Below are 256,722 nucleotides of genomic sequence, written 5' to 3' on the forward strand. Positions count from 1 at the left end.
CCTTTTATTTCAAATGCTGATTTACAATGGTTTAATGAGCGTCAGAAGGCCGATTCAGACTTCACACTCGCACGTTGAGATTCGCTATTCATATATATAATTATAAAAGTAGAAAAGGCGATAGAAATTTCTTCCTTTTTTTAAGATTCTGGCACGGATCAAGTAGAATTTAAGAATATCTCGATCAGCATTACCGCTTTAAATCTATGTGCAAAGTGATCTTACGATATAGTTGTATAAACAAATGTTACACAAAAAGAGAAAAAAATAAATAGACATATGTTATATTTATCGTTTTGTCAACATTAGAGACATCATTGCGCGTTCGCGCCACGATCTTTTTTTTAAAGAAAGTGTTGCGATTCGACGACAATACGGCAGCAACGTCGATTCATTTTTAGAATCTTGCAAAAATATGACAAATTTTGTAAGAAATACCGCTAAAATGTTTCTGCGATCTTTCTGCTTTTCTGTAAACGTTAACTTGAAAATTCCTCCTACCCTGGTCGAGATCTACTCTATCGCTCATGAAAGAATGTATGTATTTTATTGGCGGAAAAATACCTATATATACTTACTGATGCGAGAGACGCTACCGCGTCTTTTGATACATTTGATAAAAGTGAAAGTTATGTGCAAATAAAATAACCCAGTAAACAAACTGCCCGCAGTATATGACAATAGATTGGCAGCAGATTTGTTCAGATACCGCAAATAGATCCGGTATCATCTGTGTCCGCATTTAACCCTTTCGCTGCGAACGCCATATATATGTATATACATTTATATACAGTATAGAAAATTGCCTGTTATTTGCAAACACAGTATCTACGGCATTGAATATAAATTAACAGTTACGAAACCCGTTCGGTAAACAATGTGTGAGTAAATATAATGCCCGGATAAATAATATAATTGTTGTAATGATGGATGTGTGACTATCGCACAGTATACAGCAATCGTTGTTCCAATGTGCATATGGTGTACCGCAATTCCGCAGTGAAAAGATTAAACTTGTGTTTTGCCGGCAGAACACACAGATATAATATGACTATAGATTCTTGGCAGAAACCGAGCAGAATCTGTCATTTCATGAATATTTACATAAAATACATCATTGAAATGGTTACAAAAGGGCAAATTTTATTCAATTTTATTCCTACAGTCAATTCGCCAGATTGTGCCGTAAACAAGATTACATCTATGTAAATTGTTCACGTATTATTTACGTTATGTTTATGCGAACCTTTTTCATACAGACAATATAAGCAATGTAAAATATTATAAATTAACTGATTGATTAATTTTTTTAAACTGTATTTTTACAAACAATCCTAAAAAATTTTTTAAAATAGTTTCAAACTAGATTAAATTAGATGCATTTCAGTTAAAAATTGAATTATTAATTAACTGTACAGATAACATAAAAGAAATATAATACTAAAAATGCTAAAAATTGTGCGCAAACTAAATAATGGTAACTGAAAATAAAACTGAAAACAAAGCATAAATTCCCGATATTACTTCCCAAATTATAAATGTTCGATGATCCACGGATTACTCATTATGCATACATATGTATGTAGAAATATGTAGATTATGGGAGCTTTCCAGCAAGCGACACAAGTCGACGCAAACGTCGTTCTACCTTTCTTTTTTAGCAATAAGTAACGGTACAAAGACAAAACGACACTTGTGTCGCTCACTGGAAAGCTCCAAGTATCTACGCGTAAACGCCTAATCCTGCAATCCGCCATTATACATTTTGTTAACAGACTCTGTCATATTTCTGCTGGCATTCTGTCGACAAAATTTGCGGCAGACAGCAGACGCTGTCCAAATCTGTCCTCGATAGATTCCGGCTATCCGGAGAAGAGAGCGCACGAAGAGACATATCGCTGCTATTTAGGCCGGAGATGAATAAAGATCGATTAATAATTACGATATCGGCTTACGCGAACAGACGATTTGCATCCTCCGGGCTCCGGGTGCCGACGAGCGTGGACGAGCGCCGGGCGCCGGGTCAAATCGGCGGAGAGAAGACGACGAAGGGGTGTAGCGAGTAACGGGCCCAGGAGTCTCGTTCCTCTCGAACCGAAGCGCCGGTTATCGTTGGAATGTTAAAAGGCCCCGACTCCTCGTCAACTCGGATTTATTCGAATTAAAAGCCTCGCAGGGCCGCACGCGACGACGCGAAAAACCAACTCCGGCGGCTCCGGACTCCGGCCCGTCGCACTTTTGCCGCGAAAAATGTGTAACGCCACGCCGTCGCCATCTGCATTCGGTGACGCAAACGAATTCGACGCGTATCGATAAAATCGCGTACTTTCCTCTCGTGTATCGATGTATCGAGCGTAGGAAACAAGCGCGAGATCGATATTGGTTGCATTCCGATATTTACTGTCAACAACTGTCAGTACTGAAAATCTATGGTATACGTGACATAAAATATAGAAAAATATAGATTCTTAGTACTGACAGTGAATATCGGAATGCGGCCATTATCTCTGTTCGCCGTTTCTAGTTCTCCATTCGGATCACAGATCTCGCGACGCTGCAGCGTTATTTGGAATCTTGGACGAGCGTGATCACGTTGAACGGAGGCTGCGGAAGGATTATTGACAGTTATCGACGTTAGAGAGATCCAGAGCCGGTGATTCGCTGCTCGATTTGTTCGTCAATCTCGTTTGACTCGGGTGAAATGAACGAGGCTAATGAATTGCCACCGGGGACAGCGTCGCTGCTCGAAGAACTCGAGAGTGCGTATCGTGTTCCGATTATTCGTGCGATCGTGAAGGCCCGTGAAGACCCACGTGCTGGCGCTTAATTATTATTACAATTATTACAATATTTAGCACTTTCGTTATTACCGTCATTTGGTCCTAGCTTCCCTTGAGCTGCACAAATTAATAATTATTTTTTTTAAATAAAATAAAACTTGTCAAATTACAGTCATAATAGGTCTAAAATTTGGAGGAGTTTCTGTTCTTGTCAAATGTTTATTAATATGTTGAATCACGTGACACTTATTTCTTGTCTCTAGAGAAACTTATGGTTTTATTGAGGGATGGCAGAACGTTAATCGGCTATCTTAAAAGTGTCGATCAATTTGCTAATATAGTGCTTCAGAGTACCATTGAAAGAATTCACGTCGGTCAGGAGTATGGTGATATCCCGAGAGGTATTTTCATAGTAAGAGGGGAGAACGTTGTGCTTTTAGGAGAAATAGTAAGCGTTTCACGAATGGAAAGATATTTGTTATATATAATTCTGCTGGTAAACACTAATGATCCCTATGTGGGACTTAATTAACAAATACACCCACGTTGCAGGATATAGAGAAGGAAAAGGTGTTGCCGTTGAAAAAGGTGACGGTGGATGAGATTTTGGACGCTCAGAGGCGCGAACAGGAGTCGAAGCAGGAGCAGAAAAAGCGAGTGAACAAGGCTCTGAAGGAGCGAGGTTTTGCATATATACCGGATTTAAATCACGATGATATGTACTGATGTACAAATGTATATTATTCCTTTTTGTATGAATTTTATCTAATCAATTTATATTAATTAAATGATTGCTCGTTCATACACACGAGAAGATTCATTATTTCCTGACCACATTCGTAATGTTAAAGTCACATGATATCTTTAACAATCTGTTCTTATATTTAAGAATACAAAAAGTGATATATTATTCTCTAGATTTTGATTTGCACGACTTTGTATACAACATATAACATAGATTGATCTTGAATAATCCTTAAAATATCTCATTTTTTTGTATATAATTATAATTAAATGTATTACGCGAGTTGTTTCTCACGTAATACTGTTGTTAACAATTTTACTTGTAAATATTTTAAACCTTGCATTGCATAGTACACTTATTTAAGGTGTATAAAAATAATAATTACACTTAACATCAAAGCATATAGTTATGTATTGTGCAATTTGATGATTACAGAACGAATTAGAAAAATACTTTGTTGCATTTCATAGCAATACATAGCTTTTACAAACGTCTTTTATCAAGATTGTCATGAAAGGGAAATGAAAGTCTTCTAAATATCTTGCATCATCGTGCATCATATGCACAAAGTTAGTAACGATTTAATTTCCACATAAATGGAATAAATAATCCAGTTACTGTTGGATAATCAATTTTCGTTCGAGACAAAATTATATGAATTTTATAGAATGTTTCACGCAAAACGGGAGTGAAGATGGAAAAAATAATATAAGGCAAAATTAAGTGATTTTGGATGCTTCACATTTTTTACTTTCATGCATTTTTGTGCGTGGGTTAGAAAGTGCAATTGCGTTTTTTATTTTTAAATAAAACTACATATTTTTGAGTACACTAATCGATGCAGTTTTTCCTCCTCTGCAAAAAGCTATTATAAAGTAATGCTTAAAAATTACCCCGAACATCTAATAGATATTTTTCTAATCAGTCGGTTAAAATAATTTCTAAAGCAACAATCTTCAAGTATAACTTTATAATAGTTATTCGTAAAGAGAAGGAAAACCTGCATTAATTAGTACTTGAAAATATAGGATTTCATTTAAAGAAAACGCAACTACGCCTTGTAATAGCATTTATCTATAAAAATGCACGAAAGTAACATAGTAATGTGAAGCATCTAAAATCATTTAATTTTGTCTTGTATTTTTTCTATCTCCAAAATCCGTTTTACAGCACTGCCCAGTTGCGTAAGACACCCTGTCATAAGGTCACATTGGTAAAAAAAAAACTTAAGTTAATGTCGTAATTCTCTTCACCCCTAAAGTATACAAAGAAACCTACTTATACTTAACGATATACTAATACTAATAATTAAATAATTTATATGAATAGCTTAAAATGATGTCTCTTGAAAGCTATCTTTTATTTTCGCAGAATTTAACGTCGATTCGTCTCGCAGCTTATGTTTGCACTCCTCGCTTCTCGTGCTTTTGACCACGCTTTCTCTCGCGGATTTTTTAGAATCGTTTCGCTGTAAGCTGGTCCCTCGTTTTCTTGGAGAAGGTAATTCCTCTGTTTTCTCAGTGGAATTGTTCGCGCTATTCGTGCTGCCGGATGCTATGCCGGAAGTGTCAGATTCTGGTTGGTTACCGTCCAAGCAACACAATAAACTGTCGGACAGGGTATCGTCGTTTAATATATTCAAATCGGATTCCGATTGCTCAAAGTCCCCTGTCCGCGACGTAAAACTAAGATCGACGGGACTGGCGGTTAACACGCTTCTCGATAACAAATATTCCCTGAACGTGCTCGTTATGGACATCGAACTTTGTTGCGTACAGGCGCAACAGTTTGCGATCGATTGTACACAGCTATGCTTCTCGAGGGTGTCCAATCTATTATTTTTTTTATTCTCGACATCTTTCGCGTGAGCCAGCGCATTGTCCGTACTGTTGTACGTCTGGGATTCCTCTAAAATGGAAGCGCAATTATTTATTGCACTAACCATGTCCAGATTCGATCCACGCAAATCGCAGCTGTTGTTGCCGGTGACGAGATTGCATAGATTCGAAGTTGAAACAATCATCACTGGCTTCCTGGAACGCGGAGTCATCATAGTTTCCTGTTACAAATTAGAAGATAAATGTATTTTTCGTTTTACATTGCACGATATTTTAATTCGATATTCATTTTAATATCTTGATATTTTTCAATTACATATATATAAATTTTTCACATAGAAATATATTTGAAATCTACGTACCTGCATGGCTTTCGTCATTTTTGTTGCGCTTTGCGTAATCGGACTCATGCTTCTATCATTGTTAGTAATAGGAGTCAAGATATAGTCGTTAGTTGCCAAGCTTCGTCGTAATAAACTCGATGGCGTCGACGTATGAACAGCGTACACATTCCTGAATCTGTTTTTTACCATCGGAGACTGTAAATTATGCGTACATGCACTTTCAGCATGCGAATCAACATTCAAGGTAGTTTCGGATGACTTTGCGTTCAAGGTATAAGTTTCTGAAGGAGAGACTTGTACTGTATTTCTTGTTGCGATAGATGCGAGGGTAGATTCCGAATTTCGCCGCATACAGTCATTCGTTAAATTATCACAGTGAGTTACATTGCGAGTGGAATACAGGTTGGGTGGCTCGCTAAATGGTCGCGTTAATTTACCAGTGTCAGATTGACTGTCCTCATTAATGATTACATTAATTTCTTGCAAACTTGTACTCAAACTGAGCTCGATTGAACCCAAATCCTGTTTCGCGTCATGCTGTGTGTCCTTTCCATCTAACTCCTCTTTCACGTTTATAGATTCATCGATCGATAGCTTCTTTTTTGCTTTATAATTTGTCAAAGTCTCATTCTTAATGCTATCTATACTACTCATGTGTTTGGCATGTAAAAGATCGTTGTTAATTGTATCACAGTTTTCCGTGCTAAGTTCGTCATTCGATTTGCTAAGGACCGCTCTTGTCGGAAGAAATGAATCTTCTAGTTTCTATACAGTACATGCAAAGAAAAACAGATAAAACGTGCTGTTGTTATACACAAACAAATAATAAATATATAACGAAAAATATTCGATAGAAAGATAAGGAAACTAACCGTTGATAATATATTTTCTTCGCTGCTCGATCTAGTGATATTGCATCCGATATTAATGTCGACGAACTTTTTGTGGCTCTTCTTTTGAAAAATATGTTTCTTGATGGAATCTCCGAGACTCTTAGTTTTACAATTCTTCACGTGCCTAGGTGTGCCTTGTCCATTTTCCTTGTTAAATTGTTTCACAAGTCGTCGCTTCTTGGCAGATTCTGGCATGGCTTGTATATGTGCGTACAACTGAGCCAAGGCTGCCTGCGTGTCTTGCGTGGAATTGGCCTTCGCCGTTAATTTACGATCGACGAAACTGAACACGGTATGGGCTGTACTAGTTGCGTCCGGTACCGACTCGTTCAGCTGTAATTGTAAATCTTTTATCGTATCGCGCAAGGATGGGGCAAAGTGTCATTTTTTAGTCTGGAAACTTACATCAGTCTTCTTAGGGCTCAATAATTTCCTCTCTTGTTCCAACCAGTACGCTCTTATATCTGTAGCCAATTTCGGTGGAATCTCAAACAACTCCGTACCTTTCCTAATCATGTATGCGACCAGACACGACAGATTCTGAGAATTGATATGCAAGGCCTCGGGTGACAGCTTTCGTGGGCACAATAGGTGTGGCGTAAAGAGAGTGGCCAGCGTGTCGCTGTTCATTTTATTACTATGCTCGTAACTCGCTGTCTTATTCAACAGGGTGAGAATAGCTTTCAGTAAAATTCTGTTAGGGGATGGCAAAAGCAGCAGCAATAATTGTAAGGAACTCAGTAATCTCGCGTCGTTCGTTTTTGCATCCAAGCTGCACAATTCTGCAAATAATCGATACAATTGTGGTGGCAAACGTCGTGTGTAGCATACACAGGTAAAACTACACATTTTTTTTTATCTACCAGCAATCTGACAATGCGCCGGATAATGTAGGTCTGTCAGGAGCGGTTCAGATAGCTCTGCCAGGAACCCTTTTAACACGGAGGCACAATCGTGTACACTGAATCTACTATCGTCAAGATCTAAAAATACGCCTTGAGACATTGCTGTTTTCAAGTCTTGCTGCCTCGTTAGCTTTCCGGTTCGTCGGAATATTCCCTCTTGTGTGATATCTGCAAGATAAAAACTATATTTAATTCCATTCTTGAATTTCTCATTATCCGATATATTTACTTACTTTGTTCCTTAGACAGATAATCTATCAGTTGCGTCAAGTGATTGATACCATCCTCAGACAACATGCCACCTTCTGTACCTTTATCCAAATTAACCGAAGACTTGGATTTCTTGGTGAAGCTTAGGAGACCCCATTTCTTCAACCTTGCCTTCTCATTAGAACCATCGCTGCTAAAGCAGGATCAATCAAAATGTTATCGAGTGCAAATAATATAATTTTACACTTTTATATTTTATAACGAGTCTTGTAACAGAGAATGGCTTATAAGTTATCAGAGTTATGACAAATGAGCTAGCGGTTGAGAGCGTTAACTGTAAAACTGGTGAAATGCGAGACGAACGAAGAACGAAGCTACGGTATCAGAAATCTTGTTGTGAATCGAAGCGGTGTCAACGGTACACCAATCGTGAGATATACGGATAGTCGTGAAAACAACGGGTATATCACTCACTCTTCCGTATTGAGATCCAATTCGAAGGACAGGTGCATTTTTACGAGCGTGTGAAATTGCTCCGGGTTGACCTTTCGCATTCTAAACGCCAGCTTTCCGTCCACCCCGTCGTTAAAGTCTGCCATCGTCGTGTATGGTGGAACAGGCAATTTAAACGCGCTCCCCTACATCTTGAATCCGGCAACGGCAGTGATACCACTATCACACGACGCGCCGACAGTCATGATGCACGAAATAATTCAGATAGCGCCATTAGGCCGGTTCGCGTTTTAGCTAAACTTTTTCTCGCGCGGTTCACCTTTTCTCTTTTTCTCTCCAACCAGAGAGCTCTACTCCAACGTGAAAAGAAAAAGAGGAATTTATGTATGCAATCTTAATTATATACAATTACTATATTATAGATATATTTATTATATAATAAATTATATTATATTATATATATTATTATATTTATTATATTTAATTATATTAATTTGATACAGGACGCATGCGCGAAATAAAGCGGTACTACTGGCTGACACCGTTATATTGGCAACACTGACGTAGCAAGTGATTGACATGTGAGCACGTCGCACGTCCTCAGTGCATCTGGTACGTGTGTCGCAGTTGTTTGATTTTTTTGAGATTGGGTGGTTTCTCTTCGCAAGAATTAACTTGAAAATATCGGATTAGGTGAGTCGGTAATTGTGGTATAATTGACGATTCAACAACGAAACTTTCTTCTTTAAATTCGCCTAGCCTTCAAAATACCACGTGGTATTGTACGTACACGCACCGAGAATCTTTATGTTGGATTCATCAAGTTATTTTCGCACAGATAAACAACTCACTTTACTCGTTATCGCGTGATAACGAGTAAACAGAGTTGTTTATCTAAAGTACGCAGTTTTTAATGATTTTAATTGAGTTAATTAATAAAATGGACTTTTTGAATACAACAGAATAAATTTATCCTTCATCGAGCTCTGTGTATCTTTTAGCAGGAATAGAAATATTTGTTACAGCGAGAAATAACATTTTTTATTTTAATCGAAAGCTAAATTACAATTACGCAACTTTTTTTTATCGTCAGTTAATTTAGTTTTTTATTTTTTTTATATACGACAGAAATCTACCATTAATCACACATTAACTGGAGTTTGCTCAAGAAGGAAAAATACGATGGAGAATTCTCAGCAGGAAGAGCACTTCACTTGTTGGACGTGCAAAGTAAAGTTCACAGATTTGATAATGTTCAGGAATCATTATCGTTCCGAATGGCACAGGTACAACATACATGTAACAGTGAGTGGATTGCCACCGATCACTCTCGAAGACTTTCAGAGGAAGGAAGCGATTTATCGCGAGAATATTGCGGAACAGACTGAGGATAAGCAGTTCTGCGAAGTCTGCCGAAAGAAGTTTGGCAGTCAGAAGCAGTACAAGAATCATCTAGCCTCGAAGGCTCATAAAAAGAATCTGGAGCAAAAGGATGAAACCGTGGTTTTCAGCAAAAAATTAACGAGCACGGAGGATATATCCAGTAAGAACGAAGAAGACATGTCCAATGAGAACGAAGAGGAAATCGAAACGGATTCGGATGTAGAATCTTTGGATTCGGACGAGTGGCTTGAGGACACCAAGTATCAGATCTATGAAAACAATTGCCTGTTCTGTGACCAACGTAGCAAATCCTTAATGTGCAATATGAGACACATGATGAAGAAACATTCGTTCTTCATACCCGATCTTGAGTACTGCGTGGATATAAACGGCCTGTTAAAGTACTTGGAAGAGAAAATTTGCACCGACTTGAAGTGCATTTGGTGTAACGACTCAGGTAGACGAATAATACTCTTTTATTCAATCAACTACTTTTTTTCCATTATATTCTATTAAACACTTTATTGTAAACGTTCTTAAAATAAATGTTGATTGGAATTAAAATAAAAAGAGTTAAATTAGAAAATTGAACTAAACAGAAAAAATCGCGATTTGAGTAAACTTGGAATTGAATTAAAATTTGCATATTTTTACAGGAAGGAAAATGCGAAGTTCAGAAGCAGTGAAAATGCATATGATCGACAAGGGCCACTGCAAAATGTTGTTCGAAGGAGAGGCGATGCTTGAATTTTTGTCTTTCTATGATTACTCGTCCAGCTATCCAGATGCTGAGAATGCCAATCCGGATGAAGAATCACCGGAATCGCCGGAAGTTTTAGATGACGAGGCCTATATGATGAAGTTACCGTCTGGCAAGTTGATCATCCATCGTGCCTTGGCACTTTACTGTAAGCAGAATGTACCAGTAGGAACTGCAGCGACGATAAAGAACTTGAAATATTGGCCGCATAAGCGGATGATAAAGGATGCATCGTTCGGTACCGTGGAAAAGAAACTCGAGGCCGCCCGAATGACGAAGCGAGACATTCAGAAGTTCCAACGAATCCAAGCGAAGTACTCAACGCAGCTACAAGTCAAACAGAACAAACTGCAGAAGCATTTCAGACAACAAACGAACTTTTAATCGTATCTAATTGTATGCTCCTTGTGTACCTATATGTCGTATTTTAAAAAGACATAAATTATTAAAAATATAATTAACTGTATAAGATAAAATTGATTATCCCTGTACTATTACATTTTGTTACTATTTATGGATACAACAATGAACAATTTAAATGAGTTATTAAATGAGCTCATAACTACTTAACTCTAACTTAAAATAAAATTCAAACTCAAGCGCTTCATAACGAAACGTCATTTCAATTGCTCTATGGAATCAAAATTTATATTATCCTTTTTTAAAGGATGTACAATACAAATTATAAATCGCTTTATAATTCGCATTTGACGGACGTCCTTACAAAGTGACTTGTGTGTACTTAATACTTTTTTTATAACATATTTCATCGACAAAAATGTCTTTTATTTTCTTTTCGAATAACTTCTCTTTTTTAATTTATAATATGGACCCGTTTGTTATATCCAGAGCAACCTCCGTATCACAATCGAGGGGTCGCCGCTTTCGATAAAACGTAATAAATATACAAGTTCACATATTAAGAATAAGAATTAAATATTAAACATTAGAAATTATAAATAATTAAACGTGTAGCAATAAAAAAGAATAAAATGTAAGATATAATATAGGAATATATTCCTACATTTTTACATATCCTAACATTTACTATTTATTACAAGAATATTTCTATATTTATATATCCTAATATTTAATTTTATTTATTTTTATTCTTAATACGTGCTCTATTGTGCGCAGGGCCTAAAGTTTACATACATACATCCCATACGTACGCCATTTTACAATCGTTTTCCCGTTCTCAAATCTCCATGGTCTACGGCGTGATAAACACGGAGTGACTGGGGAGACACCTGTGATCGCGACGAGGCGCGAGCGCGAGGTGCCCGTATAAACGTGGAAGGGATAACATGGCTACCGCCTGGTGACGTTCCGCTCGGCCGTCGTGGGTATTACTGGGTATATCAGATGCTCCGGGAAACATCTGGTGAACGTTCTCGGCGACGTGCTGCAGATAGCGATCCCGTCGAGAGGAGTACCGCGCGTCGAGGGTGACGTTCGTATAACGCGAGATAGGCAGTGACAACGCAAACATGATGAACATGTGGAAAGTGCGGGAGCTGATGGACAAGGCGTAAGTCCCGTTTAGCCGATTCCTCGGCGCGAGCTCGCGCTTCTAACCTCGCTCTCTCTCCGTTTCCCCGGGCGCCGCGCCGCGCCGTTCCGCGCTGCGTGTTTCCCGGTCGGGCTTCTTCCGTCCCTCCCCCTTTCCCTTCCCCCCCCCCCCTCCCGCGCCGATAGTGCGAAATCGTGGAAAAATGGTATACGCGACATGCTCGATTAGAATTTATTTCGAGTACGTGTCTCGCGCGCGCGATCCTCCGTCGATCCTCGCATCGAGGAAGGAGAGGGAATACGAGGAAATCGGAAAAATCCTCGGTTCGGCCGATCACACGTTCGGCGCGAGAGAGGATGCGGTCGCCCGCGACAGGTCGGTCGGCGAGACGGAGAGAGCGGCGCGGTCGGGAGAGGAGGGAGAGAGAGAGAACTCGTAAAACTGGAACGACGTGGGTAATTTTATGACGCGACCTTGAGATTCGATAGTGCGGCGTGCGATAAACGATGCGAAAACAATCGTGGAATTGATGACGGATGGCGCGGGTCCCCCCTCTTCCCTCCCCCTTCCTCCTCCTCCTCCTCCCTTCCCGCCAGCGACCAGCCGCAGGTGCGCGCGTATTTATTTTGTAAGCGCTTTTTCCTAAACGCTTACAAAACGAGTGCTCCGTTGCGCTTACAAAAACGTTACGAAATGCGGCTCCTCCCAGACTTTTTCGGGGGCTCCCCGTCCTCCGTCTTCCGAATTATCCATCTCCGGACACGTGTCGTCAGTTCAATTCGGAATCGACATTCGGGGCGATTCGTCGAGAATCTGGGAATTAACGTAGAGAATCGTGGGAGGAAGTGTGTATTTTAAAAATTCGCGCGTATATCTTCTCGCCGAGTTTTTTTCTCCAACGTCGAGAGCTCGAAAGCAAAATTCTCAATTCGTTTAATTAGCCCATTTCAGTTCGCTTCACCTCCTAGGAATTATGTCCTCCTGATTAAATTTTAAGGATCCTTTTTTTCTTCCCCCCCCCCCCCCCTCCAATTGTAAGGTAGTATGTCAACAGACATTTTTCGCAATCTCTTACTTAATAATCACACTCGTGATTGGTAAAGTAAGCTCGTTTAATGCCTCGGGCACGCAGGGGAGACACGACGGAGAAGTTTATTCACGCGATATGACATTCCGATTCTTATCGGTCGCGCTCGAATACTCGTCTAGAATTACGTAAGTCTTCGGCTCGGGTACTCTTTCGTTCTTCGTATTAGCTTTTACCATTTACCAGCTTCTGCATGTTTGTAGATAAAGATGGTTTGATAAATCTGTCGTCTAGTCTAGATACAGAAATTATCATTTATCACACATACATTTTGAACGGTCACTCTATGATTTGTTTGAATAGAGGTATTATTGCCAACGAAACAATACGATTTTTCTATATAAGTTAACAGAAATTTTAAATTTATCCCTACAAAATGTTGCCTCTATTTTGTCTTTTAATGCAAAAGTAAAACTGAAAAATTCTGTATTTTTATTTGTTGAAAATGATATTAACTGAAAATAACCGAATAAATCTATCTAAAATTTTAAATACTAGATGCATATTCTTTTTTAAGTAATCAGTAATATCTTTAAAACAGTACTAAGCTAATCAAATTATTGAGTTTTTTTTATTTAATAATTGCATCCTTCGGATAAACTCTTAATATCTTTTTTGGAAAGTCGAAAGATACCTCGAAAGATACTAACAAGTTAATGCATTTTAACGTGTCTATTTCTAATTGATAAATATGATTAAGTAAATACGCAGTTTAAATGGCCATTCTAAATGATTCACTTGAATGAAAATATTAAGAATAACACGATTTATCTATATAAATTAACAAAAATGGTTAATTTATCTTTACGAAATTTTATTTGTCTTTGTATATTTTGTCTTGTAGTACGAGCTGAATTTCTATTTATATCTATTCGTTGAAAACGATATACTAACTGAAAATAACTGAACGAGTCTATATCTAAAATTATAAACACTAAATGCATATTCTCTCTCAAAGTAATCAGTAAATGTCTTTGAAACAATAATGAGCTAATAATTGTTGATTTTTTTTATTTAATAATTAAATCTTCCGAACTATTAATATGTTTTTTGGAAAGTCAAAAGATATAGATATTGATAAATTAATCCATTTTAACGTGTCTATTTAACTTGTTTTTAATCGAATATAATTAAATGCGCGATTAATAAGAAATACCTATATTAAAAGTTAATACGGACATTTTTCACAATCACGTGCTTAATCATACTCGTAAAGGATGCGTGGCCAGGTAACTCGGGTTGCAGCGAATTAATAATCTTGATAAATTAATTAAGTACGCGAGTTACGTTCGTAAACTGATCTTGGTAAATTAATCTCGGGTCAGGTTCCGATATAGTAAGACCGCCTGAGATACCTCGTAAACCTATAATGGCTTTAAACTGTAATCATTTACGTAATTCACGGCTCTATGCATTTTTGTAGTCGCATGAATGCGCTTTTCACTTACGCTAATGTGTTTGCGGACCAAATACGGCAAAAAAAGAAGATAAAAGAGGAAGAGAGTGAGAGAGAGACATCGTTGTGTTATATCTATACTTAATTATTTTTTATAAATAGTGTAATAATAGAAGGATTATTGTAAGTAACCCTTTGCGTGATCCAGCTGTAAAAGCTATCTGTGGGCGAAGATATAAACAGTATCGTATGCTACTGTACAGTACGTTACACGTAAGACCGCAACACTTACCACGCGAAGGGTATTACACGTTTTATCGGGCGTTGTTTTTTTTTGGGGGGAGGAGGGCGGAAATAATTACGTGATACGACGAGTGTAATGCGACATTATTGCACGTCTAATTTAATAATGGATTATTCGTAATTTGTAGTAGTAATTTTGCGTACGTCGCAGATTTGTACATGTGAAAATTCATTATGATATTGCATTTGTAGGACGAATGTCGTGATGAATTATACGGAAACGGAGGCCAAAGTTCGGGAGGCAACTAACGACGACGCGTGGGGTCCCACAGGTACGATCCGCGCTTCCGACAATAGCATTTTACTATTATGCACTTTACGTGGAATACCTGGTGAATTAATTATACGGAATGCGCATTTTACTTTTTAAGGGGCAATGATGCAAGAACTGGCTCAGGCCACATTCACGTACGAGCAATTTCCAGAGGTAATGTCCATGCTCTGGAAAAGGATGTTGCAAGAGAATAAACGAAATTGGCGACGAACGTACAAGGTACGCGATCGTTTTTCCTCGCAATTATTACATCGCATTCGAGGAGAAACAATAAACCTTATTGTATGGAAGATATCGATGGAGAAGGATCATTATCATATTACGAAGTAGTAAACAAAATGCACATGAATATAAAAACATTTCATTCTCCATTCGTACTTTATTAGCTTTTCATTAATCTCTATTTTTTTTCACAGTCATTGCTCCTCCTTAATTACTTAGTTCGTAACGGCTCGGAACGGGTCGTCACATCGTCACGCGAGCACATCTACGACCTCAGGTCTTTAGAAAATTACACCTATATCGACGAGTTCGGGAAAGATCAAGGAATAAACATTAGACACAAAGTTAGGGAATTAATCGACTTCATCCAGGACGACGATAAACTCAGGGATGAAAGGAAGAAGGCTAAGAAGAATAAAGACAAATATGTTGGCTTATCGAGCGAAGCGATGGGAATGAGGTTTGGGGGTGGGGACAGATGGATGGACAGTCCCAAGTGGAATAAATCTGGTGCAGAGACGTATAACGACTGGGATTCCAATCGTGGAAAGGGATTTGAGGATGCAAATAACAGGTATATGTTATTCTAATATTCGCGTTTCTGATTATCGTACGTGAACGTTTAAAAAGAAACATGTAAATAAATTTTTTCTTTACGTAACTTTTATATTTTTATATTACAGCGACGATGGCGAAAGAGAAGACTCGGACAATGAAACTAGCCCAAAGAAAGGTGGAAGAGAGTATAGAGATACGTTGGACAATATAAATCAAATTGGTAAAACTGCTCAAACATCAATACCTTCTACAAATGCATCTCCGGCACGGACGGCAAGGACTATCAAGAAAGTAGATCTTGGAGCGGCAGCAAATTATGGAAAAGAGCAATCTAATGTAAGTTTAAGGAATTAATTTTATTTTGTCGATAAACCTTTTGTATTTAATATGAGGTATGATGCGTCACAAAACTATATCGCACGTGTTATAGATATAACTATAAATTAATTAGAATGTATCCTTTTCTGTTTGTAGAATAGCACACCAGTACAACAAAAAAATAGTTTATCATCGCCGAAAAATCAACAGAAGACCAAAAATGACATATTAAACGACATTTTTGAATCGCAGAGTGATAATAGTAGACTAGATGATGACGATTTCAATCCCCGAGCGAATACTCAATCGCTTGCTCAACCGCCGCAAAATGCGAATGCAGATTTTGGCGATTTTACTAGCGCGTTTAATAATCCCGCGACGGTTAAGACGAAAGACAGCAACGACGAGTTTGCCGATTTCACGTCTGCCTTTAATAATGTCGCTGTATCTAATCCTCCAAGCCAGCCGCAGTCGCAAATCAATCTGATGGGCGTAGCAATACCGACTGTGAATAATCCAGCAGCAAATAATATGAATAATAGTAACGCAATGTACGCCAATACAATGCAAACGGCAGGCACAACAGCGTTCACCGAAACTCCCGTTATTCAAAAGACGTCTAACGATCTATTTGATTCTTTATCATCGCAAGGTCCCAATAATCAAATCACAAATAATAATACAGGTAGAGGATTATACATTAGTTAGATTGTTGAAATAATCGCACAGGAACTTTGAAGTTCAATTTAACAAATAGCAATTTTTTTTTATATATAATTTTTACTTACAATTGAGAATTTCATAAAATTGTATTAAAATAAAAATAATTTTGTATTTTTTTTTAGTGACATCAAATACGGATCTTTTGTCGGACTTGGACAGTTTGAATGCCCCAGCCATGAGGCCTGACGGGCGAATAAACAGCTCTAATAATTCGAACATTTTTATGGGGATGAACAACGCACCTACCGGTACTGTCAATTACGCAGGTGAGTATGTACGCGGTTTAGAAACAATAATTCGACTGATTTCTTTAATTACACGATTAGCAAAACTTTTATTAGCAGTATTTCCTTGCAACTATAAATTATATGTAACTCGTACATACATGATATTTATGTAACATGATGCATGATACGTAATATATCGTACAGATCCCAAGATTAAACAATATTGGGATATTTCTGAGCTACTCTAACATTATTAATCATATATTAGTTATAATAAATGTAGAGTTTCTAATCGTTGTTGCATGCGTTTTCGTGAAAGAAATCTGTGCGTGAAGTTATATATCCTCGGAGTTTAAAGCTAATGTAAGTCCCCCAAGATAGTCTTTCCTTGCAGCCTGTAAATACGAAGAGAACGTCGCGTCGATCGAGAATCTCTCCAATAATGCCGCCAATCTATTATTGGAAGTATTGTGCACTATATGCGATATTAAAAGTTGCGCTGATTTGGAAAGAATAAGATCGTCCGTTTCGAACTACATCAGATTTTTACCGGGGCCTGTTACTCCTCAAAAGTACAGTGGTCTCGATTGCGATGCGAAAGTGGATGCCATATTGTACGGAAGAATTTTGGAGGAAATAATTGGTAAATTCGATCGTGATTGGCCGCTAAATGAGGATGGCCTGGATCCCTTGATCGAAAAATTGATAATCGTCGATGGTGCAACGGTCTTCATGTTATCGGAAGCTTTAAGAGCTTTAACTAACGCATTAAATGAGTCTAAGGATGAGAAGAAAACTCATGTTATTTCAACGTTATTGAGTAGCCTATTAAAGAGTGACATGATATTTTCGGGGATATTGGACGCGTGTAGAGCGCGTTCTCATATGCAGGAGGAAGAACTCGATCAGACTTGGCGAAGTACGACACAAATGTTGATCTCCTTGCCCAGTCGTGTATCAAATAAACTGCAGTTCGACACGCCTAAATCTTACACGCCGCAGGTTTACGTGAAAACGCTCTGTTTTCACATATCTTGCGCGATATCGTTTATCAATGAGTTATGCAAATATGATATTAAGCCGAGAACATCCGCACTCTCATTTTTACTCAGCAAGGTCGTAATTAACTTGAAGCCGTGTGATTTTACGTGTTTCGCCGATATTTTAGAAGAGTGGTGTCTCGAAAGCAAAAAGAACGAACTAGTCGAAGATATATTTCGCGGATTGGATTCGGTCGCCATTGAATACGTAGCTGTTCTGTTCTTAAAGCGTTGCGATTCTGAACTCGGTGTGCGTCCTATTTTCGGAAATTTATTGACAGAACCGAATTGGAGATATATTTTAACAACTAAAATTCCTTTAATGCGTTATTACGAGGACGAAAAGCTGGTCGTGAACTTGATTTCCTATTTGTCATGTTTCTCGAACGAAAATAATAATCCTTTATCAGAATTACTAATAAAGCTTTTAGAAATTTGGAGGGATAAAAGTATTTTGAATCATGCGTCTTTAGAACAGCACAAATACATTACGAAGCTGATTATTCTGTGTGTAAAAAGTTGTAAAGATCTTTTAAGTAATACCGAAAGAGATCAGTGCCAGAAACTGTTGCTTTCCGGAGTATCTGTCCATCTCGAGTGCACAAATATAACTTTAAGAGCGATGGGCATGATGGTTGCCGAGATTTGCACGAATTCTTTGTGTAATATTGATAAAGCACCGAAATTAAAGTTTGACTACGATAACATGCCTGCGCAAGTGTTAGAATTGCTTCAATATCTGAAGAATCTGAATACGTCTGCAACGGCTGTAAATGTGAAAGAACAATACGAGCGAAGCGGCGACTTAATAACCGGAAATATTGTCTTCGATTCTCTAAGTAGCAGAAAGATCTACGAATTGGGCGTGGACTGCGGTATTTTACCCGGCGTTGAAAATCTGTCGAACGAGAGAACTGAAGAGAGCACACACTTGTCGAAAAATGGCACGATAAGAAATGATCTAACGAAGAAGGATGAAATGAAGCAACAGGCGAAGCCAAAATGCAACGACGGTTCAGATCTAGACAGCGACGATGACTTGGTTCCTTACGATATGAACGATGACAAACCGTCCAGTAAGACACGCCCGACGTACCTGCGAGACTTGCGCGATAATTTAACGGATGAACGTACTTTCTCCAATCCCGAAATTTTCTCCGAATCCATGCTGGTCTGCGAAGAACTAATATTAACACAATTGCCGAACGACGATGTGTCCTTCGCGTTAGAACTTCTGCGGCTTCTCGTCACGCTAAAGCAACATTCTTATATGGAGAACTTTGAACTGGTGATTTTCAAATGTTGCGTAGCGATTGTAACTGTGCGCCCGAAGGAATGCGCCGAATTTCTCTGTAAAGAGTTTTACGAGGACGTTGGCAGGTATTCACTGAGTCATCGCTTATTGTTCCTGGATATATTAGCCGAGTCTGCCAAGCAGTTATCAAAAATCGATGTCGATGACGCGGATAGCGCCGACGTTACCGTAGATACGGCGATTAAGAAGAAACGAATTCCAAGCCGAATATCACTTTTTATCGATACGCAAGAAAATAAAAAACAACAAGTGTGGTCGAACGAGGACTTCGACATTGATTTACAAGCGTCGGAAAATCAATCTGCAGATTGGCAAGAAATTGTCGATAAAAGAATCGCGTCGCGTACGAGACGATTTGCGCATAATTCCAAGTCTCCCAAGTTACGCATTAATCACTTTGGAAATGTAGCGTCTTCATTTTTCTATCCGCTTTTGCACGGCTTTGGCCGTCGAGATGTTCTCAAGCTGAGCGGCTTGAAAATTTACGCGGATCAGGAAAATATCTTATTGCTACGTTTCCTGAAAACACTGTCTGCCATAATGTTAGCGGCGCAAAATTGTCCGCTGGCATCGAAGATGGGCAAAGAAATATTGGAGCTTTTGTGGACGGTGAGGAATCACGATGAAGCGACAGTGAGATTAGCCGTTACGGAAAATATCGGATCCGTACTTATTGCGGTGCCGAAGGATGCCATCATCGACGAATTGTCTGAGCCCTTGATGGAAATAAGAGAATGGCTTCTGTTGTCGCAAAATGTCGTCAATGGCGAACACGACGCAAATTGCAGGGCTTTAAACGCGAAAGTGCTATCCTTCGTCAATTTGATTATAACCTCCGCTTTTAATTCTGTGTAGATTAATCAAGAGACTCAATTTTTACAATATTATTGGAAAGAACTTTTTATTCTTACAGTATTGTAATCATTTATGTGAAGATTATGTATGTACATTTTCTCGTAGAACATATTTTGTTGAGTTAATTTTTCTATTTGCGAAAATTACATGGATTATGTAATATAATTTATATACAAAGTTTTGTTATTATTGTAATTTTGAATTGATATTTAAACCATACAGAATTCGTTTATTAGCAATAGCAATAGGTTAATTAGCAATAACGATCTTGCTAACGACGTTGAAAACAATATTCCATAGGCTAAAATGGTCAACATATGTAACATATTTATATGACATTATTACAACATAAAAGATCGCTTTGTAATACAATGCTTTTATTTATAGTACTTTGTAGAGAATACGCATTGTTTAATTAATTTAAATATTTTAAAATAATTAAACAATATGTAGCATTGTAACTACATCAAATAAAATTTAATGTATTTTCTATTATAAATTTTAATAGAATATTAAAGAATAATAGAATATTTTTAAATATAAATTTGTGTTGGAAATTTTTATGTAGATTCATGTACAGATACGAGATAACAATTACAAGGTGTGCTACGAACTAAAATTAGTGTCGTATTTAGGATCAGTCGGATTGTCACCGACGAATCTTCTTCCACCTACATCCATCAATGCTAGAAATCAACCGTCTAGTAATACGACGTCGTCTACGCCAGTCGGCTCGACCTGGGCTAGTTCGGGATTGAATATCGATCTCGATAATATAATGGGTGGTAAAACGAAACAAAGTGGCCCAGCACCGACGATGAACCAATTGGCTAGCAATAGCCCGCAACATCAAATCAAGATAGGACGTGAGTAATTTCTTAACGGCCTATTAGATTGATGTAACAGTCGGTTTTCCATTAAGTTCTGTATTGATAAAGTTAACGTTTTCTGATGAGACTAAGATAGCGTAGCGTTTAATGAAACGTAATCGTTTGTAAATCTCAAATTATTTCCAAATTAGCTATTATAGTCCGAATGCCGTCTCACTTAATTTGTATGCGAGAACATGCGGGGTGAGTAAGGATGAAATTGTGTATGTCTGTAGCATCAGGAATGGGATATATGTCACCGGTGCAATCTCTACCACAGAATCAGCAGCAGCAACCCAATGCAACGTTCTTTCCTGCATTCCAATAAAGGATTATTGGACGGTTCGGTCTAGAACACAGTCTCAAGGCACAATATGCAAGAATTTAAGCTTCACGCAAAAACTCGTTACCATTTATTTCGATTGATTCAATTGACGATAATAAATCTTACATTTTCCGCCTGGGCTACAATTTAAACACAGGGTTCAACATTAAACAATTATATATATCGAAATACTTTCCATTAGCACTCAGCCCTAGGCATAACGTGTTTTAAGAGACATATATATGTGTTCAGAAAACGATTCGAAAGGATAAATTGAAGCATTTGTCGGTATTTTGTAATTTTTATTTAGATAAGAAATATTTCAATACCGCGATATAAATTCTTATCAATTGAAATTTATATATATAAAAAAAAATGATATGCAGTAAAAGAAAAATGCAAATAATGTACAATAATAACAAATAATATACAAAGAAATGAATCATTTTTCTTAATTATTACGAGGCAGCTAGTAGCGGTATATGTCTAAGCCAATAACTCAGAGGCGACGACAAGCAGCATTCCTGTAACTCATAAAATGCATGTAATTTCTGTAATATGCGTCATACTACTTGTGTATTATGCGGGAACAAATCTGGCAGGAATTATTGCTGTGTGTATTTTATACATAAATGTATATTAAACTTGGAAGAATTGGGATTATGCCTTATATAGATAAAAAAATGTATCATAAAAATATATACATACTGTGAAAAACTCGAAAGAGCATAATCTAATTAGTCGCGTTTACTTGTTCATCACATGTGTACATTGTCTGGACCATGGACACAATGGGTGAAAGTTGATGCTTTTATAATTATTAGACTATACGAAGGATAACGATTGCGGTAGTCATAAAAACGTGTATGTAAAACGATGGCAGCATAGGAGTTTTGTGAGGAGAAAATGAATCACTAGTGGATATTAATATGTGCTTCCCTCTTACGATTATTATGACAGGAGAAATTACGATTATTGATTTCCTTTCGTAGAAAAAAAATGTAGATAGGAAGATGTATTTTTAGCATTTCGTTTATCATTAATTTAAATGTGAATTGAATCTATGCACAAAATCGTGCGGCGTGAGAAAACTTTCGTGCTCGATTCAATTACATACGCGATTATGATCCAATGTAAATTATCTAAGGATTCATTAATTGCGTAATTTTAACACGAATTAAAAGAAATTATAATCTTTATTATTACGTGATATTATACAATTATCGTAAACATTGAACGACGAAAAAATCATTAGCGCATTTGATTATATCTTACTAACAATGAAATAATGCATATCCTTCTACATAAATGTTTATGGAATTATCATCACGTCGTAATTAATTCTAAGTAGTAATTAATATACCATTATTGTGTTATACATATAATCATATTCACATCACACATTGTTGTTTTTAATTTAGTTTATCTTTGCTGCATGATATTGAGATATTTTAAGTTACTCGTCGCAGAAATTTTAATTTTTATTATGATAAAAAGTTATATTATCGAAATTATCGTGTATGCGTTGTATGTATATATCCGTTGTATGTTGACAAAAAAAAAGAAGAAAAAAAAGATGCTTGGCATTTATCTTTCAATTTTTAACAGCAATACGCAGGCAAAAAAATTTACAAGCTGAAATTACTTGAAGCTCAGTGGCAAAGCTAGACGTTACACACATGTTATAAGAATGGTTTTTATTATTCTATTTCTACAAAAGTATACAATGTGGTATAGTATTACGAGATTGCAGATCTCAGAAGCAATTGATATAATAGAAGCCATTCTGCAATTATATGTATAGAAAAGAGTATTATGTCTAATAGTTATCCATTTGTTTAGTTTTGCCCTGTAAAGTTGACTCAAAGAGTTATCATATGCTAGAGAAGAACTTTCACGCGAGTACCAGAGACTGAATTATGTAAGAGGCAAGTGGCCCTTTTTACATTTTCCATTATTTGAGCATTTTATATGAGGCAAGATGTTTAACAACATAGGCAGGGAGATATATTTTTCAAATATGAAAATATATTGTACAAATATATAAAAAGGAGAAAGGTCGTTTTAGTCAATTCAACGCATGGAGAATCATCAGCCGATTATTAAGCGTTATTACGAGGGTGCATGTACAGTTTAATGTTATAAAACCCTTTGTAAAACTCGAAGTTAACACGTCGCAAGATCGCACCTATTAGTTTTCTCGTAGCTGGCGAATTCTGCGGTACTTTGCGTAACTTATTATTCCCCATTAAAAATTTACATCTCATTCTTGTGTTATTTACGCGCGATAATATTGTTCATGACATTTAGATTTATCGAATTGATACCCCATTACAAATTTTTCTAAATTTTTATCTTGTAAAATATCACGAAAAAAAATTTTTAAATGAAAATTCAGATAAAAATGTTTGGCAACATTTTTAATACATTTTGTATCAATATCTTATTATGTAATAAATATTTGGATTATATTGATACATATCAATATTAGTCGCGCGTATAAAATATATATATATATATATATACACATAATCCAATGTAATATATAAAATATATGAGTTTACATGAAATTTATATTTGATCAATCAACGATTATTAATTCTCCAATGTAAATTACGGCAGGATGATACGTTGATTATAGTATTTATAGTGATCCGATATTTAAATAGCTCAGTTGATTTTTGAGACTCTGAGACTTCGCTAGAACCAATAATTTGATTGTATAATTACTGTTTAGGTATTTATATCTATACTTTACAAACTTATCGTTATTAAATGCTAATTGGTGCTGGTGTTAACACATGATATTATGTATTTCCGTTTACTTTTATTACTATAAATTACCTCTCTTCCTGTTCCTGTCAAATTGAGAAAGTGGCGAATAGGCATAACTAAATTTTTTCTGTTTGCGTATGTAAATTTTGTCCATTTTATTTTCTTAGAATATAAATTACACAATTGGTCGTCAATCATTCATGAGTCCAGTGATTAAGTTCGATGTACACAATCCTAGTTTTATGTATAAGATTTCCTTCAATACATAAGAAATACATGCATTTCCTCAATACAAAAAAACAATGTCATGTCAAATAAAATTCCATTGATATTTTTGTTTGTATTTTCGTATCTTGTATCACTGTAGAAAGACACTGTAAATGTCTGCACTTGTAATGTATAAATTCCTAAAGGGATACAGAATGTGTCAACGCTAAATAATGGACGTAAACATAACTTTATGTTAATACAAAGAAGAAAAAGATTCCTAACTGTTAAGTAAAAATTTGTAGGAATATTTCCGAATATAAGCTTACATATAAAGAAGTATATTCCATCCTTATCTTAATGTATATGTATAGAAGGCGAATTTTTTTATTCATTATCAACCTTCGATTTTTTCTTTTTCTTCTTCTTCTGCAACGAGGTATCTACTTCGCCATTTTCAACGTGTCCGTTTTCTTGCCCGTTTTCGAGCGACTGACGTTTTCTCTTTTTATCCTTCTTTTTCTTCTCCAGAGCAGCTAACATGATCTCCGTTTCTATCAGTGCCTCTTTCATTACTTCCAAATTTTTCTTCGGTTCCTTGCCAGTTGTGTAGAACTCTAGTCTGTCCTCTACTTGCTGCCGTAATTTTTCACCAAATATCTTCGTCGGTATTTCCGTGAAACAATCGATTCTGGAAGCAATGGAACATTTATTCGCCAGGTACCTCGCAATTCTACCCTTATTTGCAGTGCCGGCGCGACCGATAAACGTAGAGTGGAACAAGAGTCCGTATTTCGGAGTATTCGACCTTCCGCGACTTTTCAACGCTCTGAACAGGGCCTTCTCCGCTCCCAATATTTGAACGGTGGACGCCGGTGCCTTCGCTAAGTTAGTAAGCGATCCCGCGTGTGCTATTAATCTAGCGCCGACTTGATCTCCGATTAAAGTAGCTAAATTCGGTGCTATTCCTGCCATTTTCGACGTTAAATATTCGGCCATCTTCTTCCTGTACCCCACCAATGCGACAACGCGTCCAGCAAAGATCTCAACGTTCATTAAATCAACTGGACTTATGTCCATCCCCATGGACGACTTGGCCGCGTTGACGATAGCATGAGCTCTTGCACTGTCCATAACAATTTCTTCTAACTCCGCCACCTTCTCATCCGTCAGTTCTTTCCGGTTTTTTATTACTTGTGCCACTCTCGCGTACGTATAATTCTCCGGAACTATCTTTGAAAGTTCTGGGTAGTGATAACTGTACCATTCTCTGAAATCAAAATGTAAAACCAAATTTATTTCCGATTGTCTACTAATCTATTTTATATTTCTGATATATTCAAAAAATATACTGTACGTACCGCATACGCATACTGAACGTGTTAATATCCTTGTCCAATTGATCTAGCAAAGCTATACTCTGGATGATCATGTTGTCCACTCGGTTCACGTTGAATTTAACTTTTGCTCTCGAGTAACTGTGTCCAAGACCTAGTTGCGCAATCACCGAGGTCTGAGCGGTGAAGCCTTTCACCAGATTATGAAAATGCAATCTTATTCCCCTCATGACTTCAGGAATGGCATTGACATAATCGCACCTTATGCCCAGAGTTTCGGTGATATTGGCACCGAGTTTGGGATCCGCAACGCCGAGAACAAAATCCTCTTTGGCAAACCCACCGAAGGAGGAATCTAGGAAGAGCTTCAGGTCCTCTGTAACGATTCCTTCGGAGACACTGTTGATATTTTCCAGAGCGGACAACGCCGTCTTGAAGGGTGAAAACCCATGGTAGGTGACAATCTTGCGGAAACGCGACAGATCTTTCACGGATTCTTCCACCTGAGGTAACTGCATTCCAATCTCCTCGAACTCTTTGACTTTGAATACCGCGTATCCAGCGGCATGTTCAAATAGAATGAAGAGCTGCGACTGTAAAGGAAGCAATTATAATTAGCGTTACGATATAATTAATGGTAATATTCTAATATGAAAAAAATATTGCATTTTGTTATTTTGTTTATTTTTCACAATAAATGCCTTTTACTATTATCGTTATTTCCGTTATTGTATTGTTATTATTATTATTTCACTCTTAGAATAAATAAATATTGTACACAAAGCAACCTGTCCTGATTTGGAGGTTAACCTCAAAATTCTTATAATAATATACAATCGTTCGTGAAATAACTATATTTAAAACGTGTAAACGGAGCCTACATTGCGATTTGAAAAATATTTATCTCAAACTCGGATCTAAAAACATTATTAACGCATAAAATTGTACAAATTGCGACGCTTGCGTATCGATTGCGTATCCGGTCGGCAGGAAAAAATTACAAATTACATCTTGGAATAAGTCACTGTTGCGAGACAATTTGGAAATCTTGCACTTACCATTTTTCAAAAATTATATAATTTTTATTTGGCCTACGCTGGGTCGGAAAGAACACTCAACACTCAACGCGCGTGAAACCACGCGAACGCAGGACCATGTGTGTTGCAGACTGCAAGATATTAATAACGGAAGTGAGGTAGTAGGTATAGATGGATGCGACAGCGTTTCCTGTGATTCGAGACACGTCTTTTATACCAGGGTACGGTAAGGAAGTTTAAACACTTGAAAACTAAATATACTATAAAATATATTATATTTAGCTTGGACACACAATTTTTAAGATGTTAGAAAAAATTAATAATTGTTTTATAAAAGATTTTGATTTATCTGCAAAAGAAAATAAACATAAATACAAAAATATATATATTATATTATTTACTGATATTTTATTATTTACGCTTCTCATGTGAGCTTTTAAATGACAAAAAGCAGTATATATTGTTTAGCTCACACTTGCATACACAATGGCTGCGTTCGGTGAAGCGTGTTATTATTGCATCGTTCTATCTTTATCGTTCATCAAGTGTAGAACAAGGATAGAGCAAATAGCGCGCTCCCGCGAACGCAGTATTGTGCGTGCAAATGTGAGCTAAACAATATACTGGTTTTTGTCGTTTAAAAAGCTCATATAAGGAGCGTAAATAATAATATCAGCGTAAATAATATAATATTTCTGTATTAATATCATGCACATTTTTAATGTCATATGGTCCTCCTCATCCTCAGTCCTACCAGAGAGAAGAATTTCTGGTCCTACTATTTACTCGATGTGTTGCGCACGTAGATTATACAATATTGTATATGAGACCTATAGTTTATAACGCCGATTCCGAACGGCTATATTTTTTTTAAAGAAGTGTTAAATGGCAAGAATACTTTCGGTGGTTTGCCATTGCCTTCCGAGAGGAGAACGAGCAAATATAATTTTTCTAGCTCTACCGGGAATCGAACCCGGAACCTTTTTGGCTCAATAGACCAGTGCGCTGTCTACTAGGCCACGCTCGATCGTTCTCAGATATAGTTTTAGTAAATAAATTAAAATTAAAATGTATATCTAATATCTAATCTAATTTAAAACTACTTTTTATTTTTGTAAGATTGTTCGCAAAAATAGTTTTAAAAAATATTAATATCAATTAATCTGCAATCAATCAATCATTCAACTTATAATAATTTACATTGTTTACATTATCTACATGAAAAAGATTCGTAAGCATAATGTAAATAATACACAAACAAATCCATGTAGATTCAATCTTAAAATTTACAGCACAATATAATCCTAGCTGTTTTCCATTTCCATGCACGCGTCTATAATGTCCATTTCTACCAATGTCGATTAACTTTCTAATTCTTAATTATAACTAGAAAAAGATAAAAAGTAAGTTATACCGCGATTAATTAAAGTTAATCTGTATTCATAGAACTGGACATAAAAGGGTTGAATTTTTTAAATTTCAATCCTCATTCACACAGCGCGCGTCAAAAGGAGCATGCGTTTAATTGGCGGAACGCGCATTGGTCTTATATATTTAGAAGTCTTTGGTTTCAACGCGTGCATGGAAACTGGATTATAAGATATATGGAGGATATATCTCGGATCAGTTCGAGTCCCTGTAATAAAGCCTTGTGTCCAGTTGTCCACGATATTAGAAATCCGAGATCTCGGACGGAGAAAAAATTGACCAATCATATTTAAACAATTCGGCAATTGACCAATGCGATTGGTTAATTCTTACTCCGTCCGAGATCTCGGAGCGATTTCTAATAAACGTCGTTAGACACAAAAGGCGATCCGCGATCCGCGCTAAATTTAATTACGCGTCCGAACATCAATTCATAATTACATGGACATCGCGGACTTTAATTGTCTCTTTTTTACGAGATTCGCCACTTTAATGCGTCATCCATTTCTATCAACGTAGATTAATTAACTTTATAATCTCAGTTTAGCTTATCTTTATTTTATCTTTTTTAGTTCTAAGAATTAGAAAGAGTTAAAAAAGTAACCGAGATTAAAGTTAATCTACATCATATTTGTAGAAATCAGAACTAAACGTTTGCTCGATCGCCGCTCTTTCCCAACGAATAACATTTCGCGTTCGTATGTATGTACATACGTCTCATTGCGTAATAGATCGTAAATTATCTAGTTGCGCGCGTTTATTTTCCCGTTGATAAAAACACGCTCGCCTTCCCGCGGATCGGATTGGCCCGAGCTTCGCCGGATGATCGAATCGAATTTATCGAACGTAAAAAGGCGCGATCGCGTTTCATGTCCATTTCTACCTACGCGAATCAATTTCAATCTCAATTTAACTTACTCTTTATCCTTCTAATTTCTAAAAACTAAAAAGGAATAAAAAGTAAGTTAAATCGAGATTAAACTTTAATCCGCGTCGGCAGAAATGCTGACCATCGGGTAGGTGCGCGCCAGCATCCGCCCCTGCCCGGCCGCGCGGGCCGCGCGCGCCGATCCGCGGCATCCGCGCGCGCGAAACGTCAAGTTGGCAACGGCGGTCAGCGTACTATTCCATACCATTCGCCGTTGGCTTCCGGCCGTGCGTGTGCGATACGGCTGGCCAGGTGCGCGGGGACGAGTCGTTTTTACCGCGTCGAGAGAAACCTTGTGCCGTGCGCGTCGAACGGCGGTGTCGGACGGGGATCGTCGCGTTATCCTGGTTATGAGATTGCCGCGGCGCGGGAGACACGCCGCGCGGTTACGTTGAACGCGGTAACCGGAACGCCGATCGGCGGCGTCGACGGGCATAGCCTCTCGCGGCTCGACGTCGGGATCCCGGTGCTGCTGGCGCGAACACCACCGCGCGCACACGGTCCGTCCGTCGTCCCGTGCCACTTGGCGTGCGTCGCGCGCGTGAGAGAGCGCGACAGCGAAAGAGGACGGGAGAGAAAGAGAGAGAGAGGGAGAGAGCGTTGTCCGTGCGTCCGCGGCGCGTCGAGAAGGCTGAGGGCTGAGGAAGAGGACAAGGAGGATAAGGAGGACGAGAAGAGGGAAGAATAAAGAGAATCGTCGCGATCGCGGCCGACGGGGTCGCGATGCCGCTTCTACGCAAACAGCCGTTCCAGCGGCTTCACGTCTCCTCGGACTTCAGGGACGACGACGAGGTCTACCACTGCGAGGTTACGAACGAGATATTCAAGAACTACAAGTGAGTGCTCCGCGGGACGTGGGAGGACGCAACGGCCGGGCTTCGGAGCCCGATTGCGTGTACTCTAAGGTCCCGCTTGATCCCGTCGCCCGAGATTGTCGACGACGTTTCGCGTCGCCGTATACGCGGGAGAGCGATACATCATTAAAGCGCGATCGATTGTTTATCTGCGGGGGACCGCGGGCGCGGGCTTGCGTTACCGCGCGAATAATGCGCCAATTGTCGGTCCCGACTACCGCATTGCATAAAAACTGGTGTAATCTTGTCATAAGATTGTGGACCGAAGCCCGTCTTGGCTTGTTACGGCCTGTCTCGAGGCCTGGCTCGGAACGAAATTTGTTCCGAAAAGTTTGTTCACGTCCACGTGAATGAAGGCGACTTTGATCAAATCCGGATTAACTTGAGCAGCGATTAATTCGACCAGCAGAATTGCTCGCAGCAAAACTACTGTAGGCGATTCGTCCCCGATCTAATTTTTACTTCAGACAATAAAGAAGATTAATAAAATTGCGAGTTTAATGTCCATTTCTGTCAATACATATTAACTATAATTTCGATTTAACTTACTTTTTTATCTTAGAACTAGAAAAAGATAAAAAAGTAAGTCAAACCGAGAATAAAGTTAAATCATTGGTAGAGATGGACATTAGTCGCTGATTAAGCTAATCAGTTTGATCAAAGTCTTCCTAAGGCCAATTTTATTCCAAAATCGTATATTCTATTTTACGCTAAATTCCCTTTCCCTTTTTTTTCCTTTTTTGAAAACGTACGGTAATGTATGTTGAAATACAGTTAAAAAAAAAACGTGAATGGACTGATTGTAAACAAACTTGGGAAAGCTTTATCAATTTATCATTTATCATGCACTTATGCTGCATTATGTTGACAAATTCATTAATGAATTTTTTCGGTGTCTTAATAATTTGAGAGCGTCATTCGATACAACAACACAGTGTTGTTTTACCACAATTGACATTTTTTTAAATTGTAGGTATTTTTTTATTCGGATAAGATTCTACTCAATAGGAACATTCTGACTGATACTTTTTAAGAATTTGCATTTACATCATTTAGATTAACGACCATCATACAATATATTGAATAGATAATGAATAAAGATGAATTATCTCTTACATTGTTAATTTACAAATTGAATGGATTTTAGTATATTAGTTGTTACACTGTCAAATGTGCTTAAACATTATTAATCTAGTTTCTATATTATTGTTTTAATAAGTTTTTTATAGATATGTATGAACAATTTGAAGCTTTGTTAAATGTACATACGAATGAACATATATTCTATGGTCATACACATACATATATATAAGCTTATTAACTTTATTTTTAATTTTTAAGTATATTTAATAATCAAATGTTATTCGTGTTTTTTAAAGCTTTTATATATTTTGAAGATTTAATAAGTTAAATTAATTTAAAATAAATATACGTATATAAAAATTATTCTGTATGTATAAGTTATATTGTAATAAACTTTATGTATTTTCTGTTACAGTGAATTTTGCGAGCGGATAATCTTGTGCAACTCCCTTATATGGTCATGTAGTATCACAGGTAAAACTAATATGACATTCGAGGAAGCTTTGCAATGCGAAGAAAATGCGAAGAGGAGCTTGAAAGAATTCCCAATGGAGGTATAATTAAATTTTTATGTAATCTATGTGTTGAATCATCATTAATAATATGTATATTATTCCATATGTAAAATTCTATATTTTTTTAGCTGCGAATCCCTATACTTTATCTGGCTAGTAAAACAAATAGATCTTCTTTCAACGAGATGATCGAAGACGTTTACCAATTTGCGAGAGATCGCTATTTTGTAGGAGAAATGGTAGAAGCTAGCTTTACCGACGACGCTTGGTGTAACTGTCATGTTCTTCAAGTCATCGTACCTACGGAACAGCAAATTAAGGCATATATGAATGAAAATGGCAGGTAAATGAATTAATTGAGTTTTAAACGATTTTATTAATTTTTTTTTAATTTTATTGAGTTTATTCTATTCTGCATCGCTGTTTCAGAAGTCTACAGGAACATTATTATCATCCACCAGCGAAGTTATTTCGTTACGAGGTAGAACAATTAGATTCTGGAGATTCTGACGTCAGTCAGATTATGATAGTGGAAGCGTCTCAGGTCAGAAGACGAAAGCAGCATTACAGCAGAGATCGTAACAAGATATTTCTTCGTCAACTCTGTGAACAAAATGATAGCGGTATATGGGTTGTCAAGGTTAATACAGAATTGTTGATACAAAATTATGAATGTCTGAAGATATTTTTGCGCTCTTGTAATATTACTTTTTGTTTCATTATTGTATAGGAAAGTGTTTTGGAAAAATATGGGATTAACAAAGTACGTTTTGATACCATATTTGCCGGGACACTCCCAGATTTTACGGTGCGTGTAAAAAAATCGGTCAAACAAAAGCAAGAATCCATGGATAAATTTCTCACCTCAAATGTATCAAAACAAAAAACACCCGAGAAAGCGGATCCTCTGAAAAAAGTGAATGATACTGGCGTGGTGAAGAAATTCCGGAAACCAAGGTAAAAGCTATTCATTAAGGCTTTGTTAAAAGATGTCTATTTAATGTATTTTTTAATATCTCTGAAATATTTTATTAATAGAACGAATGGCAAATTCAAAGAGGAACTTAAGGCAAAAGCTTTGGAGGAGAAAGCGAAACGTAAAGAAGAAAGGGAGTTGAAAAGTGAGCGTAAAAAGGAAAAGAAACAAAAGTTAGCGGCTTTAGCTGCATATATGAAACAATGGAACAAACCGAGAGAAGATCTCGAGTGTGAAGATCTTAGTCCCATTCCCGAACCTACTGTCATTAAGTGCAACATACCGAACGAGAAGTTTGGAGATTTCGCTATGATAACGGAATTTCTTGAATTTTTTAATGAAGAATTAGAAGTGTCCGTATATTTTCCGGGAGGTTTTAATTTGGAACTAGTGGAGAAGGCATTGTTGACCAAAGAAGCGTCGGGTCCGTGGAGCGATCTTTTACAACTGTTATTGTCAAATATATTCAAATACCAAGCTGGAGAAGACAATGAAAGTGATGCGCAAGCATCCACTTTGTTGGATGACATTAGTGCTTATGAAGGTGCATCATCAATGGCAAAAGCCATCAAGCTCGCTACATTGGCTTCTAGATGGTGCTCGACTTATCAGGGATGCAAATTATCAGAACTCACATTGGATCATGTAACTCTGAGTGAGATTTTGAGGCAACATTTACTAAGCTCCGGGGGACGTATAAGCGAAGCCGCTTCGAAATGGCGATATTCTCAAAAGGGTACGTATGATTTATTATTTAATATTAATATACTTTCTATAAAAAAAAAATTATTGTGATTGTAGGTGGCTATACAAATTTTGATGAACCAGCACTTCTTTTGAGGCTAAATGAAGGCTACCTTTTGCGATTATTGGGCCATCGTAATGTCTGCGAGCTTGAGTTAGACGACAAAATGAAGATTGTCACATGTCTGATCAATCAGTTGCTTGCATTTGCATCGATACGCGATGCAATTGAGGAGCGATACGATAAATTGCATCAAGCGAAAAAAGAATTGAAATTGTTCTTGCTTGCCGAACAGAGAAAGGAGAAGGAGGAGAGAGAAAAGATGCGAGAACGCGAGAAAGAGGGAAAGCTCGAGGAAGAAGAGCCGAAACCGAAAAAGATCACGCGTGGTAATTACGAAGAAGGAAAGAAAAGAGAAGAATATGAAAATAAACTAAAGGAACTACAACAAGCGTCAAGGGATGACAAAATGATGATTTATTTAGGTGCAGATAGAGCGCATCGAAGATATTGGAGATTTATATCTATACCAGGTACGTTTCTATGTTTTTGTTTTATAAAATGTTTAATATCCAAAATTGAGAATAAAAGACTCAATGTTTTATATATATTTTTTTTAATTGATTCTGGTTGCAATTAAGATACATATCACTTTGGATTTAAAATTTTCACATCACGAATTTAAAAACAAAGTTAACTAGCTTGTACTTTTTTTTTCCATTTAACATAACTTGTTTACTTCAATATCTTTTCAAGAAAAATATTGTTAATGAGATATGTTAATCAATATCTTTGTTTTTTTTTTATGAAACTTGATTCACAATTTTATTAAAATTAAAATGGTCACATTGCGCTTTATTTGATTATACTTTTATAATTATTATTACTTTAAAAATGTAATTAAAAAAGAAATTTTATAACATTCAATTCTTTTATTCTCAGAGTGTAACTTTCCAATATTATAACTTACAGAATTTCTGACAAAAGTTTACAACACCTCTTAAAAAAGTTATTACTTTAATTAATTTTTCTTAATCTTTATTGTTCTAGGATTATTTGTCGAAAATGACGAACTTTGGCCTGGAAATTGTCTTCCCGAGGGTACGCCTCACCATCCCGAGTTGCAAGACAAGGAGGCAACCTACGCATATCTAAAAAATAAATTTGAGGATGAGTTCAGTGACAAAGAAAATAGTTTCAAAAAATCGAAGAAATCACCCAAGAAGCTTCTATCCTTGGATAAAAATGGTGTCAAATCGCCACGGAAAGAATCAAGCCCACGGAAAGAATTTAAACAAGATCTCACCAACATCAAAAGAAGCTTAGTACTGTGTACAGGAGACAAAGATTGTCCTGTTCATTGCAAGAGATCACTGATAAAGTGGAGCTTTTACGGAAATCAAGAAGACATTCAAACGTTAATAGATAGTTTAAGCACAAGGGGTGTCAGGGAGAGCGAGCTTAGAAATAATCTTTTACAAGAGATGGACAATTTGCTCCTCGTTATCGATGAATGTCCTAAACACAGATTAAATCCTGAAGTTGTAAGTATATTTTTATATAGTTTATTAAAGTATATTACCTCTACACCTATAGTTATACGTAGTTAAAGGACGAAAAGTAAATGGATATTTGTACGTAGTTTTCAGACTCGAGTAAAGGGCAAATTAATAAGGCGGTTAAGAAAAATAAATATGAAAATGCAAACTTGAATTTTCCTCCTGATATGTCGATCGACGATGTGATGGAATTGACTTTGAGAGATCACATTTTGGATTTCGAAGACAAGATCAACTCGGGTTGTCTAGGATCCCTTAAGATTATCAATCGTGCCATCTGGAGGAACGCGATTAACCAGAGAAGTTACGACAAACAATGTGACAAGTTGATGTGTGCCGGTGGTGAGGTAGACATAGATACACCGCCTAATGCTTTGATAGACAAGATAAAGAACGAGTCTAAACACAGCAGACCCGGTACTCCCGACTCTGAGGTTGGGAGCATTAGCATAAAGACTTACAAGGACCCAGGAATATACCTAGGTTTACCCGGTGATGATGAAATGGTGGCCGATCAAAGGCAACAGGCAGCTGTCAAACAGCTGGCTTGTGCTATTTTACAGTTGTCCCACGCTATAGAACAAAGGTACTTACAAAGACCACTGGGGCCCGATCAAAAGGACAAAAAATGGTCGGGCGAGGAGGCACGAGAGAGATGGGAACAATCGTTAATAGCGTCTACGAACTGGTCCCAGTTGTTCGTTCACTTAAGTACCTTGCATAATAGTGTCGCGTGGGACAGAAGTGCGTTAAACGCTCAGTGTCGTATATGCCGAAGGCGTAGGGATGCGGAGAACATGTTGCTTTGCGACGGATGCAACAGGGGACACCATCTCTATTGTCTGAAACCGAAACTTAATGTAATTAATAGTTCATTATACTGACGTTTCCGTAATAGAGCGATCGACTGAATTATCATTTCCTCGTATATTTTCTATATGTAGGCTGTACCACCGGGAGACTGGTTTTGTACAGCATGCAGACCACCGGAGATAAAACCCAAAGAAAAAGCTAAAAAGCGGAAAAGATTCGAGGATGAGCTCGAGGAAGAGACAATATTGACCAAAGAGACGCGACACAATCGCGCGAGGCGCGCACCGCAAAGCGACGACGAGGGCGACCAAGAAGACGATCAAGACGACGAGGACAGCGATGAAGATATGTAAGCTTATGTCTCCATAGCATTAAAATCTGTTATCTTAATTATTATTGTTAATGTTTTTAATTTTTTTTTTTACTGTGTTAGAAACATACGACTAGAGAACTTATGCGTGTCGTGTAAAAGCGGTGGGAAGGTGATTGCTTGTGACACATGTTCGAATCGTTATCACTTGGAATGCGTAGAACCGCCATTGTCGAGAGCTCCTAGAGGAAGATGGTCTTGCACTAAATGCAAAGCTAAAAGAAGGAACGCAACGAAAGGTAATGGGGAAATAATACGGAGAAATATACGGAGGAGTTTACGGGCGAAAATGTCTCAAGGGCGTTTTTCTTTTGTTATAATTTGAGAAGAAAACAATTTCCCGCGTTTAATGTAGATCAAAAGTAGAGGCGTAGACAAATTGTTATAAGGATATTATAAAGAAGTTTCTTAGCGTTAAAATTATGTTGATAGTGAGGGGGCGCGAGAGGGAAAGAGACAAGGAGAGGCTGTGCGCAGCAGCAGCACGCTCTCGCATCCATGGCTTTGCCAAGAGCCTCCTCACTACAGAATCTACAGACTGGGACGGTCTGTATTGTATCCCTTTTTTTTACTGTGTATATATATGTGCGTAGCATCACCATGGCCAATCTTTTTATTTTTTTTATTTTTGGAAAGCACCGCACGTTAGAAGACCCGTACGGTTCATCATCGGGGGTCTGTTCATTATTAATATCTGAATAATTCTTATAATTTTTATTTTGGGGATAGCATACTAACCGAATGAATTATTTACTATAAATCTGTCGACTTCTGCTTCTTGTTTTCAATTATTTTATTAAACGTTTCTGCATTATCACTTATTTTTTCGGAAAGATGATATTTCTCTTCCATTAGTATGTATCTGGACAAGGAAAATTTGTATAAATTAATATAATAAATAATTACTATGTACTATAATTAATATAGATCTGGACTAATTGTATAATATCAACTTTTTTTTTATTTTGAAATGTAGAAGTAGTCTTCTTATACAATAATTTTCATAGTGTATATAAAATCGAATAATTAAAATAAAATATGGCACGATACATGGCACACGCACACATACGCATATAATTCTTGTTTTGACCTCCTAATAAAATGGGACTTATTATGGACAGACCCTAATATAGCATTACATCCCTGTCATGTAAATGCTTGGATACATCTTATCATCTTGGCAATGAAATTCGTAGGCTATTGCTAACCCATGTGCATATCACATGAATATCACATCGATAGAACTTTAGTTTTTAGCATGGACTTCACTTCATAATTAATTCCAAATTGAACCGACAAAATGTGATGTGCTAATTTGAAAATTTTTGATGTACAGATAGCAGTGCATCGGATGACACTGAACCGAGACAAACGCGGCGTGCGACGAAAAGAGCCGCCGAAATTGAACACGGAGACAAGAATTCGATTAGGGGATCTATGGCAAAATTGCAAGAATTGTTGACCGATATCAAGCATCACAGAGATTCGTGGCCGTTTCTGTCACCCGTTACGAAGGATGAAGTTCCGGATTATCACGATATCATCTCCAATCCGATGGACTTTGGAACTATCAAGTTCAAACTTAATAACGGCGACTACGAGACAGTAGATAAATTCTTTAGCGATTGCCAATTGGTCTTTGAAAACTGTGGATTGTACAACAAGGAACATAGTTCCGTATACAAGTAAGTAATCAACATTATTTTTATCTCTATTTCACACAAGTTCGGATGCCAGAGATTAAGATTCATGTTGCATAGATAAATCTATTAATGTTAATTAATATATAGTATTAATTTATATATTTCATCCATATTATTAACAATAATTTATTAATTATACACACACATTGATTTTAATTAACACATCATGTAATTATTATTAATAACACTGATAAATTAATATCTTTATCATTTTTGTATTTGTATACTAATTTAACTCAGTGTATAGATAAATTGTTGGGTGTGATTTGGATTAGGTCGGTAGAATATCACAAATCTAACAAAATGTAACAAATACAAACGCTATAATACTTGGTAAGATAATATTATCATTACACAAAAGGATAATATACATGTTGTAAATAATTAAATGTGATTAACTATTTTATAATTGCTTAACGGAAGGATTCGATTTTTCTTACATCTTTTTACAAAATTTGCGAACGTGTTAATTCGTTTGTAACTTTAATAGACTTTGTTGTTGTTGATGTAAATAATCTTTGGCCTCCGAACCAGCTTAAAAATGTGAGTGTATGAAGCGAGGCTATGTCTGGTTAAAAATAGTTACGTGTATAGTGCAGGTATGCGATTACGCAAGTACTTCGAGAAACGCTGCAAAGAATTAGACTTGAATTTCGATGAAGCACTTTTCCAAGAAGAACCCAAAATTAAGAGGCCGAGATTGGTTAGCGATGACGACGAGGAAGACAGTGCGTCAGGAAGCGAAGACGACGAAAGTGAAGCGCAGAAAAGAAGATAGAATGAAAAAGATTAGATCTATACATATATAAATATATATATTTCATTACGATGTATACTCATGAAATTTAAATCTAGAGCCGCTCATATTTTATATATTTTGAACTCAGCATATATGTGGACTTGTATACCGATGTTGAGCGGTCGAAAGATTCTGTATGTAGCTCAAGACATTTGTAAATTGTATACTTTGATTCTTTCGACAGAGTAATATAAAATTACATTGATGACAATTCACGGAATAGTACAATTACGAAGATTTTATTCTACAGAATCACCGATGCAAATATACAAAAAAAAAAAAAAAATGTCTCTACAGTCGACTTCTTCGAGGCTTGTAATAAAGACGGTACGCAGTATTATTTGCATATACATAGCCGCACATATACTTTTAGATATAATCGCGCACTCATAGAGCATTATAAAACGACATATACCAGCCGATTAGTTTTATTCGCTTCGATCAGTACAATAATAGCATTATTTTCTTTATAGATGTAAACAAGGAGAGATGCTCGATATATTCTCGCATCGTTCAATTATTTATTTTAACATTATTCACGTAAAGCGGCAATCTATATGTACACATTGCCGTATAATTATATTAAGAATCGTTAACTGTATACATGATAAATCGCACTATAAATTTTACTTTTCTCGAAATCGTCTGTACGCGAGCTTTAATGATGAGTACGAGCACAGCTTAAAAAAAAAAAAGCATAAGTTATAAAAGCGTCATTCATAAAAACTTGTGTTTGTAGATCCAGACAATAAAATTGGATACTTTTGTACTGCGTGTTCTGTGACTTATCAAACTGAGAAGTGTTATTTCAATTGTTCTGTAACGCCTATGTAAATTTACGTTTCATGTTAATAGTACTTATTTTTTTCCGTTTTAGTTTATTTTTGACATTTTTTAATTTCAGGCTAGATTTATATAAGCTATGGTACAAAATATCGATTGTATTACACAGTAAAGTGTTCTTTTTAGTCATGTATATTTTATACGATTATTTTGATAACACAAATCTTCAAATAGACTTTTTTTCAACAATCCTCTGCCTCTCCATAAATTATCTCACATATGATTTAAGGATTTATTTTTTCTAATTGGACAGAGAAAAGATTACAAGTTCTCTTTCTCCAATACATAATTTGTTTTAACATACAACTCTAACGATCTTCATTTTAATGATGACCAGTACCCTCGAACATTTCCCGGTGGAGTTTGTCCCACTTCGCAACGTTCTCAGGAGCGTACGCTGAAAACAGAAGTAGCGGATGATGCATATTTCGTTAAATCGGACAGACATCGAGACGTGACGTAATACTCACATAGCTTTTGAACTTTATAAAATATCGGGAACGATACAAGTGTGCCGATCAGCAAATATTTATACAGCCAACTGTGTTTTACGTAATATCTGTATGGGAACTGAGCAACCTTTGCAGTTAAGGTATATGGGTATTTCATGGGTCGAAACGGTGCGCCTTGCGACATGTTGGTCGTCTGTAACAGATTAACTGTAATTAGATCCTTTGTGCCCAATAATGTAAATGGCAATAGTAATAAGTATGACAGACTATGCAAGAGATCTGTTAGCGCAATTTTGCAAGCGTATCAAGTACACCAGACTAGTTAGGTCTGTAACTCTTAACGACAATGTTCTTATGTTGTATTGTCGCGTCTTTTTTATTTATTTAAATTGTATTTGTGTAACGACAATGTAACGATAACGACGCTATCATTAAGAATTACAGAATAGAACTGCAGGTGTTCAAGCACAGATTACACTTATGTTGATAACCTATAAAAATTATGCAAAAGGATTTCCTCTCTCGTTATATATATTCAAATCACAAAAAATAGAGGTCATACACGATTCACATTGTTAGTGCAAACAGAATAAGTTTGGAATAGTGATTTCAATCGACCGATCATAAATCCTTGAAGAAAGAAAATGACAGGCGAACAGACGTGTGACGATTTAACCTCGCTTGACGCCAGTGATTGTTAGATTAATTACAAAAGAAAACGATTATATCGTGCGCTCGCTTTTTTAATTTCATGTTTAACAGTTTTTAATTACTCACTTTTGGATTTATAATATATTACGATAACAACTGCGTGGAATTATGTAATGTATCTATCCTTCTCCGAATCGTAGGCGAAGGATGCGGCACGAGTAAAGAAATAGGTAGAGGGGCATAATAAGAATCTGGCCTCATTGGCTACGCTACTTCACGCTACTTCTTCGTGGCGGCACTTCGTATTCCCGCCCACATTTGCAATTTGTTGGGCTACCACAGGCTACCATACGGTTATTTATTTTCATTGCTTTTCACATCCACAATTGATTATTAATTGATGATGCAAAAAATTAATTTCTCTATAAAACTTAAAAAGTTTTGTATAATTTCAAATTTTTCGTATGACGTATAATATTAAGAAACGAGTCTTGAGATGAAAAAAAGCGGAGTCGAACTCTGCGACTGCGCCTTGTGGAACAAAAACCACTTCTAAACTGTGAAATATCCAACTTTATTTGATAAATACAATTGTTTGTAACCTAATACATCGCCAATTGAGAGCACAATCAGTTTCCTCCTTTCTTTTTCTTCCTAATATCAGATTCTTTTTTTGTTTTCATAACAACAGCGCGATTTCTCGCGAAATTTTGTACAGTCGAATTTTTATATTTATTTATCAGGCCTGAGTTAGCATGTCTATTCTTAATTTTCCTTTTAGTCCCCATTTCGATTGGTCTGGCCAGACAATAATCTAATTCAGTCCTGACATAATACAAGAGCTCGACTGTAACAATGTGTAACAAAGCTTGAATAAAATCTACGAATGTTACGGATAGAACGCTTGTAGAGGTTTATTATTGCTTGTTAACACTCCTCATTTCATCAAAGCGTGTACCACTGCTTTGGCATTCAATGATTTTAGATCGGTGTAAGTTTGGCCGGTTCCAACAAAAACAATAGGTTGACCAGTGATGTATGTCATTGTGATAGCTGCGCCGACCTGCAAATAATATTTGTGGGTAAATGCAGCGTAAAAAATTAATAGATATTACGTAGGAAAATATATTTCCTATGCATATATATATGGTGTGTTATATTATATTTAATATATATTTTTATAATAATCAATATATTAATGTAAAATATAATAATATTTATGTTCTATATAAAAATTAAATTACTTAAAACGAGATCAAACAAAATATAATTTTTGCAGCACAAATATCAGTCCTACAGAATAATTCTTAATTGTATATTTTCGTATTTCAGGAATCAAGAACTTCAAGTTCTACAAACAAACAAAAAATAAATATGTGATAAAGATTACATAGAAAGAAAAACTTACTTTATCATCGATCGTATCGAACTTCGTCAACACGATACCGTCGATAATATGAGGATTGGCAGATTGACTGTAGTCAGCTAAGGCCTGATTGAATTTCACCAGCTGATCCACAGCTTCGTTGCCGACGAGAGCTTCCCCCACGAATAATACCAAGTCCGGCTCGTTCACTTTAATCAGCTTCGCCAGAGCTCGCATCAACGGTTCATTATCCTGCATTCTACCGGCAGTGTCGACCAGGACAACATCAACCCTGGAGTCCCTCGCAAAGCGTATCGCTTCCATGGCGATACCCGCGGCATCCTTACCGTAACCCTTCTCATATAGCTGCACCATCGATTGATTCCCGTGCTTCTCTGGTGGATGTAGAGCGTTCAGATGCCGCATATGCGTCCTCAGTTGTTCGACAGCTCCAGCTCTGAATCATAAAATTGTTGTCATTATAGGTTAAATTAATTGTAAAACTGTTATACATGAAACTTGTTAGAATTTATACTATACAGAATGAGGCATGTTATAAGTGACAAATTAATATCTTAGAAAATAATTAAAATAAAAGAAATGTATGTGCGTATAGAAAAATAAGAGAAATGCTATAAAATAAGAGAAATTGTATTTCAGAGACACATTTATAAGATATAATAAGATATTACTATTAAATAATAGTAATTTAATTTAAAAAATAATAATAGATCTTTAAAAAATTGGTGGGCAAAATCAGCATGTTTTGTTAATTTTGTCAATATTCATTTACCTGAATGTATCGCATGCAGCTATCAACACGCGGAAATTATTTTCTATTAACCAGAAACAGATTTTGGCCAAATTCGTTGACTTGCCGACCCCGTTCACGCCACAGAAAGTCATCACGTAAGGCCTGTTACTCTTCTTCGCTTCTAAAGCGTCTCGCAGAATATCGATTCTTCTCTTGGGCGACAGTATTTGTACTAGAGCGTCCGTTAGAGTGGTTTTAATGGTGTTTGCTACGCTGTCGAAGGTGCCAAGTACTTTTCCTTCCAGCTTTGTGCCAACAGAATCGCATAACTTTTGCGCGATGTCCGCGGCAACATTCTTGGTGATTAAGTGATCCTTTAGTTTCTCCAAAACCGGTAACATATCATCCTGCTTTAGAGATTTGCTGCCGACCAGACTCTTGAACATGGAGAACATACTCGTTTTTTTCTGCATCTGCTGTTGCTTGGATTGCTCTATCTCTTCCTGATCGGAACTATCTTCAGAATCGCTGTTCACTTCGAGATCGCGTATACTACCTTTCATCTGTCCAACTAGCTACAGGGAAAGCAACGGAAGATATAAATGAACAATATAAATAATGAAAATATATATGACAAATCTCAATTTCTTCGGCTGAGAATCAGTTCATTCAGTATATTTCATTTCTTTCACACTTCTCTTCGTCCATTTTATTTCAAATTATTTTCTTCGATCCGCCATTGTAAGAATTAACTCATTCTATATTCACTAACAATTGTGTACAATTTTTTTATACACGCTTTTCCAAAAATAAAAAAAATGAAACGATAGAACCTGATTATCAGTTTGAAAATATTAAATCGATCAAAGAAATTCATAAGATTCTCAGTCTAATCAAATAGAAAGTAGAAAATAAACTTGATAAAGAATGCAAAAGAAAAAATATTACAGCTGTATTGGCTGCCACATAATCGTCATTCTCTTCGGGCTTGTCTTTAGTTCGCTCTAATGTAGCAAGATCCTTGGTTGTGCCACCCAATTCCCAGATGCGCGGTTTCTTGCCAGCTTTCTCAGGTTTAGGACTTTTCCTGGTACGATATTTGTTTTTATTACGTTATTAATTTTTATAAATTTGTTATTTTATATATATTACAATTAAAAATTCTTTTTTATAAAAATAAAATTAAAAGAAATTAAAAAAAGAATATATGCTTACTGCTTGTCAGCTTTCTTCTTTCCCGCCATTTTCTGAACGAGCTTCATACGATTGGTAATCAATGTTTCTTCATCGAGTTCCCCATTATGTTCCACTTGCTGTTTCGGCAACTCCTGTTTTGGAATATCTTGAATTTTTGCTGCAGCATTAAAATACATTTAATTTAATACAAAGCATTAAGTAAAGAAAAAAAAATTCCAAATAAAATTTTAACAAACTAAAGTTATATTTGTTAATTTTATTATTTTATTCATGCAATATTATACAATAGCACACCAGCATGCAAGGATTTCGCAAATGCTACTTACTATGATAATCCCCATTACAGTTATTTGCTTTCTTCTTTTTACCTAGAAGCGAAGAAGAAAATCACCGCTGTTTTAGCATCATCCAAATTGAGAAGGAAAAAATTACCGAATAAAAATAGCTTTTAATTCCAAATGCTACATCAGTTTCCTTACTGTTTCGTACCGCGAAAATAAAAAAGCGTGATATTCCTATATTTCTACTATACTATATTTCTTCTTTCCCTGAGAACATTGTTATTGCATAAATCTTATTTTTGTAAATTCTACGTGTGTATGTGTGTAAATTTTCCCTTATACAGCAAACCTGAATATTATGTTTACAAATGACTACAAATAAGATTTACCCTTCTTTTACTTTTTTCTTTTAAATTTAGATTTTAAAATTCAAGCTCATTTTTCTCAAAATTAGATAAAGCTATATACACTGTTAACGCATTACGAAGTAATTATACTGTTAGTTATGATTATACCTGGCTTCTTATCATCTTTATCGTCCTTTCTCTCGATCATACTAGCGACAGTCTTCTTGGATTTCTGACTCTCGTCAAAAGTGCGCATTTGCTTCGGTATCTTAGCCTGTGAGCGCGACCAGTGTTCAGCTCGTTCGAGCACCGAACGATAGGCTGGTTCAAATTCAAAATTGGCGAACCAGCTTGAATTCTCGAGCTCGTTCTTGAAGCGATCCCTAAACTCCAAATGGATATCATTCAGAAATTTATCCACGTAGGATAACTGCAGTATCTTCTGATACGCCACCACAAATACCAGCTCAAACTCGTTGTCGAGTTTATACTGTAGTCGCAGGGAGTCATGATCAAAGCTGTGATTCCCTGTACGTTCCTGAAAAATTAGTTTTTGTACAGAACCTCATCTTCTTAAATCTCACAGATACAGAGAATTACTAATAACATATATTAAGAAGAAAAATTCATTTTACATATTTAATTCTTTAACTAAGTTCTATTTACTTTTAATATTTTATATAAAACTATGTATATATATTGACAAGAGTTTTCATTACACCAGCACCGACATTTAACTTTTTTAGATGAAGCAGAATTATTACCCAAATAAACTTTTCACAGAAAAATAAAATACAGGAAACTTGTTTCTTTTTTTATAACATCCATTCTTTTGATTTAATTTAATTTTATTTACAAAGCAAAAGAATCTTTCACAAGACAATTTGTTTTGACAACTCTAACCATATGGTGCATTTAACCTAACGACCTCGTTCTTACTATTATGTACAACTAGTTCGCAAATTCAAAGAACATCTATAGATTTTGAAACAGTTTTTAACCAAGCTTTACATATATAAAATATATATTCCTTTTTTATATTATACTACTGGACTACTCTATTTGTTGAAATGACAGATCGAGAAAAAGATAAAAATCTGAAGACATGTGACATGTGAGAACAGATACCTGCGGTATTTAAAAAATATAAATAAGATTACTGTCGAGAGGAGTCGACGATCAAGTAGATCAGAACGTGAGTTTAACGCGAGGAGATTCGAGGAGATGCGTCGTGCAATACGGGGTCAAAGGTCGCCAGACCGTCGACTTGTGCCTGTCACTCCTGTCAGACGGTCACACTCTCGCGACTCACCTGCAATATAACGCTCCTTATCAGGGCATTGACGCTGGGCGCGAAAATCTGGGACGTGCTCTGGAAGCACCAGAGCACTATGCCGCCCTTGCTGAATATCGTGAAAAGATCGAGCATGATTCTTACGATGCTTAAACGCGAGAGACAGAAAGAGAAAAGAAAGAGAGAGAGAGAGAAAGAGAGAACCTGCCTCTTGTACACGGCCGAACGACGACTTTCGACCTAACCAGGAGAGGCGCAAGGCGCAATGAGTCAAATGAGTGAAGTGACGGCGATTTTCTTGGGACGCTTTTGCCAGGCCGTACGTACAGTAGCGCCACACATCCACCTTCAGGAATTGGAACTACGAGTCACATCCACTTTTTGAAACTGTCGGTCATTTGGTTCATGTGCAGTGCACTGCACATGGTCGATAAACAGGCACCTACTTCGCGCGAGTCGCCGTTGTCCGCCATTGCTCCACCGGCGCCACCGGCGGCAGCGGCGCCGCAGCGCGCAAGATGCGACGTGAAGAAGAAGAAGAAGAAGAAGAGGAAGACCTATTTTGTGAAAATTTTCAGAAATCTACAAATTAATTACAATCCATACCAGATTTAATTAGATCCTACATTTTGATCATTGCAACTTTGTGAATTAGAAATCAACAATTAAAAAGGAGGAACTGCTCCAGCAAATATAACTTATAAAAATGGTGGTGTAATGTTTTAGTAATAATAAAAGGAAAATAAAAGAACATAATTTCGGTGATCACTTGACGTGTATGTAACATTTCTGAAGTCGCTTCGATTTCTTAAAAACGAGATGCTATTCACGATCGAGAGATACGTGATTCGCGCGAGTGCACGGTTTTTACAACGATGTTTCTCAAACAGTGTTGACGTTTCGGCACGAGAATTCGTTCTGCAACCCAACGAGAGTCCTACGTCGATATGTGCCGGAGCCCAGAAGTCTCTAAAAATTGCCTTCCTAGGCGTACCAAACGTTGGAAAAAGCTTGTTAACCAACTTATCAAGCGATCGGTAATCATCTTTGTTTTTAATATTTATCTAAATTAAATGCATAAATTTGTATACTTGTATAAATTAAATTATCTTGTCTACATAGGTTTAATTTATTAAGTTATCTTATTTGTATCTCTTACTTGCACAAAAATCATAAAGAAGGAGCATTCTACAAAAGTTTATTACAAAAATTTATATTACTTATTTTTACTTTATTATCACATATATGGAGGAGTAAAAACCATAGTAGTGTAAGTCAAATTTTTAAAATTATTTTCTCGTGCGCATAGATGCAATTTATGTATTGTACAGATTGCATTTATCCACACGAGAAAATATTTTTAAAAATTTGACTTGCACCACTATGGTTTTTATCCCCCTATATGTACAATTCTTCGTATACATATTACGTCTTTAAATAGGTATGCCCTGTATCTTGCAAGGCGCACACCACACAAGCTAAAGCACGTGCAATATATTGCGAAGGTGATGCTCAGCTGATATTCCTGGACACCCCCGGCATGGTCTCCACGAAAGAGTCTAAAAAATTCAAGTTAGCCAGTAGCTTCAAAACAGATCCAAAGACTTCCTTGCAAGCGGCAGATATTGTGGGAATTGTGCAGGACGCAGAGAATGTATATACCAGGCACAAGATTGATACAAACATATTAGAACTCTTGACGGATGATATAAGAAGCAAGATTCCTATAATTCTGGTCATTAACAAAGTAGACAGACTAAAGAAAAAGGAAATATTACTCGATTTGATACACACTCTGACCAAGAGCAAAAAATCTCCAGATTTCTATGACATATTTATGATATCCGCCTTGACTGGGGATGGCATTAACGATTTGAGGGTAAATTTATGACTATTGTAAATAATATTTATATAATTCTTGGAAATGACAATATAATTCCCATATTTGGAATATTTGTACCGTCTGTATTTCATTATTTTTTTGTGCTTTGCAGACTTATTTGTTAGACACGGCTAAGTCACGAGCCTGGGAGTACGAAGGGCATGTTTACAGCGATAATACGTGCGAGGATGTAATACGACAGACGGTGCGGGCAAAGTTGATGGATATTCTGCCGAACGAGGTTCCATATCGTTTACAGGTGAAGTTGGAACACTTTGATCCAGCACCCGACGATAGTATCAAGGCACTGGTGTCCGTCACGTGTCCAAACAAGCGAATTGCTCGTCTACTAACGCGCGGCAGCAATAACAGAATAGGTCAGACCGCCGTTATAGCAGAGGAAGCACTGCGGCACGCTTTTCGAACGTCGGTGAGATTGAAGATAAGCGTGCAATCTCCATCGTGATTCGGCTTGTATTTGTTATTTGTAAAATAAAGTTGAATATCGCTTAATCTCGCATTTATAAAGTTAAATGTTTGCGATAAGATTAATGTTTTAATACAAACCGAAACCAAAAGTCAAGCGCCGATTTAAAAATATATTTCTACATTGCGTTACCTAACAACTATATAGACTCCTATTTATACTATACCGCTTGTTATTTAATTATATATTTAATTCTAATACTATGCCGTTTTTTTAGAATATATTTTGTTGGTTCAAACATATTCCAAAACTTATAACTTTCTATTCACGGAGATGTACATGAAAAAATAAATATATTTATACATTGCATATTAAATCTTTATTTATTGGAAGAATAGTTTTTAAACAAAGTATCTCTAATTTTTGGAAAAAAAATGCAATCAGTAAAAATAAAAATACATATACACTATTCTAATTTTTGAAGATAAAAAAATTTATACACCGTACAAAAATAGAGGTGTAGGTACTTTTAAACTTTAAAATATAATATAAAGTAAAATATAACTGTATTAACATATGTTAATGTGTAGGTACATATCTCTATCTCTATAACACAATCTGTTATTTTTACATATTTCTTCGTCACATTTACATGACGGATCACAGCTGTTGGAATTCTTCACGCAACCGCACATTCGTGAGGAGCAGTTCCCTTTACAGCTACAACCAGTGGCTTTCCAGGTTTGAACTGGCCTTGCCTGTGAAATAATCAGTTATTCCATCAGTCATAATAGTTATTCCATAATAAAATTTGTTCATAGGTTTAGAATTATAAGCAAATATTTTAAAAATTTAAAGAAAGGAACTATTTACAGATATGACTAAGGCTGCATTCCGATATTCACCGTCAGCAACTTTCAGTACTGAAAATCTATAATATACGTGACGTAAAATATAGATTTGCAGTACTGACAGTGAATATCGGAATGCAGCCTAAAACTGCCTTTGTTTTGGCGCTTTTAGCGCTGAAAGCATCGTTCTATCTTCATTTGATATTCGATGTGCAACGAAGATGAAATGATGCTTACAGCGCTGAAAGCGTCAAGACGAACCCAGCCTAATTGCAACACAATTTTATTCTTCTCTTGATCATATTCTGGTTTCTGTAAAATATCAATTAATTTATTTTCAGGTTACTATACATAAAAACATCATACATTCAAATGATAATATTACCTGATTTTTACACATTTCATTGTCACATTTACATGACAGACCACATTTGTTGCTGTTCTTCACGCAACCACAAATCTGTGAGGAGCAACTCCACACAGATTTACAGCTACAACCAGACTTTCCAAATATAGCTGATGATGTTGCTTTTGGAATGCGGTGAAGGGACTTCTGACCGTATACAACATGGTCAGGTTTCTTAGATCCTTCCACGTGTTTTTTTGTCAGATTGATTACTTGTTTCTCCAACTTGGCAACTTTATTTTTAAGACTATTATCAACGTTTTCGGTCTGCTTACCAATGGTTTTTGAACCACTACAAAGTTAGATTTCTCATGTTATAATCATTATCACACAATGGAGAATAATATAAAGAATATATGTAAATATTGAGTATAAGCCCCTCCCTCTCTGCCGATTTCTTTGTAATTTTCAAATGTTGTGTATTTTGAATTGCAAAAAAGATTCTAAGAAGGAAAATCATCACTCATGATCCATTTATTTTTAATTAATACTTAAAAATATCACTATGTGTGGGTAAGTAAGAAAATAATAATTTGCGGATATATATTTTTTCTTTTACATAATTATATATTATTTTAAAATTATAATCTTTGTTAAAGCAGAAAATAGTAGAAAGCATAAATACAAAGTATTTCACGCAAAATATATATCTATATTAATTAATTATAATTTATTTTATAATTTTATTTATAATATAAAAAAAATTAATATATAAAAAAATAATTAATATAGGGTCTCTACACCGCTCTGCACAACGCGCGAGAACGGAACCCATTCCTGCTCCTCATTGTACATATATCAATATAATTATTGTAATACAACAACGATAACTATTTATAACTATAATAACTTTTTAACAGAACCAAAATAGACATGCGATTTCAGGTGAACTCGTTTCTCGCTTACCTGGGCAAAACTATATTTAGGCGTCTCACTTTATGGTGCCCCACCCTGTACATATATCAATATAATTATTGTAATACAACAATACAACAATGATAACTATTACTACGTTTACGCGAGCGTTACTTCTGTAGTAACTTACGATAATTCCTTCGCGTAAACGGGATTTTCCTTCGCGTAAACGAGATTTTGTAGTAACTTACGATAATTTATTCCAAACGAGTGATATATCGTAAGTTACTACAGAAATAACGCTCGCGTAAACGTAGTATATTATAACTATAATAACTTCTTAACAGAACCAAAATAGACATGCGATTTCAGGTGAACTCGTCGTTTCTCGCTTACCTGGGCAAATCTGTAGGCTCTAGAAACGGTCCCATTCTCTTCATTTTTCCTTTTTCTTGAGACACTCCGCGATAATTGACGATCTAAAGTGATCTAAAGACCAATTCAGACTTCTTCTTCTACGACTTGAAGGGTTCTGTTCGGGGCCGCTAGGGACGCGCAACAGTTGCTCTCAGCGAGAGAAGGGAGTATACCCGTGTCTCTTGAGAGCGACTGTTGCGCGTCCCTAGCGGTCCCGAACAAAACCTTTCAAGTCGTGTATAAACAGTCGCTACCCATAACGAATATCACAAAAAAGAAGAAGAAGAAGAAGAAGAAGTCTGAATTGGTCTTTAGATCGTCAATTATCGCGGAGTGTCTCAAGAAAAAGGAAAAATGAAAAGAACGGGACCGTCTCTAGAGCATACAGATTTGCCCAGGTAAGCGAGAAACGACGAATTATATTGATATATGTACATACAGGGTGGGGCACCATAAATTGAGACACCTAATAGTTTTGCCCAGGTAAGCGAGAAACGAGTTCACCTGAAATCGCATGTCTATTTTGGTTCTGTTAAGAATTAAGTTATTATAGTTATAATAGTTATCGTTGTTGTATTACAATAATTATGTTGATATATGTATAGGGAGCAGGAATGAGTTCCGTTCTCGAGCGGTGTAGAGACTCTATATTAATTTTTTTTTTATATTAATTTTTTAAAATTTATATTATAAATAAAATTATAAAATAAATTACAATTAATATAGATATATATTTTGCTTTTGAAAAATACTTTGTATTTATACTTTCTACTATTCTCTGCTTTAACAAAGATTATAATTTTAAAATAATATATAATTATGTAAAAATAAAAGTCAAAGAAACAAAATATATATCCGCAAATTATTATTTTCTTACTTACCCACACATAGTGATATTTTTAAGTATTAATTAAAAATAAATGGATCATGAGTGATGATTTTCCTTTTTAGAATCTTTTTTACAATTTAAAATACATAACATTTGAAAATTACAAAGAAATCGGCAGAAAGGGGGGGCTTATACTCAATATCTACATATATTCTTTATATTATTCTCCGTTGTGTGATAATGATTATAACATGAGAAATCTAACTTTCTAGCGGTTCAAAAACCATTGGTAAGCAGACCGTTGATAGTCTTAAAAATAAACTTGCTAAGTTGGAGAAGCAAGTGATTAATCTCACAAAAAAACACGTGGAAGGATCTAAGAAACCTGACCATGTTGTATACGGTCAGAAGCCCCTTCACCGCAATCCAAAAGCAACATCAGCTATATTTGGAAAGTCTGGTTGTAGCTGTAAATCTGTGCGGAGTTGCTCCTCACAGATTTGTAGTTGCGTGAAGAACAGCAACAAATGTGGTCTGTCATGTAAATGTGACAATGAAATGTGTCAAAATCAGGTAATATTATCATTTGAATGTATGATGTTTTTATGTATAGTAATAACCTGAAAAAAAATTTATTGATATTTTACAGAAAGTAGAATATGATCAAGAGAAGAATAAATTGTGTTGCAATTAGGCTGGGTTTGTCTTGACGCTTTCAGCGCTGTAAGCATCATTTTATTTTCGTTGCACATCGAATATCAAATGTAGATAGAACGATTCTTTCAGCGCTAAAAGCGCCAAAACAAACGCAGTCTTCTTAGTCATATCTGTAAACAGTTCCTTTCTTTAAATTTTTAAAATATTTGCTTATAATTCTAAACCTATGAACAAATTTTATTATGGAATAATAAGAGTTTTTTAATAATATTAAGAACTGATTATTTCACAGGCAAGGCCAGTTCAAAACTGGAAAGTCACTGGTTGTAGCTGTAAAGGGAATTGCTCCTCACGAATGTGTGGTTGCGTGAAGAATTCCAACAGCTGTGATCCATCATGTAAATGTGACGAAAAAATATGTGAAAATAACAGATTGTGTTATAGAGATAGAGATATGTACTAATACATTAACATATGTTAATACAGTTATATTTTACAAATGTAAAGTTTAAAAGTACTTTATATATATACCTCTATTTTTGTACGGTGTACAAAATTTTTTTTATCTTCAAAAATTAGAGTAGTTTATATGTATTTTTATTTTTATTGATTGTATTTTTTTCCAAAAATTAGAGATACTTTGTTTAAAAACTGTTCTTTTAATAAATAAAGATTTAATACGCAATGTATAAATATATTTATTTTTTCATGTACATCTCCGTGGATAGAAAGGTTATAAGTTTTGGAATATGTTTTTGTTTAATTTTATAATTTATTTTCCAATGGAAATTGGGAGAATTTTTTTATTGGACAAGAAGAATGCATTCCGAAATTTAATTATCAAAAGAGGAACAATATTTCTGTCCATACATATATGATTGTACAATTATCCCCTTTCTAGTTAAACGATAATTTCCGGCTCATTGTATATAGAATATCTATATATATTATATTCCCCTGATGCTTCGTCGATTTTTATTTAAATTTGGTGGTTGCGACAAAATTCGGTAAACTCGTCTTCTTTACCGACTGTCGACAATACAGATCACTTTATATCCCTTTCTAGATTAATTTAACTCTATGGCGTTGATATCTTTCTTCCTTCGCAGAAGATCTTCTATAATAATTTGATCTATGAAAGTGAGGTTATGTCCAGTTATGACACCATAAGATAAACGCGGGAAATCTGTCAAACGCGTAGAAGCGGCAGTGATAATGGCGCAGCGTCGTATAGAGTAAGTAGATCTAATAATTATTTGATAATTTGATATAATTTAATGTATAATAGATGCGACACACAGCTTATCTAATTAGCATAGCAATTTTTTCCATGTACATACAATTTTGATGTCATTTTTGCAGCTCCTTTTTCACTAAAATATCATCCACGAAGGAGAATTCGAACCAGGATAATTTGGAGAGGTATGTTTCGCTGTTAATAATCTCTCTTCTTCTATAGTAGTCGATTATGCTAAAAATCCTCGCCACGTGCTCACGCTTGAGCTCGCTGGCTCTACCGGCTCGACGGCTGGAGCTTGCAGTCGCAGCTCACAGCCGATTCGTTGTCGTTTTTAATTGGATACATACAACCAACAGTCACAACTCGTCGGACAAGCAGGAGAATCAGGATGCAGTGGAGAATGGCAAACGGAAGAGGGATAGCAGCAACAGCTCCAGCAGGTGATTAAAAACAATACTATGTTAGAGTTTATATGTCGAAAACGATTAAGGCCCAGTTCAACAATGGCCAGTTAGCTTAACTAGTAGTTAACTCTCACTCTCCGTCTCTATCTAACCTTTGAGTTAAAAAGAGACAGAGAGTGAGAGTTAACTACTAGTTAAGCTAACTGGCCACTGTTGAACTGGGCCTAAGAGTTATATCATTTTCCTTCGTTTTTAATATTATTTTTCTATAAGTCGTTGGTTTTGCAGTTCTTCACCTTCAAAGAAGCAGAACATTAAACTTAAGAAGCCAAAGACGATTACCAAGACTCCTTCGCCAGGTGTGAAACCTCGTGCGAAGCTAGGTAACTACACTGTTGAGCTGTAGATTTTTCAAATACATTACATCCCTGTAATTATCTTCAAGGAGCTACTCCGAAGAATAAGCTGAATAAACTTTCACCCGGGTCGTCGAAAAAGACAGAAAAGAAGCAGAAAGGTACGCCTGGTGGAAAGAAGAAAAAGAAGGAAGAAGATGAAACTGTAAATGGCACTGTAGAAGAAAAGACCACTAACACTGTAGAAGAGAAGACCAATAACGCTCAAATAGGAAATGGTGCAGCTGAAGGTAAAAGGAAAACTGAAGAATCTGCTTCTTCAAAGAAGGAATCTGAGTCCAATACGGCAGATAAGGTAAAGAAGACTGAAAAGGTGAAGAAGAAACGGGCCAGGATCATTGAGCCAGTGGATTCCAGTGACGATGAGGATCATCTATCTGTATGTTCACAGACTCTTTCAACACTAAAAATCCTAATGAAATTTTAATTAATTTTTATACAAAAAGTTGAAGAAATATTATTATAAATTTACAAGAGAGAATGTTCGTAAATTTTCTCATATCTACAAATTATGGTTTTAGTTACCTGAAAGTCCAAAAAGATCGGAGGTTAACGATGAAGAAAAGAAAATTGAAAGCGAAGACAAGCCTAGCGAGATAAATAACGTTTCAAATAACGACACAGACAAAAGTGCCTCGGACAGTGAAGAGAAGAGTGAAACTCCGAAGAAGTCCTCCACACCTGAGAAGTCACAAACTACTACTACTAAGGATGAAAGCCCGAAGAAGGAGCCTACGCCTGAGAAAAAGGCTAAGAAAGTGCACAACTTTTTTAGTGAGTATTCAATAATTCTAAAGTATTTTGAAAACATTACAGATTGATATTTGTATTTTAATGTAATTTTAATTTAAACTGTACAAGCTTCAAAAATTATTCAAACGGTTATATGAATGCTTCGTGTTGCAGTGTCCAAACAAAAGGGCGACACAAAGGATGACAAAGCGAGCAATAGAAAAAGCGTCTGCCAGTCATACAATCCTAGCGCATCTGCCTATCATCCGATAGACGATGCATGCTGGAAACGAGGAGACAAGTAAGTTCAAATAAAATTTTGTTTTAGAAGATTTAGGAATACTGTAAGAATCAGCGAAACTTTTGTAAAGCTTTAGAGATATTTAAAATCTCTCTCTCTGTTTGAAATTCATAGAACTCCATATAGCGCCTTCGCACGCACTTTGGAGCTCATCGAGGAGACGAGCGGAAGGTTAAAGACAATAGAGATATTGTCAAATTATTTCCGGTCTGTCATAGTCCTGAGCCCTGCGGATCTTCTACCGAGCGTTTATCTGTGCCTTAATCAATTAGCACCGGCGTACGAAGGTTAATAATTGATTATTCAAAAATTCAAAAAAAATATTTGGTGTTTGTCTAAAGGTAATTTTTTAAATTATAAGTATCTCAATATAGTTATCGCGTTTTTTTAGGAATTGAGTTTGGAGTCGCAGATCAGAATCTAATGAAAGCCGTAGCGCAGTGTACTGGTAGAACGCTGGCGCAAATTAAAGCTGACGTCCAGGAGGTTGGCGATTTGGGAATTGTCGCGGAAAATAGCAGATCTAATCAGAGAACCATGTTTCAACCGCCACCATTGACAGTTTCTAACGTATACTCCAAACTGAAGGAAATCGCTCAGATGACGGGGCCCACGGTAATCCACAGAACTATTATAATTATTGTTATTATTAATATGAACATATAAAAGTTATCTCTTTCTAAACAAAAATTTTTCTCACAGCGCTGAAAAAGATTGAATTAAGAAACAAAAATTTAAGTTATTTAAAGAAGTTTAACTTGAAGTTTATACCATAAATTACAAATTAAATTGTATAAATTAAAAATTAATTGTATTTAAAACTGAACTAAATTAATTTCGATTTTAAATAAATTAAACGAGAAACATAAAATACTTATATAAAAATAAATAAGGTAGGAACTGCGTATTATGAATAATAATTAATTTTTTTTTCTACAGTCTTTGACGAAAAAGTTGGATAAGATTCAGACGCTGTTTGTGGCGTGTCGTAATGCAGAAGCAAAATACTTCATTAGATCGTTGGCTGGGAAGCTTCGTATTGGATTAGCAGAACAATCTGTTTTGCAAGTAAGTCCCTCGCGATATAACGCTGTTTTGATTATTATTATTATTATATATTATTAAATACCTGGACTTTCTTAGGCATTGGCTTTAGCTTGCGCGATGACACCGCCGGAACAAGATTATCCACCCGAAATTCTGAATGCAAGCAAAAAGATGTCGAGCGATCGTTTCAAAGAAAAGTATGACGAGATAGCGCTTACATTGAAAACAACGTATTGGTAAGATTATTTTGAAAATATTACTATCTATATTATAAATATTAAAACTAATAAATTAGATTAAACGATTTTTTCTAAGTAAAATATTCTCAATTAAAAAGAAAAAAAATATATAGGTATGTATATATATGTTTAACAATATTTTATATATACACTATATGATTATTACTACGTTTACGCGAGCGTTACTTCTGTAGTAACTTATGATAATTCCTTCGCATAAACGGGATTTTCCTTCGCGTAAACGGGATTTTGTAGTAACTTAGATAATTTACTCCGCGTAAACGAGTGATATATCGTAAGTTACTACAGAAGTAACGCTCGCGTAAACGTAGTATATGTTTGAAATAATTAAATTGGTTAAAATAAATTATTTTATTAAAAAATGTTTACTTCTCAATTTAGGGACAAGATATTGTATTAAAAATATACTTAAGTTTTTTTCAGTTTTTGCTATTATATCTTCTTGCAGTGAATGTCCGAATTACAATCTTATAATTCCTGTTCTACTGGAGGATGGAATTAAGGCTTTACCGAGCAAGTGCAAACTCACTCCTGGAATACCTTTGAAACCCATGTTGGCGCATCCTACTAAAGGTGTTCAGGAAGTCCTGACGCGATTCGAAGGCCTGAAATTTACTTGTGAATGGAAGTACGATGGAGAAAGAGCACAGGTTCTCATTTATTTAATTTTGCAAATTTGATAATATAATAAATAATATTTTATCGTATGTAGAAGGAAATAAGATGTTTGAGAATTAATTCTTCTGAGAACATGATAATTTAGATTTAAGTCGTTTAAAGTATTATAATTCGGCAGATACACGTCGCGGACAATGGACAAGTCAATATATACAGTAGAAATCAGGAAAACAATACAACCAAGTATCCAGATATCATTAAGCGATTCAAAAATACTCGCGGCGATCAAGTAAAGAATTGCATACTCGACTGCGAGGCGGTTGCTTGGGATAGGGAGAAGAAACAAATATTACCGTTCCAAATACTCAGTACAAGAAAGCGAAAGGTAATAATTACATGTTATAATTTTTTTTGTTTAATTTTAATTACTGCTTTGATTGTAATTATTATTAACTTTGTAATTAAATGATTGCAATTGTTAAGATTATAATTGCTATGATTATGATTGTCCTAAAGTAACATTTCATTTTTATTTTTAGGATGCTAATGAGGAGGATATCAAAGTACAAGTATGCGTGTTTATGTTCGATCTGTTGTACTTAAATGATGAGCCGTTGGTGAAAGAAACGTTCGCGAAACGTCGTGAACTGCTGAAGGAGCACTTCAAGGAAGTGGAGGGCGAATGGAAATTCGCCAATAGCCTGGATACTACGACGATGGAAGAAGTGGAAGTCTTCTTGGACGAATCTGTGAAGGGAAATTGCGAAGGGCTGATGGTGAAGACGTTGGAAAAGGAAGCAACCTACGAGATCGCGAAGCGATCAAGAAACTGGTTGAAACTCAAAAAAGATTACTTGGATGGCCTCGGCGACACGCTTGACGTGGTCGTAATCGGTGGCTACATCGGCAAGGGAAAGAGGACCGGCACTTACGGTGGTTTTCTCTTAGCTTGTTACGATCAGGAAAACGAAGAGTATCAAAGCATCTGTAAGGTAATATACCTGAAATATTTCTTGTAACAGGGACACGTTGTATGATTAATGGAAAACGACAAATTTGATAATTCTTGTAATTTAAGTTTTTACTGTGAGCATATTAAGGCTCGTCCACAATAGCCTTAAACGTATGCAGTAAGACATAAGCAATAAGCTACAAATTTTTACAGGATTTTTACAGTTCAAAAATAATCGACATTGTTAGTCAATTTTTACTACTTACATTTTACGGCTATTGTAGAATGGGCTTTATATTTTGTTTGCTTGGTGCATTACTTCTAGAGCTTATATCGATGTATATTATTTTCTTATAAACAGATCGGCACAGGATTCAAAGAGGAGGAGCTCGAAAATTACACCAAATTCTTCAAAGATCATGTAATACCGCAGGTGAAATCGTACTATCGTTTCGATAGTAGCCACGAGCCGGATCACTGGTTCGAGCCAATTCAAGTCTGGGAGATCAAGTGTGCCGACATCAGCCTCAGTCCCGTACACAGAGCGGCTATCGGAATAGTGAGTCTTCCCAAAGCAAGCATTTGTAAAAATATGACTGACCGTAATTGCGCTAAAAGAAATTGATATTGCGTGACGTAATTAATTTACTCCCGAAAATCTTTTATCCACATCGAACATTTCTATCAACTAAACAGAGATAGAAGCTACAATATTTTTGCAATTAATTCTTTCTTGGAGTTTTCTTGAAATTTTTCGAGCTCCTTTAATAAGTTTTGTTCTGGTTCAGGTCGATCCGGAAAAGGGACTATCTTTAAGGTTTCCGCGATTTATCAGGATTCGTGAGGATAAGTCCTGCGAGCAGGCTACTTCCGCTCAAGATGTGGCGGACATGTACAACAATCAAGAGCAGATTAAAAATAAAACTTCAGCATCGAAAACCGCGGAGGAAGATTTCTATTAATTTGTTTTCTTTTTTATGTCGCGACGCACAAATTGAGTCAGTAAATCATGTATCTTTTATTTTATAATCATTATTTCTGGGGATCGATTCTGTATCTTGGGACGAGATGAAAATTACAAAAGTGAGGAAATTCACTAGAGAATCTACAATTTCATTTGTCGAAATCTAGTAAATCTGTTCACTTTTGTAATTTTCACCTTGTTCCAAGATACAGAATCGACCCCCTCTGTAGGAGTTATTGTAAATAAAACACGTTTGATACGGCATACAAATTCTGTAATTTTCATTCGTGTTGCGACATCTGACATTTATTTATTATACTAATGAAAATTAATTTTGGAGGAGGATTAATTAATATTTTATTTATTGACCCCATACGCGCCTGGTCCCTTGCGCTTGTTCAAGACTTTATAGGCAAATGCTATTCTCGATATACTTAAGGCTACTTTTCCTAAGAAGCTGCTAAAAAATTGTCTCGTGTATTTGTCATGTTACATGGAATACGAAAAGTTAACTTACCACAGTCCACTTTTTCAATAATTGAAAATGGTCTAGTTCTTAGAATTTAGAAAAAGATAAAAGTAAGTGCAGTTAAAAAATAAGTTTGACAGTTAATTTTAATTAATCATTTATTTTTACATTACGTAGTTAACCGACATAAATAAATTGGATGAAGTTTTCGTGCGAAGTCTCGTTTGTATTTTGCATGAATTAATTATCATAGGATAATCTAAATATTTTTTTAAACTGATATCTCGGCTAACTTCATTCGAATGTATCTTGGGTCTGTTCGCGTTGCTTGCACTTTTCGCACTCAGCATCTTCGCTTTCTCTCTCTCCAACGGCTAATATATATTTATCTCATTTTAAGTGCAAAAATGTGGGGATTTCAAGCAACGCGAACAAGCCTCTTCTTCCAATCGCAAGTCGCATTCAACGCGGATGTCGCGGACGGCCACCGTTGACAGCACTGTCGCGAGAGTGATCAGTCGACACTGGGCGCGTTTAGCAGACCAAGCTTCTGAGTAGCAGTCGAACGTGATTGGCTCTTACGTTTAGAACCAACCAATCAACGCAGAGTGTTGATAAGACGAACTCAACAGTTGTGTCTGCTAAACGCGGCCACAGTGTCGACTCGTGTCGACTGACTACAGTAAATACAGTTGACTACAACCAATTACAACTTCAGACCGGTGCGCGGTGATCCTGTCGAGCCGTCGTCGAGTCGATCCCGATCAGTCGATGCAATATGCGACGCGGTACGTTTGCGACGTTCGTCGCGCGAGTTTGAGCCGCACGAGCACGGTGTACGCGTGCATGGTGGCCGCGTTCCTTAACGAGGACCTGTTTGGGATTCGCATTAGTTGTGTGAGTAAACGCGATACATTTTTATTCTCTCGCGCGATGCGAACGCGAACGCGCGACCGTACGCGGAGCGTCCATGGCGGCGGCGGCGGCGGGCGCGACGTCTCGCGCCGTTTGCACACGGCATGTTTCCGAAATCGCTCCGATAATCTCTTCCCACAGCCCTGGGAATCGAAACCAGTGTATGATCGGTATGATTTTGGACGAGGGCTCGTAGCGAATTTCGCTCGTCACTCGCGCTACTCCGCGCTCTGATGCGTCCTGATGTCCCGAAGACATATTTTATACACACGAAGTCGCTCAATGAGAGAAACGTGAGCATCTTTGACCGATGAGATACCCCGCGTCGATGTTATCGTATTTTTTCTTTCTTAATGGAACGTATGTACGTACGTTGGATACTTTATTGATCAAGATGCTTGTTACGCTTTTCCATTTAGGGAGGTTTCGACCAAATCACGATTAACTTGCCGATCAATTTAGGAATGAGTGGATTACGATCTGATTGTTCGGTTTCAAAACATTATAATTTTGTGACAAAATTGGGAGTGATTAAGGTAGCGCGGACCTTTTTTTCCCAAAGCATAATTAAAATTCAGAAAGATTGTGTTTAGAGAAAAGCATTGATTGAGATAAGAGAAAGTCAATTATATAACTAGGAGGATATAGAAAAGACGATTCAAATACATATGTTGGCTCTGCGATGAGAAAAAAAGAAACAGAGATAAATTTTGTTCTATGATTTTGTAGTTTTACCTTCCTCCTTAAGTTAATCCAGAATTTTGTCAAAGTTACTCTTAAGATGACTTTGATTAACTTAATTGACAATTGCCTCATCAATTTGTATAATTTTGTTAACGCGGATAGAACAATTAATTTTGTTGTTTAGCATATGGAAAAGGAGATTAGATTGGAGTCATTGAGTCATGCAGAATTAATCTCTGATTAAGTTAATCGGAGCTTAGTCGAAGTCATCCTTAGATACCTTCGTGTATAACAATCTTTGTAGCAGTGCTATTATAGCAGTAAAACAGTCATGTCCGCCAAATTCGCTATCAGTCTTCGACGTTGCGTGATATATGAGGAAAAAAAAATACCGATAATCGCAATTAAACAATTATCTGTACGTTCACTATACACGTACGTTATCTGTACACATCCAAATCTGAATTTAATGATATATACTGGTTTCATAGGTTTCGTTGTTTATAGCCCGATCCTCATATTCAGGATCATCTTAAGTACGATCGCTAGATGCTGCGTGGTCATTTCATTGGTTGGATGGAGTCTTAAAACTGCTTACGACCAGACTTCAGACGATCTTGAACGTAAGGACTATAGAGAACTTGGACTCCACCGCTCTAGGAGTCTAATCTTATATTGGATGCTTTCCATTTAGGCTGTGTGGTCCGCTTGACGCTACAAATGCTTCCAAGCATTCCTCTTCTCCTTTCTTTCAATGAAGTGAGAAGGAGAAGAAGAACGCTTCGAGGCATTTGTAGCGTCAAGTGGACCGCAGCTTTAGTGAGACAAGTCGACACAAACGTCGTTTTATCTTTTTTGGCAATCAATGGGTAACAAAGAGAAAAATGACACTTGCGTCGATTTGTGTCACTAAATGGCAAACACCCATTCAAGATGATCTTGAGTCTGGCCAGGCTCGGTTTACAATAGATATAATAAGCCTTTAGCCTTTTGCTCTAAATTGTAATGATTTTTTTTAAGCAAAAAGCGTTTCTGGTGCTGTCTTAAACCACAATCTCTAAGCTTCAAGCGAGTTGGCTAGGTTGCAGCTGTAAATTTTAGAACAAATTAATGTCACAGCTCAGAGCTTAGAATAAAAGGCCAAAGGCTTATTATTGTACAGAGTAGACCAATGGGCCTATTCTGTAACTGTTAACGACAGTTTCGTTATCGTTATATTTGCATTTCGCATATATTATATATGGTAAAAAAGCTGCGCAGCAATATAACGATGGCTCGATGACGAAACCGTCATTAAGAGTTAGAATAGGCTCGCTGGTCTCATGAGCGTCTTAATATTCTATTTGGCTAATAAAATGGTTATACAACGTCTTGAAATGGTACTTAAGATAGTCTTGAATACAAGATCTGATTTTGAATACTGAGCATAATCTCTGCTATGTACACGCACAGCTTCTCTTTTTTTCGATATTTCTCTAACAAAAATGTGGAGGCATATAATTAATTGTTGCAAGATAATATCATCTGATTTTTGATATTATATTTCTGCAGATGTAAAGCTTCAGATTAAAACTCTGTTGCCTCATTGAAAGTCTTAACATACAACATAACATAACATAATATAAAACATTTAAGTTAAATCACAATCTAAAAAAAATAATTATGCAAGTTAATTATGCAAGTAATTAAGAAGGTATTAACTGACTGCTATTCTTAATTAGTTATTATTTACTATTATTATTGAAAGATTTCAAGCTTTAAATCGAATTTTAATTCGGAGTTTGATTGTACAGAAGTACAATATTAAAAATTCAATACAATATAAAAAAGGTGTACGTTAAGTCGTTAAGTAATAAGTACTCCTCGACATTTTCGTAAAGGGAAAATCCGTTGTGGAATCCACGTGATCTCGCTTAGAAGTAGAAACGAATAGTAGCGAATAAGTTATTCAGTAGCTTCGTGACACCTCGTAATCATCCTATCCATAGGAGTTAATGCGCCACAGAAAATCAATAAGCACACCTTTGTACTTTCACATAATCAACCCTTGATCTAACCTTCCCTGAATTGCGACTTAAGCACCTGTCTTGTACTAACCCAATCCCTAACCGTTTTTCGATACGTAGTTGTAAGTATTATTCTACTTAAATGAGCGCTGAACACTCGTTTTTTTAAAAGAAAGATAACCAAAGAAAGAAGTCGTTTAAATTACAATTGTTTCATCTTCGATCAGCCTTGATCGATACAATTAGATGCCGAAGAGAGATTTTTGCTCAAAAACCTGATTGATGAATTCTCCCATCTGCAGGGCGTTCAGCGGATCGTGTTATAATTAGCGAGGAAAGCGATTTGCCATGAGAAAAGAAGTGTGGAGTAAAGGTTTCCCTTTTTCAATTGATCGTACAGTTTTCGAGAGAAATTTGTAACATCGCAAGATATATAGCATCTTCATCTTTGATTCTGGATTGACATACACATATACGAATACACATACAGACTTTTCGTAAGTATAAAAATAGGCGGTTCACTTATTTCAATCATTTTGTCTACACGTGTATTTTAATTGAACAGTTGATGGGTCTGTTTTTTATTGCTGAACTGGCTGCACTAGTTCAACAATAGAAAACAGACCCACACATTGAAGCCTGAGAAACGTATATATGCGAGACTTTCACGTTTTAAAAGTATACGTACAGTTCTTGAACTAGTGCAGTCAATGCAGTAATAAAAAAAAGACCCAATGATGAATGAATATAAAGTCGATATAATGATGAAAATTAAATGAAATGAGGAATATATTTAAACGTTATTTGAAAAAAATTATTCAAAATTATTGCTTTTAAGAAGCTACGCAATTGAAAAATTTTATCTTACTTACTCTCTACATTTTTAACAGTCTTTTCCACGAGGAATTGCTTCCTTATATCGCGATTTATATCCGATTGCTTGTATCTTTCATCCCAAATCTTCCTTTAATTTTTACATATACATATGTGATATCTCGCATTTTTTTATCCTGTCGCGCCGTGCAAAAGCATTTATATTTTTGTGTGTCGAATTTGCCACACAGTGACGAGTCAAATATCTTGAATCGAAGTGACTTTATAAATATACATGTATGTAATCTGAATTACATGATTTTTTGTCGTTGCGATATTCTGAAGTCTAATTTTTATTTTATTTTAATTTCTTGCATTGATATATGCTACGTATGTATCTAAGGCATAATCATATGATTTTATTATGAAGGTACAATACTTTAGGGAGAATCTGCTCTTTATATTACATTGATATATACTCGGCGATAGAATGGACGAGATACTTCTTTTTTATTAGTGACTTTTCCATGTATCTGATATCTTTTCTTAACAGGGAGAATCTATTTTGGTACAAAGCTGTCACACTAGCTGTTACGCGGAGTACGTGACAGATTTCTATACAAACCGCTAGTGTATTCCACTAACTATGCTAATGAAAAAAAAAATGTTTTTTAAACATGAGCCTGCAAATGCATTTTTTCTAGTTTTACTATCAAAAGTTTAGCCATTAGCAGAAACATTACAATACCCAAATGAATTGTCAAACACGCAAGTATTGTTCGACTACTATAGTAAAGTATAAATAATTGGATATGAAACAATTTTAATGTATCAAATAACACTCTCGATATTAAGAGCGCATTAAACTGCTATTATTATTGTTATTTGATATCTATCTTTATATTTTACTATGGTTTATCAGGGTGTTGTAGGTTTTTTGTTAATATCTGCGACTCTTAAAAAGAACGCAATTGTAAAACTGTGTTTATATAACATTTTTTATCATTACAATAAATAGGATACATTTCTAAGATTTGTTGAGACACTTTGCGTGTTTGATCCCTGAAATAAATCGATTATGGTATAATAACGATACGAAACTTTCTCTTGCTTCTTGAAGCTGTCATTAATATGCATGAAAAATTAGCAAATGCGTTACTGCAAAAAATTGTGTTAACATATGATGTTTGTTGATTTGCTGCATCAGTCGTTCCAGATGCAAATTGCACATTTTCAGACTTCCTCGTACAGAAGTCTAATGGCATTTTCACTCTGCGCTACTTTATCGCATGATTTTGTTGATACATTGAACGTATTACATGATAATTTCTTATCATGACAGATCTTGCTTCTTAGATTACACTTCTGACATGTGAACAATAAAAAAGAATATTCTTCGAGAATACATTTTGCATTGATAATGTAATAATTATAGGTCGTAATAATACATCACATTTGAATAAATAATATGTGGAAGTATATAGGCTCTCCCGCTTACATACTTTCACACATTATTTATTTTAAATGTGATATTATTATGAGATGTGCAAAAATTTCATTATTATTTTGACAATTTTTCAAACTGCATCAGCTACGATGCAACTGCATATCTCATGCATTATATGTAACATATATACGTACATATATGTTCTATACTGAATTTTAAGCAGCGTTACGAAATAATTTATATATACATTTTACTTTTAGGAAAGTACATTTATATTAATCTATAAGTTAGAAAACACGTTTATACGCTGCAAAATTGATCAGCGATGGTACACAATCATATTTTTTGACGTTATAATCGATGAATTACATACGTTTGAGTTTAAACAGTTTGTTTTTGTTAGATTTGTTTACCATCTTTATACAATTGTATAAAGGATTGGAATAATTGAAATGTATTGAAATAAGTTAAACAAAAATCATGAAATGTGTGCTTGTAACTACGATGAATAAAGTATATAAATTTTTTTTAAATACAAGTATTACCTAGAACGGAGTACGGCCTTTAAAGTGGACTAGCAACTGCTTGCTAGTCTGATAGAAGATTTGCAAAATGCAAAATTGGAACCAATGGCAGTTGTCAGCTGGTGTCACTACCCCAGTGCCGCAACCACCAATTGGCTATGCTGCACCAGGCGCAGATCCCATGACCCTGATGCAAAGTCATATGCAGTATTATAATCAACCAGTAAGTATGATTTTAAATGAGGATATTACATTCTCTTTATATAAAATTGCACAACAGCCTTTTGATCAAGTTATTGATAAACTGCATATAAATATTATGTATAATACATATATAGTGTGTAAATATATATATATATATATATATATATACAATATATAATATTTATATTGGGATAACAAATGGGCTATGAAAATACAACAATGTTGGTGCCTGTAATAGTAATTTATTTAAAATTAACAGTGAATAGTAATCCGGATGTTTCGGCTTCACTTTGAGCCATCTTTAGTGATATAAAAAGTTAATACAAACTTATGATTAAGTCTCTTTTGGGATTTCGTCGCGGTCAAATTAGATCGTGACGTCAGAGGCGAAAAATGACGCGCTAAGAATTTTTACGTGCCATTTTAAAATAAAAAAAGTTGGATGAAAAAAAAACACTGCTTTAACATACTTATAAAATATTTTGAAAACTATCCTTTTCCCTTGACAGTCGTAATAAACAGTCGTAAAAAAATGTAATACGAAGCCTAGTTACCTATAGACTTATGCGATATCTCTAATATTCCTTTATCCTTTATTGAAAGAAGGAGGAAAGGAGAAAGGATGGACGGAGAAAGAAGTGTGGCTAATAAAAGCAGAACACGTATTATGGAACAGATGGAACTTTTCGGAATGGATTCCGATCGGAATTGTTTAGTTATTTTCTAGATTTCTATTGTTTTCTATAGGTAAAACAGAATAGTTCCGATCGGAATCCATTCCGAAAAGTACCATAATACGTAACCTGGGGACCTATTATGGACTTGTTTGGAATGGATTCCGATCGGAATTGTTCAGTTATTTCCTAGATTTCTATTGTCTTTTCTAGGGAAAACGGAATAATTCCGATCGGAATCCATTCCGAACAAGTCCATAATAGGTCCCCTGGGCACGTATTATGAAACTTTTCGGAATGGATTCCGATCGGAATTGTTCAGTTATTTTTTAGATTTCTATTGTCTTTTCTAGGGAAAACGGAATAATTCCGATCGGAATCCATTCCGAAAAGTTCCATAATACGTGCCCTGGGGACCTATTATGGACTTGTTCGGAATGGATTCCGATCGGAATTGTTCAGTTATTTCCTAGATTTCTATTGTCTTTTCTAGGGAAAACGGAATAATTCCGATCGAAATCCATTCCGAACAAGTCCATAATAGATCCCCTGATCTTTTAACTTGAGGAGAGTGAGGCAGCAGTCGGCTAGAAGCCACTCAATTTGACTAAATGACTAACTTCGTCTCCTTTCTTCTTCAACTTTGTAATTGCGAGAGCGTAGTGGAAGTTAATATGTTACATATATATATATTTTTATTAGGCGCCTAGCGGATATACACCAGAGCAATGGGCAGCTGCACAACAGCAAGGTTGGGCTCAATGGCAACAATGGCAACAACAATATCAACAATGGCAGGCACAATATGGTGACAAGGTATAATATAAAAATATATTGATGTAACTTACTCTTTTAAACATATAAATATAGAATGTATAAAAATAACTATATATAACGATAAATAAGCATAAGTAACATGACATAACATAATGAAATTAATCAAATTTTTGAGAGAAATTGGTATCAATAATTTTTTTTTATCATTGAAGCACTAGCATTAGACCTATCATTTTATTTTGTAAAATAATTATATTATTATATTATCGCAGGAATGTATGTATACATAATGGATAAAAAATATCTTTAAGATATATAGCTTTTTAAAGCTTTTTTGGATTCTTATTATTGAGTAGTATAATGAGATTTTAATCAAAGACATTAATTTATATTTACAAAAAACTTCATACTTTTATATATAAATAATTTTAAATTTTAAATATTAAATTATTTTAGTCAGTATATAATATAATTGTAGTACAAATAAAAGCAATATGTTTGTGATTATTATTAGAAATCTCTTGTAATAGTTTTCTCTATTTTGGTGCAAAATTATATGAAACAAAGAGAAATATATAAATATATCTTTAATCATCTTTTATCTATTTTTTTTTTAAATAATGTTATGTAATGTTGTAAAAGTAAAAATTATATGTATATATCTTAAAAATTGATGTATTCAGAAAATGTTTAATATCTATAGAAACATTAATAGTTTCAATTTATGAATTTCCATTAATAGGAAATTCTTTTCAGTATCAGGAGATGAAGCATTTGTCAGCGCAGGATATGAACTTGACGAGTCAAATGCAAGTGTCATCAAATGTGCAACCACCGCCTCTTCCCAAGGAGGAAACGCGACCTCCTTTGCCCCCCGCTACCACAAATACATATCAATTTACAAACCTGCCACCCCCGCACCAAAACAATCTTCCATTATTCCCCTCGAAAGAATCTGCCAATAAGACGATGTCGCAAGCAAATGTAACAAATTATCCTCCGAATCCACCATTACCTACCACGAGCCAACCACCTTTACCACCTGAAATCGCTGAGAATAGGGAGAATGTCACAGCTGAAAAATCCAATAGTAATGTAATTAGTGAATCCAATAGTGGTAAAAAATTGAACTTAGAAGATGACGAATTGACCGAAACTGAGAAAACATTTGACGCACAGTTCAAACAGTGGGAAGAACAGTTTAATGGCTGGAAGCAGCAAAACGCTAATCATCCAGACAAGGTAAGTACTATTTTCAATATACATAGTTTATTACGAAATATTAAATAAATGTATAATTGAAGAGAGTAATTATTCACATTAGGAGACACATTTTCGATGAGGTTGATTTTGGTGTTTGTTGAAAAAGTAAAGATACCGAATGACTTTTATCTTATTTCGACGATTGTCGACGATGAATAATTTTGCAAATAATTTTGATATATAATTATATTGAAAATCTAATATTTACATTACTATGCTTTTTAATATTTTGAAAAAAATGCATTTTGAAATTTAATTATTAGTCGAAGTAAAATTAATTCTTATTTTTAATATAATATACATCAAGATCAACGTTAAAATAATCGAAAGCATGTATGACTTGACGTCACAAATAATTGAAATTGCACTTTTTATAGAGATTACATCGATATTTCCGTATTTCAGGCCCAGTATAAACATTACGAAGCAAAATGGACATCATGGCGTGAGAAACTTCTCGAACGGCGTGAGCAGATGCGCAAGAAACGCGAGCAACAGAAACAGGCTGCCGCGAAAGCAGAAGCTGAAAAGAACAAGAGCATACCTGGCGATGATAAAATACTAAACATCTTATCTAACACCGACAATCAGCGATTGATCAACAATCTATTGGGTATTGGGAAAACTTTGGGTCTTACAGGGAAGCAAAATATTCCCGCATCTTTATTGCCCCCGCCACCGCCTCCACCGGTGCCGGAAACCACGAATTCTAATAATCAACCTGCCACACAAGGGATGCAGCAAACTCCGTCGCAAGTGAACATGATTAGACCCGCAGCACCAAATTGGTCGAATCAACAACAATGGGGAAATCAACAATATAATCCCAGAATGGAAGCGCCGGGGTACGGTCCAGGAATGTCGACAATGCCTCCGACAATGCTCTCAACACCGGATGTTGGGCCACCTCAAATGGCCTCGTCAAATTTTGCACAACCACAGTTGAATCTGCCAAGTAACATCACACCAAACTTTTCACAACCTCCGCCAAATTTTTCTGGTAATAATCGAATGCAATTGCAAAATGTGAAAGCGCCGGGTCCAGCAAACATGAAAGATTGTCCTCCGTTTGGTTCGGCTAATTCTTCAAGTACGAATGTGCCTTTTATGCATCCAAACGATCGACCACCTCACAATTTTGACGGACAGCCTAACTTTAGAAGAGGCGATCAGGAACGTTTCGGACGAGATAATACTAATCCAAATTTGCACGAACAAGATCAGTTTAGACCTTCTACTGATACTTTTGACAAAGTCGACGCACAACGTTTCAGAAGAGACGATAGAAATTTCAGTGATTTTGGGAATAATCAATTAAATTCGCAGAATAATTTTAATCCAGATAATGATCGATTTGGACCAGCAAATGACCGTTTTGGACCAGGGAATGATCGTTTCAATAGGGAGACCAATCGGTTTGGACCGATGGGAAGTGATAGGTTTGCATCGGGAGGTGATCGATTCGGATCAAACAACGATCGTCCAGGATCTGATCAATTTAACAATGAATGGTTTGGACAGGAGGGTGATCGATTTAAACCTGGAAATGATCGACTCGAGATGGACAAGGATCGCCGTGGACCTGGAAACGATCGATTTCCAGATAATGAGCGACTTGGGTCGGATCGGTTTGTACCAGGTGGACAATTTGTTTCTGGAACTGATCGTTTTGACTCTAAAGATCGTTTCTTCTCTGGTAATGATCGATTTGGTTCTAATAGCGAACATTTTCGTCCGAACGATCGATTTGGTAGAGATAACGCAGATTATTTCGATCCAAAAGATACAACTGATCACAGACGAGACAGTTTCGGTACTAATACTCGAAGTTTCAATAGAAATCCATCATTTAGTCCGCCGAACGAGCTACCGCCAGAACTAAGGAAACTCATGGAAAAGCGAAAAGCAGCAGGGGATGTATTCAGGCCAAGCTTTATTGATTCCGATAAAACCACCAGTGTTGGTTCTCTTAGCGAGAGCTTCAAAAAGATTACCGGTGACTCACCCTTTAGAAGCTCCTTCGATTTTCAAAAGACTCCACCAAATCGTAGTGGATTAATAAGTAGTGGACCATCAAGTTTTCAATCACATCCTTCCGACTTGGGACAAATTTCCACCTCGTCGTATGGACCACGTCGTATGGATCACCTTTTCAACCGCGATAACGAACCTCCTTTCAGAGGACATCCAGACAACTTTGCTAAACACAATCCCATAGATCATAATGAACAAATAGGGAAGAATATGGAAACCAGACCGCATCCCAATCAGTCTCAGCCAACAAATATTCAGTCTCTAGATGCAGTTAAACAATCTGAAAAGATTGAAACTGCTGAGTCCGATTCTTCGCTGCAAACTGGTAATATTGCAGATGCAAAAGATACAGAAGCGATGCAAACGAATGAGGCTAATGATTCTACTAAGCAAAACGACACCGTTACTTTGGATGGCTCGAAGAATAATAATGGGGCAATAGAGGTTATAGTTATTAACGATGATAATCCTTTGAAACAGGATGACAAGCAATCTGATAATCAAATAAAAAACAACACCGAAAAAGTAAATGAATCTAATAACGATAGCATTATTAAACAGCCTGAAAGCTTGCCCTTCATGGGTGAAAATGATTCACGGCCAGTGGATTTGAACATGGAACCACCACCGGAGCTGCCCAATTTGTGTCCTGTTTCTACGGACTCCAGTCAAAATGTGCCGTTGAATCCGAACAAAGATTTTGATAGAAAGGGACCAGCCGATAATCAGTTTGATATGCGTTTTAATAATTTTGGCCCCAAGGGGATGGAATTTAAATCTGGTGTGCCATTTGGACCTCGGGGACCGTCAATGTTTGGCCCTAGAGGTCCTCGCGCGTTTCCAACTGGTCCTCCGTCAGGTCCTCCTTCACTTTTATCGCAAAGTTCTATGGATATACAATTGGGCCCACGAGGTCCCAAAGATGGTCAACTTGGACTTAATGTACCTACTGAAAGTCGATTTAGCCCTAGAAGATTCATTGAAGAGCAATATGGTGATCGAGATCGCAATAATGAGTTATCTGAACCTCCAAATAATGAGAAATTTGATTCACGTGGTCCGATAGACAAGTCAATTGGTCAGTTTGAACCTCGAGCGCCGGTAAATGCAAAGTTCGGCCTGAGAGGACCCATTGATCGACAGATTGGACCAAGGGGACCAATTGATTTACCATTTTTACCGCGAAATCCTGGTCCATTTGGACCCAGAGGCAACAATTTGCAATTTGGCTCTAGAGGAATTAATGATCGTTTGGATTCCCGAATACTTTCCGAAAGACCATTTGGTCCGCGAGGGCCTAATGAAGGATCATATGGTTTTAAAAGTTTTAGTGATGCACTTTTCGGTAAACGTCTTTCAGACTCGCAGTTCGGCGCTATGAAATCTAATAAGTTTGATAAAACGAATGAGGTACCGTTTGATAAGAGACCTCCTTTCGATGACAGTGGATCTTTTGGTTTTTCTGACGAAAGAACTCTTGGTTCTCAAAGATCTAATGAAGGTATGACTGGTCCCCGTGGTTCTAATGAACTTATTTCTCTTAGTTCAAATGATGCTCTGCTTCCACCTAACTCGAAGAATTTCAATGTGAACCGATTTGAATCCCGAGATTCTAACAGTGGACCTTTCGGATCGTCGGACTTCAAAGCGAAAGGTCCGATGACTGATTCAACTAATGTGAATTTTCCACCTCCAAGCGATTCTTTGCTCAATCGCAGCGATTACATACGTAGAAACCCCTGTATCAGAAAAGAACAGTTTGAAGATAATATTTTTGCTAAGAGGGCCAGATATGAAAACCCAAAACCGGGTGAAGAATTCAATAGAAGTTGTCTGGACAAAAATCTCGACATAGAAATGCGGAAAGGTAACACCAGTGAGTATGTTAGACGTATACCTGATCCTAATAAAAAAGAATTAGATACTGCACCTCGTCCGGGATACGGACCGAACGACACTTGGAAGGATAAGTTCGGCAACATTCAGAAGTCCGATGCAGAGCAACACAATATAATCGACAGAAACGTTCCAAATAAGTTCGACGAGAGATCGAGGATCGAACCAAAGGTGAGTGATTACAAGTCGCGATATGGTGAATCCCCGACTGGACCCGATTTTCAATCGAAGCATGCCTCTAATTTATTCATGAAACGATCTCCATTAAAGGGTGGTCAAGAATTTTGCGTACAGAGGCAATTTAATTATAATCACGGCGAAGGTGATAAGAAATTCGTTGAATCGCTTCTCTTCACTCCGACGAAGGTGATTGATTACGGGCACGTATCTCGTCCTTTGACTATGGATCAGCATCTGTCATCGGCCCAGTCCTTTGATTACGGTCATGGGAATTTAAAACCAGCAGTTAATCGCGAACAGCAACAGCAGCATTATCCGAAGAGAGATTTTAGAAACTGGGTGGAGAATGAGCAGAATCTGAGGGAATATACTGAAAAGATGAGCAACTATGAAAATACCAAAGGACATAAACCGAGGAATTACGCGATGAATTACGAGATGCGCAAATCTGTGGATTATAATAAACGAAAGGAACATGATTGGCAATCGAATAAGAAAACCGACGAGGAGAAGAACGGTGATCGTAAAGAGAGAGGATATAATCCTGAATCAGAATCTCGAATTTTTGAACGAAATGATAATGATCAGAGCGACCGATATCAAAATGATAGAAATATTCACAAAGGTAATTTTAAAATAAATATTTATTTCAGGAATATATATATATAATACATTTTGTTTCAAGTAACAATAGAATCTTAGATAATCAGAATTTTTAAATAAATTGTAAAAAATTTTTACTCTAAATCTGAATCAGTAAATAGTCACTGATTCACTGATTTAGATTTAGAGAGATACTATTTTATTAATTAGTTTATAATTAGTTATATAAATATATAAACTAATTATTTGTTAACTAATGCTAATTTTGCTATTTGGCAATACTGGAATAATTTTATTCTTAATATTGATTATATATTTACTTTAATATCACAGTCTTCATGATAAATATGTTTGCGCAGTAATATACAGTTTTACTTTCTCATTAAACACATGAAAAATAATCTAAATAGCGAATCGACAAATTACAGTCAAATATTTTCTTTGATCTGACCTCGCATCTAAAAAAAAAAAATCAACTTTCTGCTTGTTGTTTAAATATTTTTGTGCATTCTTTATTCATGAAAATGGGCCCAGAATCATCAAAGATGTTTTTAAAACGTTTGGTCGAAGTTTATTAATTTATTTTATTAATTGTAATTGATAAAAGAATGTCATTTACAACCATAAAAGTGAAGTGTAGAATACGCTTATAAAGTTTAGAGTGCTGATTTCGTTTCAACACGTACATAAATTGTACAATGTAATTGTACATTGAAACATTCAGGTGAACAGTTTATACTAAGTATTTTATTTTATCCATTATCTTTCTATATCTTTCAGATATAGAACGGATTCAAGAGACACGTGATAGTTTCCGAAGGGAAATGAATAAAGACAATGACAAAGATGATAATAGGTATTGTAGAAATATTTTATTTACCTTTTTGTAATATAAAAGTAGCTAATGATGTTATGTAAAATGAAGTTTGCGGCATATATGTGTTCTAAATGTATATGGCATTTTCTTCAGATTGAAAGGAAATGTTAACTGGCAGGAGAATTCAAACAAAAACGTCGTAGATACAAAACTACAAGAGATCAGGTATGTTACTTTTTGAGTCTGCAAAAGCTTTAATCTACATTTAATCTAATACTCTAATACGGAGAAAAAAGGGCAGTAAAGGATATTAAACAGAATTTAATTCTTAAAAATGTAATAATTTTAGTAAAAACAAAGCTTTCTCTCTATGAGGAAGCAATATAATAATTTTAGTAAATATATTTTCATAAAAGGAGATAAAGACAATGAGAGAGGGGAGGGGATACCTTCGATTAAATTTTATGTACAAAGTATTTATTAAATTATATGTCTATTGTTACGGATAAATTTAAATTACTAATCAAGAATTAATTCAGGAATAAACAGGTTTGATATCGTGCCAAATATAAAAAGAAAAAAATACAAAATTTAAAAAAATAATACTATTTTTAACGATATTTTTTAGGAAATAATTTTTTTTACATATTTTTTGCTGGGGTAACTTTACTGATATTATTGGTAAATGGTCACCAATCATTTTATTAATAATATTGATAAATTATTAATATTATTGGTAAAATAATTGGTAAAAAAATCATACACCAATTGGTATTATAATCATTGATAACTAATTGATTACCAATGATTGATAAAATAATCATTTTGACTTTAAGTTAATGTCCTAGTTTGGCTATGGTTATCTTTAGATAATCATGACAACTGCGTCTGACAGTTTAATATCTACATGTAAAAAAGATAAAATTAAAAACTAAATACAACGGATTGTAAAATAAAACATTAATTAGTAAAATTATAGTTTGGGCTTTTGTAATTAATGTGTTAGTGCACGTTTTTAGAGCACAATACATAAATATATTTAGTTAGGATATATTTAGATTGTGACCTGAATCCCAGCAAAAAAATATGTCCAGAAACGTGCCTTATGGAAATATAGGTATTAAGGCATTTACGCCTTTTCTTAGAGGAAACGACAAAGGGAATAATAATGCAAAATAATGCAATATATTAAAAAAGAGTATTCAAACGTCACAAGAAAAGTTGATGAATGTTATATTGAAAATTAATAAATTTTATATAGGACAAATATGTATTTGTTACACATTATCTGTTATTATACAACATAACAGAGAAATTAGTCCTAACGTGAAGTTTTATTCTATACTACTATGGAAATTATTCCCATAGAACAAAAATTTTTCTCCATAAATCCCAAATTCCAATTTTTTACATGGCACCTTGAACTGTCTCCACTTGTTAGTGGTATTTTTATTTGTTACATTTACAATAGGATTACTGAAAGTAACACAAAAATTTATGAAGATGTGTTATGATCATTTTTAGTAGATCTTTTCTTTCAATTATACTTCGATAATGTTGGCGAAATTTGATGGTTTTATTAATTATATTTTATCATGTAAATATTGCGCATATGCAGTTGTGCATTTGCTGCAACATGATTTATGCTATATTTGTCGAAGTTTGAAAAAGAGATTTATAGAATTTTTAAGATGCCATGAGATTTATGAGCTATTTTATGTTCTATGATGTTTTTACAATTTTTTGAGACAGATATCTACATATCTGGGCTTGAGTAACCAAATAATAATTATTTCATGTAATTTTTCGGATATCCGAATGTCAATAAAATACTGACATAGCAGATATATCAAATTTAATATATCTGTGTTACAGTGAGTCTGTTTAATATATTAATTACGCATAGGTATCAAATACTATGCATATACTCAACAAAATTTACCATATAAGTCTATCGGTTATTTTTCATAATTTTTAGTATACGCCCTTTAATTAAATACTATATATAAAATATAGTTTGATGAATGCTGTTCTGCATGTGTAAAAGTCTTCTCCGTTTGGCGGAGCTATAAGAAACGCTTCTGTAAAAATGAATTTACTTTAAACAAATATTTGTGCCAAATTTTTATTAATGCTCTTAACAAAATACATGCAATATGTATTTATACATATTATTACACACATTTTATTCTCTACGATTTTACTGCAAGATGGTTATAATTCTACGTCTATAACTCTAATATTGATCACAATAAATTTTTCTATTTTTATCTCTAATAAATAGAATTTCTTACGGTATAGCACTGATCTGTTAAAAATGTATTTGAAAATGTATTACTCTCTAGACATAAAGAGAGGATACGCATGTTGTTTTACTACTTATAATGGATACTACTTATAATGGATATCTTATATCCGACGCACAGAGTTTTTTTATAATATATAAATGATATTTATAACAAGTTTTTATCGTTGCTCTCATTAAAATGTTCATAATATGTCATTTCATTGTACCTGACAAATATCTCTCATTTTATTTATTTACTGTAAGATATTTGTTATTTTACTTACAGTATATCGAGAGATCTGTTCACAATAAGGTTCTCACATTTTATGTCTGACAAATCGAATTTTTTTCGATAAATGATATTTGTACTGAATTTTTATTACTGTTCATATATGATATGATATACAGTAGACATTTTACATATGGTATCGATATGTTTATATGGAATAATTTTCTTTTAAAATGTTCGATACACTCGTGGATACACACTTTTTAAAGCTAATAGTACAATTACATATGAATATTTAACGAAGGATGCGCTTGTTGCGAAATACTTTTTTCAAGTTGTCATTTACATGCATATGCAACTGCATAATTACTAAGAAGAATTTCTACAATACATGTATATTTATTTGCATTTACTTGTGCTGCGCTTGTTATCACAAATATTACTATACTTTTATTATAAGATTATTTATAAGATTGATTAGAGAATCCATTCGTTTTGTTTATTAGCACAGAAACAAAAAACGAGTGATTTTTTTCGATCAATCGGTAATGTAATTATTTATAAGTGTACGGTAACGTTTTTCTTATTTTATTAAGAGACAAATGTATGTTACAGCCTTTCCCTAGACACAAAGAAAAATGTTGCGGAATCAACTACGACAACCTTGGAATTGGCAAAAATGCCAAATTACACCATGGTCGATGACCTATTGTGCCCACCGGGTCGCCAGAACAGACCACCAAAAATAGCTATCATCCTCAGAGGACCACCGGGCAGCGGCAAGTCTTTTGTGGCTAAACTTATTAAGGTACGTTATACTAAAGGCTTAAATATATTATTACGTGTATTAACAAACATTAGTAAATTATTATGTGTGAAATATAAATATTAATTAATATATTACGAAAAAGACTCTATTTTTATATTCGACAACGTTTGGCTAATATCGTGACAATTCGACCATTTGGTTTTGGTCAGATTAATCGTCAAGACTTTTTTGACCATGGATTTTGGTCGTTTCTAAATGAGATGCTTATATGTAAGTATCAAAGATTAAATCAATTTAGAAACGACCAAAACCCATGGTCGAAAATAAAAATAGAGTCTTTCTCGTTTATTAATTATTGGCGAAACAAATACATATACTTTTCTGTTATTAATATATTACTTTGAATGATACATATTATATACTTTGAATAATTAGTTCAATTGCATCATGTACATTCTACAAATGTATGAAGATTCATCTCGTTTATTATACTATTTTCTTTATTTTCTTGCTGTGCAGGATAAAGAGGTCGAGCAAGGTGGCTCTCCGCCAAGAATACTGAGTTTAGATGATTACTTCCTCGTAGAAAAGGAAATAGAGACTAAGGATGATAATGGAAAGAAAGTCACAGTTAAGGTATAATACTCATGTTCCTGATATAAAACAAGCTTTAATTGACCGTTACTTTTATTTAGAAATAACATGATAGCAATTTGGTTATGTCAAATTTGTAATGATAATAACATTCAATATCTAAGCGAACTTTTATTATTAAGAAGTAACAATTTGTCTTTATAATTTATGTGAAAATTAAAATTTATTCATGTAAAATATTTTACAATTTTATAGATTCAAAGCAATTGTGAATGCTTTCCTTTATTTTAGTTCTGATTTATAGTTTTGTTGGAATCAATATTATTATACAGATTCTACTAAATTATTATTTAAATATTAGATTTGATGTCTTTCTGGCTTTTTTGTTTCAAATAAAATTAATGATTTGCGTTTTTTCAAAAAAAATTTAGAATTCTTTGTAGATGAAAAATGTGTAGTTATTTAATATATCTAATTGTTATTTCTGATTAATAAAAGTTTGAAGTGTAATTTTTCTGTTTTATCCGAATAAAATATTCTTTTGGATATTTTTATATATTATTTAAATACATTCTTACGAATTTTTGTAATAGGAAATGGTATACGAATACGAAGAGGCTGTGGAGCAGAGTTACATAACATCTCTCGTTAAAGCTTTCAAGAAAAATATAACCGATGGATTCTTTAATTTTATCATATTGGACTGCATTAACGAGAAGATTTCGGATTATGAAGAGATGTGGAGTTTCGCAAAAACAAAAGGTTTTAAAGTAAGTTATTGATTCATTTTATATATTTAATTTAATAATAATTAATTTAATTATACATAGTTTTCTAAGATTATTATTGTGGATATCTTTCTTGTTGTAGTTTTTTTTATTTTGAATAAATCATTTCACAATAAATATTTAAAAAATTGCCTGTATCAATAAAAATCTCAAATCTCCACGAGCATATAATATTTTAAGAAGAATTAATATACAAAAAATTTTTTAAACACATTGATATACTGATTTTAATCTTATCACTACTTGCGATATATATTACAAGTATGGTACTAATAGTTTTTGCTAACAACATATGGTATTATTAAAGGTATACATATGCGAGATGGAGATGGATCTGCAGATATGCTTGAAGAGAAATATTCACAACCGTACTGAGGAAGAAATTAATCGGATTATAGATTACTTTGAACCAACGCCCAGCTATCATCAGAAGCTAGATGTAAACTCAGTGCTGCAAGATCAGGCAATAGAAGAGGTAATTTTATTAATTTTTCTTAAAGGAAGCGAATGTTTGTACATACTTTGTGACAAAAAGATTGGTCCGTTGTCAATGTCTAAACATTTTTCATAAGTTTGCAATTTATAATTTGAGCTTCATAATACATGAATTGATATAAATTAACGATACTGCAAGGTATGCATTCTTTCGTCATAATATATATATATATATATATATATATATATATATATATATATATATATATATATATCGTAAGATGTATTTGTAATCACAAATATCTTTATTCAAGGTGGATATGGAGGATAGTCAAGAGACGCAGGAGCAATCTACCGCACAAACTGAAGATAGTCAAGATAGCCAGGAAGATGCTCAAGATACAATTGTAATTAAATGAGCTTAAGATCTGCTTGCTTTTTTTTACATGTTATTCTGTGATTTTCCTTTATGGTTTTTTTTAAATATGTGTTCTTGTTTTTTAGGGTGTTAGTAAGTGGGAGAGAATGGAAGCTGAAGATAAACTAGGTTAATCAATTTACATTAATTTATACTGACAGATTAGTATACGTTTATATTCTACGCATATTTTCTATATTTAGCGTAAATTATCTGTAAGAATAATTATATATATATTTTTTTAACAAATCAAATCAAGGCCAATATGAGTTTGTAAGCGTAAATGTTGGTGCACAACAAAAAGTAAGCTTATGTTTGGTCATTAGACCCTTTGTTTTAGCTGAATTTTTTGCATGGTTTATCTGTTCTTTTTTTCTTTTCATATTGGAAAGAAAAGGAGAAAAGTTGAACTGTGTAAGAAGTTCAGCTAAAATGAACAGGCCTATTGACTGAAGAGTATCTGAATAGAGATGGAAATTAGTTCTAGTTGAAAAATATTAGAAATGTATAAGAAATTCAACTAGAAGGAATTAGAATATAATTATATTACCGCAGGAACATTTGTGCTTGTAAACTCATACTGACTGTTACAGTTTTCTATGACTAATTATACATTATTTATTTTATCCATTTATTTTAATTTTCTTCGTAATGTAATAATATAGATCGATTGGACGGTTTGGCAAGAAGAAAGAACGAAGCAAAACCGCAAACTATGGAAGATTTCTTACAAGTTCCTGATTACTACAATATGGAAGATACTTCTGGTAAAAAACGAGTACGTATCATACTATGTTAAGACAATGTTAAATTATAATATCTTTTGATCACAGCTTGTTTAGCTAATTTGAAGAAAATTTTATCTTGGCAAAATAGGAAAATTTATTTGTTTACTGTAGTTTTTCACAATTTTTAATATTGTATATATTCGCAACAAAGTATAAATTAAAATTTTGTTAATATCTATTTGAAACTAATTTAATTTTTTATTTTTAATGTTTATGCAAATTTTTATTTTTGATATCAGTCCAATATAACTGCAGTGAAAGCTTTAAATATAGTCTTTTGATAAATACAGGACTCAAAAAGAAGATTATTCCCTTGCTTTTTTTACAGGTACGTTGGGCCGATCTAGAAGAGCGTAAAGAGCAGGAAAAGATGCGCGCTGTCGGCTTTGTTGTTGGGCATACTAACTGGGATCGAATGATGGATCCTACGAAAGGTGGAAGCGCCTTAACACGCACAAAGTACATATGATTCAAATATACATACAAATTTACTTTTAAAACATGTAATCAACGATAAGAATAAAATTAGACATAGATTTTATTATTTGCTTTTTTTTACGAGTTCCTTTTTTAGGCTTTTATTTTCTTTTTTAAATTTAGATGTTGATATACTTATACATGTATATACGTGTATATATACATATATTAGATCAAAATCTAAATTTATATTCATGTTGCTGTACTTTGTACTATTATTATTCAAAATATTGTTGATTATATTTGTACAAAGTATAATAGGATAATTATATGCAAAGCACTATGTTCTCGTAATTATGATATTTATGTATATGTACAATACATAATGTATAAATTATAACTCTTTCATGATTTATAACATTTTTACAATATTTTATTTATATTTATTCATAATATAATACATTTAATATAATATAATATAATACACTTAACAAAAAGTAATAGAAAAGAAAATTAAACAAACCAGCTAGTTACAGTAGATTTTCCTAGTAATAAATAAAATTATATACTTTATATTGCGTTGTATTCTCATTGTACAAAATACGTAATCATTATTTACATGATAATTATTATTACAGGTTTTTTACGCTGTCATAGAAAGATTGATAGTTTAACCTGAGCATTAAAAATGAAGTGCAACATTCAACTGATTGGTACATCTTATTGTTTTATGTTTAAAGTACTACAGTATGTAAAAAAAAATAGTTTTAAATGAGTATAAATTCATAACTGTTTAGGTAGAATTTAAGATTATAGAATCGTTATACGACAGTTATAAAAATAAATAAGAAAAATAACATGATAAATTTTAGATATAAGGGTAATAAGTTTTGTATATAAAATTATGTACTTGTATCGTAAAAATAAGATTGTACATATAAGAAAAAAGTGTATGTAATAGAAAATATTTATCTGGATATATACTGGATAAATATATATATATATATATATATATATATATATATATATATACACATATATATGCTCAGATAAATACATATAATTAATATAATAAAATATACGTTCACTTTAACTATAATAACATTTTCTATTTGATTTTCTCTTTCTGATTTTCTAATATTATCGATTTCTCGTCGATTTTTAGACTGTAGTTTTGCCGACAATGTAAACAAAGGAAAGGAAATAAATTCAAAATTTATAGGACTTGGAATTTTTATTTGTACCATCTTTTTTTCGCAATCATAATCAATAGTATAATCAAAAGAGGTTGCATCAAATAAAATTTTATGAATTACTAAATATTTCAGATTTTTTTTTAATTTACACATGTAAGATAAGAATTTTTTTATTACAATTTTACAACTTGCAACTTCTACAAAATGTGTATGAAATAACTATACATATAACTTTGGAAAATTGATATCAACTAAAATACATAAGAAACTAAATCTTGTTCTTTGAGAAAGTGACGATAATTATATTTTGTTCATAAGAAAACATGCATATATTACACACACAAGATTAACATCGATTTGCACGGGATGTACTATATATACAGATATGGATAAGTTTTCTCGATTAAAATTATATTGAATACTTTATTTTACATATATTTTATGCCACATTATTTGAGCAAGGTCTTTCGATTGTGTAGAGAACTAATAAATGCAGTTTTTGAAAACGATTAATTAATTTTAACACATCTGTTATTCTATTATCTTGTAGCAATTCGTCGAAATTGTTTGGTTATTAATTTAAAAATTGTTGACTGATCAATTATGATGGAAATCTAAAAGAACTTTCAATACATGTACAATGGCTTATTTAATAAAAAAATTATTCTGCCTTCTCTATTTATGAGAAAATATACAGGAAATTCCAGTGTTTATAAATAAAATATATTAACATTCTTAATTTATCCATGATATCAATATTTAACAATGTGAAATCTGTTTTTTTGTTTTTCTATTATAATTGATCATCTTTTCTTAATATGTTCGCTACGTTTTGCTTCCAGAAAGTAAAAGAAATCATGTTGCACTTTAAATAATTCGATTGTAATATAATACATGTATTTTATTATATACAAAGGAATTTGTTACATAAAATTCTCATCGTCATACATGTAAGGTGTGTGATAGCGAACTTGTCAAGATATTTTTCGATTAACCCTTAACCCGATTGCCCTAGGATTTTTTCACCTAAACTTTTACGGCAAACTGATTGCTCCTTCAATGTTGCACATGTATGTTCATCTGTTGTAATAAATTAACAATTGACAGTAACAAAGTAATGCACTTGGCACAACGGCCTTTCAAAAATATAGGTATTAGATATGTAGAACAATAATAGATGTTGTATAAGAAAATATATTTCTTATATATATATATAAAATCAAATTGAATATTATATAATGAAAAATATCTGCTGAATTTTACTACATAAATAATATTTTTTATGCAACACGTGCATGGAAAGTGCCCCATTACGCACGCTACGCGTGCGTGATAGACCACTTTCCAGGCACTTGCAACATAAAATAGGGTGTGTAAGCCGTGCGTAAAGATGAAAATTCCCGGGTGCGGTTACCGCACTCGCCTACGGCACTTGTTACACAAATAACTATTATATGGGACATATATTATTTCCTCTTTCTACATAAAAAGCGAGTATATTTTTTATATGTCAATATAAAAAATATTTTTACACAAAATCAAAAATATATTTAATACAACATAAATTATTTTCTAAGGTATATTTTCGAATGGATACACTATAAGCGCCAAGTACACGCGCAGCGCAAGACCGTCGTGACTCTTTTACGCGAACGCACGAGTTGCAAGTACCCGAGATTTTGAGATCTCAATAACGAGTGAACGGATCAAGATCTAAGTAGGTTGTAGCTTGATAGACAGCTTGATTTATAAATCGAATTCATATTTAATATTTTTGTATTCTCATATGGCATTACCACTTCTAATAATTCCATAATTAGAATGTTTTTAGAGAAAGATGGTTTTGGCAAGATTATATACTAATTATACAATTATTATAAATATACATAATTTTGTGCAAACATTGAGCAGTTACAAAATTACGCACGTTATTCAAACGTTATTGCATGTACTCTTATATTCTCTTGATGAAAAATATAAGTCAAGAATGCAATAGTAATTTTTCGAGTTAAGGGTTAATACTTTTAATGCGAATTTTTTTTAGAAAATTTAATGGAAACTAATATATATATTAAGAATTAATAATTGTAACATAAATGTACAATTTTGCGAATATAAATAACTCGTAAAGCATCATCTCCTGATTAATTTGAATTGAAAATTAACACATATTACGAATTTATAATTCTGTAATTGGAGATCATCGGATTGTTGATTACTTAAATAATTATATATTCTTAGACCTTCATTATACTCAACAATCCTACATACAAATTTTTGTTTTATTTACACTAAACGTAAAGTCAATCTAGCGTTGAGCTGAAAAATTTGTTTCACAGAATATCGCACTTTTCCTGCAATATATTATATTATATTGAATGTTAAAAAACTAATAAACATTCCCGGTTAACATACAAACATTTTTCGGTTCTCACATAAATAAAGAGTTATCTATCGCGTTTTCAGCTTCTTCACTTCATTCCGTATAATTCTTAACGCAAATTTAACATACTTATGGTCCATCCTGTATACAATCTACATATGCATGTACGCGTAGCTCAGCGTGTGTGTGTGTGTGTATATGTTTTGTTCGTATAACTTTATGAACAAAACTTGGATTCTTTCGCTTCTAACAACTTCGTAAAGCTACAGATAACAACAGTAAGAGATAAATAATCGTTATAATAGATGTGTGTATACACGACATCAATAACGAAATTAACGACAAGCGCAGCGAAACGATCTGCGAGACGGTACACACATGCACATTTATATATGTATACTTATATACGTATATACACAGGCGCATATACACACAGTATGTATTTTATATATATATATACAGACACGTACATATACACATATATAAATAAAACACATACACTGTTATATATACATATAACAATAATTCCTAATTCAATGAATATTAAGTATTCGCTTAAACGAATCAGCGTGCTCTTTATATATGTACATACGAAAATCGCGAAATTTCGCATCGCGACTATATGGCCTTCAACGTATAGCTTATTGTCGAAGCTCAGTTTGCAATAACGACGTGGCTAAATTTTAAAGATTAATATGTATTTCGTTTTTCGTTCCGTTTCGTATCTCGATGACGGGTAAACTCTAGAATAAGATTGCAGATCGACAAAAATGAAAATGAAAGAAAAATCTTTTAACAAGTATTGTGTGCAACGTGTGAGCACTATGAATAATTTTTAGAGCAGAGTATCAGTGACTCGCAATAAGAATAAGTAATGTCAACTCTATTTTGAAATGGAAGAAATTAAACAGCCTGTTATTGATGACAAAAATAAAAATAAAAATTGACTCCACCTCTCTCTAATCTTTCTCTAATATTTTAAGCAATAGAATTAGCATTTTATTTCTAAAATATCGGCATGATTAGAAAAGTGAAAAAGCATAAAATAGAACAAATTTCGATATTGCACAATCGAAATTTATTTAAGCCGCTTAATGTCGAACTTGATTCAGGAGTTACTCGCCGTCAAGTCGTCTAAACATATACAATATACATGCAAAATGAAGAGAATGATCATTGCATGCTAACAATAAGTGAAAGAGACGACAAAAAAGAATAATCTCAAGCGGCAGAGAAAATGCCAAAAGGTCTAGTCTTTCTTTTTTCGTCTCAATAAATTCATAAGCAATACTACTACTACTATCTAGGCAATCACGGATACATCTCTCTCTCTCTCGATATGCCAAGGTATGTTCAGAAGGGAGATATTTTATTAATATAAATATATCTTTGTATTTGCATATGGACTAACAAATATCCAAAACTACTGAAATAACTACCTGCAACACTTTGCAATAAATTGCAGACAATAATCGTTATAACAAGCTACCCGTTTTGAAACATAGCTTTAATTGTCTTATGATGTAAGTATACCTATAGACTCACAAAACACAGCAGTCTTATGAATCTATAAGTCATTACTGTTGACCATTTATTACTAACAATACTTGACGTTATATCATTTACGCATAATTGCTCCGAAAAGTCATCATTATAATGTATTTTTAAGTCATATGTGAATCGATTTCTTGCTCATCAATTATTGCCACCAATAATCGATAGATGCACAGCTGGCAATAATTGTAAACAGTTGTTATTTTGTAGAGTGTACCTTGACGCATTGTACTTTGTGAAATTTGTTCAATTTAAAAGGACAAAAATATTTGATTTGATTGCACACTGTAAGATGAGATAATTACCTGTAAAATAAGCATATTTATTGTTAATATGTAGAATTTTTAAACCAATTCATTTATAGATTACTTAATTAACAATAAAAATTACGTTGTTTTACTTATTATCTGTTCTGCCCAACTTACGTAATCTTAATATTTTCTTTTTTATAAATAGCATCATTTTTCTTTTCAATTGTACAACAGGATAAATATTACTAGTCCAGATCTCATAAGATCTAAATTCGATGTGGAAAAAATGTCAAATAATTTTCAGAAATTAAATACATAAGGAAATGCAAAATATTTCTATATACAACCAAATAGAATATTTTCGTTCTCTTATAATGTTTGGCCAAATCTCACATTGTTCTTCGCATAGTTTTGCTAAAGAGAATGATATGCGGAGACACATTTATGACATATAACACAGTGTTTAGTACGTATATGTAGAAAGAGAGTCGCTAAATGGCAGTAGGGAATAAAACAAACTAATACACCGCTGTTTTTTCCCTCTTCAGGCACCAGAGAAGCCATACACCTCCAACACTCTGATCTCGAAGTCACCACTAGCACAGAGGGGTGGATTGTTAAAGGTCGAACACCGATCCGTCTTGCCGAATCTTATATTCTCGTCCATCCAGATCGCCTGACCGTCCCTAAAGTTAAATGGTAAATCAACAAATTACTGTATTACTGCGTTTCCCGAGTCACTACATAGCGTTACACTGTAGTTTATAATTAATGTAAATCATTCCGCACAAAATATGTTACTATTTGATCCGAAACAAAAAGATATCAAAGCTTTCTCTTTCCATATTCTTCACTTTTTGCCAGTTTTTGCGCAATTTTTAAGCAATTTATCAGCACTAATTTACATCAAAACTTACCCGCCACCGATGGTTATCATCTTCGAATCAGCAGCCATAAACAGCTCGGCTGAATGATGTACTCGTGAGTCATTGTGCGATGAATCCATGCCTATCCAAGGATACTTGGCTCGTTCAGGATACAAACTGAACAGGAATGTCTCACCGGTACCAAAGTATGCTTGTCTTTGACCCTTATCGTCCTTTAAATTACGCTCGCACCATCTAGTAGAACAGTAAGCTCCAAATACCTGAAAAGCGCCGTAAAAATGATCAAATAAAGTAAAAAAATAAAACATGTAAATTCTCGACATCTTAAATATATAAATTGTATTAAAAAACCGAATCACACACAATAGCTTTCGGATCAGCTTATCGATATTATATGAATCTATTTTCTGTTGCTGAACTGGCTGCACTAGTTCAGAGTTTATCTCTTTCCTTTCAATGTGGAGTAAAAAAGATAAACTCTGAACTAGCGCAGCCAGTTCAGCAATAGAAAACAGACTCAATATGTTATAGAAATTATTTTGTATAATTTTTTTAATGCGTGCTAATGAAAAATGTGAATAACGGAACTTTCGAAAACATGCAAAAAAACGTAGCACATTTACGTGTAAAATAATATCATAAAATATCATTTGTTAATGCATCAAAAAGATAAATATTTATTAATGATATTCACCTCATTATTACAGGTTTTTATCATCAGAAGGGTCGGTTCATGTTGCTCAACTCGGACATAGAACGTTGTCAAGGAACATCCATGTTCTTCGGTCGTGTACAACAAGATAGGCTGGTACATCGTGATCCTCATCGGTAGCCATGACCATAGGGTAAATAACTGGTAAATAAACAAATTAAACTAATTAATTAGACGTAAAAGATGATTTTTATAGTTGTACAATTGTACAAACATTAGCTTCTAATGGCTCACTAATAATTTAAGAGGAGCAACTAAATCACGATAAAACATGCGCTTTACTGATAAATTAAATTGATTATATCAAATATTTATGGAAAAATACAATAACTGATATGTTAATAAAGATTGAGATTTTTATACATTCTTGGTGACAAAAATTCACCGTTTGTTTGATGCATTTCTCCAATGAGTAATCAGTGAAAAACATAAAAAATTATCTTTATTAAATTAAAAACATTTTTTTGCGAAAATCTTATTTTTCCTTGGTCTTTCAACATTTTACTATTCTCTTTTACATTTACTGTGTTTTTCCATAATAAAGCAAAAAAATGTCGAAATTTTCTTATTGGCAATCCTTTGTTTTCTAGATCATAGTATTAACGAAAGATATAAATATATGTGTAATCTAATTGAATATAACAGATATTTCTGAAACATCAACTACATTGCAAAAATAATTTAACTCTTGCTTTTACTAAAACAATTTAATATCAGCTCGTTATTTTCTTATGCGTACATTAATTAACGTAATAGCAATGTGCTAACTCGTAATTATTCTAACATCAAGAAGTACTCTCTCATAATCATCTACATTCACATATACACATATACGTATATCTATATAAAAAAATATAGGACAAAAAATAATTAAAACATTTTCTATTTATAATATCGCAAACATTTTCTTATAAAGAAACATCAATTCTAACAACAAAATGTGTTTTTATCTCGTTTATGTGAGATATTAACAAAACACGGAGGAACAACGCTGGCGAAAATAAACATCCGTATCTTTTGCAAAAATCAGTGCAATATATCATTCGTCATGCAACAGTCAGGATAGCATCAATCGGTTAGAGATAAAAATACAAATGAATGTTATCGAGACGTCAACATGGATTTTTGCGCTAGCGATGATAAATGTATTCTTTTTCGGCTGCATGTTCTGTACTTTTTTTTCCTAATTTTCCTCTCTTTCACTCTTTCTTCCTCCAATATAAGGAAACTTTTAACGAAGACATTTAATTTCAAATATCATCTGTTTTATTTATTCACAACTGAATCCATTCCCATTTCGAACGGTACCTCAACACGTAGATTTCGAGATTTCTTAGCGCAAACCTTCTCCGATCATATATTCACCCTATCTCAAAATAACTATAAGGATTACATAATCCCTCTATAATCATACAACAAAATACTTTGATCTTTGAAACATTCTGCATGTGTAGAGGATCCGGCAGTGGAATCTGACGATATTTTCGAGCTTGTTGTAAAGGAATGACAAGATTTAAAGCAATAAATACAATAAAATAATAAAAATATTTTAACTTTATATTTAACAATTCCTAGCAGTCTTTCGTGATAATTTTTCTTTACTGTATTTAATACATTTTTATTTCATTCTTGTATTTGCTGCTACATGTTATTTATTTTTCAGTTGAAGAATATTTTGAGGTCTTATTTTAAACATCTTTATTAAGCCTCATTCACGGCAGCAAATTCAAGAATTAAATTCAAGAATCAAAGTCAATATATTTATTGAACAGAGTAATGAAAAAAATTTTTTTGAAAGAATGCTATAGAAGTTGTTAGATAGAGGTGGTCATTTATAAGATGTTAATTTGTACTCAACTAATTGTAAATAAATGTTAATGTTGAAATATTATTCTCGTATTTTATTTATTGCTTTAGATCCTGCCATTACAACGAAAATAAATCATCAGATCCTACTGCACATACCTTTAGGCGATTGCATGTACATCAACGACGACAATATACACATGCCACAGAATAAAGACCTATACGACTAATGACGGAGCTTTTGAATCTTAACTCAGTCGAATGAAAGGACGGCCGTGAGTACTTACATCAGGCATATCTAGGATCTGGGAGCATATACTTTGTATGGGATAAACGCCCATTGATAGGGCGCGTGGTCCAGGACTGTGTGCGCCCTACACACCCGGTACCATTTAATCCGTCATTCCAGTGAAGGCAGCACAACACAAGACAGCACAAACACGTCAGTTACATCGATGTACAGTGCTGGGCACTAATGGTACCAATGCGAACTTGGCATTTGCCCACTGCACAAACGTTCCAAGGAGATTGGATACTTTTTTTTTGTAACGTAAAGTTACACAAAAGAATATGGGGTATAAATACTACTACGCGTTTATACTTGATACGGATAGCCGCACAGAATTTCATATTTACCATCTTGGGACGTTTTAGAATGGTGTAAGATCCCTAATCTTTCACTAAAATCACATTATGACATCAGCATTACGACATCGGAAGAGAAAAATCACGTAAATGTTTTTCTTGCACTATACATCGAAATAAATCAGGTTTCTTTGCATGCTACAACTTGTATTCGATAGAATTTACATTTATGAAATGTGCCGAAGACTGTTCTTCCGACCCATGGATTAGCAAAGAATTAATCAATAAACTTTGATCAATTGTTACAATGACCATTTTTGCGCGGTTGATACGAATTTTTAATGCATTAAATTTGAATGCAGGATCTTTTGACAATGCTAAGAAACTTGTGATTGTCTAAGAGAGCAGAATATTATATCTCAAAGTCTGCAATGAAAGTTCCTACGTTCAAATACTTTTCCCTCTGTAACCTGCTCGTTTATATCTTCCTCTTCTAATCACTTTATTTCATTACCTGGTGACGATATTAGCGAATAACGAATACAGATTCCCAATATATATTCGTTATAATAAAAATTATTCGCGAATATGATATAAATATTAAATATATTATACATATATATATAATTATATATAAAATAGTTGTAAAAGTTGTAATTTTTCATTATTCGATTTAACATTTGTAATAAGTTCGAATACTGAAATATTTATAAAAAAATGAAATCAAATTTGTATTTATAAAGATATTCAATGTAATAGATGTTCAATGTAAAGATATTCAGTGTATTATTTTAAATTTCTTACTTCATATAATTCAATATAAAGCCTACCTTATATTAAAATCTTATATTAAGGTTATTAAGTATCTGGTTACTATATTATGTACAACAATAAAAATAAACTGCAATATATTTCAAATGTTTAACCGTTTAATATCCGCACATAGTTATTACATCGTAACCATATTGCTTCAAATATTCCGAAATGTTACAGGCCTCTTTAAGATGTTAGCAGATAAAATAGACGGCAATATTGATTTCCAATGTGAAGAGATGCCCTCGATTATATTAGGACAGAGGCAGAATGACCGGATTATTTTTTTACCATGTAGTAAGTTTAAGACAATTTTCTAAAAATATAAAAAGATAAGATAGAGATATATAATTTGAAAAAAATTATAATTTGTTTCACAATTTTTTATATTATGTATCTTGAAAATTAAGCTTTATATTCTTAATAATGTCCTCAAGCTTTATGTTGAATCCTAATGAAAGTAAAAGCCTTTTAATAACTGAAAAATGTGATTTTGATATCTGTTTTTTGTTGTTGTGTACTGGTGGAATTACAAATTCTTGTAGCATATATTTGAAAATACAGAAAAACATATAGAACGCAACTTATTGTTAGATGTTTTCGAACAACAAATATGATGAATGTGAATAAAGTTATATCTAAGGAAAGCAACTTCTAAAAGTTGGTATACCTAAATCAATACCTACTATAGAGTCACATTCCAGAAAACGGGGTTATGAGTTTATAACAGATAACACTGAAAGGAATGAGATTAATACTAAACGTTCGCCAAGCGAAGCTTGATGCAAATCATTTAATAGTTTCATAACTGAAGATTCCATTTTTTTATATACTTATAACTTGTATTATACTTTCACTTAGTTTCCAATTTTCTCAATTATAATGTATTAAAAATACAATAAATCCGTGACTTTGTCAAGAGACTACCATACCTAAATTGCAAACTAAAGCTTCGAAGGAATTAATTCGTTTTCCTTTTTTAAGATTTCTGATCCCGTACAGCCATATTGAATTATGTTAGAAATGAAAAAAATTTATAATTTTTTCTTGTATATCGAAACATATTAACCTTTTTCACACACCTCTAGTCATGTTTGATAGAATAGATTTATAAAATGAGCCAAAGAATAGACAAGTTTAATCTATTATTATAAAATACATTCTTGCTGAAACTGTATGGACGCGTATAAATGTTTGACACTCTCTCTCATTTATTAATACAATTAAACATAGTTTCTCTGGTATATTTTAATAATTTATACTATCGAACACGGAATGGTGGCATGCGAAGAAATTGATTTATCTCGATGTATAGCACAAGAAAAATATTTATACGGTTTTTATTTCTGACTCATAATCTAACACGGCTGCAAAAAAAGACTACGAGAGTCTTAAGGTCCTGTTAAGAGAAGGAAGAAGAAAGAATAACGCGACGGACAAATAAGAGTTACGTCTAAAAAATTCCAATCAATTCATTCAATCTTTTGATTATAAAAGTTCCAGGATTACTTTTTTTTTTTAACGCTGATCTTGTGAGCTGTTATAGATTATTCATGATTGCAACCCGCACTGATACACGCGGAGCCACACTGAAAAAGCCAGCGAGAATTTCACATTATGCGTTGCAGTAAACATTGCTGACGAGAGTATTGGTTACTGCCGCGTTGAATAGTGGAAGATGTATTAAAGGAGTCATTGCGGATGGATAAATAACAGCAACAAAGCTGGGCACGACAAATGTATGGCGATGAGTGAGTGCGTGTAGAGTATGAATGTAATATAAATGATATCTGAGTATAAAGGGGAGGAAGTAAAGGTGGGCAGAGCACATGAAACTGACAACACATTTCCCAAAAAGATAATTATACGATACCCTGTCTTTGTACGTGTCTTCACATTCTTTCTGAAAACAAATGGAATCATTGAGAGATTCAAAGGTTTACCGAACCCTATAACTACTTTAACACGCTGGGCTGTACAAAGCGGAGATTGAAACCAAGTATACAAGATATTCAGTAAATTGCAATATAACCAACTTGAGAGAGCAATTTCTCGTAAAAAAAAAAGAAATGGTTAAAAGAACATGTAAATAAATCTTTCAGATTTATCAAGAGAGATCGCTTTGAATATAAAAATACATTTATTTGACTTTGCATACATTGATACTTATATACGTGTTAAACATGGGAATCTTTTGTAACAATTAACAAATAAAATAACAATTAAAGAGAGCTATCGAATTTTCAATGCCAGAACCATATCATTATATTCGCGGTTGCTGATTTCATCATTTCGAGAAATCAGCATTATTAAATAGATATATCTTTCTCTCACATTCAACCTATTTCTTTTTTTTAACATGTAACTAAAATAAAAAATATAATGTAATTATCGAATATCGTTTAATCGGTTTTTTCCACGAAAAATTGTCTTCTTCCTGGTTGTATCACGATTTACTGAGCATTCTGAAATTTCATCGAGTTAAAATTTGGATATCGTAGGCATGCAATAATGATCCTTACGTTTATCCGTGAGTTAACGAAACGCGATAATCGGCATAAGGTCTTTTCTCGCATACCTGTAACATCGAAAATCGAACTCAACGAAATTATATCGGTTTCAATTCTCATTACAAACAGAAATCATACAAGAGATATCCCCCAGCATAAGCATCCTCTTTCATTCCATAAGTTACAGAAGTTAGGCATACAACAAGTAAATTATATTTAATTATTTAATAGTTTAAATTGTTTCCTTTGTTTTAGGAAATAAAAGGAGATAGTTACGTATGCTGAAACAACAAAATGTTGCATATCAGTAAAACTATAAATACTTCATATTTGTACCTGTAAAAATTTTGTCAATTAAAATTACGATTATGTATACAGATGTACTCATAAAAGAACTCTGTTTCTGACAGAATTTTTCTGCAGAAAACGATTTACGTTTAATACGTTTGATTTAAATTTATTATTTAATTTCAATATATTTTCCATTAAAAATTGTGAGATAATTATATTAATCACCCTGCCTATAATTCATCAAACTATAATTTTATTTTTTAATTTATAAATATTTGTCAAGTGTTGTAATCGTTAAACTATAAGATGTTCAAAATTCTTAAGTTTTATTGTGATCGATAGCTGCATTAATAATCAGCAAATTTTTATTGAAACATTCAAACAAATGCGGAATTGAGTTAAGAAAAAGGAAGAAATAGATGAACAACATACTTCTCGTATTGTGAGTGTGTGTGACATCATTTGAATGTTGACTTGGGACTGGCTGGTGGGTAGATTGTCAGTCGAGCGTGACCTAGCCAAGGATCGGGACCCTGTTAGGACGCTCTTGCTTTTAAGAGACATTTCCGTACGCAGAAATACTCGTGATATGTATGCTGAGCTGAGTCCGCGTATCCCAAAAGCGGTGCGCAGAAATTTAGCGGGTGTCACCTGAAAATTGATGAATTATCATTTTTAGCAGCATTCCTTAGAATTAAAGCCTTGTAAGATTATAAAATATTAAGCAAAACATATATAATAATTCAGCTTAAAATTTATTATAAGTGTACTTCTGAACAACATATTACATATATATTTAGAAATTTAGATATGTACATTTAAATGATTTTTATTACATATTTAAAATACTTTTTTATTCAAAATACAAACGTAATGTTTATCTTTCTTTTGCTAATTAATATATATTAACTTTCTTGCGTCTCTCAAAATTTATTATTTGTCATATAATAGATTATATCGTTTAAGTCAAAATCCTTTTTATTTTTATAATAGCCTACAATTATTCCGCTACACACAATCTATTTTAGATTTTGTTACTCACTGGCATTTGTCTGCAGAACTTTGATAGAGCAGCATCTATTCCATTCTTTGAAATCTCATTCATCCATTCGGAATTCTGCGGCGAAGAGTGCTTATAAAATAATAAAACTATAGCCATAGCAACCCGATAAAAAACCTGAAAGCAAAAAAATTAATGATAATTCAATAAATCATTAAAGTAATACTCTATATAACAAATCGTGCATATGTCCAAAAAGAACAATTTTATGCACGATATAGTTAATGCTTAAAAATGCTCGCAAAACAACTTCCCGCTGGCAATGAGTCAAACATCAAATTTAACATTTGTCCTATTCCTAGAATATAAGTGCATTGCACAGTACACATAACGTGCGGTTGATCTTTATCTGTTGGTTGGGTAAACGCCAATTTTTCTCGCACTCTCATATGTACGGTAGATGGACGCTTTCACGTGCCGCCGACTGATTCCTTGAATGCATAGCAAGAACTAAAGTTCGAAATTTTCCGGTTGGCGGACGGTTTTCAGGTAATTTCACAGTTCAAATTTCATTCTCGGAATTGAAATTGTTTGGATCTTTATATAAGCATTTAGGGCACATAAATTAGGTATTTATATTCGAGCAGTTCGAACAATTGTCTATCGTAAAAAAAAAAAATACATTTCTTAAATTCGTAATTTAATGTATACTGTAACGAAATATATGGCATACCGGTTCTATCTCTTTATATCTTTGATCGTTTTTGTTTGCAATAAATATTATTTTCATTTGACCTTTTGATATCAAAACTACTTAAAACTTTTAAATACTGTATATCGCTCAAACGATTTGAATCAATTATATTAAAACTATACGAGTCGCTTAATATGAGATTCGATTTTTTAATTATAAGTAGACATCGTACATCTCGCAAAGTTGAATACAACCTCTTATAAAAGCTACTATAAAATCAGCGATCATATTTAAAACATATAAACTTACCTTAATGCCTTCATGAAGAAAACAGTCCATAACCCTGACTAGATGTTGAAATGGAAGAAGTTGAAGAATCCACCAGATCCAATCCATGTAGATTCTTTCTGCTCTTGAGCCGGAGCAATGCCTCGCTAAATGTACAGCAGCTGATTTCTTAAAATCGTGAAATTGGAAAAACATATATTACATATACATATGTCGCTAGTCTACTGCTTGTAAGTTTTTGCAAAATAATTTTATATCTTAAAGTTTAAATCTCTTTTATACCATTTCAGTGAATGTTTATCAATCTAGAATAATATCAATTGAACGAAAGATAGATACATAGATAAAAAAGTTTATTCTATCATGAGATAAGACATTGAGGAAGTGAAAAAATATCTTGCGTAATATTATGAGCCGTTTTCTTCGAAAATATTAAAGATAGCAACAAGATTTTTTAGGTTTATTCTAGGATCATCATGATTATTTTTATATGACAGAGTACCATGTCCGAATAATAAACTTTTAAACAAATAATATTCACTTTTATCCTTTTATTTTATATTTAAAATTTAAATGAATTTAAAACAATTAAAAAAAAAGGAAAAGTAAATTACTCAATTGGGAACAAATATAATTATCTAAGGTCTAAATTTTAGGAACTTGTTGCTACTTACGACGTGTTTCTTAGTTATTTGTTCTACCGTTTTCCACGTAACTTCATAAAGGAGTTTGGTTTGCGTGATGAACATTTTCTCTTTGGCAGCTACCAAAGTAGCCATACAGTGGTAACATTCCTCCTCTGAAAAATAACATTCCCAAAATAACATAAGTAGCGGTTCATTGGAAGTAAACAAGATCCTTACCATAAATTGGCTTATTTTAAGACTTTAACACAGTGAATTAAAAGATATACAAAACTGTAATTCGCAAATCTAATTGGCGAATAATTGTCAAGTAGAAATAGAAATATTATAAGTTATAAACACTATTCACAAACTGTTCATAATCAATATTAATAACTAATAATATTTCTACCTATTATTGGAATAAATAAAACATATAGGATAACATTTTTCCGTCCAAGATTTATTTTTCAAACAAATAAAGATTGAAAAATTAAATTGAATGTAAGCCTTAGTAAATTTGTACTATTTTTGCAACCGTTAACTGTTAAAACGAATTGTGTAGATTTTACGTAAATTGTCTTATCAAGTACATTTTCTTTGAAGTGCGATCATGGCTAATTTGGAGTCGATACTTTGACCATAAAATCGAAATATTTTACTTAACCCGGGAATGGTCACCTTGGGTAATTTTTACACCTCAGTGTAGAAAAAATAAAGCTCATATCATAGTAATTTTAAACGTTTTTTTAACTTTTTTGGTTTCTCCTTACTTTTTTCAGAAAATATTGAATAAATCTATGTATATACTGTCCTCAAATACTAACAAATTATAGGACAATGACTTTTAATTGGGGGTGTAAAACTCATCGTAGGTGATCGTTTATGGAAAAAAAAAAAGACGTGACCGTCTCCGAGTTAAGTAAAGCAAAAAATAATTCTTGTAATGTATCGAATTATTATTAAGTTATAATTAAATTTAATTAATATTAATTAAATTAGTATTATAATTTACCTGGCACAAAATGCAAGAGAAGTGCAGTTAACGGATAAAGGGATGGGCTGTATGTGATGTCAGGACAGGCATATCCCAGTACAGATACAATTCTGTCCGCCACGTTTCTGCCTTTTCTCGTCAAATTGTAAGACAAGCAATGCGTACTATCGACGAATGGCGGAAGCATGATTGATTTTTCAGGTAATTCTGTAAACAAAATAATTCAAACCTTACATGGATGTAATGAAGATAACTTTCTTATTGAATTGTACCGAGAGAAACAAAGTTATCACTTGGGTCTTTATCTTTCTTCGATCGCGTCTTCAATGATTACAAATTCGAATTCAGGGCTGTTTTTATAGTTGAGAGCGTTATAAATGTGCAATGAAATAAGCTTACAATTAGTCTCACAATTGCGCCGCTCTCAGATTCCGTTCTATGATCCTTTTCTGTTCGGTATAAATGCGCTGACAAAAGTCCAGCGAAAATATAGAGGTTAAAGATTCGTGGGGCGTTAAAATGTATTTACTAACCAGTCGTTCCAAAGACCTGGTTCACCATGTCCCAGTAGAATCCGTCGAGCATGTTCTTGCCGTGCGCGTGCTGATCGCAGAGCGCCGGCCAGAGCTGCGCCCTGATGCCGTTGTTAAGTGGCCAGGCGTTCTCCCGTATGATCAGCTTCGCCTCCCGCTTTCTGCCGGCCTGCAGCAACGTGTTCACCTCAGCGAAAGTCTTTAGCGCCTGCTTCTTGCTGGTGGGCGACTCCGGCTGGATGACAATGTTGCTGGTGTCGACATGCGGTGGGAACGCGTCGTCGATGTCGGTGACGTTCGTCGCCTCCTCCTCGACCACCGACAGCGTGTTCGGCGAATTGTCCATCGGGGAGGCAGTCACTAACATCGCTTAACAACTACGGCACGAGATTCTTCATGACGGCCGCCCCGGCGATTTTTCACGCACCTGCCGCTGTCTACGTCATGTCTTGGGACGTTTCAATTTTCATCTGAAAGAACGAAGAGGATTGTACCGTATAAGTGGACGAGTTCGAAGACTTTTGGAGTACATAGATAAACAGATATAGGATTTTAGAGTATTATTAGCCAATTTACCTTACAATTAGCGAGATAAGATAAAGGCAATTTGATAATATCTCATTATAGAGAGACAAAAATACTTTTACTTATTTACTTGCATGTAGTAACATGCAATATTCTATGCTTTTTTATTTATTATTTCTACTTTTGTTGTTTTTCTACTACTCCAAATTTGTCATTTAAATTTTATATTCATGTAGATAATACGTGCGTAGGATATAAAAATGTCATTATTTTTTCGTATAATCAATTTAAAACAAGCCTGACTGAAAAAAGAAAATATTAAATTATCAGAGACAAAAAACATCCCATTTCTTTGCATTTATATGCAGGAGTAAAATTATACTTCAAACATTATCAAATTACTTTATTTTAGCCTATATTGCAAGCAGTAATAAACAATTAAATTTTCTCATGTTCCCTTCTCATAATAAACTGCCCTAATTATTATCCCGACTTTGCTTTTATTTCATCTAAAATTCATGTTTGCAGACTGCGGTATAGATACGTCCCTCGGGGCAACTTTGATTATCTTAAATTAGCGACTAACTTGTCGAATAATGCCTGTGTCATTTGGTTCACGCGGGCAGAATTATTAATTTTTTTGTTATTTAGCACACGAAGAGAAATATTAGATTAGGGGCGGCGAATTATACAGTTGGAAATTTTATTGTGAGCAATTAATTCCATGCTCACCGATTGATTTAATCGCTGCAGATTAAATTAACCGGAACATAATCGAAGTCATTCTCAGGTATCAAAAAGATACCGGACACAATTTTATTTCAGAATGGATTCAACTGGCAAATGTTTACGGTTCAACTCTTTCCTCCCTAGACTCCGCGACACGATTAAACATACAGCCGAGTAACGCACGTGATTGCGCCGTCGCCGTCGCTCGAATCTCGTAAACTCGCGCGAGCTCCAAGATAATGTTTTAGCGCTTACTGTGCACATCTGTCTCGCTATCGCGTTGCAATAACACCCTTCCCTCTTGGAGCGTCATCATCGCTCGTTCGTTCGGGTAACCCGTCGCGCGACCGAAATCAATTGTAAGGTAAACAAGCGCGAACGTGCATATACGGCACAACCACGTGCTCCCTCCTTTTTTCTCTTTACCGCACGAGTGATTCGGACCCTCGCATGCCACAAGTGGCACACACGGGGTCATGAGTGCCTTGACACACGAATCTGCACGTATATCGAGACATGTTTGGGACATATGCTTCGCGTTGATTTCATATAACGTAATAAAATATATATAATAATAATATCAATCATATGTAATATTACATCTTATGAAAATAATTATTAAATTTATGCGAGAATTGAACCGTGTTAATAATGTTGGTGTTGTGACGTTAAACAGGATCAATTTACGTTTATTTCGATAGCGATCTAAGTTACTTGCTCTCTGGTAAACTTGTATAAATTCAATTATTTCTATTATTTGCGAGGATCAGACCAAGAAAATATATAAAGATGTGATGAATTTGTTACCGTATATCCCGCCAATTTTTTATGAGTATTTTAAAGTTCTCAAAATACCAGAGATTGAAAATCCTATTATCGAAGAAGAAAAGATTAGAATGTTGACGAAAATCAAGTACACATATTGTAATCATAAAATGCAAATGGATGTTGGTTTTTCACTATTCTTTAAATAAAATTCAATATTTTTTGGATCACAAGTCATTTTTAAGATTTATCGTTAATCTTGAAAATGTTTATTTTCAAGCTCAGAAACTATATTTATTTCTTTACAAACTTACTCATAAAATTTTACAATCACAGAAAGATTTACACTGTCAAGAGGAGTGTTTTTTTTTATGTAATGACACAATTTTCTTTTTTAATACACACAAACGTAAAAGTTGAGATATCTCAAAACGAAAAGTATATGATTTAAGCTACTTTCATAATCATCGGCCTCGATGTAACTGTTCGTTAAAAAAATTGACAACATTTATATTTTTGTTCAATTAATTTAATGTGCAGGCGTACGGTATGTGCATGAGACTCAATTTGTAGATCTTCTATTTAACTCCGTACATGACAAACACGTACATACAGCTGTCGAACCGTCGGAGAGTAATTCTGAGTCACGATGCAGGAATATTTATAGCGATTTTGGTGCTACCTGCACTACTCCGCATTACACGCTAAATGTAGAGTTGTGTAGAAGTAGAACATAAACATCCTAACCGACGAAAATTTACAAAGGACGTCTTTGACCAAACTCAATCGGCGATTAATTCAACCGGCAGAATTGATCAAAGCTAAATTTTTAACTATACACCTCGCTGTCTCTCTATAATCTTTTTCCCAATATATTGTACAACATAAAATAATAATTTAAAAAAAGTTATTTAAAAAATAATTCTATTAACGTTTACTGAAATAATACATAAGGCCTGTTCTTTTTAACTGAACTTCTTGCACGGTCCATCTCTCTTCTTTTTACGTTGGAGAGAAAAAAAGAAAAGATGAACCGTGCAAGAAGTTCAGCTAAAAAGAACAGGCCTACTATATTAGTTAATCACTGATTAGATAATTGAAATTAGATAATCACTGATTATATCAACAAGTAATATTTGACTGTTTTTTTTAACATAAATAGAATTACTAGCTTAACTAGCTTTCTGTTTGACATATTAGAAAGAAAAGATTGAATCAGAAACAATGAATTATATATTTAGAAATTTTGCCATAATTCTGCGGCTTGAATTAATTGTCAATTAATTGAATTAATCGTAAAGTTAATTATCTGAGTTTAATTAAAGTCGCCTTGTAAAACGTGATTCAATAAAAGAAAATTATATCATTATGCCTAAATTACACCGCGTGTTATTTGATTTCAAATAATCGTCGGACGCAGTCGTAAAATAAAATTACGAGGTTCGTGCGGAAAAAATGCGTCTTCTTACTCATACAAAAAAAAAAGCCTCAGCCATTGACCTGTCATCAGACACGCGAACGATCTGAAACGATGAACACATAATATGACATATATAATTAACGCGAGGAAGAGCTGTCGCTAATAATAAAACAGCTCGGCCAGATGCGAAAGCATCTGCTGCTATAATCTCGGTGCGCTTAACGGTTATTAATAAAAAGCGCGCGTTATCTCTCGGCCAGTAACATACGTTCAGTGCTTATCAACACACTATGTGCTACTATGTGCGTACGTGTGAGAGTAGGTACACACGTACGCACGCTGTGCCTACAAAGAGACTTTACGGATGAAATCTTGCGGTCTTTTCTTAATTATTTCAAAAAACAATACTCGAATGTGACGCAAGGGCAAGATTTGATAATATAGGTTGAAGATATTTCATATATTAATCTTTACTCGCGCAAATGCACAGAAGCTAAATGTTTTGTTTATATGCGTAACGCACATGCGTGAAACCAAAGTACTTTTGCTGCTTCTTCTTCTAATTATTATTATTATTGTATTAGCGCAATTGTATTCAGGTTCTCTCTTTTACTGTCCTTTCTATTATTTCTGCTATTTCTTGTTATTTACTCAGATTAAGAGGATGTTTCTTCTATATCCTATTTCTCTCGTTCTATTTAAAAACTGTACAAGTGTTGGGCCAAGATAAAGATGCTGAGTATAGTAAATCACGTTAAATCCTCTCTAAAACCAATGTGGTTGTTAAATAACCTGTGGTCGAAAGAGAGTAGCGATTTTAGGACATCCCGTATATATAGAATGCGCGGGCTTGCAGTTGCTGCCGTAGATAAATATTATTGCAAGTCCCGAGCGCTCCGAACCACTTGATAGTATAAATACATCGCGTCAAAGGTGGAGGCAGAGGGAAAACGCGCACGCATTGAATTGTCGAATACGCAAAGTGAAACGGAGTGCCTATTCGCTGCGCGTTTCCCTTGCGGTGCTTACATTACTCGTCCAAATTTTGCAGGGAAAAACACACGCGAGACCTTAAAACGCTCTTCTCGGAAAAACGATAAAACGGATGATTTGCATCCCGTCATTTCGTCACTTCCAATCGCTCTACAACTGATTGTGCGTGCGACATTTGTCATTCTGCGCGTGCACGAAAAGTGCAAAGCACTGGAAGAGAGCAACGTAACAGGAAAAGTGAAGTAAAGTGGACAATATAAAGACTGTGTTTGACAAACAGTATAACGCAAACTTCGGAGAAGAAATGGATAAATGTTAGAAACGGTCCGTCCCTTTTCCTTGTACCATCCGTTTGTATTGTTGTATATATACGAGATGCATTATATATAAATTATCCAAATAAATTTCTACTTTCTAAAAAAAAAAAAGGTCCTTCGACTCTTCTATTCTCCACAATATAAGTATTCAAAATATAAAAAAAGAATAATAAAAGATATTCTAAACGTATAGTTAATCATTTACAGAGCTTACATTTTAACACGATGGATTTGATCTTCAAGTATGTCGTATATGGATAGTTGGAATTTTGAGTTAGATGTACTTTGCATTAGGTGGAAATCGCCTTTAGTTGCTGAGATATTTGTAAATCATTTCGAACTACTGTAACAAGATCCACACACGCCGCCCTTTATGTACTTCGTATATAAAACAAAGTTTAAAAACCTGACCCAGTTACTCAGGATTCTATGTTTTCCATGTACCTGTATGTCACAGCAAATATATTCAAAATGTATAAAGGAAATAATGAAAAATAATCTAAATGTACAGTTAATCATTTATCATAGAGCTTACATTTTAACAATGGCATTAGGCCCGTTCGTTTTAGCTGAACTTCTTGCACGGTCTACCTTTTCTCCTTTTCTCTCCAACATGAAAAGAAAGAAAGAAAAGATAAACCGTGCAAGAAGTTCAGTTAAAACAAACAGGCCTTTTGATTTTCAAGTATATCGTACGGATATTTTGAAATTTTGAACTAGATACACTTTGCATTAGGTAGAAATCGCCTTTAGTTGCTGAGATATTTATAAATCATTTCGAAGTACTGTAGCAAGATCCACACACGCCGCCCTTTACTTCGTATATAAAACAAAGTTTAAAAGCCTGACCCAATTACTCAGCATTCTATGTTTTCTCTGTATACAAAAGTTCGCGTGGGAAATACGGAAAGCAATAAGTTTACCCACGTGAGTCCGTCCCACGTGAGTCTTCACCGTCAGGTGAAAAATTGCGTCATCTCAAAGTGACACGTTTCCAGAAACCAGAAATGACCGGGGCTTAATTTAAGATGCAGCTGACTCAGAATTCCATTCCGCACAATGCGTCCCAAGATCAAGGTCAAGGTCGAGATTTAACGTTCTCTATAAATAGCTGGTAAAAATCCTAGAGATAAAAGGCGGCGGGGCCTCTATAGGCGGTGTCTCGCGGTATCTCGCGCGAGTCGCGTCTGTAACATCGTTGGAAGAGCGCGCCGGGCGAAAGAGCGCGAGCAATAAACAACGAGCAGTGGCGTGCAACGCAACGGCGGCGGCGGGTCGCGCGCGGCGATTACGCAACGCCGTGTAATTTCAGTGCGCGAAATCCAAGCGGTCGTCGGGATTCGGCCGCTGAGAAATTTCGCAAGTGCCAAACGGCGCGCGCGCGGGGGGCGCGTCTTGGCGTTCGACCTTGGCACCGACAATTCCGCGAGTATCATCATCATTCTTACTTCTCGTGGATTTGTGCGCGCTGAATAATTCAACGAGCGCGGCAACGCTAGCACACCGCACCGGCTCGACTAACGAAGTGCCGTACGCAATTCTCACTTAACTCGACAAGATTAATAATATTCATTATGGAGTTCACGTTGAATTGGAGAAGTCGGGAAGAAGACCTAAAAATTTAATATTTTGTTAGAAAATGAGCTGCACGCGAAATCTTGCAAGGGTGATCTCGATCAAGCTCCAATTAATCAAATTAGCGATTAATTTGAACCAGCAAAATTGCTCACAGCAAAATTTCTGGCTATATAATTCGCTGCTCCTGATTTATAATCTTCCTTCTATGTGTTGAGCAACAACAAACAAATTCTATGCTAACAAAATAGTACAGGTATCACTTGGTAAATTATTCGCCGATTAAGTTAATCGGAGCTTGGTCGAAGTTGCTCAGAATGTATATTCAGATGTTAGAATTCATATAGATACGAATAATGTCATGAACACATTAACGCATAAAGTTACACGCATATCGGGGCATACTCGCGTGCTTCCTACCTAAACGTTCTCGCGCATCATGATTGTCGGCTATATTTAAACCAACAGTTTAAACACCTCGAAGCAGCTGAAGGCTCATATTTTCATTATATTTTAATTTTATACATATCTATGTTTGACGGATAACAACACTGATATAAAAAACAATAATTGGAAAAAAAATAAGTTTCTACGAACAATCAAGCATCGCCGTACGCGAACACGCGAAGACGGGAAGCACATGTCTCGAATATATGTCAAATATGCGTGCAAGTCCGTGACATTTGTACTCCGTGTGTATATACTTCGAAGTTCTTCGTATCGCTAAAGAATTTAAAAAGAAAATTGCGGAGAATTTAAATCGTGTATATACGTCATGATCCATATGTGATGTATAGAACAGATCCCTTCTCGCTTATCAATAATCCACCTTGTTACGCGTACGACCACGTACATTAATCGTGTCCGGTGCGCTTGCACTCTCAGCGAACAATTTCCCCGCAGCGGCCAAGAAAACTTCGTTTACGTAGGTAATTTGCATAGTTCAATAGCTTATTGCTCGCGAAGAACGGTAAAACCCGGCGAGAGCCGTCGAGGTGTCCTTGCGGCCGCGGTCGCACTGGATAGTCATTAACACACGTTGTACACGAGACTGCCCGGTTGCGATTAATGCGAGATCGGCCGATTAATCCGCAAAGTAACGCAGCTTCACGCAATCCGAACACCAATGACGGAATAAAATTCCCATTTCTTTGGCGCGGGTTGTTAGGGAGACAGCGCAAAACGTTCAATGACATTTTTTACCTTGCGATAAGATGCAAGGTTGGTCGAGGTGTCCGAGCAAACGTAAGTTTGCCTGAATCCGTAGTTGGATTAATGACTGGTGATTACGGTGGCGAAACAAATTTATTGACAATGTTTCACATGCGACAATCATCTTCTCGTTTTTCTAACGGTGTGTATAGAATCGTCCTGTTGAGAGCAATAAATATCGTTTATATCTGATCTTAAAGCACAGCAAATACTCTCGGCATATCGATATAGATTTATAAATTCTTTGTTCCACGAATAAAAGTCAGAATTTTCAATTCTAGCGTTTTGTTCCCAAATCACAATTTATCCACTGTAATGTTTAATTGCGGGGCTAAATATTTTGCTATTGAAATTCCACGTTTGGTTTCCTACATACGAATTTTTTTTCCTGTTAGAAGAAAATCTGACAGATATTTAATGACTCACGTGTCTCCGTTAATGCGATACGCACTTTTATCCGTCTATCTCGCATCCATTCGACGAATGGGGTACGTAAAGGTGAAAGAATTCATCCGCGGAAATTGTGACGCGTGATATCTTTTACATCCGGTGTATGAAAGTGCTGAATGGCTATTACCAAAGCGTCAAGAGCGTGAAACGACTCGTCAACGTTGCAGCAACAGCCCTATCGTTCCTCTCCTCATCTCTCGTTGTACCTATAAACGAAAGTCCCTGAAACGAAAACTGCCTACTTCCGAGCAATAAAGACCAGTGCCGTAATCATCGTGATTTAACGACATTGACTCGACCACCGTGCGGGAAGTCATCGTGTATACGTAAAATAAATGTTTTCATATCAAATCTCCTGATCTCCGAAAGAAACACTGGTAATCTTCGTCACGTGATTTCAAGGCGGGGAATGCAGTTTCCGTAGTGCCTCTATATGTATGTGTTGCGCGTGGCACTCTTTCGACGTTGAAACGAGACCTGTTCTCCATTGTAGCTACAATTATACCTTCCGCTCTTAAAAAATTAATATATAAACATTGGAGAGAAAATGAAGAAGATCTGCGAGACGCAAAAGGTTCAGCTACACGAAGAACTGATATTGCTACGAAGCAAATTCTCCCATTGGATATCTCGCGTGCGTCTCATTGTCAGAGATTACTGTCGAAAGAAAAACAAACCTGTCAACTATATTAAAGCCGATCGTACGATCTTTCGGATACGCGCGTGCGAAACCATCGTCGGTGCCAATTAACGCTCATTTGACGTCGATGTTTTAAATTCAAACGGAATCACAGCGTCCTAATTCCCAACGTAATTTGCAGTATTTCGGACGTATCGTAGAACCCCTCTCTATCTCGAATCCCCCTTCATTCTGGAACAGCTGTTCCCCTGTCAAGTGGAAGTCTCCTCTTGCGTCTCGCTCCCCCGCTCCTACGCGTTTGCCACGTGACCGCGTGGCTGTATGCGTAGAGCGAGGAAACGAGACAGCGAGAGACAGAGAGCGAGCGATGACATTTTCGTTTCACGCACGTTTCGTTAGGATAAAAGCTTGAGGATTAAGAGTCGAGTTCCAGGATAGCGGGGCAGCTCGGGGTCCAAATGATTCTAGAATATTCTACTGTAAAAGAGAGAAAATGGTCATCATAACAGAATCGTTTGAGTTAAATTTAAGTTCTGTTAATATATGTATGTCTAGTCGGATTTACGTTATATTTAGTTACATTTGTTCTTAGCTAAATTTAGTTTTGTTCGTATATGTATATGTATATAGAATATTCTCTTACTATAAAGCACAATAAGCTTCCTAGGCTGCAATGCAGTGCATAGGCTTTGGACCACTCCTTGTCTATTATTATTATTATTATTACAGTATATCCTCAATTTTTCAAAAAAGGGAGCGATTACCCTGCATATCCTGTATACTCATTTAAATGCTGAAAATAAAAAAAGTGCAGTTGAAACAAGCAAACCCGAGCACGTGCGTACTCTTGCTCGAAATAAAATAAACGTAGCAGTCATCTTCTTCTTATAAAAAGAAAAGTCACAAGATCAAAAGGTGTAACAAAGGACAAATGTGTCCCTTGTAGGAAGAGCAAGATGATGCAACCAAAACGTACGAGTAACACAACTGATACAAATGATATAAAGATGAAACGAGTATATGGTTTTCGAAAAAACAGAGTCGAGACATTTTTTTCTTACAGTGAAATTCAACATCCAACGGGAGTATTCGATCTCTAATTGTCCCCAAAAAGGTCGAAAGAAAAAAGAATCTTCATGGACCTGAAACGTACTCCGATATTCATTACAAAAAAATATCTCAATCATTCTGACGCCATGTACACGCGTACTTCACAAAAAAAAGGTCACCAGTGTAGAAAGTGTAGTTGAGAAGATAATATATATCTCCCGTACCGTCGCTTTAATAACATTTCTGGCTCCGAAGGAAGTTTAGATCGCTTTGCCCGATAAAAAGTCGACTGATTTTCACGAACCCACTTAACGCACTTGGCAGGATCGTTGCGTCATTAATCGCTGTGAAGCGATCCCGAAATATGAAAAGTGCAAGCCGAGACGAATGGATCTCCAGGGGCGATCGACCCCGGCGAACGTTCAACCGATCCTTCTCTCTATATCGTGTCCACCTAACCCGGATTATGATGAGATTCGTAGTTGCCTCAGCAACGATCGCGCCCTTTCCGCGACTCGCTCTCCGGACCATCTCCAGAACACCCTACGAAGTAGTACGAAGTACGCGTGTGTTGCACTTGAAACGCGAGAAGTGCAGAGAATCACGGCCGAGAGAGGCGAGCGGACGCGACGGCCCCACAGCCGTATACAATTCGCAGTAATGCGTTAAACGACGCTCCGGCGTATAATCGGTACACCCCGCCGACGATAACTCACCGCCGCGCCGGTCTGGGTACATATGTACGCGCAGCGATATATCTCGGCGGAGCCGCCGGGCCTACCTCGACAAGCACGACGAAACGCCAGCAGGGAGGTCCGATCCTCGCGTCGAAGCGTGGCATACAAGCTAGGGAACGGTGGCAGACGAGCCGCCGGCGCGGCACGGATCAGCCAGCGGTGCGCGCCCGCCAACGAGAAGCCGATGCCGCTTGTCAAGCGTCGTCCGTCGTCGTCGTCACTCCGAGAACCGCTCCGAACGTCGTCGTCGCGAGATATCGCGCACGGCACGTTTCTCACTTCGCGCGATGATACACCCTGCGACGGCGGCGGGGTCCGCGCGCGTCGTCCGCCCGCCCGCCTCGCGCGCGTACGTAACAGTTGAACACTTTCACTACGCCTGTCGGGGCGGATTCGATCGTCGACGTCAGTCGACGTCGCGGGGCACCAACACCCACCACAACTTTGACCGCGAGATGCTGGGCTTTGTACAACGCTACGACAATTGACTCTGCTCGATCGCTCGTTCGCGCGCGCGCGCGCATCTGCACGTCGGTGTTTACTTTGCGCTACTGTGATTGCTACTGATCGCTGATCCTCGATGCGCGCTTACCCTCTCGAGATCGCGAATCGTCTCGCGCGTGTACGTACTACCGCCGTCGCGGAAACCAACGACCGACGACGCAGCTCGGTCTCTTTCTCTCTCTTTCTTTCTTTCGCGCACAATCGCGACGCGTATGTATGTACATACGTCCGCGCATCACGCGCGTACAAGGGCCACTGCGCGCCGACGGCGGCGGCCGCGCCGCCGGCCGCGCCTCGCGGCGCGCGGCTGTACTAACGCGCGTCACGAAGTGATCGATAGATAAACGGCGTCAACTGCGTGCGTCAAATCCGTAATGCGAATATTATACAAGTTAAAGCATCGATGTATGTATGTAGGAGTGTATGCGTGCACTACACGATCCGACGTTACGTCAGACAAAAAAGGGAATAAGATTTTAAAAGGGAAAAAGATTAAATATATTAACACGTTTTTATATATATTTTTATAAAAATATTGATTGCCCTACATATATTTTGAGCTGTATGAAATCTGAATACATTTAAATATTTAATAAGACCCGGATAGCCGGATGGATATATCTGTCGAGAATAGATTTTAAAAGTTGCAAATTTGGTCGATAGAATGCCAATAGAAATGCAATAGAATCTGTTAAAGAATATAATGGCAGATTGACTGCAGAGCAGAATCTGTTGTTTCATTACCAATTTAAATGATGTATTCCATTTTAAACGTTTACGAAATGACAGATTCTGTTCGGTTTTTATCGATGAGCTGTCGTCAGATTATAATATCGTTAGATTCTGCTAGTAAAACACAATTTAATGCGGACACAGATGATATCTCGGATCTGTTGATGCGATATCTGAGCAAATCCGCTGCCAATCTGTCATCATATTGTGGACAGTTCGATTGCTTAATTACTGCAATGGGAATCTTGCCCGGATCAGAGTAGATAATAATGCATTTTTGATGATGCGAGTGTTGAACGAAAATTTCCTAATTATATAATTACTAAATAAATCAAATTAACTATGCAAATAATAAACTAAAATCTAAATAATAAAATTCTATTTATTCTTTCCGATTTTATCCTGATTTACTGAAGCTTGTACCAAAATTTGAAAAAATACTAAAACTTTAATAACACTTTATAAGCATAAATTATAGGGCCGATATCACAGTCTCCGATTAAACTCACTCTTCGTCTCTTTCTAGGGGGATGACAGTTAGAAAGAGATGCAGAGTGAGTTTAATCGGAGGATCACGTTAATCAAAGACTGTGATATCGGCCCTTAGACTTACATACTGTAATTATAAAATGTTAATTAATGTCAAGATTAAATCCCCGCGGGTTTCGCGCTGCTAACTTCAAACCGTTGTCCACTGCTACTCCGCCGATACACGTGTTTTATTGTTCTTTATATATCTACACTGGACTGCACTAAAATTAAATTTCCTTCCTCGCTAACAGGCTAAACTTCAAATCACACATATATCTATTATTTCGCTAAGTGCAGCGAGTGTACACCAGTAAACCAGTTCAGTTGTAAATAACAGACTTACGATCGACGCGTGCAGTCGGATATTTCTCGTGTTCTTCGGACGATCCGACCCTACCGAATTCGCCTCTGATACTCCGATGTTCGCCACGCGCGCGTTAAAATCCCGCGTGCCGCTCGTACTACCTGCACGATCTCGCCTGCTCCTTTTCAGGTACACAACACACACCTACGTTTCTCCAGTCTCCACAAATGCGAGTACGCCACTTGTCGTTGCTCCGTTGCTGCACGCGCGGATCTATGCGCACCTGACAGGAACCATCGTTTCCTCATAAGTTCTTTGTCATTCGCCGCGTCATCATCGTTGCACATCGATCGTTAAATCGACGTATCCCGGTTAGACAGTTTGGCGATTTCGCGATTTTTTTTCGGTGAACGACGATTTCGCGACGATACAGAGGAATCGTCGCGGCTCCACGAGCTCTCCGTCGTCCGTCGGTCAAATTCGTGCTGGCGCGTCGCTGGACCTAACCTCAACCTCAACGGCACCCGCCGTCGTGTGACTCGTGACTTGGCCTTTGTCAGTGTCGCTTTTTATTTTTCTTTTCGTTACGAGGTAATCTTGGCGCGAGACAATTCGTCGTCAGTTTATTCCAGTGACGGAGGTATCGTGCGTATGAGAAGGAGCGCGTTGTTCACGCATAACCTATAACCCCCATGCGAAGCCACCACCGAGATCGCTGGTGCGAATGATATTTGGGTGAACAGTGAAAGAGAAAGAGAAGGAAACGGTAGATTTCGATCGTGTCGCGTCCCACGCGAAGTCACGTCGTCGACGATGACGTCGTTTTATCAGAGCGACGAGAACTCCTTTGCGGAGAGTTGTGACTGCAAGTAAGAATACTCTGTCGCTTTAATAGCGTTGATTTATTGACCAAGCAACCGTACGCTACCCGAGCCTGAGAGTGGTAACGTAAATTGTACAATACACACTGGGGCTACATGCGCCTTTATTATACATTCTTTTTTCTCCCCATATCACTTGCAATGAATCCACAAGATTCTTCTTGCTTTTCTGTGAATTGTGTCACAATTGCTGGAAGTTTCGCCCTGTTACAGGGAAAATAAAAGAAAGTAATTATTTTGAAGAAAATTATTACACTTGAGCGAAACTGATTTCGACATGTAGTTTTGCAGTTAGATATTCACCAGTGACATTTATATTTTGCCCCATTTAATTGAAGTGGTTGAAGTTAATGTTTACTTTTTGACTTACTTTTAAATGTAATGTGCAGGGTATGTTTTAAAACTATTAGATATTTTTGCTATGGTTCATTCTTTTCTTTAAGGAAATTCTTTTCTTTTTTTCTTTATGGAAGATGTAAAAGTATGTTCAAATGGTTCCTCAAGAATTAATATTTGGAGAAAACAATTACTTAACAAATTAAATTAGAAATATATATATATATATATATACAAAACATACAAAAATATTACTATTTTTAGTTAAAATTGTTCTTTAGTGGTATTTTATTACGACTCATTCCCATTTCTACCAATGTAGATTAACTTTAATCTTGATTTAACTCACTTTCTATCTTTTTCTAACTTTTAGAGAACTAGGAAAAGATGACAGGTAAGTTAAACCAAGATAAAAATTATTGATAGAAATGGACATCATTCATTTATTATTAATCAGCTGTTATCTTACTGAAATGAGAAATGAGAAAGATTAATATCCATTTCTATCAATGCAGGTTAACTTTAATTAATCTTGGTTTAACTTTTTTTTATTCTATCCTAGTTCTTAGAGAACTAGAAGAAGGTAAAAACAAAATAAAATAAACCGAGATTAAAGTTAATCTACATTGGTAGAAATGAACACAAATGTGCTACATTTTTATTTTGCACTTGGTCTACTAAAACAAGAATGCAGATCGAAGGAAAAAATGATTTGAACAAAGAGAATATTTTCTCTCGACGATTTAACAAAGCAGATACTATGTAACTTTATAATCCATGTAATAGTTTGTATTTATATAATATTGTGTCGTATTCATACATATTTAATATATTTTTTTATACTTTAATACTTTTATTCAATATATTATTTCATCTTTGATATTATTAATATTTTATTAAATATTTTGTAACGTTTCAAGAATTATTTTACAATTTTGTTTTAGTTAGAAAATTTTCAGCATTGTTGGTGTACAAATTAATGTATCCCTAAAGTCACTATTTGTATTTCTCTTATGTCTAGAAATAATATTTCCGAATCCATGACTTCGATGAGCAATAGCAATATGTCGACTCATAAACGTGTGGAAAAGCGATACGATGATATAATAAAATCACAAAATGACGACCGATTGTACAGAGGCTTAGTACTTGCTAATAAAATGAAAGTACTTTTGATAAGCGATCCAACAACTGACAAGAGTGCTGTTGCAATGGACGTTAATACTGGTAATCATATTATTATTATCACTATTTTATTTATACTTGATGGTTCTAGCAGTTCTTATCAGAATTTTCTTATAAACTCACATTGTACGTATATTATAAATTATAACAAAAAAAAAAAATATATATATATATAAAGATAAATGACCTTCATCGAATAAGACATATTTATTAATAATACGTATATATTCCAACTTTTTACTGCGCGCCGATCACAGCCGGACTTGAAACGCAGCTATCGTTGGAACATTAGGGAGAGGGAAGGGTTTTAATGTTCCAACGATAGCTGCGTTTCAAGTCCGGCGCGCAGTAAAAAGTTGGAATATATATGTATTATTAATAATACATATATACGGAAAAATTAATATTGAGCTGCCTAAGATCTAAGCTTAGACCGAAAACTCGATCTCATTCGATTGTGTATCATAGCGGTCTTGTTTACTCTTATTATAAATGACCTTTTTATCTAATATATTTAATATCTTTTAACGTGCTAACATCTGAATCTTTGTGATTTGACCTGCGACTTTTGCTTAATAACTTCATATATTTTTCTATATAAATTCAATATTTTAATGTGTTGTTTAGGTGTTCTCCTCTTCTGAGTTATTCTATACTATTAATATTTATATTTATAATTTCTCTTGGACAAATTTAGTCATATTTTGTGATTATTATATATAAGGATTTATATGTTTTTATTAATGATTGTTAAATTATCAATTTTTAAATTAATTAATTAGAGATAAAATATGTTACAGGTTATATGTGCGATCCAGATGATCTACCTGGATTAGCGCACTTCTGCGAGCACATGTTATTCTTGGGAACAAAGAAATATCCTCTGCAGAATGCTTACAATATATATCTGTCGCAAAATGGCGGTGCGAGCAATGCATCTACACACTTAGATCACACTACCTATTACTTTGATATAACTCCGGGGAAACTAGAAGGCGCTTTAGATCGCTTTGCGCAGTTTTTTATAGCGCCTCTCTTTACGGAGAACTTGACTGAGCTGGAGCTAAATGCCATAAATTCAGAACACGAGAAAAATTTGGCGAATGACACTTGGCGATTTGATCAATTAGATAAATCGTCTGCAAGCCCAGATCATCCATATTCAAAATTCGGCACAGGCAATAGAGAAACATTAGACATAATACCGAAGCAAAAGAACATTAATGTTAGAAATAGGCTACTGGAGTTTCATGAAAAGTATTATTCTGCAAATATTATGTCGCTGTGTGTTCTTGGCAAAGGTATGATAATTTACAAGTTCTTGATTAGACCTCTTCTTAGAACATTTGAATGTTATTTATACTGTTGTAAAATATGTCTGAAAATATTTAATTTTTGGGATATGAATTGAATGATGATTAATGAAATAACTTTAATGAATAAAAATGCTCTGTTTAGAGAGTTTAGATGAGCTCGAAAACATGGTAGTGGATCTCTTTTGTGAAGTACGAAACAAGGAAATTGAAGTTCCAACATGGCCTGAACATCCATTCAAGGATGAACATTTTCGCACTATATGGTACATTGTTCCGATAAAGGATACAAGAAATTTAGACCTTTCGTTTCCTATACCTGACATGCAGCAACATTATCGGTCGTCGGTAATATATTTTTCTTTTCATTTTGACACTTTATACGAATATTAGTTATTCTTTTTAAATATAATTATATGTATTACTTCTTATAATATGTGCGTACGTGTGTCCGTGCGTGTATGGTCGCAGGCGCGGGTGTGGACGAGGGTGCGAATAAGGATGCATGCGTGTTTGTGTGCGTTTGTGCTGCTGTATTTGTGGATGCAATTGTATCTTAAAATTTTATATACATATAAAGAGTTGCGAGAATTATAAAAATATCCTTATAAAATTCTTAATTATTAATATTATACATAATTGTAATTATTATATTACACATGATTATACATAATTATGTAATATTGTTTATGTAGCCTGCGCATTACGTTTCTCATTTACTTGGACACGAAGGAGAGGGTTCATTATTATCGGCTTTAAAGGCCAGGGGTTGGTGTAACTCCCTGATATCTGGAAGACGCTTAGGCGCCAGAGGTTTCAGTTTCTTCAGTGTTGTTGTAGATCTAACCGAAGAAGGTATTAAGCATATCGAAGATATTGTTCAACTAATGTTTCAGTATATCAATATGCTGAAGTTGAAAGGCCCGATCGAATGGATTTACGATGTAATTAATAAAATAAAATACAATCTTACGTAGAATGCTTGGCAGATTGTAGGATTGCAATTTGCCGGACACTTTATATTTTAATATTCTGTGTTACGTATGGAGTTATATGATTTTGCATTTGCAGGAATACAGAGATATTGCGAACATGAATTTCCGTTTTAAGGAAAAATCTTCGCCTCGTAATTATGTGAGTTCTATGGTCCAAGCGATACAGGAATATCCCATGAACGATGTTTTGTGTGCGGAACATGTTTTCACTGAGTGGCGACCTGACTTAATCGAGCAGATAATGGAATATCTGACACCGAAAAATATCAGGATTCACGTGGTCGCAAAAGCGTATGAAAGTATAGCCAATGAAACCGAAAGTTGGTACGGCACTAAATATAAGAAAGAGAAAATATCCAAGAAAATGCTGGACATGTGGCACCTCGCTGGCTATAGCACGGATCTAAAGTTGCCTCCTAAGAATGAATTTATAGCGACCACGTTTGATATCAAGCCACAAACTAAGGTAATTAAAATTATCATTTTTCGCAATATTGATCCCCGAGTATTACTTTGTGATATTCGAAGTAGAATCTTCATGAAGCTGAAACCATGTGTTTTTAGAATCGAATAAATTCTGTCTTATATATATAATATATTATTTTTATATTTTTATATAATAATAATTATTATATATTAAAATGCTTTTTGAATATATTTTTGCACTAACTGTATAAAATTATATGCCGGTGTTTAAGGATTATTAATTTACTTAAGACAAAGCCGAGAAAAATTGTGATATAAGAAAGATAAAAATGTTTTAGACTTTTGGTTTTTTTGCTCTTAGAGAACTTTTGCTCTATTGTACTGCCGATTTTTATCGAATTCTGTATTTGTATGTTATACATACTAACAGATGAAATTTTACAGGTAGAAAAATTTCCTATTATTTTGGAGGATACATCGTTTGTAAGACTTTGGTATAAAAAAGACGATGAATTTCTTGTACCGAGAGCGAGGATGATCTTCGATTTCGTTAGGTATGTGATAAGTTATTGTAAGAGATACATCGTGAATTGAAGTAATAGCTGCAATTTTTTCTTTTGTAATAGAAAAATAATTTCTCATAATTATATACAACGTTTGTTTTGTCTATTATTTATAGTCCGTACGCCTATATGGATCCTCTTAGTTGCAACTTGACTCATATGTTTGTTCAGTTATTTCGTGACTCTCTTAATGAGTATGCATATGCTGCTGATTTAGCTGGTTTACAATGGGAACTTACTAATTCGAAATATGGAATAACAGTGAGTATATACATATGTATATAATAACAGTAATAAAATATTATATATTATTTAAATAGATTTAGGCGATATGTAGATAAGTTATTATTCAATCTGTCACTAATATTAGTAATGTTTAAAATAAATTCTATTTTGTATACGTAAAATATTTGTTATTCACAAATTATATTTTATTTCTCATTTATAACTATTAATATTAATAAATATGCCTAATTCTATTTCTGTAATGTTTATATATGTATAAGCATTAATTTAATGTTTCATAAGAAAAGCATTCATAAATCAAGAGAAAGACTAATTATTTTCTTAGCTTGCTATAGGTGGTTACGATGATAAACAACGTGTGCTGTTAGAAAAAATCATGGACCGAATGATAAATTTTAAGATTGATCCGAAGAGATTTGAAATCCTAAAGGAAAATGTATGTATAACAAATCAATCTCTTTAATTTAGTTAAGCAGCGTATTTATATAGATATATGATTTACAGTATATCAGGTGCTTGAAAAATTTCGCTGCTGAACAACCTTATCAACATGCAGCGTATTATCTTGTAGTCTTGTTGGCAGAGCAAGTTTGGCTCAAGGATGAATTATTGGAATCTACTACTTGTAAGTGTGTAAGAAAACTAATATTTTTTGTTAAAAATTATTTTCTTTTCCTTTTTGAAAATTCTTTTTTAGTATGATTATTGTACTTATTAATAATATATATAAAATTTCTGTGATATATAGATCTAAATGTTGATAGACTCCAACAATTTATACCACAGCTTCTCAGTAAAGTGCATGTGGAATGCTTAATACATGGTAACGTAACTATAACGGAAGCTACAGATGTTCTAAAACTAATTGAATCTAAGTTGACAACTGCAGTGCCTAACATAGTACCCTTGTTACAAAGGCATTTATTATTGTATCGTGAAATTAAGCTAGATGATGGTAAGCGCATGACAAATCGTGCTTATAATAATTTGAAAAAATTAATATATTTAAAGAATTTTAATTTATATTAAGGGACATAGTTTTGATATAAAGAAAATTAATATAAAGAATTTTATTATTTTTCTAATGGTTTTATATTGATACTAGGATTATTAGGAAAGTAAAAAAAAATATGAAAATAAAAACTAAATTTATTTCAATCTTTATAGAAAACAGATATTTAGAAATTTAAAGAATATAAAATTTTGATATAAAAATATTTATATGGAAATATAATAAATTATTTGTTGTTAATGTCATTTTATCTGCAATAAAATTTGTTTCAGAAATTGAATACTAGCTTTTAATGAGTTATTTTTTATGATATATTATGTAATAGTATTGTATAATGATATATAATTATTGTAGGTTCCCACTTTCTATTTGAAGCGGAAAATAAGTTGCATAAAAGTTCTTGTGCAATGGTGTACCATCCAACTGGTTTACAATCAACGGAATCGAATATGCTTTTAGAACTTTTAGCACAAATTATTGCAGAACCTTGCTTCAATACGTTAAGAACTAAAGAGCAATTAGGTTATATAGTATTTAGCGGTATACGTAAAACGAGTGGAGCGCAAGGTTTGCGAATTATAGTACAAAGTGACAAACATCCGCAATATGTCGAAAAACGAATCGATTCATTTCTGGATTCTATGTTGGTAAGTATAATAGGATCTTGTATAACAATATATGTTAATACATTGATTAATTTAACCATATGGTCCTTTATTTAAATTTCTCACATAATATCCTATGTCATCAAATAAATATAACAGTCCACATGTACAATGTAATAATAACATGAAGCTGTTTCTATTAAAGAATCACTAATATCACTATAATTATATTTCAGGAACATATATCTACTATGCCAGAAGACCAATTTGAGGAACACAAGAAAGCTCTAGCTGCATTACGTCTGGAGAAACCCAAAATGTTAAGTGCACGATGCACTTTATATTGGAATGAGATTGTAAGCCAACAATATAACTTCGATCGTGAAAATATTGAAGTAGCTTACTTAAAGACGATAACACAGCAGCAATTACTTAATTTTTATAAGGTAACTACTTTTTTTTTTAATACAGAATATATTATTCAAACCGAAAAGAAAAGACAAATAGAAAATATAGAATATGATTTTTTGTATGACGTATAAGTTTCGTGAAAAATGACTGATGGTTGAAAAAATAATAAATTTAATTTATGTCCCCTAGGAAAATATACATAGCAAAGCTCGACATAAACTGTCAGTACATGTGATATCCACGGAATCATCAACAGAAAAGAATTGGGTTAATCACACAACCGAAGAAATAGCCGATTCATCGAGCGAAGAAGCCGTTAAGAAAATCGACGATATCATGTCATTTAAAAATAGTCAAGCTTTATATCCTTTATTAAAACCGTTCAAAAAATATTTTCTCAGAAAGGGCATACGCTGTTCTAAGTTATAAAAAAAATTAATAAGATAATAGTGAATTAAATGTATACATTTGTTTATATATTTAATTATATAAAATTGACGCATAATTTTTTAGAAATTAATAAATTACTTATTAATATTTATAATTAATATTTGCAAAATCTTGATATATGCTTACACGCTCTTATAATTATAAAAAAAATGTGATGATAGTGAATGAATTTGTTTTAATGCATAATTACTATTCATTTAAATAAAATAACGCATTACTTTATATAGTAATTAATAAATTATTTATTATCGTAACTAATTTTTGTACAATCTAGCGTGCATTGAATTTACAAATCGTGACATAAATATTTATACAGTTTATTATTAAAAGAGAATTATATTATTCAATCTTATAATTATTATGCTATCAAAATTTTGTAAATTTTATTTGTGTAATTAACATGATCAAGAATTTTCTTTTATGATTGTATATATTCAAATCAGAAAGATTCAAGTATAAAAGATTTATATAATTATCACAGTGACAGTATTTTGCATATCTATTATTTATATGTTATTATTTATTTATATAATTGAATAAATAAACTCGGGTGTTGCACAAAAATAAAAATTTATGTGTAAGTTATGTCTTCATATAAATTACGTAATATGAATCTTCAGAAAAAAAATATGAAAGAATCCTGAAGAAAAATGCGATTCGAGAGTCATCTTTGCATAATACGAAACATGTTCATTGTATTATGGATGTCCATACTGTAGATGTAACAAACTTTTTTTTTAAAGATCACGTTAGAAAGCTAAGAGTACATTTAGCAAAAAACCATAATATATTTAACACACATATTTATGAAAATTTAACAGAAAAACGAGCTTAAGGGGGGAGTCTCGTGTAACACGCTAAAAGTAAGGTAACTTTTGGAATTTTTTTGTTTGAAGAATCCATGCGACGGATCTTTTTCAAACTTTTAGGGTATTTTATTATACATTTCAAAAGATAAAAAAATTTTTTTTGTTAAAAAATAATAGTTGTGTTAGGAACTATGGTTACGAGGCCGCGGTCTCGTCGCCGGAGTTGTAAATTGGCGGGCGTTATAGCGCCTGTTGTACTTGCCTGAAATAAAAATATAAAAAAAATTCTTATTTTCTATAAAATTACGTCGTCGATGAACCTAAAAAAGAAGGTAAAAGTGCAAAATTAAGGAAATGGCGGGACTTAAAAAAAACGAAAATTTGTTGTCAAAATTGCAACTTTTTTTTAAGTCCCACCGTTTCCTTAATTTTGCACTTTTACCTTCTTTTTTAGGTTCATCGACGACGTAATTTTATAGAGAATAAGAAAATTTTTTTTATTTTTGTTTCAGGTGAGTACATTAGCTGCTATAACGCCCGCCGATTTACAACTCCGGCGACGAGACCGCGACTTCGTAACCTCCATAGTTCCTAACAAAACTATTATTTTTTAACAAAAAAAATTTTTTATCTCTTAAAATGTATAATAAAATACCCTAAAAGTTTGAGAAAAATCTGTCGCATTGATTGTAAAAAAAAAAAGTTACCTTACTTTTTAGCGTGTTACAAGAGACTCCCGCCGTTTCTTAATGATACCGTGTATAAGTAAAGGAGTATGTAGAAAATGTAATATGAGTATTTCTTGCATAATGGTGCAATTCCATTATTGGTTTGCAATCAACAGAGTCGAACATACTCTTAGCGCACTTAACACAATTTATTTCAATAATAAATTGAAATTTAATGTAAAACATCTGAAAGTTCATTTATTATTGAAAATTATTTTTACAATTAGATATATTAAATTCGCTGCTACATAATATGTACGTGAACTGAGCATTTTAATGTAATATTACATAAATTAACTTATTGTATAAAACACGCATCTCTTGAATTGTACTTTTTCTTCATAATCTTTTCATATTTTTGTCTAAAGGTCCATCTACATCTATCGTAATGTTAATCGTAACGCTCGTCATAACAGCTCTACTTGGCTCCTGATATTATGTTTCGCCATTTGCTGTTGTGCGACACAACTTATACATATTGCGATTTTATATATACACACAATATTTACGATAGCCTCTTTCCTTATGACCACGATAGCTTATGATTAAAGCGTTACGATAAATGTAGATGGAGCTTAATAAACGAATGCTACATACTCTATACGTAGATATAATTGACATAAATTTTTGTTCCTCCTTATTTCTATGCAATACGTAGTATATGTATATATATATATATATATATATATATATATATATATATTTATATATGCTCTATATAAACTAATAATAACATATAAATAGTAAGTATGCATGATAATATCACAGTAATAACTAAATAAACCTTTCATATTTGAAACTTTCGTTATTTTTTTTACAAATAGCATGTTCGTTATGTATAAATTAAATATAAACGCTATTCTACGAATTATATAATTATATTAGATATTACAAATTAAACGATATGTATGAAGATAAGATAAATTGAATACAATTTAAGAATATTCCTTTATTAGGATCCAATTGTGAGAGATTTCCATTAATATCCGCAATGTAATCTTCCTCAGTCCTATTACTCATGTCCGAGCGTGGTGACTTCTCTTCATATACATGTGTTGCGCACGTAGATTACACACATTATATATGCAATGTAAAGTATTCAGATATTAAATGTTTTTAATAAATTTTTTTTGTAATCAAACGCTTTCAGTTTCGTTTTTCGTTGATATTTTTAATTTTTAGAAATAAATTGCAATAAATAAAAAAAAATTTTAATTGTCCTGTCTTCATCAGTCATCACAAATATTCAGTTTCAGAACCTGAAAGAATATTATTTTTATATCAGATCGGTGAAAAATTTTGCACGCCTATCTTTTACTCTTATTAATAATTACTTATTTAAGAAAAAAAACGATACATAAAATAAACAAAATAAACTTTTAACTCTTCGTTTTTTTACACCCTCGGAGTGTATACGTGGGTCACGTTCAACGCTATTTTTCTCTACCTTGTATTTTTTTTAATCTAAAAAAAATTCACGAAACATCTGTCTACATGGGTTGATCTGTAGTTGACGATTTCATAGTCATTTCGATAAACATCATTTATTTAATATTTTCTGGCAGGCTTCTAAGTTTTACAGTTACGAGCAGATATCATTTTGGCTCGGACGCCATAGACTCACGTATACAGATGGAAGGTTAATTGATAACACAATTCTTGGACAAATGATTTTGAATAGAACAATAATAATTAGTTCACTATGTAATATTTATATACTGAATAGTAGAAATAAGGCAGGAAGCATATTGGAGGGATAAAGGGATAAAAGAGAAGGACAAAGAACAATGAGCGAGAATGAAATGTGGAAATATTGGAAATAAAAGAGACACTATATGTGGAGAGGGAGAAATATGCGGTATATGAGATAGAAGAGGAGGTGTGAAGTACATGTAAAAATGTGAGGAAATGAGGGGATTAGTAAGGGAAGAAATTAAAGAATGGTTGGGTAAGTTATAGGGAAGGAAAGAGAATTGGGAATAGAGATTGAGGAAATCATGAGAGTGAGAGAGTGAGTGAGTGAGTGAGTGAGAGAGAGAGAGAGAGAGAGGAGAGAGAGAGAGAGAGAGAGAGGGGAGAGGGGGAGGGAGAAAGAGAGAATTAATGTTATAGAACGCGAATATGCACGAATGAGAAAATAGAGTATAAAAAAATGAAGTGTAAAAGATAGATATGCAAAGTATAAAGCGTTAAAAGAGAAAACACAAGTGCAATATTTAGAGAAATTTAAAGATTGTAAAATTGTGTCTAGAAACATGTGTAATGTATGGTGAATAAGTATTATTGTTATTATTATATATTTATTAGAGAGTACGTTGTAATAATTAATAATAACTCATTTACCTGAACTTTCTCTTCGCTTGCGTTTCTTATGATTTAAAACTTCCATCATTTTTGAATCTGCTTCATCTGTTTGTCGATTGTTCATTTTTATTGGTTTTAGTACAGAAGAAACAGTAGGATAAGAATTGGATACTTCTGTGTTTCTCGAATCTCGTGGCAATTTTTCTCGGACAGTAATAGTACTGATTTTTTTAATATTTACTACAAAATAAAGTGAAATAAGTTATAAAGAAAGTCCTTATACACTCAATAAAGGATATTATCTGAGATAAAAGATTTTAAATCGTTTTCCGTTAGAAATAACTTATTTTTTTATACATATTTCTATTAGAAATTTATTCAAGAAGCTTATTAACTTTTGTTTTACAATTAAATATGAGAAATGTAATATTACCATTTATCGACACAAACTACTTACTTATCTTATAAGGTTTCCGTTTTTTACCAGTTGCAAAAATACAAGATGTAGTACCCACTTCTTTGCGCACGATTCTGTATTTACTTTCACCGAATTTTATTGACTTCTTTTTTAATGTCAGTACTTGATCTTGCAAATTACATTGTATCACCTATTATAGAATAATTAAAAAATTAGATCTAAAAATAATATTTTTATTTCAAACTATTTTTTCTTTTCTATTATACAAGTTTGCTTTCTATTACACAAATCTGCTTTAAAAAACAAAATTAAATTTGTTGCATAATTATATGTTGCATCACATATTAATAGAAATTATTAAAATAATAATTAAATAAAGAGTAACAATTAAAGTTAACAGTTTGCATTAACAAAGATGCTTGCCATTTTATAGGATTTATAAAAAAAAATACCTTGCTTGGAACGTTCAAGATAAAAGCTTCTTCATCCTCAGAAAGATCGGCCAATGTAAAATTTGCTGGCATTGTTTTCACAAGTAATCCTTGATCTTCAACTAATTCTTGTAACTAAAAAGAAAATTAATCAATTAGTTTTCAAATATTGCAAATTAAAAATTTTATATTTTTTTAATAACAAAATTCACAACAAAAATAGTTGTGATTTAAATACATTAATTCCAAAACTTATTCGATCTTGTTATATGCAAGAAATATATTTCAATGTAGAAAGAAAAAGAAACATTTGATTTTTTAAATATTATTTTTTTAAACGTTTAAAATTTTGTTAAATGTAGAGATATGTATCAATATATAATAAGAAGAATTCTAATATCACATGTATAGAATTTTACTTACATTGCATGGTCTATACTCGTAAGAAATATTAAGATGTGTGTCTGAACAGAAATTGGTTGATGCTCGTACACTTGGCTCATGTTCAGATTTATGTCTTGTCCCAAACTCGGTCCTCACTATTTCTTCATTTGCATTACTTTTGGTATACATGTTCTTTTTATTTAATAAAGGAGATTGTTTGTGTCCTTCAACTTGAGTAACAGATTTTTCATTATTGCACGAAACATTACTTTCAGAAACTCTTAACTGAAAACTGTCATCTTTACTTCGATCATCATCATGTACATTTTCACAATATTGCTTTTCTTTGAGTAAATTTTTGTTTGCCGTAGATTGAATTAAATCATTATTTTCGTATGTACATTTTATTAACGATTTTGCTTTCTTCTTTATTCCTTCCTTCATATTTGTTGACCCTAATTTCGCTACTTCTGTAGGAACTATAGCCTTTTTGGGTATGTAAATGTTCTCGTTATGCGAAATGTCCGTTTGCTTGAAAGCGTGATTGGTTTCATCATTTCTGTCGTCTTCACTGCAACGACTTGTATCTGAAGTGTCGATATGCTTTCGCGAGGTTTTAGCTGTTACATATTCATTATCGCTCTCACTGGAATCGCTGCTCACAACTAAATTCAATCTCGCTTGCTGCTGAAGTCGCTTTTTGGTTTGAGGCGATACATAACTCACATTCATCTCTTCATTATCAGTTTCCATTGCTATTGGTGCATCAATTTCTTCCGCATTTATTGCTGCATCTTGCCAATTATCGGTATTTTGATTAATAACATCTGGACAATGTATTAATGTATTCTTTTTCATAGGAGTACATTTATTGGTGATGTCCGTATTAATATTAATATCATCAATTGTCTCAATATCACTCTTGACATCATTATCTTTCTTATTTATTATCTTATATTTTTTATGGAGAATTTCAGTATGCATAACTTTAGGTAATATTTGCTGCTTTTGTACATCATGTGTATTTTCTAGGTTCATGTAAATTTTGTCTTCCTGATTTATTAAATGCGTCTTTGCGTCCTTATCAGTTTTATTTAATTGAGGGAAATTTTTTTCTTCTTTATCTTCGTCTGTTTGTCCTTTACCTTCGCCTAAAATGTTACTAAAATAAAATTTCACATATATACAGTGAATCAAAAAAGTATTTACACATTCATATACTGTATGTTATAAATTACTTATTGGACAATTTGTACTTATGTGTTATGCCTTCGAATAAAGTTATTGTAAGAAAACTGGGTGTGCAAATACTTTCTTGATTTACTGTATCTTTTACATAACATTTCTTAGGAAATAGCAGTTGCTGCTTTTGAATATCGTACGAATTTTCTAATTTCAAAAAATGTGTCTTACCTTCGCAATTAATTGAAGAAACCTCTGTATCCTTATCGACTTTATTTAATTCAAAGGATATTTCTTCTTCTTCAGAGGACTTCCTTATTTTTCTATGATCTTCGGTTTGTATATAATTGCAAGGTTCGGAATGAGCATTCTTCATACAATCTTGTTTAGGATATAGCAATTGTTGGTTTTGAATATTATTTGAATGTTCTGTTTTTGCAAAATGTTCATCTTCTTTATCTTCCTGATTTATATCTATGTTTATATCACTTTGAATTGTTTGGAAAGAATTTTTCATTTTTTCTTCTCTAGAAGGCTCCTTCTCTTTTTTGCTGATTTGGTCTATTAAAATGTCGTTGCTAAATTTCAAATGTGCATCCTTTTCAGCTTCCTTACAATCTTTTGCTGTTTCAATTACTTCGTCATTCTTCCTTAGTTCTGGAGAAATAGATATTTTCTCCGTGTTTTCTTCTATATTGCGACTTGTTGCAATCTTATTAGATCTTTTAATCTTGACAATTCTATCTTGTGAATCTTCATCAATTCCTGAATCTTTTTGGTGGTCCAATAATGAAGTATCCGGTGACAAATCATTTATCTTAGGCATATTAGGTCCTGTGTTTCTTAATGGCGTACTGTGTTGATCAAAACTTATGGTAGCTGGAAGTAATTGATCATTATTCAATCTATCTTCTAGACTTTTATGTGTTTCAATATCTTTCTTATTATTCGTAGAATCGATTTTCTCTAGTACCAATACCAAGTTCCTTTTAACATTTTTTAACAATTCTGATTTGTGATTCGCACACGTATTGTCATAATTCTTTGTGTTCATCGAGCTTCCATTACTTGTTAATTTGTTGCTATCGTTATCTTCTGATTGGACAAGAGTATTTGCTTTATTATCAAAATCATTGCTATTTTCTAAAGTTGATCGAGACAGAGACGGTTGACGATGTGAATCATGTGAATTAAATGTAGTATTCGATTCATTCATTGTCGCTTTTTGGTTTTTGTTATTCTGTACCTTTTTTCCACGTACAGATTTTGTCTTATTGGATATCGTATTATTTTTGGAACTTAATTTATTTTCCATTGCATTAGCGTCTTTATGATTCTGTCTCATGTGTTCATTTATATGTTTCATTATTCTAGATGTACTGTTTTGGGAACGGAGTCTTGGGGAAAGAGATTGCTTACTAGATTCAGCCATAAAATGACAATAATCATTATCCTTCAAAACCATTCCTTCATTATCCAAGATACTTGTACGCAAGGGCGGCGTGCTACTGCTTTTCTTTGTAACTTCTTGCCAGCCTACATCAATACATTTTTTAGTATACTTCACTTGCGGTGATTTTTTAGTTTGTACTCTTCTTTCTGTGCTCCTACCCCCGCTCTTCGCCTTGACGCTCGTCTTTTTATATCCTTTGCACTCTTCTTCGCTGGTAAAACTGTATCTCACAGAATTCTTGGCCACATATTTGGCCCGTTTCGACGGAGAGCTGTATATAATATCGTAGTCGACGTCGGTGAGGCTGCTGCTGTCGCCGGTGTCGGTGTCGTGTGCCAAATGTCGCAGGACACTGGTCTTCAATTCCGTATAGTGTCTGTAATCCTTCACGCCGCAATGTTTCCTTATTTCGGTGTTGAGCGCCTTCGTCCTCCTTCGTATCTTCCGCGACGGCCTGAATTTGTGTATCAGGGAGTTGTCGATCATTCTGTCAGCGACGGAGTTGTCCGTGATTTCCCACGCGACAGTCTCGTGGGAACACATGGCGGTGCACCACTTGAAAAAGCATTAAACGATAAATGGGTAAGGGCGTACAGACTTTCTCATCGGTTTGGAGGAAACTCGCTGATGTCGCGTGTCTTCGCGAGCAAAAAGGGCAATTGAATCGTCATTCGAAAGGTTGTAATAATTTATCATAGAAATATTTGAGGTTAGAAGGGCCATACTCGATCGTACACAAGCATGTGGAATCAAACCGTGATAACGGTTCTCAGTAACAACGCGAAATGACAATCCCGAGCGAGAAACGTTACAGCGTTGTTCTTCGCAGGAAAGGCAGACTCCGTGAGAGATAAGCCGTAGCTTCTAAATAAGGTTTATTTTCTCGAAAGATTAAAGAACGATCTTTTAACCTCAAAAACGGCACCTCTCGAGCACTCTCGACAATTCGTCACTCCGTTGGCAATCTCGAGTCTTTTTGATGTTCCATACAACTCTGAGATACATACGAAAAAAGGAAAAAAATCTCCTTGATCGAGAATATCTGCGTTACTTCACACGAAATACGAATAAATAGTGAAATTAACGAAACACGTAATTACGTCGTGCTGGCGGTCTCCCAAGCCGGCGAACAAACTGTTCTTTCTGAACTTCTTGCACCGTTGACTGTTTATTCTTTTCTCTTTTTCTCTCCAACGTGAAAAGAAGAGAGGAAGGATGAAGAGATGCAAGAGATTAATTAACGTATCTGTGTTATTAGAATTTTATTAATTGATTGCTATTTTTTTTAATTGAAGAAATTACTGCTAATTAGATTTATTAATTGATATATGAAAGAAAATTCGGGACAACGAATCACGCAGTTAGAAATTTGTTATAAATCTGACGGTTGAATTAATCGTCAATAAATTAAGTTAATCGGAGCTCGGCCAAAGTTGGCCAAAGTAGTTACTGTATCACGTTTATTGCTTCTGCTGGCGTTTAACTTGATTAATAAAATTCATTTTTATAGACGTATTGACGTATATAATAGACTGAACATTAGCTGTAGAGCTCTACGGAAGATCTAAACTTCTAAAGGACAAAGGTATATGCTCTCTTGCTGGGATGCTTCCCCTTGTTTCCTCACCTTTTTTCTCCCCAAGAATGTACACAATTATAGGCAAGGAAAGCGCCCCAGCACAAGCATATCTCTGTCCTATAGATCTTCCGTATGTATGTATACAGCTCTCAATAGCAATGTTCAGTCTATTGTATACATCTATGTTTATTTTAAAAAATAAAGCCACTACAATTTAAATTTCAATAAAATATCGGCTATTTTACGATTCGCTTGAGGGAAAAGTTCATAGAACAGGTAGGAAAAGTGTTTTTACAGAACAGCGATCCCATATTTGTTTTATATTTATTCTCTTCGATAATATAAAATTACGTTAATAACACGAGACGCGTATGTTACAATATTTCACAATGTAACCACGTCTTCGACACAATTGCGAGAAGCGATTGAGAGACTCGCGTGCGGAAGTGCCGATACGAATTGCATTTTGATTCGCAATAGCGGATCTACGTTCTCTTGCCGGATTTAAAACTAATATTCCTACGGGTGTCTTTTAAAAAGAGCTCGATCCGTAGGCGTAATTTAATTAACATAAGGAATACTTATGTCAAAAGTCATATTTTAGAAATAAGGATACACGTAAAAAATATAATTAACATAGACCTTATCTCGATCGACATTATTTGACAAAATAAATTTTTAAAGTTTATAAGAAAACAAAATAAAAACTTCAAGTCAAAAAGTGACATTGGCACACATCTGTCTGTCAGGAGCACGGTTGTATATACAACCGTGGTCAGGAGTCTCGATATTTTCCTGAAGCTTGAACTACATTAGCATATTGCTAGATCCGCTACTGTTCGTAACTATCGGCCACGCCGCAAAGCGAGCAAAGTTTGATTATCTCGGCGGAGACCTCAACCTCACGCTATTCTCGCTTCCGAAGAAAAAAAAAAAGATCGAAAAAGAAATCGAAGACTTCGCTTGAGAAAAACAGTCGCGCGCATTCTGTTATAACCGTTGTAAAATAGATATACCTGGTATAAATAGTACGAGAACTATATTACAAAAATATACAGCGTCAGTAAAGTGACGCCAGTTACATTCCACAGTTAAACCATCTCAACAATTATGATTTCTTATCACTATACTAATTACATATAAATACATCTTATATACATCCTTCGCGTATGATTCGTGTTAGTTGGTAGTAACAGTATTGCATACATATGTGAACTCACTACCTTGAATAAAAAATACAGAAAATAATATACCGCGCGACGGACAGTGATAACGTTTCCTCTTCTTATTTGACCTGTCAAAAAATTATGTTTACGCATTTTATTTTAAGTCGCGTGTCGACATGACACTTTTAAATAAGGGTAACTAAACGGTCGATTATGAAGATCTTAAGATATAGCCGAAAAATATTACAATCAAGTTGATCAGCGTTAATTCCGTTAACCGCCAGGCTTCTACACACAACTGAACTTGACACCTGAAAATTTGACAGCAATGTAAATTCGCAGATGAGGATATTTTTCCGAGACGCATATTTGTACGTTCAAAATCGCATTAATAATTGTTTTTATGTTTTTATAATATAAAACTTTTAATGTAATAAACATTGTATAGTTATATATTTTATATTGGCAATTACCTTTACGTGAGATTTTCAAGACGTTCTTTCTTTCGTTGTTTCGAGGGCAATGTGCATTTTATCGAATATTCTCAGAATCAAAACGCGCTCGATCGTACAATTATATTTAACGATTTAAGTAAAAATTAAATGTTTGTACCGTCGTCACTGGAGTAGCAGTTATGGCAGTGGAGCTTATGATTTCGGACACGCACGTCCGTTCCCATCAATCCATCGCCAAGACGCACGTGGCACACGCAACACTTGAAGCATTCCATATGATAAAACAATCGTAGACTCTCGATTATCATCGCTGCGCCTCGACCTAAGGATATCGCAAGAATATTTATAACGATGAAAGAACGTTTTAATTTTAGCCTATTATATTACCTAATTCTTCTCCGCAATGCGAACACTTCTTCTTTCCGCTCACGCTCAGCATTTTTTCCTGATTCCCGTTGTTATTCGCGATGGGCGCGTGTTGTGTCTTTTGAGACTGCAGTGTGTATTGTGGCGATTGATGTTGCACCGTCAAATGTTCTTGATTGAGAACTTGCTCCGGCCTGAAAAGAAGATAATTTCCATAAATTATAAAGATTTTGAAAAGAAAGTCTAGATGAAAGTTCAAATATAAACAAAAAATTAGAGAATATATAGATATTATTTTTGGTCATTAAAAAATTGTTTCTTTATGTATTATTACTGAAAAATGAGTATCAATTTATAGCATATTATAACATAGCATATATTATAACATATATAGTTTGTAAAATAATTTTTTTTCGTAAATTGCCGAATATTAATTAAATGTACCTTCGCCTTGTTAAAAGAGGTTTCTCCTGCGTTTTATTCTGTACCCTTTGTGTTAGAGTTTGTATGATAGAATCGGGTAGCGGTTTGCTATCTGTCCGAATTGGAGCGTTATATGGTACGGAAGTGCCAGTTACATGCGGTTGAGATTTTCGCGCCGGTGATCGTTGGTTTCTCTCATTAATCCTCCTTTGTTCCGCTTCCTGTCGAGAAACAGTTGAGATAAGACAAGCATTTGATTTTATTAGAAATTTAATAGAATAACTGAATATTTGATAAAAATTAGAATAACTGAAAAATTAAATCTTAAAAAACATTAATAAAAATAAAATCTTATTTCAGAAATAATAAATTATTTAGTCTCCAACAAACTTTTGGTAATATATTTAACGTCTTTAAAAGGATTATATACAGAAAATAATATTTATATATATGCCAATTAATAGAAATAATTCTAATACGCACTTGAATAATCCAATGTTGATAGTTCACATCGTGAGCACCTCTTGGCACGTCACTCTTTCTTCGCTGGACCCATTGATCACCTTGAACAATTCGTGGACGCGGTACTGCGCTTAATGCCTGTAAGGTCTGCCTGGACATTTGTTGACCAGTGTGATTTCCAAGTGTTGTTGTCGATGCGCTCTCTCGAATCGACGCGTCTACTTGTTGGGGAATTGAATCCGCGGATGGTATACGGCTATTCCTACACATTCCCAATTAAATAAAGAAATTTAATAATACTAATTACCATGTCGTTCCGTCTTACCTGATAATTCGTCTTATTATCATATAAAAAGTCATATAAAAATATTTCATTTTAATTTAGATATAATTTAATTAACACTTATTATATAGTTAAGAGAAATTTAATATAATAATAGGTATCAGAGTGTACAATATGATTTATTATCGTATTTACCTGATTGTAACATCTCTTTGTCTCTGATCTAGCATACGTGGTTTAGAAAGTGGAATCGGTGGTGGTGGTGGTCTCCTTCTTGGCGCGTCTTGAAATTGCAAGTTTGGCATCGAAGATCTGTAATTTACTGCGGGCGTGTGATATTTATATTGTTGCGTGTTTTTAACAGAATTCTGCGCGACATCTTGCAAGGATTGCCACTGTTCTTGTAACTGTTCTGCCAACCTAAGCTGCTTCTGCTCGCGATAGGCCAAATTATTGCGTTGTCTCTTTAATTCTTCCTGCTCCAATTGCAGAAGTTCCCTTTCTACTCGTAGCACTTCCTAAAAGGATAATATATAATATAGTACCTATATCTTTACGATTGCATTTATTATCTCTTCACATGCACGTTTAAAATACTAAATATGAATGTTTCTATCGCGTTAATTCTAGTTATTTTTTTCTTAAATAAAAGCAATTATTATTAAAACAGCAAAAACTCTAGATATTTTTGAAATTCATAAATAAATACATTTAGCTCAAACCATTTTTAATTTTTATTTGTTACCTTCACGATAGAACTTATACGTTTTAGCAAATATAATAATAAAAAATTAAATACGTCTCTTATGTGAGTAATCTATTCGCGTGAGTTTAACATATTATTAACATATTCAAAGAGATCATATCGAATTAAGCTGAGATTAGTTGAAATGTCCGAAAGAAATTTAAAAGGGATAGTAATAAAGGGATGCACAGAATTCCTATACGAATATTTATATATGTAAAAGTTCCGTGCAAACAAGCGACTAAAACAGTGGTGAAGACAACTGTTGTCTTACCCCGGAAGGGAATTCATCTTCGTTGTTGCTCAACCCAGCACCGACCAATGCCTTGCTCTGCGAATAATTAGCAATCCCTCTATCAATATTTACACTACGCTATATACTTGATTTGCACCATACTACTGAACCGATCGAATCCTTCGGGCAATGCTGCAATAATAACTACTGTGCAATTTCTCAATATATAAATAAAAGTAATACGATCGGATAGAGACATTGACGAGAATCAAGATAACATTGCCCCAAGGATAATATTTCCAAGCTATCGGTTAAAAATGCGTGCCTCGGCTAGAAGAAATTTGTGCATAGTTTCAAGTTTCCCCGGGGAAAACAAAAAAACGATTGGCAGAAATGTCACAGAAAGAATATACTCGGAAGATAATAGGTACCTCGTTCTATAAATTCACTATCTACTTATAAAATCAGCCTCTTTTTCCTCGTTAGTCTCGCGTTCGAAGAATGTAAAACCGAAGGATTTGCCTTACCTCTTGCTCGCGAATTTGACTTTCCATCGTTCGGATGCGCATCTCCTCCTTGCGACACGCATCAGCGACTCGCCGCTCTTTCTCCTCGATCTCGTTCTGCATCCTCAGTTGTTCCGACTGCGTCTCAAGCTCCTCGTCCTTTCGCTTGTCTCCGACGTACTTCGCTTCCTCCTCCGTCGTTCGCTTCTGGATCTCCCGCTGTTTCGCTGTCTCATCGTGTTGCTGTTGCGGTTGCTCGTGTGAGGAAGCATCTTCCTGCTTACGTGCGTTGTCGTCCCTCTTGCGAAACGCGTCCTCATTGCAGCGCAATATCGCCTCCCTCTCCAGCTGCATCTTCTCTTCCTCGAGTTCACGCAGTTTGTGGGCAAGTCTCTCCCCCAAGTCACTATGGCATCAAACAATGTATTTCATGATTTATCCGTCCCTAATATAAATCTAGCATTCTTTTAACAAATAAAAAAGATATTTAAAAAGCTCAAGATCTTTTAGATATATTTTTCAAAAGATCTCTTTTGAACATTTATATCCGCAAAAGGAAATAGCAAAAAAATTGCGTGTCTGATAATTTATCCGTACCTATTATATTCGCGATTATCGCCATATCGCCACTGTTCCTCCTTCTCGAGGACCTCGATGATCTCCCGCTCCTTCTTTGTGATTTCATCCTCCTCGGAGGAAGTCACACTGGCGCCGAAAGGCTCGCTGCTCTGTCTGCTGTGCTGCGACATGTCGGGGCTAACAGGCTGCTTCGCCCAGTCCTCGACGTGTCCTAATTCCACCCCGGAATCTCTCTCGTGGCTCGAATCTTGCTCGTAGTTACTATCGGTATCGTACGAGCGACGATGGAGTTGTTCGATGCGTCTCTCCTCGGCAAGAATCGCCGCCATGTCCGGTGGTTTCGTTAGCGTCAACTCAGGTTCGAGATCGTCGTCGTTGACCTGCTATTAACAAAACGTCGAGAACGCTCGTATAATTCTGTTAGTTAAATCGATTATTTTTGAAGCAACTCAGCAACTGAGACGAGTAGAAACTATAGTAGATGGATTTTCGCGCTTACCCCTTCAATACCGAGGAAATCCGAGCGTCTCGTGCGCAGCTCTTTCTTTATTCTGCGAGTGGAGTTTAATCTCTTGAGCGGCTCCGGAGCAGGATTCTCATCATCGCTGATGTCCACCGGAGGCGGCGGTGGTTTCTCCTTCGGGGGTTCCACACTCGTCGGCGGACTCAGAAGGAAAGGTTGATCGGCGATTATCTCCTCGTCGTTGGACAGAGTTAGCGGTAGAATCTATAAATAACAAAGAACGTCTATGAATTGTCCCATGAAATTCTACATTGTGCAAAAGAGATCAATGTGATTTTGTAACTAACTTGTTTGGAAATCGGCGAGGCTGGACTCGGGATGTTCAGTGCGTCGACCGAACCAACTTCCTGCTTGGCTAAGCTCAGGTTCGTCGGTCGTTCCAGCGGATGGTCGGCGGTCGGCGTGGCGACCGTAGCGTTGGGCGCGTCGTGCACGTCGACGTCGACGTCGCACTTCTTCATGGTGACGACAGCGACGGCGGGCATCCCGACGCTCGTCGACGTCTCCGTCGTTTCCTGCTGCTTGTGCTCGACTGCGGGAGCCGCCGGGCGATTCGCAGCGGCGGTCGTCTCCTCCTCTTGGTCCGCTTTCTCGATAACGATCCGTTCCTGAGGGGACGACGAGTCGTGGTGTAGCCGAGGCATGTAAAATGCAGTATCGCGCGCCGTGTGCCAAGATTTTGCAACGCTACATTCTATGCAAATCGACGGATGATGATGGTTCGGAATAGCGTTTCTCAAATTCGCGAAGATCGGAGACGGATGAATTCTGATTAAAGGGATAAAAATCGTCTTCCCTCGGTATCCCGACCGCGCTCATTAGTGCTCAAGGATACAAACGTATCTCTCGACGGGCTAATTAACGTCCTAAGGATATGTAAAAAAAATATATCCGTTTGTTTTATACTAATTAATTAAGTAATTAGGGTAATCGTGACGCGAGGATAAATGTGACACTGCGACATTACGACGATTAAATTGTGTAATTGAAAAATATCGCGACTCGCCTCTCGGTTTCTAATCATCCTAATTAACCCGATTATTTGAGAAGTGCCTGGAAAAATGTTTCGTAATATATATCAACTTAGCGGCTATGTACAAAAGCGAGAGAGAGAGCGTCAGAGAGCTCGTTAGTTAACGCGAGATAAGTGCGAGATCACTTAAAAAAAAAAAATCTAACGACAAGTAATCGTATTGCGACGCTTTCAAGTTGCGATTATGCTCTCCGCGAGATATTTGAGGCTCGTGCATCCGCGACCCGCGTTCGCGGATGACGCAATCGTTAAATGACATAATATAATGCACTTCGACGCCGTATTTCACCGACAATTGTGATCGGCATATTTTCCCAGCACGTATATAGCGGTTGCGCGAAAAGAAAAAAAAACCGTCGGGAGAATGTCTCGCGCGTACCAGATGTGAAATTCCTGCTGTGGGAATACGCGGGCGCATTTTACCAGGTCGACGCACGTTGCGTAATGTTACACGTCTCCGATGAGTCTCCGCAATCACGTGCGCTTTTCTCCGCGATTTGACGCGCCTTTATGAAAACGTACCGAGGCGCGACATTGCGATATCAATCGACGCGAACTCGAGGAGCACTGATTTTGGGCGATGACCCGAATAACAACAATTTACGCGATCGAGAGATCCCTCATATTCTCTCGCACACAAGCGTCTCGTCTATAGCGGATTCTTCGAACACTCGTGGAAAGGAACATATTACTTCGCGTAATCTTAATTACTGAATGCAGATTATTGCAAAATCTTCGCATGGCGCTATTTTTGGAATATTTTAACGTGGAATATTGCAAAAAAAATAATTTGTTGGATGCGGCGATGCGTGATCATCAGTAAAAGCATCGTCGGATAAGAAGCTCCGTTAATCGTGTATCAAAATGGTGTGAATGTCTTCCATGCACTTGTGTGACGCCCTTTTTAAAAATTAAAAGGAATTATAAAGCATTATAAGAATGTATAAGCGATTGAAAAGAAAGAAGCTTCAGAGGTGCGAATAAAGAATAAAAATGCGATTAAACGCGTCTGAAATGAGAGAAACGTCGGATCAATTTTAATCGAATTGAACACAGAATAATTGCGTAGAAATCAAGACCAATCAAACATTAATATATCAGTTCAGAATAAATCTAATTCCCCGCGACTCTTCTCATTTCCACTCCGTTTCTCAAAGCAGAACAATTTTTAAAAAATTGTTGCATTTCTATGTACAAATTACACTATAAGCTAGTAGCTTATTCAGCACTTTTTCTCGTTCACTTTCAAAAGCGAAATGAGCGTTCTTAGGCTGTCGAGGAAAGACTACAAGTGCCAAAGTCGATCGAAGCAACTCGATCACGCGATCTCTTCAAACACTACACGGCAAAATTAAAAAAGACTCACTTTACACACACACACACACACACACACACAGACACAGACACACACACGCTCAACCGTTCGGTAGTATCTCTTACCTCACGAGTCATACTCGGAAATTCGCATGCGGGTGACGAGCACACGGGAAAGGGAAAAGCTACGTTCACTTTCTCAAGTTGCAAGCGGATCGTGCACACGCCTCGAAAATCGCCCAACTACTAGATCACCGTGATGTCAGGTGTTGTCGGGCTGATTAAAAGCCGGCTGTGCTCGCGCACACGGCGCAATAAAGTGTCTTTCGGCGATCGAGGGAGAGAGAGAGAAAGAGAGAGAAAGAGTGATAAGAGGGATATCTAGCCTCCGCTATCGAGGCACAAGTTCTCCGATGGAGTGCAGGTGCGACGCGATATGGAATTCACCAATTAAATACAATCTAAATGTATTTGTGAGACTCTAAATGAGACTGATAAGGAAAGAATTCGATCAGGGCCCACCTTATCCCCCGTTCATCGACAAATTAGGCGCGTGCCTGAAATTCTGATGAGTGCCAACGCATTATAAACGAGGCAGATACTATCAGTGATATGACATCAACATTATTTTTATCTTTATTTCAGATTGCTCAAGCCGTTCCTTTAGAGATTACTAGAATAGAGAGATGACTCCCGATTACTGTTTCAACATGCTAATATCTCTTTTCTCTCTCTTGCTATTCCTTGTTGTCGCTTAGAGATGTGCGAATCAAGAATTTTTTATGTCGAATCGAATCGAATAGAAGAATTTCATTATCTTTCTCGATTTCGAATCAAATCGAATCGTTGAAATATAATTTTTAATTAACAATATAATAATTATTAAATTGAATATTTTGACGTGGAAAAATAATATTAATTATAAGTATAATATAAATTCTTTTTCGAAAGAAATTCGAATTCGAATCAAAACCGATTCTCCGAACCCGATTCGATTTGATTCGATTCGTATTCGAATAGTTCGCACATCTCTACCGTTGCTATTAAGACATAGAAATATCGGAACATATTTCGCGTGGAGGACTTCCGAAGGTAGGCCCTGAACCCGAACGGGGTCTATTATCCGTACAGACATGCGTGTCTTCGTGAAATTGCCATTCGTTCTGGGAGTCTACTGAACAAAAAAAAAGAAAAAGAAGCCGTTCGTCTCGACACGGTGTCCCACACGGGGGGGCTAACACACAGCTCAAGCAAATCGACTGCTTGCTCGAAGCAATCAAGAGTACATGACGTCTTACCTCTTCGGTGTATCGGAGGATCGAGAGACGCGCGGAAAGAAAGCGGATCGCGCGCTCCGACAAAACGAGCGACAAACCGTTGATGGAAATATCGTTGGACGGCGACGTGGCTCGCATGGCTGCTCTTTTTTTTTACGGTCGGCGCGGTCGGTTCTTTATTAGTAATTAACTGTCACCGCGATTGACCCTCGACACCGCGCGTCACGCGGCCGATATGTCCATCGTACTTTGAACGCATGGCCGTTTATTAAAAGAGCGTATTTATGCGCCCTATTAACCGTGGAGATGAACCGCGCCAAGATTTGCGTCGACAAGTTGTTTGCATTATTTAACGGATCTCTCGCTTCGTCAAAATTCACAATTTACATGTCGCTACAAATTACAATAATTTGATGAAATAAATGATAAAAAAAAATAAATTGAAATCTGCGGACGCAAATTCTTTCAACTGATCCATAATTGATTTTTCCTCGACGATAATTAATGTGACAAAAAGCAAATAATAAAATTAATGTGATAAAAGCAAATAATAAAATTGAAGAAAAAAGAAGTTAGACAGCAAGAAAAAAAACTTTGCTTTTCCGCGAGATAAAATCCACGTGAATGCGTGAGAAAATAATACGACACGGCAGGGTTTCGTTGGCCAGTGTATCTTATATTTCATCGTTGTTCGTTCTCTCTCGGTCGACCGCTTATATGACAATTAGTTCCATGACAATTAGTCATAATCACGCGCCAAGTGTCGGCGAGTATACTTTTAAAGTTCGCTACAGAGCGCCGCAAGCGAAATTATCCGAGCGTTTCTCCTCGGAGAAACGGTCCCGGTGATATCGCCGATATTTTAATTAACGTGCTCGACTTAATATCGTAATTAAGATGAGGAGCGATCGCGAACGTGTTATCACAATAGTTTATTCCCGCTTACGGTCGATATCGGCGGTGAACTTTAATCAACCAGTTCGACCGTACGCTCGCTCTCGCGAAGCGCAATCGCGAAAGGGGATAGAGTTAAACTGCCGATTAAAGTCAATTAATGCCGAGATCGGCCGTTACGTCTTTCTTAAACGGCGTATATTGCATATATTCGACAGCGCTTAGGCTGCCCTGTCCGCTTTTATGTCGCGGACATCGGTAATGCCGCAATTGTGAACTCTATTACAAGTCGTCGTTGCGCCGTACTAACCGCGTAACGGCAGTTTCACGGTAGAGTTTCCGCATATAATCCGATCTAAAGTCTACATATCGTAACCGGAGATTATCTTATAGCTTCGCACCTGCGTCGCGCCTATTTACATGACTAGCGGATGGTTGTACGTAGTTTAGATTCACGTGTAACTTCGCGCTCGATGAGCGTGGAGACGACAGCGATTCGCGCGCTCGCTAACGCTAAATCCCTTATAAAGATAATAATCCCTCCCTCGAAGGAGCCTCCCTCGAGTCTTCGAAGAACTGGAAGCGAAACCCGGTTGACCTTCGCGAAAGTGTAAACGTTAAGCGGAGAAGAGTCGTACAACCCGTTCGACCCGGCTTATAGACAACGCAGTTGGCACGCGGCTAAGGTCGAAGCGACGAGACGGAGTTGCTCCTGGTACCCTCGTTCTCTCAGCGTTTCACACCCTCGACACACCCTCGCGTTTTCCACACGCCCCCGATGAGACGTTGGCTCTACATACATCAGAGATCTAGCACGGGGTTGTCTAGCGGCTGACCAAAAGCGGAGGACAGTGCGCGGTTGTTATTGTCGGGGAAAGATGGTCCTCGCGTCTTTTAGGAATTTTTCGAGGCGTTGCCGGCTTGCTGAGCTTCGCTTCTAACCTCGGCGACGGGGATTGTCCGGTTCACCGTGATGAACGGCGTCACCGGCGGCGTCGTGGGCGCCTTGCCCTGAGGTACCACCACCTTCTCGCACACCTCCACCACGGTGCGACGTCGTTCCGCAGGCGGTAGCGCTTCCTCGTGGCGTCGCGCGCTCCCTGGGGCGAATCTCGACGAGGGTGAGGGCGGAAGTTCCGCTGAACTCGCTTGCGGGGACACGGGTGAGGGGATCTCGACGGTCGCCGTCTCGGACGTTCTCCGAATCGGGCAGGGAGACTGACTCGTCGTGGGTTTGTTGTTCGCGCCGTGCGCCTTCGAGGGCGAAGTTTTGAAAGCGGACGAGGTCAAGACAGAGTCGGGACTCGTCGGCGAGGATTTGACGGTTTTGCGAGGGAGAGGGGTGGGAATCTTGGACGTGGTGCGGCATGAAGCGGGCTTGGAAACCGGACTGGCCTCGAGAGAGAGGCTGGTCGGGATCGTCGTCGTTCTGATGGAGGGAAATGACAATTGGTACGTCTCCGCGACGGGGATGGTGTCCGAACACGGCTGAGGGAGATTGGAGAGGTGTTCCTTCGACAAGTTCTGCCGTTTCGCTTGGCCGACGAATTTCGGTCTCGCTTGCTCGATGGAGAGCTTCAGGCTGGCCGATACTATGGACTCGTTGGGACTCGGCTCGGAATCTGTCTTGAACTCGGCCGCGTCTTTGCCGAATGTTCGCGGTTTCGAAAGGCTTTCGGGGATCGTGGTTTCTCGCGGGGGTATTTTGGGACTCGGGTGGGTGGTGATCGCGCGAAGTACGGAAGTATGCGAACGAAGTGTATTAGAATTAGTAACGGTATCTACGCGCGCTTGCGACTGTGATTTGTTAGTCGATAGTTCCCCAGAGGTGTCAGCAGTACCCTACAGAATCAAACAGTTACAACCTGATATGTAGTTACCCCATAACCAGAAAGAAGAAAAGAAGTTGAACAAAGGATAGTAAGATAGAAATAGCGCTCAATACCTGATTTTTCAAGTATAGAATAGACGTATCAGAAAAAATGCAGCTAGTAATGGAATTGTTTTTCTAGAATATTGGGTATCAATTAAAAATATGTAAAAATTCAGTTTAAGTTGCCATGCCTACATCTTGGAGGTGTAAAATAAAAATCGTCACGAAAACACGAATATTTCCTCTTAAAATATGGGACTCTTGGATTTGAATTAAGATATCAAAAGCACCACAATATTTCCCTTACCTTGTTCACTGCTACTGTCTCCCGGTGGCTGGTGAACTGTGAGTGCGTAGCCGTCGTGGTGTCGTTCGGCATTTCCACTATCGTACTCGACGTCGATGCGTCTTCCTGGATGACGGACGTCGTAGGCTTGACCCGCTCCTCGACGATGACTTCTCGTCGTTCGACGATCGCGCCGCCGGTGTGCTGCACGATCTCCTCATCGATCGGCTCGTCTGCTTGGCTGACCGAGCAACTTACGTCCGCGGTATGGATACCCGAGTCCTCGCGGTCCGTGTCATTCAGGAGTTCCGCGGATGACGACGAAGCGGGATATTGTCGTCCGTAATCGAGCTCCTCGAGGCTTTGCACGCGCTCAAAGGTATCCGGGCCGCTGGACGCGTCCGCGTCTAGGGAGTCCAGACTTCTGTGGAAGACGGCTCGCGGTACGCGGTACTCCGAGTCGGGCGACGAGCTCCTCTCGCTGGGCGTCGACGTGTCGACTCTGCTCTCCTGATCACGAAAACAGAGCGGATGCTTGCCGACGTGTGCGGGCCCCCGTTTGTCCGTCGTGTCCTTGCCCCTAGCGGCGTCCAGTGCGCTGAGACGATCCTTAATTGTCCTGGCGGTGAGCTCGCCGTTGTGCGAGCGTGACTCATTCGTCGTAGTCGGCACCGAGGACTCGTCGCTGCTGCTGTACTTCTCCAGAGTGGACAGTCTCTCTCTGAGAGGCCTTACCGTCTCCAAATCCTCCGTGCTGAGCTTACGGTGAACGGAACTCTTGCTCTCTCGCTCCGAAGCTTGCTTTTCCAAGTGGGTAAGCCTCTCCCGGATAGAGCTCATGTCACCGGACAATCGGTTGAGGGTCTTGTTGGTGGTCTTGTCGCCATTCTCCGTCTCGTACTTCTGTCTCTCGAGACTCGACAGTCTTTCTTTGATTGATTTCGTGCCAGTGAAGTCACCGGACAGCCTGTTGTTCGCCTTGTTGTCGTTGCTCTTCTGCGACGCCTTCTCGAATACCTCGCGTCGCTTCAATATATCCACTTTTACCACCGACAGCGGGGACTTACTACTATCGTCGTTCAAGTTCGTCTTCGAACCGTTCATCGACGATTTTGCCGCCTCCAACTTGGAGTCGATCCCGGTCAAGGATCTCCGCGGTATGTTTTGCGATACTCTCGACACGTAACCGCGAATAGCGCCTTCGTATGTATATTCTTCCGGTTCGGGCGAGCTCGTTGTCGCGGTTGTACCGGAATCGTACTCCTGATTGTGATTCAGATTGTCATGAAAAGCACCACCGAACATTTTTCTCGCGGTAGACGTCGTCGTTGCCGTCGTCGATGCCATCGCTGTATCCACTGTCGTCGCCGTTGTTGCTGATGCGATCGTTGCTGTTGCTGATGTAGTCGTGACTGTTGCCGCCGTCGTCGTCAGCGTTGCAATGCTCGTCATTGAGAATGAGGTCACATCGGTGGCGTTATCGACGTCCGAATGGCTCTTCTCGATCTCGCTGTCCCTGTCGCTCTAAAATTTGACGAGCGAGCGTAATATTATTAAATAATAATAGTTGTTTTCGTGAGAATATATATCTATAAGATTTTTCATAGGAAAAAGGTGCGTTTTAACTTGTAATGTTACTCTCTTCCTGTCGATCTAATATAGAAATGACTATTGATCGCGCGACGGGTAACTTAAGACTAGATAAATGTTTATAGGTGACACATGACATAAACAAATATAAGAACGTACAGCGGACATGGCTAAGCGATTAATATGGTTTGGTGAGATCGTTGCCATGTTGGCGGTAAGTTTTAAATTCACTAGCTGATACTCTCGTATACATTTATAAATTCGTAATAAAGAAAAAAAATAATAAAATGCAGATTAAAATTTTATGCAATGACCAAGATCTCATTGATTTGTTTAAAATATGTAAAGGTGTTCATAAATAAATTAAGAATTAAAAAAATAAATTTTCCTGACCGTAGAATTTATGTCAATAAATTTAACGGAGAATCGGAAATACTATTTCTCAATAAAAACGAGTTGACACAAAGTGCGTATTATGCACGTACGTGTTTGAATAAATGCGTACCAGAACACTATGCGTGTCGTCATGCGTATCACCGCTGACTGAGCTCTTGCCGCTGCTGGTACCGATCCCGAGGTCGCTGAGATCATTCGCGTCCTCGTCGTTGTACATAGCTAGGCTGATGCTCAGCTTACGGCCTCTGTTACCACGCTCCTCCATCATCTCCGAGAAGGTCTTATTCCGACGACGCTGACGGTCGTGCTCCTCTAACTCGAGTTTCTTCACCTCGACCACCCGCTCGATTATATGTTCCTGCCGCTTCCTCCGGCTACTCTTCCAGTTATCCAAATTCTACGGACGGAATGTTCCCTTTCATTACTAAGAAAATTACACTAACCCACTAATCTTCTACATATATAAATAAATTTCTAAATAAAATATGTAATAATATATCAAGATATATGATATTTAGTTAACTTCAATAAGAAAATTAATATTGATATTTAATTCGATTAATTACTAATGATCTTAAAATAATGATTAATAAAAAACAAAAGGTGTATATTACGTTTTTGTAATATAATCCGTTTTGTAATGACAAATTATATAATTAAAGTCAAGACTATCAAGTGCCGAATACTTCTCCTTTTTATTAATAAGACAATGTTTTTGAAGTTACTCACCGATTGCCAATCTTCAGGATCATCGCGGACTTCCTGTTTGATTTTCTTCACCTCTTGGACTTTCTGTAGTTGCTCCTGCGCGGTTCGATACAGCGAACATGGTCCGACTTTGACGAATTGTAAAGGATTGGTCGCTTGTTTGGGAGGCGTTTTTAAAGTCGTTTTTAATTTCGGTGGTTCGTGCGTCGGCTGTGGAAAGATAAAAGAGATCATATGCGACATATTTCTTCTCTTATACATTTCATGTTTTATCAAACACATCGATAATATCTACATATACATAACGATAAAAGTCATAATTCTAATCTCAAATAATGTTTGTATAGACTAAAGTGGAGTGGTATATGTAGACAGTTCTCTACAAACAAGCGTTTAGAAACGTTATCACGCAGATATAATTTAAAAAATAAAAAAAAGAATCTATCTTGAACCTATAGAATTTATTCTCTTTCTCGGACATTATAAATCTATCTTTTAATTCGTATTACTTGCGTATTTAACTCGTTTTAAACATAATCACTTTTGGAGAGACAAAAGAAAACATTTGCAACGGGTACTAACCACTCTTTCGTTTCGCCGCTCGGATGCGGCGGTTTGCGACGAAGCAGGCATCCTTCGCGCTTTCCTGCTTCTCTCGCTTTTTTAAGATACTCCTCTTCAATGTTGAACGACACCTGTTCGCATGGCTCGGCCCATCCTAAGTCCTGTTCCTGTCAAAAATAAGTGCTAAAGATTAATAGAAAATCTTGACGCGATTGGATAAGAAATATATAATAAAGCCTGCCTCTCTCGATCGTTTTATATTCAACGAAATGTGATTAACGAAGTCAAAATTACTTAAATTCTGATAAAAATAATAAAAAAGATTCATCGATATAACTTATAGTCAATTTTGATGCTCGTTTTGGTGGAGATATTCTTTTAGAATAACTAGAATAACTCGGTAACATTAATTTATAAATCTTCTTGCAATAAAATAAAAAAAATAAAAATCTGATAATGCGAATAATCGATTCGTTTTGTATCACAGATATATTTCGCTTTAGACTTTCACTTGTAGCTGATGTTCGCCTTGAAGTCTCAAAACTATTTATCGCTCTGCGCACAAATATTATCATATTCGGTTTACGTTCACGCGTCATATCCGCTACACGTGTGTTATTTCCGAAAGCGCTCCCTCCCAAAATACGTATCACCTCCATCTCATAACAAAAATTAAAACAAACTTGCAATAAAAAAGATAAATTCTTGAAATTCTATCCGAAGTTTCCACGATATTTTAGAATTGTATCGTTTTCTCTCTCTCTCTCTCTCTCTCTCTCTCTCTCTCTCCCCTGAACAATTTACAATAAAATTAACTATATATATATATAAAGCATTTTTAAAAGACCACTTCGTCAACGTCTTCAGTTTCAATTTTTAAAGGGGAACGATCTCAAGACGCTCCGAAGCGATTCAAATCGTATTTTTCCCGATCTCGCGGATGTCTACGGTACGGCACATCGAGATGCATTCGCTGATATAGCTGCCGCTCGTTCGCCACAGCGGAGCATGTCGCGCCGGGGTCGTAGACTTCGATACGTCCGATTGCATCGCTCGCCAGTCGATAGAATCCCTATGACACTTATGACATCGCGATCATTTCAATGGCGTGGTAGACGATCGTGCCTAACTGGCGTGTACCAAATCGCGCGCGTCGCAGAGACGAGCAACACGACGCGACGCGTCGGCGAGCAGCTATGCTTCTCAGATCTGTCCGGTTCAGATCGCTCGCGCGCGCATCAGACTCCGCCGAGAGCAAATGATCCTTTCAGCAAGCAGTTCTGGAGCGAACGGCGCGGAATGCAGTCTTCGAAGAAGGAAATTGACGAGAAAAAACAAAATAAAAAAAAAGGAAAAAGAGGAAGTCAAGGCTGGATATTTCTGTCGCTGCTTGGCTCGTGCGCGAACACGCGTGACAGTCTGCGTTTTCCTTAGCAGTCTTATTTAGTTTATCCGAAGACCGCGGTGAACTGTAGTCGATCCGATTATTTCCGCTCGCTGAACTTTGAACATAATTTTTTCATCAACGTTCGCGCTTTCGTGTAAAATTTGCTAAAGACCGATGAAGCGTGAGTATCGACGCTCGCGTGAAGAATATGCGCAATTAAAGCATCAAGTGTCATGTCGTGACGGTATCGCGTGTTCAGTGCGTTTTTCCAGTCGCTCTAGGAATAAAAGTTTCATAAGATTGTACGAATAATTTTTCTCGCTCGTTCTCCGTCGACAAATAAAAGAAAGAAACAACTTTTCGACATTCAAAAATAGCATTTACATAATGATATATAAGCTGTCTTCCGAAATGCTGCTGAAATCATCGTTTCGAAATAGATTGTGGTAAATAATGAAAATCGGGATGCATTTATAAGAGTATTTATTAAGAACTAAAAGAACTATGGATCAATGAATATTGTGAAAAACAAAAATAAAAATCAAATCGTTGCAATGAACAGAACATTCGTGAGAAAAGTAATTCAATTTAAATGGATATGATGAATGCGTAACATTCATTATCAAGCCTGCTATATAATCCACATTACAAATTAATTAACCAACAGCCACGAGATTGCATCTAAATATTCATAAGCTCACAAAGAAATATATTCTTATGTATCTATAACATCACTGGGGCACAATTTACAATGCCATGTTGCATCCCGGTGCAGCACGGCGGCGGATCGCGGTTGCAGTCGCATACGTTCTGAAAATATCGCGGCCCGCTATTTTGTGCGTGCAACCGCGTCTAAAAAGCCGCCTGGATCGTATGGCAAATCCGTCAGTTCGCCAAAATAATCTCGTATTTTTCGAATCTTACGACTCTTACGAGCGTGTGTCCTTTTACGCGGAGCGTTTTTCATCTTTTCATCTCGGCACAACATGAAATCCCTTTTATCCCTGCAAGCTAATTGCGTTCATCGTTTTACCCTTCTACGGTCTTTCGTCTCGCAAATAAGCCAGTAGCAAGCGAATCAATTAATCACTATGCTCCGAAGAACTAGGAATAACGTATTACTTAAAATCGTTGCCTGACAATTGTGAATTATTTCTCATTATTAGCAATTATTATCATTATTGAGATAACACGCTCCAAGAAATATAATGTTTGTTTATGATAATTGTAATTAATATTTAAGATTAAAAAAAATACAGCATTCATAGAAAATATTTTTGAAAAAATAAATTAATGCATAAAACTTCGCTCTTGATTAAGTATTATGTTGATATATTAATTATTAAAATATTTTTTATTTATGATATTACGGCAAGAAATATAATTCAGTTTCTTCTTTCAGCACGCGCGCGTTAATGTTACATGACAAATTATATCAGTGACTTTGTTTTTTAAACTCGACCTGGATAGATTTCCACGAAGTTTCACTCATTGCCAGCACAACAGACGATCATTGTTGCGTAACCGCAGTGGCGGTTATTCTCAGCTGTCGATATCTGTGTATACAACTCGGAAGAAACGATTGATGCGACCGACGTTAAAATGATATGATGAATAAATATTTCCATATTGAGATCAAGAATGATCGATTGTTCCGTAGCCGCGCACAGCTTGCAGCGAACATTGAACTGGATACGCGCTTATCGTGGAGCGTCGCGACGTTTCGTCGTCTGTATTTTTATGCTTTTTTTCAGACGCGACAAGCCCCCTCGCGCGAAAAGCCGCCGTAACATTTTATGGTACATAAAACGATTGCTTTATGCCACCGAGCCCCGTTGGTTGGTCGGGCTTCGGTCTTTTATTAAACTATGTCAGGGTGTTTTACGGTCATCGAGCACTCTGGTCATCATAAACCATAAACGCCAAGCTCGCGCTGCCTCCTTTATAGAACGTCCAATTCATCTACGGTTGGTCGACGTTGATCCCGGCCGTATTATAGGAACTGCTTTCTACGCTACTTTTTTATTAGCAGTGGCTGTGTGCTGTCAAGGACCCTCAATTGACGCGTGTGCCATAAATTACATATGCCGTGTCATAAATGACTACATAAAAAATAAAGCGGCCCGGAGAGAAGAAATAAACTAAGATACTACTAGTATGCAAATATGTTGTATCAATTGAATGCGTTACGTATTGGGTCATCCCATAAGTAATACGATTTTTGTAGATATTTTTGAAATAAAACAAAAAAATGGACATTTTTATTTTCTATTATTATTTACAACTTCTTCCCATCTTAATTTTAAATTTTTAATCCCCTGGCGATAAGTCTTTCGTTTTTGAGCTAAGAATAAATTAAGCTCCTTTTTATACCGAATTATTTATGGGATGACTCAAGAGTCGTCAATAAAAACGTACGACAACAAATTAAGTGTGTTAGTACACCGTCAAAATAATTCCAAGTCTAGATAAACTTTTTCGAAAATTGTTTTACACTTTTACACTGTATAAAGAACGCGCTAATTTTCGTCGTATTTCACAAGTTGCTTTATTGAGGCAGAAGAGTCAGTCGTCGAGAGGAAAATGCCATCTGCGCGGATATAAGTAAGCTGCATGCAGGATCTACGCCTTCGCTTCTTCGAGGCTTCCACGAGGTAAAACGGCGAAGACGCAAGGGTATCGGGGTACCCTTGATTCGCCATTAGGACGAAAAGGAGCAAAGAGACTGGGGATTTATCACGCGCTTATGTAAGCGACGCGACTGGACCGAGACGACGTCGCGCGGCAAATCCACGGCGAAATATATATGCGCGGAGGAAAAGCACAACCTTCGCGAATGCGAAGGCAGTTCTTGGCTTGGGCCGGTTTCGCTGTCGGTCCAGACGTGCATGCGGGCCCCGTACATACGATCGGTACGCACGCATAGGCATGTTTCTCGGGTCCGATCGCGTGATCGTGAGTGCCCTCTCCTACGCGTGTATGCTGCATACGTGTGCATCCAGAAATGCGCCGGAGGAGCGCGTATCTGTGCGCTTGTACCGGCTATCTCGCGATTATTTGTCAAGAATTTTCCAATATTGACGTCTCGTGTTGTTTTGGCTACTATATTCGCGAACGAAACGTGAAAGATGACTTGTGAAAAGAAAAATATAGGGGCGTGATACCTATTACAATTTTTATCAATCAAAAATGAATATAAAAATAAAACAAATTTACTCTAAAAAGTAAAACATAATGCAGTTCTATGATATGACAGAAATCATGTTATCCAGCGCGATACGCGTGATATAACACTCTCTCTAAACAAACAAGATTTCATTTTATAAGATTTCTAATCATACGTCGTACTCCTATCTTTCTTCCAAATAAAAAAAGCCTCAGGATTTATCGCAATCGCGATATCCCTGGCTCAAGGACGGTTAGACTGTAATGAAGAATTGTCCCGTCGGGTTTTTTTTTTCTTTTTAAGCAATAAACAACGACGTAGCACACGCAGGCGGTGGAACACCTTGTACGTCGAGGAGATACGCACGTGTGTTGGCCCGAGAGCCGTACAAACTGGCCACTTCGCGTGCGTCGATCGCGGCGTAGGATGTTGCACGTATACGTGTACGCGTACGTGCACGTTTGTTTGCCCGTGGAGAGCGGTGGCTAGGTCACGGTCAGGGCGATGCCCTCATCTTCCCTTGGGGAGAAAGAGAGGTGGCCGCCGTTCGCGATGCTCTAAAGCTGCATCTCGCGGGCCACGCGACCGACGACGAATCGCGCGTACGTGTGCGACGTACGAGGTCCTCTTCCTCCTCCTCCTCCTCTTTCCTCCCCGAGATATCGCGCGTGCTTTATATCGCGATCGGATTCGCTGAGAACTCAATTAGAGCGCGAGAGATAAATCTTCGTGGTCGTGATGGTCCGCAGAGGTAGCTCGCGATGGAAGAAAGGGAGGCAAGTGCGATGCTGCCGATTTTTTTCGGAGAAACGATATTTCGACAGATCTATGAACGTCAACTCTAAAAATTCTCCAACTGAGTTCACGAGTTATTTATAAATGTCTATTCGTTTTCATTAATTTCGCGAAGACTCGTTATCGTACAAGGTATACTCGTTATTGAACGTCAACTTGTATTTTTCTCGAAGCTGAATAATATAAGCTGAAGAGTCTTCATGGTGCAATCCCGCACAGGCAAGCTTGCACATTGAAACACACTGATAGAAAGCAAGCAGCGTATCGCTCGTTGAAATCGGAATATATTTATGAATCATCCTCTTGAAATTATTTCATCCGGTTTTCGAAGTTTCTTTGATCGCGTTGCAAAGTAACCGCCTGCAGGCGCAAAGTGATCCTATATGTACCGCGATGTTTTCTCATGATGTGAAGAGAAAAGACAAGAGGAAAGACTTGTATACGTTGTATACAATGCCTCGTCAGTGCCGTTATACGCCGCAGCACATGCACCGTAGCAGAAACCGATCGCTAAAGGAGCTAATCACAAGCAGGAGGAAGTTGAGAGAGAGAGAGAGAGAGAGAGAGAGAGAGAGAGAGAGAGAAAGAGCAGAGACGTTAAATGAAAGCACGAACCTCGGCGTCATCGCCGTCGTTCGCGTCGGAAGAGACAGGGTTATCAGTTGCGAGCTGCATCGCCTTTCGGTGTGCAATAAACGTCCGCTGTATAAATATGCGCGGCGCAGCAGCGGAGGCGCTATCTCGTCAGAGAGAAGGGTCTTTTTACGTCGTCCGAATACCCGGGGCGCGTGATACGCGTTCACGACGTTGCATTCGTTGGGTGCACTTGAACCAGGAAATTGTCTACATCCTTGGCGCGCGACGAGCAATAAATAGACGTTCCCCGGCCGCTGGTACGCGCAAAGATTAATCGGACGCGGTCGCAGCGTTCGCATCGAGAGAGAATCGCGAGAGCTTCGCGAGATCCCGAACTTCGGGCCCAGAAATGCGGAATTGACACGATTATGCGTTGACCTCCTTCGCAAAAAAAAAAGAAAGAAAGGAAAATACGCGTTTTTCTTTCCAGGAGGAAATGCGAAGCACTTGCAACTCGACAAGTTTAATAAGAATGTTCAGGGAAACCTACTTTGTGCTCGCGAACGAAACGTATGCGTACAAGACCCAGTGATGCATAAAATCATAGAGATTGAGAAAAGAAATAAGATTGAAATTGACTAATTAGATTCATACTGTAATCAATATGAATATTCAATTCGTCGATTATCTACTAGTATATATATATGCTCTAAGCTAACCGGTTTCAGTCGTGAACATGGAGTTGAATATTCCTTCCTAAAAATTGCTTAATTTGTTTAAGCACAGCCAAACAAGACGACAATCTCGAGATTTAACAATTATTTTTATTAATTATTAAAAATAATCTTAAATGCTCTTTAAAATCTCCTTGACACTTAGCTTTTAATAGCCCTTTAAACGTGAAATTTACATATTCTTTGCTATCTTTCTGGAATGCATCTGGAGTATTATTAGAAAACAACAAAGGGAAGGACACTTTCTTACGGTAAACCTTATACATCGGTTCGTGCTTCGACTCGTTCCGCTCTAGTTTCTATAACACGGTGAAAATATATTTCCACTCCTACTTGCCGGTAAACTTTCGTGACATATTACTATGCAACAATGTTGTCAGACACGAACGTGTACTTTCAGAAAATCAACGATTATAATTATATCTATCGGACACTTGCCGCCTTATTGCAAAATATTCATAACATAGTCGTAGCAAAAACTTAATTTAAAAACCTAATAGCAGCTCAATTATTAGTTACACCTGCATATTTTTATATAAAAAAAGATATAATTTTATACTAAAAAAATTAAATAAATATCTGAAATGTCATATCCTGAAAAATATTTTTAATTGCTTGAAATAATGAACACTATATTTTTTGCTCTTTTTTTCGGATAACAAGCTATTTAACTTTTCCTGAGACTTTTATTTTATGTTCTTTTTCGTACCGAGTATTTTAGATTTATTTCTGCTTTATTCTAAACTGTCAGAGAACATTTGCAGTCTATAAATATGAAAGATCAAAACACCGTAATTTTTGACGAGTTTTGCGGTTGACTCTTCGCACTCCAAGGCGAAATCAATGGTAACGTGCAATGAGCGTAATTGTATTACGCTGCAGCCTTACAACGTTCCGACACGTGATCCATATGGACGTGTGGTCGCGTACCGTACTGGAAAAAAAGAGCATTCCAACGGCCTACATTTGACGTTACGTCATGCATCCGTTCTTCGTGCACAATAGTTGATGCTGAAATTACTCGGTTTAATTACGGTTTATCCAACTTACGGAGGCGATTATATCGTCTCTGTCCGATCGGCCGTGATTAGCATTTGGTGGCACGCTATAGAAATCACTCGACCGCCCGATCCTCCGAATATTTTGTAACGAAAGTCCTTTCCCGGCAACGGAAATTGAGACGGTGCGCGGAATAAATTTGCACTTGTAAAAAAGTAGTATAAAAAGCGATCTTCTTCAGTTTTTTTTTAAATTTAATTAATAAAAATCATAAAATGTTTCGCATCACGTCCCTATTTTAATAAAACATTTGTACATATTTCAATAATTATGTTATTTAATACAATTATCACTTTATATCTTAATTTAGAGAGAATCGTTTTTATTCGTGATCCCTTTTGTTGTATATAATTCTCTTCTTACTCGAAATACTTAATCTACTTATTTTGAAAATTGTATAGAGAGACATATGAAAGATTAGGATAACACTTGCAACAGCTGACACTTGACTGCCAAAGGTTAAATTACTTTACGAAATGTGTGATCGTCACATGTGTAAGAGAAAGAGAAAGTATGTTGCGTGAAAACCGGGAATGCAGGTCTTATGAATTACGAAAGAGCGATTTTCTAAAACAAATGTACATTACATCCGTATGTATATAAAAATTGTTTCGTGCGTTTGCATATCCCAGTTGTTATCCTTGACGAGAGCTCGAGCTCGGAAAGGTTCCTTTCGAATCGAAAGAGACGAAAGAACAAAACTCAGAAACATAATCACAGTATAATGTTAATTCACATGATCCACTCTCTTATTTACGATCACATGGCAATTAACCTTGAGACAATTAGCTTTTACAAACACGCCAGATTCGTCGTAGTTAAAAGTGCAGTTTAGCTACGGCTAATAACTAATAATTATCGATAAGCCTATTATCAGGGTAAAAGCAAATCCATCGATCTCTCCCGCTTTACTTTATTTCACAGCTACTTTGTTTACACTTTCCAATTTTTCTCTCTTATCATTCCTTTTTCGATCTTTTCTCCATCGCCTATCCGACAAATCTTAATTAAGTTTCTCGAACAATCATCCGTCTGTTCCGTCTTAATCGCCGCACGTCCCTTATTCCGAAGCCGCGCGATCCAAAGCTAATTTCTTCTTGCATAGTTCGGAATCCCGGCGATGCTCCTGTTGAACAAGATCGCTCCCCCCCCTCCCCTCATACTCCAGGTTTATTTTTATCCCTACTAACTCACGGGGCAACAGGAATATGAATGAAAGGAAGCGATAGGCAAGCTGCCAAAAGCGCGAGCTATTAATACAGCGATACAGGGAACGGCGAAACCGGAGCGGTTTGATCGCGAAACGCCACGCTCGAATTCTCATAACTCCGCAATTCGATCGAACGGGCGCATCTCGTCTCGATTGTCGGGAAGATATGTTAGCCGACGGTTTAAGGTTCAGCACGTATACGAAAAAATTACGCGACACGGTGACGACATATGGCGCGCACGTGCGTGCTCTCTTTCTCTCTCCCTTTCTGTCTACGAGAGCAGCAGTGGCGTGTTTCCCTATAGCGTGCATTACCCTAGACCGAAATACGAGCAAGACCGTGGAACATCACCCCCCCGGTTGGCGATATATTTTTGGAATTAGTATCGCCAGCTCTCTCCCGTCCCTCCGCATCAGACAGCGAGATACGGAGAAAGTCGTAAAGGTCTCCGATATTTAAACCTCCGAAGAGTCACGTTTGTCATTGTCGGATTCTCGCAAGCTCGGCGATAAGTGCTGCATATCAGATAACTCGAGATTCATTTCATATCACGTAAGTTTATCAGAGATACGTATTGAGTGAATTGTTCTGATTAAGAGATAAAAAATGTATAGCCACGTGTACATGGTGAAACTTGAGAATAATATAAATGTATTAACACTAGTTTACCCCTTGTTTTTGCCCATGACCAAAGATTGTTTCCTAATATTGTTTTTGTTATCTAAATACAAATATAACAAAAAATTCCTACACATCTAGAAATGCCTCTATCGCAATTTCAAAGTTTTGCAATAAATAGTAAGCGCCAAACTTGAGAAAAAAAAAAGAAAAAAAGTAACAGTAAAAAGTTAAATACAACCTTTTATGTTTGCAATAACTTTATTTGTAATTCAAAAGCGATATTAAAAACGTTTTATGCCTCATCTTGTAAGCTGTTAGGTCTGGTTCTCTTACTATTAGAAGAGACCAGCGATAATAAATGAATCATCCCATCATGTTTTCGTCCCATCAGCCTTGATAACGAGCGTCCATAGTATAGTTCTATTAATAGTCATACTTCATTCGTATTGTCAATGTGGTCTAAGCTGTTTTATATAAATATAGGTATTTCAATTTATTCTTTAATATATCACTTATTTTATACTTTTTTGAAAAAAAAAAATATAATTAAATAAAATGTGGTGATGGATATTTTTTTTCCTTCAAATATATGTAGTGTGGACCTATATCTTTAAAAGTTTATGGCATTTATTGATTGAGCAAAAACCGAATAAAAATTTGTAAACTAGTGTTATTATCGCTATAATTATCATTTCTAATAATTCACTCGGAATCGAAAGGCGCAAAACACGCGAATGCACATACCTATCTATCGCTCTTATATCACGTTCGTTTAATGACTGCGCAAGTAGATCGTAAATTTACCTCGTTTACCTTGATAATGCGGATGAGATATGAGTCTCGGTAGACGCGACGGGTACAATGTTAGAGAAACGTTTGGTATTACACGCGACTGCAAAGGTATCATTCATTATGCATGCTTGAAAGAAGCTCGCGTGTGAGTTAACCGCTAAATCTACAGTCGGAACAAGCTGAGCTTTATTTTCATTCGGCACTCCACAGACATTTTTACCGCGAAAAACTGCGTTATACGATTTATAGAGACGGTTCACGTCGCATCGTGCAAACTAACTTACGAAATGGATGCTTTATAAAAGAGAGGACAACGCCTGCAACAAGGATAATACACGCTTCGTATTCTCGCTGTAAAACAAATGTTTTCGCTCGTAATTTTTTGTAGCGCAGTAAGCGCTGCGCAGCGCACGCCTCGCTCCTAACTCGTGTGACCCATTGTTTTTAAAAGCCGCAATAAAAACATCATAATTTTCCACGGTTACCGATCGGGTAAACGACGGGTAGACGAAGCATTCTATTTTATGCCGCTAGAAAAGACGCAGAGGGAGAGAGAGAGAGAGAGAGAAAGAGAAAAAGAAGAAAAGAAAGAACGGCCGCGCGGGTGCATCGCGCGGAAGAGCGAAGTGCGTTCACCCCATCTTATCTATCAATGCGTTGCAGCGGCCAGCCAAACAGCCGGTCAGTTCCGCGCGAGCTCTCGACTTCCTTCTTCCTGATATCGAGCCGAATTATCGTTCACCCGCGAGTGAAAGGAAAGGCCTGAACGATTCTCGGGCGATTTCAGGCGATTCCCGAACGTTTTGTTTACTCTCCGCGAGAGACTGCCGGCGGGGCTTCGGCCGAGGCTCGCTTGCCCGTGGAAGGACGAGGACGGAAAAAAACGAGTCAACGACATCCGTGAACGGCAAACGTGGCTGCAGCCTGGCTCGTAAAAGAGTTTAGTGCCGGTTGTGGGACGAGGTCGTTCCTCGGAGATGACGTACTAAAATTTACGGTGGGCGTGCGCAGCAGCCTTCTTCTGACCGGCATACTTGGATCGTACGAGCGAAGTTTCTACTTCGAAGCTGTCCTGAAAGCGCGTCTCGAAGCTAGGAAATGCCTAGGAAACTCGTCTCGAAGAAGCAAGAACGAATTTGTTATACATTTAAGCTAGTTCGTGCTAACTGCACTGGCGAATCGTTTAGGTCCAACAGCCGGTTATGAGTCGAGACGAGTACACAAATGTGTAGGAACATTTTTACACCCGCCAGTTAATTACTTTGACACAAAGAGCTACGTTTCGCGCCTCATAAAATCATGAAAGAGTATCGTCGCGAGATAAAACCGGATTTATATTTCAACGGACGAGTCGAATGCTGTTCTCGATGATTTTGGATATTAAAATTTGTCCGGCTAACGAGCGCACCGATCGAGAGTGAGCGAATTGATCGGGATACTCCCACAGGAGCATTCCGTCCGCATCGGCGCGAAATGTACGAAAGGAATTAATGCAATTCACGTGATTAGCAATGTCGCAATTTGTCGTCGAGCCCGGTAACGGGTCTGCCGCTCCGTAGGAGAATGTCACCGAACATTGTAATTTGCTGAAAGTGGCGCACAAGTCCGCGCGACAACGCGGTCGGCGCCGACAGTGCGACATTATGAGCAGGCACAGACGCGGATTCCAATTAAACGGAACGCTCGTTAACTGCTTATTTCATCGGGCTATCGTAAATTCCCTCCGCCCCCTCCCATCCCACCCTACTGCGAACGGTTAAACGGTAAAGATGTGGCATGATATCAAAATTGGTTTTCATGCGCGGTACGTATACCATGTGCACTGTTAAAAATAAATGACTGCAACTGCAAGGCGTGCATATCTCGCGCAGATTTTTCAAACTTGCAAAGCAGAAAGTCGAAGACGAAAATAATTAAGTAATGCAACATTTCTGTGAAAAGTAAATTTTTCAATTTTAGCTTAATTTATTTAAAAAAATTTTTTTTGACCAATAAAATATTACATTAGTGCCATTTAGTTAATGTTGGTTGCATGTTAATTGCATAAAATAGTAAAATAATATATCGATATTCTATAAAGTGTTAAAGAGGATTGCTTATAATATATTGTTACTAATTGTGTTAAAAAGAAAAAATATGGATACGATTAAAGTTTTATTTATTCCTCTCTACCTATCCTATTTTATTGTATCTCAAGCTCTGACTTTGAAGTCACAGATTGATTTAGAAGTTGTATGTGTGTGATAATTTTTTGGTGATTTTTTGACGAGCGATCAAATTGTGCGTTTGTCTGCAAACAAAGATCGTCTTACAGATTATTTACCGTCTACAAATTTCTTTAGAAAATAGGTCGAACTTTCGAAGCCATTTTACAGCGGGGTGAAACAACCCGATCGAAACCTTTCAAAGGGACGTTTCCGTGAAAACTCGAGCGTCGGCGCGAGAAACAACAAATCTACGTCTAACTGAAGCCCGGTAACGATCCCGAGATAGGAGTACCACGATGGAATGGAATAAAGGGACTTAAAATAGCTGCGGACCCATCCGTTTTCGTCCGATGACCTATCTGAGCTTTTATAAGAATAGGCGCCGTATATTTCATGCGAGCGGCTTTACCGTGAGACAAATGACACGTGGCACTAAGGAGAGTGCTATACTCGCACGCGTTAATTTGTCAATTTTCAAGAATTGTAATTTTGAAACTCCGTAATATTTTTAAAAAGTACTTGTAACGTATTTTTTCCTAAACATGGCTAGAAAAATGTAGCTTTTGTATCGTTTCAAATATACTTAACCCTTAAATGCCACACCTCTCAAGAATCTCGTAAATAACACATGGGGTCTAAAAAACCCCAGCATGAAAAATGTCTCCTTACTCATTGATTTTTTGATATTTAGTTATGAAAATTATTTTCAATGTTGTTCAAGGCTTAGAAAAGAGAATAAAATGCTTATATTGTTAAAATTTCAATTTCAACATAGTATAAAAAATTAAGTAAACTGAGTACTGCTAAGTGTACAACCGGGTAGGTCAATCACTCAACTATCATCAATGGGAGCATGAGCTCCATTTTTGGCAAGAACATTTGAAAATATATCATTGTAAAGCGTCTGGGGTCCGCTGGACCCCGGGTGGCATTTAAGGGTTAATATATTTAAAAGAAATATACTTCGAAATATACAAAATCCTACGTTTTTGGAGATTAACGAAATGTATCCGACAGAAGAAGAAAAACATTTCATTCAATTGCCTCATCGACGTAAACGCTTTCATCGATCGCATTCAATTCCATCGTTCTCTATCTTTCGTGCACACAAAGTCATTCGAAAGACGTTCACTTTTATCACCGTTTGCTCGAGGGAACGATTGTTGCGACCTTTCGCCTCGTTCTTTTTCCTCCAGCCTCCTTCAAAAGTTCACGCAGTCGTGTCTTTCTCTTTTACGAAATAATGGCACGCCATTTCTCGCGGTTACTGATTTTCTTGCTGTTAAGTAATGACATTGTTATAAATTAGCAGTTTGTTTGTTACAACGCGCATATTTATTTCTTTTACGACGATTATTTGTTAACGTGTACATGTGAAAAACAACTAGAAACACGCGACGCAGACATTAATATTACTTATTTAACTCTAGAACTGCGAAAGAAACATTTTACTAAAAGAACAAATAACATTTTTCGTTTCTTGGAAAAAAAAATGAAATATCGGCGAAGAGATGCGTTTACGAGGCCGATGCTCCCTCGGGACCCGGTTACACAATCCTGCCATAATCCTGCGCCAGAGCTGAACTGAATGAATCTCGACGTCTCTGTCCGTTCTTTTTCCTATTTGTAAACAGGAAGTACAAAACTTCCCTGCGCGTCCAAGTGCAAAGCCTATATAGCCGTGCGCGCGCGTCCTATCTCACGCATCGTATCGTCGTAATTTGCAATTTATATCATGGATTTACATATTAAGCTAATCGAGCTCGATGTTCGGCGACGAGATTACCGTTAACCGGTCTTCGATCGGCCGGGCTTTCCGCGCTGGAATGCAACCATCGTTTAATCGCCCATCGCTCGGTCCTCCCCTTCCATCGCTAATAAATTTTCATAGGTCGTTCGAGTGACTCTTTATCGCGGGGAAATTGCCTCGTAAGGGATCTCCACCGTCGTCGACCGGGATCGGGATCGAGATCGGCGTCATTTATAAAACCGCGCGGGGGGACCATTAGAGGATCGCTCGTGAGATGCGATCTCTCGCGTTCGCTGGGAGCAACACGCGCGGCGATCGCGTTATCCGCGCGAAAGATCTCGCGGACGACGCGACGGACGGAGCGCGGCTGCTGCCCTTTCCACGGCTTTCTGCGGACTTGCCTCGATGCCCACGAGCGTCCACGCGACGGTATCCACCTGTATGTGTGCGCGCGCGATAGTTTCCTTTAGAGATAATTACTTATGTGCGCCGGATAGTGGTGAATCAAGGAGCTTGAAGACTTGGAATTTGAAAACTGGTTTTAAGATTCCTTCTTCTCTTCCCCTCTCTTCTCCTCCCCCTCTTTCTCTCTCTCTAAAGTAAATCAAAGTTTTAGTTTTTTAAAAGCCTTTTTAACTGCCATGTTTTTTGTGTAATAATTTGCTGCGCTGTGTATCCGAAATACACTCCTCCCTCGTTAGGATGGATCAGAATAGAAAATTCTCCGACAGTTGCACACCGGATATCCGGATATGGTCGCAAGAAAGATGCCACTTCAGAGATCTCATCATCTAGACTGATCTAGACGTTCCGATACGTCAGCCCGGGAATTATCAGCGTCTCGCTATTAACGCCTTGTCATCCTCGCAAATAGAGATCGACCGCGGGTTTCGCGAGACGTAACGAGCCGCGTTCCCACTTGCCGTCGCCGCCGCAGCCGCCCCGCTTGAGACATCAGTGTATAAGTATACATCGTAAAATGCGCCGAATAAACGAGGAAACAGGAAGAATCTACGCCCCGTGTGAACGAACGTTCGAGAGATGCAGCGCCCGCGATTGCATCGGGTTCTCTTTCCCCGTGCTCCCCGAATGCAACCGGAATAAAAGGTGGGTTCGCTGGAAAGCATCAAAGCCGGTACCGGCGCTACATGTATATATATATATATATATATATATATATATATATGAACGTACGTTCGTACGTACGTATTCCCGCGGCAAGGGTAGAAAGTGAACGTAATCGTGGAGCGTACGAGAGAGGAGTGGCGTTCCTCCATTCGAGAGGAAACGCAAGGACGTGGCACCGGCACGAGCGAATTCTTTCGTCCCCGCGGTTAATACACACACACACACGCACACACGCACACGTACACGTGGGCCTTTTATCTACGTGCTAGTGGTTACACCGGCTCGCGGCTCTCCGCTCCGTGACGATTACGCCAAGTTATTTTATATCCCAGCATCCAGCTCGCCTCGAACTCCTCCTACCATTTTGCCTTTTACGATTTGTACTCGCGTGTTCGTACGCGTATTCGTACTCGCGCGTATTAATTATCCCGCTGCCAGTTATTTATACGTTTACATCGTGTAACACGGTATCGTAGGAGCGGTGGAGTTATGCGACATCGAGAGTTATCGCTAGTCGCAGCGTCGTCGATGAACTATGTTTCGAGAGATCTTTATCATACATGCGAAACGATCTCTTTGCTTCGATCTTATCTTTTTGCTTCGAACTAAAACGAATCAGAAATATGGAAGAAGCTCAGAGAAGGAAGAGTCTATATGTAAGAAAAGAGATCGTATCAATTAATTAATGTTGAGACATTAAATATCAGAAAATGTTCGTTTTCCTCCCATCTGTCACTTTCAGAATATTTGCATCTTTAGATTGGGAGTAATTATAGCTCTGAATTAAATTATTTCGCGGACGATCGAAGCAACTTTTTCATTCGTAATACTAATTTTTTTTCCCCTTGGAATAACCCAAGAGGAAAGTGATACACCCAGCGCTCTCCGACATTTCAGAAATCGAGGCGGAAACTCAGGATGAGTGGCCAAGGCACACTCCTTCTCCTCTTTTGCAAAGTTGCCTATGCTTTACAGCCTTCCTTTCGCCGTTAAGATCAGAGAACTCGCGATTTCCATCGTCGGGCGTTACACAACGACCTTGTGCCGGTAGCATATAGCCACGTTGTTGTCCGGGAACGCCGACGTTCGTCGCCGTTTTACCCGCGGCACATTATCGCAATGCTTCGCCGAGGAAATCGTTTTCCGTGGTTCTAGCGCTGCCGTTTAAAGACTTAAGACGCGCCTCCATTAGGTATAAGCAACGTGGGCGTGCGGCGATGGTGCCGTATTATTAGTAATTTAATGGCAACATTGAAGACGGAATTGCATGGCGCACGATCAGTTTCACCGATAAGCGAGAACGCTATTAATTAATCCGATTCTAATAATCATATAAAGAGACGCCATGTGTAATTAACGTGTCGCAACACTCGTAATCAAATATAAATGGCATTGTGCGATTGTTCGTCTCATGAATAAATAATTCTGCTGGCTATAACTTATATGAATAAATCGTGACCGAGTAATATGTTCAGGTATACGTCATCGCGCAAGTATATATGTTAATCGACCTATACGTTAACATGACGATTTTAATCATCGCGTGAACTTCAGGAGCGGGATATCAAAAAGCGGCTAAGCGAATGATAATAATCGTAATTAAATTCTCAACGACGCGAAGGGGGGAGTAAGGGAGATCAATTTCACGCAGCTGTTACACCCAGCAATATCTGACACTATCCGCAATCCTAATAAAACGAACTTTATTAGTGCTGTACCCAACGCAAACACGTAATACTTGGCTGCACGTGCGAACGCGTCTATCTGCCAAGAAGTCGCTTGCAGCAGCCTTCCCCGCTGTTTTATTTCTATGCTTGTGGTTTACGATTAATTTCATAACGTTGTCTTGCGGCATTGCAACTCTATGAAATATGTATGCATATACATAATACTGTATATATTACACGCGCGCCCGCGCGCGCGCAAAAGCGTATTTTCTCGGTGATTATCGAGTAATTAATCCTACTTTAGTACCACACCTACTTTACAATCACATAGATACCCGCTGTAGAGTTCCCTGAACCGCATTCGTTTCTTTTGTGCTGCTGCTACGGTTGTAATCATTACCTGTCAATCAATAAATAGGTAGACTGAGTAACATGCCTATTAAATGATATGCTTGTCAATAGGAAGTGGAGTTCAGTTGTAATTTCCATATAAATAACGTTTAGAAACACAAGTTTCATACAAATCTAACTCTTTATTATGGCAAAACCACAGAAGTAAGAAATAAATTTTTTCGTCTTTTTATTTTATTTAAAAAAATTACATCAGAGTTTTTGGTGTGCATTTTATGCTATTGCGAAAGTTTCTTTTTTTTTATTTGACGCGTATGAGAATCGCCCGCGATTCATTGGATGTTGCTCTGAATGGAAATGAAAGTCTAGTGTGAAGATACTGCAAAGTAAAAATTATCACCACAATGTGATTGTGGGATAAGATACTTTGTCTTGCTGCGCGGAAATAAAATACGCTGTTGCCCAACACGTTGCCATTTAAATCGCCACGTAAGAACACAGAGCCAAAAATACCTTGATAATCTTGAGAATGTCTGGGTCGATGCCAGTTCAGTCCGCAAAGGATACTTAGCTAATAATATGAAATCTTTCCGATCACCATGACGCATTCGAAAGGATTTCATTTAAAGAAAAAAAGAAAATGTACCGGAAGAAACGCACAATTACATTGTGCAACAGTTTATGCAAGCTTCACACATCAGTTGATTTTTCTTATTTCCGATCAGAACCTGATCAAAGATCCGTTTAAATTTTTATCGCGAGACGCATAATTACGCAGCAATGTGAACTCGGATAGTGCAGCAAAAATAGTGTTTGAATCAGCAGGCTGTCAGTTGGTCGACAGCTCGGACAAGAAAGAAGAAACAGAGCCAGAGATGAAAAGAAACATTTTATTACGGATGCTCTTCTCTTTAATCTTCCCTTCTAAATATACACGGTATTCGGTAACGGGCGAATACAGATAGCGGGAAACCATATAGTGCGTCTCTAAACCGTTTGGATAAACCTCGCGGGCCATTATGAGCGAGCCGGATTCTCCTTATAGTAAGAATCTGGCTTTGGACGTCATCCTTTCTTTTCTCGAGTCGCCAGGAATTATTTCAGTAACGTCCTGTATAAACAGCCGATGATAAATCTCTCGTGTTAGATTCCCGAGAAATAACGATACACGATTAGAGAGCATGCGAACCAGGCGAGACGGGGGTATCCCTTCTCTCGCTCTATCATCGGCGAACGGCGCTTAGTAACCGGCTACCGGATTTTTGCCCGACGTCGTCGGCATCGGAGAGATGCATCGTCCTTCGGGGAATCATATGGAATCCATAGTTTACCGTATACGCGCGCATGTTCCATGACGACGCGACGCGACGCGACGACGCGACGAGACGAGACGAGACGCGACGCGATGCGACGCAATACGACGCGCGACACAGCCTACGGCGGAATGTTACCCTGGCCAGTGTCCAGTATCCAAGGTCCAGTTCTTCCTTGAGAGCGTCGAGTAGCCTTTCCTTAAACCGCGCTTCTCGGAAGATCTACCTGGAAACCGTTACGATAATACGGGCAGCGGCTCGCGATGCCGCTCGTCCAGACGGATGCGAAACGTTTTGTGTCGAGTGGATCGTTTCGCGACCGTTTCACGGCGATTTTCCGTGCGACCGAGAGAAATTCTTCGGCGGCTCTCGACGGAGGTCGACTCGAGGGAAACGTCCTCCGGAATTTTTCCTCGAGAAATGCCGTGCGACTCTGCATCGCCGCGCGCGAGATAAAACCGCTTCGAGTCAAGTGCAATTAAACGTGTATATCGATGGAACAATTAGCGACGGACGATAAATGTCATAAAGTACGGGCTTATATCTCATCAAAATGCGATAATAAATATAATGAAGATTTACAGTATATTTCATTGATGCCGATACAAAGAAATTCATTTATCAATTAATTTCAACCGCTCAGATAAAAATTCTTGAATTTCTCTTGACAATATAATTACAAAGTCTGATATCTGATTATTGTAAGATAATTAGTAAATCATTTTGAACTTCGTTTAAATAGTTTACCCGGTTTACAAACATTTTGAAAGTTATTAGAGATATATTAAAAATTCTTTTATGCAAACGTACAAAAGATTAACGATTAAACGAGTAAACCGTTTGAACGAAGTTTGAAATGATTTACTCGTTTAATTGTTAATCTTTTGTACGTTTGCATAAAAGAACTTTTCAATATATCTCTAATAACTTCCACGATGTTCGTTCGTTACATTTTTCGCGTCAGCATCGAAGTGCACAAGTCATTCCTGTTGCTCATATTTAAAAATTGATAAAATAGAAAACGCGCGGGAGACTCGAGTGTTTAGCGGTGCAGGCATCACGCACGTTGCGTGCTGCACGATGCACCTGTTGTCTAAATCCGCGACTAATCGTTCTCTTCCGTAGAGGCTGATGCTCAGCAAAGCAAGATGCTCAGGTATCGCCATATTCAAAAATATCACCCCCATGAAACAAATTTTTCTGATGTTGCCCCGCTTCTATACGTAATCCTTTTTATATTTTGTTTGTGCTAGTTTTAATGTTTAGCTTTTATAGTTAAACATACTTTACAATTTTGTATTTAAAATTATGTTGCATATTCAGGGTGTCTAGCGGTCATGGAAACCTGGAAGATTTCCATGACCGCTATACACTTCTTTAGATAAAAAAGGACAGAAAATGTCATGGAATTTTGTGACTTTTCTGGAATTTCGTTAAATTCTTAAAATATGACATTTTCTGTCCTTTTTTTATCTAAAGAAGTGTATAGCGGTCATGGAAATCTTCCAGGTTTGTATATGTATATAGCAATATAGAATAATCATAAAAAAAAGAAAAATTGTATATTTAAATTTCTCTATCTTTCTCTCTCATTTGTTTCTATTAAAATATTATAAAACTGTATCTTAAAATAATTTTAATATATAGTTATACCAGGAAAGTAATGATGCAAACTGTAGTATATTTTGTATATTTTGCCTTGGATAAATAAGTTATTTATAGGCAGAAATAATTACCGCTTATATCAACACATATTATTAGTAGGTATCTCCTCTTTTTCCAATCATGTCAATGATTATTATTTTTACAACCGTTTACATAGAAATGTAAACAGATTTCTAAAAAAGGAAGAGAAAAAGAGAAGAAAAGTGGAAGGTAAGAGAACAAGCAGTAAAAGAGAAGAAAAACAGTTGCGAATAGTTTTGTTCGTGCAGATTTAATTACTATACGCACAAAGAAGGAAATCTACATTAAAACTCGTTTTGTGGGGGAGGATGTCCGGGTCCGGGATCTCGTTTCACGATTCTCGGGTGACGAAAAAGTCGAGTACGGAATATCATATGCGTACGAGAATATACATGAACGGAAACACTATACTGGACAGATTGTTTGCACATATATATAGATGCGTATTTTATTCACGTGGTTCGTGTGGCACAAATGTGAATAAAATCCCCTTTCTCTACATGATATTTACTTAAAAGTCAATTTCATTTTGTCTTTTTCTTAATTCTCTGGGTAATTTTACATTAAAGTCCATTGGAATAATTGCGATATATTCTTCAATGACGGAAGTTATAAAATCATTGGAAAAATACGATACCTAGTATATATAATTTTAATAGTCCTCGTAAAATCGCGAGAAAAATGAAAATTATATTGGACCGTATTGCGATAATGCATTTAACGATTTTAATTAATTGTAACAAATTTAATTATGATTATTGTAATTTGTTTTTTCGCATTGACTTGATATAACCCAGACATTAAAATCTGAAAGATGCAAGAGATAACTATCTAAGATGCGAACACCGTAGCTCTCTAAAACAATTATTTTAACGAACGGAAGTGAGGCTAAGCCGCCTACTAGTAAGAGAGTCAGCGCGCGTGATTCTCATTAATTAGGGCTCCTTAATTTACTCCTTATTCGCGCGAAGATTAGGTCGCTCGTGCAGTGGATTTGTTGATAGCGAACTTCCTTATCTGAGGAAAGCGGAGGAAACTCGACGGTCTCCGTAACGTGTTCACGTCGTCGCCTTAATTGAGGCTTAACAGTCGACTCCACGAATCGTCCGCGGATTTAAAGATCGCCATCCGGCGCGCCCTGAAACTCGTGGGGTTAATTAGGTAAATGACCGTGGCGTGGTGACGACTAACCACGCCGATTAGATCGCTGATCTTATTTTATAATAAGCGAAAGTTAACGCCACTCTCCCTCTCTCTTTTCCTCGAGATCGAATTAATTACTCTCGCCTTTGTGAGAACTCATGTGATTCACGTTCGAAATCGTCGCGTTGTTTTTTCTTGAAATTAATACGAGGCGAAGAATTCAATTTATAAAGTTAAATCCATTGATATTATCGTTTAAGTTATTTGCAACGATGAGACTCTCTTGTGCTATTTTTCCATTGTTTTATAATGTTGCAACACAAATTCCATTGTATACGTAATTTTCTGAAAAATCTTGCATATATATGCGTTTGATTTAGTACAAAGTGCTAAATACAGAAACAATATAACAAAAAATGCTCTTCTACAAGAAATAAGAATAAAATTTCTGCTGCAAAACATTTTCAGCAAGAAATATCAAAGTACTCTTAAGTTTTACTTCTCTTGTACATAAAGAGAAGTAAAATTTAGATATGTGCATGTTAATCCCAGAATGTACAGTCTCACAGACCAGAATGTGCAAATTTAAGATAAAAATAATATCGAAAAATGTGATCGCTATACTGCGTTATTAAGGTAATTTTACCTGAGAATTCGAAGGACGAGGAAACCCGCAAGGCGCAAGCAACAAAGTAGAAATATAATAGAAATATCGCAGGATATGCTCACTTTACGCATTGACATAATAACGGTTCTGAATCAAACACGGGATTACATTATGCTCTTGGCGTGTCGTAATCGATCGCGCGAAAATGGCAGATACGTACGTATATACGTACGTCGTGCGCCGCGCCGTGCGAATCCGACGCGGGTAATCTCCTTCCGTGGAACGAGGAAACGTTTCTCGAGGCGTGGCATCGTGGCCATAACGTAACGTAAGCGCTTTCTGGCTGCAGGTAAAGCGCGCATTTACCTCGCGTTATACAACGGCGCGATATATCCAACATACACGGTTCACCCGCAGAATATAGAGGCCTCTTACCGCCGCCTGTTACCTCGGATTCTACGGGGTTACTTGGCCTATTGCTGATGTAACAGCTGTCGACGCCCGCAACACATTCCACTGGGAAAACGCTCGCCAGATCTTGCTCGCTAAATCCTGAGTCTCGCCGCCACTCAATACGTCAAGATTCGCTGACAGAGCGAGCGATTTAAGATTTTTTTTCCTATGAGATAAGATATGACGTCTTTCCATATGACATCGATATGACATCCCCCTATATGAGATAAGATATGACATTTTTATAAGAACATTTCCCGATAGGTATGCGCAACTCGTGCGTTTGGAGCGTGATATTGAGAAAAAATGGCATCAGGAGATTCTACCGTCGTTGTCTTCGTCAACTTCTATCATCGGAAGTCCACGAGACACGAGCGACAGGATCTAAGACCCCCGGTCTCGATGTTAAACGACGCGTGGACAATAGACGATTTTTATGCGCATTATCATCATTATCATATATTCCCGGCGTGCTAATGTCGGGCAGAACCGGAGCGGCGAAACCCAAGGCGTGTGCCGATATCGATCGGTATGTATGTTAATTCGCTATTTAGGAGAGTGATTTAACGCGCGACCAAGTTCTCAACGCGTCCCGATAGATAACCGCGTTATGTAAAATATGGGAGATAAAATTACACTTATCTCTGGCACCCGGATAGCAAGGATACCGGTATTACTCGAAGTGCTGAGTCTACTACGCACCGCAACGGCGGCAGGAAGTGAATCCGATGTAAATCGAAACGGTCTATCGCGTTCGCGGACGTTGCCTTCAGTTTTGTCAAACGGTTGCAATATATAAAATAAACGCAAGTTGATGCCAATTTTTATGTGCATATATCGCAAAGGAATGAGAGTCACGATTGAAGCAATAAAAAAAAAATAAAAATAAAATAAAAATAAACATAATGCTATAATAAATGAAGAACACAATAAGAGGCATATTGCAGTTCTGTCTTATACGTGACTGGGATTCATCTTCGTATGCAAAACGTGATTTTCCGATATAGATGCTAATAGGACAATCGTGGAAAAGACAAAATGCATGACAATCGAGGCACACAATGAGAAATGATTATCGGGCGGACGCGCCGATTCAAGTTTCGAGTTACGTGCAACAAAGGCGTATTACAATCCAAATGCGGCCGTCCTTGCTACTGCTCAAGCGCGGCGCAACAATTGCGGGGACACGAGTTGCAATAATGGTGCATGCGCGTGGCACTCCCGATCTGCTCTGCGTGATTTCCCGCACGATGCATGATGCATAACGTACGTATGTGTACATAATGCAGCGTACAAAGCAGAGGGCGGACGGAGAAGATGGAACGAAGCTGCAGACTGTATATTCCATTATCCCCGGGCTTATACACTTACGCGGAACGAGATTAATTCTCGGCGCGGATCCCTTCTATCTGGCGTCGTGCGGGTCCGCGTGTCTACCGTCTCAAGAAGGAGAGAAAGGAACCCGCTCTTTTTCACCAGCCTTCACCTTAGACGACGACAACGACGGCGGCGACGACGATCGTCGCAACCGAAGCGAGAACTCGTTATGCCGTCGCATTAAATCTCGAATGATTTATGCGTGCGCAAAATGATCGCGCGATCGTACTACGGGCACCTGTATGTACGTACGTACGACATAATACCCGCGTTGGGAATGAAAAGGATCGTCCTTGGGGAGGGAAAGGCAAGGGAAGTTCGACTCCATTCGATCGCGTTTCTGAAAACGTCGATTTGCGATGCGTTTCAATCAGGCGCCAGCGACTGTCGACTTACTAAAGAATGCAGTGATTTCTAATAAGGAATAGAATAATTATTAAACAAGCAAATAAATTAATATTTTCGCGCAAATTAGTTCTACCATTAGTAACAATTCCTAGTATTACAATATAGACTAGTAGCATTAACATTAGAAATATTATTAATTATATAATTAGTATAATTACATGTTACAATTCTAATTCCACATGGGAGAATTGTTTATTGAAGTTTATTAAATTTATTATGAAAAAGTTTACTAAACTTTTCTAATAATAGCGGAATTAATAGTAACACTTGAAGAGTTAGTTTCGTGCTGGCACTTACAATTAGTCAGGGCCATTTAAAGCAGGAAGAATCGAAGACACGGACAGCACTTGGCAGCGGATACGATTGATCGCATATCCCATCGGTCGTTCTCTCCATTACAAATATAGATCAGGGATGCCAGGTAGATCGCGTCACGCGGCCGCTTTTGGCGATATTCCACGTGGTTACGCTTACCACTCGAAACTACTAATGAGGCGATTGGCCCCTCTTTCAAAATCGTACCACGATGACTTCATCTAACGTTTTACATCATTATATTCTGAAATTCCTCACTCCGAAATCTACAGAAATACTTTCGAGAATAAAGCGAAAAAAGATTCCTTCACAGAGGCAATGCTTATATGTATACAAATTGGTTACGATCAGTTTCCGTAACTGTATAACGCGAATAATTATTTTTCTAAAGCTAAAATCAGCAAAGGGATATACAAGAAAAATTAAATCATCGTTCGAAAGTTAATTGACATTGATGAAAACAGCTGGTGGTATCAAAATTTCGATTTCTCGGAGAGTCGCAGGATTCGGATTTCCATTTCTGACACGTTCATCGACATGCACCTCGTAGCTTCGACTCTCACGACCTCTCACTCTCGTCACGACGCATCGACCGTACGTCACCGTGAAGCGGCGACCGAGTTCGACCCGGGCTCGCTTTTTCCCGTCGCTTTCCAAAGGAGCGAGCGTATATACGCGCGCGCCCGTACGTGCACCTTGCGCGCATTGTGCGCGCGGGATGCACGTAGGTAGCTGCAGCGGCAGCGGCGTCGACGGCGGTCGATCTATACGTGCAGCCGCCGAAGGCGTATAAGCGTAAAAGGCCCCGACGCGGATCGTGGGAATTGGGCCTTCGGGAAAGTTTTTCCTAGATGCCCGCCCGCCGCCGTCTCGCGCGTATAATACAGCCAACAACAAGCTGCGGTGGCGACGGCGGCGGCGATTGCGGCGTGCCCCTTCGTCGATTCCCTCGATTAACGCCGTCGCGAATCGAACACAATCGGGTAGGGACGCGGTCGCGGAACGATGCGCACGGTGAAAAAGGTGCCCACGGTATATTCGTCCTTCGCGCACTCGTCACGTCGAAGCCCGCTTCCCTTCGTTTAATCGAAGCGAGATGCGATAGAGCCGAGCGAGAGTTCATAGAGACGCGAAATGAGCGACGGTCGGATAATAAAGCTTGTTCAAACGCGGGAAATTGCGTACCGTCGAGGCAGTAACGCGTGTATCATTATCCGCCTTCAGACAGCGATCTCGCTCGATTAAGATTCACATACGCGCTGCAATATACCGAGACGTTGCGCGGCCTTAACGATCGCGAGAGAAATTTTGAGCAGCGCATTTAATGCGACTGTCGAAACTCTTCCTCTTGCCGTTTGCCGATCCGAATCTACACATCTTTTTATTTCGATGTTTCACCTCGCGTAATGAATATTTATGATCGTCGCAATATCGGCATTCTTTAAATAGGATCTCGCAAATTGCTAGATATTGTCGGGATCAAGATGTTGCTATTATTATGTTCAATTATGTGTAATTATATATAGAGAGAGAGCATCCTTTCTCTTGCACTTACATTTACAAATTAAGAAATTATTTAATGTTAGTTTCCTTCTAAATATAGATATATTCTTCGTTATATATTAATATACTAAAAAAACTAATAGCAAAAATTTATTGCATCGTAAAAATGAGTAAATGTTATTCTGTATCTTTAGTACATATTAAAATTAATTTGCATATATTTTATATTAGTTAAAGATAATTTACACATATATCTCAATATTAAAAAATTATTGCAACCTTAGAAAGTTAAAACAGATTTGAATCTTATTAGAGAATCAAAAGACTGCGATGTATCCATGTGAACAACCACAAATACAGTGCAGAATCACATTCTACGCAGAACGCTAATGCTACGCCGAGTTGCATTAATAATCCAGATTAGCCAGATAAATCCGGTTTAACGATTAGTCGTTTTTCTAGAATTTTACCTACAACGATATATTTATACGAAAGAGAAAATTTGCTTAACCCAGAGCTGGCCCCTAAGGGACGTTGGCAGGTCCGACCCTAAGGTCGAGGCGAGACCAATCCCCTCGCCCTTTCAGGACTGTTTCCCATTGTCAAGGACCCTTTCCGGCCGGCTCTGTTGAATAATAATAATGCCGAGAAGGTGCGGCGGGCGATCCTTCGCGTCCTTGAAGGGGCGGAGGTGCCGAGGAACGCGCACTGCTTTCTACTCTTCACGATGACGATGACGATGATGCGAGATCGCTGACCGAATCGACAGCCGTTCGTCCGTGCGTATATATGCATCGCTCGATTGGCGTTGCAACCGCGCGATATTTCGCCACGGTATCGACCGCGAGAGATGGAGATGAAGTATCGAATATCTGGAACGAGGTGTTGAGAGGAACGGCGGGGGCAAACGGGCAAAGGAGGTTCCCTCCTCGTGGGTACGAGGAGAATGGCCGAGTGCGCTAAACCGCTTCACAATGAGGCAGGTGCCTGCTTTACGTAAGCCACGCTCGCGTTCTCCTCGTCATCGTAGTTTTTGCAACGAATCGTTCGTCGTTTGTCTGAGCTGTCTCGCCCTTTCTCTCTTTCTGTCCACGCCTCGAAAATACGGCACCCCGAGTCATTCGGTTATTTTCCTATGACGGGATTGTGATTTCTCGCATCGTTTGGGAGTTTACGCATCCTCGTAAAACACGGACGTTCGAATTAAGCCGGCTGCGTCTTAAGTGCGTCGAGTAAGCGTTGAAGAGGCGGGTGTGGCGTGGGAGAGGAAGCACGAAGCGTTTCATCGGCATTCTCTCACTACACCAAGTTGCGTAGGGTTTATGTATGACGATTAATTTTGTTGTCGACGTATTAAATCGCCGTGAGAATTTCAACGTATGAGATTGAGATAAAAAAAATTAGGGGCTATTAATTAAAATGAACGTATTACATTTATTTAAGTAACACACCTATTATTCTTTGGCTGGATTCTTTAATTTCATAATTTTAAAACGAACCTATGAAATAATCAAAACGTTATTGGTTAGATAAAATATGTAAAAATCTCTTAAAATTGGGATATTATTGTTATACGTTAATACTGTATAATAATATGTTACTATAATGAGAATTTACTTAATTCTAGTCTAATAAAAAACAGGCTTGTAATAATTACTATTGCATGATTCTCTGTGTCGTAATTATATGTAATAATAGCGTGAATGAAACATATTTTTATTCTGTTCGACGCTAAGTTTCCATTAAAACAGTATCACGAACGTTATACGTGCTGCCGGATCCGTTACAACCGAATGAATTACGAAACGGAATTACACACATGCATTTTTAGACGCAGTTTCCAACGCAACAATGATGCACCTAGGAGCATGTACCGCACTCGAGTCCGAACTTGATCAAGGCTATATACTGATACTAATGTAAGAAGAATCGTCGAGTCGTGCGCGTTTTAAACTGCGGAAATGCTCCGTTATTCCTTTATTACTACTGACTGTTACCAACTTTCCGTTACGCCGCGTCGACTCGGCGAGAAAAAGCGGAGCTCGCGGTTGCACTGAGCACCGTGCCACGTCCTTTCCTCGGTATAAGATAAGAATACATATTTTCGTGCGTATTTTTATTGCACATAAAACGGCATACGGGAGAATTTAAGATTGAAGAAGTGTAACACCACCGACAATTTTTCCAATAAATTGCGAAAATTTCGAGTTCCACACCGATAGGGAGTCCAGAAGCAAAACTACTGTAAAAAATCATGTCGTTACAATCGAACTAGAGATCTTATGTAACACGCTTATCATCTCCGAAGGATCTAACTCGCTTGCGTAACCGTAACTAACGTTGCACCAGTATAAACCTCAATCGTTTAGCTGACCCATGACATTTGATGAATTTTAAATATACCGTGTCGAGAAATATACATGTCTCAAGTTTTGGAAGTTAAAATTCGACTCTATTCTTACCTCACAATTTTAATAATAAAAGATTGATGCGGTGAAAATATCTGTACTAATTCTAAAGAACTTTTATGCAGTTATGTAATCAGTGTTGGTTATTTCACCTAATTCCGTCTTAAAATTGCAAAATTAAAAAAATTAAAGATCCATAAATCTCGTCATGTAGTACTTAAATGGGTATTAGTACTTTTAAGTAGTTGATTTTGTTGTTGTTGCAATATACCAAAGTTCAATATTATATGAGCAATCAATCGTAACGCAAACCCAACATAACATAGCGCAATAAGAAAACGATAAAACGTATAATTTCAATATACATTACGCCACATATAATTTAAATAGTAAAAAACAGCGTATCTTATTTCTTAATATTTTAATGTATAACCAAAATATATAACTTGTAAAGAAAATAAAGATATCAGATTGCGGGTTTAAGACGACAAGTTTTTATTAATTTCTACTCCGTTTTTCGTCATATCCACCGAGAATATGACAACAGAAAATTCACGAGAGTCAGCACTTGCCGAAACAATGAATGCTCTTGTGAAATTCGTGATGCAAGGTGGGAGGGGGGAGTGGGGGAGGGGGACTGTCAATCGCAATGCGAAATCGCGATCCGTCAGTCGTCGCGAATATCGACGTTCCCGTTAGCGTTCTTAACGGGTCGTCGTATTTATCGGGCGCGCACGTCAGCTGCCGATGAAAGCGCGGAGACGAGCGATTAATCCGTTAATCGACCGGCCACATCCACTTGGGAAGTACCGCCGCCGTCTTCCGAACACGAAGCGCGTACAATTCCGAGCGACAGCTGTTTACGCGCGAGCGCGTCTACCGGGCGTTTTCTTACTTAACGCTCGAGCGGAAATGTGCCTCGTAACGAGCGTGCGTATTACGCGCATGGGAACCTTCGTTCGCGGATCGGCCAGGGAGTGTACGAATAATTGCTCTGTCGTTTTGCCATCACTCGCCGCCGCAAGAAACGAGCCGTAATCGCGACAAGTTTTGCCCGTAAACACTTCCGTGTTTTGAGGCGCGCTTTCGGGATAGAACAGCCGCGGCAAACACGCTAATTAACGTTGATGATGGATTTGCATCGTTTTTATTTCTAATAAAGTACGTTAATGTACGCTACGTGCGTTATTATATTAGATACTATATATTATTAAGTTATTATAATATATTATATAATTACGTTTTTTACATCAAATCATAAAATTTGCTAGAGAATAAAAATATTGACCGCTATACGCGTACAGCTTGGGCGAGCTAATTTTGGAAAAGTGTGCCGGAGCGCAACATGCGCGTAAAGGCGAGCAAGTGGTTGAGCGAATGCTTCATCGTGATCTCCAACATATGTTTCGCCCTATATTATACCATAAGACGCAACGGATTAAGATTAAGTCCAAGACTATCCCCGTGCTACCTGGCATTGCAAAATAATTTTATGAGATACCGTTATCCGCGCACGGCCGCGTGAGCGTGCGGCGCGGTGCGACGCCGACGGGCGCCGAAAGCTGTAAAATCGTATGAATAAGCGAGCGGCGTATGCGCGGATGCTAAATGCTCTCGCCTATCTGAAACGACGGTACATATCTTAGTTACTAGAATTACCAGCTACTATGTTGCGTGTACCGTCGCAACATTGTGTCGCGCGCGAGCGCATTTTTATGCAGCGCAACCGGAGTAATGCGCATTTATGCGCGTATACCTATATACGCATGCAACGTGAAAAGGCAGCGATCCCTCCGTCTCTCTCTCTCTCTCTCTTTCTCTCCTTCGTCGTGCGTGTCGTCGTTCCGTACGTACGTGCATGCATGTGAGACTACTGGGACTGTGCGTGTATGTGCGTGACCGTTATGCAATTGCACGAGCGCCAACCGAAAGCATGAAAATAAAACGCGAGTACTCCTCTCCCTCTGAGGTGAAGGACGCGCTGGAATGCCGCACCGCGCCACGGACGAGACACGATTCAACGTCATGTAACGTGACATGACACAATGGGGGTCTTTTCATCAACCGTTGATCCGCGAGAACTAAAATCTAATCTATTTTATTTTATAATATCCGATTCTCTCATAATTATTTTTCTAATAATTTGATTTTAATAAAATTCAAACTTCTTGCCCTACTTTAAAATTTAAAAAATTGGGGATATAAAATAATTTTAGCCTGCACTTGCAAAATTAAACGTGAGAACATCCTCGAATTTTATTTAATTAGAAATTTTTTTAGTTTCTTGTACATAACACACAATTGAGTCCTAAATTTGTAAAAAAAAAAAAAAAAAAAAAATATCAAATACTACAAAAAAAATGTTATTAGTAATTCACAACTGTTGACCCAATGGATCTGCTTTCATACGTTTTAATTTTAAGATCATCATATAAAAATTTAATACAGAACCTGTCTGTTACAATATAAGTAAGTACTTCACAAATTGAGACAAGAATTCGCGTGGGAGTTGGCTCTTCCTTTTAATTATGACGCTCTCTCTTTCCCTCTTTCGCGCAACGATGCGGCATCGCCGGCCACGTAATTCACACCGTGCCGAAGAGTGATGGACTAAAACGGCATCGTCACGATATCGGCGGCGACCTCCGCGGAGTCCTCTCGCGCGGAACGCGGAGGCGAAGAAGAAACAAGCGGAGCGAGCGCGCTCGCCGCTGCCGCCGCCGTGCCGCTTGCGTTGCATCGTCACTAGCGGCGGCGCGGAACAGGTGCATCTATGTCGGTGACTCGTGCCAACGGTATCTCGCGTGTGCGTTTTTGCGTCTTAAGGATCCTAAGGATGGGGTCAACGACATCCTCGCGCGGTATACGCGCCAATGACAGACCGCGCGCGGAGGACGGATGCGCCGCAAAGAACCGACACGGCCGACGTTACGAGCAACACTTGAATTGGATCACGTTAAGCAAAATGAACAAGTATCCAGTCGGCATTAGCACGATTCTGTTGCGGAAGAAGGCGCAAGAAACAGAAACAGTACAAATTCGAGAGACGCGCGCGCGCAGCTCTTTCATAAGGAAATATAAATTTTCACGCAACATATATTTCTCAAGGAAATACAAAAATGTTGAAATCCGTGTGTATATAGAGTCCGTGTTGGCGTCGAAAGGCAGATATGTCGCGAGGCATAAAAATCGTCGACACCACCCATAAAGTCGCGGATCTAATTTTGCGGTTTAGAAGTGTAATGGGTATATACCCTGCCGTACGCCCATTAAGTTAATGAGAACATCGAAACGGAAGAAAGCGGAGTCTCGCTGCAATGGAGTAAGTCGAGAGCAAGCACGCCTTTGCCGTCTTTAGCCGCGAGCATATAACCGAGTGCGCGAGTTTACGAACGGCTATCGGCCGATAATTGTTACGCGCGAGGACTACGCTTACGCGATAGGTGCATCGTGTTCCGCATCGCTCGTTTCAGTTGTCCTCGTTTGCTCCGGCTACTGGCTCATTTTCAACGTTTTCCGCGCGTTTCCGCGAAGCATCGGGAGGATTTATCGGTCTCCGGATAGTATTAATTTTAAACAGACGCATTTTTGCGGCTGACTCCCCATGCCATCTTCTCTCCCTTGTAATATCGGCGCTCGGCAATCCGAACCGAGTACGAGGTACGTTTATTCAGATTTGGCACACACACTTATCGCAACTTGTAAAAAAGATCGGTTCTGCTTACCGCACCTTGCTTACAGCATTTTGCTGTACTTAAAATGAAAGAACTACGCAATTACGCTTCGAAGAGAAAGAGAGAGAAGAAAGAAAACAAGCCTTTTATAGAAAGCTTAACTTTCGAAAAAAATAGAGCGAAAGTTTTCTTAACATCAGTTCAATTATTATTACAATAGCATGTTTTTCGAATATATTTACCTTTGTTTCTGTCATAAAAAAAAGAAAAAATATTTAAATTATTAATTTATAGTAAGTGCTTTGAAGTAATTAATATCATTTGATCAAAGTTTGAGCAACTTGTCGGTACTTGAAAAACAAGTCAGTAAAGTGTGAAGTAAAATATACCTTTACTGTGCTTCCAAGAAAGGAAATGCTTGTGAGATAAAGTAATGTTGACAACACAACGATGACGTAAGAAAATTTACGGATTTTCTTTCTGCATCATTCGCGTACATTACTCGTACGCTTTTCAGACGCTGTGCTATTCTCGCAAAAACATGTTTTGAATGGGCAGAAAGGGCTCTCTCTCTCATAGACTCGAACACCTCAGGGCCTCGAACGAGCGAAAATACGCCTCGCGAGACCGCGAGAGACGAGAGACGACGATGCGTTCGACGAGCTAAAGCAGGTCGGTTGGAAATAAGCACAAAGCCTACTGTCAGCTGCCAAAAGATTTAATCTTCCGTGGATTGTATTGTGCGACCCTGCCTAACTTCTAAAGATTCAAGAGTACCGTGAAACCCGTACGGTTTGCTTCCAAGCAACACAATGTTTAACGGCTTACGTTCTATTGTTAACCGCTAGATCTAATGAACGCTTCACGAAAAGGATGCGACTGTTGAAAATATGTCAGAAAATATGTCATATTCTGTTAAATAATAATCTTGCTAAAATAATATGAGTAATTTTTACATCTGCATTGCTGTCTCATAAATGTTCTTATCAATTTTATTTAAAACTTTTACAATATTATTAGCTATTTATTAGATAAACTTTTTGGGAAAAAAAAAAAGTTTTTACGTAAACATAATTTACAATTTTCTTTTCAGTCTGTCACACTGTCCAAATTTATTTTTTGGCTAATATAAATATAATGTTATATATTAAGAGAATCTTCTCTGCGGAGACAATACATCGAGCGATCTAACGAAATAGATTCTACAAAAGGATCCGCCGGTATCTCGGTATTTTAATAAGAATCGACTGGTCACTCCTCTCCGGCACAGTAGAAACGCGATCCGTAGATTGCGCGGTGGCGAAGCATTACGCGTTTAAATCGAGCGAGCAGTTGGCGAGTACCCAATCGTTGATCCGATCGCCTAATGAGACTTTAATCGCCGGTAGATTAAATTTAAATTACGACCTAGTCGTCCAAGTATTCCGTCGCACTCTCTCGCTCCCACCTCTTTCCGTCGCTTCTCGTGCCGGTCGCGGTATTTATTTTTTTTCCCCCCCGAGACAAAGGTTACGTCGGGTCCACGTAAGTGCATCCGATGCACGCCGGAATGTGGTTCAATCTACCCGTGCCACGCCGGGGCGATACGCGACCGCGCGGTTTGATTTATGCACGGAGATACTTAGCGGCGGAGGGGCAAAATATATAGAAGAGGTCTCGCGAACCGAGCGTATGTCGCGTGATTGCGGACATATTATCGGGGACGAGCAGCCCGCGCGGGCATTCCGTTGAAAAGTTATCTCCGTCTGCGAGGTTTGCCCCTCTGGCATCCTCCCCGCGATTAATTTTTCAAACGGGGACCCGTAAATTTATTAAAAGCGTACGACAGTGGAGAGAAAGAGAGAGAGAGAGAGAGAGAGAGAGAGATCCTGTACGATATTCCGCCGCCGGGATATTTCACCGTTTCACCTTGTTATCTCTTTTCAGAGCATACGCTCCTTAAGACTTCGCTAATCGCGCCGAGCTCTTTTCACGCGGGCAAGATCTTGCGCAGCCCCACGCATAAATTGTATACGCACACGCGCATGACTGCATGTGTTTCGCCTGACAGCTGTACGCGCGGTTTGGAGAGTAAGCCTTTATTTCTGCCATGATTTATTCCGGTCAGTGACGCGTTCTTTTTTTTGTTCCGACACTGGTAAAGTCTCATGACTGTACGAACCAGTTTGAGAACCGCTATTCTAAACTGACAAGGCACAATTCACACGCAACGCGCGCTGTATAAATAGCTAGAAGACGATGCTGTTATATTATATATATAATACGTAGTATATCATTTTTGTAAATTCATAGGTAATGTTAGTGATAAAAAAAAAACCGCAAAAGAAGCTATAATTATTTCCGTTATATTGTGAAGCAATTCCTTTCTTTCGTGCGTAAGATCACTTTTCTAAAGTCAGATTTTTTGATAATGTCATAAATATCTCTAGTCATCTTCCAGAGGCAGAAATTAAGGAACAGTCGGGAGGTAATTAAATTATGATTGACATTAATTCGACTCGAGGGAATTCTCTCTTGGCCGTTTAAAGATTAACAGTTGAAAATGCAATACCGAGTGGAAAGTGTGGATGTCGCTTTAGGAGATTCTCGCGGTCAATAAGACGAGACGCGCTCGCAGCTGTCGTTCGGCGGCTCTCTCGCTACATTCTCGAAGTACCCGGATTCCTACGTGCGTAATAACAGACGACAGGCCGATGACTATAATTATCGTATCTACGCGTAACAGGTGTCGCACCTACTCGGCACGCTTTTATCAACATCGTATACGCGACCAGGACGATATGAAACAAACTAATAACTATTCGCTTGCGGGCGTACATCCGAACAAACTAACCAACGCGCCGCCGCGGATAATCGCTTGTTTAATCTGACTGTGACAATATGCCGTGACAAATAGGTAACTCTCGGCAACGGTTATACACGCGACTATTTTGGTGTCGTTGGATCGAAGCAAATTATTCTTGTCATATTAAAAATGCAATTTCTACACGTATTCTACACACGAGCTCGAAAGATTAAAAGATCTCCTTAGAACGCTGTTTTTATTGCCAAATTAGCATGACACAAGATGATCCTCATATTAAAAGGCGAAATAAAAATGTGACGTGATTTTCTATCAAACAATAAGTTTCGAAAGAATTCAAAAGTTACATTCTTTTACATCGGTTTCCCCAGATCCTATTTTGTAATCAAATAAAGATTCTACTAACGATAAGCTTCGCGTGACAATAGATTGAGAAGCCATATGTGAATATAGGATTTATCGCACAAATGTAATTTCTAAATGTCTGTCTGTCCCTGATTTTTTTTATCTACGCATGTAATGCGCATTAAACTGGTATATAGCCGATACGAACGACGGATTTAATCATGTCTACACACCCACGCCCGTATCATCTTTCCTGTTGAACAAAGTGCCGAAGGCGAACGTTTCTCCACGTTCAACGCGGAAAAAATTATACGTCATAAATACGCGAATGAGTGAAAAGTGAAAATAGACTTTTTATTTCTTCGTTTGAAATCTAAATAAAATATAATTATATAAGTAGATATATAATAAGATTAAAAACTTATTAAAATTAAAATATTGAATTTCAGGAGCTATTCTATTCTGAAATAATCGTCGACATATATGCACTTGGAATCAAGATCCCATGTTCTAGAGATCAGAAAGAGAGAGAGAGAGAGAGAGAGAGAGAGAGAATGCTGCGAGGGAGTAAGAGGGACAGAGAGACCGCGTGTGAACGTTTCTTTTATCTCATTGAGAATTTCCTCGCAGGAGAGTGAATAGATCACCTGTGAGAAGGGGGTCATTTTCACAAAAACGAGGGGAAAGCTCTTGAGCAACGTCGCGCGGACGCGCATCGCCGTAGAGTTCACTTTGGTAAGAATTCCCAAGTTTATCTCGGCTCCATTGTTCGTGCGCGTTACCTCAAAAATAACTTTCATGCGCGACTTCGTGCGAAGTGTCCTAATCGCTGAATATTTGTCCCGCTGAAATTAACCTTAAAAAAAAAAATGTCTTGTCAGAGACAAACGAACGATCGTACGGTTTCTCGATGAAGATGGACGTGCGACGTAGATCTCGAGATTTCACTCTTTCCTTCTGCCACGATTTATCATTGTGATGATTAGACTTGCGTGATCCGCGCGCAAGAAAACTCGCGGGGATAATGATACGTTGACGGGAAGGGAAGAAAGAGTGAAATTCTGTAAACCCACGCGTTGCCCAGAGAACGGACGTAATTTTCATTCAAGTTTCCGTTACAAAGTATAAGGACGTTAGAATAATTTATACCTACGGATTAGCCGTACATTACTCGCTCTAACGGATATACACATGCCTACTCGACAACTGGAAAAGAAGAGAGAAGACAAGGCAACCTTAAACGTTTAATTTATTGTCTAAATTATGTCTCATCAAATCAAGATTAATCTCATTAGTAGCTAGTTGTTTCGCTCGTTACGTCGCTCTATTAGGCTGCCGAAAAACCTTTACAGAACAAGCTGAACTTGAACTAGCAGAAGTCAATTGGACAGATCGCAATATCGCCAATGACATTATCTTGTTACAATAAAGAAGAATACGAAGTCTGTATCTAGGTCTAATCGCGCATTTTCGTAATTTTCCGGAAAAAGAAAATAAAATTATTTCGTGCGTAATCAACGCCCGTTGACGTACCGTGCGTGATATTAAACGAGTTCTCGAGGAAAGAACTTCGATGATTATGAAATTCCGTTGTAATCGGCAAGGCCTGGATTCGCGTCATTATTCAAGAATTAAAAACAATACGCGCATAGTATAGGTGCGATGGATGGAAATCTACTTGACGGTAGATACACCACGCAGAGAAAGTTAGTCGCGATGCGCACCTTCTTCTTCATCTTTCGCGGCGTCCATCGCTCGCTGTCGCGTCGTCGAGAACGGCTGAAATCGGCGATAACAAGAAAGTAGACGCGAGCTCGCCTATACGCATACTTGGGTGACGATGAACCGGTTTTCTAAACTGGGAGAAAATGGCGAATGCAAATGCGAACGAGTAATTATAATGACGTATAATTTGATATGCCGGATGTCGATCGATTAATCCATACTCGGGCGATCTATATTTAGATATTTCGATTTCCGACTGCCTTGGCTGTGTGCTCTTTCGTCGGCCTTCGATCTTACTATAGCGACCAGGCAGCTTCGAGTTTTCGTTTGACTTGCAGAGCGCGCGAATGAGACTTTTGTTCGCGAGAGAATGCTCGTCGACACGTCGAGAGAGCTCGTATCCGCATAACAGGATATAACGAAAAAGTGACTCGTGTTATTTTATCGTTCGAGCGCGAGGACCGATTCGTTTACAATGCGACCGTGTCGCGCGGATGTACTTGGCTGCGTTGCTCGAGATTGCGGTAACAAGAAATAATTGCCGAGTGCATTAAGTCTATTAGCCGTCTTTTGCCGTCCAGGAACCGGCGAGTCAGTCAGTCAAGTCTTACATATACTGCCGCGCGTTTAATTAATCGCCTTCTCAATATATTTTGCGAACGTCCCCGCGGCGCACGGTCATTCTCGTGCATCGACCTCCCCTGCGGTCTGCTCAAATAATATTATAGATGGAGGCGAGTTTGAAGACTTCGAGGGGATTACCGATGCCGACGACGAAAGTACAATGATCGTGAAAGCGCGACAGCCGACTTCCTCCGTGACTATTAACAGCGGACAAATAAGCGGCTAGAGCGAATCATCGATTTCTACCGGCGGTCATCCCCTCCTGTTTCTACCTGCTCGCGCATTACGATTGTTGGGATTTCCGGTGCCGGGATATATAAAGAACGGGAAGCGACGCGTTTTCCCTCCACCTGTGTTCCGCATGTAGAGCAAATCGCGTCGATTACGGTGCTGGGACAAAAAACGCGCGACTCGGTCTTAACGACGGCAGCTATACAGGATCATCGTTGAATGGAGCCGGGCAAGTTTTGTAGAACAAGAAATTATATATATTATATATACATAACGCGCAGCCGGCACTACGTTATGTACGCTAATATTTAATTAAATTAAAAAAAAAAACACTTATCGTTAATGTCAAAACTCGAGGAAAGCGAATAGTCTTGGCCGTGAACTTTATGATAATATTTCTGGATACAGGTATACGAAAAAGGCTTTCACATATATATATCCGGAATATAATTCTTAAGTCCCTAAATTTTGACGTAAAACAGCGAGGAAGTATAATTTGCATGGAGACGCGGAATGGGACACCGTCTCGGCTTTCTAATTTATATATCAAATACTAAGAAGCGTCACTTTCACCGGTTGATCGATAAAGTCCGCGGCACAACATGCAGTTAGAACTCGCGAAGAAGAAGAGTCTCTGCGGTCAAAATCGTTTCGGGGGAATTTCGAGGATTGCAGCGGAAACCGAACGCGTCATCGACACTCGGTCTCACACAAGTGAGATGTCGCAACGATGAACATTTTTTCGAAGTGAGACTACGAAGAAAAACCTGCACGATATTGGTCGTCGCCACGTAAATATTAACCTGGCGACAGACATCTATCTCAAGATATCTATCTCCACAACAAGATAGGCAGGTCGTTAAATAACCTGAAGTCTCCTCAGGCTATTTCTATTTCTATCATTGCAGAATAATGAATAATGAATAATATTCAGATGAAAATGCGAGGCTCGTAGATCGAATGGAGATACGTAACTACGAAGTACGTGAATACGAATAATTATTAAGAAATAAAATAGAAAATGTTATTTATTTGATTATTTGTGGAATAATACATATCCGTATTATGCGCTAAATTTTAATCGAGTCGAATTGACGCGTTAGCAGTTCGATCAAGCAATAAAGAATCTAAAAGGCGCATAAAGCCCGTATCAGACTGCGATTGGGATTGAGATTGGATTGAAATTTAATCAATCAGAACAGAGAAAACTGATCTCAAGTTTAGTAAACTTTGCTCTGATTGGTCAAATTTCAATCCAATCTTAATCCCAATCCGTAGTCTGATACGGGCATAAAGCACATCTGAAAAAATTGAAGAAATTGTCTTAAAGCTTTCATGACATTTTTCGGATGTTCGTTGCTCGAATGCCTACGTAAAAAGAAAAAAAAACAGTCTAGAAAGCCTGCGCTGTCACTCCAAATAGATTTAATTGTGCTATATCCGCTATATGCATGACGTTTTCCGCGATGAGAAACATCGGCGCAGCGTGGAATATCGGGTGGGCTCGCGTGTCGCGGTCTGCGGAATTATTTCGCAAACCGCGCCGTTATAAATCAACTCCGGTTTAATGGAGTCTATTATGTAACACGCCAAAATAACACGCGAAACACTTGAGCGCCGCCGGTCGCGGCGCTAATGGAAACACGTTCGCGCGACATCGCACGCAACCGAAGCCCGCGCGCGCGACCATCCGTCCAATCTGCATCGTTAATTATTGGCTACGTAATAACATCTGCGCCGGTGTATCTTATTCCGCGCCACCATCTCGGACCAGCGGCGGACGGGCTCTCGCGGGTGTCGACTCTGTCGAGAGAGAGTCAACAAAAAACGCTCGTAGTGCTCGTACGTGATTTAAATGCCGGATTTAAATGTCCCGGGTGTTGCTCGTGTCAACGTTGCCGCTCGTCGCGATGATTTAATTCGGTCGAGCGAATTTCCTTTCCTTCCTCGCGGGCAATTTCGCATCTATGCGGGGTAATAATCAAAAGGATTGCCGGGTTTGCCTAACTTGGATTGCCGTGATGGCAATCGGACCCGAGTTGTCGCAATCGAGAACGATTCTGTTGCATCCCGAGGCTGAAAAAATCGAGCGTCTTTGATTTATAATTTCACCGAATTAACACGCCTGTAAGTATCTCTTTTCGAATATTCAGATAACTATCGCACTATAATGTCCGTTTTTACCAATAGATTAACTTTAATCTCGGTTTGACTTACTTTTCATCTTTTTCTAGTTCTAAGAATTGGAAAAAGGTAAAAAAAGTAAGTTAAACTAAGCTGAAAGTTAACCCGCATTGATACAAAATAGACACAAGACGTCTCGTTCATTGCGTCGCGACGCAATAAATCGTTCAATTAGTTCGCCACGAAACTCGTCTACGTTCCACTGACGTATAAATATCTCACACGTCAATGCTACATTCCCGTCTGCGAGCCGTCGAGAAAACGCCCGAAAAATTCCCCCAAAAAAGCGGAGGCAGGACGGAAGTACGTGCCTTCACGTTGATGCCCCTTTGTCGCCGAACGCCCGCGGCGCGGGCGCCAGACACCCTTAAGGCGCCGCGATAATTGCATTAAACCCGGCATTTGTCGCCGCTTCTCCGTGGACCGGGATTCGCGACGCGACGTCGGAATTAAGAGCAAATTTGGGTCAGACGGCGACGCGGAGGGCGGAGGGCGCAGCACGGTAGCCGAGAGCCGAGACGAGAGATTCGAGAGAATCGCGTATACGATCTCTCGCGTTTACGATCGCAGGCATGAGGCAGGCAGACCTGGCGGACACGCTCGCCCGCTCCGACCCGCTACGGCGCGGCACACGGCCTTTCTAAACTCTCGCGGCGTGCGATTTTCGCAGACCCGTCGTCGCGCGGAGATAGCTCACTTACCTTGAGAGAGATTCCCCGCGTCGAGGAGGTAATATCCACAGACTGTCCGTCCGGCGATCCTCACCGCGCGGAGACGCGGAGCGACGGGGAAGCTATGGCGGGCAGGGTCGGCTGGCTGGCTGGCTCCACCGGGTCCGTGCGCGCTTGTCAAAACCAACTTATCGATCGCACTTAGAATCCCGGCTGGTGCAGGAAGCGCGACGGCGACGACGACGATCTCTCGTCGCACGACGGAACCGGGGGGGATCACTGCCGCTGGCCGTTGCGTTTAGTCGCGGAATCCGAGGCGCACGAGAGATCAGGAACGCTCTCCGTGAGCGCGAGCGCGAAGGAAAGAGAGACAGAGAGAGAGAAAGAGAGAAAGAGAGAGAAAGGCAGAGACGGAGAGAGAGAAAGAGACGGGGACGCGGAGAGACGAATCGAAAGAACCGACCGAGCCGGTTTACCGTGAGGAACTGAGCCAAGCGGAGTTGTTTGGTCCGCGGCCGCGATTTCGGCCGTTTACGCCGCCGCTCGGCGCGACTCGTGACCGCTCGGCGTTTACGGCCGGCGGCGGGCGAGCGTAGCCCGCGCTCGGGTCGCCTCGGTTATCTTCGGGCCGCCTCGGCCGCGGCAACCTCGACGAACTTTTGTGCGGGTCGAGGCCGAACGAAGGCGGTGCGGCGCAGGAGAAGAAGCGAGGAGGTAGGAGGAGAGGGCGAGGCTTCCCGCGGCGGCAGCGGCGGCGGTTTCTTCCCGTTCTTACGGCCGTTACGTCGTACCTCCTCATCCTCGACCTATCTCGTTAACTCCGTAACAATTCGTCACTTTCCGCGCCTCGCTAAATGAAGCCGAACGGCCGTCATTGTTCCCGCGACGAACGTGGAAAACCGACGACGCGACGGCTGGATCGCCCACGATCGGTCGGCGCGCCGCGGGATTTCGAAGGTTCTTTGTCGAGGAGGATTCCGACGCGCGGTAGCCCGCGCGAAAATATATGGTACGATACCCTTCGTTTATGCATGCATGTACAATGTACAATGTGTAGGTACGCGGAGCGAGGCCGAGAGGATAATCCCGTGTTACGCTCGAGAGTCCCGTGTAAGATCTGAATCGCCTGATAAACGCGTATCCATCATCCGTCGCCGCGACAGTACTGTATTAAAAAAAAAAAATAAAGAAGAAAATGACAGCCATAAGTATCCATATCCTTACTTCGCGATACCGATACGGCTTTGCGCCGCTGGAATTTATTAAAGTGGACGGAATAAACGCGCAGCAACAGTTACATCGTTTCTCTTTTCGATCAGTATTATTGATTAAAAAAGATGGTCATATAAAAGTAACATCGGGGTTGCCCCTTAAATTAAAAAAATTATTTGATCCCTCGACGCACAAGGTAGGTATTTATTTGTAATATTGCATCAAGTGCTATTCTGCTTTTCCCCGCAATTCCCGTGGAATTTCTGCGTCAAAAACAAATAATTCCAGGAAGATATACGTCGTGTTTGCGAACCGCGACGTTCGGCAACGCCGAAATCTTGCTCATGTTTTCCGAGCTATACGCGGCTCGCGCTTTAAATCAGTAAATCACGACCAGGAAGATGGTCGCCGCCGTTCTCCTCCTCGCCCGTTCTCTCTCTCCTCCATCTGGGATCCTTTGTTTCAGATCCCTGGCTCTCGTCCTTCCCATAGACGCGAGACACGTGCGTCTCTCCCTTCCTTCGTCGGACTGGAAATGAGAAACGCCGAGGGCGAGGCTCGTTTCGCCGTTCCTTTGGACGAATGGAAAACGGCAAACGCGGAGAATTTCGAAGGAATTCGATCGAGTAATTGAGGTAGGGTCCAGCATGGTTTTTCGAAAATACAAAACAAGGATAGTCGAGCGAGAGAATTCAAAAACGCCGGTAATTTTACTCTTCTATAATCAAGAGTCTCAAGTAATTATCTCAAGTAAATAATTTTCATTGTCGTCTCATATACGTATGTTTTGTTACATCATACACTGTTAAATTCGTAGTGTCAAATTAAACTCAATTTCAATCATTTTTAGTCATTCTTGTAAGTCGCCACTGCTTCTACTCAATATGTTGTTGATTTAACTAAACCAATGGAGTTAAAATAATACTGTTTAAAGTTAAAATAATATATTTCGACACACATGGTGACAATTAATTAAAAATAACAAAATGTTATTTAATTCAAGATACATATTGGTTTAGATTTTATCCTTTAATATTTAACAGTAGATATAACATATTTATTATTTCCTATATAAGTGTGCTGATAACATGATCTTTTTCATTACATTCGTTATTATTTCGAAGTATTATGTTCTCTCTCTCTTTAACTTGAGAATTTAGTTGCTGAAATATTTTATTTATCATTGCGATTGAAGAACTTTTTTTGACGTAGTCAAAAACAAATAGTCTGATGTGTTAACAGCGTGTTAATGGCATTAAATTAAAATGTGCTGAATTATATTATTTCTCTTGGTAATATAATCTATTGTTAAATTGATTAAATTGAATATGGATAATCAATGGTATCTAAATTATCGTTCGCTGAAATGGAATAATGGAATTAAACCTCGAATTAAACATTGATGCAAAATAATATATTTCAAGTCACGATGAAAAAAATAGAATTTATTTTAGTCTTCCGAATTATATTCGTCTTCACGTTCTTTTTTATCGTTGAATTACGCTTGTCGGATCGTCGCAGGTTTCGTTCGCGGTTCGACACGTGTCGAATATAATGTATTTGGCATTCCAAGCACCTACGTTCGTCGCACCTTGCATTTTGATTTCGTGAAAAATAGGGTCTGTAACGAGTGCCGGTCTACGGCGGACGCTACGCAGTCCGCATAGCGATTTGCGTTCGCCATTCGCGTGCGTCGCGTTTTCGAAACTGGAACTTTCTACCGATTTCGCGTTTACGCGACGAATTCGCACGACCACCGCGAAAAGTTTCGCTAAATCGGATGGGAAGAGGTCAACGAAAGTGATCTCTCAAAACGGAAGTTTGAGATCGCTTGTATTCCTATTCCTGTCGCGTTGTCCGACGAAAGCGATACTATATACTGTAAAGTGTAAACACATTCTCCGCTTCTCGGCAAGCGGTCGCGGAATCTGCTTATTCACGAAGCGAACAGTCATGGTAGAGCGGATGACCTTACCGCTTTTCACTAAAAAAGCCCGTGATGTAATTCACGGACGGTGAAGAAAGTGCAGCCGAAAAGTATCTCGGACGCATCGTGCTGTTTTGCCGCGCGTCCTCGCGGTCTTTATGCGCGTCTCTCGCGGAACATTTACTGCGCATTGCGTCCATCACGCGCGGTGAGATCTCCAGCTGGTGGTTTAAATTGCGCAAAAACGAGGGTATTGTGCGGTGTAACGATCGTGCACCGGCGTTTACGAGCACAATGCCGTAATGACGCCTCATGCGCGCTCCCCCTCTCGCCTACTAATCCAAATCTCGAAACGCGACATTCTCGGATGAGTTCCACCTGCGTTGATGTATGCGCGCGGTGGATTAGTCACGCGGCCTCCGAGAGTGTGCGAGTCGAAATAGAACGCTTAGTCAGACGTCACCAGGAACTGCATCGGGGGAGTCACCGGCCCGCCGCGGCCGCGGCCGCAGCCGCCTTACTTTGTTACGCTTTATATGCCCATTCGGCATTTCGCAGCGATCTACAGCACTGATCTGCTCAGGATCTGTTCACGAAGCTCGATTGTATCGAGTATGTATCTAATTGTCGCAATATTTCAATCAACACCTTTACGGGTTAAACATTTTTTGATAATTGATTATTATGTCCGAAGAAAATGCTCGTTCGATATTTTGCAACGATCTACAGCAGTGATTTGCACATATCTGTTTATGAAATTAAAATTGTATATTATAGTATAATCGAAAAAGTTTCAGTCTTATACAACATTTTTATGATGCAAATATTTTCCGATAATTGATTATATTAATTTACATATCATGATGAGAGAAATAACAGTGAAAAAGTGTTTCAGCTTTAGCAAAATGTTTCGAATGTTATAGCAGTGAAAGAAAATTAGGAAATTGGGGAATTTATATAACATTAATCTCTATAATTTTCAAATTGGAGTTATGATGTTATTAGGAAACAGTTTATATATAAACTCTACATTTAATCATTTTGAACAAAATTTTTATTATATATAAATATATTTATTAATCCTTCCATTAAACTTAAGATACTGTTTTATGGGATTAATTAAGATTATGCTGCAATTCATTATTATATGTTTCTTGCAATATTTTGAGATGTGCGCATGTTTAGTTGCAAGTTGATGTAATTTCTTCTTAGATAAATTTAATAACAGTTTATTTTTTTAAGAAGATAATTGCGCGCGCGAAGAATGATTAAAAATTTGTAAAGGTACGATACGGGCTTCACGGTTATAGTGTTAACGATGTGGTGCCGTAGCGGCAACCGCATGCCACGATGGCTGGCGTGTATGTTAGGAGCTAGTTTCAGATCCTAGATCTTAAAAGGGAAGCGCACCTGGATCGCTCGAGATGTTTATTTGTACCCGCAAAGCGGCTCCGATCGCCCAGCGCCGATCTCGGTGCTCCGATGCACGCTTTAAGCTTCGACCGACTTTATAGCAGCGTATTGCTATAGAGACTTCCAATGCAAATCGCGGAATTCAAAGCCCGAGGATTTAAAGTATCAATTTAGACGACGTACAAAACTGACGCAACGATGTAGAAATGTTTAATCGTAATTACCGATAAATAGTAATGAAACCAATAACAAATAATGATGATAGTCGTAATTATCGATAAATATAGTAATGAAATAATAACAAATAATGATGATAGATACGTATATACGTATTATTCAGTTCCACCATTGTTATTCACCGAATGTTTCAACACTTGAATACCACCTCTCGATTCAATATTCGAATCAGTCGTAATCGACGAGGCCTTGAATAACGCGTGGGTGGATAGATTATTGACGAACGAAGTTCCTCGCAATAACGCGAACCTCCTCGGCCACGAACACGTGCGAACATAACATACGTACGTTCGTACGTCCGCTGCTTCGCGCTCGCACGTGTGTAAAACGCACCTTTACGAGCCACTGTCGCTCGTACGCGTTCAATCGCGTTGATATTCCGCCTTAGAAAACTAGATGCGACGAGCGAGTGCCATGAATTCACGCGTCTTGTAAGCCGGGCGCTATTGTTACGACGATGATTGCACGCGTCCGCTCGCGTGACGCCGGCCATTCGCTTTCTCTCTATTTTGCCTCTTTTCATTTCTATTTACGTATATGATTTATGCGACATCGCGCTGTTGCGCGACAACACCGTGTGTCGTTTCGCATACCAAAAAATAGCCTATACATCCACATATGCATATAAGGGCATCGATACCATCTCGAGAACTGCGCGCAATCAGGTTCTTACTATAAAATTGGACGATCTCGTAGAACGCGCGAATAAAGTGCAGGAAAATATCAACCGAGTCCGGGTATCAAGTCAAATTGATTTACCATTTATTACTTAACCAGATTGCAACCGGTTAATCGATAATTAACGGGAGAAAGTATAGTCAAGAAATTCGTTTACGTGGGTAATCGAAGTGAGCAGAAAATGCCAGAGTTACGTGAGCGTCCAACAGCCGGTTTCATCAACGTTGGTTAACTTTAATTGTAACTTTGCATCCTCGCCTACCGCTAATTCTAGTTCTAGGGGAAGAAGCGAGGATTCAGTGAAAATTAAGTTTACAGTTAACCAACATTGGTGTGCTAAGAAAGTGGGAAGGACGACATCGATCGGACCTCCGCGGCGCGAGCACGACATATCCACCGAATTTATGTCTGTGAACTCCGATGAACTCCTGAACTCTCGTCGTCTCGACTCCTCGGAGCGACAATGACGAAAGAATGGCATCCACTGGCCATTCGTACTTCGATGTCGCACACGCGCGTGTACCTACACGTGGTACGAACGCTAACGGAGTTACGGGACTTTAGGACGTAGTTAATTGCATCGCTCTCTTTCAATTTCGAATATTAGAGTCGCGGCTAAGTGGCGCAGTAGTATTACGCGTCGTGAAATATCTACATGTCAAGTGAACATATACATTACTCTAAATGTCATAAAATAAATAATTCGTACAAGCCTGTATGATAACAGATGTATGACTTTTGCATTTCTTAAGCTCAAGTCTTCTATTAGTCACTGCGTTTATTTCGCTATTCGCGTTTATCAGTTCTTCATCAGTTTTTGAAATTTTTCTATAAGTAGAAAAAAAAAGAAAAAAAAAATTAGCAGAGCGTGGTTTCGATCCACGGACCTCTGGGTTATGGGCCCAGCACGCTTCCACTGCGCCACTCTGCTTGTCGAATGCAGCCCTGCAAAGGGTGCATAATAGCGAGGGTAGTTTCAACTAGCTGCCCGCTACTCATTTTATCGAAAAAAGTTAAATTTTTTTTAGCAGTTGCAACATTTGATGCAATAACGACATCTACAATTAAGGTTTTGAAAGCAAATTATTTTTTGTTCTCATTTTTTCAATAGGTCTCTATGAGCGTTTCACTATAATCCATTCTTAGGAGAGGTTCATGCAACAAGCAGAGTGGCGCAGTGGAAGCGTGCTGGGCCCATAACCCAGAGGTCCGTGGATCGAAACCACGCTCTGCTAGATGTTTTTTTTTTCTTTTTATTAAATAGATGTTTGCAGGAAAACTCGATTCACTATTAAAAAAGAAACAATCCATTATTAAAAAATTTTTTTTGTTATTTTATTTCTTTAATTCTGAGTCTTACAATATTATCGACGTTCTCGATTCTTATAATTTATAATATTATAATTCCACAGAAATTATTTATAATCTCAAGTATCGTTTTATGTTATAATATTCTTATTATTATATTTATTAAACTGAGAATTCACATTGTAGTTTCACACGTGTGCTTCACTGATCATTTAATCACAATGATATTTTACTCTAAAATCTCACTCATACTTCTGACTTCTGGTTTATACGGGCACGTTAATGGTGAATTTATGTACAGATCTCAGGATTAAAGATCAGTTAGATCACTTTTGTGACATGTACAGGAGCATTTTCTAATATTAGAGAAACACGTGTACACAAATCGGCGACAATGTTGAGACTAACCTTGCAGAATCACGCATGCGGATTTACGCGCTCGATTCCGCGACTTTGAAGTCGTTCTGGTGGCAAGGCGATTGAAGATATCATGCTTCTTTATCGGCGACATTTGAAATGAATCAAGGGCGGTTTAGCGGGTACTTGAGTCTCTCATCCCACATCCCACGATGTTAAATTAGACTTTCACTTATTAATATACCGGCACATTGTTACCACCTTGAAAACAAATCAAAAAGAAATCGATAAACTATGCGCCGTTTTCAACGCTCCGGTGAAATATGTCAACAATATTCTAACAGCCGAATTATATTGTATGCTATATGTATAAGAATTTTCAAAAATACTTGTAACCCAAACATCGCGAACGATGACTGAAAGATGTTTAAAGGAACGTCTGAAGGACACGTTGGAAAGAATGGAATTCTTTCCTGACGTTTACTTTGCGAAGTGCGCCGTTCCTGTCATACCTTATTTGCGTTTGTTTTTATTTCGTCCAGTGGGATGAGTATTTTAAACTGCAGATTCCAAAGAGCTTTCAGCTTCATCCTTTTTCCTAATTCTAGAAGCTGTTTTATTCATCCTTCTGTTTTACTAAAAGTCAAACGCACGAAATTTATATTTAACATAATATTATTCCTACATTTTATATAACATAAACATTTTATATTAATTTTTATGTTGATTGTAAAAACTCAGGGACTAAGTCAACATGATTCATGAATAATGCATGTTGAAAGAAACGCACAGATGTTTTGTCGCTACTAACTGTTTTATCTTTTATCGAACTGTTATCTAGGAATCTGCCATTGTATCAGGTGCACTGTAAAAATCGAGTACTTTTTCTCGATCACAGATACACAAGTCAATTTAATACAAGAATGTCGTTTATTTTTAATATTAAGAACATTATAATACTTTACATGTGAAATGCTCTTCGCAAATTTAGTTTTGGGGATAAAAATAAACAGCAAAATATATATATATATATATTTTTGCTGTTTATTTTTATTCCCAAAACTAAATGTTAATGTTAATAAGCCCGCGAGTAGCCTTTTTGGCAATACAATGTCCTCGACCACATATTCCGGATGTATCGTAAGTCGCCGTTACTAACCGCGAAACATGTGCGGGTGTATAGCTTTCAGCAAACGACGGGAGTAAATAGCGGATGATTGTCGGTACAGAACATACACATTGCAGTGCACATCAAAAGTCTACTTTCTACATTGTTACATGACTACTTTGTTACAGATTCCTTAAGAAATTTAAGGTCGCTTATTTTGATTTTATTTTAAGGTATTAATATATATTATATTAAAAATTAAGTTATAAAAAAAAACAGCATCTGGTTGAATTTTCTCCACACGTAGCGACCTTAAATTTCTTAAGGAGTCATGTAACAATGTAGAAAGTGGACTTTTGATGTGCACTGCAATGTGTATGTTCTGTACCGACAATCATCCGCTATTTGCTCCGGTCGTTTGCTGAAAGCTACACCCGCGCACGTGTTTCGCGGTTAGTAACGGCGACTTACGATACATCCGGAATGTGTGGTCGAGGACATTGTATTGCCAAGAAGGCTACTCACGGGCTTATTAACATTCCACGGGGCCGACATATCGGCAATTTTGTCGTTACACGATCTTTCCGGCACGTTTATCGTGCGATCAAATTTTATCAGTTGACGTCTTCTTGCGTAATTTTGGGTAATTTTACGGAAGAGATTGAAAAAACAAGATTATATACGAAAATACATCCAAAATTGCAGCAATAAATTTAACAAATATTTTATAACGTATCGTTCTATATTCCTATATTTAGCGCTAAATGTCAAATTCAATTCTTATATAGTCCGAATAGACGCGTGATCTTTAGGTAAGAGAGAAATGATGTTTAGAATCTCAGATAATCATATTTAGACGTGACGTATGAATTAGTACCTTTATAAGATCTTTATCTGATCTGTTGTTCCATGTATGCTTATCAATGCGTAAAGTGCAAAATGCGGTCTCTATATCGGTAAGATAGCAGCAGAGGTTGACGTAAGAGTTGAAAATCGAGTGCGCGGAGCCGCGGAGAGATTATCTCACGAGAAGGCAGTACGGACTAAAACTAATTTCCTGTCGCGGTATCGTGACGTGTCGCCAACTTGTGGCGAGACCGTTATGTAAACATTTCTCGGAGTTACATAAGAACGTAAAGTTACATATTTTTTCAAACTCACCCGCATAACTTTGATCGATACAGTCAGACACTACGACATTTGGACTTAACCAAGCAGATAGATGCGTGCCATAATCGTCCGCACGGATGATTACATAAAGGTGGCAAGTATAAAACGTTTTTCGCACGTGATATTTACCTTACGATCGTTTGGAACTGCGCGCAAGAAAGCGGAATCGAGTTTTAGTCGCGTGATACGGTTATCGTCGTTATCGAACATTCGATTTGATTTATTCATTAAATTATCGTTATAACGACTATTACAGAACTTCTTAAAGGTGCGAAATGAGTAATTAATAATTAATTAACGTCTAACTTCCTACTTTGCTGCTTAATTTATTATCTTGGACGATAACTTGATATTAAATTTAGTAAATTATAATAAACTATAGCGTTAACTAGTCACTTCTTGTGAGAATTAATATGCAACAAAAGAGACGAATAAACAAACATTCGAGGTTGAGCGTGGTAACCGAAGACGCACCGCAGCCTCCGGGTTCTCTTGCGCCAAGGTTGCTTGCAGCAACCAACGCTGTCCGATCGCGATGATTTATTTTTCACAGTCCATCGATCGGAATTCATTTCATACGCGGAAGAACGGATCCTGATTACGATATCGGACCGTTATAGATACATTTTAATAGTGGTTAGCATATGTGGTTCCAACAGTGAAAAATATTTCTCGTGGATGGATGGATTCTACGACAGCTTATATTACGGATACTTACCGGTTACTTATGCATTCCAATCATTCGTAAGACAAAGGACATTATGCACGTATATGCTCAATTGTAATAAAAAATATGATATATATGAAATCGAGAATATACAAAAAAAGTTTGATATTATTACATTGTGATAAAATAAAGCAAGAATTTCAAGAATGAGTGTTGATGACAGCAATAATGTAACAACATTATCGCGCTGATCGCGAGTCCTTTCCGTCGTCGGGGCGGGCACGCAAGCCCGACGAATTAGCCGATAGAGTGGGCAGCGGGCGTAATGATCGCCGGCACATAAATTTAGCAAGGAGACGAGGCGAGAGACGAAATGCCGGGCGAATAATCCAAACGTGATGAATGCTGGTCAGCTTTACTTTGGAACGGATCCACGCGAGCGCGAGCTCGGCGCTCCGGCACTCGAAAGACCGCGCGCGAGCCTCTCTCGGATCTACGGAGGCTCGTAGGCCGACACGCAACGTCAAGCTCGCGGACGAAATTCTCTAACGCTTTTCGACGTTTGACATATTCGCCCACACGCACCTGCTGACTCTCCCTCAAATCTCTGAACCGCGTGCCTCGTTTACGCTTCGTTGCCGCGGCATCCGCCCTGCTCGTTTTTAATTCTTCTTCAAGCCCCCGTTGATAAATGTACGTTTGCCTTATTTAAGATCGCCGGACAGCACATGGAATTTTAAATCATGTTTGATGTATAATCGCTTGGTATACTTGATTTAATGAACCACGTTGTTCGGTGATCTTAATTAATTTCATCTCGATGTTACACCTTAAATTTGTGTGCATGTGCTATCATTTTTTTGATATACTTATCGCGCGACATCTTTTCATTCATTTTCTTTACCGCTAGTGCGAGACAATTGTGTTCGAAGGCGGATAGATAAGAGATTTCGATCGCGTTGGCCAGCAATCGAACGTTTTTAACACGCGCCTTCAGATAGACAGGTATACCTTACCTTTCTCGCGATATGCCAGGCGTTTGGCTAATAAAATTATAACTTCCAGCGTAGGACCCGCGCACAAAGAGGCTTTGAATCAACCGCCATCAACCGATCGTCTGTGCGCAAATGCACCTTTAAGTATTTATAGCACGTGACGTGTGTATCTGACCGCGACGGAAGGATTTATCGCGCTGCCGAAAGCAGCGTCAACTATTTCGCGAGATAAACAGGCTCGTTGTTTCCGCCGATCTTTTACAGTGAAAATACAAGCCAGAAACGCCACAGCGGCGGTACGGGGCCCGCCGGAATTATTAGCTTGTCAAGAAATTAATGTTACTCCGAGAAATCGCCACGCATCGCTTTCACTTACGCGCCATACAAGCACGCCGGCTCTGGAATGCCGGGGATGAATAATTTCTGTAATTTTCTGCGAGTTCATTGTGATGCTAAAAGTAGGTGTTGCACCTGACAGTAGATCGGCCGTTCTCTCATTTTCATGATACGCGTTTCTCTGCTCGAGTCAGCGGTGTTTATCAATTGCTAAATTGATATACTGCAGAATGCGCCACCGCGAGTATAATTGGATTCTCCGTCATCAATTCTTTCTACCTCTACTCTACCTCGGCTAAAGGTAATTTTCGCATTCTAGAAGTCTAGAGTATACCTATCTACTTATCCTACTTTGTTAGATTTTAATTTTGAGGTAAGAGAAAAGTTAATTAGAAATAACTTGGATCAGGTATAGCCGAGTCGACCTACGTTTCCAATCTCGTGGATCTTCCTCGAGTAATTTTAATCTCAAGTATATAATTTTCATTGCCATTTCACATATTCCACTCTCTATATCTATGCAATTCAAAACATAAAGCAAAACACAGGACAGTGAAAATGATTTTACTTGAAGCTACGAAGCTACAAAATAGAGAAACAGTTATATTCTGCTAGAAATTTTGGGAGAAACTTAAGGAAATTAGAGCTGAGATTCTTCTACTACTTATATTCATCAAATAAATTTTCATGCACATGCATTTGATTATACAGACTGTTTGTTAATGTTCTATAATTTTGTAATTGCAAGAGGCACATTCTTGACCGACTTGTACTGTAGCTTTTATGCTACTTTCTGCAGCGCATCAGTCTTCTGTAATATTCTACATGAAAAAGAAATCGAATACTTTCGTAAAAGCGTCATTTCCATAAATATTAGTTAAAGCTAACGGACTTTAACCAACTCGTCGACTCTTTTCAGAGACAGAACTGAAAAGAGGCGGGAGGTCGGTTAAGCCCTAGTTAGCTTTAACGAATCTTTATGGGAATGGTCCTACGAGATGATTGCGGGAGGGATGATGGTTAAACGTTAGAGGCTAGTCCTGCGGAGATCGCGCGATAAATTCTTGCTCGCGTAGAGAGGAAAAGAAAAAGAAAAAGAGAGAAGAAGAGTAGAAGAAGAAGAGAACCGGCACGCTAACTTATACTCACTTCGCAGCCCGCATTTTCCGCGACATCGGGTGGCGAACCGGACAGAAACGCGGCCGTAAAATCTCTACCACTCTAGCGATTAAGGCGCGCCGCGGCAACTCTCTGGGCGTCCCAGAGATATTAGCCTGTACCAGCACCGATCATACCCAGGCGAGGTACAAACCGCGCCTTCGCCGCCGCATCGCGACCATATTTCTTTCTCTCAACGAGCGGTGCCGCGCGCGGGTGCCCGCTATTTGGAGTCGCTATTCGGAGGCGCCCAATATGTCGTACCGGCACGAGAATTGGTCGCCATTCGGCCGGTTATTTGGGGACAGAGAGAGGCACTATCACGAATATAAACATCCAACGACCGCGATCCTTATGGTGGTACGGAGTTAGCAGGCAACTCCGCCCGGTTGCCAAGAATCTCACGTCCCTACAGCATCCGCCTTGCCGCAGTGCCAAGAGAACGTATTTTGTTTCTTCGTCTTGCTCGCTCTCTCTCCGTCTCTCTCATTCTCTCCCCCTCTCTTTCTCTTTCTCGATCCTCTTGCAATCTTGCGTTTTGCTCGCCATCTCTTGCTCTCTTTCTCTCTCGGTGAGGAGAGGTTCCATCTTGACCTGGACTAGGGTATGCCGGTAACCATTTTTCCTCGGACACCCGTTGCTCCGCTCGATCGGTGATCCCTAGGCCAGAAAACATGGAACGAGAGATTAGTACAGCACGCAGCTGATACACCTTCTCTGTCTATCTTCCTCTCTGCCTTGCCCGTCGCTCTCGCGCGGAAAATACGCGCGGTAGGATAGGGAGAGAGGTGCGACGGCCAGCGACAACGCCGTCGACGGCGTGTCCATTCTCAATGATGGAATGGCGTGATGCATCAACATGATATTCGAAATTGTCGCAATTCGTATCGCCTAATGGCGCTCACCTCTACCGGTTATTTTCGTCAGCGCTTGAGTGATGAATCGATGTCGCCCGACATTGTGTTTCTCAGAATGTTTCTCTCGTTAGCCACAGCCGTAATGAATTCTCTACACTCGTACTTAAGAAAAGATATTTATGTAATAAGAATGTTCTTGATAAGATACACGCTACACGTAGTTTCGTTCCGTTAAAAGTAACTTTGCATCAATGAAGAAAGGAAAAATTATTTCTAAACTTCGAAGACTTATAGTGACATGAAGTTTCTTTTGAAATAAAGCAAAATGATTTCAATTAACAGCGTGGATTACCTTAAATATAAATTTAATATTAGATATTTTGATTTAAATATTTTGGCAGACGCGCGCGCGCGATCGAATAGATCGATAAACGCAAACGCGATCGGTTCGTCGTATTGTTCGAAAGCATTAATTCCGTGTTCGCGCAATTTTGCCGTAAGGTCCGCGGTATCCCCTTGTAAATCTAGTTTAAGCATCTACTTTACATAATTAGAGCTGTTTGAATACTGCGCGATTTTCCTCTTACAATACACGCGTGATTCCATCGCGGATATTACGAACGTTGATTGGAGCCACTTCGAATGGTTTGGTTTACGTGAGGAAAAGGCCGGCTATTAAATTTATTATTGGCCGTCAGGAATACACGTAGCGAAAAAGATGTAATAAAGTCTACGAATGTTCGCAAAATGTCTAGGCGCAGCGAACAAAGTTAAAACTTTATAACTACAAGTTTATAAATCTATTTTCACACTTGTAATGTACATTACACGCATAACTAAATATAATAAGTAACGGTATTATTAAATACGAAAGTAACGTTTACTTTATTTAATTAAATATGTTATGTAGTTTGTTTAAGTGTATATCTTTTTCTGTAACAAATCGTGAATTAGTTTTAGGAAAACCTTCAAATTTATAGGGGGAATGTATAATGAATACTATGGCAATCATAAAATGCAAATTTTACCGTTATCACGGAACATGACTCGACAACACGGTTAAATAATACAGTTAAATAGTACATCAGGTAAATGTTTCAATAGCACAATGTACTTCCCGTAGCTAGTACGTACACACGGCACACTTGTTTGCGAGGTACATGCAAATTACGCTTCAGTTTGTTCGATAGAGTTATTATACTGATTTTTCCTTTTTCCGCAATAATTCGCATTTGATTAATAGTCAATAATTCACGGCATAGATGTGGCGATTCGCGCTGATTACGCATTCCTCGTAAGGGCATACGAGGCCACAAATGTGCGCTGTTGCACAGCTAATGCAATCGCGTCGTAATTGAACCATTACGAGCGTTAGGGGAAATGCAAGACTCGGGTCGTGCCGCCTCTGCAAATCGGTGTGATCGATGCTTTACGACCCAAATGATCTATGATCGAATGCTATACTCAGTCCTATTTTGGTTGGAAAATTGCGCGATGATCCATGATGGACGACGGTGCATCCTTATTATAATACACTACATCATTTTCAGTCTTTCACAGAATAATAGATAAAATCAATCGGTAATTCTATCTTTTTGTTATGACTATGTCAACGCACCTGAAATATCTATACATTATTGCGAAAGATGGCAAGAAATCCGAGATCTAATTTATTTCTACAACTCTAAAGATCAGAGTATCAAAAACACGCAGCTATTTAACAGATTTTGTGCGTGAATTTGATTATCACATTGATTTGAATCGTTTTAAATAGTACACTATTTTTATATCGACATAAATTAGGAACCAATAAAATCGACGAGGACCGGTAACCGTTGAAAACAACGCAATATAGCGAATATTTTACGACATGGCCGCCGGAAAGTTTCGTTCGAGGTGAAACTTTATCGTTCGGTCCTTCGCGGAAATTATCATTTTGATTGAAGAAGAGTATCACACAGGTGTTTTTTTTTTACACGCGCGATTTAACAGAACGAGACCGCGATACGGCGCGTGAAGTAAAAGTATTTATAGGCTGAAGCTTCTTGAACGGAATCTGGAGCAGACTCGTTCGTCTGAGACGAACGATCGAACGCCCGATATTTATCATATTGTTTTATTCATCTATCGATTATCATCCTCGTCGTTTTACAAGCATCACGTAGCAAGCGCTGCGTAAAACCGCGGAGAGAAAAAAAGGTCGTGTTGCTTCCAAATGAGGCAAATCGATCTGTATAAATTGGTGAAACTATCAAAAGGAATTTATTCATCGAAAATATTCAAATTAAGTTACGTAAAAATATTGAAGAACATTATTGTTGGCTGCAGAGAAAGTACGAACCTTTTTTTGAAATTTCTTTAATCGTTGATTCTGTAATTAATGTAAAATTATAAACCTTTTATACTTTTCTAATAGATTATTATCGCACTTTTTATAAACAGTTTACAATAAATTTTAAATTAATACGCGTTCAACGATATCGCGTTGAACGCGAAACAAAGAAGCATCTTTCATAAAAATTGTAATAAAACTGTTCTTCTTTTTTTATACGTGATAAAATATGTGACGTTTTTGTAATACTTTTTAAAATACTATAAATTGTTATTCTCATTGTATAATTAGCTTCGCACCATATGATTAATACACTCGATTGACAAACAACAGAGCTATTACCAGTGTGCCAACACTGCCAACTAGATCTGATCTCATCTATAATGATGACTACTGTGCCCATTCGTTGTTTCGTAATCGTTCTCTAATCATCGATCAGTTCAGGTGTTCGGGTAGAATGGATTATTGCCAATATAGACATGGGCAATCTTCTAGCCGAGCACACGTAAATGGTACGGTGCATTCTATAGTGATGGTGAAGTCGTAGACATACGTACGGGCGTTACGGTCCGTTACAATGGCGTCCGTGCTCGAGAGCCTGAGCCCGAAATGCCACTGAACAATCGCCATCCTACGCGCTATTCCTCGAGATTCTCTGTCCAGACGCGGATAGAGGCAGGAACTAGTTCTGCAGATCAGCCAAGGCCTAGATCACTGCCGTCGATGTCACGGCAATTCGTGTTTGTAGATTATCAATGACATCGACGTGAATGACCTCGGCAGTTAGCTCGAAGATCAATCTTGCGCAATCGTCGTAGTATTACATTATATACAAAGATTAATAATAACATCCTGCTTGGACACACTTGACGAAGTAAATATATAATATAAAAAGTAATAATAGAGAGAAATAATTGTAAATTTTTAATTTTATTTTGATTTATTTTTTGATTTTTTGATTTATTAATTGCAAATCTTGTAAAATTGTTTGTTCAAATTAGCAGCATTTTCTAAAGTGAAAGTAAAATATTTCCGGTTTACTATTATTTCATTCGGCAAATTTATTCCTCCTGAAACTTTATTTTGAAATTCTTGCGATAAAATGTCAAAGTTGATGTCTCCGCTTCGGGATATTAGTCGGAATCTCATAAAATTTCTATACTTCGCGCACAGATTAACAGAGTTCGATTAGAAATTCGGTTTCTTTCGATTTCTAATCTCTCTTCTATGAAAATTTGATTAATATAATATTCATATGGTCCAGTAGCGGCCATTGATCCATACGAGTATCTGATACGTTTTTTGTAACGTTTACACAACTCGAATCGAGTACCGGCTTCTACTAGCGGATGTATATATCCTCAGCCGTAACAAAAATCCGTATCAGATGGTTTAAATTCTTGACGGTTAATGATGGATGCAAAACTGGAGCATCACCGGCTACTTACTTAGTTCTTGTAATTGTTTTATCAATGTTATTTATATCCTCACGTCCATATATTTGCATGCAATTTATCAATGCGATAAGTGATGTATTTTGTTAATTCGCACATATTGCTAAATAATATTAAAAAGTAGTAATAAATAATAATAAATTAACTTTGGGTTTTATTTTAATAAATAATTATTAATATCTATAAACCAAAAAACGAATAGACACTCTTTATAGTAATTAAAATAAAAACGTCAGAGTTATAGCTGCAAGAGTACACGAATCGGTACTTAATAAATGTTGTTTGAACCATGTAGTTTTTTTTTATGGAACGTCAGTAATTAGATTCCATGTAAAGATTCCTGATTGATCAGTAAGAAGGCTCGCAGGCGAGCGGATATGATAATTTCAAGATGATAAATTCATAGAACGCGACAGCATATCTAATGTAATATTGTCGTCTCTCGTGATCTCAAAACTGATTCAGGCGAGGAAGCTTCTGCAGAATCGCCTTCACCAAGATATTTGCGGTAGATTGTCTACACCGCGAGACAGAAAAACTTGATCCACACGTGGATAACCGTAGAGCACACCTACGTCCAGTGAGCTAACGGCTATATCGAGCATATCGACGGTCTTGGCTGGTTTGGCCGGTCACCTACTTTCGGTATCTTAATCTCCGCGCTCGCGCGACACGATACCGATTACGTTTAACCGCGACCGAAGTGTTTTTTGCTCGTTGCACCAAGAAGCCACGTCGCGTCGGCGAATCCTATTTGACGGCCTCTCCTCTCGTCGTTTTCTTCCGAGATAGCGCCAACAATATCTCTGTTTCGTCTCTTTTCCGTCTTACTATAACGAGGAAATATAATACCGAACTACGGTCGTTCGGTAACTGAAATGCAGCTGCAAAGAATGCGGAAATGCACTCGTCGCGGATCGATTACGCGACGATCGGCTATATCAATGATTTAGCGACATTTACGTTTGGAATGCGTATATTAAGTACGCGTTATAATTCCATATAATACGGCGAACAAGTTCTGCGAATGGTTGTATCTTCTGCTTCGCAACTTGATATTTTTATTTATATATGAAAAGGAGATGTGACACATTTATATTGCACGTTTTTGCGCGATTCTAATAGGCTTCAAGATATATGTTATCCTTAAATATAAATGTTACGTTGCAGATTGGACATTTTATGTCTATATCTCGGTAATATATGTACACGAATCGCATATTTTTCTGAAAAAATAACATCACATCTTAGCATCTCAAATTTCAATCGTATTTCATATTTCTTACCTTCGAGTTTCAACACCGATTTGATAAATGACGAAAAACGACATACCTACCTATTTGCAAAAGAATATTGGAAACTCTCCATAGTGCGGGGGTTAAAGGAACAAAGATAGCACCGGGATGGGAGACGACGTCGTGTAGTACCATAACGCGTACTCATTTAGATAGATCATGGCTATCATGAGATATCCAAACGGGTGGCTCGCGAAAAAGCGGCGCGCATCGCGCGCCGAGCAACATCGCTCGTAAATTCACGCGGACGAGCGAGACGGCGTTAACGCAAGGTTTACCGTCAACGGCGTGAAATATTCTCGGTAACTTGCGGCATAATTTATGCCGGTAATTGCGGGATAAGGCGAGGCGAGCTATACCCGTGCTGCACAGGGATACGTTGCGTTGGTGCGCCAGGTTTTTCCGTCCGGATGAAAACTTTAACGCGTTGTCGTTGTATTGCGGAAGTTTCCCCGCGAGGAAAAGCAGTTACGATAATACGCGGAGAGTTCAAATTTCTTTCTTGAGATTTAAGAGTGTTGATTTAAGAGTGTTGATTTAAGCGCGTTGGTTTAAAATACTAGAGAAAACTTCTCTCAATATCGTAAAGAAAATAAAATATCTATATCTTGTTAAGTAACAAAAGTTATCTAATAAAATGAAATGTAGAACCTTGTGTAAGAGAAATAATTAATTTACAATCTAATTAAATTTGAAATCTAAAGTATTTAAAGTACATAATCCGACGTTTCGTCTTGTTACTGCAGTAGTCCATATTGGATACTCGTCGTAATGGCAAAACAAATAAATTAATTATCCTCTTGGGACTTTTTCACGTTCAGTAATTAACGTTACGAGCGTGCTTGTATATTTTAATTTCCGCTTGTCTTTCATTCAACATGCTGTTACGTCAATTGGCGGAACAATGATTACATTAGCTTTCACTTCTTCCGAAGTAGTAAATGAACAAGTAGACCACTAGCCTTTTTAGTATTTCGAACTTCACGCTTGCAACGAGCTCTTATAAATTATTCGCACCTTTAACCACACAGTTTTTAACACTACGCACACAGACAAAAAAAAGTTTATCTTTTCGGAAAAACTTGACTTCGGTAAATTTTCTTATGACTTTCCTATCATTACATTCTAATTGTTACTACTCATTATAAATATTATTATTGAATTAAATATATAATCACGAAACTTTTTTTAATTGTAAAACTAATGTTCTCTTTTTTATACATCGTAAATATTTTTCGCACAATAAGGCATTGTTGGAAACGAAAGCGAACATTGCGCAGTCTATCTCGTTACCGTATCGCAATGACAATAATCGATCGAGCTGACAATGGAGAAAGTTGCGCGGATAAAGGAACCGGGTTCAGCAAGCATTGCTTACAATGAGAGAAACAGCCAATTCGTTTGCGTTGGCTGTTTTTTTTTAAGACATTCTTAAAATTATGGCAAACTATTACAGTAATAGCCGGTTTCACTAACGTCTACTTTCGTCGGTTTACTTTAACCCTGATGGTTCAAGTATCTCCTTATCTTTTTTTTGGAACTAGAAATTCGGCAATAAACCGACGGATTGCGACACGCTTTAACTGGTCTATTTGTTAGCAGAGAGTTTTCTCACAAAGTGTCATTTTTAATGACGTTTCGTCGGTCGCTTGCCCTCGTTTTGCGCGTCAAAGAACTCATCCGGTAACGCAACTACGTACTCTTAGCGACGTGCATGTTAATTAGAGAAAAGTTCGGCCGCATTACGCTGTGACGACACTTGTACTGCAATTCGAGGATATCAACCAGATTACGACTTCTAAATTCGGACGAATAAAAATGAAACAGCGGTGAAATCTGAAGAGAATTAGACTCGCTCGGCAATCGGCGGGAGGTCGTCGACCGTTCGCAATATCGCATGATCACATTCTAACTAGAAACGTAATATATATAGATATATCGCGTGCTTACAATTGACAGAGCGGCATAGAAATCATAAAATAGCTATGCATCGCTCTATAATTACATGTGTATGCGAAAATTGTTCACGCACTTCTAACGCAATTCTGACGCAATTCTAACGCAAGTGCACTTTATTGTGACAATTTGAAAATTAAAATGTATGACTCGGAATGTTATTAGATATGTGAGTTATAGATCTATAAAAACAGGTTTAATTAACAGGTAACGTACAATTTTAGTTACTATTACACTCAGGTATGTGTTGAGCTGTTTTTTCTATTTTTTAAAAGAAATTCCTATTTTACACTTATACGCATTCTGTATTGTTCGTGTACGACAATATAAAAGAGTAAAGTGGATGTAATAAATGGAATAAAATATCTATAGAGATGTAGAGAAAATCCCATGACAATGACACTATTATGTGTCGTCTCTGTATGATACGCAAACGCGACTGCACGTTGATTCTCAAATTAGGAGAAAGTTAAGAAAGCTGATTGACTATTCGGTCGATATAAGTAAGGCTGTCGGCTTCACTTTCGTTAGAATTAAAGCGACAACGTGTCTCGTCTCGTGTCACTTGTCGCGGTTCGTGAATTAACCATAATTATATCCGGCTATACGATTACAAATGATGGCCATTGTTCAATAATAATGACACGATAATTGTTATTTGTTGACTTAATTCATCACTATTTGTGACGGTTTGCCCTCTGATACGAGATATACAGCCTATTGCAAGGTAGTTGCGTCATGTATCATAAAAAGATATATTTATAGAATGATTTATGGAACGTGTGTCTTAGTTTTTCCTGGACTGATAATACGATAGAAGTTAAAGAACTTCCCGCGAGCGTATATTTGCATTCAGGTTGAGGGAACGTCGCGCCGTGTATTCGCCGCGGCGATAAATCGTGAATCTGTACGCATTGCAAATTTGTCACTCGCGTATTACATTAAAACGTCAGCTCAGAGCAAGCTGGGAGCTGGTTAGCCGCGAGATCGATTTTGGATAACGTCCTAACGTCCTGTGCGCGTAGCACGGCGCGGCGCGGCGCAACGTGCGTATAGTAACCGGCTCGAGTCCCGGACGCCTGACATCCGGACGTTAATGGATTAACTTGGCAAAAGCGCGATCGCGCCGCGATAGAATCACCGCGGGACATTACCAGCTGCATTCAATGTTACATCCATCGCCATTCTGTTAGCCTCCGACACGGGACGCATCACGCATCGCGGATAGCCACGTGGATTGATAAATGCGTAACGCGCGCGCCATAAGATCACAAAGCGTCGATTTATGGTTCCGCGCCGTCGCCATTCGCTGTCGCGACGATTCTATTTATAATTGCGCAGAAAACCGAAGGAACTCTCCCGACTGGACGACGCTGCTAGATGGACTATCGTCTAATAATGATGACGTATCGTGATTATTTACATACGGAAAAATGAGAGCGACTACGATACTGATAGTTTCAGAGATACAATCCAATGACGAGAGCAGTCATAAGAATCACCAGAACCTACTTAATTTTAATTCATATTACTAAAAAGCTACGATTATCAATTAGATCGTTGATAATAGAAAATATCGCTGTATTGCTTTTAGGACAGTAGCTAAAATGTGTTTGAAGATTCCTCTTTTTATTAATATGAAACGTGTAAATTGTTCGTCTTTATGTGGAGGAGAAAACAACAATGAAACAATTTTAATTTTCTATTTTAGTTTAAGTATTATAGAAATAACGCTTCGAATCCATCCACTTTGTCTCAAACTAAAAAAAGGGAAGAGAAAGATTGACTCAAGTCAAGACATCGCGTACTCAAGACAGTCATAAGTGTCTTGTTTTTGCGATTTCTCCCGCGAAAGGTATACCTATGATATTGACAAACGGATGTAAAAAATACGCTTACCTGAGAATAAACTGATGCTTTCTCTCAACGCGTACGAATGTTTTACTTAACTGAGTTATCGTCGAGGTTTCTATATTGGTAGATAAAGATAATAGCGAAATCGTTAAATCCAATGCACTTTTGATGGTCTCAAGCGGCGCGCGGCGTCAGGTTTCACAGTAAAATTTAGAAGCTGTGCGTAACGGTGAATCGTAAATTTATAGAGGTACCTATACCTTTCAACTTTTCGCTCTCGAAAATCATTCGCAGCGGCTGACTGCGTTTCAGCTACCGACACTCGTCAAGAGGAAAAGTCCCATTGCAAACTTTTTCGTTCTTTCGCGCTAGACTACCTGGCTCTCGCGATTTCCTAATGCGGTCGATACAATTGATACAATGCGGCTGTACATGCAGAACTGAGAGATACTGGGAACAGCGAGCGAGACAATACGCCGTAAAGTACTTGCGATTATATTCTATAAGAGGTACGTTCGCGTTTCTTTACGCACAGAATATCGCGTTGTTAAAGTTACTAAAAGACGTATTCGGGATTGCTGAATTATTTTTCCACTCGCCCGTGTTTCAAGTTTCAAGTCTCGAGAGACGCGCCCGATCTTTCCGACGCGACAGATTATTATGCAAGAGCTTAATTAAAAGTGCCCGATTAAAATTAAAAGCACATGTATGCCATGCGTTTTGTCAAGCGCGAAGCATCGTACGGAACATAAATCCCGCGAGGCGCGATCGTTACTTCAGCAGGGCGCGGTCAGACAAACTTGTTTTGCTCGTACTCGTCGCTTTTGACTCCTCCACGTCGCCGCGCCGCTTCTCGTATTTCTGTCTCATATGGTCACGTCTAAGTGCCGGAGTCCTGGTACTTTGTATCAATGATACGCGTTCAGGATATATAATAGTACAGAGTTGCGATCCCTGGGCAGTCGTGGCGATTGAGTATGATTGGTTGGATCTATCAGTATGCATCAATCATCAAACTCAATTTGCTATCGTAGCTCCGTGCAACAGTTTAATTTCCCGAACGGAAAACGCCAATTATGGAGATTACCGAACCCAATTTGCTTTGAGATTGCCCTTAGATGGCCGTCTAATAAGGTTGATCCTTGTGTCAGCAATTCCGCTTCCGTCGAGGGAAATGTAGGATAGTAAAAAGCGGACAAGGCTGAAAAGTAAGGATACGACTGTAGTTTAAGTTTTGTAATCAAGAATTCGACTTGGTGCCAAGTGAATTTCAGAATTCTCTCGCGTTAATAGAATGGGACGATAACAGTCACATCCGCTCTAAAACGTTTTCTTTCTTCGGTGTTTTATTACTGAATTTTAATTGTGCGGTTTATCTTGAAATAATTGAAATCTACAATAGTGAAAAGTTCGAAATGAGAGAAAGTGGACGCTATTATATATATAATATTGACTAAATTAGTTTCTTTTTGCGCTACGGTACTTTTCGGTACAACATCCCAGATAACACATTTCGCTATTACGTTATGTCTACATATAGCAGTCATTGGATATCACATTACATTTCAAATACGCTCTCGGAGTAACATATTAGGTTCTCTCTTCTTCTAATCAATCAGGCAAAATTTTGCAACGCAGACCGAGAAATTCCAAAGATAATAATTGCTTCCACATTGCACGTGGCAATATTTCAATGTCTGCATATTACTTTGCGAAATATGATCGCGTTTCTCGAAGCGGCGACGTCACTTCCGGGACTATCGCGTGCGGGAGAAAGAGAAGCCAACGATCAATCCTCCAATTCATCTCGGCGTTATTCTTTTCGTCGCGGGATCGTTAGAACCCTATGAAATTCAATTCGCGCCCCGTCATTTCCAGTGTATCATTTCTGGATCCGCGTTACGCAAGTGCCTTTCACTGGCACGCTAAGCTGCCACCTTCTTCTGCGGCGAGCCACATTGTCCGCGTCTATGCGGACTCCGGAGTCCGGCACGATGCGGTGCGGCGCAGAGCGGCGTCGCGGCGCGTCGCGACGCGTCACGTCGTGCCATACGGCTGCACGGCTGCACGGCATGCGGACCGATGGTATTCTCGATGCGATGCGCGGCCCCTCTATTTTCGTCCGGCACTGGAATCCGCGTCGAATTCTATCATCCGCGTCCCCAAACGTCCCCCGTGAGCGATCCCGCGGAGTTCGCGCGAATATAAATATTATATGAGTATGTGTACGCGCGACGTAGTTAAGAAAGTCCCGAGTCGAGCATCGAGCCGGGACAACGGTATTTTTCATTTTCTCGGTCGGGTAATCGCACTTACGACGACTTTCGCGCGACTTACGCTTTACATAAGAAGGAAGTTTAGTAATTTCTTCAATGAATCACGACGATCTATTATATATATACACTATAAATGTAATAATATAAATATACGTTGTAAAAGTTTAGTGACTAATAAAAATTATTGATGAACTATTAAAAATTTCTTTTTCTTAGCGTAACATTTTAGATACATAATATAAAAATTTAATGCGATATTTTATGGCAAAAAACATTGTATTATAAAAAAAAGAAATTGTTAAATTCTATTTAATATATATTTTTAAGTTTAGCTAAAATTGGACCTAGTAGAAGTAAAAGTAGAAGTAAAAGAAATAACTGTTAGATGTATTATACGAGATAACGAGATACGCGGTTGGAGCGAATATTATTAGAGTAATTTATGCCCCGCGGAAAGTAGAAGCGAGCTACTGTCACCTATCTCTTCCTCTTTTAATCCCTCCCTCCGATAGTTCATATCCTTTCTCATCTTTATGCGCATATTGTGCTTCGTTGCATCTTCACGAGAGTGCTCAGCTACTTCGACGTTACGCATCTCGCGATTGCATAATGCACCGCGTACCGTTATTTCCCATAAACGCAGCTGGTAGCCGGCCAATCTCTTATAATAAATCACTTTCCTTAACAACGCGATTAGCTTCGGCCGGACGAAGAAAAATGGATGTCTTAAAGGAGACAGAAAGAAAGTAAGTTCCACGCTTATTCTACGAGGAAATCACGTTCCACGTTTAGAAGTTCGGTTGTTTAACGCTACTTTTTTTTTTGACGGCACCTCGTTAGGAGTCATTAATCATTACGGGTAACAAGCTACTAACGATTTGGAGGAATGCACGGAGGAGTGCACGAATTAATTTCGAATTAGTAAGAATACTAAGAATTAATCTTGGGAATTGAGACGGTAATAAATTAAACGCTAGAATGGAGTATCTCACTTGGGGCGAGATATAAGCTATTAAGCGGTCCACGAGGATGCGACCATTTGTATTCTACGCACTATTTCGTTCCGAATGATTCTCTTTCTCAAACTTACGCCGTGTAAGGAGATATCGCGAAAAATAAAGCATTAATGTGTTAACTGTTGGCAATAACGCGTTTAAATTACCAGGATGACAAGGACTAATATCGGCATCCGAGAAATGAACTTAACAAAACTTGGAACAAATGTGTTACGGCCTTATTATGGGGAATAACTTAGGCGTGTCGTGTCGTCTGTGAAACGCTGACAGGTGACTGTCACGAATTCATCGACCCGCTGCTTGAAGAAAGCCGCGTGGGGCTTTCTTCTCGCGAAATTAACATCTCCATTAACATTATACGAGCCGCGAAATTATGCGCGACTTACCGACTTCGCGATACTACGGCACGCGATAGGCTCGTGATTTAATAGTTGGCCCAGATGAATTTTAGCGCGCGTTGCGGCCGTAAAAAGTCGGATTTAAGGGCGAGACCATGTGTAACTGTCACGGACGACTAACAAATCGTTGTAACTGAAACGTGTGGTGGATTAAGCGTGGCTATTATCGAGTAATTTAAACGCAGCGGTCGCAGAAACGCGCGATATAGTGCACTAAACATCTCGCAACGCGATGACACGTGCGCAAGCACCATTTGTTGTTCTATTTTTATGTGTTCCTCCCTTGTTTCATCCAAAGCGAGGGAGTTCTCTAAAGGTGTCTATATATCTCTCGGACTGAATTTCTTGAAAATACCTAGCGATTTGGACCTAATATTATTTGATAAAGTTCTGAGCTCAAAAGTTTTTTACATAACGTTCATACTCATAAAAGAAATCGTATCAAGAATTAATAGAAGATTAAATTATAATATTTGCAACAATATCAAACATTATTCTTACGAAAATTATTTCTAAGAAGAAATAATTATAAAAAGTGTTTCGTGAGAAATATGTATGAATAATGATGTAAAAGAATTCTTTGCAATTCATATAGAAATAAATAAATAAATAAATGAAATGATTTAGAATTCAACTACTTAAAGAGGCAAAGGATATCGGCGTGGTGCACTCTAATGGTAATCTAGCATTCCAAACTTACTCACGCCAGATGGTGAAAGTACTACGGCAACCTTTAGCCACTTTACCCGTCAGCGTTTCTTCCGTTTACGTACTTGAGAGGAGACCTGGGAACGGTCACGGAGAAATGTGATTGACCCTTCTAGCCCCTGAACCTCCAAGGGTCGTAATGGAGAATTACTTCAGAGCAATCTTTCTATCCCTCCGTAACTCTTTGTGAAAGTTTTTTTTGTCGTCGTTTCATGCATATTCTGTTTAAAATACACATTTACATTTTAATTAAATTGACGATAATCAAAATCATATTTTTGAAATTAAAATATTGCCTCGGAATAACAACAATCAACTTATGTTTCCTTATACGTTGCAGACTTTTCATATGTATTGTTGCTCTGTCTTATACGTGTCTCGTGTATTACAATAAAATTATCTTTGTGAGATTGAACGGTGACGAAACTGCTTTGGAAAAATTTTCATCGGCTCTCTCGATGGTATAAGGGTACCGCGACTAGCGAGAGATTTACTCGAAACGAGTTTGACTGCGAAAGCACTGCCGCGCTGGAACAATGCCATGATCTGTTCTTTAGGAGGTACCGTTAAGTCACTAAGAGAGCCTCGTTCGCGTCTCGTTCGACTCGGTGTGAGACGAAAACTGAGAAACTACGACGAGCACCGCGAAATCCAGATGTGTGAAGATGGATATCGTGATATCTCAGAGTTTAGCTGATAAGCGGATCTCAATGAAGGCTTTTGTAGCTAATTTGACGATACTGGATGAAGAGGAACGAAGCCAATAGCACCATAAATCATCTACACGTGTGATTTAAGGTTCTGTAATTATTAAAATTTTCGAAACCTAAAGTAAACTGTGAGAATGTAATTAAGGAAGGCTCCAATTAATTAGCTTCCTCTTCCTAATTACGAGTCTATTAAATTTCACAATCAGATATGAGATGGATGATCTTGAATGAGCAGCGATTCGCGTCTTTCTTCGTAATAAATCTATATAAATAAGCCAGACTTTATCTCTGATTTATGGAATAGTGCCTATTAATGCTAAATCTCATCTATCAAATAATCAATTTAGAATTCTAAAATCCTACGAAAAGATTTCTATCTTTTTGTTTTGCTACCACGGCGAAGAAACCACGATTCGCCGTGAACGTCTGCGTTTTCATAGTTTTTTTCTCCGAGAGTTTTTCACGACGGCCCGCCAAGACGGCCGACAGTACGTATATTTATAACGCCCGCAGTTATAATCGCTTTGCCAGACGGGAGATTAATTCACCGCGGGGGCTTTTTTTTTACAAGGATGCAATTTACGTGGGTTAAGTAAGTGGGTAAGTGAGAGCACAGAGAGAACGGGAGCGGTCGGCCGCGGCCGCGGCTGGGCTGGGGATGATTAGGGCGGCGGGCGCCACGCAAAGTACACGCACTCGCGCGAGCTGCATCGCGCCGGCCGGCCGCGGTCGACTGCATTCTGCGACTCCGGCCACTGCAAGTCGCCGGAGTTATACGCATGCCATCGGGACTTACGTCGTCGGATGCAAATAATACATAAGTGCGCGCGTACGCGGTTGCGGGGTGGGAGCGGGTGACTACGGGGGTACGAGCTAATGACCGAAAGAGTATGAGGCCGCGTCCTCGAGTTTTCCACGACGACGTGAGAAAAGAGATCGTATGCGCGACTTCACCGCGTTCCTTCGCGAGCTTTACGTCCGCGTATCGGCTGAACTTTACGGTCCACCTGCGGTTATTATTTCAGCGTTATTTCGCCGTGTTTGCCATTTGCGGCGTGTGCGGAATAAACGAGGATTATCTAATCCTTTTTTATCCATCACGAATTTCTGAGACTCGGAATTGATCTTTTTTTTTTTTTAAATGAAAGTTATCCTTTGTCGCAGCCGTAATCTTTAATGTTAGGTATTAATCGACGATTAAATCTTAAACTCCTGCAAGAGAGAAAGTTCGATTAATATTTAAACAAGATTTAGTTTTCCGCTTATATCATCGAGGATTTATCATCGCGATAGCTTTCCAGTTTGAATGTTAAAAAAAATGATTTCATAATCGTGAATACTTTTCGACCGAAGGTTGGAAAGCGAGAGTGCTATAAGTCAAGAGATCCGCTGAAATTTTCTTATATGTCATTTCTATATTTGGTTTCTCTCATAACACAGGAAATTTGTAAGGACCAGAGTCTCGCGGTGCCGTTATTGCTTTTAAGTTAAGTACGACGACGGTGATCGTTTATCGTTTATCTAAACACTTCCGTTGGAAAAGCGCAATTGAGATCGCTACACTGGCGCTGCCTTTTCCGTTTCAGCCTTACGCGCCAGTATCGGCGCCCGACTAATTATCCGCAATGGCAGATAGTTTCGCTGCATTTCGCACCGGCGCGGCGCATTAATTTCCGTCCGCGTGCTTGTTTATGCGAGTCTCCGCCTTCTGCTTTCGTGTCGGTGACCGCGCGAATGCCGAAGCGCGAGTCGAGCGTTGCCGCTTTTAATTAACAGTCATAAGCCGCGTTGATAGGAGAACGTCGGTATCAAGGATACCGACCCGCTCATGCATTCCGACCTGAAATGATTTGACACTGATTTCCTCACTTGCGAGCTTATCGAGTTTACGCCACGTTGTTTTACAGTTATTTCGCAACCAAGATAAAAATTACTTATTACAGAATAATTCATTTGAATATTTAAAACGAAACTATATCATCATGCAAAGTGAGATCGTACTCTTTTTCGCAATTATTTTATGAAATTGCGATAAAAAAAATAGATTCGCCGATGAAAACGCGTATTTTGCTATTATTTCATTTCTTATTTTATATTTGATGTATAACAAAAATTTGAGTAATACACGCGTGCGTTTTCGTATACCTGTTTGGCCACGGATGTGCGTGTTATACCCCACGAGATTTTTGTAGCACGCGAGTCGATGACCGTGTCGCGACATGTTGTTCATTGCCGGGCAGCCGACCGCAGAAACAGTTTTGTAATTGACAGGTATGGCAATGTGACACCGTGACGCGATGCCACACGATACACTCGACTCGGATGCGTCCCTCATACTTCATACGCAGGACATTCCGGTGGCTCGCGTCATCGCTTTTCGATCTCCTCGCGAGAGCGCTGGACCATCTCTGGACTCGACGTGATTTAATAATATTCGTTCTGCATCCTTGTCACGGCGTACAAAGAGCAATGAGAGCCGTACGGTAATCGTTACGACGAAGATCTGTCGGAAGATCTTGACCAAAATTCAAGCTTGTACTCTGTTATTTACTCATCGACATTGAAACGAACACTATCAATTTTATTTTGATTATAAGGAGCGTTCCCATTGATACTTTCAGTGCTTTCAGTTACGTTATATTGCGGAATTCAAAGGAAGAAAATTAAGACGTTCAAAAATACTGAAATTTCTCAGAACAGAAGAAGAGGAAGCGCGCAGTGATCCCCTGGATCTCGGGGAGGCTGCGTAAAGTTAATAATTTGCGGGCAACAATATATGAAAGAAGTAATCAGGCGCGAGGTATCGGTGCCGCGTATTCCGCAGCTGTCGCGTTATTTAATATGTCGGTGGAGCGTGTCAAGCAGTGCTTTTTCACAGCCTCTCTTTCCCGCTTCTCCTTTGTCTTCCTGCTTCCAACGTCTTTCGCTGTTTACACACATGCACTTGCACCCGACGCCGGAGTAAATCTCGAGCCGTTCTAGTGGATTTTATTTCGTAAACACGATGTGTCAAGCGCCTGGAATTTCCATCTTTCTTTCGTATATTTGGCAGTATCGTATATCTGTTTTGTTGCGTTAATTGTCCTTTCACCTTTTATTTCTACGATTAACAAGAGTTCAAACATTATTTCCTCAATACGAGAAAATTGATGCATATAATGTAATGACGATGCCGATATGTAAAATAATTTGATATTACTGTTGTCCATAATGATTTGTGCCCTTCTAAAAGATATTATCGTGGCCTAATTATCTGCGACTTATTATTATACATTTACCGTACATATGATTATTATATATTGGTGATCTCAGTAATAGTATTATCATCTATTTCCCGTCAATCTCGCCTGCCGTCTACTATCCCCGAGTGTAATGAACATAATTCACGTAATAGAATGTAATAGGTGAACGTGTTAGTCTCATCACTATTGCTGTGATCTTGAACGATTCTTTGTACGGTACCCAAGGATATGATCGACAGGAGCATCGTCGGTCGACGATCACCAGGGTTCATTAGAGTACGCGCTTCCGGCACGTATTTATAAATCGACAGAATATTCCCTGAGAAATCGATAGATATTACGTTCGAATGCGCGATAGAGGAATAGATGAATGGATAGACGCGTAATCTATTATCTTAGCGTTGGTTTTTTTTTTATAAAGCACAGGCATAAAATACATCTCGCCGATAATAGAATTTCGATGATAGAAGCCTGAAATTTGTCTGTATAATTGAATAGAGAATGTGGAAAACTAATGATATACATGGCAATCGAATTATTGATCGGGTTATTGATGGCCTTATCAATATTGATCGTTTGACTTATATATATTCCATTGTAATGTACACGTATTGTAAAATATGATCGTACGATCTTGGGCGTGCATGTAATATATTACGCAATGTAATCACGGACTACGACGAAAGAAAGGTTCTACATTCGGCTTTCACTATTGCATAGCGTCACCGATGATCGCATTGGAGCGTAAATACAACAGGCGCGTTGACCGAACATTCTCCGATATCTTACACGTTGCTATCTTACATTCTCTTATCGCGCGCGAGACTGTGTCCGAAGATCCATCACGTTGTAAAAATTCGAACCCAACGCCAATTACCGCCTCGCACGTAAATCTTCTTCTTCTTCCCGTGGACCGAATGCAGCCTTTGCTCGCGTGACTGAAATCCGAAAGAATTTTTATACCCTATAATTGTGGGAAGGAAGATCCGTGGCGCGGGCGGCTCTTTCGCATCGATTTCGCGCCGGAGATCGTCTGATGGCCGTCTTTAACTCTTTGCGAATCGCGCCGGCCAATTTCGTAGATTGGCGAGCGATCTGTTCGAGACTTTATTAACGTTTACAAGATCTTTCTTTTCCATTGTTGGAGCCCACGAACAAACATATGTCTTCGATTAACGTTTAGTTGCAATGTCCATCGATTTCACTTAGAAATTAATGGGATCGAATAATTACCCAGAAATAGATTTATATTGAATGTTTCTTAAGGATTCACGTTTCCAGGACTTGGAAGAGCCAAGACCTTTAATGGATAAAATAAAAAATAAATCATGTCTTATTACATTTGAATTTCTTAATTTATATAGGTAAAAATATCATTAGATTGATATTCCTATGTCAAACACGTTGAGTTTATCATTTATAAAGATGGCATGATGTTTCACCTTTTTCTGCATTCTATGCTTCTGACAGGTACTTACCCGGAGCGATTCTCGAGAAGGCCTTCGGAAGGTTACGATCTCGTTCGCTTTCGCTTTGTGTAGCGTGTGTGTAGTGGTGTGTGTGCCCGCGCGCGCGCGCGTGCGTGCGTGCGTGCGTGCAAAATATTCTTGTCTATTGCCAAGAGCTAACAATTCATGCTATGACACTATATGTACGTATTGTACATTCATTGGAAATTCCTTCACGTTCTCTACCTTCCGGTCGGTGCCTCCCGGCGCCGTTATCGTGTCTTGGAAAATTCTCTTTATCGTGTATTTCAAGTCGAGTTTTATACCTCGTTCCAATTAAAATACGTGCAATTTAAATTGAAAAAAATATCAAAATTATTAGAAATATTAATGTTAGAAATTTTGTTAATTGTTTTCGAAAAATATATAAAACGGCTTTATTAATATATTTATATTATCAATAAAAACTACGATTAATCAGATAAAATTAATGATCAATTATTTCACATATTTAATCAACTTTAAACTTTTTTGTGGTATTTTGTTAAAAGGAGATGGATGTATATTTACTTTGTGAATATAATTTATGATTTTTTTTCTATAAGAAACTTGTAATAGTTTGAAAGAAAATAAAATCGAGACCTACAGATCATTCGTCTTTTTTTCAGATAAGAAAGGCTTTCAAGTATCTACAATGACATGCAGCTTTTGTTTAGAAGTTTAGATCATATGATTCGATAATTCAAGTATATTTGTATACCAATGCGTCATACCGGTTTGCCTACCAACCTACCTACATCGTTGTAGCGAGATGTTTGCTTTCTTTTTATTCCGGGACGATTTCGTGGACGATCGCATAACGCATATCCGCCCACGTCGTGGCGTAATTGTATTGTAGCCGAAGAAATCTTAGCAGCTTAAGGCGGAAGAAAAGTCAGTCCTAAAAGGCGGTCTGTCTCGGGCGAAGTATCGAGGCCCCTTAACGGGACCTTACCATTGGCCATCCGCCATAAATTACACATTATATCGCGTAAGAGCCAACCCACGTGCCGGTAGATCGTAGAGTGCTCGCGAGATGCATTTTTCTTGGCCGTTCGCATGATTTACGGCCGAGCTGTAACCCTCCGAAAGTTGGAAGTCGGATATTGTTGCATCTCTCGCTGTTTATATCTCCGCACGCGCGTTTTAATGGATTATTGAGGAGTTCACTCGTAAGCGGATGTATGGATATTATGGATAAGGATGTTAATTACTTATATCTTACCTTATTTCTACTTTCCGTTTTCCATTTTTCTCTTGACAAAAGCATTTTTTTTTTTAATTATATGCATCGGGATGCCTTTTTATTTAATGCGACGTGCCTCCTTTTTTATATAGGAAGGGCACTATATATAATAAATAATATACCATATTGTGTTATTAATTTGTAAGGCAATTTTGTATAATGTTTGAATGTTATAGATGTTATTTGATTAGAAGAGTGTTAACTTGCCAATCTGATATTCTACACGAATTTTTTCATAACTATAATGATATTGATGATAATTTAATATATGATACGAAGGAACAACACACGTGTCCTCACAAAGCTGGGAATTAATTGTCAGTAATTCCTTATCTCGCTGTCTTCGTCTTTATCATTTATTATCGCTTCATAAGTCATCGCAAGGGATGGCCGCGCCGACCGATGGGTCTTACGCCGACTAATCGAGTATATTTGAGAGTGATGTAGTGCCCGTTTTAGAGCGTACAGCGGTGGAGCCGTTAAAAAGTCACGCCCGTGTATTCGAAGATAAATTTCTCATCTCGCAATAATAATACGGAACAAGTGGCGCTGACCCGGCATAACGGTGCCACATCGGATGGAACATGATTTGCCGGTACATCAGAATCGATGTCGTAAATTTTTCGGAGCACGTTCTCGCGTTTCCGACTTCGTCGGAAAATAATTTATGTACGTTTTCGAGCACGATGCGACCTCTCTCTACTCTCGTGGGTGGATACTCCGTCGGGGGCCATCAGAGTTCGTACAATTGAAATATCCGCATGCCGGGATCACCCATGCGCGAAACAATACGTTCAGAAACCAGAGCGTATTCTGGGTACCTTTCTTACGGCTAATCTCTGAGGAAAGGAGGATAGGAGCACGATATCTAAACTAAGTTTCTTGCTGAGTTGCTTGTAACAAAACAGTATTAGCAGAGCCGAAGGAGATACGAGAGCAGTATTCTTAAACAACAACAGCACGAGACAGATTTTCTAAAAAAGTAGATAAAACCACCTTTCGCGGTAATCAGTGAAGCAGCAAATAATCATTCTCTGTAGCATATTATTGAAAGTTTCTTTGACGTGACACGTAATACAAATTGAGTTCAATTTAAATTACATTACGATCTTTCCGTTCATAAAGATTTTCTTCTTCAATGGTCAACACAGTTAATAAAATTTCTCACTACTGCTAGTTCTAAGCTAGTCGTCCATTATCTACCATAGATATGTATGCTATAAAGATTTATAGTTCATTTATAATTTATATGGTAATTACAACCTATCGGCTCGGCAATGCACACGAATATCAGCACCGTTTATGTAATATTTAATACAGAAGCTTGATATATGTAATTAATAAATCTCAACGAAAATTACTAAATCTCAGTCCCGCCTCTCGGATCGAGTGTTTTCATCGTTCAAATCAAGCAAAGGTGGCGTTCTCCTTCTGTCGTCATCACATTCGTTCCAAGTGGGTTGTATCATGTTTCTATCGGTAATCACGGTTTTATTGGTACTGGCTGATGCCTGCGAATCTGTATAATAAAAGCAATAAACGTTTTACGAGTAGAGAGTTCAAGCAATTACTCATATTGGAACACAAACCTTGTCTGGAATGTTCCCTCGATACGTAACTACGCACTTTTCCGAGCCAACCCTCGTTGAGCCTCTCGCGAAATTTCGGCGTGGTAAAAGTGTACAACAACGGATTGACCGCGCTATTCACCGGCAGAATGAAAATCACTACCCAGGCGTGTAAATCGGCTATAAATGTTATCCACTTATTAATATCTTTTAAATTTAATTGCGCTACTAAATATCTGAATTTATATTAATATTTTTTATAGATCTTTTATTGATCTACATTATTTTTATAATATATTCTATGTTCTATCTAATTTTAACACTTGTAATTCTTTATATTAATTTCTTCGCGAAATGAAATAAGAAAGTAAATATTTTATTCGTTCGTGTTTCTCATGATAAAAGTATAGTATGCTAAAAAAATGTAGTTTAAGATTTGCATGCGTATTTATCGAGCAAAGTTTGTAACGGAGGCGATGAAAGCATTGAAAACGATTCGGTGGGAACGCGAAAACTCGCATCAGCGTTTCTGCTTACGTGGCACGGGATATTTCATCATGGCGAGAATTTTCAACGCTATAATCGGTGCCCAACATGCCGCGTCTGTCAACACGATTAGGAAGAACCTGAGGGCGAACTCGGAATCGCCGACCGACAACGGCGTGGCACGGCGCGTTCTCCAGATGCTGGCGAACATGGCAACGTAAACGTAACCGATAATCATCAATCTGCAAATGAATGCAATGATAGCTTTGAAAAGGCTCCCTTCTTCCAATGCAATATTATGGCAATCACGAAATGAGAATTGATTAAGATCGTGGTATACGTTGATTAAATTTTGTAACGAACGCTATACCGTTGACATAATTGTATAGTTACGAAGAAAATTCTGATACTAATGATTAGATGTAATTATGCAATGTAGAACCAACTCCAAAAACTATTTGGATACAATTTTCTAAATAAGTTTTAGAAATTTTGTTGTGATATCAAAAAATCAAAGAGACAGTCGGTAAATTATAATACATTCTTAGAGAAATGACAGCTGATTCCATATCACATAATTCAATCCATGGTTCAATTACGAAGTTCTTGTAGTGTGTTTACCCGATGAGATTAAGTCCCAGAAAGATAAAGGCTGAGTATTCCCAGCCTATCAGATACGGATCGTCAATGTGTAGAGGAAAGCACATTCCATTGACACCGTAGAATCGTGTGCTGCTTCTCCAATGGATAACTTTCGGGGAAAGTTTCAGAGAGAATAATCCGATTATGATGTGGCAAATTTCTATTATTTTCTCTTAAAAAAGTCTTCAGGTTTATTAAAGTGACATAATTAGTGAATTCAAAGATGTTTATATTTTACTGCCTTGTGTAAAATATAATTATATAATAAATAATAATTAAAAATGATATTAAAAATTAAAGAAAAAATAATTAAAAAGTTAAATAAAAACATTATTCTATCGCGTAAACAAACCTGGCACGAGCGCGATGATAAGTCCGACAATCCAGATGACGATCATCGATGAGGATGCAGCTTGAGATGTCATGGCGCGATGACACTTCAAAGGTGCTGCGATCAGAATAAATCGCTCCACGGACATAAATGACAGGATGAGCACGGAAACCTTGCCGAGCAATTTACGATCATCTATTTTAATTTCCGATTTTTCTTAAGTGTTCTAATCTCAATTTATATTTAACTGTATGTGAACACTGCTATTCTAAAAAATTATAATCGCGTGTTAATTAAAATCAGTTACCAGTATCTAAATCGATTAAACTTGTTTCGACAAAAATATGCGGTTTGATCGATATTTATATTTGAGCAAAGAAATCGCAAATGCCTTACAATAATGACGTAAGAGTTGAATGCACTACATAATATCACTAACATATGTCGACGTTTTGTCACGGCGCCCAGATTTCGCTCAACAGTAGCGCAAGCGGTCATTATAAATAATACCGTTAAATTGTATGTTGCGAATTGAAAATTGTGGGATTCACTGAAGTGTTGATGTGCATACCTCGGATGATGTCATCGCCAATGCTCCAAGGAGTGTGCAGGGCCATGAGGACATCCACGTATTCGCTTCCTCTTTGTAGTTATCGCGGAACCTCGCGTCTTCTATGGCGATTATGAAGAGGTATATTCCCATCAACATGTCGGACACTATAAAAGAGGTTTACGTGACTTTACCGCCTTGTGATTTATAGTGAGCCTAACATTAATATGCTCGATCGATCATCGTGTTGCGCTTTGTTGTGAACCGCAAACTATGATAACTCGCGTGCACTTCGTGATTCGATGCGTACCACGAATCATTTGAATAAGGATTATTTTCGCTGTCGTTATCTCGTGTCTATGCAATTCTAAAGTCGCAGCGCGCGCGAGCGGCTATTAAAATTTTTAAAATTTTTAAAATTTCACTGATTTCGAAGCAAATACGTTTATTATCGAAAGGACGATTAATATTTAGAACCATAAAATCAGAAAATTATTTTTATCCAATCCTTATATTTTTATATAAATATTTTATGTTACGTTTAAAAACTATTTGATTTCTTTGAATTTTCCGGATGTATAGTTATCTTTTTGAAAAATGTGAGAAAAACTTTATTCTCACAGCTTTAAATATTTCCGTTGGAAACAATTGCTTGCGCAATTACCTGCGAGATTTCTGATAATGATACTCAAAACGCGATTCTCATCTTTTGCGGTGAATCTTCCCCACAGAACGAGGCTATTACCGAGACAAGTGACACAAGATATGCTCCAAACGGCAGTCCTTAACAGAGGCTTGTCCAGCAAATGAGACATCGATGATACACCTTCGGAAAAAGAGAAAGACGGAAAGAGGAAGAAAGAGAGATATTGAGTCATTTTCCTTGACACGCATCTTGTCACGTTTGATTCAATATTGAATCAATCATGTTTCAATATTGAATCAAATATTCAATATTGAATCATGAATTGAATCAAATGCTGCAATTTGAGTACAGCTTCTATCTCTAATCGCGATATACGCCTTACCATCGCTAGTAGGTCTGCATTTTTGCACCTTCGGTGCGTAAGTCATGCAATAATGAAATTTCTTGAAATATCTGAAAAATTTGGAATCCCGTGTCAAAAGATAATTTGCAAAAAGATCATTCGCTTTTTAACAATCTTAAAAATTATGTCTTTGTTAAAAAAAATATTGTGTATACAATATTTATTATTATATTTAATAATATTATTTATTTATTTATATATATTTATTATTAATATTTAATATTTAATCGTATGTTTCGGCCTGTATTACGAGCGGTATTCAGATGTTAATAAAGAATTTACATAAACTTGTAATCCACTTTAATTCGTAGTCAACGTTTCGACCTACTTGGTCTTCTTCAGGGCAACTATTGTTACATTCAAATAAATAAATTCTTTATTAACACCTGAATACCGCTCGTAATACAGGCCGAAACATACAATTAGCTTTTGCTTCAGACGAGCGAAGATACTTTTATTTATTTAATATTTAATTAAATAACCGCAAGAAACGTACACAAAGTCGAGTCTTGGAAACGCGTCGAATGCGTTTTTATCCATATTGTCCATGTTTATGTCCTCGACACTTCTGAAATTCCATATTTTATATAATAAAATATTTTATAATAAAAATTGGTTTATACTTATTACATTACATTAACTTATTTATACTGATATAAATTAATAAAGAAGACGTATTCACAAAATCAATATGAAAAATTTACTATTATAATCTCTCATGTTCATTATTATTGAGTGGGAAAAATTGCTCACTTAGCTTTTAAAGGAAAAAACGATGCAACTTACAGAGAACGGAGATTACTCAATGGATCAAAAAGCGTCATTGATAACTCGACGACAGGATTGTAACCGATTAATCTGGAAGAATGAGACTATGTCACGTACATCTCGCTAGGAGTAATGAATCTCATTTTCACAAACAGATTCCGGTTTACACGAACTTAAATTAAAACCGGTTGCGCTCGCGGGTACGTGACGTTTGCGTAGTTCACTTTCGTGAGCAGATCTTTAGCGGTTATAAGTATCAGCGAATAGAGCTCAAGCACGTACGTAGCTCAAACATTTAGCGGTAAGGCTAAAGGATTATCGCGCGGATTGGTATTACAACACGGATATTTGTACTTACAACTTCGACAGATTATTCACAGGCTTGAACACGTTTGACGGTATCGTGACTATCCTGTTGTATGCCAAGTTGCTGAAACAAGGCTGTATTTTAATTGTGCTCGATCGCCGATATCTGATTTATAGTCAATCCATTAGATGCAGTTGAGTTTGCCATTAATAACGTTCGAGATAAAATGCAGTTTCCAACTTCTAACTGTATCTGCGTCAACGTCTGTTGTACGGTAATAAATCTTTAATACTTCGACTTTGAACAGATGTGAGTTATAATTGTACGAGAAAACACGGATATGACAATAAAAAATTAAACACTGCGTTTAATTATATCTGTATCGCGATTAGAGTAAAAAACCTATTTCGCTTAGGACGTCACTTTAAAAGGAAATCGATCGCGCGACTTTTTGGCACAGTAATATTGAATCGATAATCGGAATTACGTGATGTGTTTTATCCTGCGGTTACAATAACCGAACGCCGGTACCGTTAACTTGAAACCGAGTCACATTAACATTTATCCACTTACAGCTCAACAAGTTGTTGCAAATTCCGAAACGCATTCTCGTCGATGCTGCTTACGCTATTGTCCTCCATACTCCTGAATCATCGTCGAGCCGTTAGCTCGCATGAATCTTATTAACAATGACAGTAATCGCTTCCGTAATCTACTTACGTATACGTACAGTGATTTCAAAGCGGGGCATCCGGCGAATAGATCTTCCGTTATCGACTCGAAGTGGTTTCCGTCCAATATTCTAAAACGGAAAATCAAAACATGTACACGTTTTCTATTTTCATTAAATACGCGTGTATTACATGTATAGGCTTACATTTCTGTCAACACCGGCAATCGTGGTAGTTTCAACGCGGACGTCGTTAACATGTTCTTGCTCAGATTTCTACTTGTAAATAGAAAAGAGCAAGTTAATATAGTATATTATCAACATCCAATGATTATGGACGATGTAATCCTAGATATATTAACAGCTACATTGATGATCGTTAACAGCGATTCTTATAAATAAAAAAGTATAACACGTGGAAAATTAATTCTTCTCGAAAGGAGCGACACTGATAAATTTCCACAATTGACTGTAATTTTGTTGCAATTTATTTCAATCTGATTGCATAAGATTTGCATATTATTCGCCTTTCATTCAAACGCGAAATTACTGCACGGATTAAGGAAGCAATCTATAAACGGATCTATATTTTTTGTAATGATGTGCTGTAGACTCTCTGACGCCGTGATTATATACACAGAGTAAATAATAAGCATGCTTATCATACGTGGATTAGATTACTCGGAAATTAGTGACTGATTTCAAGCTTTATTTTGTACGAATCATATAGCTCTATTTATGAACAATACTAGTGTAAGTAAAGCAGACTATTTCAAATAATAATGTTAAATAAATAAATATAATATATATGTAGATATATATAGCATTTTAAGTAAAAAAGAACGCTAAATATATATAACGTTGATTACAGAAAGCAAGTATTTATGTCACAATAAATGGATGGAAAGTTAACAGATTGAGATCGTCATTAATTTTTCATAATTTAACATAGTAGAGTAATGTAAATTAACTCCAAACTGAGATAATTTTACATCAAGTACGCAGCAGTGCTGTCTTCTAAGTCAGAAAAATCTGCCGTCACAATTTTATTTTGATCCAGTAGCAGAGTCTCTAATTTATTCAGTCCCGTTAGATGCCCCGGTAGGATCTCGCTGATGCTATTATTTGTGAGAATTCTGTACACATAAACGAGTTTCGTTATATGCAAATACTTTTCAGAGTATTATGAATTATTTTATGTAAAATTTACTTACAACCAAAACAATTTAGATTGATGGTGAAAAATCCCTTTTTCTAACTTGATTATATCGTTATTATCGAGATATCTGAAATCATAGAAAACTGTAAGGTTTAATGCAGAGTTTTGTTAAGTTTTTTATATTCTGCATCTCGGAGGCGAGGACAACTTACAACAAGCGTATCTCCGGATAGCTCGATAACGCGTTGCGAGATAAGTGCGTGAGCGAGTTGTCAGTTAGGAAACTGCAGAAGTCATATATCCATGTTATTATTAATTAATAGTGTTCAGAGAAACACACTTAATTGATTTAAAGCCACCCATAATTCTATTAAGCAAATCAATCGAATTGCTAATATTAGTTATCTAACGTGCAACATGTTTTGCTGTATATATATATATATATAGTATATATATATATATATATATATATATATATATATATAAATGATGTCATAAAAATAACATTTTTCTGTGAAGCGTACATTGCTGTTACGTTCGGTGACAGGTTCTTGGGCACATCGGTATAATTCGTACAAGTCGCACGACACGCGTGGTAAATGCATTCAGCTGGAGCGTCAAATGTATCTGAGAAAAATATAGAAATTTTTAAATATCTCAAATATCGTATTTGTCGCGTACTTTATGATATATTACCGCAATTCTCCGAGTTTCCCCAATCTCTTTCTTTCATAAACCAATCCCAGTTTCCATGCATGTCAACTGCACAGCAAATTTATCAATTAGGGACACGAAATTATCTTTGGAAATCTAGAAATCAGGATAAAATCTTTCTCCTTCAAACGTAAAGTTATGATAAATGAAAGTTAGTGCTGCTAAAGATAAAATATGTGTCGTTATTAAAATACTTATGAAGTAATGAATGATTAAGATAGTGAGATAATAGAATTTGTTTGTACTAGCGAATCGGAAGTTTAACACTAGAACAACCAATTTCGTCAAAATAACAGATTTCAAATTTCTTATTTTAAATTACAGAAATTATTAAGGTGCTTTGGTTGGAATTTGATGAGATACAAAAGTGATTATATGTATATGCCAATTTATTTTCCATTAAACACTTTTTCAAAGTTCTGTATATGTATGTATCCTATAATAGGATGTCTACATATAAATGACGCTAGTTTTTCTAATATTAACAGATTTTACGACTAATTAATTAATAAATTGTAACCAAATTCCAGTAGAAATTAAAATGGACTTGTGGCAAAAATTATGGTAATTATTAATATAAATAAGATTTGGAACACACAGCAATTTTCTGTGGATTCATCGTCGCTATGCGGACAATCCGGTACACCGTTGCACCAGCTACGTTGCGGCATACACATGGTACTGTTGAGACACAGGAAGGTACCGATGGGACATTTGTCTGAAATATGGAACATACGAAAATATATATGTCAGAGTTTGTCAATATTATATTTTCTTAGTAAACTATGATAAAATTGTGACTATTGTGAGAATCGTTCTTCCACGAAAATGTTTATCATATGGCAGTTTATCACGTATGCAGGCGATGGTTAACGTACTATCGTATATTTTCAGTGGAAACAATCTAATAATTCAAGTCTCACGCCTAGCTCGAAGGACGCACTTTTATCTTGTTAAAGCGACGCGTACGTGCTAAGGAATAGAAAATAGCTATTAAGTAATCTGATGTATATTCAACGAAACGTTCAAATCATGGTCTGTTATAGCACGCAAAAAGGAAGATATTATGTATAATAATTGCAAATAATAAATAAAGATTTTATATGATAGATTCTTTCATCTTTTATATAATATTTACCATACATAAATAAATATGAGTACCTCTTCTAAATAAGAAAATAAGAAATTTCTATCGTATTCTTACAACTGCTCTAATCAGAACTGCCAACAATATTTATGTAATTTAGAAAATTATATAATATAAATTATTATAATTTTTACAATACTTATTTTTCTCTTTAAAGTTATTAATTTTTATTAAACTATTTCACAAATAAATAATGAAGTCGCAATCGTTGGAAAATTCTTTGAAATAATAAAATTTAATAATAAAATTCGCTGAAAATAAATATGTCTATGTAGGTATTAATAATTATACCTTGATTGAGGTAGTACATTAGTCCAGAAAGCAAGCAGAGTGTTGTAATCAGTGATGCACCGACGATAACGATATGCTTGTACTTCATAATTTTTAAATATGTTTGCTATCTTTACGCAATAAATTAATGTAATTTCTTTAATATAATTATAATCTTAAAATTTAGGCGAAGGATAAATAATTTTTGTGTTTGAATCACTATATATTGGATCACCATACGAATTTTTACGTGCATCGTGTGTAACTGGCTAGCACTCAGGACACTAACTGACACTATAGTTGCATCCGTTTGTTCGTGATGTAAGCTTCAATGTATTGCACACGCGCTCTTCGTCGACCCTGGAGAAGCTTTCCTATGTATGTAGTTCTTCTAATCTTCCGACCAGCAGCCTCCCTTGCCCATAAGCATAGTAACGTGGGTAAATAAGACTTACTGCAGAGGCTACGGAATTCTTAATTTCTTGCAATCTTTTATTACAAATGTTGCATCCCATTATTATAGAATAACACAAAGTAAAATTTTACAAAGAATTATTTCTTAATCAATGTAGCTATGAACATACATTTATATATTAATTATTGTGGTAAAAACAGAATAAATATTTTAAATCGTTTAAGAGAAAGTGATTCTATCATACAAGATCAAGCTCTAAAAATAAGCTGACAATTTCTTCTAATGAAGCAATTTAAGTTTTTAAGGGAGATTAAATGAAATGGAAAGATTTTAATTATACGTAATAATTAATGCTAAATTGCATTAGCCTAAAGGTACGTATAAATTTTCAGAAATAAAGTTGCTATTTTCTGGAGAACTTAGTACTTTTTATGAGTAAGGCTCCATCGAGGGTGAATATCGCAATAATTTTACCTACGGTCAAAGCACATCGCACTGTGCCTAAAATACGACATAAAGTTCATAAGACATGTAGATTTGCCTGCATTTGTACCGTTGGAGATTGCTCGATTCACACAAGTGATTCACCCTGCTGCAGCTGGTGAAATTTTATCTCACATAATATCTCACGCGATAACCACCATGGGGATTAGGGATTAATAAGGGATAAAGAAAATAATATCGATTTCTCAGACTCGTGCAAAGTTTCCTCTGGCGAGGAGTTCGGCTATTTTTCTATTCCAAAATAATTGTCCTCGCGCGCTTCGATACGCTTCAATTTCTCCTTATTAAAGTTTTGCTTCTTAAAAGAGTTTTACGCATTTATTAATTATCAATGAAAAATCGTGTGATTACGGATGGAATTGTTCTACGAGCAGATGTTGAGGCGGAGCAAGCCTCTGTTGCTCTCGATATTTAATCTGTGACTGGAAAGTCACAACGGTTTTCTGATCACAAGCTATATATTTTTGTTCGCTATGATCTCAGCGAAAAATATATACATAATATCAACAAGATGTTGAGATTACTTTTGCATTACCATATCGACGGAATTAACTGTTGCCCTTATTGATAACGAGAGCTTTATCGAAATTCCGATAAGGAAAACAGGATGATTCAATACAAATGTTAGCAATATTTATCGGCAATATCAATGTTTTTCATGCCTACAGTATTTTACATAACGTCAATATATTATACATTTAGGATTTTAATTAGTAATTTAGCCCTTTCAAATAATCTTTATTTAAAATATAGTACCTATTTAAAGGAATTTAGCATTTAAATCGTTAGCTAAAAAAATCGATCAGAATTGCTGTTACTTAAACGAATGAAGTAATACCTCGTTTGTACAATTTGCTCGCTAATCCTTATTAATATCTCAATCTGTGCATTAAAATCTCCATCAGCGGGGATTACGGCTTGACATTATCCTGCGGATAACGGAAAATTCTATGGCTCTTTCGACAGGTTCCGGCAACTGTACTCTTCCGTACGAGCTGCTGGCTTCGTATGAACATATCGGAGACATACTCTTATGCTCTATTTTGATTTCATTACCGCTCAGCACGTTCTTGTGCATCGGCGCGATGTCGGAGTGTTCTGGTTCGTCTGAAGTGTTATTTGTACGGCCAACTGTATGCCGGTTCTATGTCATCGAATAAGAAATGTCCAATGGAAATCGAAAAAATGATTTGAACTCATGCGAGTCAAAAATGTGGATAGAAAACCATAATTATAAAGTTTATTTTCTAAGTATTCAACTATGTTTCGATGACTATATTAATTCAGTAATTAGTATAGTTTGTAATTTTTAGATAAGATTTATAATGTCTCAGATATTACAAATTTTAATTCTCTTAACGTAATTTCGAAATGTTAAAAAAGTAACATCTTAATTTGGTTCAATACATGCCAATCACTTCGAGTTTATTCAGTTCTGAGCGTAATGAGAAAAAAAAAGATTCAAACTACATTATATAATTTGGCAAAAAACTGTTGATTTTAGTATATCATATTTCAGAGCTCTCGATCAGACGCATTATTTTTATAAACTGAATACCAATCGAGTTAGTACGTCTTCTAATGATATGCATTGCTCGATCGCGAAAGCCGTTATACTTAACGGCCGGAAAGTTTTACATCTTTTCCCTGGAAACGTTCGGCACGGTAATTCCGATCTCCGCGAATGTTTCCAATAGGACAATTATGGTTATCTGAAGCGCGACCGCTTTGTGTTTCTGGTTCATTTAATTTACCTATAAATAAACTACAAGGAGAATTAAGAGGTATGATGCAGCTGCGCTCCGTTGCAGATCATAAAGGCATCCATGGCGTACTTTCGGAGAACTATTACGTAGTTCATCAATCTCAAATTAGGAATGGATTATTAAATTCGAGAAGACGCAAGAAGTTCTTATGGTTTTTGTGAACAATAAAAATGCTTATTTTTTAAGATATCGATATCAACATAAATGTTATTATACGACGTGTCATTATCATTTTTATACTTTTCTACCTCTTTAATACGTTACTTGTAATAGTTATCATTAAGAGACACGCCGCGGAGTAGTGTCTCGCGCCAAGTATATGTATTACATACATCTTATCGAATTACAGCTCGATTTTTTAAATTAATCTAATTATATCTTGAAAATACCTACCTACCTGTGGTATGCAGTAAATTATGCAACACTTACGCCAACTCGATTGACAATAATTGTTGACGATTGATAAGGAAGGAAGACAAGCCTGTCATTCAAGCGGGAGGTAAAACTTCAACGAAACGTCAAGGGTTAACTTGTACCATAATTGACTGCACATAGACTGTAATATTGAGTACAATGATAAAATCTGGGACAGGATATGTTTACAAGAATAAAATCTGTCGATCATAGCAAGACGGGACGATCGCGGTAATTTAAAACAATTCACCGACGTCATTCCGCCTTAACACGACCGACGTTCCGTCATTTTTTTTTTGGCTGAAGGAGTTGAAAGAAAAATTTATTTTCGTTTATTCAGGAGAGATACAGAGTGTACAATGTTCACAGGATACAAATTATGCATGTCCTTCCTCGTTCTATCTTTTTTTTCGTTTGTGCTATTGCCGATTGTGGATGCGCAACGGATCGGTGATCGTTATCGCGCGCAAGCACGCAGCCATTCGCGATCTATGCGGGCGATGCACACGCGGCCAAGCGCATTCTGCTTCGCGTTTTCGGTGAGAATGCTCGGAAAATGAAACAGCGTTCGCGTGAGAGGGGAAAAGGGAGATGAAGAAAGCGTATCTCGCGGACGTATCGATATATGTGCGGTTCGTTATGCTCGCAGAAGTGCATCACATACGAGCACGTACGATCAATGCACGTACAAATACAAGTTATCTTACAATAACTCGTCGAACGAGTTTTTCGAGAGCTACGACTGTTTGCGGATAAATTCATGAAGATGTCCTCGGTACGGTGTTTCGCGCGATTTCTCGGTAATCGGACGCATCATATCCTGTATTAAAAAAAAAAGTTTCTCGACCGTCGCGATATAAGACGTGAGATCCTAAGCGCGATCCGTACAGCATCCGCGCGCGAGAAAATCATGTGCATCGATTCCGCATTACCCGCGACATAAATCCTCAACGCCTGGCTTCGTTCCTTTCTTTTCTCCTTCAGCGTATTTCCCCGTTTCTGTCTCGTATTTCCTCTCCCCTTTTTTCTATATATAATAAAAGATAAGATTGCGGGTGAGAGACATAGCGTTTCCTTTCCTGTTACCCCCCTTGCCACACTATCGAAATTGCAAGACGTCCACGTTGGCCGACGGTGGTGGTTTTTCAGGAGAAGGGAGAGGCTAATGCGGGGGGATTGAGAAAATGTGCTACAGACATGTCTATCTATCTCCGAGATAGAGAGAAAGAGAGAGGAGGGAGAGAGAGAGAGAGAGAAAGAGGTACGAATCGGGCGCATGACAGCCTCGAATCAATAAAGGAGATAAGATTTGGCGTACAAGGATAACATTGATGTTCACTGTTTTCGCGATCCTCGGCCTCCCCATTCGCCGACAAGTACCTCATCTTTCTGCTTAGCGATCTCGACAACAACGGCCCACGTTCTTATCGCACGTCTAAATTCTCCGTTTAAGCCGTGCAAAGTATAGTACAATCCCTGAACCTTAGAACTTAAGAGATAGCGGTGATTAACGTCAGGAATATACGGACGATTAGTTGAAACATCCCAGCAAGTTTAATGTATCGAGATAATGAGTGTTGTAATGGATGGCCGGGAATTGGTGCAATGAGAGTCGATAGCACGGGAAACCGATATGTGCTATTAAATGTGATGAAAGAGATTTCTTTGCAACAGATCCGAATGCTATGACATTTATGATCAAGAATCGTCCTGGTGACGCGCGCGCGTGCATTACTTCGATTCCATAAAGCTGAAATAATCGTTCTGTGATGAAAAACCCGCGAGTGATGGTGAAACATGCGAGAGAATAGCGACAGAAGCTTCAACCGTGGATAAACGACATTAGTAATAGCAATAACGATCACAGTAATTCGAGTGTGACATGCGGCGGTATAAAAAAAAAATACACGAGTAAAATAAATTCGATTGGATGCATTTGTGCACATTGATGTATCTAAACGAATTCGCTGTAGACTTCATGATCAGTTATTTACATAGAGAGATAATCGCGTTTTTAATTATGTCATGTAACGTCAATAACGTGTGGAAAGCTAAAGGGTTTATGATCGATCAAATAAACTGGCCTAGTGTTCCTTGTACGGTACCGTAATATACCTCAATCCCAGATTCAAGCATGAAAAAGCGAAGAAATAAGATATTACTGTTTTTTTTAGTACATAGGAAAACGTATATATCCCGATCAATAAATAAAATTGGCTCGACAAGACAAGCATTGAAAGAGTGAAACCTACCACCTCAGGCGCATCTACGAATATATACAAGTAACGGAATGATTCCTAATCACTGAACATTAAGGACGTTCTCTCGTTCTTATACTAGAGAAAATCGATTTTCTTAGGATTTTCTGGAAACTGTGAATATACGTTAATTTAGGTGTGCTTTATGCGTGGTATAAATTTCAGTACCTCTTCCGGTATAAAAAATCAAGATACTGAGCCTCAAAGTTTCAACTTTTACTGATGAAAAGGTTTTCCAGGCCAAACGGTAAGAGATACGAGGTTAGCCAAGAGGACCAAAGTTGCTCCTCTCGTCGAGTTCCATAAGGAAAAAATGCCAAAACTAAAAAAAATTAAATTAAAAAAATTTTTTTTGAAACTTTGAGGCTCAGTATCTTGATTTTTTATACCGGAAAAGGTACTGAAATTTATACCACGCATAAAGCACACCTAAATTAACGTATATTCACAGTTTCAAGAAAATCCTAAGAAAATCGATTTTCTCTAGTATAAGGACGAGAGAACGTCCTTAAATCATGACACTTGCAAAGTATTATAATCAAGATTTTCATGTCATATTTAAAAATTAATTAGCAGTTACTATTAAATTGTATATATATTGAATTAATAAAAATTTCAATATAACAATCGAGTTGTTAGCGGTGTCGATTATGCGGGGAAAGAGAGATATTTCTTCTTATAATTCTCAATGCTAGTACGAATTGTGTCTGAAATTTTTAACTTGGCAAATATTACTCTGCAAGTACCTTATTTTTGCGTATACTGCGGTATTCGCAAGTTTTCGTTTACAAGTACCAAAGAATGAACATCAAATACCTTGTAGGATATGATTAGTGGACATGCCTTTAACACGTGAATTGAGGACTGTAATAGATGAGAAGGTAATCGGAATCAGGATCAAGGATCAGAGCCGTAGAGAGTGGGAGCGAGGGGCAGTTGAACACCTGAAAAAAACTCACCAGTTGGTGACAGGTGATTTCAATCATCCAAGTGTCCAATCAGCCCGTTTTCTAATTCGTTAAAGCTATAACTTTGCTTCTGAGCAAAAACTAAAAGGCGGCTCCGTACGAAACTATCTCACGCAACATAATTGTCAATAAGATAGTCAATGGCCTATTTGGGATGTTTCATTTGCAAGTCTCTACTTCTTATCTTCTTACAGTGACTATTATCTACGTACTTTGCAAATGAAACATCCTAGGACTTATGCCAGTGTCGGTGATCCTTGTAATGCAGTTATATTATCGATCGCATTACAGTTGCATAGCGAAAAGTGACGAAGCAAACCATTAGTGTCTTTCTTTTATGTGTACAATGGTAAGCTCCAGGAGTAAATAATATTCTACTCTGCAACTTGCATGGAACACCTAATCCTTGTAAATAATAGCAACATTAAGTATCGCGTAAATAATAGTTCATACTTAGTACAAACAGTGAAGCGTATTAAAACGCTAACAGTACAGTACTGTTTGCAAAACCCTAAACAGGCAGATCACGGCACGTGACTTGCGTTGTTATGAATAATAAGGTATATCAGAGCTACTTACAACTAAATCGTACGCATATGCATTTTTTAAAGTATATTCCGCAGTGCATTACAAAAATGCACCTTATATAAGAATATATTTTATATTTTGTGTTTTTTTTCCAACATGCGGAAACACTCGCAAATACGGAAATTTCCATACATGTAATTTTCTCGATCAAACTATTCTTGCTCGTCATGTAAATTAAATGTAAAATTATGTTACATCAAGTATTATCAAATCTTAAGTTCCTTGTTCAAGTGTTTATCGATAAAAAAAAAGAGTAATGTAAATGATATATACAAAAAGGAAATATAAAAAGTATGATTGCTATTCTGTTTCCAAGCGAAATAGATTTTTAACCTTCATGGCGGCAAATCTTTTCAACTATATGTTTCAAAATTATTACCCCAGTGATATAAATGACATCACAGACACTGGCACAATCGTGTAAGCTTCCAGCGTAATTGTTCCCATTGACTGTCGATGTTTTTCTTTATAATACTATTAATTATAGTGTCTCACATAAACACATAAATTGTCATCAATTGATTGATTCCACACCTGAACAGCTTCCTCCATTGCGTGACGCTGTTTTGCTTTTACGAAACGAAGGACTTACAGTGGGCAGTGGATGGTTGCATGAGAAATGTTTACAGTCTAGATGATCCAGAGGAGCATCTGTGGATTGACGTGAGATAGTAATCCCACGATGATCATCAGGTGCATACAAATCCTTCCTGCGCTACTGTAGTCGCACTAGTAGGTCCTTCCTACATAACAGATATGGAGGAATCATCAAGGAGGAATGAATCATATTATTAATTGTCGTCAATAAAACGTCAAGTTTATCATAATGTATTTCCATTCCTTGGAATATGTATTCGCAATTGCGATTGAGTTCCTTCATGAAATGAAAAACTATTTAATATTTATTTGCGGTGGCGTATTAACCTTATTTTTCAGATCTGAAAAACTTTTTTCAGAATCGCAAAAGTAACAACTGCTACTGATAATGCTTACATTTCTAACGCATCTAGAATTCTGTATTAAGCAAAAAGAAATGTATCAATAGATAGATAAATAAAAAAGCAAAAACTATTATCATGCGTCTATCTTTTTTTACCTCTACTTGGCGAGATGGAAGGAATAAAAAAAAATATATATATGTTTCATAGTAAATAAAAATTTTTCACTTACTATGTTTCATTTTTATATTCAATATCCTGTTATAAAAATTATTATTTATTATATATACAATGTCTTACGTCCTTATTAGTTGACAGATTCTGTTTGTATTCCTCTGTATGTACATTGAAACCAGAATTGCTATCTTCTCCGCAAGATTGAACGTTGACTAACGTTGTGTTCTCCGTCTATAAAACGGATTATTAAACACATTCAAATTATGTATATAAGTGTTGTTACATTTAGCTTTGTTATTGTATTTTAACTCTATGTCTAAAATTTGAAGCATGTTTTTTTCCTCTTTCACTGCAATATAAGGTAGGTATGCTCCTCACTTGCTCTTCCGCCTCATTGATTCGCCGCTTCTTTCCACACGCATCGAGCGACTGATCTGATAATCTCTTCTTGCCACTTGTATCGCCTTGACTTCGTGGTGATACGCTACCACTGTTTCCATTTCCAGCAATGTTGCCGTTCCGATGCACACCGCTAGAAACCTGCAAAAATTATTGTGTGGTAAGTGTGGTAAACAATTGGATATCTTAAACTGTGATTACTCAAAATATAATTTGATTATTATAGATAGAACTTATATGTATAAAATATTCGCTACGTTTGACAGTTCTCTTCGTTATGTTCTCTTGCACACAATGTATGCAAACATATGCAGTAATAATATAAAATTAACAATGTTAATAAATTTCAATTTAGAGTACGTTCTCTATACCTTCCTGTCCTTTTTTAGCAAACTTGGCGATACATAAGTATGCAAGTCCTTCCTTTTTACATGTTTAGCTTCAATCCACATTCCCTCTTTGAACATATTTATTTGTTCTGCTTGCCTCTCAACTGTAACAAATACATATGTGATTATATATTCTAAATTTGTATAATTTATAGTCAAATCTACCTGTATCCACAAAGGATTTGATATCGTATGTGAGGTCAACGTTGATATTCTCGCCCTTCTCGCTTTTTTCGCTCTTTTCGCACTTAGCAAAAGCCAGGCCGATGAACCACATAGAACACTGTTTGCCGGATTCGGGATTCAATGGTGGAAACGCCTCCGGATTAACGTGTGCCAAAGTAATATGAGGATTCCTTTCCAACATACCTGTGAGAATGGTTATGATTTTGCCAATTTGGCATCCGCGAGTTATTAGTATCGTAATACATATAAAAATAGTAAATATATATGTATATACAATTTCACCATTACAAGACACAGATTAAAATAAAATCTAATAATTGCTCATTTTCCTGAAAAATTATTATAATTTATTCTAGCTTTTAATATATACTTTTGTTGGTTCGTATTCATAGCATTTTTACAACGTATTTTGCAACGTTGATCTACGTGATAAACAACAAAATAAAACAAAAAAGATAAGGAAATAATAAGCACAGAATTTTAAATAGTTACAATCTAATTATTTTGTAAGGAGCAAATTTTAATAAGTTTTAAACATCAATAATATCATATTAATCTGCTGTCTCACATAGCGCACTACTTGAACACATCTATTTCAATTTTTACAATACTTTAATACATTAACTTGTATCTACATCCCACAGATGTTAAGTAAACTCAGGTAATAATAAAGCATTTTCATGAAAAGAGAAATAATATATGTTCCTTGTAAATGTATCATCATATTCGATCTGTTACCTATTAAATGTCGTATTTTTGACTCGACAAGGCCGCACCACTCAAGTTGATCCTCCGCGCTTGCACTTTTGGCTAACAATACGATGTAATGCTTGTATTTGCCAAAAAAGTTTGGCGGCTCGAACAATTTATCCCACGTTGCTTTACCCATGATAATTTCCTCAGTTATGGCCAGTCCGTTTTCAAACGCTTCTTGCATGATGGTTCTAGTCGATACGGACACGTTGAAGGTAGAGTTTTGTTGAGGATACGCTGGCGTAATTATTGGCATCAGATGATATCTATCTGACACATTGACCTTAAAAAAAAATTAAAAATAATGTTAAAAAATAAATATATTTTACGCAAAATTTTAGTATATAATATTATCCTACCACGCATTATTTGAAATATTTATTATATATAAAGTATGAAAGCTATAGTTCTTACTCTTGGATCCCAAACTGGATAACCTAAATTGACATTATCAGGTTGTTTTAAAAGTACTGGTTGTGGCCACTTCCATTGAGAGAATACAAGGAAAAATTTTTCTATCAAAGTTGCAGCCACGGCATTAGGATAAAGCTGACACGTCCGAGCGACTAACATTGCCCAAGATACACCACCAAGATAACCTAAGACGTTACTGTATATGCCATGTCCTAAAAATAGAAAAAAAACCCACAAATTTTATACATCATGCGTTAGTTATTATAAAATAATAACTAATTAAAATATTATATAATCTCACGTTTTGCCCATAATTTTATAGCTCTAAGAGCCAATCTGAAATTTTCTATGTTAGGTACTAAACGCAGTATCTCATCCGTTACTCTACAACCATTAAGACTTCTGACACACTTCTGATCAAGATTTTTTAATAACATGTCATCCCTGAGATCCTACAATCATTTATAAAAAGATTTATTACAGAAGGTAAAGTTCACAGAGTATTTTGTTTTTATATAAATATATAATATACTAACCATTGAATCTGGAATTTCCTTAAGTGTTAACTTTGCAAACAGCATGTCAATTTCTATACCATCAAAGTTCATTTTTATAACTGGTACAAAGGCTTCCTCCACTGCCTACAATGTAATTAAGTATTGCCAACGTTATCAAATCAGAATTAAATATGTATTAAAGACTACTGTATATATGTACAAATATATTTAACTTGATTTTTTCATAAATTTGATAATCATAAATATTTTCCTCTACCAAATGCATTTTAGATGAATGTAATATATAAATCAAATACTATACCGCACATACAAGAGCTTCTTCTGAAGAAATAAATATATTTAATAAGGTGTGCGGTATTACATGTATTATATATCCTTCAATTACGTACCCTTAAATCTGTGACTTCTTCCTGCATTTTCAATAATTCGAAAAAGGACGTAAAATAATCCGTTCTATATATATGACGCGGTACAACGCACAATGCGTCAATGTCTGCGCCTTTGTGATGTACACCTAACCTATATGAACCGAACGTGTATATTTTACCACCCACTTGTTCGGCCACGTTAGGTGGCATGTTTCTAGCTACACTCGTATCCCTTATCCATTGTTTAACCAGTGCGTTCAGTTTGCTGTAAGAATAAGCAGGTTTCAACGGTTGATAAATATAGCAGTACCTTATTAGTTAGTTTTCCATTTACACGCAAGTGATCCGAGTCACTCAGTTATGTGAGTATTTTATACTCAGGTAAGATATGTTATTTTGTATTTACTTGCTTATTTTGGTGACAAAGCTATCATATAATAATACAGGTCCACAGCCTCACTTTTAATGCGAGTCTATTAAGCCCATTCTACAATAGCCGTAAAAGTATGCGTTAAGACGTAAGCAGTAAAAATTGACCAACTACAGTCGATCATTCTTGGATTGTAAAAATCCTATTAGTCAATAGCTTACTGCTTACGTCTTAATGCATACTTTTACGGTTATTAGATTCATTAAAGCATATGGTCTCGATAGTGGACAAAAACTCAGTTGAATCTCACTTGTCAGCATGCAAAAAGAATATGCATTTAACTGAGTTATGACTTTACAAGTGAAAATTATCTGAGTTTTGATGTAAATGGAAAGCAACTATTATCAGCGAGTTATTAACGATAATTATATTATGTAAACAATTACTTGTCAGACATACCTTAAAATCTCCATTCTATGGTTCAACTCTTCCTCAGATTCGAAAACATTGTAGGGTTTCAGGGCCTCCTTCAATTCGTTGGTTCTGGCAATGTCCATGGGCTTGGGTTCAGCCACGCTGATAGCTGATGTCATCCCTAGAGTGCGTAAATTGTTCTTCTCGCTTGACGCAGAGTTCGCACTAGAATTATTATTACTTTGCGTCGGCCACATTTTGATATCTTTCAATTAAGTATGAACCTGCAAACAGACGCCTCGCTGTAAATATCTGTATCAATCATACAATAGACTTTCGTCATTCTCAACGCTTCTGGAACAATCTGGATATAAATCACATAAGAGAACAAAATATATTAAAAATACAGGGGAGCATCGAGATAAATAATATTTTGAGATAAGAACGATCTTTGTTTCAACGTGCGCACGATCCACGTGCTTTGTTCCCAATCACTCGGTCCCAACAAGTCCCTCGTGAATGAAGAATCTAGCTAAACAATGGTCGGCGCGTCACGGTGCGTCGGGGAACCGAGCGAGAGACGAAATCGGGACAAAGAGACACGCGCGCCAGGGTCTTACCGCTTGATAATGCTTGATAATGTTTCGTCAAAGATGCAACGGCATGATAAATAAGATGTACAGGACGAAGTACTCCGCTCGTGTTGTCAGGTTATAAAACACAGCACAAGTGCACGCGTTTAGCGCGGCATAGCGCGGCGCGTCGAGTCGCGCTGCGGTCGCTGACGAGGGGAACGACGACGACGGCGAGGACGACGACGACGTCGAGTTCCCTGGGGGAAATCCACGCGCCACGCGGACACCACCGTCTGACGGTCACGGTCTTACGACGGCGCGGGACTACCCGTAAACAACCTCCGCGGGAACGGCGCTCGCATTTAGACGTGCGAGTACCGCGCGAGTGGCGAAGCGCGTCCGAGAACTCCGAGATCTCGGCGGCGGTCTTCCCGGTTGCGTGCGTACGCGCGCGGCAACGGCGTTTCCCGGCGTTGTTAACCCCCTCGTCGCGTCGAACGGCGGGCGGGCGGCGGCGGCGGCGGCGTCGCGGATCCGGGTCTCCGCACTGCGTCGCGACGCTACGTAAATAAACGCGGTTAACGCACGCGAAGAAAAATAATCGTAGGCAACACGTATATCCGCGCACCCCGCGCCACGCACACCACCTACAACGCTGGCTGCAACACAAACATGGCGTAGTTTGGTAGTTTCCCCCTCGTCCGCTCGTCGGCTTCGCAATCTTCGCATTGGCTCCTCGGTTTTTACACTCGCGCTGATAGCGACATCTGACCTGGACGCGTCTAATTACGTGATCGCGAGCGATTGATATGATATGGATAATGCAGAATCTATGAAGTATTTTTATTTTTAATAATTTTCAATAATTATTACGATCTTTTCGTACGTCACGTTTAGTCCTTTATGTATCAGTGGAGTATTCGAAACGACAAGTAAATTATCAGACGCACATAACTTCGAACGACGAATATTTAATTTTGGACAAAAATGGAAGAAGAAAATGTCTGTCTTGTGGAAATGCATAAAAAAGGGTATTAATTAGTACTAGCAACGTACGGCAACGCACATAGAAAAGTAACGTAACGCATGTAACGTATGATATGTTACGTTACGTTTTTCTATGTGCGTTGCCGTACGTTTGGCTTACGTGTGGCGTAAGGCAATTCTCACGTAAGGTGGCGTAAAACGCTACGGCAATGTTCGTGCCCCGGCCCTAACAGACGTTGGAAATGGTGTGACCCTTAAGGCCTTCACACATAAAATCGCGTAAGAACGTAAAACGTAAGCGTAAGAAAATCGACCAATCCCAATCAAGTATTGTGCTGTCCGTAACCACAGTAGGGGAAATACTTGATTGGGATTGATCGATTTTCTTACGCCTACGTTTTACGTCCTTACGACATTTTATGTGTGAAGGCCTTTAGCGCAACTTCTTGCGCAGTTCGTCTTTTCTCTCTTTCTCTCCAACGTGAAACAAAAAAGGGAAAAGATGAACCGTGCGAGAAGTTTGGCCAAAAAGAATAGGCTTATTGAAATAGCACGTACGGCTTGCGTCGCATGAAATTTTCGATTGTATCAGAGAAAATGGCGGCGGTCCTGGTGGTGAATCAAAAGTGATTTGTAGACACTTAAGGTGGAAGCACATAAAATTGTAGGAGCCATGAGCACGAATGCAGAAGCCATATGCGCATGCGCTATGGTGTCTGCATACTGCCTATGGCTTCTGAATTTTCAATCTACATAAAAATACATAAGCATAGTGTATGTAGATTGAAAATTCAGAAGCCATAGGCAGTATGCAGACACCATAGCGCATGCGCATATGGCTTCTGCATTCGTGCTCATGGCTCCTGCAATTTTATGTGCTTCCACCTTTATGGCTCCTGCCCACAGGACGCGGAAACGCTTGCCGCGCGGCAAGAAGCGACGCGGTAGCCAATAAACTTTTGGTTCTTACGGAAAAGCGACACGGTGATTGGCTACCGCGTCGCTTCTTGCCGCGCGGCAAGCGTTTCCGCGTCCTGTGGGCAGAAGCCATTACAACAGCGTCGATGCCACGTCATAGGTACTCACAGCGTCGCCGCGTCGGTGCTACGTGGCCGCGAAATTGCTAGAAAAAAGTGAACCAGGAAAATGCTCTGTCAATTTTCAGAAAAAGGATTTTATAACTGCACATATCACATAATGCAAGTGGTGTGCTCTTAAATTATAGCTGTTCCCCCTGATGAAATAATTTTTCATATTTTCTCAGAAATTTTGTAAAGCCTTACGTCCACGATGCTAGAAATCGCTTCGAGATCTTGTACGGAGAAAGAATTAACCCTAGACACTCACTTATTTTTCTCATACGTGAATGACTCACTGGGTGATAATAACCCCAAACTTGTACCGCGTGTATAATATTTCCAGAATGTTCTTAGAAAACTTTGTAATAGATAATTTTGTTTGTTGTTTAATAGGGAAAACGATAGTAGAGTCATCAATTTGCGGTAGTAAAAAAGAAACAATAAAAAAATTTCGAAAAACAAAATAAAGAACCAAAAATTTGGCTAAAATGACTTTTTTAATAAAAAATGCTGTAGTTTTTCATAAAATTCACCGATTTTAAAAATTCCCACGGATTTTGAAAGACGAATAGACAACCTTCAAGGGCATGTAAGCAATTTTTTTGTTTCTTAAAAAAAACATATTTCTTTGAACATCTGAAGTAGAGGAAATTACGAAAAACTGTCGGATGGGAAAAATCGCAAGAAATGGAAAGTAAAACAGATTCTGTCGATTATTATTTATTTGAAAGGTAGTCAAAAGTTATAAAAGTATATGGAAACAGTAAAATTAACTCCACAAAAACTTTACAAAGTTTTAATCAGTTGCTGTGCAAGAACAGCAAAAATGAAATAATTGACCGAATCTTAAAGAATTATATATGGAACAGGGGTAGAATTTTCCGGGGAGTGCTATAAAGTGTATAATTTTTCGTTACCGATTTTCACAAAAAATCTGAAATATACTTACTGTGGTAAATGACTCACTGGGGTGTACGATACGCCAAACGATTTTCTTTTTCGGTCACAGCTGCTGCACGGATTTAACGCACTCGCTGAATCACAGAAGTCGATTGCCGAATGACTAAACTGAATTATGGTTAGGGTCTCGGTATGAAAACTAACCTTCCTAAGGCAGGGGCTCAATTTGAATTTCGCGTGGGTCCCGTGGGGTCCCGAATTTCCCTGGGGTACACCCCAGTGAGTCTGTCTAGGGTTAACCAATCGCATTGGTTAATCGCCGAATTGCGTTTGAATGTGATTGGTCAATTTTTTCTCTGTCCGAGATCTCGGAGCGATTTCTAGTATCGTGGATACGAGGCTTAAGAATTGGGACTTATGAAAAATTCTGGAAAATATCTAAAATTTCTCAGATTATATACTTTCAGAAATAATTGGATGAAGATTTTCGAAATATTTCAGTATTCGTATATATTATAAACAAAACATTCCTCTTTGTCCACACAATTTTGGGAAATAAAATTGTGTGAAAAATAAAATTCTCGCATTTATTGATTATTTCACTTTTCTGAATTGTCGCGTGCAATCGGAGGCACCTGGCACTAACGCGCGCCGAATCGTCGCGGAAATGGCATAATTATGCCGGAAATTTTGTTACGTCGCGTCGTCGGCCAGCGTTTTTTTGCACCGAGGCGAGAAGGATGCTGACAGAAGGAGAGGAAGAAAACGAGGTAAAACTACGCGAATCGCGAGTTTTATTTGCGGCTCTAGGCTCTAGGCGCAGCTTACCCGGAACGGACACTTCAGCCGGAGCATTTGCTATCTACCGCTAAATTAGCGTTGAAATTAATCTCTATCCACTCTCGCGCTTCGCGTCGTCTCCGGACCGTGCAACTTTCGACATAAATATCGTATTCTTTCATAGGTACGTCCTATCGCGCAGCAATAATACTTATATACCGACCACGAGGGTTTTGTCACAAAAATACGATAGTAATGAGGGAATTTGGTATAATTAACAGGTCATTCGCTGTCATTTCCTATATAATATACGTATAAAAAATAAGGATTTCTTACTCATATATATTATACACTGCTATCGGAAATAAGTTCCCGGGCACTTGCCTTATTTAGCGAAATTGTACATACAGAATAATGCTATTTGTAAACATCGTTTTTTGTGATGTATTCGTGAATTGTTACTTTTGTGCTCTTTTGCTCGTCATTTGCTATTCGTGGAAGAGATATACAACTGTTACATGGGCAATCAGTTGAGATTGCAATTAGGTGTGATTGCGACCACACGTGGCACAAGCTTATTCAAAAAAGTTTTTTTCGTATCTGATTCGTAATTAGTAGTAGTTTTCTTAAATTAACTTAAGTGACGGGAAGAATGTTATTTCTCTCCAGGGCCCTTCAATTTGATAGGTGTATTTGATAGATCTTTCGCTGAGAAAAAGAATGCCGCAAACCATAATGCGCTACGATGATGCATATAGTTTTCGAGATATCAATTTATATAATCTATTACATACACTACGTTTACGCGAGCGTTACTTCTGTAGTAATTTACGATAATTCCTTCGCGTAAACGGGATTTTGTAGTAACTTACGATAATTTACTCCGCGTAAACGAGTGAATTATCGTAAGTTACTACAGAAGTAACGCTCGCGTAAACGTAGTAATAGTATAATAATATACACAGAATTAGCAGTGAGAGAGACTTTTACGCAACACCTCTAACACCTGCCCCCCCCCTACCTTAGAAAAAAATCTACATGTACAATGTAGATTTATAAATAGTGTAAATATTGACAAACAAAACCAAAAACCCCAAAAAATTTTTAAACTAAAAAATGTCCAAAAATTAAATGTCCACGTCTTATATGTCGGTCTTAATCTTAGTTCTGTCCTGTATTTGTCTTTTCCTTGTCCTATGTGTTGGAATGTACGGTGAACGCCTCCACGCGGCACATTTCGGGTAACGCTATAAGTTCCACCAAACAACTGTACAATGAGATTGCTATTATTACATTTAAAAATCGATATCTCGAAAACTATGCATCCTAGCGCATAAAATGGCTCTCCTTTAATTCTTTTTATTGTATATCGCTACAAATATTCACACAGATAATCGACTAACTTATATACCATTTCTACTTAAACGAGCTCGTAAAGCACGCCACGAACCCATGTGGCACCTCGTTTCGCGTGGAAAATGTATGCGTGGAAGCGGTAGGTTCCGCCTGTGAAGGGCTCCGCTACTGTTAAACTAGACACATAGTCGTGCCTTGCAAAGTGTACATGCGTGAACTTTCCACGCGTGGTAAATTGCAAACCCATGTAATACCGTATAACAATATTGCTATTGTTACATTTAAAAATCGATATCTCGAAAACTATGCATCGTAGCGCATTGTGATTTGCGGCATTCTTTTTCTCATACTACGTTTACGCGAGCGTTACTTCTGTAGTAACTTACGATATATCACTCGTTTACGCGGAGTAAATTATCGTAAGTTACTACAAAATCCCGTTTACGCGAAGGAATTATCGTAAGTTACTACAGAAATAACGCTCGTGTAAACGTAGTATCAGTGAAAGATCTATCAAACACACCTATCAAATTGGGGGGCCCCGGAAATAACATTACCCCTCAACTGATTGCCCAGTAACAGTTGTATATCTCTTCCACGAATAGTAAATAACGAGCAAAAGTGCACAACAATAAATTCAAGAATACATTACAAAGGACAATATGTTTACAAACAGTCTGTACGTATACAATTATGCCAAATAAGACAAGTGTCCAGGAACTTTCCGACGACAGTATAAATATAAGCAAACAAATTTAAGCTTACAAATAAAAGATCCTTAATAAAAAACCGATTATAATTATCCATTGAATCATTAAGGTTTTTTTTTAGATGGTAATGAATTTCTGCTGGCTCTGTATCCATTTGCTGGTTCCGTATCCATATAGTGCCATATACGATGACAATTGCTCTCTCTGACATGATCAATATTCATGAAATAGTCCGGGAATTTTCCAAATAATCGGATATTTTGGCAATTCCTCGCATAACTCAGCGGTCGTCACATAACTATTGGATTTAGACGCGGCATTTTATTTCTCGGATGACGTCGTAGGTATTTTGTTATTTTATCAAAGAATCAACAAGGAATTTAAGCCAACGGTAGCCTTTGATATCGCAATTGTTAAGACACGGCCCGCGGCATTATTTGCTCTTCGAATTTAAATTTTATAACGTAGTATTTATGTTTCCTCACATCTGGTTGACTGGCACTGGTTTTCTCCTTTGTGTGTGATTTCTCCTTTGTCTGTATCACTCGAGAAGTCATGAGTATAACGAGAACCAGCGAAATTAAATGTTTTTGAGTCGTATGCTTCGAGACCGTGAACTATGATTGCACATGGTTGCACATTGTAACTTCATCCTAAACGATTTAATGAATCTTCACATTCTGAACCACGTACTTTATACCAAAATCAAGAGATACGTCGATTTGATGATGAACAAATCGATCTTAAATGCAAAGATTTAACGATATTTGTTCTCTAGGAATTCGAATCGTTGTGTCCATGTCGCTTAAATGCGCTTTAATTTTAAATACGTTTTAAGTTTATTACAGATCAATATTGTGTGATAATGAGTGAGTGAGTGAGAAAGAGAGAGAAAGAAAGAGAGATCACTAGATAAGATAAATCGTGCAATAATCTTTTGATAATAAGAGCAGATCGAGATATGTGTCGATTTAATGAAAAAAAAATTGAGTTTTAATGCAAACATCTAAAGTTGTTGTTGAAAATTCGTCCCAAAACCCGCGGCTATAAAATTATAGTTATATATATATTGCATATAAATTATATCGCAAATTATAAAATATTGTGTATATCCATCTTTTAAAAGTTTAATTTTGCCTCTATTTATATTTTGAAATATATATAAGAGAATCTTCCTGATATCGGCATGCGCAAAATCGCGGATTTAATATTCACGACATGATGCAGATGATTGCTTCTTGCGTCAACAAGGAATTATTGGCAAAGTCACTGCACTGGATCTTTTTTTTTTATCTCTTTTTATGCAGCGTGTGTATATACTGTGCGCTTTGCGTACTTCGTAAATAACCGGAATTTGATTGTACGCTACTGCGTGATTCAATAGCGTATCGAGCTGTGAATAAATATGCACTTCGCGATTGCAAAAAGCGCCAATGAAATGTGACAAGATCCAATAATTTCGAATGAAATATATCTAATATTATAGACTGTATCTTTTGCATCTCGCTCTGTTGCGCATCTCATTCGGAAAAAGTATCCTATCTAAAGGAAAGGCCCAATTTTGAAATCGAGATTAGCTTTGTTGTTAAATACATCTCTTATACACACAGAATATACATACATATATTATTATTGTACTTTTTCTTGATCGTTTATTTATTTAATTTATACTAAGGATAATACGCTTAATTTATCGCATTATCTTTGCATATTAATCTCAATTAGTCCCAGTTCAAATATAAAGAGGCGCGAAGAGAAGCCTCTGAAAATGAAAATGAGGGAAGCGGAGTAAATAGAAATAAGTAGAATAAAAATAAAGATCTTATAATTCTCTTATTTAAATTTAATTTTCTTCGGACAACTTTCCTTGTTACTTATCTTAGTTTAGCTTACTTATTATTCAAATAATTTGCTTACAAATGCGACGAAATTGCATATAACATTTCTCGAGTGATATGTGCCGAAACTCCCGAAATTCTCAAGGGTTAAGTTTCGTGCAAGCAAAAGCAGTCTTAAACGCCGTCGTTTCGACATCGTCGTTTCCGCCCGGTTGTAGCAACCAGCGTGAGAAAAGATGGAACAGAAGCGAAATCGAATCGGAGTTTCCAACCAATTCGTGTGTCTTCGCCCTTCCCTATAGTTCCCTCTCACCGCTCTGACCTCGCTTCACAGATGGGATAGTCAACTTTTTTCTTAACACGGTGTATTGGGATGGGTAACAGATAGTTGGATTCAGTTAAGACTCTATTTTTCAATTTCCTTCTTCAGCGTTTTCTGTTACGGCTCACCACTGCGGCACCAGCGGGATGAATCCCTCGATTACCGTAGGATTGTTGAACGATAGCGTAAACTGCCGTCTTTTATAAATGTTTTCGCGCGTATATCGCCACGACAGAATGCTACGCGTGATTTTTCAAACTCGAGGAAGATTTTTCACAGTGCCAATCGCAATAAGCTTCTTATCGCGGACGCGAGGATTATCCTTTTCGGTTGACTTTCTGGATAAAAGTAGCTCTTAAATAAAATTCTGTATAACTTTAATTGTAATTTAATTTTAATACATTTTAATATAATGCCATAAATTATAAATCCGCCTTTCCTACCACAGGATCAAAATATTATAAAGATGAATACATTTATGGGTCAGTTATTTAGAATACATTTATGTTACAGTTATGTGATAAGTTGTTAAAATATTATATTTTATTATAAAAGCTTTCCTCTTTTGAGAGTCATAGTTATTTAATTCTCAAATATAGGCGCGGATTTTAATCGCGAATTTTTACAAATATTCGATGCCTTTTATTTTCGAATAGCCAATTAACGAAAATTGCAATATTAAAGTCAATAAATAGGGTGATAAAAGTATAGAGACGGAACAGAGATGAAGGGATCAAGATTCACCGTTAACGAAACAAACTAAAATGTAAAAATAGCACCAACAAAGTACGCGCGCTTCTCTCCGCCTGGAGGATTAAAATTAAATTTGCTTACAATTATACATTGCGCGAAATATTTCCGTGATTATGTTATGAAACATTTCAACAAACTGATGCTGCTGCTCGTGTTTCGGGCAAAATATTCGAAACAAATAATTGCGTCCAACGATCTGGACGCGACGCGAGCCATTTGCGCTCATACAAATCTCGGTGGCGCGCGCGATATTTCTCGGGCTTTTATTGCGGAAAACACGTAGCAAGCCGCGTAGTGTCGTGCACACTCAAATCACGTTACATCCCGCCATTTACCTCCACCGGGGTCGCAGATAAGTACGCGCAAGCGGACGCGAGTTGGAAGCACGCGCTCGCTCATCCGTTAATCATATTTCGCACTTGGAACTTTTCCACGCCCCCGCAATTTACCCGGCGGCAAAATGAGTTTTCCTATTTTTCAGCGACCGCGCGCGACGCGCGACCTGGTCAACGCACGTATCGTTTTCTGCATGCCGACTACCATTCGTCTTCATTCGTTAGCCTCTAGTGATGGTGTTTGTCGTTTTTCTCACTGAGATATCTAGGGCGGCCAAGGGACAATTTGCGAAAAACATTTTCCGCCGGTCATCGGAACCGACGATTCTTTGCACGGACAAGAAAATGTCGGACAGTATAGTGGCGGTCAAAAGAAAGAAACGGTAATACGATTTGATCTCTCAAGTTCTCCGCAATAATCTAATAAAAATCGTTTTATATCTGCAGAACTTATAAGTATACGTTAAAGTTATGAGACGTCCGAGAAAATAAATAATTACTGCGGATGAACCTTCGATATTGCAACTCGGTTTAATCGCTGTTTCAGGACTTTTCAGAGCGAATTTATTCGAGTTAAACTTGTTTGAGTTAAAGCGATGCTGAGAGGATTGGAAGAGACACCAATCTGCATTTAAAAAATACACATTAATAACATATTGCTCTGTTAATATAATTTTTTCAGTAAAGAAGATTAGCAGCATCAATTGATAAAATATTTTGTACTCGATAAATGCGAGAGAACACCTAAAGAATGCAAATATCTATCTATTACATTTGATGAAAAGTCGCTAAAGAAATTTTTGTTTTTGCATTAAATTTACGACACGAATTAAGAGCGTTTAATTCTTGTTAGTTAAAACATTTGCGATTATGCAGCAAATCACGATAATAACATAACGTTTCTACTTTCGTATGTCTCTTCTAGAGCGTGTGCGCGCACATTTCGCTCTCCATTCTTCGTACAACGTTTGCTCGGTACTAGCTTATCCATAAGTATATGGGGTGAATACGTTTCGCAGTGAATGCAAGAGCTCAAGACTCGGATTTGCACTTAGGTCCTCGGCGCGTGTCGTCCGCCGACGTTATTTGCAAGTGCGATATTACGGATCTGCGAAATCTAACTTAATACCGAGAGCAACAGATGTCGTGGTGTTATTGTGCAATAACTGCAAGGCGTTAATCACAAGATGCCTTGTATGCGCCGAGCGCGGACGTCCGTTTCCTAGTTTCTCAATTCGGACCCACAGCAGCTGGCTACACCACCACGTACGTTTACGGGGAAGAGTCGCGGAATTACCAAATCTCACCCTTCAACTGCAAATTCGCGATAATTCAACTATACATAAATTTCGCGCGTTGACTTTCATCGAACAAATAATTAATTCTCGATGTCAAAATGCGCGATTACGTTATCGGACGTTCAATCGCACGTATGACGTTTATCGAATAAAAAGAGAGCGAAGAACTCGAGAGACGAATATTATTATTTATGGCTATGATGGAGTCGCGTGATGCGCACACGCCTTTGTGATTTTTGTGAGATGACCGGGGAACACATTAAAATTCCCTCGACAATATTCTCGTCACGAATATACTATATTCACAATCATCCTCCGACAACTCTGCAAAATTCATGCCACGCCGTTTAATTATCTCTCACGGGCGGGGAGCGTCAATGAATATCGCAATCTGAATTTCCTCGACGCTCCATCGAGTGTCACTATCGATATTCAGAAAGGCCCGAGTTTACCTTCAAAGGGATCATTATTGCGGGGCTCGCGAGCTTTTGGGATAAAAGGCGGCGAATACGAGCGGCGGACGGTGCCATGCCACGATGAAGGTGCCATTCGGAAAAATTGAATATCGCCGAGCGCCATAACTTAGGAAATGACGACGAGCCGGGCAGTTCCGCGGCGTAGGATTTAAAAGTAAAATGCAATCTCAGCTATGTAAATCCCGCATAAATCGGTCGGAATATGCGAGTGGGCTGCCCACTCGTGTGCCAAGGATCAAGAATTTCCCTCGAGTTAGGAGCTCAAAAATAAATTCGATAAATTGCGCTAAGATTCCCCCTTGCCTTTCCGCAAACAGTAATAATACAGGATGATTAGTTCGAAGTGCATGGTATGGAATGTCTTCAAGGTTTGGCTTTGATCCGAGAATCTTGCGAATAAAAAAAGTAAAAGATTTCTACGATTCTTGGCTCCGAATTAAAAAGAAAATTTTATAAGGTCGAGATTTCGTAGAACTTAATATCAATTTTTCAAAGAAAAAACCTAAAACCCTAAAGCTCGCGACAGAATGTTATTAGAAGGATAACGTTTCATATTCTATCTTCTTAGATATAAATTTTCTCGGTAATAATAATGACCTAATAAGAGCTTAAGTGCAGTTAGTGGTGCGTAATTAATTACGTTCAGAAATCAATCGAGAAGTTCCGGTTCAGTCCCTTGCGTTCTGATTTTTCTCATTTAATTGCCAATCAAAAATTTCCTCTTAGTTAATTTACTTAGGGGATAATTACATAGAATCTCTCAAAAATTTTCTCTTGGGAGTTTGCTTAAGGGATAATTAGATAGAATCTGAAATTTTAGAGATTGTTATTTTTGAATGTCCAGAAAGTTGATCAGAAATAAACGATAAATTAATATCGTCTCAGATCAATTTCAAAAAAAAATATAATTAATCACAGACCGCTAATTATGTTTTAGCTTCCTATTAGCCGGTTATTATTATCAGATTAAATATTAGAATAACCTTTATCTTTTCTCTCGTAAATTTTATATTTATATAAAAAGAGATTTTGTGTATAGAAAATTGCAATTTAATTTTTATCGAAAAATGCTTACATGGATGCGTTTAATACCTTTTATATTCTTCTCCTTCTTCCTCTCTTAAATTTCCGTCTGGATACCTTACGCACAGAAAATGATTCAAAAAAATCTTTATTTTCTTCCACCTAAAAGAATGCCAACGTAAATTCGGTTGATTACATAGGATCATTCGCGTTCGTTGAAACGTCTGTCCCACTCTAATTATATGGACAGTTATAATAAAAACATTTTGGACCTTCGCCAGATCGTCGCGGGTGCGAGTGGCATTCGAGTGGCGGTGCGAAGGAACCGGACATGTGGAGAAAAAGCGCTGACACAAAGCATCCTATATCCCTGGGATACCTGATGCATACCGGATACTCAGTCGATGCATCGCATCGCCCCGAAACGCGCGGCGTGTGCATGTTACTTCCCGATATAACGATTAAATCCATTGTCGCGGCAATCGGGGTGAAATGTTTCCGATGCATTAATAACGCATAAATGTCAATCGGCGTGGTTTCTGGAGCCCGGCCAGCGCGCGGTCACACGCTCGCTCGTTCGCGCTTCAAGCTCTTCCTCTATTAGGAAATCCATCATTCTCCCGGGGCCCGGGGGTCAGTCGTCGTTCGAGGCTTCGGCGGTTGCTGGCCGGGAAAGTACGCGCCCCGCCGCGCCGCAGAGTTGCACGTTAACTTCGACCACGGCTGTTCCGGTGAACGCGAGAAATCCGATTACGAGGCTCGTGGACACGAAACGAGATTGGTTTTCGTCGCAGCTCGGATCACGCGCGCGCGCGCGCCTCCCGACTCGTTTTCTCGGCACAATGAATCGAATTTCTTCAGTCTTTCGACGTAATAGCAGCCCGGCCGTTATGACTCCGACGTTAATGGGTTGTGTGATATCCCGTTATCGGAGAAATTTTCCCAGCGAAAATTCTCGGAGTTGAATTATATATCGCTTCGAAAAGAATATTACAACGTCATGTGGGAAATCAATAATTTGGTAAAACATATACGGGAGATATTTGAGAAGAAACAATATCCTAATCAAATTTGATCAGAAAGTTTAGGATTCAAGGATGATTTATGATATATATGATGATATTATTTATCATCGTTAGTATCATCTTTATCATTCATCACAGTAAAAGTAAAACTTTGTTTCACATATTATTAAATAGGCCTGCAAGAGTACGATTAAGTACAATATTTCCCGAGATTTCCCGAGATTACATTCCCAGCTTTCCTTGAGCGGATTTTGTTGAAATGCAAGCTTTATCGCTATATGTATAGTGGTTCGCATAAGCATTACTACAAATTGTCCCCCCCCCCCCGGAAACTATTAGGACTAATGACAAAATTCTTTTTTGGAAGATTTATTGAAACACTGTATTAAAAGCATTCTTAGTATGAAACATACATTTCTATATCTTTTTAACTGCGCTTCTCTCTGGATGCAATAAAATATTCCAGATAAGAATTATTTGCTTTTAAAAAAGCTATTAAAAAAATAGAAAAGTCTATACATCTCAAAATTCAAAATCATTTTGCAAAGAAATAAAAAAGTTTACTTTCCTGTCTCTCTAAGGAGCCTGGTTAAGGACACTGGTAATGGTAACTTATTTGCCTTACAAAAGAGCTTTAACGGAGTTTAACATTTCAAAAAAAGAAGTTATCGTTGACAGTTCCTGAGAAAGTAACTTGTAGCATTCTATATGGATTCACTTTATATCTATCGATAGCAAGTGCAAGTCTCTCGATGCAAACTGTTTAATTCTTGCAAATTAATTGCGCTTAATGAGTTCCGATACGAGATCGTTGATATAATTGATGTCTCTCGCCCAAAGTATAAACTTCCTCCTCTTCCCCCTGTCCCTTCTCATCTTTGGACTCCTTTGACGAATTAACGATTCCGATACGCGGCAGTACACTTGACATCGTACTAATCGTCAATCGATTAACGGCCGATTATTATTCTCTTCCTGCAGAGAAAATTTCACATCACAATTAATGCCTCAATATTTTCAATTTCGGATTCGGACGCTACTCGATATTTTCATTTTCGGGCTCGACACGATGAATTATGTCGTCAGAGATGAAAAATCGTGGAAAATTCTTTTTAGAGATATACGCTGAAATAAATGAATTTTATCGCTCGTGTTTGTGTAATGTGCTCTGACCGAAATGTAATTTCTTTATGGTTACCCCTTTATCAATAAATGACGAACGTGTTACTTTGCGCAAACATGTTGCATGTTTTCGGAAAAAATGTGTATCCTATAACGAAATTTACGAATATTTATTAACATAAAAAGCAATAAGTTGTCGATATATTTGATAAGTTGGTTTTTATCGGACATGAATAATCGCACGCGGAGAAGAAATCATTTCAACCACGAAAAAAACACAAAAGTTATAAATCGCATGTTTCGACTCTACAACGATTTTTATACGTGTATAGTGGGAATAAATTATTGATTGCCTTTTGACTTCAGTCACGGTTTGTTAGCCGAATGTATCAACTGTCATTAAAAATAAATGATTAATTAACTAAAAACTATCGATATAAAATAAACGAGTAACAAGGAAAAGTTTGAGAGTCAAACGCGGTTAATTATGCATAAGTTAACGCTATGTAACGCTCATAATAAGCTTACAAATTTGTTTATGTGTGGAGATTATATAATAGTGATGAAGCGCTGCCAAGGGCTTATGGGGGCTTTCCCAATATCCGCAAAATGAGATGTTCTTCTAGAATTATCATTTCGTCTATAACAGACCTATTATATTCATTAGCTTCCTTCACAACATTATTTCAAAAAGCGTATCTAAACCCTTTAGTCATATTATTAACACATTCCAATTAGTCTAATAAATGGAACACATATAGATAGCAATTTTATCTTAATTTCTCTTGATATTGTATCTCTCTTCACCAATATCTACATTGATCTGACACTTGTTTCCAATAGGTTAAATTTCAAAATTATGCGATATTCTTAAGAATCAATTTTTAGAAACCTTACAATTAGTATAATAACTGAATTCCAGATATTTTACCTTCGACAATGGTATATATAAGTAAAAATTTGAGATTTCTCTTTTTTGGGCCTTCCATTGTTCCCTATCAATGTTGACATTGTTTTTAAGATTTGGATAGAAGCGTTAAAGATTATTGAGGTTTCTTTACCTTTTTACTTTAGGTATATTGATGATATTCATATGGCAGTTCACTTCAGCTTAATCAATAATATATTTAATATTTTTAATTCTTTTCATCCGCAGATTCAATTCATCATTGAAATAAGTGGTGATAAGCTAAATTTTCTAGACGTTACGATTATTAAGAACGACAATTTAGAATTCGATTGGTATCACAAACTCATATTTCACTTTCTCAAAACTTTAGTTTGTCAATCTCACGTTCTCTGGATTTGGTTTGGTGAGTGGATTTTACATCTTTTTGCCAGTTAATTCCAATTTTCATTTCTAGTCCGAAAATTCTGCAGACTGTGAATATTGACAGAATTTTTCTAGTATTTTTTTTTGAAAATTACACTGTCTTCATACATTCAATTTTTAAATACTCACCTTGTGCTCGTCGGAGAGTTTGAGATTATTTAATTTATCTATCACCGCCGCGCGTCGTTAAAGATGACTCAAAGTAGAACCGAAACATTATACAATATATGTATATAATTTGTATTAAATATTATGACTTAAATGCTACATAGCGTTAACTCATGTACAACTAACTGCGTTTGACTCTCAAAGCCCACACTTTTCCTTCTTCCTTGTTAATTTCAATATCTTTAGTTAATTAGCCATTTATTACTTTAAAGTTCAGCGCATCTTAAACGCTTTCAGGATTTTGGAATTTTCGCTCTTAGCTATCTGGATGCCAAATAATACTAATACGTTCGGGCGGTTTGATGCAAGCTAAGACCTATCCGCTCCCGAATCTAATCGCATGCTTTGTGCTTGGTATTATACCAAGCGTAATAAGCGCGCTATTCGACGCTGTTGGGGCGTCTGATTGCAACATCAACAGCCACTGCGCAATTAACTATGCTCTAGCGGTTGCGCGTAAAAATTTTAATTAGACTCACTTGGGTGCACGACATTGACGTGTTTACTCACGTTACGCGGGCGGCTTCGCCTCGCTTTAATGCACGTTACATAGGTTAACACGTAAATATGCCGCAATAAAAGTTTTCATTATTGGATTATTAAATATAGCAATACCGTTTAATTATTTCTGACGGCAGATTATTTCGTTTGTACGTAGGTACATTGTAAAATACGTTTAATACTTTCGTAGCAAGAAGAGATTTAATAATTATATTAGCAATGTTTTAATCGCATAATTATATGTAAAAGTTATGTGACATAAAATATGATAATAAAAGTGAGCATAATTTATGTTACATTTTTTTTTAATGCGAAAAATTGCCCAAATTGCGCTATTGCTATCGAGGGTATTCAGGAATATCGGACATCGTCTGTACGCATTTGGATTACACATA

At 37.3% G+C, this 256,722-nt stretch overlaps 17 protein-coding genes, 2 long non-coding RNA genes, 2 other non-coding genes and 1 pseudogene across 47 annotated transcripts; 10 read left to right on the forward strand and 12 right to left on the reverse strand.

Annotated features, from left to right (window-relative positions):
- Positions 1 to 2,455: 2,455 nt before the first annotated feature.
- Lsm1 (U6 snRNA-associated Sm-like protein LSm1) lies at positions 2,456 to 3,584 on the forward strand. The gene is made up of 3 exons (XM_071785019.1): positions 2,456 to 2,759; positions 3,044 to 3,228; positions 3,333 to 3,584. The coding sequence occupies exons 1-3, from the start codon at positions 2,702 to 2,704 to the stop codon at positions 3,504 to 3,506; spliced, it is 417 nt and encodes a 138-aa protein (XP_071641120.1). The 5' UTR covers positions 2,456 to 2,701; the 3' UTR covers positions 3,507 to 3,584.
- Positions 3,585 to 3,918: 334 nt separating this feature from the next.
- On the reverse strand, positions 3,919 to 8,469 carry LOC139817133 (rho GTPase-activating protein 19). 3 transcript variants are annotated; one of them, XM_071784977.1, is made up of 7 exons: positions 8,190 to 8,469; positions 7,739 to 7,905; positions 7,464 to 7,673; positions 7,006 to 7,382; positions 6,580 to 6,933; positions 5,726 to 6,472; positions 3,919 to 5,584 (listed from the first exon to the last, which is right to left on the reverse strand). In XM_071784977.1, exons 1-7 carry the CDS (start codon positions 8,312 to 8,314, stop codon positions 4,856 to 4,858), a joined length of 2,709 nt encoding a protein of 902 aa, XP_071641078.1. In that variant the 5' UTR covers positions 8,315 to 8,469; the 3' UTR covers positions 3,919 to 4,855. The 3 variants fall into 3 exon arrangements, with proteins under 3 accessions (XP_071641078.1, XP_071641068.1, XP_071641087.1); XM_071784967.1 differs by having other exon boundaries at positions 7,739 to 7,908; positions 8,190 to 8,468; XM_071784986.1 differs by lacking the exon at positions 5,726 to 6,472 and having other exon boundaries at positions 7,739 to 7,908.
- A 245-nt stretch (positions 8,470 to 8,714) lies between these two features.
- LOC139817152 (cytoplasmic 60S subunit biogenesis factor ZNF622-like) lies at positions 8,715 to 10,768 on the forward strand. The gene is made up of 3 exons (XM_071785008.1): positions 8,715 to 8,861; positions 9,297 to 10,008; positions 10,208 to 10,768. Exons 2-3 carry the CDS (start codon positions 9,351 to 9,353, stop codon positions 10,693 to 10,695), a joined length of 1,146 nt encoding a protein of 381 aa, XP_071641109.1. The 5' UTR covers positions 8,715 to 8,861; positions 9,297 to 9,350; the 3' UTR covers positions 10,696 to 10,768.
- Positions 10,769 to 11,551: 783 nt separating this feature from the next.
- Lqfr (clathrin interactor lqfR) lies at positions 11,552 to 20,771 on the forward strand. The gene is made up of 8 exons (XM_071784954.1): positions 11,552 to 11,842; positions 14,803 to 14,882; positions 14,982 to 15,103; positions 15,301 to 15,680; positions 15,790 to 16,000; positions 16,139 to 16,667; positions 16,828 to 16,971; positions 17,327 to 20,771. The coding sequence occupies exons 1-8, from the start codon at positions 11,802 to 11,804 to the stop codon at positions 20,140 to 20,142; spliced, it is 4,323 nt and encodes a 1,440-aa protein (XP_071641055.1). The 5' UTR covers positions 11,552 to 11,801; the 3' UTR covers positions 20,143 to 20,771.
- A 3,480-nt stretch (positions 20,772 to 24,251) lies between these two features.
- On the reverse strand, positions 24,252 to 26,862 carry Nop56 (Nop56 ribonucleoprotein). The gene is made up of 3 exons (XM_071784996.1): positions 26,714 to 26,862; positions 25,680 to 26,248; positions 24,252 to 25,588 (listed from the first exon to the last, which is right to left on the reverse strand). The coding sequence occupies exons 1-3, from the start codon at positions 26,714 to 26,716 to the stop codon at positions 24,706 to 24,708; spliced, it is 1,455 nt and encodes a 484-aa protein (XP_071641097.1). The 5' UTR covers positions 26,717 to 26,862; the 3' UTR covers positions 24,252 to 24,705.
- A 2,395-nt stretch (positions 26,863 to 29,257) lies between these two features.
- Positions 29,258 to 39,234, forward strand: Acf (ATP-dependent chromatin assembly factor large subunit). Of its 5 annotated transcripts, XR_011733152.1 has the most exons (15): positions 29,259 to 29,884; positions 31,401 to 31,539; positions 31,629 to 31,843; positions 31,930 to 32,140; positions 32,231 to 32,457; positions 32,539 to 33,212; positions 33,278 to 33,754; positions 34,272 to 34,765; positions 34,864 to 35,640; positions 35,725 to 35,942; positions 36,027 to 36,202; positions 36,396 to 36,509; positions 37,300 to 37,648; positions 38,249 to 38,792; positions 38,939 to 39,234. XR_011733152.1 is itself a non-coding variant. In XM_071785032.1 (14 exons), the coding sequence occupies exons 1-14, from the start codon at positions 29,772 to 29,774 to the stop codon at positions 38,442 to 38,444; spliced, it is 4,380 nt and encodes a 1,459-aa protein (XP_071641133.1). In that variant the 5' UTR covers positions 29,259 to 29,771; the 3' UTR covers positions 38,445 to 39,234. The 5 variants fall into 5 exon arrangements, 4 of the variants coding, with proteins under 4 accessions (XP_071641166.1, XP_071641133.1, XP_071641157.1 ...); XM_071785032.1 differs by having other exon boundaries at positions 38,249 to 39,234; XM_071785056.1 differs by having other exon boundaries at positions 38,261 to 39,234.
- A 292-nt stretch (positions 39,235 to 39,526) lies between these two features.
- Roh (reduction of Rh1) lies at positions 39,527 to 40,695 on the reverse strand. 2 transcript variants are annotated; one of them, XM_071785111.1, is made up of 3 exons: positions 40,538 to 40,695; positions 39,779 to 39,953; positions 39,527 to 39,705 (listed from the first exon to the last, which is right to left on the reverse strand). In XM_071785111.1, exons 2-3 carry the CDS (start codon positions 39,942 to 39,944, stop codon positions 39,632 to 39,634), a joined length of 240 nt encoding a protein of 79 aa, XP_071641212.1. In that variant the 5' UTR covers positions 39,945 to 39,953; positions 40,538 to 40,695; the 3' UTR covers positions 39,527 to 39,631. The 2 variants fall into 2 exon arrangements, with proteins under 2 accessions (XP_071641212.1, XP_071641220.1); XM_071785119.1 differs by having other exon boundaries at positions 39,779 to 39,967; positions 40,538 to 40,627.
- A 273-nt stretch (positions 40,696 to 40,968) lies between these two features.
- Srpralpha (signal recognition particle receptor alpha) lies at positions 40,969 to 45,924 on the reverse strand. Its single transcript, XM_071785075.1, has 8 exons — positions 45,669 to 45,924; positions 44,525 to 44,894; positions 44,055 to 44,096; positions 43,747 to 43,885; positions 43,480 to 43,618; positions 42,571 to 43,106; positions 41,820 to 42,234; positions 40,969 to 41,474 (listed from the first exon to the last, which is right to left on the reverse strand). The coding sequence occupies exons 1-8, from the start codon at positions 45,783 to 45,785 to the stop codon at positions 41,349 to 41,351; spliced, it is 1,884 nt and encodes a 627-aa protein (XP_071641176.1). The 5' UTR covers positions 45,786 to 45,924; the 3' UTR covers positions 40,969 to 41,348.
- Positions 45,925 to 46,036: 112 nt separating this feature from the next.
- Positions 46,037 to 48,328, forward strand: LOC139817194 (GTPase Era, mitochondrial-like; annotated as a pseudogene).
- A 30-nt stretch (positions 48,329 to 48,358) lies between these two features.
- LOC139817203 (uncharacterized) lies at positions 48,359 to 50,604 on the reverse strand. The gene is made up of 4 exons (XM_071785101.1): positions 50,468 to 50,604; positions 50,123 to 50,167; positions 49,196 to 49,508; positions 48,359 to 48,717 (listed from the first exon to the last, which is right to left on the reverse strand). The coding sequence occupies exons 1-4, from the start codon at positions 50,509 to 50,511 to the stop codon at positions 48,529 to 48,531; spliced, it is 591 nt and encodes a 196-aa protein (XP_071641202.1). The 5' UTR covers positions 50,512 to 50,604; the 3' UTR covers positions 48,359 to 48,528.
- A 95-nt stretch (positions 50,605 to 50,699) lies between these two features.
- LOC139817218 (uncharacterized) lies at positions 50,700 to 52,480 on the forward strand. Its single transcript, XR_011733165.1, has 3 exons — positions 50,700 to 50,886; positions 51,590 to 51,890; positions 52,267 to 52,480. It is a non-coding gene; the product is annotated as an uncharacterized lncRNA (long non-coding RNA).
- A 609-nt stretch (positions 52,481 to 53,089) lies between these two features.
- Dnalig1 (DNA ligase 1) lies at positions 53,090 to 59,251 on the forward strand. Of its 4 annotated transcripts, none has more exons than XM_071785418.1 (16): positions 53,090 to 53,209; positions 53,337 to 53,396; positions 53,571 to 53,654; positions 53,892 to 54,001; positions 54,064 to 54,413; positions 54,556 to 54,808; positions 54,941 to 55,067; positions 55,182 to 55,354; positions 55,459 to 55,682; positions 56,007 to 56,135; positions 56,211 to 56,350; positions 56,823 to 57,024; positions 57,171 to 57,377; positions 57,532 to 57,984; positions 58,306 to 58,503; positions 58,733 to 59,251. In XM_071785418.1, the coding sequence occupies exons 1-16, from the start codon at positions 53,190 to 53,192 to the stop codon at positions 58,904 to 58,906; spliced, it is 2,904 nt and encodes a 967-aa protein (XP_071641519.1). In that variant the 5' UTR covers positions 53,090 to 53,189; the 3' UTR covers positions 58,907 to 59,251. The 4 variants fall into 4 exon arrangements, with proteins under 4 accessions (XP_071641519.1, XP_071641524.1, XP_071641505.1 ...); XM_071785423.1 differs by having other exon boundaries at positions 53,091 to 53,209; positions 53,907 to 54,001; XM_071785404.1 differs by having other exon boundaries at positions 53,110 to 53,209; positions 53,337 to 53,654.
- Positions 59,252 to 59,915: 664 nt separating this feature from the next.
- Positions 59,916 to 82,825, forward strand: LOC139817321 (uncharacterized). 3 transcript variants are annotated; one of them, XM_071785331.1, is made up of 18 exons: positions 59,916 to 60,274; positions 63,285 to 63,479; positions 65,782 to 65,989; positions 67,347 to 67,460; positions 68,178 to 68,663; positions 69,090 to 72,785; positions 72,885 to 73,419; positions 74,178 to 74,253; positions 74,368 to 74,439; positions 77,346 to 77,538; positions 78,019 to 78,135; positions 78,687 to 78,863; positions 79,189 to 79,356; positions 79,631 to 79,723; positions 79,821 to 79,863; positions 80,400 to 80,512; positions 80,851 to 80,981; positions 81,578 to 82,825. In XM_071785331.1, the coding sequence occupies exons 3-18, from the start codon at positions 65,855 to 65,857 to the stop codon at positions 81,594 to 81,596; spliced, it is 6,168 nt and encodes a 2,055-aa protein (XP_071641432.1). In that variant the 5' UTR covers positions 59,916 to 60,274; positions 63,285 to 63,479; positions 65,782 to 65,854; the 3' UTR covers positions 81,597 to 82,825. The 3 variants fall into 3 exon arrangements, with proteins under 3 accessions (XP_071641432.1, XP_071641414.1, XP_071641423.1); XM_071785313.1 differs by having other exon boundaries at positions 69,090 to 73,419; XM_071785322.1 differs by lacking the exon at positions 63,285 to 63,479 and having other exon boundaries at positions 69,090 to 73,419.
- A 196-nt stretch (positions 82,826 to 83,021) lies between these two features.
- Sky (GTPase-activating protein skywalker) lies at positions 83,022 to 110,722 on the reverse strand. 8 transcript variants are annotated; one of them, XM_071785446.1, is made up of 14 exons: positions 108,520 to 109,282; positions 106,050 to 106,254; positions 105,590 to 105,757; positions 98,063 to 98,532; positions 97,548 to 97,736; positions 96,584 to 96,708; positions 95,931 to 96,077; positions 94,970 to 95,104; positions 94,360 to 94,578; positions 93,000 to 93,029; positions 90,016 to 90,102; positions 87,905 to 88,063; positions 87,241 to 87,470; positions 83,022 to 87,009 (listed from the first exon to the last, which is right to left on the reverse strand). In XM_071785446.1, exons 4-14 carry the CDS (start codon positions 98,427 to 98,429, stop codon positions 86,868 to 86,870), a joined length of 1,830 nt encoding a protein of 609 aa, XP_071641547.1. In that variant the 5' UTR covers positions 98,430 to 98,532; positions 105,590 to 105,757; positions 106,050 to 106,254; positions 108,520 to 109,282; the 3' UTR covers positions 83,022 to 86,867. The 8 variants fall into 8 exon arrangements, with proteins under 8 accessions (XP_071641547.1, XP_071641538.1, XP_071641555.1 ...); XM_071785437.1 differs by having other exon boundaries at positions 106,025 to 106,254; XM_071785454.1 differs by lacking the exon at positions 106,050 to 106,254.
- LOC139817361 (insulin-degrading enzyme-like) lies at positions 110,606 to 119,796 on the forward strand. 2 transcript variants are annotated; one of them, XM_071785381.1, is made up of 14 exons: positions 110,606 to 110,735; positions 112,785 to 112,990; positions 113,749 to 114,249; positions 114,407 to 114,609; positions 114,957 to 115,205; positions 115,333 to 115,722; positions 116,127 to 116,236; positions 116,362 to 116,506; positions 116,817 to 116,927; positions 116,996 to 117,116; positions 117,240 to 117,446; positions 117,858 to 118,150; positions 118,345 to 118,554; positions 118,709 to 119,796. In XM_071785381.1, exons 1-14 carry the CDS (start codon positions 110,662 to 110,664, stop codon positions 118,946 to 118,948), a joined length of 3,060 nt encoding a protein of 1,019 aa, XP_071641482.1. In that variant the 5' UTR covers positions 110,606 to 110,661; the 3' UTR covers positions 118,949 to 119,796. The 2 variants fall into 2 exon arrangements, with proteins under 2 accessions (XP_071641482.1, XP_071641491.1); XM_071785390.1 differs by lacking the exon at positions 110,606 to 110,735 and adding an exon at positions 110,761 to 111,415.
- Positions 119,797 to 120,151: 355 nt separating this feature from the next.
- LOC139817355 (uncharacterized) lies at positions 120,152 to 127,822 on the reverse strand. Its single transcript, XM_071785367.1, has 7 exons — positions 127,590 to 127,822; positions 125,457 to 127,233; positions 124,083 to 125,194; positions 123,681 to 123,794; positions 123,268 to 123,418; positions 122,850 to 123,050; positions 120,152 to 121,765 (listed from the first exon to the last, which is right to left on the reverse strand). Exons 2-7 carry the CDS (start codon positions 127,219 to 127,221, stop codon positions 121,743 to 121,745), a joined length of 3,366 nt encoding a protein of 1,121 aa, XP_071641468.1. The 5' UTR covers positions 127,222 to 127,233; positions 127,590 to 127,822; the 3' UTR covers positions 120,152 to 121,742.
- Positions 127,823 to 128,564: 742 nt separating this feature from the next.
- On the reverse strand, positions 128,565 to 185,338 carry Smash (smallish). Of its 3 annotated transcripts, none has more exons than XM_071785347.1 (17): positions 184,880 to 185,338; positions 143,954 to 144,102; positions 143,393 to 143,581; positions 142,773 to 143,060; positions 140,699 to 142,201; positions 139,461 to 140,360; positions 134,288 to 134,608; positions 133,977 to 134,204; positions 133,496 to 133,857; positions 132,920 to 133,304; positions 132,432 to 132,488; positions 131,608 to 131,930; positions 131,151 to 131,391; positions 130,689 to 130,888; positions 130,266 to 130,438; positions 130,036 to 130,200; positions 128,565 to 129,734 (listed from the first exon to the last, which is right to left on the reverse strand). In XM_071785347.1, exons 2-17 carry the CDS (start codon positions 144,002 to 144,004, stop codon positions 129,712 to 129,714), a joined length of 5,409 nt encoding a protein of 1,802 aa, XP_071641448.1. In that variant the 5' UTR covers positions 144,005 to 144,102; positions 184,880 to 185,338; the 3' UTR covers positions 128,565 to 129,711. The 3 variants fall into 3 exon arrangements, with proteins under 3 accessions (XP_071641448.1, XP_071641443.1, XP_071641454.1); XM_071785342.1 differs by having other exon boundaries at positions 133,496 to 133,860; XM_071785353.1 differs by lacking the exon at positions 139,461 to 140,360 and having other exon boundaries at positions 133,496 to 133,860; positions 184,880 to 185,337.
- Positions 185,339 to 191,175: 5,837 nt separating this feature from the next.
- Positions 191,176 to 191,247, reverse strand: Trnam-cau (transfer RNA methionine (anticodon CAU)). Its single transcript has one exon. It is a non-coding gene; the product is annotated as a tRNA-Met (tRNA).
- A 232-nt stretch (positions 191,248 to 191,479) lies between these two features.
- Trnam-cau (transfer RNA methionine (anticodon CAU)) lies at positions 191,480 to 191,551 on the forward strand. Its single transcript has one exon. It is a non-coding gene; the product is annotated as a tRNA-Met (tRNA).
- Positions 191,552 to 191,626: 75 nt separating this feature from the next.
- Positions 191,627 to 194,110, reverse strand: LOC139820420 (uncharacterized). The gene is made up of 3 exons (XR_011733957.1): positions 193,967 to 194,110; positions 192,494 to 192,617; positions 191,627 to 192,242 (listed from the first exon to the last, which is right to left on the reverse strand). It is a non-coding gene; the product is annotated as an uncharacterized lncRNA (long non-coding RNA).
- A 25,160-nt stretch (positions 194,111 to 219,270) lies between these two features.
- On the reverse strand, positions 219,271 to 228,206 carry Lgr3 (Leucine-rich repeat-containing G protein-coupled receptor 3). 5 transcript variants are annotated; one of them, XM_071785719.1, is made up of 21 exons: positions 227,929 to 228,206; positions 227,089 to 227,208; positions 226,473 to 226,538; positions 226,301 to 226,403; positions 225,989 to 226,060; positions 225,832 to 225,903; positions 225,610 to 225,753; positions 224,825 to 224,896; positions 224,678 to 224,749; positions 224,521 to 224,592; positions 223,999 to 224,070; positions 223,659 to 223,730; positions 223,369 to 223,440; positions 222,852 to 222,922; positions 222,488 to 222,649; positions 221,845 to 221,990; positions 221,295 to 221,445; positions 220,922 to 221,114; positions 220,352 to 220,542; positions 219,836 to 219,994; positions 219,271 to 219,757 (listed from the first exon to the last, which is right to left on the reverse strand). In XM_071785719.1, the coding sequence occupies exons 1-21, from the start codon at positions 228,014 to 228,016 to the stop codon at positions 219,738 to 219,740; spliced, it is 2,190 nt and encodes a 729-aa protein (XP_071641820.1). In that variant the 5' UTR covers positions 228,017 to 228,206; the 3' UTR covers positions 219,271 to 219,737. The 5 variants fall into 5 exon arrangements, with proteins under 5 accessions (XP_071641820.1, XP_071641830.1, XP_071641803.1 ...); XM_071785729.1 differs by having other exon boundaries at positions 219,271 to 219,765; positions 220,922 to 221,051; positions 224,825 to 224,893; positions 227,929 to 228,205; XM_071785702.1 differs by having other exon boundaries at positions 219,271 to 219,765; positions 224,825 to 224,893; positions 227,929 to 228,205.
- Positions 228,207 to 231,761: 3,555 nt separating this feature from the next.
- On the reverse strand, positions 231,762 to 241,003 carry Hrg (poly(A) polymerase hiiragi). The gene is made up of 12 exons (XM_071785743.1): positions 240,367 to 241,003; positions 239,792 to 240,030; positions 238,984 to 239,227; positions 238,613 to 238,717; positions 238,378 to 238,528; positions 238,077 to 238,288; positions 237,648 to 237,945; positions 236,889 to 237,092; positions 236,706 to 236,827; positions 236,314 to 236,475; positions 236,059 to 236,166; positions 231,762 to 235,563 (listed from the first exon to the last, which is right to left on the reverse strand). The coding sequence occupies exons 2-12, from the start codon at positions 240,001 to 240,003 to the stop codon at positions 235,510 to 235,512; spliced, it is 1,872 nt and encodes a 623-aa protein (XP_071641844.1). The 5' UTR covers positions 240,004 to 240,030; positions 240,367 to 241,003; the 3' UTR covers positions 231,762 to 235,509.
- Between the last annotated feature and the right edge of the window lie 15,719 nt (positions 241,004 to 256,722).

The sequence above is a fragment of the Temnothorax longispinosus genome, chromosome 1, assembly GCF_030848805.1.
Source record: "Temnothorax longispinosus isolate EJ_2023e chromosome 1, Tlon_JGU_v1, whole genome shotgun sequence".
Lineage (NCBI taxonomy): Eukaryota > Metazoa > Arthropoda > Insecta > Hymenoptera > Formicidae > Temnothorax > Temnothorax longispinosus.

Excerpts from the sequence above, each read along its gene's own strand:
- Lsm1 (XM_071785019.1), top strand. The coding sequence starts at position 2,702 with ATGAACGAGGCTAATGAATTGCCACCGGGGACAGCGTCGCTGCTCGAA. Across the intron at positions 2,760-3,043 it reads GCTGCTCGAAGAACTCGAGA|AGAAACTTATGGTTTTATTG; the intron begins GTGCGTATCGTG and ends TCTTGTCTCTAG. Across the intron at positions 3,229-3,332 it reads TTGTGCTTTTAGGAGAAATA|GATATAGAGAAGGAAAAGGT; the intron begins GTAAGCGTTTCA and ends CCCACGTTGCAG.
- LOC139817133 (XM_071784967.1), bottom strand. The coding sequence starts at position 8,314 with ATGGCAGACTTTAACGACGGGGTGGACGGAAAGCTGGCGTTTAGAATG. Across the intron at positions 7,383-7,463 it reads GGCGCATTGTCAGATTGCTG|AATTGTGCAGCTTGGATGCA; the intron begins GTAGATAAAAAA and ends GATTATTTGCAG. Across the intron at positions 6,934-7,005 it reads TGAGCCCTAAGAAGACTGAT|CTGAACGAGTCGGTACCGGA; the intron begins GTAAGTTTCCAG and ends TTACAATTACAG.
- LOC139817152 (XM_071785008.1), top strand. The coding sequence starts at position 9,351 with ATGGAGAATTCTCAGCAGGAAGAGCACTTCACTTGTTGGACGTGCAAA. Across the intron at positions 10,009-10,207 it reads CATTTGGTGTAACGACTCAG|GAAGGAAAATGCGAAGTTCA; the intron begins GTAGACGAATAA and ends ATATTTTTACAG.
- Lqfr (XM_071784954.1), top strand. The coding sequence starts at position 11,802 with ATGATGAACATGTGGAAAGTGCGGGAGCTGATGGACAAGGC. Across the intron at positions 15,681-15,789 it reads TTTGAGGATGCAAATAACAG|CGACGATGGCGAAAGAGAAG; the intron begins GTATATGTTATT and ends TTTATATTACAG. Across the intron at positions 16,972-17,326 it reads CGGTACTGTCAATTACGCAG|CCTGTAAATACGAAGAGAAC; the intron begins GTGAGTATGTAC and ends CTTTCCTTGCAG.
- Nop56 (XM_071784996.1), bottom strand. Across the intron at positions 25,589-25,679 it reads ACGTTCAGTATGCGTATGCG|AGAATGGTACAGTTATCACT; the intron begins GTACGTACAGTA and ends TTTTGATTTCAG.
- Acf (XM_071785032.1), top strand. The coding sequence starts at position 29,772 with ATGCCGCTTCTACGCAAACAGCCGTTCCAGCGGCTTCACGTCTCCTCG. Across the intron at positions 33,755-34,271 it reads GAGATTTATATCTATACCAG|GATTATTTGTCGAAAATGAC; the intron begins GTACGTTTCTAT and ends TTATTGTTCTAG. Across the intron at positions 35,641-35,724 it reads GTCTGAAACCGAAACTTAAT|GCTGTACCACCGGGAGACTG; the intron begins GTAATTAATAGT and ends TTCTATATGTAG.
- Roh (XM_071785111.1), bottom strand. The coding sequence starts at position 39,944 with ATGTCGCAAGGCGCACCGTTTCGACCCATGAAATACCCATATACCTTA. Across the intron at positions 39,706-39,778 it reads TTATAAAGTTCAAAAGCTAT|CGTACGCTCCTGAGAACGTT; the intron begins GTGAGTATTACG and ends TTCTGTTTTCAG.
- Srpralpha (XM_071785075.1), bottom strand. The coding sequence starts at position 45,785 with ATGCTCGATCTTTTCACGATATTCAGCAAGGGCGGCATAGTGCTCTGG. Across the intron at positions 43,886-44,054 it reads CTGTAATGGGGATTATCATA|CAAAAATTCAAGATATTCCA; the intron begins GTAAGTAGCATT and ends TTAATGCTGCAG. Across the intron at positions 43,619-43,746 it reads AAGAAGAAAGCTGACAAGCA|GAAAAGTCCTAAACCTGAGA; the intron begins GTAAGCATATAT and ends ATATCGTACCAG.
- LOC139817203 (XM_071785101.1), bottom strand. The coding sequence starts at position 50,511 with ATGAAGAGAATGGGACCGTTTCTAGAGCCTACAGATTTGCCCAG. Across the intron at positions 50,168-50,467 it reads GAGCCTACAGATTTGCCCAG|GGTGGGGCACCATAAAGTGA; the intron begins GTAAGCGAGAAA and ends ATATATGTACAG. Across the intron at positions 48,718-49,195 it reads ATGAAATGTGTAAAAATCAG|GCAAGGCCAGTTCAAACCTG; the intron begins GTAATATTATCA and ends ATTATTTCACAG.
- Dnalig1 (XM_071785404.1), top strand. The coding sequence starts at position 53,443 with ATGCTAAAAATCCTCGCCACGTGCTCACGCTTGAGCTCGCTGGCTCTA. Across the intron at positions 54,809-54,940 it reads GAAAGTGCACAACTTTTTTA|TGTCCAAACAAAAGGGCGAC; the intron begins GTGAGTATTCAA and ends TTCGTGTTGCAG. Across the intron at positions 56,136-56,210 it reads CAGAACAATCTGTTTTGCAA|GCATTGGCTTTAGCTTGCGC; the intron begins GTAAGTCCCTCG and ends GGACTTTCTTAG.
- LOC139817321 (XM_071785313.1), top strand. The coding sequence starts at position 65,855 with ATGCAAAATTGGAACCAATGGCAGTTGTCAGCTGGTGTCACTACCCCA. Across the intron at positions 77,539-78,018 it reads TTGTGGCTAAACTTATTAAG|GATAAAGAGGTCGAGCAAGG; the intron begins GTACGTTATACT and ends CTTGCTGTGCAG. Across the intron at positions 79,357-79,630 it reads AAGATCAGGCAATAGAAGAG|GTGGATATGGAGGATAGTCA; the intron begins GTAATTTTATTA and ends TCTTTATTCAAG.
- Sky (XM_071785464.1), bottom strand. The coding sequence starts at position 98,429 with ATGTTAGTGACTGCCTCCCCGATGGACAATTCGCCGAACACGCTGTCG. Across the intron at positions 96,709-97,547 it reads TCTCTTGCATTTTGTGCCAG|AGGAGGAATGTTACCACTGT; the intron begins GTAAATTATAAT and ends GTTATTTTTCAG. Across the intron at positions 93,030-94,359 it reads ACACACTCACAATACGAGAA|AAAGAATGTGAAGACACGTA; the intron begins GTATGTTGTTCA and ends ATTTGTTTTCAG.
- LOC139817361 (XM_071785381.1), top strand. The coding sequence starts at position 110,662 with ATGTTCGCCACGCGCGCGTTAAAATCCCGCGTGCCGCTCGTACTACCT. Across the intron at positions 110,736-112,784 it reads TCTCGCCTGCTCCTTTTCAG|AAATAATATTTCCGAATCCA; the intron begins GTACACAACACA and ends TCTTATGTCTAG. Across the intron at positions 112,991-113,748 it reads TGCAATGGACGTTAATACTG|GTTATATGTGCGATCCAGAT; the intron begins GTAATCATATTA and ends AATATGTTACAG.
- LOC139817355 (XM_071785367.1), bottom strand. The coding sequence starts at position 127,221 with ATGTGTTCCCACGAGACTGTCGCGTGGGAAATCACGGACAACTCCGTC. Across the intron at positions 123,419-123,680 it reads TCTTGAACGTTCCAAGCAAG|GTGATACAATGTAATTTGCA; the intron begins GTATTTTTTTTT and ends ATTCTATAATAG. Across the intron at positions 123,051-123,267 it reads ACGGAAACCTTATAAGATAA|TAAATATTAAAAAAATCAGT; the intron begins GTAAGTAGTTTG and ends TTTATTTTGTAG.
- Smash (XM_071785342.1), bottom strand. The coding sequence starts at position 144,004 with ATGCCTGCTTCGTCGCAAACCGCCGCATCCGAGCGGCGAAACGAAAGA. Across the intron at positions 142,202-142,772 it reads ACGACACGCATAGTGTTCTG|AGCGACAGGGACAGCGAGAT; the intron begins GTACGCATTTAT and ends GTCAAATTTTAG. Across the intron at positions 130,889-131,150 it reads ATCAACATTGGATTATTCAA|GAAGCGGAACAAAGGAGGAT; the intron begins GTGCGTATTAGA and ends GTTTCTCGACAG.
- Lgr3 (XM_071785693.1), bottom strand. The coding sequence starts at position 228,016 with ATGAAGTACAAGCATATCGTTATCGTCGGTGCATCACTGATTACAACA. Across the intron at positions 225,904-225,988 it reads TATCCGGAGATACGCTTGTT|ATATCTCGATAATAACGATA; the intron begins GTAAGTTGTCCT and ends CTATGATTTCAG. Across the intron at positions 222,923-223,368 it reads TTTCCAAGACTCGACTTTGT|ATATTTCAAGAAATTTCATT; the intron begins GTACGTTTCTTG and ends CAAATTTTTCAG.
- Hrg (XM_071785743.1), bottom strand. The coding sequence starts at position 240,003 with ATGTGGCCGACGCAAAGTAATAATAATTCTAGTGCGAACTCTGCGTCA. Across the intron at positions 237,093-237,647 it reads AAAAATACGACATTTAATAG|GTATGTTGGAAAGGAATCCT; the intron begins GTAACAGATCGA and ends CCATTCTCACAG. Across the intron at positions 235,564-236,058 it reads ATCTGTCAACTAATAAGGAC|GAAGGACCTACTAGTGCGAC; the intron begins GTAAGACATTGT and ends TCTGTTATGTAG.